Consider the following 231,033-nt stretch of genomic DNA (forward strand, 5'->3'; position numbering starts at 1 on the left):
AGCAGTGGCTGTGTCTCCTGAGCTGTGGGTTTCTTCCAGGCTGCCTCAGTTTGTGAAAAGGCTCCAGGACCCAGCCCTTCAGAGGCAATTCACTGTCACACGGCATCCTGCGTAGGCACACTGCCAGGCTGAGGGCTCAGAGCATCCTCCATCTGATTGTTGCGGGGATCAGCACAGCCCAGAGCTGAGATTGGTGAACGATCCCCTTGCTACTACTGCTTTGTAACATGAAAATAAACCATTTTCTATATGTGAAAGCCTGCAAGGTAATTAATATCCTAGCCATTAAATTCCACTGCAGTATACTCGGTGTTAATAAGCTAGCTAAGAGCTCTGCTTGAAATTAATAAGTTGCAAATGACCCAAGGGCCACTGCTTCATGCTTGCTTTTTTCCCCATTTACCCACCCAAAATTACAGAATTTAAATAGAAAGACGATTTTCATTTATGAGCTAGTATCATTATTCATAACTGGAGGGTTGTAAGGAATAAAAAGTCTTTCCGGTTAATTAGAAACTTTAGCATCTCGGGGAGATTTGGAAGAGAAGAAAATCTGGGTTTGACTGAGGTGCACAAATATCAAGCACAAATCAAAAGGAAGGGTAATGTAATTTCTGCAGAAATTTCAAAATGCTTGATCCTAAGGGTCCAGCTCTCCTGTGCAGGCCAACGATCTTGCTGCAAGGAGCGTGCCAGGAGGTAGAATTGCTGCATATCCAGGGTGTTTCCCCACCTGGCTGCACTCTCTCAGGAGAGGAAGCCAGATTCCCACCCAAGAAGGGAAGGGATTGAGGAATGGCCCGATCAGCTTAAGATGTGAAAGAGCACGTCTGCTTGTGCCATACAACTCTGAAGGCTTCTGCCAGCACTGACCTGCTTGGTCTGCCTTTGGTGAGCTGCTTGTGAAATGTGGGAGAGGCGCTTGGAAGGAAGCAGGAGCAGAACTGGGCAACTCCCCTTGGAGTCACAGAGCTGAGAGTACTGGGCCAAAACCCGCTCTCCCCTTTGAAAAGGGTCAGGATGGGAGAATCTTGGAATGCTTTTGTGTGTAACTATGGCTTTTCTTCTTGCTCTCAGGGCTGGCAGTCTGCTCTCCCCTGCCAGCTGCAGAATCTATAATTAAAACAAATTAGGGGGAGAAGACCTGGAAGTATAGAAATGCTCTGCTAATTATGTGGCTTGTTTAGCAGGAGAGCTGGGCTGTGGTTTTGTTAGTGTCTTTTCTAAGAGAAGGTGGTGTTGCTCAGAGATGCTGGGGAGAGAGAGGGACAGAGCAGTCCTGGAAACTTGAGTATTTGTATCCATTGGATGCGAGTGGACTGCCTCTATGCCAAAAATTGTCGGCCTGATTCCTGTATTAATGCCACACTCTTCATACTCTCTGAAAACCTGGTGTTTCTACTGAGTTGCTATGTTCAGAAGCATCTCTAATGTTGTGTACAATCTCTCTGTAGCTCCAGATGCTCATCTTTTCTTCCATCCCTACCCCATCCCTTAGGGACAATTAGGGAAGAGCTTGTAAATTCATAATTATGGACCTTTTCAAACCCAGATTAGTTCCTCCGGTCTATCAGGTGAATACATATTTATAAGTGTTCTTAAAAATGCACCACCCTTCACTCAATGAGGTGTAATAATCCATCATGTAAATACATGCTCAGGTGCAGAATGGAAAAATCCTTAGGGTATTTTTTAGGATTATTAGATGTTCGCTGAATAGCTTGGCTTCTCTGAAAAGTGATAATAAAAGTGATTTGACTATATACAATGCACAGATCACTTAACGGATGTTTCTTCTTTATCAAAAACATACTGGTGCTCTTCAGGCAAGCACGGTCTTTCTTGTGTCTCTGCAACTTGGTTCACGTTAAGAGTAGTAAATTAAAAGAACTTAAGGAATAACTAACCTATGCTGCTGAGATCAGACTCTGAGTACATCTTCCAAGAGTTTGTTTTCCATATATAAAACCAAAAAACTCAATTATTGATACAAGAAATGGTGTTTGAGATGCCTGAATCAGAAATTGGTTGCTCTCGAGTATCATTTCTGCTCTGGTAAGACTTAACCAGTTTTGCATTTCAAATTTTGCTATGGAACATGGAGTAAAGACTTTCTGAAGGTGCTGGGCTGGTTGAAGTTGTCCCAATGCTCTGGCTAGGAAGCACGAGTACCTGAAGCCAAGCTGTGGGGAAGCAAGTCAGGGTCGTCAGCATCTGAGGCAGTGCTTGATGTGTTGCAGGTAAACCAAGGTGTGTTCACAGCAGCCTGCTGACCTGCAGAGGTACTCTGATGGTGGCAGGGTTAGAGGAGGAACGTCATCTTGTGCATGTTGGCAGCTGTAGCCTCGTGGGTTGAAGGAGGAGCTGTGAATCCAGAGTCCTTTTTACTAATCTGAACTCTGCTAGTCACATACCGCATAACTGTGGGGAAACTGCTACTTTTCTGTGCCTCTGTTTCTCTGGTAGAAATCCAGGTCCTTGAGGTAGACAGGGAATATTGGCTGTGGATGTACTGAGCCTCACTGGGCTCTGATAAGTGCACTCCTGGCATGCTCTAGACCTCCCTGTCATCCCCCAATGCCTGATGTGTGCCACTGGTTCTGCAGTGTTTCTGCATTTGGGGAAGTTGGTACTTGAGAGGGCTCAGACTCTGGAGGAGAGTCGCAGGCAATTGCTGTAGGGGGTCTTGCCATGAGGGTCGAGGGTTGTGACTGTTCCCCTGGTCAGTCAGACCTTTCTTTCTCCATGTGAGCACTTCTGAGCTCTGCCATGAGAGATGGTGACAGTGAGTTGAGTTGCCTCTCTCCCAGGGGAGGCGTTGGGTCTGGTGGGCTCTCAGGAGGAGGCTGATTTGTGTGCCCCTCGCTGGCCCTGGTGCGGACTCACGGGTAGCCTTGAACAACCAGGTCTGGTTTCCTTCCTTGTAATGCAGTTTCTCTGACTGCAGAACCTAGCATTTATTACTCTTTTGAGTATTTAGTTTAGCATTTCTCTACTCACAAATGTTAGTAGTGAATCTTAAAATAACACTAGGGTACATCTCTGGGACATACCTGTGATTACAGTTAATCAGGGCTGTGAGTGCTTCATTGGACTGATGCCAGGGCATGCACTCACACTCAAAATCAAACTTGACTCTGAAATCCTCGTGCTGCTAGGTGGAAGGATACACTTCCTCCAGGTTACGGGGTGCCAGGGGAGGGAAATACTCAGTATTACAACTGGAACTGAGCCTTTCTCATCTCTAAGCCAAGTTAGGGAAACTTGCAGACTCCTATCTTGATCCTAATTAATATAATCTATTCTACTCCCATTACATGCCACTGCTTCTTAGAAAGGAAGAGACAATTATTCTAGAGTGTTAACAACTATCCTAATTTAATGTTGCATAGAATAGCTGATGCAGAAAGAAACCTGGGATCTTATGGCTACAACTCTCCAGAGTCTGTCTAACCGAAGGGAAAGGACTTTTTAACCCAGAACAAAGGGAGTATATTTTGTGAAGCATCGAGTCAAGAAATGTGTAGAAAAGGGGGAAAACATTTTTCTCCCATGCCCATCTTCCTACAGATTACTGTGCCACAGAAGACAGCAGTTGCTCCTTGTCAAGGTTGTGTCCTCAGCCCAAGTATTTGCAGGGGAATCTGGTGTTTGTGATGCTGAGTTACCTCTCTGCCTTGATGTAATTTACAACAAACCTAGAGATACTAGAGCTGAAAGGTTGTGTGTACCTTGGAAAAACTTTGCATGCTTCTGGTCCAGTCTGAGCTTGTGAAACCTGCTCTCGTTAAATCCATGAGCAATTGAGTGCATGCTGCACGTTACCAGTTGTCACCAGCCATAGACCACAAGTTTAAAAATAAAAACCCAGGTGAAGTACCTGGGCATGGGACTGCTGGGCAGAATAGAGATCAGCATGCCGGGGAGGTACCACCTATCTTCCTGACAGCCCTTTTTCTCCTAAACAATATACCTGTCTGTAGGTGCTCTGTTTTAAGCCAGGTTGATGGTGCTATAGTTCTCTTACAAGCCTCTTGGACTCCCCCACTGAGCTCTAATAAAGAAAAATTATTTTTGAGTCCCTTTCTAAACCCTGACTGCTTGTATTGTAAGCACTTACGGGACTATTTGGGATGCTAAAGTTGGGGCTCTGCTAGTCTGGAGGTATTCGGGCTGTTCAGGTGTGGCCTTTCAAAGGGCTCTGTGCCTGTTTTGGTGAGACTGGTGTGCCAAGCTCCTGGAGGATCCCACCGCCTGCTCCCTGGGAGACTGCAGAGAGGTTTGACTGTCACTGGTAACTGGCAGATCACTGATGGACGAGATCAGCTCCTGGCACCGACTGCCAGCAGATCCTTCCCCAGTGATCTTTTTCTCCTTTTATAAAGTGCCTGTTAAGTTTGTCTTTTAAAATTACCATTTCTAATGTTATAGCCTGAAGATGTTGTTGAAAAGTTTCATTAATTGTTACAGCTTATTATGGTTTTAATTACTGCATTTTTTTAATGTGGGCTGAGCTTTCTGTAATACGAATCTGTTTGCGCTCACTTCTTTGCGTGAAGCAGAGTGCTTTACTATCTAATTACAGTGGACTTCATAGAGTTAGCTGAGGGGCAGTATTAATTACCCTTTGTCCTAGCTCATCTCTCAATGCATTTTCTAATTTCACAATTATTTCTTTTTATGTTCTCTGTATTGTGAAGCTAAGGAATAAAATTAAAAACAAGCAAGAAGGTCAGGGTTTGGGGTGGGGGGAAGGTGTGTGCTAAACCTTATCAACTGTTTTTCTACACTGTTGATCTGTGCTGCCGCAGCTGGATGCGGGAGACTGTGGGAGGGAATCCAGAGCTTGGGCATAGCTCTCAGCACTGTTTTGCCTGCTCCCTGTTCTCTTTCTGCTCCCAATGTTAGAGAAGTGATGGATTTCACCCTCCCCACACACCACCCCTGACTAAACCTGATGATAAAAAGAGCAAATAGGGGAGATGTAAAGAGGCAGCTGGCAATAGTGCTGTGGCCAGGTACTCATTAAAGTCTCCTTCAACTCTCACAATGACCATTAATGACTAATTAGTTGTGCTCCCAGTGCCCCTGCTGCAGTACTGATTAATTTAACAAGGCTCTCCACTGCATGCAGTACCCACACAGAAAAGGGGGGTCTACATGGCATGCAGATGCCTTGCTGGCACTGGGGTACCCCCAGCCTGCCCTGCGGCTACAGAGGCGAGTGTGATGCTGTACCCAAGGCTGGTGATGGATTTGGGTGCCTGTGAAGCCGGCTCTGTGGCTACAAGTCTCCTCCCTAGCAGCAAGCAATGAGGGGTGCTGGCTGCTCCCCTGCCCCAGGAGAGGAGGAGCAGGCAGGAGATGACTTGCAGCATGTGCTTGTGGTGGCCTCTGTGTTCCTCTGGCTCCTGCTGTAATTTACTGAGGCCCTGTGGTTTATTAACTGTAGTCTTAGAATGATGGATGATGCTTGTTTAATGCAAACCTGCCTTTGGTGCTGCTACTTCAGCAGCTGCTGATTAGTTTTGTTCTCTGCATCAGAGCTGGTAGTAACCTAGCTGGGATCAGGATAAGGCACTGTTTTCTCTGACCTTGATATGGGCACAAGCTTGTCCCTCATTCTCCCACTCCACCAGCCACCTCCTCTCTCCCTTGCCTTGGCAAGAGTCAGATGCAGGGCAGAGAGCACTTCAGGGAAAGCCATGGGTGGCTGGCCGGTGACAGCAGGGCAGCACCCTGTGGGTGCTGGTGGGTTTGCTGAGGGCAGGAGTGGGGAGCAGGCAGCAAGCAGCTGCCTGCCAGCTGGACAGAGCCTGAGCAGGGGCATCAAGAGCTGCTTCTCCAGTCTGCACCTCGGGAGGGGACCCCGCTCTGCCCAGCGCTTGGAGGGCTTCCTGCCTGCTGGGCTGGAAGAGATGAATGCATTGCCTTGCTGCTCTGCCTGGCTCTGCTGTGCAGCCCCCAAGAGAAAAGACGATCTGCTGCCCTCCCGGCAGCCTGGCACTGGGCAGAGACAAGAGCCAGCCTTGTCACGGGAGGGGGACAAGAGAGAAGGAGCAATGGCTGCTGGGCAGGACTGAGCTGGTCTGGCCCCCTCTGGTGTGTGACAGGGAGGCTTATTAATTGCTTGGTGGTGCTGTGTTACATGGCCCGTTTGCAGCTTTTTCTTGTCTGTTTTGAAACTGTGAAATGAGGCGCAGTAATCAAGGAGGGTTTTAATAACCATCCCAGCTCTGACATTTAAATTACAGATGGCATTTTCAATTAAACAGGCACTCTCAGCAGGTTTAATTTAGCTATCAGTTCTGCTTTGTTCTTTAAGTGCTTTCTTAAAAACAGTGATGAATTTAAAACTTGCTCCAAAGGGAGAAGGAGCTGAGGAGGGATTGGAGCTGGCTGGAAGGCGAAGCCCCTTCAGGGGATGCTGAGTGTGCAAAGGGAAGCCAGAGACTGAGAAGATGGGACGCTGCACGCCCCCAGCCCAGATTTGTGCACAGGATGCCCATCATGCTGCTCTTCTCAAGTGTCATTTTGTGTGCCTACATGTGTGCATATGCAGGCACAACACCGTGTTTCCAAATGCAGTGACACCTGGACTTAAGCACCCCATCTATTCTGTGGCTGATTCGGTGCCTGTGTTGCGTGCCTGCCTGCTTTCACGCCTCTGCTCCATATTGTTTTTCTGATGGCAATACTTTATGCATAATCTTAGAAAACATGCCTGGCTGACATAATCAGTTGCATACATCTTGCTGTACACAGCGTGGTGCTGCCAGCCTTGTGCCTGGTTGTACTCCAGCTCCGGAGCAGATAGCTGTGCCCTTGCACTGACACTTTCTCTGGCAGGAGGCCTGTTCTCCCCATGTGCTTCTGTGCTGTGCTCCTGCAATGTTATTTCACCCGTGTTTCATTGCTGTCCTGCTTCTGCCCATGCGTGATGCCCTGTCCCACAGCACAGCAGCCTCTGGGCCTGCCCGTGCACAGCTGCATTCATCTACAGGCCCAGAGTTTCCCTTTCTGGCTTTTTACATGTGTGCTCCCATTTTGTTATACCAGGACACCCCAAATCTGCGTACACACATGAGCTCTCCCTTGCTTGCTTCTCCCAGTTAAGGCTGAGGCTGTTTCCTGCTCTGCTGAAACCCAGACCTAACAAGGGAAAGACGATAACGGGCATGATGGCCATTATTGGTTTGGTTCACATTTATTTGTCATCCCAATGGCTCTGGTTTGCTTTCCTCATTAGTTACTGGATGTGCTGGTTGCTGGCACACTGAGCTTGGTTTGTGAGTCCTTATGGGCCCTGGGATCTGCTGTTGCTCAGGGCTGCCCATGCTGAGAAGTGTCCTGCCTCCAGGCCTCTCCCCGGAGGAGGCAAGGAGCAGTGAAGGGAGGGAAGCCCCTGCTAGTTGTGGCGCTCAGCTGGGGTAAGTGCTGCTCTTGAGAGCCAGTGCCTGCTGGCACTCTGAATCTCGGTGGCCTGCAGACAGTGATACCCAGGTGGAACTAGCTCTGTAACTGAGGCAGGGCTGGGGCAACCCCAACTTCTGTGTGCCCAAGGCGAGTCTGCTGTCTTGCTTGTGGGGTGGACACAGCTGCTCTTTACTTAGTAATGCCTGGTAAGCGGCCCTGGAAGGCAGGCTGTGCTGTCCCTTGCCTAGCCCTCTGCGCACAGTGCCATAGTCTGCAGGTCCTTGTGACCCTGCACACCCAGGTCCTGCTTTTCTCCTCTCCTGGTATGGCAGCCACAGTGGCAGCCAGTCTGGGTACCTGGTGCTTTCAGAGGATGAAGCTATAGGGTTGCCTGCTTCCAGATCACTTCCTGATCTCCAGCAATGAAATCCTGCCTGATTTTACTTGAGGCAGGTGTGTTTCTAGTCCTCCATAGCAGAGCTCATGTTCCTCTAGGTCAGAAACATCTCCCGTTAACCTCCATATCCAGGTGAAATCGCTAGACTTCTGCCCAGCACAATTACAGGGCAAGGATCACTTGTACTGATGAAGGAAACTCATTTCAAGTAGTACAATTTGGAAAAGTCCTCTTTCAAGCTCAAAAAGGTGATGGGATTTGGAGCTGCAATGTCAATAGCCAGCTCTGCATGCTACATTGCTACAAAGACCTGTAAGTCAGCTCGGGTGAGGGTGAAGTTCAGAGTGACTCCACCGCTGTGTGTGCTTATGGTCCTCAGGCCGGTGGATGAGCGTTGCATAAATTAAGGCCACAGTCCCAGGCCTTCCTCGGGGGGGCTGCTATGGCACTTGGAGAAGAGCCTTTCCCCTTCTGCCAGGAGAGCGCCTGCTTCCTCGCAGCTGTCATGGGGAGCCTCCTGCGTTTCTCTCCAGTGTAAAACAGGACTGGATAATTTCATCACCGCTAATAACATTTCTAGCGAGGCAAGCTACAATAATGATAAGGGTAATTGAATCTCATGCTTCAGGGATAAGCTGAGCTCAGGAGGGGGATCAGGGAGGAATTCATTTCCCTCTTCCCTATGGAAGCTGCTTTGCACAGTCGATCATTTGTGTTGAAAGACTGATGCTTTCCCTGGCACAGGGGCTGGGCTGACCCAGGCTGCTGGGCTCCAGAAGATCCCTATTGCCTGCTGTCCGTCCTGGGTCTCAGTGCTCTCATCCGTGGCAGAGGGTGAGCCGGATTTGCCTGCAGTCCTTGCAGGAGAAAGCAGTGATAAGGGGAGGCGAGGCAGGGCCTGCCCGAGGCTACCAGTTGCTTACAGCCTGCTGGCATGTGCAGGTGTGTGCTGTGTTCCTGTGCAACTGGCTTGGTGTAGAAAAAGCACATGAACAACTTTGATAGTGGTAAATTTTTCTGTGTCCAGAGCACTGCTTTGATTTTTTAACTTTGCGGGGGGATGAGATAACCTATAGGGACATGCAATGAAGTGAAGCATATGAAGCTAGGCTGTCATAACAATAAGAGTTGCCAGGAGAGAATACCAGCTCTATTGTCATCTAACATATGTGGGCTTTGGTGAACTTAATCCCCAGGACTTGGAAAGTCTCCTCCTACCTGTCATCAAAATGGCAAGGTGTTTTAATTCCTCCAACTGCATTACAAAAGCTCTTCATAGTATTTAAGGTGGAAACAATTTTAAATAGTATAATTTGAGAAAATCTGGACTGGATCAAAATTTAGAGGGGACCTGGGAAGCAAAATGTGTCTGCGTAACTCTTTTGTGTTGTCCTCCCAGCCCCTCCATCTAGAGGTGGATGCATTTCAGTGGGGTCTGAGGGGATCTCTTAATACCCTTCTCTTACCTCAAAGGAGCATTGCCGTTTAATTACCTCATTTATTCTTGTTGGGATCTTAAAGTCTTCTGAGCTATGGGAATGAAAGGGGCTATAGAGGATAGTGTGTTGTTATTTGTTAAGAATAAACCACAGAGTGCAGCACAGCTAAATGGAGCTTTCAGGCTTGTCTTACAGGGTGGGAGCTCTTACTAAAGAGACCTGGCTGGCTGAGCTGGAGAGAGGAGATGCCTGGCACGCAGTGGAGAAAGATGTCAGCAGCCAGCCATCTGCCCTGTCCCCTCACTGCACTCCATGACCATCCCTGTGTGTGGGTTTATTTTCCCCAGTGCTTGATCTGGATAGGATCAGGAGGTGGAGTTGTCTCAAGATCTGTAAGTGGTCATCTGAGACCTTGAAAATGAAGTGATGTGTTCAACAGCCATGCAGAAGACTGTGCAGAGCAGCATACTGAACCTAGCAGCACATAGGTGTTCAGAAATGCTCTGGAGTCTCTTCACTTCTAGGAGAGAAACCTCCAACCTCAGCTGTGCTAGTCCTAGAGGGAGAGTGCAGGAGGCAGGAAAGCACTTCTATTCATTTTTTTCCCCTTAGCAGCTGTGAATTATTCATAGACCTCCACTGACTTAGTGCTTGGGAAAGGATTTCCTGTTCATTATTTACTGATCTCTTCAGAAGCATGACACTTTTTTCTTTTTTCTTTTTTTCTTTTTTCTTTCTTTTTTTCTTTTCTTTTTTTTTTCCCCAGGATCTCTTTAGGAACGGGAGAAATTTGTCCCCCTGGACTTTCAAGGAGTCCTTTGCCATGTGCCTTTGTTATTTATTCTTTCTAATGAAGCTGCTAGAATTAATTCCTAAGAAGGACAGTGTAAAGAAACATCCCTGTCATTAAACAGTCTTCAGAGCTGTGGTTAAAAGATTTCCAGGTGGCAAGTGAGTGCCTCAGTGGACTCTGTGTCAATTGACTCGTGATGTGATTGACTGATGGTGTCTAGTTTCATATTGAAGCTGTCCTTGATGTCTGTCACCTGGTTCCTTCCCTGGCTGTGAGCTTGGGATGAAAAGACTGCAGTGGGATGCACAAAAGCCCTGGTGACCACATGGGAAGGAGGCCAGCAGTTTGGCCTGGGACTAGGTCTCTCTTGAGATTACTGATTCCTAAAGTACTAAAGATATTGGAGTAAATACCCTTGGAACTTTTTGGTCAAGGTTGTGGTATGTGGGATCCATGCCCTGCAGCAGTGTCATTCCTTGTTCATCAGACAAGATCTGGGCCATATTCCTATCACCTCTGCATCATGAGGTCTCTAATAATCAGAGAGGCTGGTCTGTGCTGGCATGTCCTGTCTGTTCTGGGGTTGGGTGGTTGAATGAGACAGTGACACATCTCCTACCTACAGACCAGCACATAGAATCACAGAATGGTTTGGGTTGGAAAAGACCTTAAAGACCGTCTAGTTCCAACCCCCCTGCCACGGGCAGGGACACCTTTCACTAGCCCAGGTTGCCCAAAGCCCCATCCAACCTGGCCTTGAACCCTTCCAGGGAGGGGGCAGCCACAGCTTCAGTTTAAAACCATTACTCCTCATCCTATCCCTACACCCCTGATCCAGAGTCCCTCCCCTCTTTCCTGCAGCCCCTTTCAGCCCTGGGAGGCCGCTCTAAGGTCTCCCCAGAGCCTTCTCTTCTCCAGCTGAACCCCCCAACTCTCTCAGCCTGTCCTCACAGGGGGTGCTCCAGCCCCCCGAGCACCTTCGTGGCCACCTCTGGCCCCGCTCGAGCAGGTCCGTGTCCTTCTGCTGTTGGTGCCCCCAGAGCTGGACCCAGCACTGCAGGGGGGTCTCCCGAGAGCGCAGCAGAGGGGGAGAATCCCCCCCCCCCTCGCCCTGCTGCCCACCCTGCTCTGGGTGCAGCCCAGGACAGGGTTGGCTTTCTGGGCTGTAAGCACACATTGCTGGCTCAGTCAGTTTTCCACCCACCAACACCCCAAAGTCCTTCTTCTCAGGGCTGCTCTCCATCCACTCCTTGTCCAGCCTGGATTTGTGCTGGGGATTGCCCCGACCCATGGCATTGTTGAACTTCATGAGGTTTGCACAGGCCCACCTCTCAAGCCTGGCATTCACACAGGAGGCACGTTGTGTTTGTTTCTCACTGGAGTTTTTATCTATTTTCTCTTTTCTCCAGCCCTAGCACTTTGTACAAATGCAGGTGTTGCAAGCTTTGCCTCTTGTTTTTTATGGGGCCTGTGCTGTTTTCTAAAGGTGTTACTTATCCAGCGATTTGCAGATACACGTAGGGTAATTTCTTCAGGTCTGTTTCCAGGTGGGACTGTGATAGTGTCAAGTAGTTAATTAGGCAATGTGGTCTATGAGGTCAGCTTCAGACTCCTGATTACCTGTGTAGATGAGCTGGGGAATTGCTGCTGTGCATATTGATGAAGACAAGCTTTCTGGGGGGGCCTGGTATGCCAGGCTCATCTGGGGGGTGAAAGAGACCCTGTAGAGTTGCTCCTGCGAGCAGGGGAGCTGGCTGGAGCAAAGCCCTCTCTGGGACACTGGGCAGGGGGGAGACACTGTGGCTCTGTCAGCACGCTCGGGCTGTTGTATGTTATGTCTCCTGTATTGTGCTTGCTGTACAAGGCCTGCCTGCCTCTTTGAGGTGCACAACTGAGCAGGACTCTAGTTTCCAGAAAGGCCTCTTGAAGACTTTTGAAAGACCAGAGGTACAAAGTGAATTGAGGCGTGAAACTCAGTCACAATCCAAAGGAAGGTAGTGGTTTACCTGGACAGGAATTGCTCCCACCTTGGCCATTCTCACCTCTTCCTATTCAAGATCATTAGATTTACAAAAGAGAAAATGTGAAGTAAAGTTTGAAAGGAGCCTGAAAAAGTTTAGCTGGGCTTTCTGGGCTGTAGTGTACAAGTAATTAGGAAAACAGCAGTACCTCTGCCTCTGTTAGCTCTGACGCTCTCTGGAGATGCAGGTTAGCTGTCTGGCTAGGCTGCAGTGTGGCAAGATAGGGAAATGGGCATTATTAAATTATTCAGGCAGTTCAAAGGTGTCTGCAGGCAGCTGCTCCTTGTGTATGTGTAGGGGAAGGCTGTAGCATTGCTGATGAGTGTAACTCATAAGGGAGGAGACCCCAGTGTGTGTTGCTGAAGCCTGGCAGCTTTGGGCTCAGGGGTGTTCACTGGTTGGCACCAACATCCACCGCCTGGGCAGGAAGGCATCTCGCGTCCTGCAAGACAGATGTCACTACCTTGAGCTATGCCACTCTCTGACAAGAGGCAGTGTGATCCCTTTTTTTGCCTCATGTAGACACTCTCCAGACACTCCTGGGTATTTCCTGGCTGTTTCTCTATCTGCTGGACATAACTTCAGCTGCTTTCTGCCACACAGATGTGCAGCAGTGATGTGCTCTGGAAGGGAGAGCTTGTGTGTATTCTCACCTGACTCCAACCGGGTATTGTTATGGAGGGAGGCTGACCTGGACAGTGATAGGGCTTGAAAATTAGATGAAATGTCATTCATTTTGCATGCAGGAAAAAAGCACAATAAATAAAAGGATTAGATGGAGTATGCATGAAGGGAGAGCTCTTGTCCTGCTCAAGAATTTAAAAATTCCCAGGCAAGTGGGAGTTAGGACTGCACAAAACAGTTATTTGAAGCTTTAAAAAAGCAGCAGGAAAAAACCTTTGAAAAAGCTATTAAAAAGACTAGTTTGTTCAGATTTACTCGTTGCATTTGAGCTGAAGGTTGCAGTTAAATGTAACTGGAACTTATGCGTGCGTAGGAATTCGTAGTTAACTTCTATTCAAATTGTCTTAAACTCTGTCCACATTACCATAGCATAAGGGAGTCCACTTAGAGGAATGGCTTTGTAATACTGAAATCGTAACAATTGAAATGTTTTTTCTTAATGTATGCTGGTCATGTCCAAACTTTTATTCTGCATGGCCACATGCTGTGTTGGAGGCTATACAAAGCAGTGAAGGAGGCTTGGCTGGGGAGGCTGTGCTTCAGAAAATAGGGCTGTGGGCTTGGAATTCTTGCTGTACCCACAGGCTTCCTGTGTGACCCCTAGCTAAGCCACGCTTAGGTTTCTGTCATCCCTGTGCTAAAATAGGGCTAATAGCTCATAGAGGGTAATAAAATCTGCTGGCCGTTCAGAAGCACATAGGTATATCATGGCCCTCATTCATGGAGCAAGAACTGTCTAGATACAGATCAGGAACTAATGCATCCCATGCTTTTTTTTTTAAAAAAAAAAAAAAAGATCTTGCCTTTTTAGACTTGCCTGCCTTTATCAAAGCCCCTTTCCCCACCTCTTTTCCATCCTTACTGAATCCCAAACAATCTGCTAAGACAGAAGCACTGACCATCATAATTGTCTATGAGCAGCATTTCCTTTTCTGTAAGGACTGTGTCAAACTAAATACAGCAGCTTCTCCTTTCTTTGAGCTAAAACACCCAATGGCGACAAATCAGTATAATTTCCTTTCTTTTATCTGAGTTTCCTCATAATCACTGCAACCATTAAAATTTCGAGAAAAGTCAAGTCCTCTGCTTCTCCGAATGTACCATGATAGGTTTTCACCACACCCTGCCCCAGGTGGTGCAGCCCATGCCTGAGAAACATGGCATAGTGGCATCAGCAAGTATTAGCGTTCCTTGCTCCCTGGAAAGGCTGATTTGAGGGGTCTCAGCTCGGATATGTCAGCAAACAGCCCCCAGTGGTGTCATCTAAGAGCTGTTGTGTTGCCTCTGGGGATCCCCAGAGCCAGGTGTGCTGGTCTGAATCCTTCCCAGACAGGGTGATACTCTGTGGTCGCCATAACTGTGGGCTTGCCCCAAACCTGGATATGAGAAGGAATGTTTTCATGTTTGTTTCAACGATTTTGGATCAGTTATCCCCCTGCCTCTGTCCCCTTGTACCTAACGCTCTCGCACTTGAGTGCTGTGTTTCTTGGCTTTGTGCCCAGGGTTTTGTTTGCTTACCAACAAGAGCTGCTTGTATGAGTTATTATGCATCCTGTCACTGATGGATGCACTTGAACCTGATGTGGTCCCTGAGGGTGCAGTGGGAAACGCGAGCTGGAGCTGTGCTCTCTGATCTCCCAAGCCCTGGTTTCCACCCATGGTGGGTGACTGCGAGGTGGTGCTGTGCAGGACAGGGGACACAAGCATCTGAAAAGGGCAACTGGGGCTGCTGCCTGTTTTTTTTTTAAATTTTTTTTTTAAATGTTGCTTAGAAACCAAATTCAATATTTCCTAACTTCACCAGATCTGCAGTGCAGAACTCATTGCACAAGGGGAAAGGAGTTTTTTTATTTTTATTATTATTTTTCTACTTTTTTTTTTCCTTTTACAAGAAATAACTCACTTTTCAGCTGTTGGAGAAGGTAGTAATTGATCTACAGCTTTGCGGCTTGCCTTCCGGAATGGTTTTATTCTTAATGTAAGAATAAAACTCTGTTAGGTCAAATACACAGCAATAAATACAAGAAGCACATTAGCTTTAATATATTGGATTATTCCACTTGGTGGTGACGGGGAAAAAAACAAGATTTAATTCCCCTGGCAATGCAGGCAAAGAAAATCGCTTTCCCTGCCCATTTTTTTTCTGTTAAGTCATTTTTGTCTGTCAATGAGAATGCTGCAGGCTTTGACAGGGTTTAATTTTACTTTTTATTTTTTTAACCTGTTGTGAAAGTAAGAAGTATTTTCTCCAAGTAAATTGTCCACAAATTCACTCAATGCCTTTTATTTCTAGCTGTTACAGATTCCTTCCCTGGTGGGATGCGTGGAGCTCTCAGTACTGTCAGAAAAGTGGGGATTGTCATGAACTGGCAGGGTATGGTAGCTTTTGCCTTCACTCTGCTGGTGGAGTGGGGCAGTGAGTTCAGCACAGCTGTTCCCCTTTTCCCAGGCATGCTGGTGTTGGTTAGCTTCCTATCCTGAAGCTTCCCAGTGACAACTGTTCTTTGTGATGGACCACCACTCTTCAGTGCCACAACATCTGTTGCATGTTTCCTTGTGTCCTACAGGCTAGTGGTGGTGTAGGGCTCCTACATGGTGGTGAATGTACCCAGCAGTGCATGAACTTCTCCCACGTGACGTGCCTTGCAGTGCTAAAGGCTTTCATCATATCCCATAGTCACTCCTTGTGCCAGGGCTTCCCTTGTTTTCCTGGGAGAGCAACGACATTAGATCCTTTCCCTACAATCCCTGCTTTTCCCAAATTTCTATCTTGTATCAGAAACAGGACAGATGAGAAGAAGCAGGAATGATCTCTGATTGTCATCATGGTAGATAGATGGGTAGAATGTGGACCAGGCTGTGGACCAGGCAAGTAGCAGAGATACTGCAGCAGAGCTTTAGCTTGAATAACAGAGAGGAAACATCTCAGCATGGTGAAGGACTGTAAGAAAGGATTTGCAGGGGGTAAAACCTTCACAGCCAGAAAGCTTTGAGAAAAGGCTAGATGAATCTGTGTCAGGAGTGATGTACGGATGGGGAGTGTCTGCCACAGACGGGAGAAGGGGAGTTAGAGTAGGCAAGCCTGGGTTGTGTGGCTGGCAGGGAGTGTGTTGGTTCTAAAGCCTCTCTCTCCTGCGTGCAAATTGGCAAGAGAGACTGGGGAAAAAGCAAGGTAGGAGTCTCCGTGTGGTTAACTGAGTCTCTGCACTGTGCTCATCTGTCCAGGCAGAGTTATTGCTCCAATGAGCAGGGCTCCTCCACCAGCACCTAGACTCTATCTGATTGTATTTGTCTAAGACGAGAAAGACTTCACAATAATCCTGCTGGCAATTAATTGGCTTTTGTTCAGCAAGAGTGAACAAGATCTCATCTTAATCTGTTTCATTATTTCTCCTTGTATAGCACAGTCAACACAAGATTAGGTTTAATTTACAAAAAAATGCAAAGTCATTACTCATATCTGGATCAGGATTTTATCTGCTTTGTTTTGCAGTGCTTCATGTGTCAATATTAACAAGAGGACCTGCATGTGTGGTGAGGTGGAAATGGTACTGCTTGACTTCAGGACCTTTTGGAAGGACTGCAGGTAGCAGAGCTCTGATGTCCTCCTTCCTCCACCCCCATCTCCTGCCCTTCCTCAAAGAAACTTTGTGCTCAGAAGAACTAGCCTCTTCCCACAGGGCAGTGGGCCCCGGTGCTCTTAGCTCTCATCTCGTAGCTCCTTATGCAGTGACAACCCTGGGCATGCATGTGGAAAAGAGCTATGGGAACCCAAAAGGAAATGTTGTGGGGTCTGTGGCAGCACCAGCCAGAGGTGGGTCTGGTTTGATGCCAGGTGAGAGGCTGTGCCAGTTCCCTGTGGCAGTCTGTGGACATCCCAGCCCTGGGAGCACAGGAAGGCCACGTTGGTGGTTTCTGGAATGCTCTGCTTGGCTGTGGACACGTGCGTGTGCCTGGGGCTTTACTTACCTCTGTGCAATTCAATGCCCTTAGCTGAGAGTGCTCATACAAGCCCTCCCACTAACCAGGCTCCCCTTGTCCCCTGTCCCTGCCAGGTAGCTGGCTCAGAGCCGGTCACAGCATGTTCCCTTTCCCCTGGTTCTTCTGAACATGGCACCCACATCTGCAACACACTCGGCGGGAGGCATCTCGCTGCCAAAGCCAGCTCCCCTCCTGGGTTGGAGCTGAGCTCCTGTTCCTGCTGCAGTTCGTGTGTTCCCCCACAATCCATCAGCCCAGCAAGAACTCTTATGACTTTATTGTGGCCCCTCTGGGAACACTGACTGTGCTGTGGTTGTGGGTCTGCACAGACACCAGCGCCAGAGGAGTTGCTCTAAGGGGGGTTAGCCAAGGGCGTGTGTGGTATCGCTGGGGCTCTTGCTTTGCTGGGGAGAGCTGCTGAACTTTGCATGCAAGGCAGGTGGCAGAGTGGCTGTGTGCTCCTGGGCACAGAGTAGACGGGGATGGAGACAGTCCTATGGCTCTGGGTGTGGTTCTCATTGGCTGGATTAAGGTAAGAAGATACTCTGCAAGGAAAGGGGTGTTCCTGATTTGAGCAATACTCTTAATAAATCAGTGCCCTAGGATTGCGTTGGGTGAGTTTTGCTGCTTCCAATCAAATTGCTCTCTGTTCAGGAAAGCTTTCACTGCTCTCTGATTAGCACGTTACAGTTGAGAAGGCTGCCAGCATCCAAAACAAGTGTGCTGTGGGTGTCTGTTGCCCAAGAGGCAACCGTGCCGCCAGAATGCATGGGGTGTCCCCGATGGCAGGGGCAAGCGTTAGGGTCTGTATGGCAAAAGCTGCTCTGAAAAACGGGATGAGAAGAAAACACTAACTTGAGCCTAAGCTGCAGCCGGAAGAAACATGGGGCAGTGGTAAGAAAAAAGCCCATAAATGCAACCCTTGGAGTACGCTCACACCTCTTCTGCCCATCTCAGCATGGGCTCCCGCAGCTCCCTGGGCTCACAGCCTGCAGCCCGAGTGCCATCTGCTGTCACCGCGCTCCGCGGAGGTGCCGAGGGTCGAGGGAGGGATCAGGATCGCAGTCACGGCAGGGATTTGGTGTTGCCCCGCACGCAGGGCTGCCTTCAGAGCGCTGGGCTTGGGGTGCTGCCTGGCTGCTGGGGCCCAGAGCTGCTGGGGAGAGGGAGTAAAGGCAGTCGGGCATCTCTGCTGCAATATTTCTTTGCATGAGACAAAACTCTCTTCCCTGAAAAATGAGGCAGGCTGACTCCCAGCCCAGAAGCATGCTTGTGTGCATGCTTGGCTGTCTCTGGCTTTTCTGTTCCTGTGACATCTTTTCCTCATGTGCCAATCTTGACCACGTCTCTGCTGTTCTGGCTTGCCCAGGTACCTTTGTTTCACATGCAGGCTGCTGTGTAAGGGGCTCAGCTCTCTCAGGCAGCAGTTAAACTTTCCAGCTTCCATCTGACTACCCAGCTGAACTCGCTGTAACTGTTCTCTCTAACTCCAAAGCACCTCCCCCAGGAGGAAAACATCTAGGCTTTTTTATTTTTTCTCCCTAACAGATAAGGAGACTGAGAAGGACGGGGCAGTCACTGCCCCAAGGACACCAGAAGAAATGAGCTGGATGGAAGGAGAGGCAGGAATTGGGTTAGCTCAGTGCCAGTGCTGCTCACCCGTGGACTTTGTTTTTCTCCTGAGATATCTGTGTGGTGTGGGACAGCAGTGATGGAGGCGTGGGAATGGCCATGTCTGAGCTGCAAAGGGAGGTGTGTGCCCAGGGGATGTTTTTAACCTAGCCCAGTGTTTTCCTGTTCTTCAAACGTTTTGTACTCCTGACAGGCTTGTGGGCCCAAATGAAAGGATAAGTCACTGGCTTTCCACCCCATTTGTAACCATCTTGGCTACAGCTTTAGGCCGGCGGCCCCTGCTGCAGGTGTGGCTGATTCTCTGCTATCCTGGCTTTCAGGAGGTGCCATTCCCAGCCCCTACAAGCTGTTTGATTTAGGAGGAATCAATCTCCTAAACCTTCTTCCCTTCTACAACTGACTAGAACAGCTGGGCTGCAAACAACAGGGAATTGTCAGATAGATTTTATTTTTTTTTTTCCCCTCTCCTATCCCCAGTCTTGAATGCCTGGTGGGGGAGTAAACTCCTCCATCTGTCCACAGACCCCCCAGGTGGTAATAATAGATGCTTCATATAGAAAAAAATTCTATTAGACTTGACAAGAGATGTATGCTAGTGCTTTCTTGCCAGGGCCCCATTTTGCTCTGTTCTGTTCCTCTGCAAGAGACTTGCTGTAGAAGCTATTACGAAAAAAAAAACAAAAACCAAACAACACCAACCTTGTAAGTTTAGTGACATTTATAACCAGGCCTACCTGTGGTGGGCTTTGTAGAAGAGAAAACTACAGTGGGATCTCATACAACTGCAGCCACCAAGAGGCAAATGGCTACCCAGGATGTCAGATGCCAGCTGCTGAGAGCAGGAAGGGGCTGGTGGAGTATGGAGTGCTGTTTCTAGGGCTTCCCTTAGTGCCTTCAAGTGTTAAAGCAGCCAGGGTAAGAGGTTTGTTCCTGCTGGTGTCTTGGCCAAGAGTGTAGTTTGCATCTTAAACTCTCTCTCCAGTTCTCAGCACCCAGCTGGGGTGTTTTGAGGGACGTTTCCATTCCCTGTGCAGCATAGCTCACTACTAAGCTCAGCAGTGGTCTGCCCCAGAGGTGGCTGCAGTGAGATGTGGGGTTGATGTGCCAAGGAAGTAAGAGCCCTTTTTACAGCTCTTGTTGCCACGTTCAGGACTGGGAGAAGACCCTTTTTGTGGTTTTAGTTTGGTTTTTTTTTTTTTTTCTTCAGCATGAATGCTCCAGCAACACTCAGTTTTTGTGTTTTAATGCTTGGATTTCTACTCTAAGTCTGGGTGATGAGAATATCTGTTATCAATTCCTTGGGGGACAGACCTCTTTCTGTCTGTACAGCACACTCATCTGCATTGGTCATCAGTGTCCCCAAAAGCTACTTTGTAATATCACACAGCTGCTTGCTGGTGTTGGCACAACAGAAAGCAGAAGGAACTCCCATTGAAGCTGTGTGTGATGGAGCCCTTCGGTGGCTGGGAGCTTTAATACATCTAAACCCTTTTGTCACAGTTACACTGCCTTCCTGTAATCCTATGAAATTGCATCGTCTCAATTTCCATAAAGTCTGTAACATGTGAGAACCCATTAACCTTCTGCGCTCTGTTCATCTTTGACAGATGAGTTGACATCATCTTGGAACTGGTGTATGGTGCAGATTTCGATGTGTTCAGACTTCTGGTATTTGATCAAAATTCAAAAGGCATTTGGAACAAAATATTTATAATGTGAGCAAGACTTTTTTTTTCTTCCAAGTACCCAGGCACTGGCTTGCTTTGGGACTCTAGCACTGATGTGGCTGAATGCAAGGCGTAATGACTCCCCTGAGGCCAGCAGCAGCTTTTGCAAGCAGCTCTCTGGAGCAGAGGGAGCTGTTCTCTGCAGTGATGCTGCAAGGCATCCAGCCTCTTGGAAAGCAGCCCTTAGAGGTGAGCGGGAAGGTCAGGACAGCTTTGCAGGATGCCCTCAAGAGCCGATGTGACCATCAGGCCTGCTGGCATGAGGAGTGCGGAGGGGGAAAGGCAGGCGGGTGCACTGGTGGTAGCAGAGCTGCTGGGGAAGCTGCGTGCATTTAGTAGTTCAGCCTAGATAAGGTTAGAGTGGGGACCATGGTCCTACCCTGTAACAAGGGACACAGTATCTGAAGGCTTAATCCTGGGGTTTATCCTGACTGTGAGATGATGCTTTAGGAAAGGTTCAGTTTAACAATTGCATCAAGATGTGTAATATTGATCCCCTTGCTGTACCGATTCCTTAGGGACAGACAGAGGCCTCACTTCTGTGGGGCAGAGTTGGCAGCGAGTTGAGTACTAACTAGCAACTTTGTCAGCTGCGTTAAAGGCTGTGGTGAATACAGCGGCATTGTGTGACTCTGTGCAGGGGTAATGGAGGGGAAAGAGTTACATTCTGAACTGGTTCTGGTCTCTCCTGGGTCAGAACCAAGGCTGAGCTCACAGCAGAGCTGCAGTCACAGGTGACCTGGAAGGCATCTGCCGGGGGGGGGGGGGGGGGGGGGGCTGTGTGGGGCCCTTCCTGGAGCTCCCCTGTGCCTTGCATCAACTCCCGCTATGTTCTAAGCACACCTCTGCCTGCTGCTGCTCTGCAAACCCATTGCCCATCGGGTAATGACAGGTTCAGGCTGCTGGGTCAGGGAACAGAGCATGTACCTCTTTCTGTGAGACTCACGGTATTACACAAGATACAACAGCTCCTGGGTGTTGGACAGGCCTGGCTGACATCTCCCCGCCTCACGCAGCGTGCTTAAGCACAGGACACAAATACCCAGCACACAAGGGAAGATCCACACACAACTTTGTGTCATTTTATTATGTTTGCCTGGACTCTGCCTGGGCACAGCTGTGGTTTGGGAGGCTGCCGTGCCCCAAGCAAGCCCGACGAAGCAGAGCATGCACAAAGCGGCCAGCTCAGAAGCTCTCTCCTTTGGCTACAGGTAGTAGTAGACTGCACTCGCAATGGTGCACTTTGATGCAAAGTGGCATTCAAGTATGTATGTGCTGGCAGCCCAGGAAGGGAAGACAGATGGACACAAAAATGTAAGCGCCTGTCTCTCTACACAACACCAGCTCTATTGAGGGGAAGCTCTTCTGAGAGGACTAACTAGCAGGGACAGGCTTAGCTGAGGGAAGCTTAGGTGACTTTGTTCAGGATGGTGGCTCGCAGCCCTGAGAGGTATCAAGAGGCACTAGTGGGAGTACACATGAAGACCTGTCTTGTCAGTGAGCATATGGAGTGGAGGCAGACATGTCCTTTTTGCAGACACTGTTAGCAGGCAGGACAAACTGGGATCAAGTGGGGCTAAGCACAGCTTTCTCTGTGAATATTATCTCCTGCCTGCAAGGAGTCATACTGGATGACCAGGGTGCTTGTTGCATGGAGCATGCAGAGGCCAGGAAGGGATAGAGGAGTTTGTTTTCATTTGTTCCTGGACCCCCTCCCCAATTTGCTTCTAACCCATTTCCCTACATCTTTGTCTCCCTCTCCCAGCAATTACTCTCAGTTGCCATCTGTCTGAGGGAGCCAAATGAAGCCCCAGGGCTGGACACCAGAGAGGTTTCAGTGCCCAACACTTCCCTTGATAAATGAATGTTGGGAAGAGTGTAAGAAAAAAGAATTGCCCTATCACCTTGCATTATCACTAAAAATCAAACTAATAGCACTTGGCAGCCAAGGTAGGAGTCCTGTGTGGCCAGCAATGACAACTATTGATTATGGATGGGAGACGCTAAGGCTCTCGCTGTGGGTCATGGAAGTGGTTGGTGACAGATGTGACAGGGCTCTGGGTTTCCCTGGTATTTTCTCAGATGTGAAGTCTATGCTTTTCTTTCTTCCTTTTTTCCATTATTTAACTTCCAGAAAATATGCCCAAAGTACCCCTTAAAATTAAGGGGTGCCCAGTTCTGGGAAGCAGGCAGGAGGGGTGTCTGGTTCGACTGGGTGCTAGGGGTTGGGGGCTTAGGAGAGCAGTAAGGGCTGCAGGGCTTTCAGATGATCTCCTGTCTGACAGAGAACATGGTGCAAGCGGCGAGGCTGAGTCTCATGTGGTGCATTCACAAATCTATTCATGTTCTTTGCATAGTCCTCTTGAGGAAAGATGGATGATGGCCCCTGGCGCCTTGCACGCACGTTCATACGCAGAAGGGTGTATGCTCTGCAGCCCGGCAGCAGCACCATGCAGAAACCATCCACGGGCCAGGGGATGCCCCGAGGGCAGTGGGCTCCATGCAGGCCCCAGCTGAGCACAGCTACGGCTCCACTGTCACGCTGCTGTTGGTAACACGGACGCCGTACCAGCCCTTCCAGAATAGCGTGTCCTGGCCACCGTGTTCAAAGCGGACAAAGCGGACCCCAGGCCCGTAGTTGGAAAAGGTGTGGGAGATCTTTGGGACAAGAGACAAAATGGTTGTTGGTAAGCGTCAAACCACTGTGAACCTTCTTTAGTGCACAGAGCCTTCGACCCCCCCTGCCCGAGCCATACCTACTAGCCTGGGTAACAATGAGGACATTTATAATACCAGTGGGAGTTACTAGGAGGAGCTTTGATCCCACTGTTGATCAGAGGCTATTGAACCTCTCCTTTATCTTACACCTGCAATGGTGGCTCGGCAAGTTACTTTTATGTAAGGTAGTCTCCCAGTATAATCCCTTAGTTCAGTCACAGGCTCCACAGAACATGACAGCCACCTTCTCCAGAACCCTCCTGCTTCTCTCTGCTTGAAAATATTCCTGATTCATGCAGGTTGGGTGTCACCAGCTGAGCCCACAGCTTCAACTCACCTCAGTCCAGCTGGCGTCATTGTCCTGTGGGATGGCAACAGTCTCACTCTTGTACTCAGCCAGAACATCCTCGTTCTCTGAGAGCAGCTTCACACAGAGCTCGTAGAGGCAGCCAGCGTCACTGCGTCCTGCGTACCTGCACGGAGAGCCAAGCTGCTGGCCTTACCTGTGCCACCTCTGCAAAGAGCCAGAGCACGCAGCTGTATCTTGCCAAATGCAGGTTCCACTGATCTCATCAAGTTACCAGGGCCTTGGTTTGAGGTGGAAATCTGTGATAGTTCTTACCTCGACCCACCACCTCCCCTCCACACCAGGAACCTGGTTTTTCGAGGCTGTATGCACCAACAGTCTGAAGCTTGCGGGAGCTGCCTGTGATGCTGTAAGCTAAGACCAAGCCCAGTCCCACATCTCAGGGATCCTGGCAGCTGAGGTTTTAATGCCCAGCACAGGTATATGCCCCTCCTAGCCCTCCCTTCTCCTTCTCAACTCTCTGTCTGCCTTCTGAAGCATCCTTGCTACTTACCAGTCTTTGACCACAACTTTAGGTTGGGTTGTATCCATCAGCTCTTCCCAGTAGCCCTCAGCCCTAAGGTCAATGACCTGAGCCTTGCGACACCACCTGAAATGCAAGGCATTAATTGGTATCAGTCTCTCCTGGGACTGAGGGAACCAAAAATGTCCCCTTTCCTGAACAAGAGAAGAAAGCAGCCTTACTCATAAGATGTAACAAAGTATTTATGGACTTCTTCTCTAGGGAATTCTTTTCCAAAGTCCCCAGGGAGCTCTTCAATTTTCCAGCCATCACCTCCATTCTCTACCTCTCCCCAGTGCTGCAAGTCTTCTGCAAATGGCAGAAAAGAGACTCTGAGTCCTTGTTTCTGTGGGTCTGGGGAAGCTGACCATCTCCCCCCGGAACCCTCCCCTGGCTTGTGAAAGGTACACTCCTAGATGCAGCACTCATTTTGTATGTAGACTATGGAGATGTTTGTTAAGTAAAGGTTAAGCAAAAACCTTTAGTCTGGCTGAACTTAGAATGTTTCCCACCAAAAGGGTTACGTACATGTGGGTTTGTTTAAGAAGGTACTCCAGTGAAATTATTTAGGTATTCTGAACTGTGTGTCAGCACTTTGAGTGTCGTAACATGGGAGTAGCCTGGGGAGAGATGCTGATTGTTTCATGTCTACATTTCTGAAATTGCTAAATGGTATATCTAGAAGCAGTATGGTCTTAAACACTGGGCTTTTCTGGTCTTAGCCAGAGGGAACATGGGTGGTGGAAAAGCTTTCAGAAAAATAATCTGTAAACAAAATGGAGAAGCTGTGTGGATATTGCTTTGGTCTGTCATGTGTGAAATGTATTTGCTGCTGCTCAGGTTGTGAGGCTTGATTACTGCTGCTTTTTGCTAAGCATCTTGTAGATCTGGTAAGTGAAGTTCATAGATTATCAGAATAATGGCAAATGGGATACGTGCACAGCTCTAACATGGGCTGTAGTAAGGAGGGTACAAACAAGATTTGCCTGAGCTGCTTCAAGGAGGGGGAGCCTGAAGTGCCTGCTGAGCTAAGGGCAGACTGGCTCCTGAGTGGGGAAAGGCTTGATCTTTCCTGTCATGGTTTGGCAAAGAAGCAATCTAGAAATGGAGATGCTACTACCATTACTGCACTGGACAGGTTCTGCAAAGGACATTTTTTTGTCTCAAATGTGATCTGGACCCCTGCAGGGCCTTATATAAGATTGATGTCAAGTAGAGCCCTTTGCAAAGGGCCTCATGCCCGTTAAATGATTTGACAGCATGCATTAAGTGATTTGATTCTTGGGCAAGAAGAAAGTGCTGCAACCTGATAGCCACTAAGATCTTTTTTCAAAAACTGGAGAGGACAAATTTTCAGTGACTGGTCATGTGTGTGAAACCTTGGGGCTTGTTACGCTTGTCTCTCACCTTCACCACATGGATTCTTGATGAGATTCTTCCTTTTCTTGCTCAGGAAGTAGAAGTTTTGCCAGTTCTCTGCATCCTCCTGTGACTCTGCTCCAGTGAGACCTTCCTGCTGACACTTCAGGATCCAAAGCGCAGCTCCATCAACCAGGTTCTTCCACTGGCAGCAGACCAGGCGGCACGCCAGCACCAAATCCACCGCAGGTATGGAAGCCAGGATTCTGATCAGGACTGCTTCAGGGAGGGACTCCATCCTTGGGCCAGGCTGGATGCAGTTTGCTGAGAAAGAAGGGGGAAAGGAGTGGTGACATGGTGGTCCTTAGGACACGGGGTCCCTCACCCTCAGCGATGTCAAACACTGATGCATTAGAAAAAATGGAAAATAAGCATGTTATCTGAAAGCATGATTGTGGGGGCATAGATTGCTTCCTAACCTCAAGGCCTCCTGACCCCTGTTAAGTCAATACCCTGAAGCATGTGAGTAGATTAATATTTTATGTTCTAAGTGAAGCCCTTAGTTAAATCCATCCACAAAATGCAAGTAGCTGACATCTGCAATTGTGGACAGTTTGCCAGTTTCCCAGACTGGAATCAGTCCTTCCAGAAGTCTCTGCTGCTGCAAAATCAGCTTCTTAGTAATGACTTCCTCTGCAGAGGGAGGCATCTGGGTGTTTGTTCTGCCTTTAAGAGCATCACGGATACCAAATGCTGCAGAGCAGTCCCTAAATATCAGTGGCAAGTCTTGCCAATTGCATTTGCAGTGGTTCCTTCTATATCTGAAAAACTTTCCCTCCAGGGGCTGGCACTTAATGTCCTTAGTCATGAGCCTGTATAAAGTATAGGTCTGAGCATAACTGAAAATAATTCAGTTGATATTCCCTAATATTCCTTTTTCTATGGCCTTATAACCTGAGCAATTAAGTCAGAAGTGTGTGCTTTAACTTCATATGCTAATTCTGCACTCTGAGTCCCAACAGCGCCCTGAGTTGTAGGGCCAGGACCTGCAGGAATAGGGAGAGATGAGTGTGCAGATTCGGAGCCGTGTCACCCCGGGGGGGTGCACTGTGACACTGCTTTTATCCCAGCTCGGTCCTGATGCCGGGAAGCTGCTGGGACTGCAGGGAACTGCACAGGCACAGCCAAACTCCTCAGAGTCACTGAGCGGAGGAGAGCACCAGGACCAGAGCAGGTGAAATAGCCTGACATGCTGCCTGATGAAATGTGGCGGTGCCAAATCTGGCAAGGGAGGGGAGAAATGGGGAGTTGCTACTCGAACAGCACCCTAAATCTAGATGTTTCAGATGCAGAGCTGTCACGTGTCCTCTATCTGCACTGCAGGCAGCAGGAGGAAACCGTTATTTAAAATTCCCTGGCTTTTACGGGGGTAGCATTGGGGAATTTCCCCTTTGCCATCCCTCTTTCCAACCCGCAACCACAGTCTCTAAAGGGTAAAATGTAATTTTTTTTTTTTTCTTAAAAAAAATAAGATCGCTCCTGCTGTTTCATCTCCTGCAGGGATTTCCCAGGCCTCACCCGCTCCCCGCCCGCTGACGGAGCATCATCACCTCTCTCCTTGCTCAGCGGGGACGCTCCGGCCAGGGCTGACGGTCCCCGGCTGCCTGCCCCCTCCGGTCCCGTCTGCCCCCTCCGGTCCCGACTCGCAGCCCTTTACAGCCGCTCCGCGGATCTCCCGCGGTCCTTCCATCCCTTGGGGCGCGCTCCGCTTCCCTAGGCGCCCCGCTCGCGGCCCTCTCCGCGCTGTGCGCCCCCTCCCGCGCCCCTCCCGGCGGGACCGGCCTTACCTGAGCGCCGCTCGCCGGGCCGGGCCGGGCCGGGCCGCGCTCCCTCTTAAAGGGCCGCGCCGGCGGGGCGGGGGGAGGCCACGGCACCGCCCCGCCGCCCGCCCCGCGCCCCGCCCGCTGCGGAAGGGCCGGAGCCGCCTCACATCCGTGTCCGGAGGGCGCAGACGGGCGGAGCCCAGGTGGGGCCGCGGGGGGGTCAGCGCGCAGCCCCGGGGCTCCCCGGGGCCGGCCCCGTCCCGCTCGGGCGCCGGCGGTTGGCCGCGTAGCTCCGGTGGTGAAACACTTGTGCTTCTTTCCCGAAGCTCGGTGCTGCCGGCGCCCGGGGATTTTTCCGTCGCGTGTTCCGACGCCGTGGGCCTGCGATGACAACTATCTGCGACCTGCCCGAAGATGTGCTGGTGGAGCTGCTCTCGCTGCTGCCCGCCCGCGACCTGCTGCGCAGCTGCCGCCTGGTCTGCGCCCAGTGGCGGGACGTGGTGGATCTCACCACCCTCTGGAAGCGCAAGTGCCAGCGCAAGGGCTTCTACGCTCAGAGTTTGGACAGGAGCATCTCTGACTGGAAGATCTTCTATCTGCTCTGTAACCTGAAGAGAAACTTAATCAAAAACTCCTGTGCCGAAGGTTTGTTTAATTATTCATAGTAGAGGGCTAAGAGTTTCCTAACAGGCAGAATGAGTCATGACTCAAGCACTGCTGGTGGCGTGGGACTGCCCAGCCACTGATGGAGCTCTGCTGGGTCACATCCCCAAGTAAGCACACGCGGTAAAACTACCGGGACAGCAGATTAAATAGAGATAAAGGATGTACTGGTAAATACCTACCTGTGGTTGTGACCAGAAACATCACTGGAGTCACTGAGGTCCCAGCACTGCAGACAGTGGAGGGTTAATCTGCACAGCAAGTGCAATTTGGTAATGAAACTGTCAAGTATTGGGATTAAACACGGAAGCAGCTGGAGAATTTTTGTTGTCAAAGATATGACTAATATGACTACAGTAGTTCCACTTTATTACTGATTATGAGTTTCCGATGTGGTCAGAAAGTTGCTGCCTATTGTCCTAGCTGCTGACAGCCATGTTAAACGTCGTGGCAATGTAAAGACTGGAGTGACTTTCAGCTGTAGGAAAGTTGCATTGTCTCTGAAAAACTCAAAGTGGGTTCCTAGCATTCTTCTGTAGCTGATTCTTTAACAAAAGTGGAGATACTGCTGGAAACTGAGATGAGGTCCTAACGCTCAGCTTTGATATCTGTGTTTTTAGAAGGCTTTCAGCACTGGAAACTTGATAATAATGATGGGGATAAATGGAAGATTGAGGATCTGCCTGGACCGCACGGAAGAAGCATGCCAAACCCCAGAGTACAAAAATACTTTGTCACTTCATATGGGTAAGAACTGGATTCCAGTAATCTGGAGCTGGGAGATCTACGTCCTCCTGTCTGTCTGCAAAGGCACCGCTGTGAGAAGGCTTGAGGCAGGTCACTGAACCTTAGCCCATCTGTGAGGAGAGGGAAGGAGCTTAATTAACCTTTTATACTAGTTAGTCTAAAGAGACAGGTCTACTGCTAAAAAATTAATTGCAGCACATGCAAAATTCCTCTGTCCCTACCAGGAATTTCCTGTGACTTTTTTGTAGTCACGATAATCCACATGGGATCTCTGTTCTACCAGAGGTGGTGGGCAAAGGTGGAGGTTTGGCAAGCTAATCAGATGCGCTTACCTGACAAGGTCAAAGCGCTGTAACCTCTAAGGGGGTGGGTGTGTTTGGCATGTTAACAGCTTGCAATAAAAGCTGTCAACAGAGGAGGGTTCACTGCTTTTACATCCATTAAACAGCAGTTTCCTGTTACCAATATATGCTATACAAGCACAGGGACCCTTCTTAATCCAGCCTGTAGGTAACTATTCCTCTTACCTGGGAGCAAAGCCAATCAGTTCACTTCCTTGGCTGCTCTGGCTACAGAAAAAGACACGCCTTAGCCGTGTCAGCCTTGTGTGCTTTTGAGGTCTGGGTGGACTTTTGGTAAGAGTAAAGGTTTCAAGCAGTGTGGACCTTGAGAGGGAAGAGATCTGTTTTGTGAAGCTGTGACTATTTCTGTTGCTGTTGCAGGCCATGCTTCAAGTCTCAACTCATTACCCTGCAGAAAGAAGGATACTGGAATCAGTTGATGGATGAGAAAAGGCCTGAAATTGTAGTCAAGGACTGGTAAGTGTATGCACTGAAAACTAGAATTTCTGGCATTGGCCTAGAGATAAGCTAGGCCTCTGAAGCTTTTCACACTATAAAGAGTTGTGAAGAGGTGTGTAAAGGCTGTAAAGACGTGACAATATCCTACCATGAGCAGGATAGATGGAGGTTTTAGAACTTCTTCATAGCTGTGGGGGTGACAGTCCTTTCCCTCTGCAGACAGGGCTCCCCTAGGAGACAGTTTTTGAACACAAAAGAAAAACGCTGTAGACACAACCCTGCTCCTTGACATTCCCTGCCCCTCTAGGTACGCTGCCAGATTTGACTGTGGCTGTCGCTATGAGCTTACAGTGAGGCTGCTTTCTGAAGACTACATTGTCCTTGACGAGTTCCACCCCGAGCCCGTGGTTATAGAGCAGTGGAACGATGCAGCCTGGAGAGAGGTAAGCAGCAGTAGCTTTACATCAGCATTGTGACACTTCCACCTTGCAAGTCTTACTTGGCCACAAGTCCCAAGTTGGGCCTTCTTTCTCTGCTCTTCAGCCTCCTCTACTCCATACAAAAGGTAAGTCCTTGCTGTTGGCAATGCTGAAGAAGCAGTAGTGCCGTGAAAGAACTATGTTTGGTTTGTAGGTGCCCATGCTTTAAGTATCCCCTGGGCTTCTGTGGGTTTTTTTTTAGCTCAGTCTCTTAGTTTTCACTTAAGTTTTTGTCTGAATAACTAAGTTACAAGAGCACAGTTCTTGTTTTTATTAGATCATAAAGCTTTAAAACTACTGCATGGATGTAATTTAAAATATTACAGACACTACTTTTCTTAACGGCTAAACATGCTGAACTGGTTTGATTGGCTGTAGATTCATCATTATGTTGCTGCTTACGTGACAAATGCACCTAAGAATCAAGCTTAATGTTAATGTTACGTTTGACTTGGGGAGGATTTCAGGGCAGAAGGCTGAATGAGAGAGGCTTTTTTCCCTGTCCCTCAAAGGGGTATGACACACTCTCAAAAAAAGATATCGTAGAAGTTGCGAGCTTTCCCCAAGACCAAGACTTGTGTAGTTGTCCAAGATTACAGGTCAGTGCTGGTTATTCAGGCAAACGATGAGGAATTTTCTTCTTTCTCTCCAGATTTCTCACACCTTCCAGAATTACCCCGCTGGGGTTCGTTACATCTGGTTTCAGCACGGAGGCCAAGACACCCAGTTCTGGGCAGGGTGGTACGGGGTGCGAGTGACTAACAGCAGCATCACCATCGGGCCCCTGACGTGTGTATGAAGGCACAACAGAAGCGTTTGCTGTTACCTCAGGACTGTAACCACGTGGTCTCAGGTGCACTTACTTGTGTGTACTCTCTGGGTGAGCGTCCTAGCTTTGTCTTGCACTGTTGATCTCAAATACAAGCAGCCAGTTCTCCTTGTTCACAGCAGAACTTCTGCAAGCCCACCCCTTTGGAAGGACTTCATCCTCCTGTACCATGGATGTTACTGCAGTTACTAGTGCCCTTCCACAGGAGAAAGATGAGGACAATTAAATGTGTCTTTTCTAGTTAATATGTCCTTGTGCTACAGCCAAACACCAGGTATTAAAGAGAAACCCTTTCTTGTTTATGGAACTTATGAAAGATAAGGCTAAAATGTTTCATTTCAGATTATCAATGCTGTCCTCAAGGACTGGGCTACAGAGAGGCTTGTTTTGTATGCTGTTTTTCTGTTTCAGTTTAATTATGTATAAAAACATGTATCTTTCACATCAGACCTTTCATAGCATAAGGAAACTCAACCCTTTTTCACGAATGCTGTATCACTGGTTCTTAATTTCTTACCCTTTCTGTAAGTGTATATGATCAGAATGGTACAGGCCTTCCCTCTCCAAGTACAGCCCATCGTTGTTTGGAGAAAGAGGAGATAGAAATCCCTTTGGGTGGCTACAATGTAAGTGCCTTTTGATTGTGCTGGGCTTTTTCCAAACTACTACTACTACCACAGTACTTGGTTTGTGCTGAAGAGTTTAACCCTATATAAAATATTAAAGCAGTGCACAACCTTGATTGATAGTATTCTTTTACTCAGAGGAAGCAACTATACTGGCTGTCTTACCAACTGACCAACAAGCTCAGCTCAAATACTACAAACCATGTCTTCTGCTCCTGTATCATAAAGCCAACGCTAAGGCCTTCTTCCACCATTTGCTAGGTGTAGGATTCACAGCGTTTCCCTCGTCTGTTCTCTGTTAAGAGCAGGACATTTGGCAACTGTCCTTGCTGGACAAACAAATGCCACCTGTGGGTGAAAGCTCTGCCATGGAAGGGGGAGAGACCATGGCTGTACGGCCGCTCACAGGGATTATCAGATTCCACGTATGTTCCAGAAAAGGTACGGAAAAGTGGTGGAATCTCCACACAAAATATACCCTTACATAAGGGGGGAGGCTGGGGTAAAACTGAATATTTATTGAAGACTATGTGGGACAGTCACAGAGGACAGACACTCCGTAAGGCCTCACTCCCCCTTGGCAGGAGCCCGGTGCCAGGGTGCAGCACACAGCAGAGCGCTGGGCAGCGCTACCAGTGCGCAGTGGAGTTAAGGTGAGAACGGGATTTGTACAGAGCTCGGACTGCAGCTGCCCGTGTCCTGCCCCAGGGAGTCACTGTGACAAAACCTGTACTCACTCTCACACGAGGGTACATGGGAACAGGCTCTGGCTCCACATTCCAAGTCAGTTCTATGTACAGTGGTAAGAGCACTTGAAATAAAGAGGCAGCAGCTGCTCTACATTCACCCAGAAGGCCAGCTGAGGAGATGGTTATCAAGGTATGGTTTGTGAGAGATCTTATTCCACTGGAAGATCAGATGAAGGCAAGGAAGATTTGGAATCAGGTGCCTTTGTGGGCTCGCTCTTCTACATATAGCTGCATCTGGAGGAGAGAAACAACCATCAGTTCTGTAAGATATGGGAAAAAATGTCTGTGACAGGCTAAGTAAGAGGAGTTCCTACCTTCCCCCATAATCAGGCTTCCTGTTTTATTATGAGGAGCCTTGCCCTGTTCTGAGTACAGGCACAGACATCTCCAAGACAAAACTACTGCTCAGCAGTATTAAAATTGTTACCCCACAGAAAACTGCAGAGCTGGCATCAGAGTAGACAAAGCTTAGAACTAGATGCAATTTCAGCCACCCCTTGGGCCAGAGTGCTCTGCTCACCTTTAAGATATCAGATGTCATGGTTTTCAGGGGAATAAGCCGGGGGTCGTGCATGTGCACGTCTTGTTCATCAGCCAGGATCCACGGGAAGTCCTAGGGGCAGGAACACAAGGTGCTTTATTTGCAGAGGCTGCAGACTGTAAGGTGAGCTCTTCTCGGCACTAGGTCAGCATTAAGTGAAAGAGAGATCCTGTAGCTGAGGGAAGGAACAGGTAACTCAAACCTTTCCTAACAGCAAAACTTAACACTTGCACACTTGGCCCTGTGACAGCTACAGCATCAAACCCTAACGTTAACCTCCTTTACTTACTCCAAAGGTGACATCTCACTTCTTTAAGAGATACACTCAGAGCTGTCCAGACTAGCACGTTCCATTCATTATACCTCTATTTCGCTGCAACTCCAAAATGTTCAGGGCCAAGATTTCTGTCCTGCTGCAACTTTAAAGGTTGGCCTGCTATACTACCTGTTCCATTACTAAGGGGTACAGAGCAGATTTCCATTTTGAAACAATTTTATACTTTACTAGCTTTATTTCTTGTGCCTTGGGACACCCAAAATAACTTGGCTTGGGGAAGAATGTTCCCCTGTACCTAAGCAAGGATTCTTAACAAATTCTTGCCTTAAAGTGATCTGCACACACTCTCTTGCGAGATGAAATGTATTTGTGCACCCAAAACCCACTAGTTACTTGAATCTTAGTCTTCCTTGCTATTTATAATCAGCCATCCACATGCAGTGGATGTGGGACAAGGGCTGCTTTTTCATTGTTGTTGATTAGATTCAAGTACCTGTTCTATGTGTTGGAGTACTTTTAAGTGACTGAGTAAGCATTATGCAGTAAGTACTACTACAGTCTGATTCAGGCACTGAAGCAGCTATTGTCTGCAATCATGGCTGGTGTGAGGTGAATGCGTTCAGCCACCACCATAAACCATTTTAATGCGTTCAAAGCCAAGTTGCGAAGCGCATCACGTGAAGCTAACGTCGCGGCCTTAATCCTAGAGGTGCCAAAACTGCAATTTCCAGCTCTGCAGTCAGGTAGGCAAAGCCACCACTCACCTTTATCACCTGGATCTTCTCCATGTTCCGTGTGGCAGCCTCCCGCGTGTGAACCAGAACCGTGAAGGTGCACCCTGTAAGAGAAGGGGGGTGGGCTGGGGGCCAACTGCCGGGGCCCAGGCGCCGCCTCCTGCCCCACGTCAGGCAGCGCCGAGCTCTGGCACTCACCTGGGGGGTTGTTGTCAAGCACAGCGTCGCACACGCTGATCTTCAGGATGAAGGCACGCAGTAACTGCTCCACGTGGGACAGCAGGGACTCCGAACTGTTGAGGAGACAGCAGTTGTTACTGGCATGCAGCAAAATACCGGGAGCTGCTTCCAGAACATCTCCGCAGGGGCAGGGCTTGGAGCAAAGGAAACTTTACCTAATGGAAAGAAGAGGCGGCTGGGTGATCTCAAAGACAAATCTCTCCACAGGGTGGTGCTCTTTGTCCAGGATTACAACTACAACCTTCTCCACATCATTCTGCAAGAAAAAAAGATAGAAAAATCCCTTCCTTAAAACAAGCTGTCTTCAGCCCCCACCGTGCTTCAACTACTTCTCAGGAAATGGGAGTATGCTTATTTGCTGTGGCTCACAGCCTAGCAGTTCCCCAAAGCCTGAGCAATGTCAGATTATTCTTACTGGTCAGAAAAAATACTTTTTCAAAGCCATTTTGTGCTAGATGTTAAACTGATAGTTTATTGCTAAGGCCTGGGGAGATAAAGTGCACTAAATAGTACCTTTCCCTAGATACTGTTTTGGAACAAAGGGGAAAACGTACAAAGAGCCATCTCATTGCATCACTTGGGACTGGACAATGATGAGGAGGTTAAGATATGCTTAGACCATTAGCCAAATACAGCAGCTTTGTACTACCACAATGTAAAACTGACCTGTTCCCATTCTCTAAATGTGTGTCAAGGTTGTCTGTAAACAGCAGGGATGAAAAATCTGCCAGCATCCTACATCCTGAAATGTTTCATATGGTCACACCTTTCTCTTACAAAAACCTAGTTCAACCCTACCTTTGCTTGCTGGCTTACAGCAAAGCACTCAAACTATTCTGCCACATTAGTGCTTAAACTTAAAATTTTCAGAAGCAGAACATTAGCATATAGGATGATGTAACTGAAAATATATACATGTGTATCCTCACACATGTGCAGTACCTGCAACTAAGTGCCAGTGATGAGCAGCAAGGCAAGATCAGGGATGTTATTTTTATTTTGGTTAGTAACTTTAGCAGCTAGTATATTGTATATGGTAAATTTGTAAATAATTTTGCAACAAAGACCATTATTTATGTTCTCTTACTTCCCATCAAAACCACTTGCAGTACGTCTGCCCAGGTCCCTGGTATGCCCTTACCTTCTCGAGCAGCGGCTTCACACAGTGCAGCGTGTCCTGGATGTACTGATTCAGCTCCGGGTGGCAGGACATCTGCAGCAAAGACAGCGAGCAGTCAGAGCTGGGCTCCGATGCGAACCAGGACAATGTTCAACAGGGAGATTTAAAGGGAAGCACCAGTGTGTTACAAGGCACTTGAGTCATGCTTCAAATAGCACTTTTCACCACTAAGTCGCCCATTCAAACCAGTAATTCTTTCATGGAAGGGTTAACAAGCTGAGGCAGATCACTGTACCCACACAGTTGTAGTATATTGGGGCTATATACCCACAACAGCATACTGGGAATAGGGTGTGCCAACCCTCTCTACTTCCTAGGAAGCATGCTTTCATGTTACCTTACGGCACATAGCTGGGGAAGCCTTCTACTACTGTTGTCCATGATCTGCTTGTTCCATGAGTACTGCTGTATCCTCAGCTACAGGGCTGTTTCCCCCTTTGACAGGAACTAAGTTCTCTTCAAAAATGAGTTTGCACAATAAAACAAACTCTGGAAGTGATTTAGTTTCTGGTGAGTGTTGACTGATCCCTGCTATTTTGCTCATCCACGTGGCTGTCAGCTTCCAGGAAAATCTCCTACCTGGACAGGTACATTGTATTTTTTCCTCTTCTGAAAGATCCCAATAGGGTAAACTTCTCTGACATACAAGATAAGATGAACAGCCACTTCCAGAAATTCTGAAAGAACATCTGCAACAACTGAAAAACAGAAGTAAAGGATGCTGAAGCAGGGAGGGGAGGAAGCCTGCAGAGCAATACCACATACTCATAGGAATTATTGCTTTTTAAGGAATTTTTCCCCATATAAATTTTACCTGCAGGAAGTTTAGGGATAGAGGAACCCTCCAACAACAATCCCATAAGCTCACGTGCCAACAAGAAGCCTTGCAAGCAAACCAGTTTGCAGCTTGGCACAACACATTACCTTGCCCAAAGTTAAGGTCCTGCCGTGTGAGAGTGGTCATCTTTCCCAGAACCTGGAAGTAATCACAAAAACACTGTTTATCCTCTGGCTCCTACATTATTAATAGTCAGCTCATGGAGCCATCCCCTTCCCTAGCACCACAGAGCTCAGACCCAGGGAGCTGTCCTCTGTGCCTACTCACCACATGCAAACACTGCCCTCTCTGAAAGGTTTAAGCACCCTCCAGAACCAACAGCACATCCTCAGAAATCACCAGTAGTGCAAAAACTGAAGACAGTATCATTGCTGTGTTCTGGCTCACACCTCAGACTGATGGATTACTCATAATTTAATTCCTGCTTTTTTTTAATCAGGTCTTATTTTTTAAAAAAAGTGAAAGTGTGTCCTTCACTGTCTCCCTCCCCTCTCTATGCATTTTGCTAGGACTGGAGAATTCATGATTCTTAAGACCCAGGAAAGTTTAGGCAATCCCTTTTTAGTAGCCCAAGGAACACTTTATTTTTTTTAAAGCCATGCAAGCGTTCTCATAACATACTAGACCATACCCCTCTTCTTTTCTAACCCCTATATCCTATTGTAACACAAGAACGTCTCATTTTTATGGGTGTATTCTCACCACGCCACCATGAGACATTGCTTGTGCAGGCTAGGAACTGCATCAGGTACTCATCTGCTGTCCACTACCAGCAGCTTCAGAGTGTGTCTCTCTGTAGTCCCAAGAAAACCAAACCCTGCACAGCTGCATAATTAACATGGAATTTGTCACAGAGAATCACAGAATATCTCGAGCTGGAAGGGACCCATAAGCATTATGCAGTCCAACTCCCTGCTCCTCGCAGGACTATCTAAACTTAAACCATATGACTAAGCATCATCCAGAAGCTCCCTGAACTCTGACAGGCTCAGTGCCCTTACCACTGCCCTGGAGAGCCTGAAATTTGTGAGTTATAAAGGGCAGCACGTTATTATGCTAAATTGAATACCATGTGCCAACAATTGAACAGCCAGCACTGGGGTTCAACTTTCCAACAGTGGAGTCTGTGCCTTACACATTTTAAGTTACAGTGTACATTATTTTCTCTTCCAAATTTTGTTTCATTATTTTATCCATGCTCTCTGCATGCATGCAGACTCCATCCACTAACAGCAGCACTGCTGTTCATAAACCGTGTATGGCTTTAAATGCCTCCAGGAGCACCGTGGCTCCCAGGTGCCTCCCAGACCTCTGACAAGCCACACTCATTCCAATCAGTTGTTTAGCTACCGATTTTCAAGTGCCTTCAGGTGCAACCAAACATGTTTTTCAGATCTACAGGGAATTACTTCAACCTTCACAAAACAAGGAGCTCCTCTCCCTTTTTAAATCAGAATGTTACCACCGCATACAAAGACTTCCTGGAATATTAGTGACCTGCTACAATAAATAACTTAAGCATCTTTCTAGCATCCCAGCCACAGTGACTCTCAAATTTGTGCAAAAGATCTGTATCAAAGTAGCATAAAGAATCTGTGTTTTTAAAGGTTTAGGTTCATATCCTCACCTAAACATCACCCTTTCTCAACCAGAGGCCCCAGTGAGGCAACAACATCCCAAGAGATCCACCTTCAACACAGTCACGAGGTTATAGGCCTAACAATCACACATTTAATACTCCCTCAGCTCAAGGTTTTGGAGTAACGGATTGGAGCAATACTGCAGGGAAAAGCCTTTCATTTATTCATTTGTATTTGCTGTCTTACATGCGTGAGATCAATTTGCAGAAAAAATCGCCCCACCTTCCCGGCGCAGCAGCCAGCACTGAGGGATGGCTCGGGGCATCAGGAAAAAGCAAGCCTGCGCTTCCTTCGCGGTGCTTTTCGGAAGCCAGCAATCCCCCACTGAGGAGATTTCAGAAGAAAAGGGAAGCAAAGGAGGCAGGGATGCCATGCCATCGGTAATACATCACCTCCAAAGTGCCCGTGACTACTGCGCGGGCTCCCGCGCTAGCCCAGAATAGCCAGCACAGCCCCCCAGCCTGCGCTGTGCCCTGCCCGCCTCCCGGCTTCGGCGAGAAGAACGGCCAGGCGCTCCTCCGCCGCCTCGCACGCCGGTTTCTCTACGGGGAGGGCAGAGCGCGGCTCTCGGGGCACAGGGGTGGGCCCCCCCCGGTCCCGCCGCTCCTCAGCGGACGGGCGCCGAGCCCGTGCTGCCGGGCGGCCAACGCCGCTCCCTCCCGGGACGGGGCTCCCCCGCCGCAGCACAGCCCCACCCGCCGCGGGACCCGCAGTGACCGCCCCGCCCCGCCGAGGGCCCCCGGTTCCCCTTACCGGCGCGCAGACACCCCGGCGGCACCGGCCGTCCCCGCCGCACACGCGCGGGTGGCCGGGCGGCGGCGCGGGCGTGTGACGTCAGAGCGGCGGGAGGAGCGGGCGCCCCCCGGCGGCGGGAGGAGCGGCGGGAGGCGGAGGCAGCGGCCGCGGAGGGGGGGCGGTCCCCGCCGCCCGGTGCTGCCCCGCCGCCCCCCGCGGGTCCCCGGCCGGCGCTCCCCACGCCGCGACACCGTCCGCTGCAGCGGGGCTGGGTGCTCGGCGCAGGGAGCGGGGGCGCTGCTCTCCCGGCCCCGTTTCCCGGCCCGTTACCGTAACGCGGGGGAGCCCCTGTGGGGAACCGTGGGCACGGGGCTCGGCCCGCCCCCCCCGAGCAGGTGAGCGGGGGCCCGGCCGCCACCTCATCTCATCCCGCCCCACCCGAGCCGGGCCGCCCCGCCTTTGTCTCCGTCCTTTGTCTGCCCCGGTGCCTACCCGGGGCCGGGACTGCTCCTGCCACCCGCCCCGCGGGAGCGCGCACCCTGCGCGCCCGCGCATCTCCTCCCCCGCTCCGGGCACCCCCCTCCAGCCCCCCTGAGCCCCTCCCAGCCCCACCTCCCCCCGCACCATGCACCCCAGTCCCCCGGGATTCCCAACGTCCCCAGCTCCTCTCCACATTCCCCCACTGCCTTCCCCCTGTCTCCACCTCCTCCTCCTCTTCCTCCTCCTTCTCCTCCTCCTCCTCGCGGGTTTGAACACCCCCCTGCCCCCCCGGCAGACCTGCCTCCCCTCCCGCTGCACGCACAGCCGCTGCCCTGCCCGGCCCTGCCCGCCGGGCTCAGCCCAGACCGAGAAGCTGCGCCCAGGTAGGCAGCGCTGCCCGCTCCGCGCTCACCTTGCGCCCAGCCCGGGGGTGCGCGCTCCGCCGCGCTGCCTTCCCTTTGCTTTCACCGGGATTGGGGAGGAGCGGGAGGCGGGGGGGGGGCACCTTCCCCACTTTCCGTGCGCCCCGGAGGAGACAAAGGCCGGGGGGTGACGGGGACCCCCGGTGCCGCCGCCTCTAGGCTGCCGCCGCCGGGACGCCCTCGATGCGCGGTGCCTCGGGTGGCGGGAGCTGAGCCCGGAGCGGGGCCGGTGCGCGGAGCCTCCCGCCAGCCCCATTGTCAGCCGTGCCGGGGAGCGGGCTCCCGGCGCTCCCGCCGCCCGGCTCGCCCTCGGCGCGGTGTGCAGCGCCGGGCACCTTGCAGGGGGGTGCGGAGCGGGCGTTGGGACTTCTGCCCACCACCCTGCTGCGGGTCCCGGCCACCTCGGGGGCGACTGTATGCTCCGTCCCGAGGTGGCTCTGCCCTTCCCTGAGAGCAAAGCGGGCTCGGACAGAGGCGCCGGCCCGCTGGCAGGTACCCGCCGAGCCCCGCGCGCACCCCAGGGCACGTCCCGGCTCTGGCCAGAGCTGCTGCGGGAAGCGGCCGAGGGTGCAGGAGGCTTTTCCCACCCAGGCATTGTGTTTGCAGAGCCAGGCACCGAGCCCCTGAGTACCCCTGCTCTGCTATTCCTCTGATGATAAAAGTGAGATCTCGTTTCTGAATTAAATCAATTTGGCATCAGCTAATTGCTTATTACAGCTAGTAATTCATCACGTAGGATTTAAGTGACATTTATCCAATTCACACCTGAAGTCTTCTGTCAACCAGAGGGCTTAATGGAAATGGTTTTGTATTCCCAACTCCTCTCCCTTGCAGAAGGAGGCATTAATCCTACACGTTTTGGTTCAAAGTGGGAATGACATGCAAGGAAAAACGTTGAAAGCACAGCCTAACTGCCCTGCCAGTCGGGACACATCCGCTTCTGCCCCCGGTGAAGATCGGGCCAAATCTGCCCCCATTCTTCCCTGTCACACTGGCGGGTGCTTTCCAGCTGGGTGAGCAATGACCTTTGCTATTGATTGTGTCTCATTTGTCACTAGGCATTGTGCATTAAACTGGAGAGTCTTCTCTGCTGCGCTGACAGCAAGCGACTATATTTTGGATGCTAATCTCAGACTCATTGCTATTTTAATCTCATTATTGGTTAGAGTCTTGATAGCAGGTCGCCTATGATGGCTGTGTCAGCCACTCTGTGAAGTCCCAGAGGGAAGCAGAGCAGAGGGTACTGCATATTCATTCATGTGCCCCTCTTCCCCTTCAATACAGTGACTTGCTGGGCGGCTCTGTCCCTGGGGGGTGTTGGTGCTGCGCCCCCCCTGCTCGGGCACTGACGCCGAGAGCAGCGGAGCTCTTGGTCAGGGTGGGCACAGGAGAAAGGCCAGCGTGGCTGTGCCTGAAGGGGAGAGGCATGTGGTGACTTGAAGGCTTTGCAAGGTGTCCGGTTCATCAGAGCAGGGTGCTGGAGCTTAGCGGTGACTTAACTGCCTAGTACAAAACTGCCAGCTTGCTCACAAGTCTGGGCTGCGGGAGAGAGTATTTCCTGGGTCGTGCTATGTGAACAAGCCACTTCTGTCCTCAGTGGTTAGGAGGGCAGAGTGCAGTCTGTCAGCCAGAGCTGACTGGTGAGGGGAAGGGATTGCCTGGGCCAGTGGGTCAGCAAAAGCAGAGTCCCAGTTCCAGCCCTTCAACTAATGCTGAGGGAGTCACATTTCAAGTGGTTGCTGGATATGAGTTGCCCCAGGGAGGTGCTTGGTGGAGGCACAGGGGCAGCTACAGCCACTACTCAACCCTCTGCAAGCCTGAATCTCGATGTCCTGTCTCTTGTGCCACGAGGGCCATTAGTGTGTTAGTGAATTTGGGCCTTCGTATGATGGAGTGCTGTTTGGTGATGGCAAGAAGTGAGAGAAAACAATACAGGCGAAGGAAAGCAGGTATTTCAAAGGGTGGTGGCAGGATTCAAGTAGCCTAGCCTAAACATCTGCAGAGGGGAAATCTCTCACACCACAGTCACGAGGGACAAGGAAACTGTGGAGTCAGATAAATATGAAAGGCAAGGTAGGGAGGAAAGGTGATGATAGATAAAGGAAACCTAAGAAAGGAGGGCAGCTCTGAAGAGGAACCCAAAGGGACTGGAGATGTGTGAGCAGGGGACGCTGTCACGTCAAGGATGTCTGGGACAGCAGCAAAAAAAAATTCTTTACAAAGTGAGCAGGAAAGAAATGTTGGAGAGAAGAAAAGTGTTATTACATTTGCCTCAGGGAAGAAAAGAGAAGGGTACATATAAGATTACCTGTCTGCTCTGGGGGACCCTAGAAAGCTGGGGGAGCACCCTTTGAAATGGGACTGTCTCTTGGCAGATTGTTTATGAAGCTTCCCAGCATTTGCCTCCAGATACAGAAAAACAGATGGAAAGAGACCCAGCAGGGAAGTGAAATCTCATTTATCTGCACAATGCCATCCTCCTGGCTCCAGCCAGCTCTCTGCGTGTCAGCTACCATAGAGCCTACCCCGTCCGTTCTGCTCCAGGCCTTCCCAAGCCCATCCATCACCCTATGGCTTCTTATTTACAGGGAGCCTGGCACACGAAGCTGGGTTTATTGTCTGTCATCCCTGGCACACATGCACATACAACACCCATGTAGATGCACATACACTTTGTCTACTGCTGCATCTTGGGATTGTCTGCAGTCCAGGAAATCTTCATGCACGCCTGCCAAAGTCTGAGCTTATCAGAGCCAAAGAGAAATCTGGCCCAGCATACATGCTTGGGTCTAGCTTGGTTCAACCCTTCAGCAGACAAACTGCATTAGTTGTGGTCTGGGGTGATAAAGGATCTTGATACTCTCTATTTCTCAGTTCAACAGTTTCGTTCCTCTTGGCTGTGACATGAAGAACATAGGTGAAAAGTTAAAGCTAGGACTGTCAGGTATCATGTTCTAAGTGAGATATGTGAATGAGTGTAGATTATATCTGATGTTCCTGCTTTGCCAAATACAAAACGATACAGGAGGGGCAGTTTCAGAGCCTATTTCAGATCCAAGGTGACATAACTGTATTTATAGAGGAAAACATGCCGGAGTTTCTCTGTACCTACTCAGTCCCTGGCTGCTTTGCAGGATTACAAGCAGAGAGCAGAGTAATAGCAATTGTATCAGTGAGTCCAGAGAAAGAGACAGCCCTCAAGGAAAGTTACCTAGGATGCAAAAATCCCCTAATTTCCCTTACAGGATTGTGACCACACACTACTAACCCAAAATGGGTCAGAAATAGTGGCTGAGAGACAGCACTCATCAGCCCTGAGCTTGCACCCCGGGTAGCTCTGAGGCCTTATCTTTGCTTTCCACATTTTCTTGTTAGTAGGCAGATTTGCTACCTCAAGAGGCAGGTGGCTTATAATCCTGAGGATATATAAAGGAAGTGCAAGGCATTGGGTGGAGTAAGGAGGATGTAGGTCTGGTGTTGTGAAGAACTACAGGGGTAGCTTAAGTTGGTGAGTACTTCAGCAATTTCCTTTATTAATATACAAACCCTAAGAAGAGGATGGATTGTGCACTTGTAACGTGTGTGTTCGTCTTAGAGCAGTTTAGGAAAGGCATCTGACAAGGCCAGACTTCTTTCTGTCTTTCATATGTCTCAGAGCGGAATTTCACCCTTTGCAGAAAAGGTGCATCAGCAGCATGAGAACACTGCTGTCATCCACACCAACAAGCCCAGGGCTAGCATGGAGATCTTCTGTGGACTGTGGTCTTGACAGAGGAGAGGGTGGGGTTTGGTGTTCAGACACTGAGGAACCTGAGCACCAAGGAGAACTAGGGATGCTGTTGTGTTACCTACCTGCCTTTCGGAAGTGTGAATTTTATGGCTTCTGTAGGGTGAAAACCCAAAGAGGTAGGAAGAGGTTTCTGAAGTAAAAGATAGATCAGGGCATGGAAATAGGTGGTTAAGAGAAAGCTGGAACTTCTGTGCCTCTAGCACAGCCGTGTTGCATTAACCCAAGGTACCAAAACTTGCCCGTGCACTGTTCTCATTTGGCAAACAGCTGAGATCTGCCCCGACAACAGTGCAGTAGAGGTATTTATCTGTGTTACTAATGCAAGATTGCCAGTGACACCGTAACACAGCACGTTAGCCTGCCCTCTCAGCCAGTGCAGAGATGAGGCAACCCATGTGCTCTAGCTGCACTTTTATCCTGTGTGATGCCAACAAGACAGCTGGGCAGCTTAAATAAATGCCCTTTACACTTTGAAGAAGACCTTCTGTTTAACTGCCCTGCAGCGTTTAGCTGCTTTCTAGCTCCCGCTGAAACCCAGAATCTGCAGCTAATATGTCTGTTAGGTTCACCATCAAAGGGCCCGTGTCTGTGTGAGTGAGATTGGAGACACCTGCCTCGCATTCTCTTTGCACTTGTTCTCTCCTCTTGGTATTTTGCCTACAGATGAAAAGGTAAGATGCTGTTTCTAGCTCTTTTGAGTTGTTCTGAGTGATGCCTTGATCCAGCTGGTTTGCTCTGGTTCTTAAAGAGAAAATCCTCGGAAAAAACAAAGACTGTGGATGCAGAGCTTGGGTTTTGTTTGGTTGCTGTTTGTTCCATTGGTTTTGAAGAAGGACTTCAAGTGCTTTGTTAATAGATTTAGCTGTCAGTCTGGGTTTCCTTTGTCCCAGGGTAGCTGCCAATAAAATACTATTTCATAGTATTATGCCTTCAGCAAATGAGCTACCAGGCACCTCCTAAATCAGTCCTCAAATAGCAGTTTGTTGTCCTTTGTGGCCAGTAGAAAGACCTGCTTTTCAGACAGCACATTAAAGAGAAGGCCCCTGTGCTGCCTACCTCTTTCCAGGGTGAAAATTTGCTCCCAGGCTCTGAGGAGTAACAGAGATGAATCTTGGAAAGGCAGAATCAGCTGGTCAGTGAGTAAGCAGGCTTTTCAGTTATAGGATGGAGATATCTCCCTCTAAACTCTCCAGATGCAATATGAGACCGGGGCTGTATGATGGCAGAGGCTTCACTGACTCAAAACACGCCACATCTGTCTCAGGTTGAAAGGAAGAGCCAAGGCTATTCTTAGGGTGTCATCTGTCAGCTCCACAAAAAGGCACTGAGATTGGCCTCAGAGGATGTTACCTGCCCTTCACAGGGGACAATGGCCAGTCAAGCAGTAAAGCACCTGTAGGAGGGAGTAGAAGCCACTGTAATTATGCAGCAAAGTGGTTCACCTGGTGAACAGGCAGATGGAAATCAGGTGCAACTGGCCGCTGAGGTGCAGGAAAGTTGAGGAGGAGGTTTAGTGAAGAGCTGTGGCTCTAACTTTGTGACAGTATTTCTCAAATGTAAGCATAGGACTGGTTTTCTGTCATTGTCACAGAGAACTCTGGGTTTAACCATGCCTTTATGCTGCTCAGCTTCAGAGGGACACTCTGAGAAAGCTACCCCAGACTGAAAGGCTGCACTGGAAATGCTGAAAACCCCTTTCCCTGTTTTGTGTGAAAGGACAGGGGGGAATGACCAAACTGAAGAAGTGTCTTGATTTGTGCGATGTCCCAAAGCCATGCCTCATAACTCAAACACAGGGATGAAGGAAGACCCTCAGAAATACTACAGTGAAGCAGAATGACTGAGAACAGTCTGCAGCGATTGTGCTGAGGGACCCTGTCTCAGTGTTCTTTGGACTTAAATGAGGACAGCCTCACCTGCTGTGGTGAGGTGAAGTGACCTGTGCAGGGTCAAGTAGGGAAAGTGGGACAACCTAGAAAAAACTCAGTCTGCCTCTCTGCCCCTTGATCTTTAGACCAGCATCCCTTGCTCTGCTGACAGCTGATTTGTTTCCTTGCTATGCTGTGAGGTATTAGGACAAAATTTCCAGTGCTTTTTCTTCCCTTGACCAATTTCAGCCACCTTGAAGCTGTATGCACGTCTCTCTGTCTTGAGCTGCTCAGGGCTGTTGCTGGTCCTGCGAGGCTGCCATCTGCCTCCGGTTCTGTTCATCTTGACATCTTCATTGCAAGGAAACCAGCTGTGATGAGGGGCCAGTGCCAGCTAGGCCCAGGATGCCAACCTGGCAGGCAACAGCCCTGGCCAGACAGCTGGTGCTGTGTAGGCGGCTCCGGAGCCGTGGCCTGCAGGAGCCGGCCTCCCCAGCCCCTCAGATGGTAGGCTGTGAATGGGAGGGTAGGGGGGCTCGTCAGGAATCAAAGGGAAATGTCCTACTGATTGATGGCCCTCATTTGCACATGAAACTGGGACCTCTCAGCCCTGCAGGCCCTGCACGTGTGTCTCAGCTGCTGTAACCAGGGCTGGGAGAGGAGGAGGTAACCAAGGAGGGAAAATAAAATCACTTCCCGCTCTGGCCACCCTAACTGTTTTCATCTAAGTGACCTAGGTCTGAATCTTGCTTGGTTGATTATTTTTTCTTCTTATTTTTTAATGGCAGGTGAGGCAGAGCACCCAGGATTATGGCAACTTCTTCCACTTTCTCTCTTTTCCTGTGTGTGCTGGTTCTTTCTGACATCAGCCTTGCTGTCTCCCTGGACGCTGGCACAAAGCTCAAAAATGTCCCTGAGAACAACAACCACCTTCAAAACCAAGAGATGTGGGTGCAGCAGCAGCCCAGAAGTGGGCACCACCACAAACATGGCTTGGCCAAGAAGGAGAGGGTCCATGCCATGCTTTCTAGAGGGCGGCCGGCTGCGGAAGAGTCCCTCAGAATGGGTAGCGGAGCTCCAGCTGTGGAAGAGCTGGTGGCAGAGGGACAGCCAGCAGCCCTGAAACAGAATAAGGAGGTATTCCTGGGTTTTGAGTTCCCATATCCTGAGAGGGAGAACCAGTCCCCTGGGTCTGAGAGAGGGAAGAAGCAGAACCGAGAGCACCGGCGACACAGCCGCAGGGACAGGCTGAAACACCACAGAGGTATTTGAGCTCCAAGGGAAGCTGAAGCTGTTGGGTCACTTGAAATGAGTGTCACTTGTGTGAGGGCAAGAAGATGCAGCTGTGGTTGAGCCACATGGGTGTGTGGAGGGTGTGGGATGTATGCCTGCTCTGGGGAGAAATCTGCCAAACAAAAGAGGCACAAGAAAAAAGGGGAACTCCAGAACCAGAGGTTTTTACTGCTGGCTGTGATTTTGTGAAAATGACCTTGTTTGCCTTACAGGGGGAGATCTGAAAGTTCCTAGGACTTGAGGGGTTGTTTTGGGGTGGCCTGCTTTGTTTTTCTGCTTTTTTTAGAAAATGGTTCAATTTATGAACAAACATGTCCAAGCCGTGCTCAGTCTCTCCACTGACTTCAAAACATGACCAGAACTAGAAATAATACAAAACCTCTACTTCACTTGAAGATCATTTTCTTCTCATCAGAGTTTGTATTCTTCTCTATTTATGCTGAACTACAAGAATATAAATTTTGCACATGTGAAATTGCACTAATTACTTTATGTTGCTTGTTTCTAACTGGAACTGCTTCCCTTTGCAGGTCAAGTTGTGGGTGTGTGTCTCTGTGGTATGGTATGCTCAGTGTGGTAAATCTTTAGTTCTATTAAAGCCAGGCAATTTGTGTCAATCTACACTATTTGACAGGCTGAATGTCAGTATCCCTGAGTTCCAGCTAAACTGACTAAACAACTCATGTTAAGCAATACAGAAGAGTATGCAACAAAGCCGGTTTGAAGCAATATTTGCACACTACACAACAGGCCTTGTTTCTTTGGTTTAACTTAAGGTCTGTATTTAAATTAATACTTGGGAAAAGCAGGGATCAGACTGTGAAGACATTCTTATTTCAAGTTAGGTAGGTCCTGACTTGAGCTAAATTGAAGTAACCCACTACTAAAATCAAATGAGAATGTGTTCACAGGTATTTGCAGCAGTTTAACCAGGTACATTTTGTATTATTGAGACCAGAAGAAGAAATCCTTTGCTTCTTAAGGAGGAGATAGAAATATCTTAAAGAAAGCACAATTATTATGACTTAAGTGTGTAAAATTCAAGATGCATATACTCTGGACCTGATCTATCACTTTAATAGCACATGACTCTGTTTTACACTGGTCTAAACAGCAGCTCAGGGTGGTAGCACACTGGCCAGCAGCTGAATGAAATCTGAATTCCTTTGACTCAAATCTATGTCACACAGAGAGAAAAGGGATGAGAAAGCTGATGCTACTGTACCTGTTGCCCTCTGCAGGGAAGACTTCTGATGCTGGGCCAAGCTCCCTGTACAAGAAACCTGAAAGCTTTGAAGAACAGTTTCAAAACCTCCAAGCAGAGGAAGCTACAAGTCTGACTCCAACCATGCTTCTCATCACTGCACTGGAATTAGCTGTTTCCACAGAAGAGCCTCCTGTTCTTCCAGCCACATCACCACGGTCACAGGTAAAGAGACAGCTGGTAACTGCACTGTACATTTGATGCAGACAGAAATCTCCTGCAGATAAGGTCCAGTTTTTTGTTTGTTTTTTTTTTTTTTTTTTCCAGTTAGAGGTAAATGCTTGCTTAACACTAAAGCCCTCCCTCAAAAGCACGGAGATTTTTAAACACCTCTTCTTCATAAACAGTTCCTTTAGTTGCTTCTCTTTCCTGCCCTACCTGCCCCTTAGCTAGCCATCTTCATTCAGCTTCGAGGACCAGAGAGGGAGTAGGAGCACTTGGCTGAAGAGACAGCATGTCCTAGAGCTCCTTGCTCGCCTTTTGTCCTCACATAGAGACAGTAGAAACTTCTCTCTTGGCTTCAGCTGCGACAGGGGAAAGCTCTTCCCTTTTGAAAATGAGATGCCAAGAATTCCCAGTGGACAAGATGGGGTAGAGGCGGGGGGAACTCATAAATCCTTTTTAAGGTCTAAAAGCACCAGGAAAATTTTAGACTTTAGAACAGAAGTGTAATCTGTTGTTTCTTTGGTTTCTTGTGGTTTGCAGGCCCGCCTCAGGCAAGATGGGGATGTGATGCCCACCCTAGATATGGCACTCTTTGACTGGACAGATTATGAGGATCTCAAACCAGAAATGTGGCCATCTGCTAAAAAGAAAGGTGCTAAACCTCCCTGTCCTCTTTCACAAAAGTCATTTATTCTGCAAGGCTTGTCCCATGGTTAGTGTTCACAGATGTGATGAAGGATATGAGATCATAGTGGTGGGGAAAGAGAGAAAAAGCTTAATGCTGATTGTGTTTTGTGCTCAGTTTCAGAATGTTTCTCATTTTGGATGGATAGTTTGAGGGCAGAGAAAAAATGATAGATGGAGGGTTGAGAAATAGGGAGGAGATTGGACTATGAAGGTTTAGAGTTCAAACTCTTGAAGTTTGAGGCTGTTTTTGCCCTGGAACAATATAGTCTCCAAAATAAAACCACCAGCATGAAATTTTCTATTACCATCTGTTTTTTTTCCATAGAAAAACGCCGCAGTAAGAGCCCAAACAGTGGAAATGAAACCGTGACAGCTGAAGGAGAGCCATGTGATCATCACCTTGACTGCCTCCCAGGTCAGAGTCAGCTTGGTAGAGTCATTTCTCCAAACATGAGATTGTTTGAAATCCATTCCAGATTCTAGTACAAGTATCCTGATTTCTAATCCTGATAGAAAGTGATACGCAGAGGGAAGAACCGAGGCTCTCTAGGCATGTTGTGGAAGCAGATGATGTCTGTACCATGGAGCTGTCATGGGTGTCAGTAGCTCTACAAGGGAAGGGGATAAACAAGCTGTGCTGACCCTCATTCCCGTGTTGCAGGCTCTTGCTGCGACTTGCGTGAACACCTCTGCAAACCACACAACCGAGGCCTTAACAACAAGTGTTACGATGACTGTATGTGCACTGAAGGTGAGTTCAGATCTTTGCTCTCCCCTTTCCAGCTGGCTTCGTAGTTGGCTGCCTTGACTTGGAATAGCAGTTTGTACGTAGTCAAGCTCTGCAACTATTAGCCTTTCCCTGCCACTGACTCGTAATGTGACCATTGAGCCATCTGGGATATCTTGTTCTCCCTCTTGAAAAGAAAAAGCCTGATAACTACAAACCTAACAGAAGAAGCCACAATATATTGACACTTCAGCAGTGCTTTCAAGTATCACATATTATAAAAACAGAGTACTATTCTTCTTTTACATGACCTTATGCCTCGTATGGCTTTCCTGAGTTAATTTCAACTGAACTTGTAGCAATTTAGTAGGTGGGCAGGACACAGACTTTTGTTATAACTGTTTCTGAAGAATCCATAGCAGCCCTTAATAGACAGTTGCATTATGAAGATGTTGAAAGGCACTCTTCTAGTCTGAGCATGTTCAGGATCAGCTCCAGGCACTGGGTCTTATCTGCCAGAACAAAACTCTGGTTACCAAGTTTTGTGACCTGTGTTAGGTAGCTAGTGACTTTGATCAGGTCATTCACCTCCTTTTTACACAGTTAAACAGACTCCTTTCCTGGACTTGCAATGTTAAATGATAGTCTTTACCTTGGGTGTGTCATGTAACACTTGAAGGTCCTCATCAGAGATGCTGCTCTGATAGATTAGTCTAGAAAATTGCGTCTGCAAGCCTAATGAGGGCTGCCCCCGGCCCTGCTTTATACTTAAGCTTGTAAGTTGATGCCAAATGTGCATCCTCTGTAGCATTAAAAAGATCCCCAGAGATGTAGGGTCCAGATAAGATAGACAAGATGCTTAGATAAGAACAGAGCTCTGATCTTGTGTGCTCTCCTTCTGGGAGGCCAGAGTGCCCTGAGGGGATTGGTAATGAGGAGCAGAAACCCAACTTCAAGGTAGCGGGTCTCAACGTAGCCTAGGGACGTGCACTCCAAAAGGCTGCTCAGTGACCTGTGACATCGGCTGGGTCTCCCGTGTACAAGTACTCAAGGACAGTTTATGGGCTGTCTCATTATAAAAGCTATAAATCCTCAGCCTCCCTCACTCTGGGGTGCTGGCACTGTTGCTATCTGCTGCCTGCTCTGGAAGTAAAAAGAACTGCAGTTTCTAGGATGATCAAATCAGCTCCTGCCAAGACCAATGACCCGATCCTGGGTTCCTGAAAATCAGGGCTTTCATGAGAATTATTTACATGTAGACGGTACCCTGTCCGGCCCAACTAGCTACGCATTCTGGTGAGACGATAGACACCAAAGATAAATCTATCAGTGCCAGAACTGATGAGTTACTCTGACCAGAGTCTCCCATTGCCTTCCGCTGCCATGGGAGAATATGCACATGTGTTTTTTACAAATAAAATGCCTCCTTCCCCCCATAGTATTCATCAGTGCTATATCAGATAGCTTCCTTCAGACCCTGCACTTCGAGCATCCAAAACAAAGAAACTGAAGGAGATCAGCAGTGAGCTTCAGATCAGACCTCCCAGTAATAACACTTCAAAGTCTCTTCCTTCCCCTCCTGAAGCTTCAGAGAAATAAATAGCAAGGGGAGCTCCCCAACCATTGCTGCTGCACATTAAGTCTAGAGTAATTTCCCAATGGAGAGATCACTTAGACAGTAATGGGAAATAATAGGGGGAAACCAAGCAGGGCTTCCATAAAATCACTGGAAACAATCAGGATAATTCATTGGTATTTCAAGAAGCCAGTGAAACCTTCTGCCTGAGCCAATGAATCCCACACCAGAGCAGTGAGCCAAAGAGAACAGCAGTGCCCAGAAAGCAATATGCCCTGCCCATGTGAGGCATTTCTCTGCCACCTCATTTGACACAGCCCAGGCTTCCCAGCCCTGGGACTGTCCCTGCTGCAGCAGGGTCTGTCAGGAACTGAGGCTGAGAGCTAGTTGTTTGATCACTGCTGTAGTGAGCCCCCATCCCTCCTGCTCACTTGTGTTTGTCTTTTCCGTAGGGCTACGCTGTTATGCCAAATTCCACCGGAACCGAAGAGTGACCCGGAGGAAAGGGCGCTGCGTGGAGCCCGAATCAGCCAACGGAGAGCAGGGATCATTCATTAATGTTTAGGAGGGTGGGACTCCTGCCTGGATGGTTGGGAGCTGGGGTCATGCTGTTTATACCTAGCAATGGGATTTAGAGGAAGAAGTCAAGCAAATGACTGAAGCTGCAGGCTCTGAACGTGCCAGGTTCCAACAAGACTGAAGCTCATGTTAATTATAAATAGAGTGGCCTCAGCCTTTTCCATACCAGGACTGCATTCCCCCTCCCTTCCCTCAGCACACTCCTGCATTGAGCTGGGTCCCCTCTCCTGGTTAGTAAGAGTTGATCATGACTACCGTTGTGATGGTCTGGGCAAGAAAAGGCTCTGCAGTTTCATCTTCTCCTCTCAACAGAGGCAAGATATGCAAGATCCGTCAGGCCCAAGGGGATTTGAACTTAAACATTACCCCTTAACTATTGCTTGAGAAGAAAGGTAGATCCTCCTTAAGGGTCAGAGGTTCCTAAAGGATAAGAAGCTTGTAGCCTCCAGATGGAATCAGTGTTTGGAAATGGATCAGCAGGAAGCTGGCTGCCTGGCTGAGAGGGACTTTCTGACAGAACTCTTGCTCTCTCCCTCATTCCCTAGCTGTTACATACTACCACTTCCTACCTGCCTTCTTTGGGACCACTGAGTCCCCCTCCCTTCCTCCCTCCTTCCCTTCCTTCCTTCCTTCCTTAGAACCACCTGGTTTCTGCAAGGATGTGGCAAGACATCCAGCCTGCAGCTCTCACTCATTTAGTTATCCTGCCAAGTCTGTTATTTTTAATGATTATTTTTAGGAGCTTTCTGGGGAAGTGATAGTTTTCCTAGTGAGCCAAAAAAAAGTTTTTTGGTAACAGGAGATAGGGACAGGCTGTTCCATTGTAGTAAATCCTGTGACATGTTGCATGTGTGTTCCCATGATATGTAAATAAAGATATGATAGATATCCTTTGTGCAACTCTTCTGCTTCTTTGGCTGAACCTAAGGATATGGCAGGAACCAGAGAAGTGTATGAGGGAGCTGGCCAGCAGGTAGCACTGATGACTTCAGATATTCACACAGAGCAATTGTGCTACTTGGTAGAAAAATTTCTCTACCCAAACTGGTGGTCCACGCTTCCTTGTATCCTCACTCAGATTGCAGCTACCACTCAGTTTCTGCCTGGTGTAGCCATTGAGATGTTTAAGACTTCTTTATATTACTACTTAGTTACTGACTTCGGTGATATGTTGGAGCAACAGAGGCTACCGGTATTAAACAGGAGTAGTGTTAGTTGGTAAAGGTGTTCTTTTTTACTGCTAACACCTCAGTACCCTGGCTTCTAGTGGGAGACAGCTCTGAAGCCTTTTATATTCAAGAACCTGAAGATGTATAGCACTTTTTATAGGAATAGAAATATTAATCCTGGTGCTGTGGTCAGAATCTTCTTTATGCTGCTCCCCTAAGCTCCAGTGTTCCATGTAGGTAGGCAAATCTCCATTTTGCACTCCTGTTTCTATTGTAGTGTCACTCTACATTGTGTGTTCGCTCAAATGCTGCTAGCATAATAGTTTACGCCTCTAATATGATGAGTGCCCAGTCATAACTACAGAGATATGCTATGAATGCAATATTAGTTCTGACCTGCATACACCTGCACTGCTAGGAGGTACGCTAAAGGAGAAATTTGTAAAGGAGCATTTAGGCAAAACCTACCACTCAGTTGGATGTAGCTATTTTGATTTCTGCTTACCGCATTACTGTCTTAGCCCAAATGTTAGGAGTAAAGAAAGGTGGTTTGGCTCCAGCTCTGTGCCACGGCAGCAAGGACACAATTTGTTAACCCAGAGAGAGAAATGCAGCCCCTCCCTCAGCCCAGATGCAGAATAGTGGGTGGTGCTGCCAGTGCTATTGTCAGTGGAAGCATAAAAGGAAAAAGGACTTAATTGATCACAGTCAATTGCAGAGCTCTCAAACCCTGGTCTGTGTGACACCGATGAGAACCCCATGCACAGCCATTATCAAAAGCCAGGTTTTGATACCACACTGCTTTCCAGTATAGGAGCTGAGATCTGGTTGAAACAGTGCAACTGAGAGAAAGCAGGAAATCTTGCAGGGGTCTTTATCCTTGGAGATGTAGGTATTCATTGCCCCATACACTACATACAGAATCCTTGTGGGATCCCAGGCAGTGTTTTGGGCAAGACTGTGTTGCAAATCATGTGGAATACAAGCAGGCTTAAACAGCAAGTCTAAATTTTAAGCCAGAGCTTTTAGACTCCAAAAGAAGACTTGCTTCTTCAGTTTTTGCTTTTTCAGCTTTTGGTCTGCTGTTAACTCTGAATATAAAGAACAGATTATTCTTAATAGGTGGCATTAGTTAAATGTTTAAGGTCAGTGAAAATTGAATTAATTATTATAAATCACGTCGCAGGATTACTGGACTGGATGTTCACACTGGAGTTTCAGAAAGAGAGCCCGTGCCCAAGATGCATTCTTTCTGAATCCAGCTGTGATGTTGCAGAGGTGAAGCAGAAAGGATGAGCAGCAGCACAGGCACATGCTGCACAGCCACAGCAGTGTGAAAAGAATCAGACAACCTGATTTATGTATCAGCCAGATCAACTACTGACTTTGCAATTGCAGTGCAAAGGAAAGCTGTTGTGTACATAGCATGCCCAGGTGTGGAATGCAAGATCAGCTTGTGATATGAAACCCCAGGGCAACATTTGTACAAGTCCAACCTACTTCTGAGCATAGCAAAGGTTTTTAGTGCCGCTCTGTGCTGTCTCAAGGGCATGACAGCAGCTGCAGAGCGACAGTATCACTGGGTTACATTTAGCAACTTTCCCCTTCCTTCCCAGTATCTCCCAGTTGCAGTGCAGTCAGTGACAGTTCCGCCTTTGGGGGCATTAGGTCTGAACAAGAGAGAGGGAGACAAATGTCAAGCAAGTCTTGATTTATATGTTCTTCTCAACTGGTTGTTTAAGAAACTTGAATTAAGAATTCACACAAGCTCTGCTTCTCTACTACGCTCAGAGAGCTTAAGCCAGAGCTCTTGCAAGATTTTCTATTTTCTTGAAAGGACTTTGAATCAGGCCCAAACCAGCCATAGCAGCCACCAGCCAGGGCTCTGTGGAATAATTTTTAAAGTTAATTGCAGGGCATGCATGCAAGAAAGGTGAGTGACAGAGTCCCACCCAAACTCCTGCTCTACAGCTACTGTTGTTAGCAGCCTCACAATGAGCCCAAGGGCTATGCATCATTTTAAACCACTTCTCCAAGGGTGAGAATCATTACACATGGAAAAGAGAGGACAGCGTGCTGATTTGACATAATCATCTCAGCAGCTGCCTGCTCTGCGAATGCTGTTAAATCTCGGGGATGTTGCTGGCAGTTGCCAAAATGATGACTGCAAGAGAGACAAGGAGTGGAAGCACAAATTAAAACACTTGGGAATCATTCTGTCTCAGTTCTGTAATAGTCTGCATTCATTTTAGCTTGGGGGTGTTTTATTGAAACCCTCTCTCCTCCCCTCCTCCCCCCCCCCCCCCCAATAATTACCCTGTTGTCAATCCACAGTGTGAAAGTGCTTCAATTTCAAACCCATGCTTGTAACAAATTGTTCAAGTCCATGCCAGTCACTCTCTGCTACATAAAGCCTGGAAAAAGCATTGCTTTCATACCTTTTTATCAGAAAAAATGAGGGCTGTTGTTTTCTTGGATTGTTCTGAGTGATCATATGTACCACATAAACCCATTTTTTGTATGGCAGTTCATTTTCTAGACTGCCAGTAAATCTTGAAAAGTAGTTCCTCAATTATATCTCAAAGCTCTAGTTAGATTCTAGAGAAACAGAGGAGCAGCTCTTCCTTGCTGAGATTGGAAAGGACTTTCAAGTGTGCTTGTCAAGATACCACATTAGTGTAACCCTCTCCACTCCCACAGTCATCTTGCCATAGACTGTTTTGCAGTGAAGTTGCAGGAGGCTCCCCACCAGCATTACAAAACACTTTCCATTTCCCCTCCAGTCCAAATAATGTTTCTTGATGATTTCCCATTGGGATTTAAAAGGGAGTTTACAGAGCCAGGACAACTTCTATATGCCCTTCCTTGCTGCTTATTCAGAAAGGCTCCACTGATAATGTATGCACTTGTGCCAGGCTGATGCCTTCACTGCTCTCAGCTCCACAGCCAGGGGCACAGCTCAAAGACACCGGTGTCAGCTGCAGTCGTTAGTTACCTTCAGACTGGACCCCAAGTGAGAGACAAGAAGGGCAGAACTATGAGGGGTGAGCTTGTCTCCATCCTCACGAGCTAGGTAAGGACAGCAGGAGCAATTGTATTAGCTCCTCTGCTTCCCCACGGAATTGCTCTCACCTTACCCACCAAGGGTACCGTGAACTGAAAATGCAAAGGAAAGCATTTCTGCCTTATTGGCCTCACTTTTGTGCTGTCAGTAAGGGAACCAGCTGTGTATTAGGTTTTTACTCAGTCTGCACAAGACATACCACCAATATATTTGACATAAAGCAGCTAATTGCTGGATATAAGTTGCAGTGAGCTGGACTCACCTGGACCAGTCTTCTAGACAGGACAATCTCTGTACCCTGTTTCTAGTCTCCCGGATAAGACATCTGTTTCTCCCTGCAGGTCGTCTTCAACTTGCTGCTTATCTTTCTCACCATGTTTATGTTGCTTTGAGTTTATCAAGCCTAGGGAAGGGAACAGAGACAGCAGGTTACACAGAGAGGCAATTTACAGGGTACAAGCAAAGCAAAGCAGAGATAAAAAACAACCAACCCCCCAGATCAGATAGGTGTGAGAGACGTGCAAATGCATAATGTCTATCATAGCTCTCATTGTTTTCATATCCATGAGATCATTAAGACATTTCTAAGTCCCTTGAGTCCATGACATGCAAGCCCAGGATATAATCACCAGGGCTGAATTAATTGCATGATACACTGATGAACAAAATGAAGTAAAGCGCTTTTATTGTACAAGGGGAAACGAATGCTTTGCATTAAACAGCAGTCACATCAATCCAAATTATGGCTCATGCTACATAAATGATAATAAGACTGTCTCATTTAGACTGAGTGAGAATGCTGAAGGGAGCAAAGATGCCCACATACTGCTGCATCCAAACAGTGCTTATTCTTAAACTGGGACAGTGGAATTTGTCTTTATAATAAACAGTTCTCCTTTGATAGATACCTATCCTGGAAGGGCATTGCTATTGCACTTCACACCCAAACACTGAGCCAACAACATGGCTATTCAAAGTCTCTTTATCTTTCCTCCCATGCCAGGTGTGACATCTTCTTTTTGTCATTTAGGTTAAAATGCAGTGCCTGACATTATTGGGGCCACTAGCATTGATCGCAATTAATGCCACTAATACTGTGAATAGAGGTAGGGTTTCCCTACAAGACACAGAAATGAAGTCACAGATGATGTGTCATGTGGCAATAGATGAATTATATCTCAATCTTTCATCTGGTAACGTGGCACATTCAGAGATTCCGGGTGGGGGGCTTTTGCAGACTTTTTTATTTTACTTTTGTTCTGAGATATGCAGCAAGTTAATTTTGTTCTGCTGCTTCCTCTGGTTAGAATTTTCTAGGTTGTTTCATTTTGGCATTTAATGCTTTGCTTTGGGAGATCTTCAAGTGTGATGCATATTAGCAGTCAATAGCATGCCGGGCGCAGTGAAAGACACGCTAGCTAGGGCTACATTTGTGGCTTGCTTGAGAATGTCTGAGCTAGGTTCAGCATTGCATGATTCTTATGCATAACCTTGCTGGACTGGAAATGAGATTGAAGGATGACTCATGCATTTCCACATTCAGCTTCTGCAATGAACTTGACTCCTTGCTCACTCCTTAGAGACCCCATCTTTTATGAAAGAATAAATGATGACAAAAAGCAGCTGACCCAGTAGAACATTGTAAAACACTGCAGATGGGTAAAGGGCAAGGAAGGGAGGGTTTGAAGGGGGTCATCCTGACTTCTTGGTTCTTGTACAGTTCATTTGCCATACTTCGGGAGAAGACTGCTGTTAGGAACCAGACAGGAAATGGTTAAGTTCTAGCTGCGCTGTGTACTGTTGGGTTGATCACTTACCAACTTCCCTAGCTCTAAAATGGGGCAAGCTTTCTTTCAGAATGAGAGATGAAAACTCGTGATTTGTACCAGGATTTGAGGCAGAGTTCAGTCACCTAGTTCTAGGGGAATATCTAGGGTCAGAGGAAGCAACCATTCTAGCTACATGGCTAGAGACTCCAGCACTCAGCCCTGACGATGGACCCGGACTTCACCTGGTTATTGTGTGATACAGCTGAGCACAAGCACCTTGCAATTGCTTTTTTTAACTGGTGTTTATCAAGAGTCTCTTTGTCACTCCTCACCTTTTTGTCACAGTGCTGATACATGCACAAAAGTCCTCTTTTCCCCCAGAAGGCCGCCAAGTTCTATACATGTCATGGCCACTGACTACGGTCCAAGTCTGATGTCAAGCCTTCCCGGGGCTGCATTAGGTGGTAAGCAGCAGGAGGAACCGCTTGGCTGGGTGTTGGGAGTGACAGACTCATCCAGGCACACTTTCACCCCCGTGGCGCCTTTCCTCGTGGTTTTGGAAGCAGGTGCTGGGCAATGCACACCGGTAGCCAGAGCACCCAGGCCATTCCCTCGCCCGGAATCCGGCCGTCTGACACCCAGCCCCCAAAGCCCCGCCACAGAACCACCGTGCAGCCACCGATGGTGGCAGAGGGCGCGGCTCGGGGCAGGGGCCGGGCCCCCGCCTTCCTCCCGCCCCGCCGCCAGCGCCCGAGGGCCCGCCGCGGCGGAGGGGCTGCGGAGGGGCTGCGCCGGGGCCGGGGCCGGGGCCGGGGCCGGGGCCGGGCGGGCGCCGAGGGACGCCCCGGCGGGGCGGTGTCGCGGCTCCCCCCGCCCCGCCGCCCTCCCCTGGGCCAGCCCGTGGCGGCGGTGGGGCCCGGCCTAGCCCCACGGGAGGCGGCCCCGCCGGCGGGAGTCACGGGGCGGGCGGGCCGCTGCCATGGAGCTGCCTGCGGTCAACCTGAAGGTAGGGGCCGCGGGGCCCAGCCGCTCTCCGCGGGCTCGGAGAGAGCGCGCTGCTCCGCGGCGGGGCCCGGGGCTGTGCCGCGCCGGCCCGGGCCCCGCCGTGAGGAGCGGGAGGGCTGGGGTGGGGGGTGAGGGGGGGCAGCGGGCGCCTGGCCCGGCCGGCCCCGCTCCTCGCACGCCGGCCGGCTGTGCGCTGGGCAGGAGACGCGGAGGCCTCGGAGGAGGAGCAGCGGGTGGTGGTGCTAAACCTTCTCCATCCCGTGGGCGAGCGTTGCAGCAGCTCTTGGTCACTGAGGTCGCAGGCAGGGACTCCAGGGTTCTCTCTGCTTCGTTTAGGGAAGTTGCTGAAGTGGCCAAGAACTGGGTTGGGGCAACGGCTGGTCATTAACTTGTGTCCACGGAGGTTTGCAGCTCAGCTGACCGGAGCTAATCCAGGATAAACACTACACAAGATCATGAGGAGGCAGAGTTTTTGCTTGTCAAGCAAAATAGCTTAGAAAGATGCTCCTACTTACTCTGGGGTTATCATCCAGTAGATAATTGAAATTGCTTCTCTGTTGGGGGGGGAGGGGGAAGGCTTCAGTTGGGGACAGTTTGAAAATTTCGGTGACTATCTGGTAACCAGAGAAATGGGAAGTAACTGACTTATAACAGTTACACTTTTCACTTTGGGAAGAAGCTTATCCTTGTGGGAAGCTGGAGGATGCTAAAATCACATTTTTGCTTTTGATGTTGGTGTTTGATATTGAAGCCTTCCCTGGTAGACAGATGAAATTTTTCTCCTTTTTTTTTTTTTTTTCTTTTATGTATTTTCAGAGCCCTGAGATTTCTAGGGGGCTGTGTGTGTTTTCAGCTTCACTACTCTGTAGATCTTGTTTGGGTATGGCAAGTTTCAGGTGCTTCCTTTGGTTAAAACTTTGCCAAGAGAACGTAAGCATCACTGATCCCGTCAGGTTTTTTTCTGCTTTTGATTCATAAAGCTGTGAGAAGTGGCCTTAGAGCAGGCTGCCTACAGGTTAGGTGGGAGGATAATATTATTTCAGCTGCCGTTATGAATTCAACTTTGTACATGAAAGCATTCATGCATCTGCTGAATAAAAGCTTGGTATTCATATAATGATGTTTCCTCCTCTTACTAGTTCACCAAGAAAAGCAACTTCCCTTGTTAGAGGCAAGTAAGCAAATGGATTTTTCAAGGCCTGGCATGTGATTGTATTACATTCTGGAAACTAGCTAATACTTTGCTCTGACAAGTTTGGATTATTGTGTGATTCCAAGGGCACTAGGAAGATTAAAAGCTCTTGCCTTCTGCTTTGTTTTTTAACTTGATTTGATTTTATTTGTTTCCCATGCTAAAACAACCATAAAAAATAAGGACATTTAATTAAAAAGTTTGCCATCATGAAATACGTGTTCTGCCATGGGAGGTGGAGATACAGGGGAGCTGAAAAACGCAAGACTTCTGGAATGAATAAGTCACCCTGACAGTGCAACTAAAAAGTTGCTTTTCTTCTCTGGTTTCAGACAACCATTCCCAAATCTCTTCCTAGATAAGAGTGAGTTTGTCCTGGGCAAACTGTTTTCAGCATTAAATTCCTTGTTGTCAAGTCTGCCGGTACTACTCTGGGGCTGAAGAGCTGGGGAGTTAATAATTGTACCTGCGCCTTTGTACTGTTCCTGAATTAGGGCCTGCCTGCCTGGAACATATCACAAAGGTGGGAAAGATTCTTTTTCAGAAAGGGACTGGAAATAACACACACTACTGCTATTCATTGGCATGATCTGCTTACAGTTTCTGTGAGATTAAAAAGATGAGCCTCATGATAGAAGTAGCTCCAAGAAAACTGCATGACTGAGCTGTGTTTGTGCCAGAACACAGAAATGTCTTAGCCCTGAGGTCTCTCTTTAAGCTACTTGCAGAGCTATAAAATTAACGTAGCAGGCTTTGCCCTGCAGCTGATGAGGAACATGCTCGTGGAACAGCATCTTACTGGCTCTGTTCTAATAGTAACGCTCAGCAAAGCATGTGGGAAGCAGCATAGCCGTATTTGTGCAGTGAATGCTTGACACCTAGGATTATTGCAATAACTGTGCAGATCCTTGAAATACAGAGTTTTGACTTTGATCAAACCTGGACGATGCCCTACAATCCATGTGCCTAGAAACATAGGTTTTGTGCTTGGGTATTTTGTGCTAGGTCACAGAATCATAGAATAGGTTAGATTAAAAGAGACCTCCGTATGTCATCTAGTCCAACTTCCTGCTCAAAGCAAAGCTTTCAAAGTTAGATCAAATTGCTCAACTCAATATTCGGCTGACTTTTAAAAATCTCTAAGGATAGAGCCACGACAACCTCATTGGATAGCCTGTTCCACTGCCTAACCACTCTCATTATTATCACTGTTAAAACAATGAGGAGTATCCTCACAGCTGACTCGCTCACAAATGGCCACTCCAAGAAAATAATTGTAATTTGGAACCATGTAATTTTTAACTTAGTCAAAATTCAACCTTATGCTAGGTTCTGTGCTGAAGAATGTTTAATGGAGTGAGTTCCTGTTAGAAAAAGTTTACCATCTAACAAGACCCATGCAGACCCGGGCTCTTTCTATGCTTGGCAACTAGTTCCATTACATGCTGGGATTTGCAGAGGAGCTAGAAATTTCCTTTAGCTCTCCCCAATTTCTGATGGGATGCTTTTAATCACATGGTCATCCATCTGCCCAGAAAAGATGGGGACAAAGGTCTCACCTTTGTTATTTCGGCTCTCAGCACTAGTTCAAGTGTTAGGAGTTATTTTCTCAAAAGAAGAATTGTGTGCCTTTCTTAGGTACAGACTTAAATCCTTGAACAGATGGAAAAAAATTAAATTCTGCTGTCTCATCAGGAGACTGCCTGCAAATTATCTAATCTCACATAGTGCCTATAGGTTTAAAGAATGTTTTTCATTAACACTACATTTTCTATGTTAAAACATACCATGACCACCAGCTAATTCCATAGTGCCCTGAAGAACTGTCCGGTAAATTGGACTAATAACCAGGAAGGGAATACCCTGTTTTTATTCCAGCAGTCCCTCATGCTATCAGCCCTAGTTTGCCTGACTTTATGCTGATGACTAAGCATGCTTCATAATTTAATAACTGCAATATTGATCTAGACATCTTAAAAAAACCCAACCCACCCTGCCTAATTATGTTAACTGGTGAGCCTTGAGGGGTCTTGTGGGTATGTAACATGCAATTAAATCCTACCTAATTAAGAATTTCCCTGATGTTGTGGTAGTCTCTTGAGTAAATGCTGTTTGCATGTCTCCATTCTTACCCGAGAACATCTTGTATTTTACTGATTAGCAGTTTCTGCCTGGTCTCTGTGGTACAATTTGGGAGAAGGGAAAGTGAGGGAGGGTGGTGAAGCATTTTGTAGGCTTTCATGAACAATTAAAAAAAAATCATTAATAAAAATCTGTTTAAGCAGTGTTTGAAGTTATGACAAAGTCTAGGCTACTCAGGGTGAATACTCAGCAGATGTGCTAGGGTACTGCAGTGAAGCAAGAGCTCTGTCTTACGATAAGACATCTATCTACATTGTGGTATCTCAGCAGAGCAGTACGAGCCCCAGCAGACGTGTCACTCCTGTTGATTTCCTGGCTGCGCTTCACTCGTGTTCACAGCTTGGTTATTAACTCTCTCCTCCAGCAACTAGTTTTGTATTAAGTTAGAGCATGGATAGATGTTTTAAGTCAGTGAATGTAGCGGGATGTCAGTAGATCGTAATACTTTTTTTTAGTGTCTTAATGCTCCTGTCTGCATACAGTTTTCCTGTGCCTACCGAGTAATTTAGCCTTTTGCTACTTACTCATTTCCCAATTTCCTTTTTTTTTTTTTTTTTTTTGTATGTGGGGGGAGTGTGCCTCAGAGGGGTTTTGGTGGTGCTTTGGTGTTGGGTTTTTTTTTTATATTGAGGCTAGTATGAATGCCAGTAGGAGCCTTTCTCACAGCTAGAAAAAATGGAATAATGTCTTCTTCCCATGGATCTTCTGATATATCCAGGCTTCAGCCTTTCTTTTATGAGGCTGTTAGTAGAGCCTGTCTTCCATATTCTTGTTTTCACAAATGCTAGAGAGTGAATATGAGTGATCTCCCTTTGTTGAGTTGGGCCAGCAGGCTCAAAAGTGAGTGAGCATGTGGATATAGGTACAGAAAAAGACTGAAATGGTCTATTCATGTTCCCATTTGCTGTCTTAATAAACATGTATGAGTATGTCTCCTTGGTTACAGAAATGTCAAGTGCTGGTGAAGAGAATCCTTGTGTCACTTGTTACAGTAAGATGCTCCCTCTTGGATTCGTCCCCTTGAGCACAAGGATCGGGATCATTAAGGACATTTGCAAAGTGAAGAATCTTATGTGGCTACTTCAGGCACTGCCAGCATTTTGGCCCTGGTGGCTTCACTGGGAGTGAAGAGGGCTCTGTACTAGGGTGGATCAGGGTCTCAGGTTCCTAGAAGGTGCCTTCAAGTCTGTAATACTGCAGTGAGGTTGAACCTCTGCTCTGAACAGACTAGGAGGTAAAAGGAGGATTTACTGAGGACTGAGGTGAAATTGCTGGGAGCTGCAGGCATGAGTATCCATGGACTTCTCAGTGATGGGATGCCAGATTGGTCATGTATAAACTGTGCTAGCATAGTGTGAATCAGGTTGCCCAGCTTTCTGTACGAACTCTTCTGGAGTTCCAAAATCAATAACCCATTTAGAAAGGACTAAGTGGGCCTTGAATCAGCTGCTGACAGAGATGACAACAATAATGAATGACTGCAGTGTAGCACCACAGGAAATACTCAGCAACAGAAGCAGAGAAAAATGGTTTTGTGTCTTTACTGTCCCAGTTGCTACACCAGCTTTCTGCACAGGTTCATGAGTGCAGGGCACTCTTCCACCTGTCCCTCAGAAACAAGGTGGTGTCATTTCATGTTGATCCTTCCAGAGTTTTCCCAACTTGCTGACCTGCCTTCCTCTCTGTTTTTTTTCATAGGCCATCATTCTGGTACACTGGCTGCTTACGGTGTGGTGAGTGATTGGTAACTGACCTGGTCGGGGTGAGAAGAGGGTATTCCTTCAAACTAGGAGTGGGACATTCTCAGAGAATCAGAATTCCCTGTTTGTGCCTGTCTGTGTACAAGAAGATCCTAAATCTAAAGAGTGAGGTGTTTGTATGGGAAGAGGGATGAATGCAAACTGTTGCAGACTTACTGTGAATGTGGGCTGTTTTTTTTTTTTTTTTTGTCTTGTTTGGCAGGGGATGCATGAATTATATGTTTCCAGCCTCCTATGCCTGGGGAAATTTCAGTGTCCTTGCAGTGGGGATCTGGGCCATTGTGCAGCGAGATTCCCTTGATGCCATCATGATGGTGAGTGTGAGGGTATCTGCCTCCACCAGGCTGCTCAGGGAGAGGGTGGAGGGCAGACAGCTTCTTTGAGGCAGTGATCATTTTCATCTGTTCCCAATACAGCAGTGAACAAGTCAAAGTCCCTGTTTGGGTTGTTTTGGCTTTTTTTAAGAGGGCATATGAATCTCTAAGCACTGTAAACCATGGTGAGAAGCATTCACTATTACTTATTTTGTTTCTCAGAGGTGAAGCATACTTGATTCTTACTTTTTTTTTTTTTTAACCTGGTGTTGTGACATGTAAAGAGGAGGGCTCAAAGCATTTAATATGCTCAAGTTGGAGGGGCTTTAATAAAACCCTTTTCTGCATTTTAAAGAGATTGGCAAGCAAAACCAAATAATCCTGTATCATATCATGAGAAGGTGTCTGACAGATGTGAAGAAAATGCATGAAATACAGGATCATTCATCTATGAATCTCTGTCTATCTGGGGCAATGTCAAGGGTTAGCAATGTGTGATACTGGGGTGAAGGCATGATTGTGTGAACACAGATCTCCCAGGAAATACAGGCTGTAACTGCCTGTTACTGCTAGTGGTTAATCCCCTATTCAGTTCATGTCCTGTTCTCTCTTTGTTTCCAGTTCCTGACTGGCCTGCTGCTCACAGTCCTCACAGACATCATTCATATCTCTGTCTTCTACCCTCCAAACAACAATCTCACCGATGCAAAGCGTTTCAGTATAGGCATGGCCATCTTCAGCCTCCTCCTCAAACCTGTGTCCTGCTATTTGGTGTATCGAATGTATCGGGAGCGTGGAGGAGAGTACACCTTTAACATAGGTAGGATGTTTCCTCTGCCTCCGTGACAGTGTGGGCCACCTCCCTGGGTGTTAGGGAGACTGCCTTGCACTTGGGACCCTTCAGTCTGAGCTCTGTGCAGCTGGATTCAGACCCTCTTTCCAGGGGGCTGTGGGTTGCTCGCTCTCTCTCGCTCATGTGCATTCTTCCATTTTGTGGTTCTGGTGTGTCTTAGGCCTTAAATTTACGTTCTTCCTCTCTTCCCTTGCAGACCTGGAGTCCTCGTCTGACAGCCATTTTGCCCGCAATGGTACTGATAACACTGCTGTCTCTCTTATTCAGTATAACTGAGAAGCTTTTCCTCTCCTCCTCCTCCTGCATTTGTGTGTGCTTGTTGGAAGCCTTTAGGTGTCCTTCTCTCTTTGTCAACCCTCTTTTCCTTCTGGGGGAAAGTAGAAGCAGCATCCCCTCTAGCTGAATTATGCATGAGAGGGAAAGAGGCTGGATTTCTAACTCCATGCTTTCTCTGGGCCTTACATGCCCTAGCTATTTTGATTGCTTTGGACCTCCATTTCCTCACCTGGAAAATGGGACTGATGTTTACGTTGTGGGACTCTGCCTGGAGGCACTAATTTGTCTCCTGGTTGTACTTGCTAAGTGATAATGTGGCAGCCTTCCAGAGAGAAGGGGCTGTGGCTGGATGTTCTGGTCTCAGTCAGCTGCTTTGCCTGGTGCTAGTTCATGCCAGGGCAGCTGCCAAGGATTGTTTGCTGTGTTAAAGAGTTCACCCTGGCAAAAGCAGCAGCCTGGCACAGTTATCTCTTTTGCCTTCCTAAGAAGGCTGTGCAGGACAAAGGATGGTATAACTGCATTACTGTGTTTGAAAGCGGACACTCATGCTGCTTTGATGGTAGCAAAGAAGGTAACGCTTCCTGTGAAAAGAGATGGATATGTGCAGAGGAGGAGAGGCCACGGAAGGAAACCATGGCTTGGGGTGCTGTATGGTACTTGCATATCTCTGCTAGTGGAAGGTGGATGTCTTCTCCACCAGCTGCTTGTGCTAATGCCAGACAGATCTGTCTCAACTGCGTCAGAAAGCCTGTGAGTCCACTGCCGTGCCTTGCTGTGGGCTGTGTTTGTGCCAAGTTTTATTAGCTGCTCACCGTGCTTGTAACTGGGATTTCACATTTGTATACCATAGAAAGTGTAGGTATCATTGAGGAGTTCATCCCTTTGCTTGGAATTTGGGAGCACTCCCCTTTTTCAACCACATTATCCCAACACTTGACACTTTTCAATTATCCCAGGCATGACACTGTCTGAGACTGTCCTCTCAGGCACAGGTTGGAATTCAGACACTTTGCAGTTTCATATCCTCTCCTGAACTTTCTCACAAGATTTTTCAGCACACGCTGTGCTGTTGTTTTGTGTTGAATTGTGGTTGACAAATTTCCTCTCTCATTTTCCTGCTATCTGGCATTTTCCTTTTGAACCTAACAGTGTTGCATTTTTCCTGGTGATGTCTGTCTCCTTTGCACACAAAATCCCTTTTTGTTGCTTGGCAGCATCCTTGCTGCATAAAACAAGCCTCTGGTATGGTTTGGGGCTCACCTTTGCTTTAGATTGCTTTCTAGCCGTGGCAGATATCTGGCCTGTAGCTGTCCATGCACATTCTCTGTCTGTCTTCTTTCCTTGCTCATCCCCTGGACAGTAATATGATTTTGTACCAGTCTTGTACCACAGGAAAATTGTTCATAGTGCAATTGGGATCACTGCTGGATTCAAATTTAGTGCCATGGTGTGGCACGCTTGAGGCATAGCTGCGTTGTTGGGAAGAGTGGTTCATGGATGAATCATGCTTTTAAATCTGTGCTGTCAGCTAGCCATAGTTCCTGCTGCTTCTGTTTTCATCTGTTCATCTCAAACTTGGTCTTGCTGAAATATGCTATTACAGGAGCCTGTTACGCTGCTGTGTAGTATTGTGGGTCTTGGTTTCCACACAGCCATGTGGCTACTAAGAGAGCAGTTCCTGGGGAATGAAGAGGCACGTTCAAATGCATATTAGTTATTTTGCCTTTGTTGGAAGGATGAGTTTTCTTACCTCCTGCCTGTGTAGTGATGAACACAGAACATGGGTGCTGGGGTAGAGCAGCTGATGTGGCGTGCTCCTGAGCTGTTGGTTTCTTCTAGAGGATTCAGTTCTTGTGCTTCTGTTTTTTTCCCAAGCTTGTTCTTTTCCATCTCCATTCAGGTGTCACCTGTGCAGGCCAGGATCGCAGCACCTATGAGTCAATTGATCAACAGGATGCCCTTCCACAGTGGCCTGACTCAAGCAAGACATCCCAGCCGCCGTACTGAGGCCCTCTGCACAGGGGGGAGAACAGACGCTTCCCTTGCCCACTCTGACCCCCTGCATTTCCCACGTCCGTGCTGACAGAGCAAGACCTGCTACTGAGCAAACAGGAGACAATCTGATTTTACATTTCTTTGCCTCCCTGAAGATGGGTTCCTGCAGTAAGTCCAGAAGATCTCAGAGATGTCATGTTATACACTGTGACTCTTTGTAATCCTGGTATTCTCCTTTCCTCCCTCCCCCTAAATCCTTCCTCTGTATGAGTGGATGCAGCTTTTGCAGCCTTCCAAGTCTTGTATTCTGCATCCTCTCTGTTCTAAGTAAGGGAATTGTTCAAAATATTCCTGGACAAGATATCTTTAAAAGGCTTATGGACTGCCCCTAAACAATACAGTTTAGCCTGCTTTTTATGCAGATACATTTCCAGGAAACATGTGGGAGTTCCTGAGGGCTGGTTTTGATTGTGTTATTTAACTAAGATTTACGACTGTAACTCCCTATGCTAGCTGTGGTGGTTTGCCCGAAGCTGGGGTTGATATAAAATGCTCTTACTGGGCCAGGGAGCTGCTCATGCTCCCAGTATCTAGTCTTGGGTTTTATTCACTGATGCTTTTATGCAAGTTGAATGTCCTTCAACTTACTTAAACTGCCTGTTGAATGTAGCTTATAGATACTCTGTGCCTTGGAATGTCCTTTTGTCTTCAGCTGGCTATATTAACAGAATTTGAAATGTTACATTTTTCTAAGAAAACTATAAAATGAACACAGTTTTTCTGTGTTAGAAAAAGTTACACTGGTCACCTATGTCTCATTTGAAAATGTAGGTATTCCTGGGGATTTGGGACTATAGTCAGGCAGTTCAGGAGAGTCATTATGGGGGAAGGTCTGCAGGGCTTTGATGGATGGCTTTTAGTCTAAGCTTTACTCAGACTAAGTAGAGGGTATTGCTTGTAAATGTGTGGGTGGGAAGGTGGGCTAGTAAAATGAGGATTGGGGAAAGGAAAAGATGGGTTTGTTTACACTGAAGTGGTGAGCTCTGTGGGGTGTGACAAACTATAAACTCTAATCTTACACACAATAAATCTGCCCTGCTGTGGCTTTCAGGTAAAATCCTAAAAAAAAAAATGTTCAACGTCATTCTTTTTCAGATGAAAAAGAGTATGTCAGCTTTGGCAGAATGAAAATACTAGGAAGATCTGTGTTTTTCTGAAGCAGGTTCATTTTCAAAGTTTACATCTGTTATGCTATAATTGCATTTCTCTTGACAAGACCTGCTGCTGCACTGACTCCTCAGTGATCAAGAGCTCTGTTAACTTTGCTCTATCCTTTAGAAACTCGGCATTTGTATTTTTAAAGCCAAGCAATTTTCTCCCAAGTTTGATCGCTTTAAACGTAAGCAGATGCTTCCTCCACTGTGCTGCACAAGCAATACAGTGACCCGCTGCTGTACCTGGACCATCATCATTTATGCCTGGACCAAACACATGGTAAATGCCACAGAAGTGCAATAGTCTGGTTTACTACTCTCCCGAGATGAGTGTTGTGCATTCATTTTGCAGGCTGCCATGCAATGGGAATAGGATTCAGTCTGCTCTTGTGATCAGATGGGGAGGAAAGAAGAATAGGTAGGCAGAAATGTCTGAGGCTTGTGGAGTTGCAGAGCAGGCCTTTATATTCAATTTATGTTTTTTTCAGCTCTTGAGAACTCTGTAGTGACAGCACAGATTCCTGAATAATACATTTAAATGCTCAGGTTTTTTTCTTCCCCTAGACCTGTGAAGCACAGACTGAAGACAACTATTTTAAATGCAATGCTTTTTGTGTATTTGCATGAACAGAGTTACACCTAGTGAGGCCTTCCCAGCCATTCTCCATCTGGAAAGACACCACAAAATCCATTGACAGCCATCTAGCTGACCTTCTGTGTGCTTTTCTGTGGAGAATTCAGCACATCTGGGAGCTAAGGGGAGCAGAGCAAGGCAGGAGATACACTAGGCTTACCGTGCCTCAAGGATACCTATTCTGGGCGGTAAATCAAGGGAGGTGATGAGAAAAATGCGGCCCCTCTCCTGGCTTCTGAGGAGGAGGGCGTTTGTTTCGGCAGTACTTAGAATAAGCATGAAGGCGCTCTCGGATCAATACCTGATTTAGTAGGGCGTGTGGGGATTCATCAAGCCTGTCGTGCTGGAGCAGAGTCTTGCTCATCCTGGCAGCCTGGCGTCACCGCGGGGCTCCTCGTAGCTTGTCAGCGGGATCTCCTCAGTGCAGCAGGTGCCATACTCTGCTCGGGTTTTTTTTTGTTGTTGTTTTTTTTTTTTAAATCCTCAGGTCCTGATGTGCTTGGTTGTTTTTTTTTTTTCCCCCTCCGTGCTGAGCTGGCAGCTCGCTGGGATTAACCGCAACCCGCCCGGGGCGGGTGCCTCCCTCAGCGGTGCGGTCGCTCAGGCGGCCCGTTCCCGCCCCGCCCGCCCGGGGCTGGCCCACGCTCCCCTGGGGGCGGCCGCGGGGCCCGGCGATGCCGACAGGAGCCGGGACGTGGCGGGCGAGGAGGAGGAGGAGGAAGGTGCCGCCTGTGCTGAGGCGCTGCCCCGGTGGCGGTGAGGGGCCCCTCTCACAGGTACACTTCGCCTCCCCTGAGGGCGCCGCCGCGCCCGCCTCGTCTGGGCCGCCTTCGGCTTTGATCAGCCGTGGGCCAGAGCAGCGCTCCCGCCGCCATCTGCAGCCCCGGTGGCAGGCGGCGGTGCTAATCGCGGGGGATAAGCTGCTTACAGCGACCCAGCTGGGGCGGGCTCGCAGCCGGGCTTTGGGCGTGAAATGGGGGACAAAGCTGCAGGTTTGCCCCTGCGCTCGGAGGCGCGGGCACAGGGAGGCGTGTGCCCCGTCCCTGGGGTTCTGGCGAGGCCCGGTGGCATGTCCGGCGGTGGCTCTCAGAGTGAGTAAGTGCCTACGAGGGGACGCTGAGTGGGGGCCTGGGGCCTCCAGTTGTGAGAGCAGGGCCTGGAATGGCTCCCCCGGGCTGGGGCTGGGGGCGATGGCCCTCCCGTTCCCACCCCCCCATCCCGGGACTCTGCCTGGTCCGTGGCTGGCAGCAGGCGAAGGGAGCTGCTGGGCGGCCGTGCCTCAGCTGCCGGAGCGGGAACTGCCCTCTCTCTGGTTGAGGGAAGAACGCTTGTGCCTGCCTGTTGATGCCAAAGTGGCGATGAGAGGCTCTGCGATGGCAGCGATGGTTCAGTTTGTAAGACTTGAGGAGTGGGGGGAAAGCCTTGTTTCTACAGCACATGAAGCATGATCTTGGACCAGTCGCCGTTCCCAACCTACAACGTGAAGTGGATCAGCCTTGGTCTGCAGGGATGGGAAAATTTGTGTTGTCTGTGCAGTGCTTACGTGTTTATCACGGGTCTGTCATTGTTACCATAATGCTAAAATGGTATTCACTTGAAAGAGCTTGATTTACTTTTCATGAACCATGCTATTTACCTGCTTTTGCTTATAACAACAGAAGAACATTGATCAGCTTAATTTTTGTTTGCCTAATTGGATTTGTTTCAGGTTTTAATGCATTAGTGTATTGCTGCAAAGTGTACATAGTAAGCATGCATTAAGTGTTTTAGTTGGAAACGTAAAAGCTAGTACGAAATCCATTGGTCATGGATTTTGCAGTTTTCAAAATCTGCAGCCTGCCTTGAGTATGTCTTTTAGCCTGAGAAGAAGTTTTAAAAAAAGCACTTCATAAAATCTTGTTGCCTTTTGAGTAAGAGTAACTACTGCTTAAAGGGGCTACGACCTGAATGGCAGTTTAGGGAAGGCAGACAAACATGATTTTTAAAGGACTCTATCTCTTCCTGATCTCAGTGAGACTGAAATTAGGAATGAGTGAGGTGAAGAACACCACCTAAAATAATCATGGTAGTGTGTTGAAAACCTGGTATCTCCTAGAAAGAACTGAAATGGAGAACTAAAAAAAATCACACGAGTTATCAAGAAGATAGATATCTGTAGCATAAAATAGTTCAGTGCCAGGTTCCAGGTGTTCATGGAGCAAAGCAGCACTGATAAACATGATGACTTCATGCCTTCTCACATTTCAAATCCTTTATAACACCCTTTTGTGATACACTGCTAGTTGGCTGAGTATTCCTGGGATGTAAGGAGCGCTTCTAGAGAACACCAGTCTGCTGCATTTTGTGGTTATACTTCATGCAGTGATAGGCACCCTAAACAAGGCAGCCATGCTTTGTCTGTTCACTCTGTAGCTGCCAACTTTGTCTTGTCTGGAAAAAATAATGGGATCTTTCTATTCGTGATACACTTGGTGATGGATGAAAGGCAGTAACTGCAGTTCCCAAGGATAATTGCGACACTGCGTGATTGTCTCCTGTTGCTTTAGTACGTGAGTTTACTCCCCAGTTTGTGGTGATTACTGAAAGAGTTTGCATGTGAGAAGGACAAATGAGCTGTTTGCAAACAGGGAAGACTGAGGCTGAGATGCTTTCTTAGAAGGGAATGAGATAAACATAGTTTGGAAAGAGAGTGCTATTTCACAGGAGGCTTTCTGGTATTTGAGTATGTTTGAAAAAGATGACGGGCATTGATTTCTTATGCTGTGGTGTCTCTTTTTTTCAGATTGACTAGGGGTTTTTTTTAAGATTATAAAGGTGTGTGTGTTTTTTCACAATACCATTTTCATTTTTTAAAAGGGGGGTGGGAAAGAATGGTGGTTAGAATGACAGAGTGACTGACAACTTGCTTTTAAAATTCGAGGGAATGAAATCACAGTCCCCTCAAATTGCACTTACCTGTTAGCAGCAACTTACGCATCTGTGCTCAGCATGAGTGTTACATGTATAACCGTCTGACTTAGTGGCTCGACTTCAAATGAGGTCTTCCATTTGTGCTGTAACTCTTCCAGGTTAGGGGACAATGTAGATTCTCTGGATGTTTAAACATGGTTTCATGTTTACATATGCACAAGAGGAAATTGGCCTGCATAGCCTTAAACCTTTGCAGGGCTGTAGCATATGTGAACAAATTTTCACTTGTTCAGCAGTTAAACAGTACCTTAAGTCGAGTCACTACCTTTCCTATCAGCCCTGGAGAAAATACAAGTGTGGAGGAGATATGAGCTGCATTTCCAGTCAATGACAATGGGTAAGCATTGTACTCCAGCTGGAACCGTGTTGCTCTAACTTCTGTAAAAACATTTTTTTTTAGACCTGTTCTTGCTTGGTGTCAGTAGATCTGGTTAGATGTAAAGCATTCTGGAAAAGCAGCTACAGACTACCTTGTCTTGGCAGCAGAATAATTCAGCCTTGCTAGCAACAAGTTCTTTTTGAGGCTGCAGGTGAATGCATAATACTGGAAGTCTTTGTTTTCCAGGTTTTCTGTTGAGAACAGAGTCTGTCCCCTTCAGTCATTCCTGCTTTGCCAGACATGATTGTCTGCTGAGGAACAGGAAGAGAGTAGCGGCTGTAATACTTTCAGGACTGATGCTGGTGGATTGGAGAAATTTATAAGGAAAGTACTCAAAGCCTCTGGCAAACTAGGCAAGATGTGATGAGAAATATGCATATGCTCCTTTGTTTATTTCTTCTTATTTTTCTTCAGAGCAAAGAAACATTCAGAAGAACGTCGATTTTGAGCAGTATTTGAGCACTAGAAGTCAAGTAGATATTTCTCATAACTGTCTTGAGGCCGCAGCATTAAGTGTAACTCCCAGCCAGATAGCAGAACAAGGCCAGCTGTGTCCCGCACCTCTGTCAGCTGGGAAGAGAGATCCCAGTCAGAGACAGACTAATCTCTCCTGCCCTTCTCAGCCATTCCAGGACACCACCAGTCAGTTCTCCAGTTCCTGCTTCCTGCAGCAGAATAATCTCTGCTCTAGGCTGCAGCAGCAGAGCTCTAAGTGTGTGGCTCATAGGATTCCCCATCTTGCTTTGTCAGTGCTCCCTGCTGTGAATCTCCCTCAGAGACATTCATGCCTTGAGGCTTATAGTTTAGAAGGGAGAAGGAATGAGGGTATTGACATTCATCACCACCATCAGAAGTCAGGGGCAGTTGGTAGCTGCACCATACACACTGCTGACCATTGCTGTTTAGAAAGTAGGAAAAAGAATAGTGACTCTTCAGTGGAAAAACAACAGCATTAGCCTCCTGCTGCTTCTTGTATGGATCCTGTGAACCCTTCACTGGTCAATCCACATTTGCCATCTCTTGCAGTAGATTCCCCTCTTAGGCACAAATTAGTGGTGTGTCCCTCTTCAGGGAGTTCAAGTGAAAGTGTGAATGCTTGTCACAGTTCAGCACTGGCCTTGGGGGATCTCAGTCCATCTGGTTTGGAGTCCCTTCGGTCTCTTTTGCAACCCTCACAGATTTCTGCTGGTTTGTACAGTTCAATTGAGAGGCTTAAGCAGGAAACTGCTTTGATGGGGATGTGGGGCTCCCTCCCTCAGGAGCCCAAGTCTTCCCCAGTCAGTAGCAGTTTGTGCTTTGCTCCTGATGTTTCACCTCCTAGTATCCTGAGCACAGGAGAACAGCTAGCTGGAGTAAAGACCAGTGCCACTCAGGCAAGATTGAAATGGGGTGTCCCATTTGCTAAAGACTGGAGCCTTGGTGCTGTGACAAGGGACTTTGGTCATGCAGAACCTCTCTGTGTTTCTCACAGATACAGGTACGTTGACTTGAACTCATGGAGAACCAAAATTTCAGGTGACATCCAGCCAGAAACCTTCTCTTCTGGGGTGGGCTCTGGCAGGCTAGTGGATACAGACGCAGATTCCTCCTACAGTTGCTCCCCTTATTTCAGGTGCCAGTCCCAGGCAAAGCCAACTCTGGAAACTGGTAGTCTTTATGTTCACACAAAAAGTCATTCCCCTGAAAAGGTTCTTAAAGGAGAAGAGATATCTGGTGGGGCATCCCCACGTGCTATATCTTGGAAGGGAGACCTGCCAGCCAGTCCGTATCTAGAGGCTCTGCAGGTGTCACTGGAGACAGATTTGAGTGGGGCTCAGGTGAACGTTGGTGTAGCCATGTATAGGACTCCAAGGGAAGTGTGCATGAGAGTTGCTTCTCCTCCTGGAGATAAAGAGTTTAGACCAGTCCAGCAGCTTAGTATTAAATCTGTAGAAGTCAGCAACTCTGAACCTCATGTTAAGTCCAGCAAAGAGTCAGAAAAGGTATGTGACTCTAGATCACAAGCAGCCAGAAGAGTGGCACTTGAAGAAGGCTTTGGTGAATCTTCTGATATAGATTGTATGAATGTGAGCAGAGAAGGAAGGAGAAACAAACACTCCTACCAAAGCAGCTGGAGGAATTGGGAAGCTGCGGCCAATTTCGACCAGTCTGAAGAACCTTCTGTGCAGAGGAGTGCCAAAGAACCACTGTGCTGTGAAGAAGGGAGCCAGACAAAGGAAACTGTGTCCAGAGAGGTGAGGATGTGCTCACTGTGTAGCATCCCTGTTCACAGATACTGCTTGTACTTGTTTTCACTTCTTGCTAGAGGTGCAGAGTTGAGGTACAACAGTGGTGGGGATGCTTGTCCTATAGTTTTTTTCTGGCACTGAATGGCCAGAATCTCTTCTCTTGTGGTCCTGCTCCATTCAGACATATGCATCCTTCTGTCTCACATGCTTCTTCCTAAAGACCAGCTTGTTAACTTAGTTGTTCTTGGGAATATAAACACCTGATTGTATTCTCTCCATCTACGTGCAGAGAGAAAGCATTAAACTGGTTTTCACTCTGTGTGTAGTTGCAGGGCCTTAAGATTTCAGTTTGGTTCTGCTTTTCCATGTCTGAAGTATCTAAGAGTATGCCAGAGCAATGGTGGGGGTAGTGTCAAAGGCATCTGACATAATACATTACTCTGAGACTGTTCTGGTCTCCATCCAAAATTACTTGCCATGCTGGGCACAGATAAATTCTTCAACAGAGTTTTGTGAATAATCATGTGAGTCTTCCGTCTGTTTACAGGTGTTGGGGAACAGCTTCTGGTCATTGAAGGTGAATGAGCAAAGGTAAAAAGACTCTGTGTCCATATGTGGGTGTGCTGGTAGTTAACAGGGGAGGAAAACTGCTGGAAAGTGGCTAAGGAGGCATGTTCCTGGGAATGTTTGGTTTTAGGACTTAACCTACATTATTCTGCCATAGTTAGCTCAGGGGCTGTATCTATTTCTTACCTATTTCTTTCCAGAGAGTTGCCATCTAGAATGGAGAATGGTCTTAAAAAAAAAAAAAAAATCTGTATCTTTTAAACTCTAGCTTCTAAATCCAACATTGGTTGTTGCTAGCAATGAAAAAGCATTGGTACCATGTGTGCTGCTTTCTGGGGCAGCAGATTCTGGCATGCTCACTGCACAGTTAAGGAAGATCAAGAACTGGGCTTACCCATGAGATGGGATTCAAATTTGTGACCTGTGGATAAAATGTGTGTGAGATTGCTACCAATTTAACAACAGTGATACCTTAATTTAGTGTGAGGCTGCAGGTTTTTCACTCTTTCGGGAGAATGATTTGAAATGCCTCTTTTCAGCTTGATGGCTGAACTCTGATTGCCACCTCCTGGCTGTGTTTAACTTTCTGTTAACTGGAGCTCATTTTTGTTTTTTCTCTTTTTAAGTTTCCAGCACTTACGTGACAGACAAATGCTAACTAGGTGTTTCCAAGCCTGGAGGAGACACGTTCTCTGGAAGAGGGCTGCAGCCAGGCAGCTTTACAGACAGCAACTGCTTCGGAAGGGCCTTGGTGCTTTGCAGTGGGCTGTGCACCGAAGGAGGATGCAGCTGGAGGTAGCCCAGCAGAGATATGCCTCAGCTCTGCTAGCTGTCAGCTTCCGCAGGGTGAGGATGGGCTGGGGACAGTAGAAACAGTCCCATGAGTTTTCTGTTGTGCAGTCAGAGAAGGCAGAAATCCTGTTTGTATAGGGAGGAGGAAGGGAGTGCCCTGTGTGAAATTGAGTGATGTGAACCCTGATGCTGATACTCTGCCTGCAGTTTGTTCTAATCATGTGGTTTTTCCTTCAGTGGAAGGAAGCTGTAGCAAAATGGAGCAAGAAGCAAGCTCCACAGCCTAAGCCATATTCCTATACCCAAAGTTCATCAGTGAGGTTTCTTGGAGTGGGAAGATTAGCAACTATGACAACTTCAGCTCAGCACCAGTTTATAGTAGGATACTCAAAGGAAGCGGAGCAGGCTCGCAGGTAAGTTGAGATCATTCTCCTGCTATCTTGGACAAGTGGAAGTTTACAAGCACAGGGAAAAATTCTTCTCAGATGGTGGCAAACTTGTTTCCAGGTCCTTGGATGTGTTCCTGCATATAAGCACTGCAAGAATTAGTAACTTAGCTTTAAGAACTAAACAGTCCTATTCCAGATCTTCTGTGCATTAGTGTTTTCAGTCTGATTTGAGTGTCTGACAGAAATACTCCTGTACTATTTCTTGAGGTTAGCTGTTACCTGCATATGTGATACAGGCATAAATGAGATTGGAGTGAGGCAATACTACAGTCTCTAGCAGGACAGTAGAGGTGTCAAAAGAAAACCTTTTGTTGTGCCTTCTGATTCTGAAGGCAGAAGAACAAATCCAGACAAAAAGAGAGAGCTGCCTAGGGAGAAAGAAGACTATGGATTCTGCTCTGAGTGCCTCTTTGGATAGATGGATTTTAAAGCCTGCTTGTGACTTTCAGGGTGGAGAGAGGACTGTGGACACAGCTTCATCGTAGGCAGAGAGAAGAGGAGTTCTGCTGGAGAGCTCAAGCAATCAGAGATATGAGACAGCTAGCTGGTAAGCATACATCCCGTGGTCTTGGAGGCAATCACTGTTTCACCGTGTTTCTTGGTTTGTGTCTAGTTGTCGCTTTGACCAGGCTCTTTCAGAACCTGATCCTGCAAATAGCTGGGCTGGTGTCTGTGGTTGTGGAGGGTGGCCACTTGCTGTGTCATACACGTTCCTTATATTAATTCAGCTGCAGCAGATGCTCTTGCTTCAGCAATGTGAGCTGTCTCCCCTAAGTGCCCTTTCTCAGACACCTGGAGTTCAGCCAGGGCATGTTTGCTGTGTGACACTAAGTTGTTCGAAGTTCTACTAAGTTTTTTTTTTTCCTGTCAATCTTTTCCTGCCCTGCAACGCAGCAGCTTTCAGACTGTGGCGCCTGCAGAAGGAGCTACTGAGCAAAGAGGAAGCCAGGCTTTTGGAAGCCCGCGCTCTGCTGGAAAAGAAGCAGCTACGAAAAGTTTTCTGGCTGTGGCGTTCCCGATGCTTGGAAATGGAACAGATTTTAGCACTGACAACTCAGATCCAAAGAAACTTGGTCTCCCGGTAAGTTGATGAAGTCTGTTTTTTTCATGTGAAGTCTGTTCACTGTGAAAGTCCAAGGAATGCCAAAACCAACCCAGACAGTGATGTGTTGCTCCATCTTAAAGCCATCTATTCTTTTGTTTTAGGAGTTGATAAAGATGAAAGTAGGGATAGAAACATGAAAAGGAACTGCTGTGGCCAGAGACGTTACGACTTGCCTTCTGTGCACTGTCAAAGCTTTTTGGTCCTGATCTTTGATGTCCTGAAAGACCAAACCCGAGAGCACCCACTGTGCTGCTGTGCTCTAAGCATGACAATTGCTTTTTAATAAAATAATCAAATAGAAGCTCAGAAGACAACAGCTTCTGCCTGTGTTTTGTGAACTAAACCCAGTTTCAGGAGGCAACACAAGCTTGTACATGTGGTTTTCCATGTGGTTTTATTTTCCTTTGGTATTCTCAGGTGCTTCAGTGCATGGAAGGGGACTGTTGAGCAGAAGACACTTTACAGGTGCAACTTGGCCCATCTCAGAGCAGTATCACTGAGGAAATACTTCCAGCACTGGGTTCAGATGCTGCAGGTCAGAGAAGATGATAAGCAGGCAATGATGAACTTCTTCCTTCTACAGTGGAGGCAACATTATGGTGAGCAGCTTGGAGTCTGTGCAGAATCTAAGATTTGGAGGTGCTTAGGCTCCTTTTTTTCTCTTCTTTTATGGTGAAAAACAGCTGAATACAGCCTGATAGCAGAGCGGCTCAGATGATGCACGGTATTAAAAAAAACAGAGTGGGCAGAGGACTAGTTGTTCTGGATGTGTCAGTGAAGCTACAGAAGTGTTCTGTTTCATAAATATAGCAGAAGGTCTTAAACCTCACTGCAAAGAAGCAGTTTGAGGGCTGGGCTGGGCTGAGTTTCTTAGGAAACTGTTTTCATTTGCCTTCTGATAAATGTTGTCTCTGTCACCTCTGTAACTGGTTAAGGACCAGTTATAAGCTCAGTAGCTGACAAGACTGCGACAGAGAGGCATGAAGATCAGCCATTGTGGACTGTAGAGAGACGGTTTCTGGAGAAAATGGGCTACTCTTTTGATGACTTCTGCCAAAAGATGAAGCTCCAGAGAGTATATCTGCTGTGGAAAGCAAGGCTGTGTGAGCATCATAGAGCTGAGTGAGTGAAAATGAGCCAGTTCCTGGAGCCCTGCCCTCATTAGTAGTGTTCACTTGACTTTCTGGTCCTCCTGGAAGAACCCCTTTTACCATCTAACACCCATCATGCCTGTACTAGTGTCCCCCTTTGATACGCCTTTTCAGTCACTTTGCTGTCTCAATATCTTCTGTTTCAGTTTTTTCTCTCAGACTTTGGAGCAACATAGACTCAGAAAAGCTCTGAAATTATGGCACCAAAAGTGTCTCACACTGAAAACAATTGAACAATGTCCCAAGCACTCACACAAGACTGTCTGTGAAGAACCTTTTGCCATGCTGTTTTCTGAGGACCTATCAACATCTTCCGGCTTTGACAGCAGTGCTCCAGCTACTCTGGCCTCCCAAAGCTCATTGGAAAAGGTGAGGAGGTTTTGATAAATCCACATTGTTCTGATGTATTAAATTGATGGGATTTCTGGGGGGAGAATTTCTGCTTCAACATGATATTGTCATCAGCAAACTGTGCTTAGTATTTAGGCCTGAAGAGCACTGAGTAGGGTCCTGGAGTTAAAATGTAATCAGAAGTCATGAAGTCACTTCTCTCTGTGCCCTTCCTGATTCATCGTTCAGTGATCTGGGGAGATGCTGAGCTAGTGAGGATCTCCTGTGCACTTGCTCCTGTTTGTGGGTGCAAAGTGGAAGGAATGAGGTACAAAGAGCCTCATCACTGAGAAAGTGCATGTGCCTGTTTCCCCTCTTCTCAGCATAAAGTCACGTATAACTATTCAGTGTAGAAATAACTTCCCCATCACTTACATGTCCGCACTCCAGAGCTGTACTTTATAGCCTGCAGTTTCCTTGAATGCATCCTGGATTTCCCTGAATCCTTGCCAAAAAGAGGGGGAAATGTCACGGTTGGAACTGTTAGCCGAGTGGTTCCACTGTGGGGACACTTACCTCACAGCGTGTTCTTCCCTCCATACCTGCAGGAATACAGTTTTAGTGGCAGCAGCCAGCAGAGCTTCTCCCCCGTTCTGACTGCTGGGGATGTCGCACACATACCGTATTACAGTTCTTTCCTGCAACAAGGCCAGCGTGCAGAGCTGCCAGCCGAGCTGGGTGGGGAGCTGTGCTTACAGGCCTCCTTTCCTCCACAGTGTACTGGATCTGGGTGAGTTGGAGACTGGTTCCTTGGGGTACTGGTAGCAGTAGTCCCTTGTTTGGTTTGGCTGAATTCCTCCCTTCTGGTTAGTCCCTCATGTCACGTCACATCATCCTTCCAGATACTTTATTCTCTTTTTTTTCTTTCCCTTTTCCCCTTACACTTTTGTCTTACAGAAGAAACTGGTTAGTGGGAGTTCAGTTCCAGTCTTTGGCACTGCAGATTCCCGACAGTAATGTCCAGCCTCTCACCAGTTACTCTACATGGGAAGAGGTAAGCCTGGGAAGTAGTGTGATGCATATAAATGTACAAGTGTTTTCTGCATAGCTGAATTTTGCAAAGAGCCTTTGGGTTTCAGTATCAGCATATGGAAGGTCTCACTGCTGTTCTCTCTTTGTTCTTCTCTCTTCTCTCTGACAGAAGGTTTGGGAGATAGAGGCATTTCTCAGGGTAACTCTTCCCTACCATTTGCCAGCTGAGTTGGAAATTGGCCATGTGTCAAGGATTTAACAGGGATGTGTTAGACCCTTGTGTCTGGGTGTTCATGTGGTGTGTAGGGGTTAGCGACAGAGCGCTGGGCAATCATAGCAGTCACAGCAGCAAGGAGAAAGGGCTGAGCTGCATGGAGTAACTGTTGCAGCAGTTCAAGGCCCCTTTTTGCTTTTCCTGATTACAGAACTGCAATTCTGACAAGGAAGTGAAGAGTTGCTGGCACCAAGCAGAGAAGTGCTGTCTGCAGAGGTACTTCATTGTCTGGTCAGCTCGGACTCAGCAACTTGTTAAGGCCCAGCAGTGCTGCAGGCTCATTCAGCTGTCTCGGTAGGTATTATGCTTTCCAGAAGTTTCCTAAAGCTGTCTGTTTTGGGAGCTCTACACTTGCTTATAAGAAAGAATTTCTTCCTCTAGCTATGTTTTTCTGTCCTCAGTGGGAGTTTCACAGCCTATTATTTTGTTTTTTTCATGCTTTTCCTGTTTTTTCCTGTGTTAAATATAACACAATCATTTCTGGTTTGATGGGATGCCTCACAAATTAAGAGCAAGCCCAGCACTGCTGATAACAAGCCCTGGTAACTTGCTATCCACGGACTTGGCCTTGTTCTCTACTCATTTGGAAGTTGAAGAGCACAACAGGCCCAAGAACTTGCCCTGTCCATTACTTCCCCTGACGTTTAATGGGGAGAGGATGTTAACAGATCAGATACATTTCTTAAACTCCCTCATGTTATGTTTATTGGTAAAGTTTCAGTTACAAGGGTGTGAAACTGTGAGTTGTTCCTACAGATGATGCAATGACCTTTGTCTTTCTCAGAGCCTTTCTCAGCTGGCACCATTGGGTTGTGGAAAATAAGAACCAAAAAGCAGCAGCAGCAGCAGCAGCCCTAAAACATCAAGTTCATTACTGCCAGATGGCTTTCAGCCTATGGAAGAAGAGAGTGGCCCAGAAAGTGGAAGCTGACCGGAGATTCACGTGTCACGTTCACCAGATGACTGCTGATGCTCTGTGGCGTTGGCATTCCTACTGGCAACGTGAGTTCCCCATCCTACAGCAGCTCTTGTGTTTGTAGGAGGAGGATGCTGTGGGAATGGTTGGGATGGGGAAAGTTCCACTTCAGGTTGTAACTGTGCACTGCTTCTCTGGAATGGCACAAACAAGCCCAGGGGTCAGTAAGTGCCTGTGTCGCTGCCTTGTGATTACAAGCAGGATATGTGCCTTGCTGTTCTGTAGCACTTTGTGCTGGGGCAGATGTTCCTTGGCAGCTGATTGGAAAAGGGGTGGATCTTGCTTTACCTTCACTACCAAAGGAGTGTTCAAGTAGTGTATTTTAGCAGCTGGGGAGTTGAATGGAGTTCAGGTGCAGTATTCCAAGCTTGAACATATGTTGTCAGACCCAACAGTCAGGCTTTGCTTCAGTGGGAGCAGGGTGTATCTTTTGGGGCTGTCTGACAGTCCTGATCCTGCCCCTCAGGCGTTTCCACATGCTTTAAGTGTTAAGTACTTACACTGTGCAAGGGAAGGAACACTCCTAATTTTCATGGAAAACTGCCTTGCAGTTGAGAGTGGAAGTGGGCTGCAATCCCTTGCTTGGGGAAGGGTGGGTAGGTGAAAAAAAGAAGGTCTGACCACCTTGCAGACAAAAAACTACAAGGTAAATTGAAAAATCTCTTCAGCTGCTTAAAGAGAGGACAGGAAATCTTAGAAAGTCTGGTCCCATTTGGTACTTGTAGCACCTGTTTTCTTTGCTCTTGTTTGGACTCTGGAAAAAAAAAAATGGATGGGCTCAGCTCAGCAGGGTCTTCTGTTCTCCCCCAGGGAAACGTGCTGTGAGAGAGCTGCAGCAGCGATGGGCTCAGCACAGCTGCCAGGAGAAGAAGAGGTTGATTCTGCAAACATGGTATTGCCAAACAAGGAAGCAGAAAGATGCTGCTTTATTCTGGGATCGTCTTCTCCTGCACAGGTTTCTTTCCTGCCCTGAAAGCATTTCCAAAGGAAGCTTTGAGTGAAGAGCAATTTATGTAGCAGAGAATCTAGTGTATTTAGACTAGAGCTTGGGTTTGAAAGTACAGCTAACTTGTGTGTAAATAGAGCTTCTGTAGGAGCCCTTCCCTGGGGGTGCTCCTGCATTAAGGGGTCTGTTACCCATAGCCTCACGCCATCTTGTTCTTCTCATTCAAAACTTTTCTTTTCAGACCTTCTGTTCAGTCTTAGTTACGCAGTGTGGTATTTGTAAACTAAGCAAGGGAGATGCAAACAAATTTGTGTCGTTTAAAAAAGTGAAAGCCTCATTTCCACTGGAATTACTATTTGCCGAAAGGAATACTGGGCAGAGGTCTTACAGAGATCTGATGTTTACAACCCTGAATCTTTTCGATTCTGGATACAGCATGTTGATTTTAATTTAAACTAATGTGAAAAATTTATTCCAATATATTCCTGCAGAAAAGCAATATTCAGTAAAGCCTGGGAAGGGAAAATCATGATACTCAATTCATCTTGGTGTTAGTTGCAATATAGGTGAAGCTTTAGTGTATTTTGGAGTCTTATGTCATGGTACAGATCCTGAAAACACAAGAATTTGATCTGAAGAGTAAGGTGTCTGCTGCCAGTCATTAACAACTTCTCTCTTAGCTGTTCAGTAACTTTCTCATTGAAATCTGTTTTGTTTGTGGTTTATGTTGTGTGAGGCTACTGTCTGCCTGAACTGCAGTGAACTGTCCAGCTGCAGTGAACCAGGAATTGTTCAGGTCATTCTCTTTGAGATAATTCAGGAGGGTAAGAATGAATAAGATTATTTATGCCAAGGATTTATTTAAGGCCGGTGCAAGTTTGGCCCTAGCAGATTTCCTTTTGAATTGCAAGTTCAGGCTGAGAGGAGACAAAGATTTGCAGAGGAAAGAGTAACTAAAACCCCAGTAAAACCTTAGTGGCTGTGATGCTTAGACTCTGCACTCACTCCACCCAATTGCATTTTCTTCTGCAAATCAATCTGTGTGGTGGCACCCTAGTGAGAAGTGTGTTTGAGAGAAGTCCTTAATGTTGCTCCTTCCTGTAGAGTGTGTCTCCACCATTAATCTTCCTTCTGAGTTCTCCTTTGATGAGAGAGCACTTCTAATTTCTCACCTGGATATTGTACAGGCTGAGCCCTGTCTCTTCTGAGGGGGGCATTTTTCATGCTAGGATAACCTGCAATAGATTCTCTTGATCTTCAGAGAAGCCTGCCAGGCAGAGGATATTTACACCTCTGCCCTATGGTGCAGTGGGGTGATTTGCATAATGAAAGTCCAAGTGGAACAAGAAACCAAAAGGATAAGCCAGGAGTTAAAAGCAGATTGTCTTCTGGGGTTGCAGAGGAAGACTGGCCTCCTGTGCATCAGCCTGCAAGATGTAGATTATTGTGGGTGCAGATTTACAGTGCTGTTAATAGTAACTCCTGTAGACATTGATTTTTTTGGAATAAAATTGTCTCCATAAAGATTCTAGTTGTACATCTAGTTGTACATACATAGTTTGTGACAGCCAAGAAAAAAATGAATATCTGAATCTTGATAACAAGCTGCTGTCTTAAATCCAGCTTGGTTCTGCAGCAAACAGACTTAAGGAGTCTGCTGAGATCCATGCTGATGGAGATTTTAGCAGGTTTACTCTCATCCCATAAAGAAAAAGCCTTCCTCAAGCATCATCCTAAAGGTCAGCTGCTGGCACAGAAAAAGATGGAAGACTGACTAATTTCATTCCTTTCACTATGTGTACTGGCAGGCAGCCTAGGAAAAGTGCTTTGTAGGTAAAGGAAAACCACAGTATAATACTGCATTCAGTTTGCAGACGCCTTTGAAGAGGAGGAAATTCTAAAATGATCAGGAGGAAGCAGACATACTCCTGGGCTTTGAGGAGTTGCAAGGTAACGGTGATGGGAATCTGAAGTACAATGAGAAGTTTTTAGTAGAAAGAAACTGTAGTGAAGAGGCTGAATTTACACCTCCCGAGGACAAGACACTGGAAAAATAAGTAACATGGAGAAAGATAACATAAATGTTGATTGCAGGAGGAATAATAGGAACAGGCTTTTTTCTTGTTGAATGTTCTTTTAGCTTGCTTTGACCACTTATGTGTGGGTGTCATACTGCAGGGTGGGGTGAGAAGGCAGAATTTGGTCTATAGCCTGTTTGGTGCTGACACAGAAATGTGACTTTAGGCATCTGCCACTTTTCTGTGCTTGTATTGTTTTTCAGGTGCCTGGTTACCTGGGCCCAGGTCACAGCTTGTAGACTGAGGCAGCACAAAGTGCTCTCTTGTTTTAAAAGGGTCAGAGAGCACCATCTCCTAGTTGTGAGCTTTACTGAGTGGAGGATGAAATTCTTGAGAGCCGAACAGCGGGTGCTGGGAGAGAGAAACCACAGGTGTCAGGAACCCTCTCTGGGTAAAGCCTGTCACCGCTGGCGACTGGCCTCAAGAGGACAGCAAGCCCTGCGCCTAGGATCTCTGGATACTGTAAAACAGGTAAGAAGAAATGAACGTCCTTATGAGACAGTTATTCTTAACTGCCTGTTCTGTTGTGAAGATCTCAGTGAGTCACTAGACACTGAGACACGATGATCAAGGCTTGTATGAAAACCTGGTTTGACTCATGGTGACTGCTTAGTCCCTGCCTTGAAATTCTTTGCAGACTGTGCACGCAACTTCATCACCATAATCTGGCACTGATTGCAGCGACCATCTGGAGCACAGCAATAAGGAATGGGGACATTTTGACCAGAGAGACAAGAGTGCTCCTTCCTCTCTGCTCAAAGATGAGATGGGATAATCACTGTCCCTGCAGAGCAGAGCGAGCTGTCAGAGTTGCAGCTTTTTTCAAAAGGCTCACAGCTAGCAAACCACAAAGAGGTCGATTGATTTGGAAGGGTTGAGTCGGTCCTGCTGGGATCTCATCTGTGCAGTTTCCAGCCTGGGGTCTAGCACATTAAACTACCTGCAGGGATATGAACATAAATGTATCTCTAAGGCTACTTTGTGTGTGTGCTGTCTGTGTGTATTGTGTTTAGTCTTGGCTGCAGCTGTGTTATTTCTGTTTGCAGGCCTGCAACTACTGGACAAAAGCAGCTGCCTTTTCCCAATGCTCACGGCAGTGCAGTACCCTGATAGGTGCTAGGAAAAGCAGGAAGATGTCTCTGTCTTGGTCCATGAGTAAGAAGATGCCCAGTTCTCTCTTTTTTTTCATGGGGCCATGTGGGGAGTGTGAGTGAGGAGGGAAGGGGAGTGCTGTTTGCCAGCTGGATGACTGGGATTCCTTTGTGGAGTAAGTGCTTATTGCAATCAAACTCAGACTGTGGGTTGCTTCTGTGTTCAGGAGCCAAAGGACTAAAGGTTTATGACAGTTCTGATCTCTCCCTCTTTAGCCCTGAGGTTAGCTCCTGTGTGATTCCTCTTTTCTTTCCCAGAAGGTGGAAGAGGCAGAGAAAAGGGTTCAGCACCAGCTGTCCCTCCTGGGCTTTTTCCCAGTGCCATTCACCGCTGGCTGGTGATCTACAGAAACCAAAACAGGTCTGAAAGGCTGATGCTCCCTTACCTGGTAGAGAGACCTGGTATGGTAGGACCCTGTCCTGCACATGCAAGGGTCCAGGACAACAAAGCAGAGGTGGACTTGGAAGAGCAGGATGAAAAGTGGCTTGGGTAAGTAGAGTGGAGGGCTCTGGGTTTCCTATTGTTGCTGCCATCAGGGCAGGAGTCTCTTGTAGAGCTGCTGGGCTGATAAAGCTTATTTTCCCCTCTTACCTACAGGAGGAAGTATCTGAGGTGGTGGCATCACATGGTGATACTTCGCCGGTGCCAGCGTGACAGGAGACTCCGCTGTCTGGCAAGGGGATGGCGTCAGTGGAAAGAAGCGAGCAGGGTGGTGATCCTGGCTCAGGTGTTGGTGAGTGTCACCAGGGTGGCAGTGATGGGGTTACTGGGCAAGCCTGCTCTGCTTGCAGCCTCACACACATTCTGGGAGATGAGACATGGGGATTTAACAAGTACCAGAGTGCACAGAAATACTGGTGTGCTGCTGTAGCTACTTTTTCCATCTTTCTCTTTGAAATAGCAGCATGGCAGACTGGCATATCCAGATATTTAGTTGTGCTTTGCCCCATCTTACAGATGGGAAGCTGAGACAGGATGATTGCCTGTAGCCTATGCAAAAAGTTCACAGCAAGTATCACATCTGTGTTCCTGATACATCCCTCTGGTGTCCATAGCCTACCAAGGGCTCTCATTTGGCTTCCCCTTCTGCTCAGCCCCAGCCGTCTATGGAACAGACCGGTGTTCTGTCTGGTTTCCTGGGCATTAGCTGTGTGAGATGTGCTCTGACCTGCCCGTGAGACAAGATGATACACATACAGCGAGTGCATCCATAGTCACTGAGGAGCCGTGCTGGAGCACTGGTGGGGCACTGTCCTTTCCCCAGGCTGCTGTGACTTAATTAACCATAGTATTTGAAGGAGACAGTAGTTCAGCAAGAGCTTTGTTAGCAGTCAGCTCTGTTTGTTACCAACGCAAAGTTGTTCAAGAGGGACCTGGGAAAGCAACTGGAAGCAAGGTGGGACTAGAGGGAAGTGAGGTAGTTTGCCTGCCAGAGCCCAATTAATGTGTGCACTGCCTCTTTTCCTGGCAGGACCAGCAGCGGCTGATAGAAAAGGCCTGGAGGGTGTGGAGACGACAACATTTGCAAAACTGTGTGGTGCAGAATTTTTTGGAGGGGGAAGCCAGGAGCCTACTATCTCAGGTAAGCTTTTATGACTGCTTTAATTCTGTGGACCTCAGTGGACCAAAATGCACCCCAAAAGAACAACTGGTGTTCTCTGTATCTCTCTCCCTGCACAAAGCACTTGCTTAGGGAGAAGTTGAATACATCAAGGAATGGGACTTGCTTATAACAAAGGGAAATAGCTTCCAGCTTTATATGGGTTCATCTTTGTGTGTTTTTCAAAGCTTTGTGTCAGCAGTCAATTTCCCTGATGTGTGCCCCCTTCCCCACTGTTACCAGAGATGTTAATCCACTAATCCTCTGCCTCTCAAGAGTCCACTCAGGGAAGAAACAGGCTCCACATCGGTGCAGGAGGACCATGCTGACTTGCACCCAGGGGCAGACAAAATTGCTGTAAATTTTGAGTGAGCAGGCAAAGGCTTAGAGCTCCAATAGCCAGTTCACTCCTCTACTGCCTCCCGAAGATCCATGCAGTATTAGGTCCTCCTTTAACAAGATGAGAGCAAGGGCAGAAATCAGAGGGCGGAGTGGGCACTGGTCTTCCTTTTCTCAGATTGATTTGTACTCTGCACTTCACTTACTGGCTACAGGAACATCGGGGAGACGGGGCAGGGCTCTGAGCGAATGGTGAGGCAGTTGGCATAGCCATTGCTAGAGGAAAAGCTGTGTTTACGGGTACTGTGAGGGTGGCTGCAACCCCTCAAGGGTAACCTGAGTATTTGATTTGTCCACTTTACTATTTAAGGCCTTTGGAAGGTGGCGCCAGCTAACAGCATTCCAGCTCAAGGACAAAGAACGCTTCTGAATGGTGGGGGCCTGCCTGCAGCTGCTGCTCATTTCAGGACACGTGGAGGATACAGCTGGCTGTCACAACAAAGAGCTGGTCCTGCACAATCAAGAAAGCGAATGCTCTGCTCGTGATAGAAGCAGTGCTGCAGGCCAGAAGCACGGTAGCCAAAGGACAACCAGGAAGAGGTGGTACCTAGTGAAAGTTCCTCTTTAAAGGACCGATATCCTACCTCCTTAGAGGCACAAATTGGAGAAGTTATTCCCTTTTGCTGTGAGGTTGCATTCCCTTCTCCTCCGGACCCTGATTTTGCTGGAGTTCTGATTAAAGGTCAAAACCTCACCTTACAGACTTTCCCTTTACTCAGTGTTTTTTGCTGGACAGGAGTTTAGTGTCGTGCAGGGAGTAAGCAAATACCTCAGTCTTAAAGAGGTGAGCAGGAGCCTGCCTGCACAACCTACATCCTGTTGATTCCAAGGTCTGGACTGTCCTGGGTAGGTGTGAACACAGGTCTTTATTTTTAGATTTGGTTCTTCCCCTGGGGGGGATTCCCACATGGCTCCCACCTCCTCCCCCTGTCTAGGTCCATCAGCTCTTCATTAAAGCCTTTCAGTGGGTGGCCAACCTCTTGACTGGTTCCTGCTGGTTCCTTTCTGTGCTGAATGGGCTAGGGATGAAGAAACCTGCTGGGAACAGCTGAGCACCAAAAGCTTTGCTGAGGCAAGACAGGCGTGTCTGACCCCCAACCTTCCCATTACTTGCTTCTATGATTGATGCCCTGTAATTACCCTGGATATATGAGCCCAGTCTCAGACAGCTGTAATGAGAGGGTCTGAAGAATCTGGGAGACGCTTTTCTTCCTTACTTGTTTGAAAGAGATGCTCACAGCGTGGCAGGGATCTTGAAATCCCACTGGGAACTGCCCCAAGGTCTTGTTTTCCTAGCCTGTGGTAGCTTTGCAGGATTGTTAAGTACACAAAGAAGCCTCCGTAGCTTCCCCAACCCCTTCTTTCAGTGCTGTGGGGCCTAAGGCTGTGTTAAGAGGCATTAGGTCAGGAAAGATAGGCTGTCTCTCCCTACAGGTACTGGAAGAGGACCACCACACCTTCTGTGAAGTTGCAGAACTGAGCCAAAGGTTGTAGCTGATTGCTTTTGGTAAACTCTAGGATTTAAACTTTCTCTTGTCTACTCTGGAGCTCTGTCCATACTTTACTTACAGCATATGTTGAAAATGAAGGCAGAATTGCCCCATAAACAATTGGTTTGCTTAAAATTTTCCTTTGTGCAAGGCTGATTAGTTTGCAAACATGAGTCTTTCCTACTTACACGAGTAGGGCCTAGTAAAAGAGACATTTGTATTTGTGTATCTTACTGTATTTAATCTGAGAAATAGTGTGATTACTAATCAGTCTCACTTGTGAAATTCACATTCCTATTAAAAAGAAAACAGGAAATACAATAAAAGTTAGGGAGAAAACTTGAACCTTCTGGAGTGAGTGCAAAAGAGCCTGATATGATCAGTTATGAAGAAATACATCTTAGGAGTGCAATGTAAAAGCAACTTGAGCAGCTTTTCAGGGTTAGTAACTGCTGAAATAGTCTCCTTGCATAGGCACTGCTGACAGGAGTGTGTCTATCCCCAAGGCAGAGTTTCTGGCATGAGAACACTACCAGAATCCCACTGAGTTTTATCACATTGATGCACAAGAGTTTTCCTGTTACTGTAGTCAACATAGCCATGATTAGCACCTCTTCATCCCACAGAGATGGCCTTCAAGCTCAGGCTAGAGCCTCAGCTCGAAGCTTCAGGTAGTTGTGACTAATGTTCAGTGAGAAGGGGTCAGGGAGCTTTTGTGCTGGGGGTGGAAGAGCATGTAGTGTGGGTAGATCAGAGAGCTAGCCGGGTCACTGGGCTCAGGAGCATGTGCTCTACCATCAGCACAGGAGCTGCTTTTTCTCTCCCCACAGTCTGTGGACGGAAGGAGAAAATAAAGAAGAGGAATTTTCACTGCTGAGTCGGAGAGTTCAGCAGCTCAAAAGTATCATCCACAACCTGCCAGAGGCAGTTTTCGAGTGGGAAGTCATTGTCCACCAGGTTGACCAAGTAGTAGTTGTCATGGATGTACTGGATGATCATGCGAGAGGGTGACTCCTCTTCATAGAGCTTGGCCCACTGCTCAATCCACAGTGCAAAGGCCTCATCCTGCCAAGGGGAAAAAAAAAAATAATGTGGACAGTGGTGTAATGCACAGTTTCAAGCTACATTTTCATATTATTTCATTTAGGACAACCAGTGTCACACATGCCTGGCCAGCTTGTGGCTTGTTTCTTCTCAGTAAAAACTGCAAGAGCTGAGCAAGGAGCTTTGTGCTTACACTGAGGGAGCAGGAGCAATATCTGGAGCTCTGAAAGCTAGTATCACAACAGTACTTGATTGCAAGAAGTGTCAAGACTAAAACCAGACCAGACACGTTTGCAGTAAAATGGCTCAATACTGCCCCTGTGTGTGTAAGAGGGGAAAGAGCGCGACTGCCCAGAGCTCTGGGGCCCACGACAGTGACAGTGGTAGCTCCCAAGCCTGTTATTGGGCACTTGCTCTGTGAAGAGCTCTTGCCAGAGCAAACTTCTTACACCGAGGGAGCAGGAGGAGCATTATCTGGAGCTCTGCAAGGTAAGATCACAACAGTACTCAATTGAAAGAAGTGTCACAGACTTAAACCAGCCACTCTGAACTTCTAGGGCATCACAGCAGGAGAGAGGGAGGACTCACCTTCCAGGAGAGGAAGCTTACAGGATCCACTACAGTGGGCTGGATGATCTCTCTGCCTGGGAAGATGCCCCACGTGACAGCATTGGGTTGCAGATCTGGAGCATTGGTGATATTTTGGCCCTGCCAAAGGAAGGAAAACTTTTCTGAAGCAACTGCTGGAGAAGGGATTGAGTTGGAACAAGTGCATTTACCCTCTCTGTGTAAGAGATTGGACAGCTGCTGTGCATCACAGCTGACTTGCTTCTCTTGCCCTTCCCTTCATCAGCCTTCATGTCCCGCTTTGATCATAGTGATATCTGAGTCTTTGATATTTGCCTCTCTCCCAAGGTGGTGAAAAGAAAGTGTCCTGTAAACAACAGCCTACCTTGACATTGACAATGTGGTAGTTCACTCGCAACTCATACTTCTTCAGCACTTTGAGCAGTGCCATGACGATCTCGCTGGAGGTGAAGAACTCGAGGTATGCCTACAGGGAGGGAAGGGCAAAGAGATTAAGAGCCTTTTCTCAGGGCAGGGCTGGGACACGTACAGGCAACCAAGAGGACAATTGTAGAGTCTGGGCTGCATGGAAACCAGGCAGCTTAAGACTTGTACATCCATTCCCAGAAACGTGTCCTACAGAGGATGCTTGAGCAAATTAGTAAGAGAGCTGGGGGGGCAGAGTGGGGAATTCCGGAGAGCAGAGGCAGTAACTTAGGAGCAGCGAGCTCAGGAAGGCTACAGTCTTCCTGATTTTCACCCATTAAGCTGGCAGGCTGGAGTAAGCTCCAGAAAGCATCACAACTGCTGTGCCTGGGAAGCGGTCTGTGCTAGACAGAGTAGAGTGCTTGGAAGAGGCCTGAGCTCAACCTCTGTTCTACGTGGTACACTGTGAATGGCAGTCCTGCCAAGGCAGCCCAGTCTGGCCAGAGCAGAAGTCAGGGGTCTCCGCTGGGCTCTCCCAAGCACCCTACCATTCCCTGTCCTCATCTTTAGTTCACATGTCTTCCTGTGTGCTTATACAACCTAATTCTGTACTTGCTCCATCTACCGCTGCTCTGTGCTTGGCTGCTCCTAACAACTGCTTCCCCTCCCCCCATTTCCTGGCTATTGTGTGAGATGATGGATTTCTCCTCAGGGGAATTTTTTCCTTTGAAAAACATAACTGCATTTGCCATCTGCTGGTCTCATGGCTTTAGCGGTTTGGATCCCTTTTGAACAAGACTGCTTTGTTTCCTAGTATGAGCCACTTGCTTGGCATTTACCTTGATGGGAGATTCCTATCACAGCCATTAGTGGCAAGGCTCTAGGGCCTGGAAATGCACGGCTGTAGGAGACAGGCATGGGAGATAAGACTGCTTGCAGGCCAGAGAAGGAAAGTGGCAGCTTGCTGTGCTGTTCAGATGTGGTGCTGTGGGGTGGGAGGAATTGGTGGAGAACTCTGCCTTAGAGAAGGACAGATAGGGGAAATTTTAAATGCCTAGTTACTACCATGAGAAGCTGGATGGTAGACATATTATCTCATTGATTCCCATTTTATGAAAAACCTGGGTGCTTTCTATATTACTGAATGGAATCAGATGCAGTGGGCAGGCACGTGTTTGTTTCTAAAACTTCAGAGCCCCACTCTTGAAAGAAGCTACCAATAATTACTTGCTGAGAGCAAACCCAAGAAACTCCATAGATGTTCAACAGACGTTCTGAGGTGGGGTAAAACAGCTATGAAGTAAGTGATAGAGATGACAGCCTGTCTCTTAGGACACCAAAGGAGCTTTGCTTCATCTCTGCAAGAAGGCATTAACATATAAGGAGCCGGCAGAAGGATTATCTGGGTGAAAGCCTGGGACCTGGAGACCAAACTGGGTCGTAACTCTTTGCTGCCTAGCCCAGAGTAGTGTGGTACCTTTTGGAAGACATAACCCCCACTGGGCCCCCAGCCTACAATGGGGTCTGTGGATGGTTTGCCATTGATGTTTGGCTGGGAGTTGATGGTCAGGATTCCTCGTCTGTTAACCTTCTCCAGCTGCTCCTTCAGAAGGTTGGTTTCAGTAGCAAGAGGGTCATCGTTCCAAGGCATACATGTAACCTACCATGAGGAGAAAGGAGGAGTCACAATGGATGTAACAACCTTTTCGTTACCATCTGGATGGTGAAAGAACTCAGAAGTAGCCTAATGGTCTCAAACACACCTACTTCAGGACAGAATTCCCAGATTTGGTTCAAGGGGCAGGATATCCTAAAGAATGACTGCTGAAGTCTATCGGTGCTAGTCCTGTTATACCATAGGCAGCTTTTCTTTTATGTTGAGCCCTAGCTCTGGCTGTTGGATTACCTTCAGTCACTATAATATCTCAGCAAGCCCTTTTGGATAGGGAAGTGCCAATTCTTGTTTAGAAGAACAGTGTGGTACCATGAGCAAGAGGAAATACACACTATTGTCTGTGCTACACCGACTATTCCTTTCTGGGCCATCACTCACCTTGTGCCCATTCTTGTTGGGTTCTCCGGTGATGTAACACGTGAACACCTCAAAGACGCTTTCCTCACCAGTCAGCTCTTCTCCCCACATCTTCAGGAGCTCCTCCCGGGGAGACTTGCTCTTCAGGTAGAAGAGGTAATAATCCTTCAGTTCCCCAAAGGCTGGAGAGGAGGAGTTGCCCCTGCAAGGGGAGCAGACGCAGGATTAACAGGCCACTGAGGAAGATGAGCTGATCTGGTGATGCAGGAAAAGTAGTATCCCAACAAAATCCACCTAGAGACCAAAAACTTCAACATCCTAGTGCTGTTCTCCTCACCTCATTCAAACCCAAGCAAGTGGGGACCACACCATTAGGAAGCCACCTGTTCTGTCAAGCCCAAAGCGTGTCCAGGACACCCACTAATGACAGAGACCAACTGTGGAGCAGGCCTTCATACCACACCTCCACCTCACTGCCCTTGCAGGCTGACACCTTACCATCGGCCATTGGGGAAATCATCCCATTCTTGTGTTCGATAGATGTAACTCTTTGGCCTAGAGGCCCAGAAGATTGGCCGAACATCTTCAACTCTTCTCTTGGGGTGAGCGCTGACTGCCCAGGGCAGGGGCCGCCTGCATGGGAGAAGCAGACATATTAACACAGTTCTTCTGCTGACTTTCCACTAGAGGCTGGAAGCCCTTCCCCTGGAGAACTTTTGATGCTAGGGAGATCAAGTAACGGTGCTGAGAAGAGTTCTATTTGTCAAGAAGTAGGACAGAAAACTCTTCTTCCTCTATGGAAAATCTTTTCCTACTCAGTTCCCTCACAGGATGCTCAGTAGGTGCCCGTTAAATGGTTAAATACAGGACTGACACCCAAAATTGGATAAGGTAAGGGAAAAGCACTGTGTGAAGCTATTTTTAACAAGAAGCAAATACAGCTATCCTGTTTCCTTTTCTTCCTCTTGTCTGTTCTGAAGCCTGTGGACTCAGAGCAAAGTCCATATTCCCTTCATCAACTTCAGAGAACCCTAGAAATCCACAGTGGGAGCTTACATAGCACCCAGCCTGGTTTTTGAGGTTTGTTGTGACCTCAAAAAACCATATTTTTTCCAAGTGGCAGCTCTAAGGTTTAGGTTTTAAAAGTTCCAGAACAGGCTACTTTAAAGCCACCAGACTGAAACAAATTAATCCTTCAGCTATCCCCTCTATTCCTCCCCACTTTTGTCAGAGATCTGCAGGAAGGGTGAACTTCTAAGTGCCGAAAGGTGCTAAAAAAAAGCAGCAGAGGAGAGGTGCTAATCATCCATTGCTTGAGCCTCCAGTAAATGGGAGGGAGGGATGGATGGATGGATGTGAAAGAGGAACTAACAGAAGCCAGCCTATTCTGCTCACCTAGGGTCCTCCTTCCACATGCCCAGGCGCTTAAGGACTTCGGTAGTAGCCACTTCCCGATTGAGGGTGTAAAAATGGAGCCCGTGCACCACGCCGCTATCCAACAGCTCCCGGCACATGGACACTGCCAGCTCCACCCCATAGTTCCGGATAGCTGCATCGTTGTCCTTGATGGGTTCAATCACATCTTTGATTTCTTGAGGCACTTCCAGCTTGGAGAGCTTCACCAGCTGGCGCAGGGAGTGGTAACCCTGGATGAGGATGCAGGGGATTTTCATTTTTGCAATGTTCTTTTCTGACACCCCAGTAACACAGGTACTTGATCTCGATTTTGTGGCAGCAGATTTAAAATTGGGGCTCCTGGATTCTACTCCTAGGCCCCATCTCTAGGATGATAACCTAGTCCTGGTCATGTCACTTCAGGTGATTTCTTCCCATTTCTTTGCCTGAGCCCAGCATGCTGACAGTAATGACTAACACCTTAAGACTGGTAAACCATTGTCTTTTATATCCCCTTTCACCATATGGGCACAGAAAACCTTTTAAGCTTATTATTACATGCCTAAGAGTTTACTTTGGCAAACCACTTACAGATTTATCACATTTAGCACACTCATTTCCCAGAAATGTGGAGGATATTTAGAGACCTCTCTCAGGCCCTGACCCACAAAAACCTGACATCCTGGATCCTTATTCCCCCCCCAAACCAGAATTACTGGATTTCACCTGTATGGGGAAGATGCCAGGAATAACAGGGCAGGTGATGCCAATGGCTTGACAGTCCTTCATGAACTTGAGAAAGGTTTCTGATCGGAAGAAAAGCTGCGTAATGATGAAGTCTGCCCCAGCAAAGACTTTCTCCTTCAGGTGCCTCAGGTCTGCCTCGTAGCTCTCTGCTTCAGGATGACCCTTGGGGTAGCCTTTGGGGGAAAGGCGGGGGGGGGGGAAAGACAAGTGAAACCCTGGTGGTCAGGACAACATGCTAGAAATTAGAAAGTAGCCAATCTGATCGTGCTGTCACAGCACAGGTCCAGAGAGGGACTGCTGAGCTGATTTCCCTGACACCCTACCCACACTCTGCAATGACATTTACCTGCCACACAGATGTCAAAGTAATCATCAAATTCATTGCGAATGTGCTTAACCAGGTCAACAGCATAGTTGAAGCCATCTACTTCTTCCTCCCATTCTTCACCAACAGGATCTGAGGAGAGAACAAATCCACAGTGCTCTCCAACTGTTTGCTGGACCCAGATCTGCTTGTGCTGTAAAAACCCACTATCAGAAGGAAGACAAGATGAAACCTCCAAGTTTGCAGTTTTACCCATGGACTGCTTTTGTCTACCCCTGAGCTGGAAGGACTGCTAATAAAGGGATCAAGTGAAATGCCATCTCAACTTTTCCCACAGCAGAAGGAGCCTCTAAGTCATATTTTTTCCATTTTTACCCCGGAATTGAACACAATAGCAATACAGCCTCAGCCCTATGCTTCATAGGACTAAAGGATTCACCTCCACGCAACGCCATGATGTTCTTCAACCCGAGCCTCTTGGCCTTCTGCAGATGCCCTGTGATGTCATCCTTGGTCTGATTGCAGCATGTCATGTGCAGGATGGTCTCCAGGCCGCAGTAGTTGACCGCAGTGTTGGCAATAATCATGGAAGAGGTTTCCTTGTCAGATCCTGGGTCCCCTGCAGGGTGCCACGTCACATCAATGAAGAGTGGACCACCTGCTCCCATGCGGTCAAACCTGTTGGTTTTAGAGCTGTGTGAGCCTACCACGTAGCCAACTCCCCTCTCTTTGCCTGGGATATCTTGCTCTGTGCTGGAATGCCAGTGACAGACAGAGAAAGCTGGGATAATAGCAGCAGGAGAGACCAAGAAAAGTGTTGAGCTAGGGAGTTTAGCAAGTGGCCAATGTAAATAAGGAAAGTCACCCTTTAAAGCTCTATGAGGAGCTTACAGTCTCTTTGAAGAAGAGACAACTTAAGTGTTCTCTGTAGAATCAACTTCCTCCCAGCATGCTCTATTAGACTGATATGTCTTCTAATAGACAGCAATGCGAGTCCCATTCCTTTTGAGATGGGACTATGCTGCAACCCCCTGTTCCCAGCTTTAACTGTAGAGGCCACAAATATGAAAAGATGGACCAGATCTCTGTTGTGTTCCCAAGTGTGCCTAACAGAAGAAACAAAGGCTGCTCTAACTTGTCTCTCTTCTGCTCTACGTTGGAACAGGCCCTTCTGTTTAAAGTAAACCTGGCACTGGCATATACAAAAAGAGTTATGAAACTGCTTCTTCTCCTCCAGGTGAGTACATGGTGGCTCCTGGGGCTCCCCACTGGGCTCCAGAATAACCTTTAGCTCTCAGGACACCCATCTCAGAGGCTAAAACTGTAGTCTTCAGTAACAGAAGCACAAACCATAGTGGCTGGATAATTCTGAAAACAAGTGAGAGTCTCTGTTCCAGAGACTTGGGCACACTGCCTATCAATTAATACTCTGCTTTTAGTAGGTACTTTTCTGCTCTGTTCTCCCCCAGCACTCTGCTTCAGCCCCAGAACATGACAGGGGGGTTGTTCCATCTTCACAGAGAACAGGAGAGGGGAAACAATCTGTCCCCCTCAGTAACCCCGCCATGACACTTAACTCTTCAGGGCCTCCAAGGAAGACAAGTTACCTGGTGTCCATTACCCTCCTCAGCAGGAAAGCACAGCCCCATTACCTGCTTCGTCACCTGGAAGGGGAGACAGAGCATGGGGCAGAGCCTGCCTCATTAGCTATTTCCCAGCCCTCCACCAAAACCACTTCATCTCTCCCCTCTCCCACCCTGCAGCCCTCACCTGGAGATGAGATTGACAGCAGCATTGGCTGTGCGTGGAGGGAAGAACTCCAAGGAGAACCACTTGTCTCCAGAGTCCTGCCGTCGACGCATCTTCTCCCGCAGCCGCTCATGACGGTCAGCATCGAGGACGGGGGTGGAGCAGCGTGAGCTGTCCTTGGAGCTCTCACTCCCACTGCTGCTGCCACCATCAGACTTGGAGCTGGAACTAGCACTGCAGGTATGCTGGGTCTCATTGACCATGGTGAGCTCTCTGGAGGAGAGGACCAGAAGGAGCACAGTGGGTACAAGACAGGACACGGATCTCAGCAAGGAGCGGTTACTGCTGGGGTGGGCAGCAGATGAAGAGGAAGCCTATGCCAAGACCAACATTAATCTTCATCAAGGGGTCCCTTTTGCCAGCCCTTGCTACAAGCTGTAGTGGGTGATCTGGTGAAAGCACAGTAAAAAGCATGTGTTTAGACAGTGCTGAGAGAAATAACACAGCAGATGGCTTCATGCCACTTTGATGCAGCTCTTCTGTGCCTGCTGGGTCAAATTTGGTTCTCAAAAGATTCAGGTCAATGTCACTTTTGCCCTGACTACAACTTAGCAAGCCATGATATTCATGCATCAGGTGAGAGGCTCTGATCTTGTGGCCTTGGCTGGACATGCCAGCAGACTTTTTCCCCCCTCCCCTACAGCAGCTGCTTCTTGGACCATATCCATCTTCAGAGTTTCCATACTGTTTGTTCCCAAAAGGCAGCCCTTCTTTACAGCTTAGGTAGGAGAGCAAGTGCTAATGGGGCAGGTACATAAGAATGCACAAACTATTCCTGCATCAGAAAAAAAAGTGAAGAATCCCCTCTGGTCAGGCCATCCCCACAAACACCATCCTTTGTTTTGTCTCTGCTGGCATGAGACAGCTGCATTTCTAACCATTAGCCTTCTTCCACCAGACACACCATCTCCACAGACAACTGTCCCCTGCACCAGTATCACTGCATACACTCGGTGCTTTCCTTTACTAGACACACTGTTCATGTTCCTTTCCTCACTAATTGTGGCTGCTTGGAAACAAGGTCAGCGGAGTCCATCCCCTTCTCCCTGCTTTGTAACATGATCAGCTGTGCTTGTTGGCTTCACAGAAAGGAAAACGGCACTGCAAATCAACTGGTACAAGTGGGTCTAGGATGCCCAGCTCCACTTAACTCCCCAAAGCATTTCACCCTATGCCTTTAAAATCTGTGATTACATATATTTAGAGAAGAACTGCTGTAAATTTTGGATCCGCGTTATTTGCTTAAGTACCTGCCAAAACTCAAAATTGTCACTAGGAAGCAGCTAGCCATCCGAGCATTACATAATATTGGAGCCTGTTTTGGAGGAAATGGTTGCATGAGCCAATGCACACTTTGTCCTTATCAAAAGCTCTGGGGGTTTAGGTCATCCAAGAAGACTTTGAACTCATCTTCCACTGTTTACACTGAGCTGCCAATCAAGCAAAACCCTGTGGGAGAAAGTCTACTTTTACCACCTGGGGACCTCTCTCCAACTGGCAGGAGATATGATAAAAGAGCGCAGGCCTTCTACTGCCAAGAGGAACTGGAAGTCTTAAATCTTTTGTGTACCAACATAGGTGACCATGGTAAAAAGCAGCAGCACAGGCTTATTGACAAGTGAAGCAAAAGCAACTGGGTGCACAGTAACAGGCCTGACCAAGCTCTCTCAGAGGACTTTGCCTGACATCCACATGGCACTAATCTGGGAGAATAATCCTAAAGCATATGTTGGTGATCAAACTAGTGGCACAAAATCACGTGCAGTCAACTCCGTGTGCCACAGCACCACAGGCAAATTAAACGACCTGTGTTTTCACACTTGAAATTTAACACCTATTACAAGGGAAGAGTTCATGTATTAATGTGACTATAGGGTGAGACTTGCTGTTGATGAAAGGTCGGTATCTTACTGACAATCTAGAAACACAAAGACACGAAAAAAGCCCCACTGAGATTTTGTCTACAGGCAGTACTTGGAGTAGTTTCTTTACTATCAGATGCATCACAGATTTCCCGGTAGAAGCTTGCTGTTATTGCAAAGAGAAAACAAATTTTCTAAGCAACAAAACCAGTTGCAAACTAAGACAGTCTTAAACACGTGTCAGCTCTGTTGGCTCAGCACTCGTGCCCCTCTGTCTCCATCACCCTGCAGCCCTCAGAGCAAAGATCAGCGTGGAGGTGCCCATTTGCTTCGCTGCAGGACATTTTTCCTGCCTCCAGGCCTGAGCTGACACCCGCAGATGCTGTATGGAGGTCTGTGTTACCCTAAACTTCGTTTCACCACCCAAGCTAAACTCAGGTGCACAGATGTACACTTCACATGGGGCACGCGCGCCTACAAGGGACTCGTCCAGGGCCCCGCTGTCCTGGGCCGTGCCATCAGGCTGACGGTCCTACGGGGCAGGCAAGGGGCCCGCGGCTGGATCCGCCGCCTCGCCAGCGGGGCGGCCACGGAGAGACCGAGGGCAAAGCGCCGGGGGGGAGCTCGGCACCCCCGCGGGCTGCGGGGGAAAAAGGGGCGCCAGCAGCGCTGGGGGGGCAGCCCCTGCGCCGCAGGCGGGCTCGGGGTCAGGCAGGGACCGCGCTGCTGCCCGACCGTTCCTTCGCCTCAGCTGAACCCGCTGGGAGCGCGGCTCGGCCCCGGGCAGCGGCAGGCTGGCCCGGCACGGCGGCCACCGCGGGGGCTCCCCAGGGGGTGGGGGTGCGGGGTGGTGTCAGGGATCGGGCCCCCTCCCGGGCCCCACTCACCTCCGGTGCTAGGCGCGGCGCGGCGCGGGCGGCCCCATCCCGCGGCCCTTTAAGGGCGGGCGGGGCGCGGCGGTCACGTGCTCCGCCCCGCGCTTTCCCTTCTCCGACATGGCGGCGCGGCCTCAGCTCCCGGGCGGGGGCGGGGCCAGGCGGCAGCGGCCGCCGCGGCGGGGTCACGCGCGGCGCGGCGGGTGGGGCCGGGAAGGGGCGGCGGCGGCGGAAGATGGCGGGGTGCGGGTCGGGGCTCTGCTGCTGCTGCTGCTGCTGCCGCGAGCGGGAGAGCCGCACCCCCGAGGAGCTGGTACGGCCGCCGGCACCCGCGACCCCGGGCCTCGGCCCGGCCCCGCCGCCGCGCCCGCTCTGGGGCGCGCCTGAGGGCGGGCGGCTGCTGGCGGGCGTTGAGCGTTGCTATGGAGCTGGGCCTGGTGCCGGCTTCTCAGGGTCCGGTACCTCAGCCAGCGCTCGGGCCGGCGCCTCAGCCCCAGCCCCAGCCCGTTCCCGCTCTTTTCCCTCACCTTGCGCCCGGTACCTCAGCCATTGCTGCCAGAGCCTCGGCCCGCGCTGTCCCGGCACCCCTGTCAGCGTTTGCTTTGGCTGGGCCCGGTATCCCAGCCGCTGTGGCCGGCGCCTCCCGGGTCCAGCACCCTGGCAGCCGTTAGAGCGGCTCCGCGGGAGCTCTCCGGCTGCCCGGCATTGGGGAGTGCGGCCTGTGCAGGTTTCCTGTCCCGTGCTTCCCTGGGACCTGTTGCTGTGAGGGAAGTTGGGATGTGGGTGTAGTGCTATGCTGTGGGCAGCTCCCATATAGAAGTAACGCAGTGTGTTCTTGCTGAGGGGCAAGGTAAGACCCTATGCAGTTGCCCACAGCAAGTGGTAGTCTGGTAATCCATACTCTGACTTTATAGCAATAGTGGCATAGGCCTTCCCTCATTTTTCCTTTGCCACCAGTGTTCATGAGCACCTGTACATGCATTCATTCCCCTGATGATTTTACTTTCCCACATTTGTTTGTTTTGCAGACGATCCTAGGAGAAACTCACGAAGAGGAGGATGAGATACTTCCACGCAAAGACTATGAGGTGGGAAATTAACTGATAGTAGTATGTGACGTTAACGTGACAAGAACTGCGGACAGGTTTTGATCTGTTTGAGTTTGTAGTGGGGCAGGTACTCCAGATGCATCACTAGCACTGGCACCAGCAGAAATACCAAGAGTTGCTGCACTTGCAAAGAACCATAATACATTTCTGGGTTAAAGCTCTGTGAGTAGAGCTTGAATATCTGCTGCTTGAGTCAGACTCTTGTTGAGAAAATTCATTTTCGGCGTCTGCTGCATTGTTCCACTTTTTTAGATGAGATTTATAGGCTTTAGTGGTCTTGTTTCCTCATGACTGTAAAAAGCATCTGTAGCTACTTGGTCATTGTTGCTTACTGCTGTCTCTGATGTTGTGCTGGCTCACAGCAGATCTCCCCATCTATGGGATCCTGCATCTTACAGGAAAATTTAGCTTTTTGTATGTCTGTATAGTGGCCTTGTGCTATTTAGAGCAGTTGCTGTCGGCATGTGTGTCACCAGCTCAGCCTGTTACTGCTTGGCTTGAAAAGGTGAACTTCATGTAGATAGAAGCTAGTGTTACTTCATGAGGATAACTGGGCAACTGTATTGCTTTTAACTGCTGCAATAAGCTTAAGAATTGATTCTGTTTATCTGGAGAGGAATTCCTATCTAGTGTTCTTGTTGTAGGAAGAGGTTAAATACGAAGATCTAATACTATTCCCTGCACTGTCAAATTGGAAGCACTTGAAGTAAAGTCTAAATCTGTACAGTGTGACTTTAAGTTAAGGTTGTATTAATCAGTCATGTACCTGTTTCTCTTGTTTTCCTCTACCTCTCTCAGCTTGGGCAATGAAATTGATCTGTTCTTTCACTTCCTGATTCTCAGGGCCTGGCTCTGCTTGAAAGATTGAAACAAAGTTATTTCCAGGAGTTTTTTCTCCTACTGTTGTTTGCAAAACCTACTGTGGAGGGAGTAATGACTTCTGTAACCTTTAAAAAGGTCTTCTATCCATAGTTTTTTGCGCAGTCTGTTGCAGCTGATTCTCTTAAATTGATCTTTTGGCATTCTTTCAGAGCTTGGATTACGATCGCTGTATCAATGACCCATACTTGGAAGTTTTGGAGAGCATGGACAACAAGGTAGGACCCTGTTCCTTCTTTTTCATTAGCTTGAGAGCTGAAACTGTGGAAATTGCCCAGAGCAATTTTCCCAGAGAAGTTGTGGATGCCCTATCATTGGAAGTGTTCAAGGTCAGCGTGAATGGGGCTCTGGGCAACCAGGTCTAGTGGAAGGTGTCTCTGTCCTTGTCAGGGGATTAGACTACATGGTCCGTAAAGGTCCTTTCCAACGCAAACCATTCATATTTTGTGGGTTTTTTTCTTCTTTATGAAAGAAATTTTATGTGTTCTCTTGGTTTCTTTATGAAAAGAATAAAAATGTGTGCAGAGATTATAGCGCCTGGCATCTGGTCTGATTCTCAGGTTTAAAGTGAGATGTTCAGCACTTTCAGTTCCATATTTTCAGTTTGCTGTTGTCACCATCTTCTGTTGGTGGTGTTCTGTATCACTCTGGCTGTAACTGAGCTGTGGAGCCCAAAACTGCCTTTTTCTGATCCCTGTTTCTATGTTGCTTTGACTTGTTTTAACTTGTGGTTTGTTTTGTTTTGTTTTGTTTTTGTTGTTTTGTCCTCTTCCTAAACAGAAAGCCCAGAGGTATGAAGCAGTGAAGTGGGTGATGGTTTTTGCTATTGGAGTCTGCACAGGACTGGTAAGGGTCATGCTGTTCCGGGGAGGAAGATTCAGGAGACTAAGCAGCAATAATTTAGAAGTCAATGGCTGAGAAGTAAAGAAGAAACATTCTCTTTCATGAAGTGTAGAGTTTAGTAGCTAGAGTTGTCTTTTGGGAATTTTAGCATGTTGTTGCTACATTTTTTCCAAAAAGCCTTTTTTTCTTTTAGAACTTGCTGTGCTTTCTTTGCAAAGTGTTCTGGCAAATCCTTTAATTCTACATACAGGAAAACTTGTCCAAAGTGAACACATCATAAAAAGAATGCCAATTTACAGCTGAACTGTATTTTTTTGTTTGACAACACTAGCATCACTGCATGTACTTTCTAGAGCGTTTGAAAATTAGCTCTAGTGACTGTATGCCTCAATTTAACACCAGCTTTCTTCTGTACCTTGAAGTATGTTGTGGGTGTTAAAAATGCTACCGGATTAGTACTCTGAAATGCATATCTTCAGGAATAATTCTAGGATGGATCTGTCCTAGTGAGAATGAGGGAGGCAGCAAATGTGAGCTTCCGAGTTACTGTACTCTGAATGACACTTCTTTTGCCTTCTTCATCCTCTGTCCTCCCATGTGTACATACTTCTGGCAGGACTCACTAGAGGGTGGTCTTTGTTACTTGTATGTAATAATTTCTGATGGCAAATCTGTCTTCTTTTTCATAGGTGGGCCTCTTTGTGGATTTTTTTGTACGGCTATTTACCCAGCTCAAGTTCCGGGTAGTACAAAGCTGTATCTTTTACCTAGTGTATGGGTTCCTGTTAGACTCAAGTGACCTTTTCCTTTCTGTTGCAATATTTTGCTCAGAACAGCTGACTCTCAGACTTCTGCCATCAGTAGTGTTGATGATTAATCAAGTTTTCAACTTGCCTATGCAATTTGGCCCTTGAAACCGATAAATATTTCCAGTGTCGTGTACGTAGGCAAAGACTAATCCCTGAAAGAATGGTTTCCCTTCCTTGTAGTTAAGTCTTGAGGTCTGAAAAGGAAGTCTGGCTTCCTGATGGGTTGTGTCAGCTGCCCTGGCTAGATTAGAAAGCACAGGCCTGGCTCCTGATGCTGCTGGGACCCTCAGACAGTACTGAATGATTGTGTATTGGTGGGGGGAATGTTGTTTTTTCCTTGACTGTCCCTGCAGCGGTGGAAGAATGCACTGAGAAAGGCTGTCTTGCATTGTCCTTGCTGGAACTGCTGGGGTTCAACCTGACCTTTGTCTTTCTTGCCAGTCTTCTAGTCCTGATCCAAGTAAGACTTAAGTCTGCTGCTTCTCCCTACACAGCCTCCCTTTCTTCTCACACAGATCCTGGGTATGAAGTATCCTTCTTGCCAGAAATGCTATTTGCCCCAAGACATCAAACTAGCTTCACAGTGCTAATTGATTTAGCTAAGCAGGGTCTCTTGGTCCCTTGCTGTGCTCTGATGACACATTGTTGATCAGCTATAAAGTCGATGCAGCACAGCATCAGTGTTTCTTTCCTGCAGCCTGTAGCAGCTGGATCGGGAATTCCTGAAATTAAGTGCTACCTCAATGGGGTAAAGGTTCCAGGGGTTGTGCGTCTGCGGACAGTGGTGTGCAAAGCCGTGGGAGTGCTCTTCAGTGTGGCAGGAGGTAAGAAGATGGCTGTGATGTATTGTTCTTGTTTGGGTCAGAAATCGCTGAAGGGGGGAAAAATGCTGTCCCTGCTGCACATAAGGCACAGAATGCTTCTCCTGCCTTTCCTGTAAAATGATTTTGATGGACTGGAGGAGAGTCATGAGCCCTGAATGCATATATGGAGTAAAAAATAGACAGAAGGATCAGGACTATCTGGGAAACAGGTACTTTTCTGGGTGGGCTAATCAGAAGTGACTCTTTGTGGCTCAGTCTGAGTGAGATGTGAGGATCCTCCAGAACACATAATCTAGAGCAGCCTGAAGGAGGCGATGTTCTAGGCAGCAGGCAAAGTAATGTTCACAGGCCTTGTAACACCTGTCTTAAATGGTTCCACCCACTTGGGGTGCAAAGTCTGTGGAAGTCTTCACCAACATTTGGGGAGCTGAGGGGGCAGGGGTCAGCACTTCACCTTGAGGGGAGAAGGAGGAGCTGCAAGCCTGGCACAGGGGACTGTGCCATGGCATGGGAGTGGGGAGCTGATCTCTCCTGGCATTGTCAGCAAGGGAGGTCAGCAGGGGTGAGGGCGGAGTGTGTTGCCTCATCAGTCCTGTTTTTCCAGGTCTTTTTGTCGGGAAGGAGGGTCCAATGATTCACAGTGGTGCTGTTGTGGGTGCGGGTTTGCCACAGGTTAGTGCTGGCCTGGGTCGCTGTCGTGGTCACACCACTGCTTTGTAAGAGTACTGTAAAAAGTAAGTTTCAATCACCTACGTTTCTAAATCTTTACTTTGTTTGTAGTTCCAGAGCATCTCTTTGAGGAAGATCCAATTTAACTTTCCCCATTTCCGCAGTGACAGGTACTGTACCCAGGATGTGGAGGAGGGGAGAGGAGGAAGAGTGAGCAGACTTCCTCGGGAGAGGGGTGGCAGGCTGGCATGAATCAGTCAGTTGTTTTTTCAGTTTCTCTCTAGTGCCCTGCAGTTTCATTCTGCAGCAGGACAACACCCTGATGTCTTGTCACCATGATGCTTTGCTCTGGTCTTCATGTTCTTTTTTTTTTTTTTTTTTGATACCACTTGGCAAATCTCTACCCATTTAAAACCTTTAATCTCAATGGTTAAATGGCTTCATTGTTGGGAACAAGCTCAGTTGTCCCTTATGACCAAGGTATACTACAGAGAAGGCTTGTTCACCTGGATCAACAAAATGAAACTTGAGCAAAATCTTGCCCTTCCCTGTCTGTAATTCTTTCAAGTGATGCTGGAGTCCCATGGTTTGGGATGGTTCCTTGTATACTGGGCAGTTGTGTAGTGCCAGAGTTTTGCTCTGTGGTGGTGCTCTAGAGAAAGAGCACGATGCTGCAGCGACTTACTGAATAAATGGTGTTGTCTGCCATGGCCAGCACTTCTCCCAGCTGTCACTCCTGTATCCCTGGGATATATCCATAAATGGGAATGGTCCCTTACTTTGCAGAACCTAAGCACCTCCAGAGCTCTACTTTGCTAAACTGACATTGTTTTCCTCTTCATTTCAGGGATAAAAGGGATTTTGTATCTGCTGGAGCTGCTGCAGGGGTTGCGGCTGCCTTTGGAGCCCCAATTGGGGGTACTCTTTTCAGCTTGGAAGAAGGTTCCTCTTTCTGGAATCAGGGACTTACATGGAAAGTGGTGAGTAGTGACTCTGGCTCTTTCTGTGTGTCTCTTCCTTGAGCTGGACCTTTGGGAGCACAGGTCCATGGGGTCCATCCTGTCTCCTCCTGAGCTCTCCTGGCAGGAGAGAGATTGCCTGCTCTATCAGCACTCCAGAATTACTACAGATCAAGAGCAGAGAATGGGCTGGTACTATGTGGAACTGTGGGGCAACGCTGTAGGCACCAGATTTAGTGTACCTGGGAGAAAGGGCTTTTGTGTCTGGGCTTTTTGCAGTCTGATCCTTTGGGAGCAGAGTAGGCAGGTACTGGATTACTTTCTGCTCTTCTCTGCCTTGGGGAGCTGTATTGCAGCAATGCCCTGTGCCTTCAGGTTGCCACTTTCTCTGCCCGAAGTGCCTACTTAATGAAGTTGACTGGGTATTAGAAATGTATTGGATTTCGTAATGCTTTTGGCATTTCTTATGCCAAATGACCTGTTGATGGGGTTCAGTTAGTTTACTCTTTCTCAACAGTGATAAAAGGAGACAGGGGATTTGCCAAGATAACAGCGCTCTCGGAGCCAATGAATACCTCAATTCCAACTCTAAACAAGCTGTTTTAGTGCCTTGGAATTGATTTGCAACTGCAAATTGACATATTTGACAAAATAAAAACTTTTGCTGTAAGAATTACCAGGTGAAATTCCTAACCTCTTGTGTGGGAAACCAGATCAGATGATTATAGTAGTCCAGTCTGGCCCTGCTCTCTTTTGCATCAGGGAATGAGTGTTAAACCTCAGTGGATTATTTTCCTAAAGCCTGAGAAGGCTCAGGTTCCCTTCCCCCAGTGTAAGTCTCATGGAAGAGTTCACTGTGATAGTCTTAATTTTGGGAGTCTTCACTATTTTCCTTTTTATTCTTTATTTTCTACTTCCTCAGCTTTTTTGTTCCATGGCTGCCACCTTCACCCTGAATTTTTTCCGCTCTGGGATTCAGTTTGGAAGTTGGGGGTCTTTCCAGCTCCCTGGGCTGCTGAACTTTGGGGAGTTCAAGGTAATACTTAGTGCTGTTGTTTCCCCCACACCTCCAGTCTCTTGTCAGTTCAGTGTTTCTGTTGTTGTTATGTTGTTTGTTTTTTTTTTTCCGATAATGCTTGTATTTCAGTGAAGGGCAGTTGATACTTAGCTGCAATGCATTGATAGCCTAAGACAGAATTGTTCCCTTTTTGTCATAGCTGCTGTAAGTCTCCTGCTTTGGAGACAGAAGCGTTGGTAGGAAGTTGCAGCAACTACTGCAGTGCTGGTTTTTATGCTTTTCTGCACATAGTGCTCTGAGTCTGATAAGAAATGCCACCTCTGGACAGCTGTGGACTTGGGCTTCTTCATTCTGATGGGGATTGTAGGAGGCCTTCTCGGAGCCACCTTCAACTGCCTGAACAAGAGACTTGCAAAGTACCGCATGCGGAATGTGCATCCCAAGCCAAAGCTGGTCAGGTATTTGTGCTCACTTGAGTTTGTGTGGGGATCTCTGATCTGTGTTCAGTGTCCCAAAGCAAAAGCATCAGTCTAGAAGACCCAGTGAGTGGGGCTGGAGGAAATCCCAGACACACTCTTTTTGAAATCACAAAACGAAGCTTCCATAGAGTTTGAAAGTGAACACCAGAAGCCAGATCTTGCAGTCGCTGTGCATTTTTATAATTACTCTGGTGGTACAGAGAGAGCTGCAACCCCCCCTTACAAGGGCTGTGAAGGGAGCTCTTTATAACAAAGGCTATAGCTGAACAACCAGAGCTTTGTGACCATGTGGTATTTCTTTATGTCTTGTTCAAACAGATGTGGAAGGAATAGCTGATCCCACTCTTTTTTTTTTTTTAAATTATCTTAGTTAATTAAATCCACAACTGAGCTAATATCTGTGCTATTTATAGAGGGAATTGCCATGTAATTCTGGAAAATAGCTGTTTGATTGTTCTAGACAATTTCTAAATAAGAATCTGAGGTTTTAAAAAAAAAAAAGTGCATTTCGGCAGTTAGAAAAGAAAGATTATGAGAGACTATGCATCAACGTGTCCAGTCCTGTCTAGCCTTTTACCCTGTAAGGATCTACAGAACATTGTTTCCATGTGAACAGCCTCATCACTGAACCCTTCCCTGTGCCTTTGTATATGTGACTGCTATGTGTTCTCTAGGCAGAAATAGCTCCTTTTTGGGGCAGGCAATTAAAAAGGAGAGTTAATGCAGTCCCTGGCAACCAAGTCATAATTCAGCTTGACTTGCAGAGTCCTTTGCTTCTGATGTTAAGGTGTAGTGACTGCTGCTTCTTGCAGCCTTATCAAAGTTGTGTGCAGAGCTGGGTCTGGGTTACAGGGCTGAGTGTGGCTTCAGTGTATGGTTTCTGTTGTGTACTTGCAGAGTCTTGGAGAGCCTGCTGGTGTCTCTGACTACCACGGTTGTGGTCTTTGTAGCCTCCATGGTTCTGGGGGAATGTCGACAGATGTCTTCCAACAGTCATAGTGGCAACGACACTCTCGGCCTGCAGGTGAGGGATCTTATGTGAAGATTGTATGTCCCCATCATATTGCTCACCCTCCAGAGAAGCACAGGCACATAATGAGCTTCAACAGCATGCAGTACATAACAGAACTCCGGTGAAAGCCTGGGGTCAGTTGCAGGAGCTTAGGGTAATAATGAAAGCTACCCTTTGTGCTTTTGTGCCTCAGGCTGTGAACCAGGGAGCCCAGTGATGCTGCAGGCTCCCGTTTCTGCTACCGGTGTTTGATATGAACTTCCCAAAGTGAGGGCTGACAGCCCTATATGGAAGGGTTACTCCTATTCTGCCCAAAGGCTATTGCAGGAGAGAGGGTATTTTAACTATTTGTGTCTTTTGTGTCCTGCATTAGGGTATGTCAGAGGATGTGAATTCAAGTGTCAAAACTTTTTTCTGCCCAAATGAAACCTACAATGACATGGCCACACTCTTCTTCAACCCTCAAGAGTCAGCTATCTTGCAGCTCTTCCACCAGGATGGTGAGTAGTTAGGAGACAGTGCGCCATCCCATGTTTAGGCTTCAGAGCTTCATCTTGCTTGAAGCAGCCTTGACATAAGAACCACAAGGCTCAGAGCATCTTCAGGCCTTCATGGCTCTGGGGGACTTCTAGTACTACAGGTTAAAGCCCCCCCTGTGGAAAGAAACACCTGCTTTTCTTCTCTTTTTCACTTATTCATTGTCTTCATGTGTGTTTGGACTGGGAGACGACTAAGTTTATCTGTTGAGAGATGAGCCTGCTGAGCTGAGGGGTGGATGGTATCTGTCTGACAGACCTGTGCCCCTTAGTTATTATTCTTCTTGTGTTGCAGGTACTTTCAGCCCAGTCACACTGTCCTTGTTCTTCCTTCTCTATTTCTTACTCTCCTGCTGGACATACGGGATTTCTGTGCCCAGTGGTCTTTTTGTGCCATCACTGCTTTGTGGGGCTGCCTTCGGACGCCTGGTCGCCAACCTCCTCAAAAGGTGCATCGAGTGTGCGTGCGTGTGAGAGATGTGCTGCAGACACGTGCTGAGCTCTCAGGTTATTCTAACCTCCGGGCTCTGTGTTTTGCCCTAGCTACATTGGCCTGGATCACATCTACTCGGGAACCTTTGCCCTCATCGGGGCAGCAGCATTCCTGGGAGGAGTGGTCCGCATGACAATTAGCCTGACCGTCATCCTAATTGAATCCACCAATGAGATCACCTATGGGCTCCCAATAATGATCACCCTCATGGTGAGTGCAGGGACTTAGCTCTGGGTTCTTGCAGGTTGCTTGAACGTGTCCTGGCCCGGAATCTCTGTTCTATCCAGGGCTACGATAAGCCAAGGAATCTTGTGCTTGGAGTAACAACTCAGTAGACCTTCTGTTTGCTCTGCAGGTAGCCAAATGGACAGGAGACTTTTTCAACAAAGGCATTTATGACATCCACGTGAACTTGCGAGGAGTGCCTCTTCTGGAGTGGGAAACAGAAGTGGAAATGGATAAGTAAGGCTGCTCTTCTTGGGTTAGCTTGTGATAGGGTTCTTGCTCAGAAAGAAATGCTGTAATGTGGGGGATGATGCTTTATCTCCAATAAAACTGGCTGCTCTGAGAGGAGCAGCTGTGAGAAGGACTGCTGTGAGAGGAGCTGGGATTTGGGCATCAGGCCTGTGGCAGGAAGGAATGCTGGAGCCCTTTCTGAGGAGGGGTGGATGGGTGGAGATCTGAGGAGCAGATTTGTGAGGTTCAGCAAGAACTCATGGTAGTGTTCCACTGGACTTTGCTTCTTGTAGAATTTCATTTTCTCTCCACCTGTTGTCTTTTCCCAGTAGTGTTTAAACACTTTGTGTGTTATAAGCTGGAACCTTTTTCCTTTCCTGTAGTGCATCATTGATGCAATGTTCTGCTAAAAAACAAACTTTTTTTTTTTTAAACCAATTGTGCTGGCACTGCTAATGACACAGTGACGGTGACCACACAGGTACAAGGAGCAGTCATTTCGGGACTGGTTTGTTTCCTTGTTTGTCCATCACCAGCCTTCTGTTGCTGACGTAATACATGCAGCACTCTTGGATTTCTGTCTCCTCAGACTACGAGCTAGCGACATCATGGAACCCAACTTGACATACGTCTACCCTCACACCAGGATCCAGTCCCTTGTTAGCATCTTGCGCACAACTGTCCATCATGCCTTCCCTGTAGTGACTGAGAATCGGGGCAACGAGAGGGAGTTCATGAAGGGAAATCAACTGATAAGTAACAACATCAAATTCAAGGTAAGAAGTTGTTTGTTTGATGAGTTGCAGGGTGAAGATCTTTGTTTTGCAGGTGAAAGGCCCTTTCTTTTGTTAGCTAGGCTTTTGTTTTGCAGAACGAAGCACTACTGTGATACAGAATTTTCAAGGACTTGATTTCATTCTGCTCTCTGGGTCATGGTAAAGGCAGAAGTGCACTGCATTCCTGGAGGCAACAGTTAAGAGAATGAAGTAACCTTTTTAGTATAGACAATGGAAAAAGGTTGAATTTGGCACTGAAGTAGTGAAATGACCATTGAGATCAGTAGTAGGTGCCAAAATGCTTCTCCTCTTTGTAAGGAAGCGTTGTGGGGCAGATGCTTTAATCTCTTGGGGAAACTTAAAATTTAAGGTCAGAATGAATAAAGAATGTGCTTGTGGCATACTCTTGCTCTAGCAAAAAACGGTGCCCAAGTTCCTAAACTCCAGGTTCTCTGTCCAAGGAGAGTACTATTGCCTATTCTTACAAATACTGCAGCCGCACTAGGGAACGCCTTACCTGATAACACAGAGCTGTGATCAAACAGTTCATAGTTGCTTTTGGATGCCTGTTGACCCGCTTAGTGAATTTCTGAAAACTTGCTTGTTGTATCCAGAAATCTAGCATCCTCACCCGAGCTGGAGAGCAGCGCAAGCGCAGTCAGTCTATGAAATCCTACCCTTCGAGTGAATTGCGTAACATGTGCGATGAGCACGTAGCAACGGAGGAGCCACCAGAAAAGGAGGATCTGCTGCAACAGATGCTAGAGAGAAGGTGAGAGCCTGGTAGGCACAAATGTATGGAAAGAGGGTGTTTCCATATGTTGAGATGTGTTGTGATGCTTCATACAGTCCCTGTCATTCCATATGTCAGAGGAAACAGTGCTAGTCTCCACAGTTTAGGAGAAGTGACTTGTCAGGTCTCATCAGCCAGTGCTGGGGTCACACCTGTGACCGAGTCATCTTTTAATGGCTTGATGATGTCCAACCTGTTAACTTAAATTTCCTTCAAACCCCTATCCAGAAATATTTACTAGTGAGGATGGAATATCTGGGGAAATGTCTTCTCTCTAGGAATCGATGCCCTCTTGTCTGTAAAATACTGAGGGCTTTGCAAAGCTCACTTCTGCCAAGAGAGGAGCTAGTGACCTGTCCTATAATACTGATACCACCTTTCTGGTAGCTGGGCTTAGTTACCAGGCTTGTATTGCAGTTGCTTCCCAGCAGAAGCCCAGTCTAGTGCATCAGTTTCTAACCCAGTGATTGTGACTCTTACAAGTGTCTTACAGAATCCTGGCCTTGACGTTTTGCCAGATGCTTCAGCAGTTATTAGAATCTGAATATTTGGCTCTGAAAATTGCTTTAGCAGCAGGTGATTTGAAATTGAAAGTTAGACTGTCTTCATTCTGCTGCTGTTGTCATGCTCTGCCCATGGTAGTGATTCTTGACCCCTCTCTGCTGTTTTGTTTGGTGGAGAAAAGACTTGTTTGTCTCTAGCAAGCATTCCTGAAATGTTCAGGAGAAGGTTGGAAAGAGCTGAAAGAGCTGTTGTTGTTTTGGAGGTGGGCTATGTGTCTCTCCTTAAGTTCATGCAACTTATAACATGTAGTGTTAAATCTGTGACAGATATACTCCCTACCCCAACCTGTACCCTGACCAGTCTCCCAGTGAAGAGTGGACTATGGAGGAACGCTTCAGACCTTTGACCTTCCATGGCTTGATCTTACGCTCACAGCTGGTCACCCTCCTTGTCAGGGGTGTTTGTTACTCTGAGAGCCAGTCGGTGAGTCTTCCTAACCAGGAATGGTGGCAGAGACATCCCTACCCTCTCAGCTGAGGAGGTTGGGAATCGTATTTGTGGACCACCAAAAAGAATTTACCTATTTTAACACTTGAAGGAATGCATCTTTGTTTTAAAAGCTACAGACAGGTAATGTGAATTCTCCATTGCAGGTCTAGAATAAAGAGAATTAAATTTCTGTTTAAGTATCCGCAGGAAAAGAGAACAGCTACTGTTTAAAAAATAAAGCAACAGGTCCGTTTGTTGCATAAAGGTGCAATCCTGTCAGAATTGGAGAATGGAGGGCAGATATTAAACAAAAGTAGAGCAACCAGCAGTGTATACTGTGTGTTTTCACTGCTGTGTGCTAAGGTTTTGCCAGAAGAATGTCAGGTGTATCACTGAGATCAGTATGAGCGATTGTGTTTGAGGCCTGTCTTCCACAAGGCTGATTTGTTGCTGCCCTCAGGTGTTGAGTGTAGATCTGTCAGAGGTTGGAGAGCAGATCTGATGCTCTGTCATCTAAATGCCTGTATAGGTTTGGGCTTGCACTGCTGCATTCTGAGATGAGTTGCTAGGAGTACCTCGGCAGGAGTTGTATGTGTGGGTATGAGGGGGGAGAAGGAGATCTGGGTGAGCGATTGGGAGGTGTCACTTGCTGTGCTGCTTGCAGCCCGTGTGCTGTCTGGGATGGTGGTGACACATCGGTTCAGTGGGATTTGTTTTAATTGCAGAGTGCAAGTCAGCCTCGTCTGTCCCATGCAGAGATGTCAGAGGATTACCCCCGCTATCCAGATATCCATGACCTGGACCTCACATTGCTGAACCCTCGCATGATAGTGGTAAGAGATGCACCGCAGTATGACAGTGGTTTTTTTATATGTTTAGGACTGTCCCAAGCCTTTAAAAAAAGGCTGAGAGCATGTTTAAGTCCACCCTCGGGTGAGTGACCAACATCATGTACTTCTCATGCATTCAGTCAGCCTTGTCTGCATGTGGAAATCAATCTTCACTCCTGCTATGAGGTAACATCGCACACAGGTGCTTTACTTTCAGAATAAGGCATTGCCTGTCTACTTTAACTTCCTTCTAGATTAGACTCCTGCCTTAGTGAGATTGGACAGGCAGACTGCTGGTACCTGTTTGGAACTCTGTGCTGGCAGCTCAGTCAGTGGCAGACCTGTCATTGTGGCAGGAAGGTTGCTGTGTAGGCCAAAGTGCTTTTTAAATGTACTTTCTTATTTTCATGGACCTGCATTTGTTCTGCTCAAGGCTTTCTGCAGCATTGGGTTCTTAAAATCATGGGTCACAGTGTTTAAACAAACTGTGGCAAATTCAGGTTCCTGAAATAATTTCATGTTTGTGGATAAATAGATGTCCACAGTCCAGTACCCTGTCCAGAGATCAGTGCACTGGAGGACTTGTAGGAATTGCTTGCTAGTGATTCCGTGAGATAGTGAAAATGCCTCTTGTAAATAATATAATTGTTTTTCTTGCTTAGGATGTCACCCCATACATGAACCCATCACCCTTTGCTGTCTCTCCAAATACTCATGTGTCACAAGTATTCAACCTGTTTAGGACGATGGGACTTAGACATTTACCAGTTGTGAATGCAGTTGGAGAGGTGAGTTCTTATCTCCATTTTGTATTGGCTGAGCAAGGAAGCCACTGTGGTTTTTGCAATGTTTTCCACCTTCGGGAGAATTAAGATCTCTAACATCAAACAGAAATGCTTTAAATAGATCAGAATATGATCTTCTTAAGGCCCTGAAGCATTGTTGATTACTGTGACTTTTGTTACCATCTCCTGTGTCCAAGCCTACTTCCCGCTTTCCCTGCAAGGGGCAGGACATGCAGTCTCTCTCCTGTCTCAGGTTGGCAGCACGTGGAAGCTCTTACTGTCTTGCACCTGTTGAGAGCCTTTAGCTCATCAGAGGCCACTAATTTGGCTTCCTCTTTCACAGCTATATTCAAAGCCAAGAGCAAAATTTCCTGTGTGTTGGGACAGGAGGTTTTTCTCCTGGTAGGGAACTTGTGTTCTGTTGCTGCTCATAAGAGCAGCAAAATAAAGGAGTCTGAATGGTTTGTGCTTGATTCGCTGTACTTGTCTCTTTGCCATCTACAATGCTCAGGAGTAGCCAGTAGGTGTCAGTAACTTCCTATAAACACAGTGAGAAACTGTTTCCCTTAAGCCTGAACTGGTCTGTCCCTATGAGACAGCAGTGCTTTTTCTGCCTCCTGGGATTCCTGATAGCTACTCTGCAGAGCCTGTTGGTTGAAAACAAGATGTTGACTCATTTCATGTTTGGTACAAGATACTCTTGCAGTACTAGAGAGCAGCCTAGTTCTAAACTCAGTGTATAAAATCACTGAGGTGTTTCATCAGCTGAAATGTGTGATTTGACTGTTTCCCCAGCAGTCTGGGAAAGGTTCCTTCTTGTGATCCACCAGCTAGTGATGGCCATTATGCAGTCGACACTTAACTAGCCTTTACCATTTCTCTGTTTTGGTCTTTAGAGCTTCCTAGAATGTGTCTGATACAAGCTATCTGCAGTCATGTAATCTGGCCTACCAGAAATGTCTCTAATAAAGCCATAAGGGACAGCTTTATTATTTCCAATTACAGTTTTCACTATCCAGAGGATTTAGTTACATCTGTATGCTGTCTAACATGAACAGGATTTCCCTTCCTAGGCAGGGGTAACTACTGCTGTGTCCAGATGTGACAGCAACAGTTAAGCTGTCTGTTTTGGTGTAGTTAAAGCAGTGTCTTGCCTGTAGAAAAGTGCTGGGGAGAGGGAGGGGCATTGTTTTGGCGAGATTTCAACTTGAACCCACTCTAATTCAAGAACTGCTTGCAGGTTCCCTCTTTTTGGTGGGGGGGTGGAAAGAAAAACAGCTCTACCATGCATGTCTCTTAGTGGCACCTCTGTGATACTGACTTGTATCTTTTTTTCCTCTTTTCTTCCTCTTTAAGATTGTTGGGATAATCACTCGGCACAACCTGACCCACGAATTTCTGCAGGCAAGACTGAGACAACACTATCAGACCATTTGATGCCCCTGCCTACCCTGCCCCACTCTCAGTGTGGCTACCTCCCTCTTCCAAGCCTGCACACGCGCTCGCATTCTGCTTGGACCCCACAAGGCCCAAGACTTGCCGTTTGGCTTCTCACATGCATATCAAGCCTGGGGAGTTGGAAAACATCTTGCTAGCCAGAGAATTAGAGGAGCTGCCTGAGCCCAGAGCTGTTGATTGGTCTCAGGCACTTGGTTTGACCACTCTTGATCCAGGTTTTTTCTTTTCCTGTGCCCCAGTTATCTCCTTTCATCAGATGTCCTGACACTGTATGTTCTGCTATTTTGGTTTGGTTTGGGTTTTTGTTTAAGGGTTGGAAAAAAGAACCGTCTAGCTCCAGTGTGTCCTGTGTGGAGAACTGCAGCACCTTTTCCTCGTCCTCCTGTATGTCTCCCTTTTCCTTCCTTGTTCCTGCAACTGTTGCCTTACTTGTGTGAGAAGGGGGTTGCTGTCAAGGCTGAGAGGAGATACTGAAGTTTGAAGTTACCAAATAGCTGCTCTGGAAGATGACTTTTCTGAAAAGCAGTATTAAAAAACCCAACTCTTTGGAAATACACCTCTTTTGCCGGTACTCCCAGTTGCCCATGTTTTTTCCACTCTGGCTTCATTTGTTCCTAATTTCTCTCCTTTCATGAGGAAGCATCCCTGCTGCGATGTTTTTGAGAGCAGCTCAGTAAATGAGGAGTTCAGAACAGTTCCATTACAGTTACTGCTAGGGATTATAAATATTTAATAGGCTTGCAGAGCATCTCAGAGGAGCGAGATTCTTTTCCCTGTTAGCTGTTGTTATTATCTCCCTGTAAGAGACTATTCTAAGGCCTTTTGTGGCACTCCACTTTGTCACTACCCTGACACTTCTGCATTTCTTGGCACTTGTAGGCACTAACTCCTTGTACTGATCCAACAGTGAGAGCCTGGGATACCTTTCCAGCTAGGGTTAGAGACCAGGAAACCCCATGTCCTCAGAGCATGGTGAAGTGTTGCTTTCTGGAGGCAGGTAGAACTGATGTCCTGTCTCTGGGCTTGGTTGAATTATCTGTCATGTGAGGAGCTGGTGTAACTTCAGGCTGCCATACAGGAGAGATACTTGGTGCTGCTGTCTAAAACAGGCAGGATCTGCTGCAGGATGATAAGTGGGACTGTCTGTGCTCTAAAAATGCTTGGGATAATGTTTGCAACTGCAACAGCCGAATATCTGTAAGGGTAAAATCAGCACTTGGAAGCCAGTTGCAGCCAGTTTACTGCTTTAGCAGGTACCATCCTGGCCAGCACCTGTATTGTTCCAGCGGGCACCTGCCCTCCTGAGTTTTGCATACAGATAACCCTCAGTGGGAAGCCAGCATTGTGCCTCCAGGGGCTGGAGAGCTGATTGGCTTGATAAAGCACAGAGCATTCTCTCAGCCAAGAGACTGGGCCAAATAACATGGGGAATGTATCTCAGAAAAGCTTCTACAAAGCCTCTGAGTGCTGCAGTTAACCTGTTGTCTGCTGTAAGGAGCTAGCTAGATGAAAGTTGTGGCAGAAGGAAGTCAGACATTATTGTATGTTTTGACTTCAGGAACTCATCTATGCTGAAGATTTTTCTGACTAAGCCTGAAGAAGTTGTGCCCTTTCCTTCCATGTGTCAAAACACTAAATCTGTTAAAACAGCCTATTTGACTGACTTTGTGGAAACTGATTGTTCCAGGGCACTTCTCTGAAAACTGCTGGCTGCTGAGCCCTACTACAGTTAGGGTTAGGAGGAGGTTTTGTGCCCAGGTAAACCATGGTCTTGATTTAAGGCTCTTTAAGTCACTGCAACTCTTAGATGTTAGTGGTGTCTTTGCAGTTCAGATAGTTGGTAGACAGATGTATTCTCTGGCTGTGCTTGTAATAAGGACAGCTGAGTCATAGGAGACTCTTGAGTTTGTCCCACAGATGAGAGAAAACTTGGTCTTACAAGTGGTTCCTGAGGCCATGTTTTAGGGTAGAATTTGTCCTTGTCACACAGTACATGGCATGGCTCAGCTGGAAAGTTTGGTTTTAGCAAAGCTGTTTGTAAGCACTTAGACTAATTTTTATTCCTCTTCGTTGACATCTGGAGGCCTTTTTATCTCTTGGTGTTCTTTCCCACCTGCTGCTTTATTAAGAGATCTTTGTTTTCAGGAATGGATTTACATCATTTCCACAGAAGAAAGAGTGGGCTGTGGTACGTGCAATGGCAGTTGTTGCAAAGGAAGCTCTGTGTGTCCCAGGACCCTTTGTTAACTATGGCCACTCTCCAGAGCTGCCTGGCAAGTGGCCTGTCTAAAGAGCAGGGAATACATTAGTTCTTTTTCCTTAATTACTGTGGAACTTGCAGCTCTTGTCTCCTCCGCTAAAATAGTTTTGCTGACTTCTGAATATCCTAGCTCCATTTCAGATAAAGCATGCAAGCTCTTAAACTTCCAAGAGTAAAGTGAAAGTGTTTTCCTACAGCCAGTATCCATCTTGTGCCTTCAACCTGGGCTCCTTAGCTGGGACAGGTGTGGCATGTTCCTTAGAGCATATGTGTTGGCATCAGCTGCTGGTCTTGACTTGCAAGTTCTTTCCCTACAAGTAGAGTAAGGATGTTTGTTCTCTCAGGATAGTCTCTGCCAATGATTTCTAAAATGCCTGTGTTCCCTGAGCTCTGGTTTTGTGCTGAGCTATCCTAAGAAACTTCCAGCACCCTTTTGCACTCCCTGAAGCTGGACTGTAGGTTTGAAATGTGCTTCTGTTAACCTACCTTTCATTCAAAGGATTTGTGCTTGTGGGCAGTTACAAATCACAGAAATCCTGTTCTGATGGGATTTCAAATGACTCTAACGTGGAATTAGCAATCCCATACTGTCAGAACACTTGTCAAGAATGCCCTATGTCTCTCCATGACAAATCTTTTTCCTTTTGCTCATGTTGAGTGATTGTGTGTGAAAGGTTCCTTCCTGCACATGAATAGGGCTCCTTAGATTGTTTACCTTGAGCTGGTCATGTTCTGTTTTATTTCTGTACACAAACTGCAGCAGTATATTTTGCTTCAGGATGTCTTGTCATTGCTACTGAGACCTGAAGTTAGGCAATCCAGACAAGACAACTGGCTGAAAAATGTTGTCAAGGTTTGTCTGAGCACCAGCTGTGCTTCCCCATGAGAAGGCCGCTTGCCTTCAGCCTGCTGTCAGCACTGTCTGCTCTGCCTGTGCATCTATCTTATTCAAACGTTTCAGATGGAAAACACACCCATTTCACTCTGTCAGTAAAGAAGTTTTAAACGAGGGCGGTGCGTGACCCTGTCAGCTGCTTTAAAGGGAAATCTCAGTGTGCAGTCACTGTTATGTAGCCTGCAGAAAGGGAGTTGCAAGTTCATCTGACTTGGAGATGCAGCATTTCTCTTCTGCTAAGGACTGATGCAGAGGAGCTTGTGTTGAATCAGTCTTGTTCTCACACTTTGATCACTTAATTCCTGTCTTACAACACACTAACTGCTTCTACTCTGGCTCTGGTTGCTTAGTAATTTACCAAGAAATGTGCTTCTAACATAGGTGCCTGTAACCTTTTACTCAGAGCAACACTAAAGGAATAGCAACCAAGAACTGGATTAGTATTGATGGCAAAAGTTAGGGGGTAGTATGGGACATTCTCCCCTGGAGGTTTCCTGTGCGCTGTTAATTTTGTGGTTTTGAACTGTTAACTTACTGTGAGCCATTCCAATGGTAGCAACTTACCTTTCCGTTTGTTTTTTTGCACTGTTTTTTGTTATGAAAGGATGTAAGCTAATTCCACGGTGTATATAAATTGTATTTTTTTTAAATTTGTATGAATATATTTTTATTTGAACTATGGCACTTGGGAAGAATTCATGTAACCATAACATGTCTGAGAGTAAAATGTTTGTGTGTCTCCTTCAGCACTTTCAAGGCCTTTTGATGTTTCTAGTGTTGTCCTATTTTTTGCCCTTTACTACAATAAAACTAGTAGAACCTGGCAATATCCAAGAACATGGTTTGAGGTAGATGAGTGGTTGCTGTTTGTGAGCTGTCTGGATCTAACAGTTTGTTCAGAAGGTGCTCTGAGACTGGGCAAAGATAGGTGTAATTCTTTAGGTTGTGACCACTTTAGTCCCATGTTCTCTTCCAGCAGCTGTTTAAAAGGAGGGAATTACCAAATTACCATATGGTAATAAGGAGCTGAGTTATGCACATTGTGCTAGAGGCAACTGCTGCTTTTCTTACCCAAGAACTCTTGCTTTCTACTTTCCTCCTAGTAAGTTAATGAAAGACATTTAGAGTGCAGTGTTGTATCTCTTGTTTTACGGGTAACTTCTCCAGGATCTGAAAAATATTAATTTCATCTTCAGCTTTTATTTTGTTTGTGGATATCTTTCCTGCTTTATCATGCTGTTTACCTTACAGAAAAAAACTTCTGACAATTTTTGATCTTTTGTCATGTGCTTACAGGCCAAAAATGTGAGGAAGTACAGTCTTTGAGCAGTGTAGAAATATCAGACCCAAAAGCTTCATGATTGTGCTGCTTTTCTGGATCAGGTAGCTATGTTGTACAGGATGCACGTAGCAGCTTTCTGATGCACTCTATTACCCAGCAGCTTGTCTGGCTCCTGCCCTCAGTCTCTCGCTTGGTGTGTATGTAATGACAAGGAGAGCCTGAAATAGATAAAAGCACCTGTTGAGCAGGGATGGTGGAAAATCTGTGTTTGGGAGCTAAATAAGAATTCCCATGGTGGTCTTAATTAAGCTGTGTTCCTGGCAAGGAATCAGGGTAGAAGAGAGTCATCAGGAGGAAAGAGCAGGGGAAACTGCTTCAGCTCTGCTACTGCCTTCAGTCATAAATGCAGTAATGTAGGAGAGAATGAGAGAAACATTTCCTTCCTAAAGTTGAGGTACATCAGCTGCCACTTCAGCATAACAGTAAAGGAGGAAACAGGCCATGTCTTTCATCTACTTTCTCACCTCCTGCCCCCGAAAAAGAGGGATGGGAGAGGTGTGTCTGTCCACACTTACAGACACAGCTTGACAGTTTGGTGTAATGACAACTTCCTTGCAGCCAAACGTATTGAAGCAGCCAGCTGGACTGATGAAATACCAAGCACTTCGTTAGAGCTTTAGGGCTGCTTTGGGTGTCAAGATTATAATGCAAGGTGATTTCTATTCCAGAGAATAAAAGCCTGAAGAAGGAGGAATCAAAACCAGTTACAAGTGGTTTGTCTTGTACTTTATCATGGGTGACAAAGGTGGTTACTAGAAAAGCTGTGTAATTTATGCTTATTTATGCTTAAAGCAATCAACTTCATGTTTAGATTAAAATCCTGTTCTACCAAAGTTTATAGACTCATTAAATCCAACCATGTGTCATGATCCCCATACCTGTAAACTGTGTATGTAGCAGAAGAATTTAGTGGTGTTCAGTGAGGTTATTTTTTTAAAAATTTTTTGCTTTGCTGGCAGGATACAAGCTGCCTACTTTAGCATGTGTGCATACACATACAGGTGTGTATCATGCAGCACCCACAGGAAGAAACAGAGGATGGCTGCCCGGAGCTTTGGCTGCACTTGTGTGCAAGATGAGAGAATGAAGCTGTTCTTCTTGTCCAGGGTGCTGAAGCGCTTTTCAGCCGCAGTGGGTTACACTCAGCCTCTTCAGCATTCACTATAGCTTTTCAGATGCAGCGTGTGAAAAACCTTATTCACAGCTGGAATGAGATGGCAAGTGAGTTCCACCACCATCTAGGAAGTGAAGGGGTATCAGTTTGTGAGGTTTAGAGGTTGAGATCACTTTTTAAAAGCAATCACGATGTCCCTTTCTCCAGGCTGTTACAAAACTGCAGAAATAAAAGCACAAGTCTCTATGGGCCATGTGTGATTGACACACATTTTGGTGATTCTTAAGCATTTAGGAGCAGGAGACTGGAACCCATATACACCAGTCTGAATAGATGAGCACAGAAAACAGTACTGTGCTGAAGAACTCATAACTTAACAGAAAGGACAGGACAACCCTGAGACCCCTGCTGACTGCCCCAGCAGCTCCTTGGTGCTTATACTAGAGAATATCTCTATGGGATAGCCAACTTTACACATTGATTTTTATCGTTCTTTTGCTTCTTCTCAACTCCCAGCATAGCAGGCCTGACCCTAGCTCCTTCTCACTACCTTCTGTTATCTTAAAACTTTGCCACCTCCAAACTCTGCTTCTTTATCTATACAGGATTCTGCTGGTTTTTACAAGAGAGCATTCAGGAGATGGGAGGGTAGGCGGAAGGTCTTACAAATCCTCCTTCCTTCCTTCCCACGTAAAACACCCCAAATTGTGATTACAACTGTAAGCCCTTTATTTGTCTTTTTTTTTTTTTTTTTTTTTTTTGTGGAAATATATCAGCCAGGGATAGAATCTCCTTGTAGGAAAACAAAATACAGGCATGGTATAACCTTCTATTTACAAAGGGTGAGTTGTACCGTTGAGAGAGGAACTGATGTGCTCAGGATTCTTTGAACTAGGAACCCCAGTTGTACTAATTCCTTTGGTTTGTTCAGATAGGATGATGGGAAAGCTGGCCTCAGAAACTATTACAAGCAGTCAATGAAAAGGACCAAAGGCAGCAGTGGTTTCTGGCTGCCAGCAGTGAGGTACAAGAGCCCATCCTGTGGTCTTAAAGTTTCTTCCTGCCTTTTTGTTTCACTCTTTATTTCTCTTCATTGTGAGACTGATCTTGACACCTCTTCCCTTTACACTTGCAATGATGGCAGGAATAAGACTCAAAGAACAAAGCCCACTGCATTCTATCACTTGCTTTGGTAAAGGATTGGGGATTGGAGCCAGCAGAAGGTTCTCTTTTAAAATTATTTGTCCATAGCGGCTGTCACTGGAATGGCAATGGTTCAGCTCCAGCAGGGAATGACAGAACAGGGACATCTGCTGCAAGAAACGTTCTTGATTTGTTTCAAGACATTTCACACCTCAAAGGTGTGAGAAAAGCACCAGAAAAGATCCCCCCTTATCTGTCAGCATGTCTCTGGACTCTTCCTTCTTCGGTGTGAAAATTGAGATGAGTGTTGGACAACTGGGTGGCAACTGTCTAATGGGAGCTGTACCTCTGGGTAAGCTTGCGAGAGGCTGGAGGAGAGGCTGTTCTCAACACGGCAGAGCTGTCAACAGGCTTTCTGTTAAATTCTGAACTGTATGACCATACTGCTGGTAGCCTGTGGCTCTGGGCATGGTGCCAGCGTACTGTTGTCTGTAAAGAGTTGCTGCCTAGGATGACTGGGACACACTTATCAAGCAGATGTCAATCAGGAAAGGCCTTTGGGGGCCAAGCTTCAGTGAAAGTAAATCAAGCAAGCTGGATATGGCCAGATTGTTATGCAGATTGGCACAGCTCCACGCTTCCCTGCAGCAGCGGAGGATGTGTGCCCTATACTTCACATATGATTTCTTAGAGAAACAAAGCAGTGGTGACAGCTCCTCTTGGCATTCTTACCTGCACACTGGGATTTCAGTGAAACATTTCATTTAATGGGAAGCTGGAAGGGGATAGTGCAGCGTCTGAGGGGGAAAGAAACCCTCAAATCTAATTTGCAAAAAAAAAAAAAAACCACCACGCCAACCAGGTCACTTTTCCAGACGAGGCTTGTGCCTTACAGTGTGCGTGAAGCATGCTAGGGTAATTACTGTATTTCCAAGTTCAAAGGAAAGAAAGCTGCTGAATTATGCACTGCCAGTGAGGGTTACTGCCAGAAGCTATTAGGAAATGAGTATGAAGTCTGGCATTGCAGGAGGTGGCAAATGTCATTAGAGCTGGGTGGTGGGTGTTAGCCTGCTCTTTCTCTGATCCCACTGGGGTATTTTTTCCTTTGCACAATGAGCATGATAGCACTTGGATGCATCCTAGGTGCTGTGTTGTGGGGGTTTGATTATGGTTTATAAAGCCCTCTGATGCCTGACAGGGTGGAGGAGGGTAGGATTTCAGGACCCTGCCCCATGCTTAGTGCTGAATAGTTACTTGGAACCAAACCTGCATTAGCTGCTTTTGACATTAGCTCTTGCTTTGCAGTGATAGCTTTCTCCCAAAGGCCTCCTGTGCTTAGACTGTTTCTGAATTGTTTACAATTACAAGCTACACTGATTCCCTCTCTTGGGGCTAACTCACAGCACAGTTCCTAAAGCAAAATTCTAAAGTGCCTGTTCTGTTGCATGGCCTTTTTCCTACACTATTACTGACACGTCACCAACCTTCCCTTCCCCTAGGGGAATTTTCTCTAGAAGACTTGAGATGTATCTTGGATAGGCGTGAGGACTTAGTAAGAATTAACAGAGAACTGAAGATTAACATATCTTCAGTTCAGGCCCTCACAAGAGTCTGGTACTACTTGTTTCTCCTCCTGTCCAATCCCATATTTTCCTCCAAAAAGTTCTACTAGGATTAGTTTTCAGAATTTACAGGCATCGAAGGTGGATCCTTCCACATCATTTAGATGTGGGTCTGTGCAGAATGGCTACTGCTGGAAGGGAGCAGGGCCTAGTTAAAAGGAATACCTGTATCCTTTCATGGATAATGTGCAACTGTGCAAATCCACTGCAGTGACAGCAGAAGCAGAAGACATAAAAGGCTGACAGGTTAGCACCTGATGTGTATATGGGACAACAGGACTGTCCTTTGAATCTCTGAGCCATGAACACAAGTTGCTGTAAGGTAAGGTAGAGCACGAACATGTAATGCATCCCATGCTGTGGTAACTGCCTTTTCTTCCTCTGCTGACCTTTGGTGAAGAACAGAACTTGCCATTGGTACTGCTGCGTCACAGGGTATATGGCTGTTCTGTGAAACAGATGATAAATTAATTCCCTTGCTAGCTTGCTCCAGGATCCTTCATTTCTGCACCTACAGGCTGAAATTCCTGGCCTACCTTAAAGCAAGTTCCTGGTGGAGCCTTTTATGTTTTCTGTATGCACCCTCTTGGTCACAGTCTTTCTGTACCCTCTTCAGAAGGCAACCAGTGCAGCTCTGGAGAGACATTTAGCTTTCAGATGTCCTTGCTTTCTCCATAAGCAGTGGGTTGCTTTTCTGTGAGTGCTTATGTGGGACTGGCTGCTCCCAAGACAGTTCCCTGCTCTCTCTGATCCATCTCACACAGCAACAGTGGTAGCTTTGCTTGTCCTTGGAGGTGATGCTCTTTGCCTCTAGAGCCGATCAGTGCTAAGTGTCTCTCATTCAGCTTTTCCAAGTGCTCGTTTCTGTGTGCAGTCCTATTCTGACCTGACTCTGAGATTTCCCTGGGGGAGCTTTACAGCTCAGTGTGTTTATGGGAATAGCAGTAAAAATCCAGCCACAGAGATGCTTTTTTCCTAGATTGCCTACTCTCAATTAGGTTCTCCCAGACCGCAGGGTCTATTAAAATACTGTCTGCAAGCCAATACAGACTTGTTCCACCAGGAACTGGCTTGCTGTTAATACTGGACCCACCTGGCTTTGGGTCAGGCAGCACCAACTCTTCTTGCCATTTTTAGCACATTCCACTGAACTCATTAGTGCTTTGTGCCTTGAGGGGCTGACAGGGAGGGACAATTTACAGTGTCTATGCAAGTTTTGCTTGACTGGGTAAAATTCAGCTCCAGCAAGGGCTGTTACTGCTAGAGTATGAGGATTGTTTTTACTTTCCTTTATAGCAGCACATGGGAAGTCAGGCTGTTGCCCATCCTAGTGTGGAGGGATCCACCTGAGCATTCCTGTCTTGCTGCAGCAGGGGTGTGTTTGGAAATTCTGTTTGAGAAGACAAAGCCCCATTGTTCCCACAAAGGCTCCCTAGAGGATGACTTAATACCACCTCGATTTGTGAAACCGTTTCTGAGTAAATGCAAAGTAGTTTTTTGCTGCAGAGATGTCTCGTGGTAGCAGCTGGGAGTCTTGACCTGGGAATTGATTCTCCTGCCAGGGAAACATACATGGGCATATTGCACAGAGTATTTTATCTTTGGCTGACGCTGCTGGAAGGAGAGGCTCTGACATGTGATTTGTATCACACTCGGTGTTGTTTCCCCTTGAAGTGGAGCAAAATGATTGCCTCAGAGTAGGCTTCTGCTCTTCTTCCCTGGGGAAGAATCACAAGGCCCAGCATGGCAGGGACACGCAGGTGCCTCTCAGTGTCAGCAGTGCAGGGAGTGACTGAGAGGGTAGCTTGTCAGAAATGTGATGTGTGACATAAACCCTGTAACAGTGGCGCAGCAGCCCTAGCTGTGAACAGGCATGTGCAGGAGTGCCGTGCCATTCAGCACTCAGACTTGCAGTATCACAGTAGCTATGGTACCTGAGAGCTGTTGTCAGGAACTGTCATGGCTCTGGCACATCTGCCTCCCTGTAGCCTATCTTGACCAAGTATTGTTCCTCTCCGTGGGCACATATGTATAAACAAAGTCAGAATTAGGCTTCTGCAGCTGAATGTATCCTGGTGCCGCTGTGTTCTTAGACCCTGACTGAGCTTGCTGGGGTGTTCAAGTAATGGATGCTAGGAACGAGACCCAAAATTAGATGCTCAAAGTAATGCAGTTTCTAGTGGTACATGCAGTCACAGGACAGTTGGGTTGAGCCTGGGCTCAATGTCGTTGCTGTGGCTGATGGGAATCCAAGCTGTTCGGTCCCTGGGGTGCTAACTGTATGTGGTCTTGGCAATATAACCCTATTTGGAGGGGGGGAGAATGTGTTTTGGGTCAAACTCAGATCAGAGGTGTGAAATCTCGCTACAGAGGCTTAAATGAAACCTTTATCAGACTTGCAGTGTTCCCATTAGCCATGTTTAGAACAACTTTATGAGGGGCCATTTCCAGAAAGTGGTAAATGTTTTGTATAAGTTGCTTTGTAATTGGTGTGATCCCATCTGTCCCCACATGAGAAATACCATGGTAGGATTCAAGCCCACTGAGGATCCATCAGGGAACACTGGGGATCAGCACCTCGGCCACATGCACAGTGAGACAAGACACAGTTAATGATGTATCTTTCTGTTGATGCTCATAACCTTTATTTGCTCAGTGCTAGAAAGCATATACAATGAATTCCCTTTCCTCCCTCTGGTTATCTTGAAACTTGTGGAGTGTTACAATTTTTCTTATTTCTTTTCATGTAAAACTTGCTTATGTGAGGGATTTGTGGCAGTTCCCTTGACTGAATAATCTATACCAGCAAAAGGACTCTCTTGTTGCTGAAACCCTGTCTATAGGAGGACTCAGGTTGGTCTTTCTATGTTGAGCAAGCTTTTTTTCCGGCTAATCTGTTATAATTTCTTAGTGCAGAGGAAAAAACTCTAGTGAAAAACTCATTTTTCTTTCTACCAAGTTCATACTTTCTCCATCTTGTGTAAGTTAGATCCAGCCTTGTGGGTACCAGAGTACCAATAAAACATAGGCTTTTGACTTCAGGAAAATACAAGAAATTTTAATGCAACAGACAGGAGAGAGGTCCAGCATAGATGTCTAACATGTTAGTTTTATTTAAAGATGTTTTCTTGGTGCTAGAGTAAGAAATGTTCTTTAAAAAACATCAAATAAATAAATAAATAAATAAATAAAAATAGGAATAACTTTCTGTTGAAGAGCTTGGAAAGCATCTGGCTTTCATCTTGGGAGGAACAGGTACTGTAAAGCATTCTTCAGAGTAGGGTGTAGGGATGTTGTCTTAATTCTTCCTGGAACCTGCAAGCCAAACATGAAAGAAATGTTACTAGAATCTGTTTCTCTCTCAGTATAGGCCACCATTGTCAGCAACACTTTTACCTACCAAATAAATAGACACAGGGTTTATTTTGAAAAACCAACGCTAGTTTAAATATTAGGCTAAAATGAGTTCCTTTCTCAAACTGTGTCTTACTGAAGACTGAAATGAGAACCTACTCCTCAGCGCATGACACAATTCAGCGAAATGGCTTAGGTGGGACTCACCATTGCAACCCATTCCACTCAGGGAGCCGATTCTATCAATTCTCCTCCCGAAGCAACCAGAATCTCTCATCATCCTGGGCATCTGCAGCCCCCTCAGTCTCTTGAGGAAGGGGTCCCTGTAGGACAGAGGGGTGCTGGGTGCCAGCCTGGGTTCAGCCTTCTGGTCATCACTGTCATCTATGAGTTCTGGTGGGATCTCCTCCTGGGTTTTGGGTTCTTGCAGGTCAGGATTGGACTCCAGAGCTTCAATCATTGCAAACTTATCCTCCAGTCTCTCTAGCAGAGCCTACAACAGAAGGATTGTTTTCATGAAACTCCTAGTTTTGTGGTCATTTGCTAGCTCTTCCAGTTACCCAGTTCTGCATTCATCAATGGTCCTATAGCCAGCCCTAGGGAGACTGTCAGGTTAGATCCCAGGGTTGCTGGTGGTGCTTGAGCCCTGTCCTCTGCAGTAAATCCCTGTTCACCTGAATTCCCCCTATGGGTAGCTCTAGACAAGAGCTGAATGAAGCTGCTTGCCACCAAAGTGCATCTTACTGACAAGGTTAGAAGAGCTCTTGGCAGAGAAAAAAAGCAAGGTCTGAGTTGCACAAGGAGATACTACTCACCCCAGCAATAGTACACAATCTCAAAGTGCCTCTGAAAAGGATTCAGTCCACTCCCATGCTCTCAGAAGTTGCCTGCAATGCTGCTATGCTGCTTGCCAGTGGTTGGCTTTTCTTTTTTTTTTTTTTTTTGGTCTCAGACCATCTGCTTGCTTGTCCCCCCTGGCTATTTCAGTGGACATCCCTTGGAGAAGCTCTTGGTGTCTTCACTAATCTCTGCCCCAGAAGTTACAGAATTGCTGCTCCTTAAAGTAACATACATTTCCCTGAACATACCTGTATGCTAAATTTATGTCTGCTACTTCTTCCTGGGTACCATTCTCTATAATTTATAAAGCTTTGTGTGACAGGGATCAGATAACCTCCTCAAGGGCCACTCAACTAATTAGAGGAGTCTAATTGTCCATCTCGAGAAGCAGAGTGGAGAGGAATGAGCCTTATGGCTTGCGTAACGGTGAATGCATTTGGAAGCCACTCTTCTCAGCTAACTGCTGGAAACAGCCCAGACACATGGGGCAGTTTTAGCTTTGGCTCACACTGTCCTAATCATCTTAGGGAGTTTGTTCTCAGGGTCTTTTCCTGTGAGAAGCTGGTCACTGGTACCAGCCCAAGGAAAAGTTTTAGCTTTCAGACTTCATCTTGCAAGACTGAGTCTTAAGCTTGTATCGTGCTGCAACAATGGATGTTCTCTATCTTTCATTAAAATATACATTTCATAGCTGTAGAATCTTTTCTGGATGAGTCACACTAACTGATCGTACTATTCCTCCAGCAACTTTTCTAGAAGTTTGACTTTGGGTGCTCCACTTTACCTCCTCATCTCCTATCCACATTCAGCCAGTTCTCTTAAATCCACCGAGCTAGAGCTGTATGGCTGTCCCTCTTCACTGTTCCTCCCATTTATTGGGATAAACAGGGTCCCACCTGAAAGTTTTCTGTTTGTTCTTATAGAGCTACTGTGATGATTTTTTCCCTTTCTGGGACTTTGCTCCCAACAAGGTGGATATCTAAGAGAAAAAGAACTGAAAACCCAATGTGGACATCCCACAACATCAGAATTTTGTTTCCCACTGCTACCCAGAAGCTCAAGTGAACCCAGCATGGGGCGATACTGCTCTATAGAGCTTCTCTGAACCCCTGTGAAGAACTGAGACTTTGTCCCCCAGTGTGTGATCACCAATGTGGCTATCCGATCACGCAGAAGAAAGGCAAAACCACCACCTTACACTCTGCTAAGCACCCCAAAAATTTAACCTTGCAAAAAGAGAGAGTCCTCACCTCCAAGCTGGCCAGTTCTTTGACAGGGCTGAGGTTGTAGATGGGGTTGGCTCTGCTGGACTGGAGTTGGATGAGCAGCAGCAAGAGGAATCCACAGGAAAATGAGCCTTTAGTGTCCATGGCGCTGGGTTCTTTGGGAGTAGGGAAGTTCAAGCTGTTTCTCCTGAGATGTCTCTTCAGGTCTCTCTCTTCCTTGTCCTATCCTCTCTCTTCCAAAGTTTGTCTTTTATACTCTTTGGGTGTGATCTCTGCTTCCTAGGTTATCAGTGGATTTATCTGGGGCACATTCCAGTCCCACTGCAGGCACGCAGCTCCGTCAAGGGAAGATTCCCTTTATTAGCTGTCATTAGGCAGCAGCTGCTGTTGCTGAGGAATGTATGTCACAAGTCAGTGATTTCATGTCACTCCCCCTCCTCTTGATACCAGGCGCTGTGATTACATAGTCCAGTTGGAAATTCTTAACAATTTTCTTTCAAGAGACCCCTATGGTCAGATTTACAGAGATGGGAAACAACCCTGAAACTGCTCTAAACTCCACTCAGTTAGAACCTTTCCACAGGGAAATTAAGTTTTATAGGGAAGACAGCAGGCTTTTTGGATGAGTATTTGGTGGAGAGTAAAGGCTGAAGATAAATCTACTTTTAGGACACCTAGAGCATTGTGCGCACTTTCCTTCTATATATGGAAAATGTACAGCCACCACATACCATGGAGTGTGCTGAAAATCTCAGGTTTGGGCCACTTCTCTTTTCCCATTGCTGTTGAGGTGATATCACCGTCGAGACTTTTTGTATCTGTATGCTGCCAACAACAGAGGTGCCCTGATCTGTACCTCAATGTGGATAATAACTTCTAGACATGACTGCGGGGACGGCGAGTACCTCCAGCCCCCCACGACAACTGAATTCGGCACCATTGAAAAATGCTAGTCTTTATTAACAGCTAAGTGTTTAAATCAATGGGATTTCTTTCAACATCAATGGTAAGGCTTGATCCTACATCAATAAAATTTAAAGAAAAGATGGTCAGATTCAGGAATAATCTCATACCATCAAGCAAGAAAACGACTTGCTCGATGAGGACTTTAGATCAATGGCTTTTGGTGTTATTCAGCAGAAGTATCAGAATCTGGCCCCAAGGAAGAATAAATGAATTTGTGTGTATGTGTGTTTTGGGAAGGGTTAAAATGAAATATTTAATTTAATTTATTAAAAACAAGAAGTATTTATTTTTTAAAATAAATTTTCTTTCTTTCAAAAAAAGTTTCTTTGAGAGCTGAAGTTTTCAAGATTAGCTCAAAACTGCCTATGCTTGAGAAATTACAAAATTGTAGATTCACTGCAAATTCCTCTTCCAGCACTGTCTTTGTGCATATAGTGCAACTAAAAATTGATCTTTTTTACAGAACTGCAGGAGAGTTCTAAATCGTGGAACATATTGCTTATCCCTCATTTTCCTAACATTGCTTGTTATTCTAAATGGAAAGAAGAATTAATATATGAAAAAGTTATCGGTCTAATAATAATTTATTGACTTTGAATGCAAATGTAAATCTTGAATCTTCTGAGTACAGTTTCTAAATAATAATACAGCAATAAAATATTTCTCATGTCTTAAATGTCTTAACATGGTGTTTGTGTACAAACATGTGCACACACTGTTCACATGATCAGCTACCAAAATTATACTAGAAAGGACATTCTCAAGGTTGAAATGTCAAGCTCAAATGCTACTTTTTCCTAATATAGCCCGAAGTCAGCCCAACTCTGCATTTGTTCTGATGAATCATTTTCTTATAAGAACACGCCATGTTATTCCCCAATGCTTTCTTTTTTCAGTACATGGAGGCAATACTAGTTTTTTGTATCATTGTGTGTCCCATTGTGTTCTTATTTTGTGCTATTAAGAAAGAACTAACATCCTGATAGCTTTTTAAAAAATTATTATTTAACACTCCATAGTGCAGTGGCAGTATAATTCAGTAATTACAAGTATTCTCTTACTGCTGCTCTTGGGTGTGTATGTGTGTGTTTGTGGAGGGCATAACTTCATTTTGTAAACCTACAAAGTGTGAGAAGATAAACCAGAATTATTCATTAGTATTGAGTGTCCAATTTAAGATAACTAAGATCTGTTATTGTTTTATTTTTTGTTTCTTTCCTTTCACACACTCCCCCACCCACTAAGTATTCTCTAGTGCTGTCTCTGTGCAAAAACATTCTGTTGCTTGATCTGAGTTTTACCCGAGAGCTCAGCACATCTGTAAAGCAACCCCTGCAGCATGAACCCAGCAGCAAGGAACTGAACAACACACTATCGGTCGTAGCTGTGAAGTATTTAGCTTTGAGTGACCTGTCCCTGTGAAACAATCTAATGTTCCAGAATTGTATTCAATAACCTAGACCCGAGATACTCCTTTCTTTCACTGGTTTGTTCCATTTCCATCTTCTGTATTTCACAGCAAATAAATGACATGCAGGGGCCTGACTTCAGTCTTGACAACACTTTCTAAGACAGAGAGATTTCTGTGCACTATTTCATGTACATAGATAGGATAAAATGGCTGTTGCAGTAGTTATTGTATTTTCAAAGCCAAATTTTGCTCTCTATTATCCATTTCACAGTCCTGCCAAAGCAAATGCAGTGTAAAATGTCAGAACTCAGCCTCAGCTCACTGTTGTTGAAGCTATAAAGCTTACTTGTTTGTTTGCTTGTGGTATCTCAGTATCATCACCCTGGCAAGATTAATATGAATTTGAGGCTTTATAACCCAGAAATGGATAGTCAAGATACAGACACTGCCCATGCTCAGCTGGCCATTTGGCCAGTAAAATCCCTGTTGGGAGCCTTAACAGGGCAGCAGGTTCTTACAAAAAGCATAGTGTGACCAGTTTTGGGGTTGGGAAGTTGGCCCATTTCCCCAGCATCCCAGGGTACAGGATGGGAGGTGTGGGGACGTGAGGCTCCATTAGAAAGCAGCACCGGCTGCTCGGAGCAAAGAGGGAGAACTCCAAGAGTGCTGCTGGCACCCCTGTGTGTGGATCCCTGTGAGGAGGAGGATGGTACATGGACTTTGCTCAGCTGAGGGCGACACTGCTCCTTCCCCAGCAGGATGGTGAGATGTCCTTGTTTTTCAGCCCTGTAAGGACTGCAAGCCTAGAGGCTGATGTTGTGAGGATGCCTTCTGCTGTCCTAATCGATGCCCTTTTCTGCTGCAGATCCTTCCATTCATCTTCATTCTCCTATTGCCGGTTTGCAGCTGGAGAGTGCTGAAGTGGAGTGAGAGACTTGTCTCACCATTGTCCGCTCCGCTGGGGATTTGTGAATCCAAGTCACTTGTCTCCCTCAGCTGAGTGGGACGTGACAAGTGTGAGCTGATTGTAAAGAGCCTCTGTAGTCCTGTTCTGAGGAAGAGGCTGGATTTGGATTCCTTTCATCTCCCAGTGATTAAACCCTTTGTCAAACTCTGCCATACCCTACCCGAGCTCTTTCCCTGCCTCACAAATTCATTAGATTAAGAAGGAAATGAAGAGACAAGGCCATCAGTGCAGGAAGCAAAAGGGAAATATAACAATGTCCGGTGCAGGACATGCAGCACCGAGATCACAGGACAGACCGCACTGCAATTAAGATAGTTAATTGGTGCCTCACTTTTTCCATGGGGGAAGGAAACTTATTTTCACCCCAAACATGGATCGTTTCTCCCGCTGATGGGGGTATATTCTCCCTGCGGTGTGGCTGCCCCTTCCCGTGCTGGGCTGCCCAGGCTCCGTGCGGGCAGGAGGGGCTCTGCCTCTCTCGGTTCCTTCGGAGCGGCGTGGTTGGGAGCGCCTTGAGCCTTGCTGCCTGCTTGGGGCTGCCTGCGCCTCACAGCCCTGCCTTGAGAGGCCACAGGGGCTTTGCGTGACCCCCGGGCAGAGGAGCGAGGGGGCTTTGCTGAAGCCGAGTGACCTGAGCTTGGGGCAGAGCGGTGCTGCGAGGTGCGCTGGGCCGGGGGAGCCGGGCTTGGCTGAGCTGCGGGCCCGGGGGGGGACAGGCCGAGCCCCGGGCAGGCGCGGGGGGCCGGGGGGAGCCCGGCGGGACTAGCGGGGCGACTGGCGTCTGTCCCGGGTCCTGAACGCGCCGCCGCCCCTCGCCCGCCCAGGCAGCCCTTCAGCGGCCGCCACCAAGTGTCCTTTTCAAGCGATGTAGTCCCTCTGTCCTTAGTGGCACCCCGTGCCACCCCCGGCACTGACAGCAGCGGCTTAGCCCAGGGGACAGGGGCGCGTGTGGGACTACCTGGACCTAACCCCAAGCCCAGAGCCCACCTCCCGGGAAGATTCCCAGCTAGCGGTGGTGAAGCTGTGGAGAAAGGCATCCCAGCTCGCTGCCACGGTCCCACAGCTGGCCCCGGTACCGGAGCCTCTTCAGTGCAGCCTAGAGGGTCAATGATCGTTGTTCTGGAAGGATGTAACCACCATCCTTCTGTTGCGACCCTCCGGCAAAGACTTGTGCATGCCGGGCGCGATGCCCTGGTCGGGGCCGGCACCAAGCCCTTACGGCAGAGGGGCCGGAGCTCTCTGGAGGGGGTTTCTGTGGCTTCTGACCGTGTGCTACGCCGCGACCGAAAAAAAACCACAAAAGGCAATGCAGGCTTTGTACAAAACTTTATTGCTCCGTAGCCCACCCCCGCGGGGCTCCGGGGGCAGCCTGGCTGGCTGCTGGCCGCACCCCTGGAGGCTCGGGAAGCGCTTGGGGGCTCGTCCCGGCTTCAGCTTCTCCCTCTCCTCCAGAAACCTGGGAGAAAAGGGCAGAGAACTGCTGGGGGAGCCGCTCCGGGGCTTTCCACCGGGGACAGCGGCCGCTCCCAGCGGCTGCCCCGGCCTCCGCCGCGTCCCTGCGCCGCGGGGTGGCCGGGCTCTGCCCCGGGACCTACGGGCTTTGTACTGGTTGCACCCCAGCCCCGTCTGCGCGCCGATCCTCTCCATCCTCGTCCCAAAGCAGCCGGAGAAGTGCCCCCGTCTGTAGGCGGAGAGGAGGCTCCTCCATCGGCTCTGCCCCTCCGCCGGCTGGGGCGGGCTGGGCGCCGGCAGCGGGGCCCCCGCCGGGCCGCCCTCCGCCCCCGGGAGCTCCCGCTCGGAGCCGCCGTGCTCAGCCCCGGCCAACAGCTCGTCCTCCGGGCCCGGTTCCCCTTCCTCCTCCCGCAGCTGCCCCAGCGCCTCCAGGAGGTCCTGGAGAGGAAAGGAGAGGGGAGGAGGGGCGGGGGGGACAGGGAGCCCCGCTCCTGCCCGCTTCGCCCGGCGGGACGGGTGCGGGTGGCCGCCCCGGGAGCCCCGGTACCTGCAGGGACCGCAGCTCCGCACCGCGCTCGCCGCCGGCCGGCTGAGCTCCTGCCCATGGCAGGACGAGCAGCAGCAGCGAGGCCCCGCAGCAGAGAGCCGGGAGCTGCATCCTATCCTATCCTATCCTATCCTATCCTATCCTATCCTATCCTATCCTATCCCTATCCCAACCCAGCTCGGCTGCTTTGCCTCTCATGGATACCTCTTATATCCTCACTCTGTGCCCGGAGGGAGCTCAGCTGCCTCCTGCCAGATCCCCGCAGGAGCCGGAGTGCCACACTCTGCCCCCCGGCTCTGATAAGGGAACTGGTTACAACTGGCCCTACAGGTGACCCTTCAGGAGAGGGGTCCTCCCTGAGTGCAGCAACTCCTCCAGAGTCATCTCCTCCCCTCCTGGCAGCACTCATTTTCCCAGTGATTTCTCCCCCTCCACTCTCCATCACTGTTAGGTAGGAGTTGATGCAGTGAAAGGACCTTGCACTTTCTGCCTGTTTGTGCTGCCTCACATCTGCAGACACTCAGGAGCTGAGCTGGCCCAAGCAGGGGGTTGATTTCCCCTCCAAGGGGATGAGGGATGGATCATTTCTCCTCTATGGGGGAGAATCAGAATTTTTCCTCTGTCACAGCAGTTCCCAACAGCTTTTTCTTCTCTGTGTACATGTTTTTATGCTATGTGAATAGATCATGTCCTGAGATTCAGGTTTAGAAGTTTCTCCTTCCTTGCAATTTTACATGATGATGGTTCTTGACTTCATCCGGCACTGTCTGCAAACCCTTTCCTCTATAGCAAGAGACACTAACCTTTTAGCAGCCTAAGTCTGCCTTGAGCAATGGTATAGCTGACCGCTTTTCTATGAACATTACTTGCTCTCCAGGCATTCCTTGGCTACAGAAGGGAATCAGTCACCACCCCCTCCTCATATCCCACCATCTTTCCCATAAATGATGGTGTGTTCTGTCCCCCACAACTTGGGTTGGAGTGACAAATTCCTATGGCACAAATGTGCTTTCCAGAAAGCCCACAGGCCTTGCCCAAATAAAGAGATTTTGTAGATCTTTAGATTTATGGTCCCCAGATAGAAGTTTCTGAATTACCAGTTCTTAGAGCTTTACAGCAGTTTCTTATTAACTTGCAGTAAAACTGTCAGCATCTCTCCTGTGTGAGTGGTGAATTTCAACTATAAATCAATACAATTTCCACTGATCCTGGGGTGCAAATCAAGATGACCCTGTTAGATCCTTACAGAATGAGAGGCAGAACCCGTAATATCCAGCGGGTAGAGCAGCAGACAGGGTCCTTTCAGTCACCACCTGGGTAATATTAAAGCAATTAGACTAAGTCTTTGCCCTCTGCCCTCCTCATTTGCTTAGCCAGTACACTCATAAATCTCTCTGATTTTCACTTGATATGCAGTGATTTCTGCTTGGGCCCTTATTTCAGAGACTGTCCCAAAGCTCAGCAAAGCCAAAGAAAACCTTTCCTCTGAGTTCAGAGGGTTTTAAACCAAGCTGTTGTAGATTTATCACTGCTAGGTGCTGTATGAACAAGCAACAACATGCATTATGTTTCTGCATCTCCTTCCCCCATTTTCTTGTCCTTCTGTTCTACAAATCTACCTACAACTGACATAATTTATCTTAGATTGAAAGCAAACTGGCAACATCAGCTGGTGTGGGACAATGATCTCTGCATCCAGCAGTCCTAACAGTTGGCAGGTGACTTTGTTTAAAGCATCAGAGCAAAGAAGAGTCTGACAGAGGAATGAGGTGTGTGTTTTGAAAGTATGGTACATGAATGAAGGAAGCTCGATTCAGGTGGGTTATGTTGATTCAGAATAAGAGCAGATAGCTAAGGTGAGGAGGTGCATCATCCTCGATTTTGTCTGTAATAAAGACAGACAGGAGTGGAAAAGGATAAAGCAGTGAGGGTGTGTAGCTGTGTGATGACCAAGGGAAATAAATACAATTTATCCCTCTAATACTGACCTAGGCAGACTTGAGTCTTGGATGAGGCCAAATCTTGATTGCTGCCCAACATCACTTATAAACAGGTACCCCAAAAGCAGATACACTTGAGAAAGATACTCCTACAGAGAAAGGGTGTTTCTTTCTCTGTAGGAGTAGTTTTATTGCAGACTTTTCTCCTCAGCAACTTCTGTAATCCTGGTCTGTAAATTCATGCACTACTACTTAGTGGAGATGGAAATGACACAGTTAGAGATGAGCTTCCCCCATCTGACTGGCATGCTAACTTCAAAGGTTAGCTTTGATTATTTAAATGCTAATAGAACTCAGTAAATTATCTAAAGTACAAACACACCTGGCTTCAGTCCTTGGGATCTAATTATGGAGCCTTTTATGTGAAATAAATTGTGCTTCCTTTCTGAAAAGTGGCTTTTTATAATGTTCACACAAAATGCCAGGTGATGAGATAGCACCTTACCAGCTCAGCCTCTGTGGAATTGGAGCTCTTATCTGTTTCTTATTCATCTTAGGATTCTGCTCACAAGTGCTCACAACTCAGTCTTCAACCTCCTCTGACCTCTGTTATTTGATCTGCAAATAATTTCAATGACCCACAGTTTATGTTAGCATAGCTGAGTTTGGAAGGAGGCTGAGGACGTTCGGGAAACAAACTCCAGTAGCATTTACCCTTCACTGGATTTTCAGTTAAATTTCCACGTCAGGAAGCTTTTATGCCTATGAGAATGTGCCTATTCCCAGGGTTATTGAGAGCTAGGAAGCAAGCTGTCAGACCCAGGATTACTAGGAAGGAGGCTATAATCTTCCCATTAGCACCGTTACAAAGCACCAGCTCTTCATTGTTTGACACCCTAATGTCCACGGGCTGTGGGAATTAACCTTTCCACCATACAGGCTGCACCTGGGGCAGCCCTGGGGCTAGAATACCTGAGGAGGGACTCTGTTTAAGAAAGCTGGATGCTTCCTCTTAAGTTTCTACAAGTAAGCGTGTTTGCTTTTTAGCATAAGTTGTGTACTGGGGGAAAAGAGGTGAAAAACCTCTTTCTGACTGTATGAAGGTGTGTTAAGTTAGAATTATGAATCAGAAATCTCTTTGCTCATGTTTCAGCAAAGGTCTTTGTATGATGGAAACTACAGCAAGGGACAGTGTATCTGTATGGCCTGATAAGACTCCAGACCTCTGGGAGAATTTGCCCATGAATTACTGTGCAGAAAATAGAGAAGCTGTTGGTAGTTTGTGCTTGGGGGGAGTATCTCCATTAACAAAACATTCTGTGCTTTCTGGTCTCTGATAGTCAGCTCTTAAGTGTTGAAACCTAAGTTTATGAGTTTGTTGTACTGATGTCCTTCCTAGAGCAAGTCTGGCATCAGGGTGGAAGCTACATACTGAAAATAGCATGAGAGAAGAACAAAGCTTTCTCTAGTTTGGCTCTGAATAGCTCTGCAATGGGTCCTGGATCACCTTCTTTCTATGGGAATTTGGGTTAGAAGGAGCAGAGCCAAATCATAAAGTTTAAGTGAGTGAGGCAGGTCCAGAAACTGGACTTCTAGCTGCTCTGTGCAAACAGGCTTTCTTAGTGAGAGCTGAACTGCCAGAGATTCGGAGCACATGCAGCTGGAGTGTTGCTGATGAACTTGATTTGCATAGATGTTTGTGCTCCGTGTTGCAGTTTACATCCAAGGGTCCTGATAGGAATAGGCGTATTACTGGAATACTTTCTTCTAGGACCATCTCTCTTGTGGGCAAGAAAATGGGAGGAGTACAACTGAGTAGCCCATCTGTCCAATCCAAGCAAAAGGCTAGAAGTGAACAGCTGTGCCTTCATTTGTGATTGTCACTGTAGACGTTGGTGTGAGCAGCCTCACTGATCTCCATGTAGCTGCTTGCAGAGTTCAGCTCTCATTAGCATCAGGATAGCACAGTCATGATCTTGGCAAACCAGCCTTCATACAGAATTCCTTTGGCTCAGGATGTTTGCCAAGTAGCTATTCTCTGATTTATTCATAGTTAGATTCAGTGAATACTTGGTTTGCTTAAAAAATAGAATGGTCAGATATGTTTTTTGTATAACCTTGACTGACTTTTTTTGTTTGAAAAATGCTTTGCAATATCTGGATCTGCCTATGGGAGAGTAAGGCACCCTTAAACTTTCTTCAAATTAAAAAAAAAAAAAGCTACCCTTTTGGACAAGGTGAGATATACTGTTAAGAAACAGTTGTTTTCCTCTGTCAGTGCCAGATCCAAATGCAGAGTAACAGCTTTCTACTGATGTCAGCTAAGACTGCCTCCCTTTTAGTTCAGATTGTGATGGGCAGAGACCTGGGGCTTGGTGTCCTGATTTCTGATAGCTCTTCTGTGAAGATGGCTACGTCAGTCTTGTGTTCCTGTTATATTTATGTTCTTTTTGTAAAAAGAAGGGCTTGTTTGATTATGTGTTTGTTTGTTTGTTTTTTTCTTTTTAAGAGCAGTTAAAAAGTCCTTTTTACTAGAAAGCAGCCCTCTGAAATGCTTCTGAATTTTAGTAGATTGTGTCTACTTGCAAACTGGGGCACTGTTTTAGTTTCAGGAATGATACATGAAAGCATCACAACAAAGGCTTGAAGCAAATTCACCAAATTATGAAAAGCAGTTTATTATCTGTGACATAATGAGACTTGTTTATTTATACATTTAATACACAAACAATACAAATGTTTTTTTGTAAGTAAATTTCAGATAGATGTTCACAAACTATTACTCTGATACAAATAGGCAGAACAGCAATGGTGTATTTCATTGGCCCAGTAATTCAGGGGAGAGGTGAGGTGCAATTTGCTCAGTACATCATGTAGTAGATGGATTGGTGGATCCAATGCGAATAAGGGCTCAATATCTCACTGAAAGGCAACAGGTCCTTTGACACCTCAAAGTCAGTCCTGTCAAGAAAGCAGAGAAATAAAAAAAAAAAAAAGAGAAGTGGACAAGGTTTCATGCATGGAAATTAACTGATTTCTTACTGTTCTCAGGCTAGGTTCTGCTCAGAGTTTCTTTGGATTGACACAAGCATCCTTGGGGAGCTGGTGAAAACCTCTCTGACCTGGCTTCTGTGACAAGATGAAAGACTTACAGCTGGCTTGGAGGAAGGAGTGAGAGCAGGTAAAGCAGAGATGTGGCATTCACAGGTTTTAAGTGCATATCTGATAACAGTGAATTCTGAGGGTAAAATTAGTAAACTATGTTTGCGATAGGAGGGCAAAAGTTACTTTAAGGCACCGTTTTCTTAAAGCTGAATTAAATCTGCTCGGCTGCATATTTATGCAAATTATACACAAACACACAGACCACCTTCCTCTGGCCTTCTCTTACCATAGTAAGCAGTTAGCATCCCAGTCCACTCAGTGACCCAATTCTGTCCAGCTTCACACCAAAACAGCCCCTGGAGAGGCCCTTTTTGCTTCTGGCTCGGTATCTACGGGGTAAACTTAGGAGGTCACTGAAGAATCTCTGGACAGCACTGTCACCCATGGACATGCCCTCAGGCTGGTCCCTGGTGTTTCTGGTCCACTGGAATTCAGCGTCTTGCTGATCAAAGGCACCTGCTGGGATCATGTTGTCTTGCTCATGGTCCCTCTCTTCTGAGACCAGGGGATGCTCCAGGTCCTCATCTAACAGTTTGGACAGACTCTGAAAAAGGGAGAGGTGGAAAGGGAGGAAAAGAGAGGAAAAGGAGGGGTTCTGGGAACTCTGTCATTATTTTTGTATAAGCCATGCTCAGTGCTAAGTTTGGAGAAACTTATTTGAACCTTTATCAAAAGATTAAAGTACTGAACTGATTTCTGAAGCTGATGATGGTTATCTTTAGTTTCTTGCGGCTCACCAAGCTGCTCTGAGCTAATGCTGTATGCTCTCTCAAAATGCTCTAAGGCTCTGTGTTGTTACTGTATTCTATAGTTCTGAGCTGACAAACTGCCACTTAAATCGTTCCTGGAGCTGGGCATCTGCGGTATGGGATAAATTGTGAAAGACTATGTCAAGAGTGAATAAGAAAAAATGGTTGATACCTTGGAATAGTAAGAGAAGTGATGCAATGACAGGACACATGATCAAACTGGTGCTAGAAGGATTATATATTTACAGATTGGGAGGAGGTTACTTCATATTTGGGAACACCAGATCCCTAGTTAGGTAGCTGAAATGTGTTTTCCTAGTGACTTAGAATTCCTGCACACACAAATACACACACATATACACAGACATAAATACACATACACATGCTTTCTCTTTCTCATGTTCTACCTCTGGGACTTGCAAGCAGGGACTGCATTACTGCACTGCTGAGCTGAGGAGGAGATCATGCAGGTCCAACCCATTAATTCCTTTTTCATCTTAAACCAGGGGCTTCAGGGAGGAGCATGCAGGTGACTGCTCTAGGGCTCTAGACTGAAATCCTTCCAGAAAAATTATTTTTACTCCAAAAGTTTATTGCTTCACTCAGTCATAGGATGACCCTAAATCTGCAATCCCCAAATTCACCCCACAGGAGGAAACGTTCTCCTTTCAATTGCCTCATGTGATCAGAAATTTAAATCCAGTAATCAATTACTTTAGTTTCCCTCCATTTAATAACTCTGTGTCTGCCCACCTCATGGTTCCTGCTGTCATGATCTGTTTAAGTGTCTCCTATTGCTTTAGCTGGGGTTGGAAGAAATGGAGAGAATGGAAGTGTCTAAGTCCTAAAGAAGCATCAGCTTCTTTCAGTTCTATTGAGCAGCCAGTCACTTACCTGTAAGCTGGAGATGGGCCTGGCCCTTGCCTGGTTTTGACTGACAATAAGCAGCAGAAGGAATCCAGGGCAAGAAAGGAGTTTCATGTTCATCTTCATGTTTTGTTGTCTCTGATTCCTCCTTCCCTTGAGTCTCTCCAGTTCAGTGTTGCTCTGTGTCTCCAGCTACCAGCCTTTATATCTTCCTCCAACTCCTCCCAAGTCTACCTTTAGAGTTCCTGCCAGTGCAAGGATTGGTTTGAGGTTCTGATCTGTTTTCATTCTCCCAGGAGGAGGAGGGAGGAAATAGTTCTCTTTTCTGATGGTGAATAGAAGGAGCATTTTACACTTAGGCAATGCAGCATCATTCTGTTGCTGTGACTCTGAAGGTCTCTGTAGCCTGCTGTCTTGGTGCCACTTACATATGTCAGTTTGCATAGCTCAGTGTTCCTTGGGTTGAATGCTCAACCTTTCCTTTCCATCCAAAGAAAAATAATTGTGAGAAAAGTATAAAGTGAGACAGGAAGCAAATTGTATCCACTGCACATTCATCTGGCTCCTTTGTGACCGTGAAGTACAAAATCAGAGGAATAGCTGTCTCATAAAACAAGCTAAGAACACAGTGTTATGACTTAACACAATAATATGGCATTAGTAACCTATGAGACAAAAGAGTGTGATTTGGAGAAGGGAAATCCAAGTCCTAAAAATCTGACAAGTTGCATTAATTACTGGCCTGAGTGAGAGGGACTGTGGCTGAAACCAGGCTGACATACACAGAAAGCTTCTACATAGCTTAAGTGAAGAAATTCCTCTTTTTCCCTGGATCCAGCTTAAAACACTTCCTCTATGTGTTCTTTATCAGTTTATCATACACAATTTGTATTAAAACTGAAATTAGTCTGAAAGGAAGCACAGCTCCAACATCTTTCTTACCAGATGTAGAGTTACAGGGACATTAAAAAGCTGCAGGATCAGAATGTGTGTCTGGTAGGGGTTTTTTAATAAACTGAAGCACTGGTTTCAAACAAAATTAATTCTGAGAAATGTTAGGGGGAGCAGAAGAAACTGTATCAGTTCTTAGCCAGGGTCTTGAGGCTATTTAAATCACTGCTGTTGGCCAAACCTCCTTCTACTGTAAAAGCACCTGAAAAATGTGTGGGTGCCCTGATGAAGATGTATGTAGATAACTGATTCTCCAAACCCCCCATCTGTTCTGAGGTTTTTTTTACTAGGTTTCATACCAAGAAATGACCCTTTTTCTGTTTTGAGGCCAGTGGGGAAGAGCAGCAATAAAACCTGTTGTATGTTTCGTAGGGGCTTGAAATTTGGCCCCACTGAAAAACTGAAATGTTCCTGAGTACGCATTAATACATCTTGAACCTTCGCTGCGTTTTTTCACACATGAGATGCAGAAAGTTAAAGGCCATTAAGCTGGATCTATATGGAGGAAATGGAAATGAAGGACCATCTGACACTTTTCATGTGGCCTTTGAGGTCTTGTTGGTACTGAAAGCTTGGAAAAAATAATTCTGTGATGTGCCAGCAGGTTTAACATTTTCAGTGGTTTTTTTAACCTGCAGATCAGTTTAAGACATGACTGTTATGTGTCTCTAGAAATGGGTATTCTAGGGAGGCCGCTTATAAACATCCGTCTGTGACAGAAAGGGAGGTCTGATGTTACTATATTGTTGGGATTTTTTTTTTGTTAATGTTGGTTAAAACCACATTAGATCTGAATTTTATTAGAAAATGAAATAATAGTTTCGGAGGTTTGAGGTGTGTACTTCGCAGTGTAACAAGACTGTACGAGAAGATTGGGGCAGTTTCAGGCTCGTCTCTTCTCTGAAAAAGTCTAGAGTTGTTTTGTTGGTTTGATTGGCTTGTCACAAGTCTGCATATACATGGATGATAAATCTTCTTGACCTCAAGATATCTAAACTTGTTTTGGAGGACTTCTGCATTGTCCCTCTGGTAACTGTTGGAAATATATCCACTAGCACAGTCCTTACGACTATGTTGGTAAAATCAGAATAATTAAGGTTGGAAAGGACTTTCTGGAGGTCTATGGTACAGTCTCATGTTAAAAGCAGAACGAACTTAGATCAAATTGCTCAGTGCCTTGTCAAGCTGAGCTTTGAAAATCTTCAAGAAACAATGATTTCCTAGTATCTAGTTGGAATTTTCCTTGTTTCAGCTTGCATTGCAGCTGGATGCTATCCATAAGCAGAACAAAAGGATGTTCCATCTCCCAAAACAGTGACACTCAATGTGAGTGCATTTCAGAGCACTGCCTAACCTAGAGAGTGAGGACAGCTTCAGACCATCTAGTGAACAGCTGGCTTCAAATTAGATTTAGTGCAGTGGAAAGAAGTAGGCAGAAACAGAAAGCCATCCAGGAAAAAGTCTCTGCTTTACATTCTGGATCTTCCCAGGGGTCAAAGTAGCTTAGAAACTCAGTGTCTGAATAGTCACAGCAATTTCAGAAAGTGCCATTGGGGTGCTGCTGTTAAGATAGAGACTTCAACAACAAACTTCAGTCTATCAGGACTGAGGACAGGAGAAAATATTTGGGAGACAAGAAATGGCTTTGTTCCCATTTCTGAAGCGATTTGAGTGTTCCTTTGTATGGCAAATCCTCCATATGGGGTGGAAGGAAGTATCAAGAAGGCAGCAGGTTGGCGTGTGTTGCTCATCTCCAACAGTAAATTGTTTCCTAGCTTACTGAGAGATTTATCCTGTACCAGCAGATATCTTATTTCTTGCTAAAAGAGTAAGGTTAGGGTATACTGTTCCTCTGGGGATATATCTGCCTCATCTCTACAGGCTGGTGTGAGGAAGCCGAGCTCTGAAGTTGATAGCATGTGGCGTGCCTAGATAGGTACCATTAGAGCAGCGCCACAGTAACTCATTATCCTCCTCCTTCCCAGCTCAGTGACCCCTTTCAGCCTCCCTCTCTTTCCCTGTTGCTCAGGCCAGCATTTCCTGGCTCGCTGCAGCTGGCTGAAAGGGCAGTGACGCTTTTGTCAAAGTGAGATCACCAAATCCTTGATGGAAGCTGGCACCAGAGGCCCCTCATTATGAGACATTAACATTTAGCTGTGGTATCCAAGCATTTTCCTGGTTGTCCCCCTCCCTTGCCCTCTCCCGAGTGATCTAGCGGCTGAGCTGAGGCAGGGTTCAGTGCACAGCATCATCATGAGCCCAGGCTTGGCTGGTAATTACTCAGCTGCAGGTGCTCTGCTTGCTCTTCTGGCACTTCATTGCCTTCACCTTAAGCTATGTGCCGACAGCAAGGCCATGTTGCAGGAGGGGGTGCAGTTCTCTCTACAGAAAAGGGACTTGGCACAGAGACTGCTGAGCTCACTTACCTGCTGTAAAGCTGACATCTATCTGCTGGATCTGCATGTCCAGAGAGTTCAGTCCCTACCTCAGGGCTGGCTGGGACTGTGTACTGGGAGGAGCTCTGATCCTGAGTCAGTGATAGCCCATCTGTGGGGAACAAACCCAACCTTTACTGTCGGTGATGCAGAAGGAGCTTCCCTTGTGGGCTGGTCACCCCACGGTGGGCTCCTCACCCCACTGTGGGCTCCTCTTCCTGTCCAACACCACCCTCTGTGGGACTGTAAAGGCCTCTAAGAGGATAGATTCAGTGCTGTTGCCACTCTTCTCTGGGGTCCCAAGAACGCATTTTGCCTTTGCCTGATCTATTCTGCTCTCACTAATGCTCACTGATCTCTTTGATAGGGGTGAAGAGGTGATATTTTCCTCTGTAGCCCTTCCTCTGTAGACAAGAAGGGGCCCAGGCCACCTGAGGACAAGGAGGGCAGCAGGCTGACATTTAGTAGCAGGTCATAGGTGGTTCTGGAGCATTGGATTTTGATGGCAAAATTTTAATATTAGGTCTGTTAGGCACATTTATCACATTTTGCTGACGCTAATGAAGCCCAGTAGGGAAGCAGCAGTGAGGGAGGGGATGAAATAGCTGGAAATTGTGCTCAGTCCTAGTCAAATGGCTGTCTCAGTATGCTCTGTGGCTCACTGCTGCTTGCTGGGAGAGGAGTTGAGTCCAATTCTGATCTCTGCTGCAGCAGGGGTGGAAACAAAGAAGCCACATGGGACCTCTGTATCTGGCCTGTAGCAGCCATGATCAGTGTGACTTCTCTCATTATCCCCCAGTGCTGGCACTTGGATGCCATTAGGGAGAAAAGTGCAACATCCACTGGTTCATTGGTGGGTGTTCTGGCCCCCTTTCAATGATTCATCTCCCAAGGAGCTTTTTTTTCATGCACGTGGGCATTTTTAGGTTAGTGCTGTGTGGTTTGATGCTAAAGATCCCTGACTTTGCTCTGTGCTAGTCTTGCTACAATAACAATTTTCCTGTAATTTTTTTTGACATTTAGAGGCAAGCGGCTTTTCCCAAGGTACCTTAAGCACAGAGTCCCACTGTCTGGGGTTCACCACTCCAGCAAACAGTATCCTCAGCTCTCAAATGAAAAACTGGAGAGGGAATGAATCAAGTTATAGATGTAAATAATAGTTGCAGAGCAGTGTAAAGCAGATGAAATGTGAAAACTGCTGGAGAGCTGGTATGTAAAACACAGATGCCTTTTACAGGCTGTAGTACTGGAGAAGATTCTCAGTTTAATCATGGCATGATGATGGGAAGAAAGAAGGGGTTTGTATTAGACAAGTGTCAGAAGCAAGCAGGGAATGAATGCTAGGCAAACATCGTAGGATCAGCTGAAACAAAATTGAGGTTTTTGGAGACCCTAGTAAAATGGATCCTGGAACAAATAGGAAACAAGCTGAGGTGTTCAGAGCAATGGCACAAGGCTTCTGGTTGGTGCCTGGTGAGAGGTAGAGGCTTAAAGAAGTACTCTGTTCCATAAATCTTTGTCTGAAACTGTATTTTTGGCTAAGCTTCATCTCTAGCAAGACAAACAGCATCTTGCTGTTCAGCTGTTTTGGAAAGGTGGGAATGTCTACACAGGTAAGTTGCAGATATTCACACTGAATACCTACAACTGAAAACATGGATTAGCTTTTCATGGTTTTAAACCATGTAGGTCTTTTTAGTCCCGTGGCAGCCAGTCTTGCTTCCCCCTGATCTTTACATTGGTCCTCAGAAATTCTTAGGCTGATCTTGTGCTATGCTGTTCAGAATCCAAGCCTTTCATTCTCTGTGTTCTATTAGATACTTTTGGTATCTGAACTGAAATTTAATTGGTCTACCTTACTATTGCCTTACTATAGAAAGATTGGACTGTCGGTGGGAGCTAGGTCAGGCCTCAGTTCATAAAACTGTTTCTATAGTGAAGCATACAGCTAATTAGCAGCTGAAAGCAGAAAGACTGCTACGTTAGTCTGCAGCTCATAACCTCTGACAGGATGAGGAAAGAGAACCATTCCTGAGCAGCATTGAGATTACATATCCCCAGTTGTTTTGGGCTGAGGGAGATTTCCCCAGCTAAACAAAGTCATTCCTGTGAGATCCCGCCTAGCCTCTTGAGGTTGGCTGCCGTTGTCGTTACTGAGGTGTGTGGTGACCTCTCCTGGAGAACAGAGAATATGCCTCCAAGTTCGGTTAGAACAAGTTCTGGTTTAAAAATCCAGCAAACAGATCAGACACTGTGAGAGTTTTAATAAAATGGACCACTTCAATCTTTGATTCAAGAACATGGTAAGTACGGTACGAGAAGGGGCTGAGTGGCTCTTTTGCAGGTTTTAGACTCCAGCAGCCATGTAAGTATGTGTGAGTGGTTCTGTCTCGGGAAGGCACATGGTATGTGTGTGATACGTGAATGTGTGTGCATGATATTTAAAAGTTTGTGTGTACAGCAGAGTGTCAGATGTTCTGGTGGGTGGCTAAGTTTAGATCCACCACTAGATGTGTTGATCTGGACTCTTATAATGGGTTTTGCGGAATGTTAGTTTCTGTAAGAAGAGATGGGAGTGGGGAGGACATATCTTAAGCATTTTGTCTGGGGCAACATTTGCCAGGTTTTTCTTTGAAAACTAGCACATCCTGGAACAGCTCGGAGCAGTGTCGACAGCGTCCATTGATCTAGAATGTTTGCTAGCCAAGAAGCCAAATAAAGGGGCAAGAGGTCACACTATGCCATTGTGCTATTTATTGCTGCATGCCATTTGTCAGTATAGAGCCTGCAGAAGGAGAAGCCATTTCTAGAAATGGCTAAACAGCTACAGGAATGAAATGGCATCTGTCCTAGAAGTTGCTGTGGTTGTTTACTTCCCCTCTCCCTCCCCTAATGGGCTGGTGATGAACCTAAGAATAACTTGGCCAGCTAAAAATGTAGCCATTACATAAAGCCTGACCCCCACTAAACACTCTGCAGATTTTCTTCAGCCTGTGATAGTGGTCCTGTGCATAACCTCAATTTTGCATTCCCAGAGCAGGATCCTGATTGTCTATTAGTTTTGACACATCTCAGACCTGTGGACTTCCTTGAGTAGAGAGTTATGTAGGCAGTCCCTGCTTTTTGGGAACAGGGAGGTAAATGGTCCCAGTTTTTGTCTGGCAGAGAATTCATGTGTGTATTAAGATTTACAGCCCTCTACATCAGTGCTTCTCATCAGTTCAGGCACAACTGGATACTTGCATGTTCCCACCCTTGCTCACTAGGATTAGAAGGCAAATCCTTCATGTCACAGCACTGCAATCAGTTTGTTGTGCTAGGGAGACCATCCTGGAAGTCTGCAGTGGAGACACATTAGGCTATTGTGTGAAGAGAAAAAGAGCTTCTTCCCGCCTTGGGTGGGTGAGTGCAGTGGGAGGAATCCAGCATCCAGAGCTTAGCTGAGCTGTTCTTTCTTAGTAACTCATTGTAGCTATGGTGACTCTTATCACCTACTGTTCTTGATTTGACAACTCTTCTTTGTTTTCCCAGAAAATACTCACTGTGTTTGCCAAGCTTCTGAAAATAGTTACATCCTTTTGTGGTGGATGATGGCATGGCCATGGGCCAGAGGGGCAGAATATTTTAGCTGTTGCTTGTCAGCACAGTGAGATGGGTAAGTAGTGTTTCAAAAACTAACACTTCTAAAGCTACGATAAGGTGCTCAGGCTACAGGGCTGGAGCCTGTGTTCATGCTTGAGATAAACTCCACTGTCAGTGCCACATTCGCACCTCCCCTGTCACGTTAGGCACCCCGTGGTCCTGCCTTTCCCACTAGTCACTTGCTACAAAGCCTCAGCAAAGGGGTATCAGGCCCTGTGACTTTGTCTACAGAGTCCCCAGGGGCTGCACTGCTCCACGTGCCCTTGTGGTGACATTGAGGTGACTAGAGAAAATACTGTGGGTTGGGATAGATTTGCCACCGAGGATTGTCACCCTGAACTTTGGAGTCAGCCACTTCCCCTTGGGATGAACTGTCTAGCCATTGCTGTCTGGGCAAAAGAGAAGTGGGTGGACTAATATGTCAGGGCTTGTGGTAGTGAGTTAGGGGCTGCTTCCTTGTGTGAATGCAAACACCAAATATACTGTCTGAAATGGCAGAGATTGAGGAAAGGCAGTTAAATCTGCCTGTGAATGCTGAGGAAAGCAAAGATTTCACTCCAAGTTACTTATAGTATCCCCCCTCTCTGGAAAAGTTAATTTTGAGTCAAATGTTTAGTGGCTGTGGACTGGACAGAGTTATTCTGGAATTACAGGATTTCATTTACTTAATTTACAGGGACAAAAGACAGTTGTGTTAAGCAACTGAATGCTGCTAGAAAGTTGAAACCCTTGGAGCTGTGCCAATGGGTAAAAGAATCATTCCTCTAACCAAAATAGTTTCATTACTCTAAGACCAGACTTTAAACCTAACTTCAGGATGAGGACAGTGTGGAGTTCAAAGGTTTCTTCCTACATGTAATGTGTCAGCTTCAGCTCACAAAAAAGTGCTCCTTGTAAAGGGAAGTTGAACCATACCCACACTTCCAGTGGGCTTATATGGATGGGGAAATGAAGAGGAGTTTTCACCAAGCTGAAGAGGTCCTCTGTTCACTTATTGAAGAGTTAAGGTTACTACTTCAGTTAATATAACTGTCAAACAGATTGAGAATCCATGAGACTGGTCACTGGGTTCAGTTCTCACAGCTTCAGTTCTCTCTTCCTTTAGGTGTTTCAGTCCAGACCTTGAAAGATTTTCAGCCTATATGAGGCTAAATTATTTACTCTCATAAATGACACAGCTCTATTGATGTAGGGAAAGTTTTGGCCATTTGCACAAATGAAAAAAAAAAAAAAAAGGCTTACAGCTTCATGTGTGTAAGTCAGCAAATAGCATTTTTACAGTTTGCATGTACTCAGGCTTGATTAGCAGCTGCCCATGGAGGGGTTGTGCAGTATGTCTGCACATGCCTGATAGGCTTATAGGAAATGTTGGACTCCCTTTCCTGCCAGTGATTTAGCTCTGTGGCCTGTTAGAAGGGGGCCCTTTAAGGCTGAACTTTAACACCCTGGTTAGGTTGCTGTGCCCCACTGCAGTGAGTAGGGTGTCCAAGAGTAAGGTTAATCTGTGTCTATCTGAACTTCCTGATCTGGGAGCAATTTCTTCTGTGGATCCACTCACTCTCTCCTCCAAGTCTGGTCTCTCTCTGCCCTGCTTTGCCAGCTGGATGGGAAAGCCATGCAATAGTAAGCAGTAACAAACAGATAGGGTAAGAATACAACCACACGATCTGAGTTGAACACGTTACTAGTCCTTTTCACAGGAAATAGTGCTTCTGTGCTTTCTGAAATGTGGAAGAACCCTCCAAAGGGTCTTCATTCAAAGCCCATCTTTAAAAGAATTCATCTTATGAACAGGTGTCTATGCTGTAAACCCTTAGCTGTGTTTAGTTAAAACCAAGACATTAGTATGGCTCCTCTTTGCACAGCTGATAGATGCCACAAAAATTTGGAGGCAGAGAATGCTTTTAGTGTCCTTTACCCACTGGAGATTCTTCACATAACTTCTGCATTGTTTGACCAGGAGGATTTGTTTTACCATGTCACCTCCCTGAGGATAACAGCCCATTTTTTTGCCTTGTGTTGAAGTGTGAAGATCATTGTGAGCTATGACATCATATCTCGGGCCAGAGCAGATCAGGAAATGACCAAGAAGGTCTAAAATATTGGCTACAGGAAGAATGAATGGAGGAGAGAGGGGATATGGTGCAGCAACATTCTTTAGGCTAGATATGTCAGATGCCCCTGACAAGTGTAATAGGACCAGAAGATCTTTCACACTTTAGCACATGATGATATTTTAGTGCAGAGAGATGGCTTGTGAGACGTAGAGGTGAACTAGGGTGCAAATCCATTAGATGACATGCTAATAAATCAGAGCTGCCCTTAGTAAGGAGTAAAGGGGATAAGGGCCTGAACAGCTAGACTGCTCCAAATCTGACCTTTCTTTAAGTTTAGGAGGCCTAAAATGAATTCTGGATCCTAATCTCTAACCACAGCTAGAACAATAATTCTCTCCAGACACATCAAAACTACCAGTGAGGAAAGACACACACACACACCGACGCACGCATGCACATATATATATATTAATGGCTATGGCTGGTTTCAGGAGGGAGGGGGTGTAGAAGGGAAGGAAGGTGGTAATAGAAGAAAAACAGCAAACAGTATTTTCTAGAAAATGTAACTGTTTTTGCAAAAAGAAATAATTATAAGTATTGATTCATAAACTGAATAGTTTCAGCTATTTTTGAACTGATGTAATCCAGAAGAGGATTAGTCAATTTAAAAAAAAAAAAAAAAAGGGGGGGGGGGAGGTTTTTAAGGTAAATTATCTCCGAGATCTTGCTCGGTGGGTTACAAAGCTGAGGGTTTGTTTTGATCCAAGGTTCTAAAAGCTGTGGGGCTTATCACTGAAGTCAGAACCAAGACAAAAACCTTTGGGCTGGGTCATATCAGTCTCATTTGCCCACAGCACAGGAGGCCTTCGCTGAAGTCCAAACCCTGACTCGCAGACAGATCTCATGCTGTCTTGCTGCTGGTTTTGTAAACAATCTGCTCTCTAAACTACTAGAGCACATTTCTCTCTCTGTAGTTCTCTCTCCTTGTTTTCTTGTGTCAAGTGTTAAGAGCAGGATGATTTAGACTAAGCTTTAGCTGCTTTTAGGGTGTTTATTCTGTAATTGTATGGGTGACACTGGGATTGGCCAGTGATTAAAGTATTGCTTTGAGAAGTGGAAATGTGCATCACTCTCATGATCTTGTCTGCAGTTTAAGCAACTCTTTGTCCTGTATTTGCCCCCTGCACAAAGTGTGGATGATGCTCCCCTGTCTCATGTGGGTGTTATGAAACTAGGCGGTTGTCTGTGCAGCTTTGCAATCACAGAAGCAAGAATGACTAAGAACTTTTGCAGATACTCAGTAGTTACCTGACTGACCAGAAAGCTTCTACTGGAGGGGAGAGGCTACATTTAAAACTTCTATACCTCCTAACTGTAACACTGTGTGCTTTCCAGAGCTATTTTTTGCACATCCCTAATCATTATACTACTGTACTTCAAACCTTAGAACAGATCCCTACTTGTACAGGTCTGAGAGCTTGATTTGGTACCCCTTAACTTTAGCTCCAGAGCAAGTACCTTCATTGAGACAACAAAATGTCCTGTCCCTCCAGGCTGAGCTTCTAGGCCCAGTGCCCACCAATTTGTTCCCTAATGATCCTGCCAGCTTGAGGCTGCTATGTACAAGTGTTGGTGAGCCATGTGTGGAAGGCAGAAAGTTGAGAAGGCAGGAATTCCTGGAGCAGTAAGAAGAGGAGGGGCATGACAGGAAGAGGAGACTGATACTTCGCTGAAGAGCCCATCACAAATAGTGTAAGAATAACAGTTCTCTGTCATGGCTACAGATTCCCTTATCTGGGAGCGTTAAGCAGTGGAGCCTGTCGGCACTTCTGCCTCGCGCCCTGCTCTGCACTCAGCCGCCTGCAGATACAGAGTGGCTTGAACAAGTTCCAGTGCTCACTCTCGGAGCTTCCCAGGACCCCGCAGCACAGCACCCTTGGGCAGCCAGGTGACATCACTGCCAACAGCCATGTAGACGCTTCCTGTGTCACATTCCCAACTGAAGAGACTCTTGCCAAATCCCTGTCGTTCTACACTGTCTTTTTAGGAACAAATGGTCTAATTTTAGCCTGACTGCCACAAACACCTTCCTGAAATAGATCCTGACTCTCTCCTGCCTTGTGCATGTTCATGAGAGTTTAAAAACAAAATCCCTAGTCCTTGGGATCCATCGCTAAGGCCTCTGTCAGCCTAAATTTGGGCAGTAAGAAATACTGAGCAAGTGCAGTGGGGAAACTGCTGTCACTGTTAGATCCATACTGAACGGAGAGAGGACAGAAATGTTCGAGAGGCAGAAACTCAGGTCATTGCACATCACAAAGCTGTATGCGTCCAATCCAATCTGGATGAATTGTTCTGTATTTCAAGGACTTTGCAAAAGAAAGAATTTGTTTTCTGGGCTGGCTGCAGCCAGATACGACATTTAGAAGTATAGTGAATGGACTTACTCTAAGGTTTGCCTAGGATGTTTCCTCTAATTCCTGTCCTTTCTTTTTGGGGCCTAACTAGATGAGCACTGGCCTAGGAGTCAATAAACTGTGGTTCTGATCCCATAGCAGAGTCAGTTCGTGTCTGCCTATGGTGTCTGTGAAGGACATGCACAGCCATGAGCTGCTTTGAGAACAAGTAAAAAGCACTTACAGAAGAATTAGGAATTACAGTGAGATGAGGACAAGGAGCACAAACTCTGCAGAATCACTGGCCTTTTATGCTGCTGCCTTTTGCTGTTTCCATGAGCTTGAATATGCAAGCTCTTGTACCGAATGATCAATGCAGGCCTGAACTGCTGGTTTTAATTAGCAGAGAGTAGAAAGCCATGTCTTTAAAAAAATCTCTAAATAGGAAAGGAAAAAATGTTTTCAGACAGCTGTTGTCTTTATGTTGCTCTCTTGGGAGTGACACCGCCACCACCACCACCCCCCTTATGTTCATATAGACCTGCTAATTAAGCGGCTCCTTGTATTTGCAGGTCAGTTGATCAGCTAATGGACTCCCTGCAGTCTCCCAGTGCACCATGTCCTGAAGGATGAATAGGAAAAGGCAGAAAAAGCCCTTGGGCATCCAACTGGATCCTGGACTGACTTGTCCATGGGGCCTTTTCTGAGCAGTACTGAAAACAGGAACATGAGACAAAATACAATAGCCCCTGAGGTTGTTACCCTGGGGTTTGCCAGGGTCATTGGATATATGGCCTGGCCTCTGCAGGGTGTGAGACTATTACCCAGGGGAGCTTCCCAGCTTGCCATCATTCGGCTGAGGACTAAAAATACTGTTGGCTTACATAAAATGAGTGCAAAGTGGCTGGTGTTACTGAATACTTTAAAGGCCAAACACCTGGCTCCAGCTGGGCTTTAATGCATGAGAACAAAAGTGACAGTAGGGCTTCATGTGCTGAGCATCCCAGCAGGAGCTGGGAGTATGCCAGCACATTAATGGAAGGATAGAAGGGTCTTGGGGGACAGGACTTCTCCATTCTGGGTGAGGACCTGAATTACCCCAACTACTGCATGGTCTGGGATACGTTTTGCTCTCTTTCTCTAGGAGTATCATCCAAGATCTTTGAAATGTCACTGGCAAGAACTGTGTCAAACTGATTAATTTCAATGGACTGTTTTTGTTTCCAGCTTCCCACCCCCAACTCACCCCTCATTTTGACACTTCTCTATAATAACAAACTACTTAACACCTGGGAAAGCAGTGCAGAGCCCACAGATTAGGTAATTTATTGAACAAGTTGTTAGCAGAGTCAAGTGCTTAGACTTGATTTTTTTTTTAAATTTTTTTGGGGTTTCCATTTCTGCATCTAGGCCAATAGAGATCATCCCAACTATCCCAGAATATGTGAGAGTAGGGAACAGTCATGGCCAGAGTCGGTTGGGAATCAGGACCAGCTAGAAGCTGACAAATACTCCAGGATATGTGCTCTTTTCTATTTCATTTTACTAATCTGCCTCCCTTTTTAACTGCTCTCTGGTTTCAAGGGCATGTTCCCATTTAATGTCTTAAAAGACTTGTTTTGCCCTTCCAGCTTCTCTATCCTTCTCCATCTCAAGAGGAAAATGCTGTGGCAACTCTGTGACATTCCCTTTTTCTCCTTTCACTGCTTGTGACAAAGTGTGCGGGACTGGAGTCCAGTCTTCTCTTGACAGCACAAAAGGATGCTTAAAGGTCTGTGAATGCACCATTTATTAGGCAGGCCTGTAATGACACCTGGTGTTCAGTCTAGGAAAATGCTGATTATTGTGCTGCCCTACTCTGGTCTTGTGAGAATTCAAATGTGAACAGGCTGGCTGAAGGGGGAAGCAGATATTCCTATTTCTAGATCTGCTGAGAGGACCAGGGCAACTTATTATCCAGACTCCGTAACCCATGTAACTCAGCAGTGTGAGTGGTGCAGGATGACTAAAATAATCTGTATGGTCCTTATGGAAATGAGGTGTAACTTTTGAGTGATACGTGGGGAAGGCTATGGAGAAACTGTTAAACTCAAAAATGGAAACCAGTTTTATCCCTGTAGGATTTGTCTAGTTGAAGGTAGATCTCTGTGCCTTTGATGAGGTTGAAATCCACTACCCCATCATAGAGTAAATTTGAGAATTTGTATTAGTTTGATCCAGACGCAAGTTTTCAGTCCAGAAAATGTTTCATCTTACCAAAAGTCAGTCTCAGAGTTAGGTGAGCCAACCTGGTACAGCCTCAGCCTTCATCCACTTCAAGCCTTTCTGTATGTTAGGCACAGACAACCCAAGAATCTTTGGAAACCAAACCACCATATCAAAGCATCAGCCGTATGCATAGAAAGCAGCTTATCACTTCCTCCTTCCTCTCTGGAGAGAGATTGTTCAGAGTTGAACCAAAGCATGTTTCGTTAATAAACACTAATTGCTGTCTATCATCAAGCACACAGGGCTACTTTCTACTATTTTCTAAATTAAAAATCCACACTGAAGCCTCTGAAGAGATGAAGATCAGAACAGGCTCAATTTTCCATGCAAATAATTTGCCTCTGATCTTGACCCAGGATTTTCATAACAATTAGAGAGAGCGTGGGGCTCCTGTGGCTCTGAGCTGCCCTGCGGTACCCAGCTGGCCCTCTCCCTCTCCCCAGTGGTGTTCCTTTCATGCCTGCTTGTGAGGGCATATGTGCACCTGAGGCATTTTCCTTTGCTGACTTGAAAGTTCAACAACATCTATGTCTGTCCCCCCTTTCCTGTTTTTTTGTTGGTTTTGGTTTTTTGTTTTGGTTGTTTTTTGTTTTTTTTTTTTTTCATTTGATCCCACTTGCTGAGTGCTGACAGGAACCAGATGAAAAGATTCCAGCCTTTCAGTATCTGTACTGAGCATCAACCTAGACTTATCTATGTGGTTTTGAGTACATCTGATTTTGTGTTTAACACTGTATGAACATGCCTGTGCAGCTTCCATCCATCTCCAGTAATATCATCATCAAGCATTTAAAAAAACAACACACCACCATCCCCTTGGATTCAAGAGGCTGACTTTAAAAAGAGATGGTGGTGTGTTGGGTTTTTATTTTTGAAGTGTTTGATTTGTATTCCTCATGGCTTTCTGTGATGCAGCTTGCGTAATATGATTTACATTTGTTTTCTTTGATGTGAAAGTAAGTATTGGAGCAACTTACCAGCTACCTTAATGGGAAAATCTTAACCACATGCCTGCAGATATTTTTTAACAGAAATGAAATTCTATTTGAACCCATGTAAATATTCTATGTAGACAAGTTCTGAGATTTGGGGAGGTGGGAAAGGAAGTTGTGCTTGAGATGAGCACAGTATCTTTTTAGGTTTTTATAAACTGTGAGACTGGAGTGACCATTCTGATGATTAAAGCAAAATTCTGCATGAGTTAAACCACGGAATTTGCTTGAATGCTGACCTTCTGAGATCCCCAGCCCCTGACAACAAGTTAACCTCATCACCTCAGACTAAGCTTGCTTTACACAGTGTCTTCCTCTGGGCTGACTGAAAGCAGCAGCATTTGGCTTTCATTCTGTAAGGAGACAACTTAGATGAGGTTTTTCAGTTTTTCTTATTAGCCAAGTGAATGACAAAGAGATACCTCAACTAGCTTCCTTTTGAAGTTCATAAACCTACTTTTATAAAATAAAAAAAACTAAAAACAAAGACCAATTGCAGCTTTCCAAACTTGACTTCCTCTTAAAGACATACCTTTATTTTTGTTGCCTTTTGCAACCATTAAGCACTGTCTTGCCTTTCTTAAAAAGAACTTTAACCTGCTAAAATCTTTCTCTTATGCACTAGTAATGTTTTACATGAACCTGTCAACTGGGAGAGGAGACAAGCCAAACCCTCTACCCCACACTTGTGCTTCTGTTTCCATGAGAATGGTTCCCTCACTCTGGAATTGCTCAAAGAAAGCACCTACCAGGATAGGGTTAATGCCAACAAATACATGCAGCTCACTTACTTGCAAATTAATTTAGCTCCATGTAGAGTTACTAATTGTCAATGTCAGGAAGTAATTAAGTTTGCTTTGATTTCTCCCAGTCATACAGAGAAGAGGAACTTACTATGCTCTGCTCATCATTGCAGAGGTGTCTTTTCCTCCAACAAGGACAGAAAAGCAACTTACAATTTGATGGGAGAAATAACTTGTCCTTCTACTGTCTTCAATATGGCTACACTGCATCTTTGTCTTACCATCAACCCCCTTGGTGACTGGATAAGGGAAAAAAAAACGTGTTTGGAGAGGAGATTCCTCCGTAGTGGAGAAGAGCTGGAAAGACATAGTGCTGCAGACACTTAATAGAAGTAATTTAATATTGTTCCCACTTCATTTGTGTTTCTGAAACAATGATCAAAAAGTTATTTACCCGTTGTCTTCTCCATCAGGCTCTTACTACTCCCTCTCCTACTATCTCCAGTTATACATGCCTTGCAAGCGATAGTTTACTGGAGAGATGTATGGGCTAGCTTGAAATAAGCTGGCTCAGGTTCTGAAAGAGTCCTCACTATGTCTGGACTTTGATGATTAAATTCTGTTTTACCTACAAATATAATCTAGAATAGTTTTACTGGAGTGACAGGAGTCACATTGCTGTACATATTTTATCTACCATTCTTGCTCCTGATGGAACTCTACCTGCACTTTTGTAGCTTCTACTTGTTTAAGGACACCTTCCTAAAATTCTGCTGGTGTTTTAGGTTCACAGGTAAACTTACCAGTTAAAAATGTGAATTATGGCTAAGAATAAAAAGAGAACGTTATTTAAAAGACATGTGCATGCCTGGAGCAGTCCAGTCATTTCTTATCCTGTCACATCTCATCTACAAAACCTGGGAGTAACTCATTTTTCCACATTGCTTTAATACCATGGTCTCCAAACTGTGCCCTGTGTTCTAAACTGGCACCTTTGGCACCTTTCCCCAAAGCAGGTGAGCCCAATGAAGGGAGGTTCTCCCGGAGGCTCTGGTTGGAGCTCTGATGAAAGACATTCCTCTGGTGCTGGCTGGTGCCGTGGGTGGTGCTCTCAGGGGTCCAGGCTGGTCTGGAACTCCCTTGAGTGTGACTGTCAGGGCCCAGTTCATCCCAGGGCGTTGCAGGGCTCTGCTCAGCGGGGGCTGCTCCCCCAGCACCTGCACTATGCTATTGACAGAGAGGAACAGCGTTAGAGCTTGTATTTCTTCACAGCAGAGCCCTCCACTTGAAGGACAAAGATGCAAAGCTCTACAGGTCTTAGCCCTTAGGGAATGGCTCATAAGTCTCACCCTGTCAAGTGTTCACCTCCTTACTTGTTGGACAGATCCCTGGCTACTTTCCATCGTCTTTTTCTTGGAGATTGCTGGATTCCAGTGACACACCAGGCTGTCGTTTTGGACGCTGTAGTTCTTGTTACCAAGAAGCCAGTAGGTTTTCATTTTCCCTTTGCCCTGGGGCAAGAAAAGGAGAGAGCAGAAAACAGCTCTTCTCATGGGATATGAAGCGGAGCAGAGAATGGCCAGTGCTACTACCTGTAGTATTTGTTCTGTCTCCTCCTCACATAAGTGGCTGCTGTTTGGGGAAAGAATTGTAATTTATAAGCAGTTTGGGTGCTAATAATCCTTTCAGTCCAGAGAAAGGATTTGCTGGTCACTGGCAGTGTTGCTGTGGGTTTAAAATCAGCCTTACACCCATGTGTCTTTGTAACAGAATGCTAACCCTTTCACCCGTATTCATGTGGTTCCATGCAGGTGCAGACACAGCAGCTGTATTTCAACACACACAATAACCTTTTTTGTCCATTAGGAGTAATTTATAACCACTTCCAACTGAATTAGCAATAGAACCTTGGGGCCATGGTTAAAAATTGACTTGCAATTCACAGAAGAACAATGACCACATCTATCATATCTCCTTCCTATCTCATTAAACACCTTTAGTGTTGCGAAGTTACAAAAAAGCTGTTACCTTGACTTCAATTTCTCCTCTCAGTTCAATTTCATATGCGTCATCTGTGAGAAGGGCATCATATGTAGCAGAACTGATATGGATCTTCTGCGCTAGGATTCAGAACAGAGCACTAGAAATTAATGATTCCCCTATTCCCACAGACCATAGACCATACCCTCCTGCATTTATCAGCTCAGTGTTTCCACCTCCTCTTTGGAAAATGTCAGGTTGAGGAAGAAGCACAAAGAAGGGGAAGATGCCTTAAACATTGGTTGAGGGCTCTGTGACACTGTCAGATGTCAGCTAAAACATAGGAGCAGTTCAGCAGGTTAACTGACCCGGTGACTTGACGGTGCAGTGCTGCACTGGGTATCTGCACGACAGCATTGTACAGCAGGAAAAACAAGTGGTATTGGTAGCAAAGGCACAGAAAAGGCTGGGCCATGAAAACATGCACTGCCCTCTTCTATGTAGCCATGGTGTTTCTACGTTTGTGTTAAAGTCCTTAAAATCAATTTCAGCTTACCTCGTGCTATTTGACTTTTGTCATCCTCTTTCTCCACTTATTGTTGATCGTTTTCCAGAAATGGCATGAGGGATGTGACTCTGCTTGCCCATGTGAATACACATGATTTTCTCTTGTTTATTTGATGACTAGTGTATGTACAGGGATAGTGGGGACTGCAGGTCATGCATGTGCTGGTTCTTTGGAGCTATGGCAATTAGTTCTCTAGCCTGGGATATGCTCCAGAGAACACTCCTTCTCTACAAACCTTATTTCACACTTGGCTGTGCCCATCGTGAGGGGATGTCAGGGGTTTTCCTGTCACTGCAGTACCTAAGAGACGTAGAGTGTGGCTGTGAGCCTTACGTGTGGCACGTAAGGAACGCACAGGTTGTGCCCGAGTCACTTACGCAAGCTGGTGGACTCCATGCGGGAGGCTGTGTTTACAGTGTCCCCAAAAAGGCAATAACGAGGCATTTTGTACCCCACAACTCCAGCTACACAGGGTCCTGAGAAAAGACAAACAGAGAGACCCCAATAAGAAACAAGTGAAGAAAGTGCACGGAGATGCTAAATGCAGACACCTTTGCTGTAGTCACTTCTGGATCCTCAGAGAGCAATGGGGATTGGGAATACTCAGAGCCTCTAGGGTTTGGCTGCACAGTGTTTATTTAAGGAGAGAAGTCACAATTTAATTAGCTGTAGCTAATTGGTGCTGATATCGGGGGAAGATGCACTCTCCATACTCAATTGTTTCACAGCCCTTTCCACGCTGATGCAAACACAAGTCATTTCACCCCAGTTACTGCTGGAACCAGAAGAAATACTCATCCCAAAATCCTGCAGAAAGTCAATGACTCGTACCGAAACGCTGAATTACTTTCTCCTCACACAGTGAGAATGTGTTCTATTCTATTTTTCTCATGCCCTCGCCTCAGCCCACCTACCTGTGTGTATCCCAGCCCGCAGCTGCAGCTTGCCCGTTGGCATATGAGGGATCACAACCTGCCGAACCGCTGCCACCAGATCCAGAGACATTTTGGCAATCTCGCCAGCATGTTTGGTGCCATTCCTCTCTGGCAGGCCACTCACTACCATGTAAGCATCACCAATGGTTTCCACCTGATGGGAAGGGGCATGTTTCACTAAGTGGTAGGCACCAAACTTTTCTTTCAAAAGCAGATCAGAATAGAATTTATCTCAGCTGTCCACCAAGCTGTGGTGTAGTCCCTGTGTGATGGTGGGTCTTGGATTTCATGGTTTTTGGCCAGCTGGTGTGGTGTATTTGGTATTCACTACAGAACAAAGAAAGATTTCAGAAAATTCCAGATTCCTTGCCTGCAGGTTTGTACTCACCTTGTAAACATCATAAGACTCAATCCTGCTGTCAAAGCAGACATATAGATTGTTGAGCATCTCGACAACTTGCAAGGGAGTACAGGAGGCAGCAATGCTTGTGAACCCCACGATGTCCGAGAAAAAGATAGTCACCTGTTACAGGGAGAAGGACAGTGTGAAGCTCAGGTCTCCAGGCCAACAGTGGCAGAGCCTTTCAAGAGTTTGGGAATTTCTGAAATTCTGAGCAGAACAACCTAAGACACAGGCTGCATGTAGGACCAGTGTTGCAGAACTGAATAGATATAATCCTAAATTAACAAGCTCTGGCTCTAAATTGTTCCTATATACTTGACAGATAAAATTATACTTACCTCTAAAGTTTATCATCTGCACTTCTCTGCATACCTTGTGCTAGATGGGAGACTGAAAGTCAGATGCTTTGAATCTTTTGAGCAGTGATCAACAGACTTCTTACAGAAGTAGGGCTTGATTTTTCTCTCAAAGTGATTTAAACTGTGATAGAGATCAAAACTAGGTATCTGAACAAACTGGGAAATAAAACCTCAACTGTTGTCTCTGCTCTTGTTGAATCAGGAAATATTAATTGGATTTTTTTTTTTTAAATTATGTTTATCTTTGTTATGATCAAGTAACTTACAGAGAAATTAACTTCTAAAAAATCAAACTTATAAAAGAAAGAACAACAGATATCATAATAACTGAATCAAGGAAGGGAAATGTGTGTTATAGCTGTTGACAAACAATTAAGTGTTTCTTCTCCGTGTTGCCTGAGCTGTGTCAGCGTTTAAACTAAAATTGTTCTTTTATTTGTTCTTTTATTTGTCCTTTTATTCATCCCAGAGGAGCTACCTTTTCACTCCCTGCCTTGGTTCCAGCTACTTTTGAAGTCATGACTACTGTGAATTATAATTAATTGTGCAATTACAGGTTGCTGTTGTGATAATGACACCTACAAATTAAATGCAAACATTTTTTATTGTGTTTCACAGCTGAAAGTAGCAGAGCATGGGGGGGGGGGGGCGGCGTGAAGAGTGAACAGAATTGCAATTACTGTAGCGTGAGGATTTTAGCTGTGGGCTATGCAGCACAGCTGCTAAATTCAGCACTGACAGCAGCATGCATGCAGTGAGGCAGAGCTGCAGATAAATGGGTGCCTGGGTAAACCCTGCCCTTGTTTTTCTGTCGACAGGCTTCATTACAGTTACACACTTGAGGCTACAAGATCGTCCATCCCTCCCATCTTTCTCTAAGCCCCATGCCCTCCTTTCAGTTACGTTTATGGAACCATACTGAAAAGTATGGACAGGGTTTGTCCTATTTTGGGGGGGATTCTTCCCATTTTACAAAGGAGGAAACTAATTTCTTGCTGCTGTGTCCTTGCAATCTAATGATGCTGGCTGGCTCTCATGAGTAGGCTCTTAAACCCAAAGAAGACAACTTGCCAATGTAGGATCTCCAACATCTAAAGCTACACTTCTGGAAATTTCAGCTCTTCCTCCTTCCCCATCAGCCTAAGTGCTTCACTGCACATTGCACAGCTCTTTCCAAAACCCATCATGAATATCTGGATTTCCATCCACGCTCAACTATGGGTGCAAAACCAGGTTCCTCAAAACGGTAGCAAGGTAGGTAATTTTTGAGGTGAATGCTTTTATATCCTTGGTGACAGCGTCCTTTCCATTTGCTAACCTGATCATAGTTTTCTGCCTCAACTTTTTGGCATTTTCTTAGCTGCTTGGCCACAGATTTTGGCAACATCTGGTGTAAGAGGTCCTCAGCTAGCCGCCTTTCCTTTTTCAAGTCTTCTGTTTTTTTCTTGAGGTTCTTGGCATAATTGTGTATCCAATCTGTCGTTTGCTTGAAGGACATCAGGATTATGGGGTAAATGAGGCAGGCTATCACTACCAGACTGATCTTAAGGCTCATCGTGCACAGGATTTCTTTAGATTTCTTGATGAGCTTTTCCTGTCCCTTCTGCAGGAGGCAGCTCTGTGTGTAATGCAGACCCTTTACCAAGGCTTCAATGGACACAAATTCATTTGAGCCCAGGAATGGGATGTAAAAAGAGATTCCTTCATAGTGGGTGAAATGTAGTGATAGATTGACATTATCCATCCAGCACTTACGTACACTCTCTGATGAGAGGATAGCATAGTTCAGAATGACAAAAAATTGATGCAATATTGTTTGAAAGCTTGTAGATGCTGGCATTAAATGAGCTTTAAGGATAGCTTCTCTTATTTGAAGGATGAGTTTAAAAGCTACTATATCTGCCCAGTCAGGATTGTATCTCATAGCTTTGAGGTCTTCATGGGGACTACTGAAACGCTCCAGCAGTTCAGAGATCACTCTGGATAGCACCTGCCCGGCTTCAGTATCCTCTGTGCTATTTAATTTTTGTCTCATGTCAATGATGTAGAATCTACAAAAGGAGATTTTCTCCTCCTTGCATTGGCAATTCTCACAATACAGTTCTGATTCACTTGCCTTACAGAGGGAGTTCAAATTCCCCAGTAGCTGATCATGAAATGATCTATTCCTCTTGTCTGCTGCTGAGAACAGCCAGCTGTGCCTTTCTTCCTGCAGGAGACAGATGAGGCGAACAGCCCAAAGGTTTTCACAGGAGGCAAGTTCCTGAAGGGCTTTCCCTGTGTTTCTCCATAGTTCCAAGCTGTTGCTCAAATCAAAAGAAATGGCTCCAAGGAGGCTGCAGAGGGAGACTATGCATGCTGTTAAAATCCTTTGAACTGTTTTTCTTCCACCAGCATTGGAGGGGGAAGAACATCTAAAAAAAAGGAGGAAAAAAAAAAAAAGAAAAAAGAGTGGGGGTGTCTGATCCCTGGGGTGTTTCTTGCAACTCCTGAAAACTTAACTGTAGATAGTAGTGATATTTAACAATTCACATACATTCTGAAACAAAGCACATGGAATGTGCATTAGCTGAGTGTTATCGAAAGACATATTTTTTTAATTAATATTTTGTTCCACCTGACATTTTATTTTAAAAGAAAAGGTGTAGTAGAGACTGTTTCCATGACAGGCTCAGAGCTGCAAAAACACATGAATGAAATCATACAGTTTTTCTGTGACTACTAGGACTGATAATTCACTGTAAGCTTTATTCTCTGTGGTACTTCTATTCAAATATGAAAGAAGCCCATGAAAAGATGGGTTACTTATTCCAATGATCACAAACTGGAACTGTTGAAAATTTTTGAATCAAACTTTTAGAATTTGTTCTTAATAGGAATTTGTAGGTGATTAGTAATTTGTGTTGATATGTTCAAATGAGCTCAGACGTTTCCACAATATTGTCTAACTATTTTAAAAGGAAGATGGTTCAAATTTCAGTTTTGTTTCAGTTTTTACAAAAGCATATTCATATCCCATTTTTACTGTTTTAGCTTCATGGTTACCTTTTCTGTCCTTTTCTTTCATACCGTACATAATTGACATCCATGCTCCATACAGCAAAGCAACCTCTAACGATTTTAATTTTCAAAACTACTAATCAGTCATTTACAACCTTATGTTAATGATACTCATGAAAAAACTCATGATGTTAATCTGAAGCTGGTGACTCCTGAATAACTGGGCAACCCTTATTTTGACTGATAAAGAACAAACCAAGGGACTGGGTTGCTCATCAGTCCATTCAGCTCAGTCCCTTTTTTTTTTTTTCTTTGCGTAGTAGATGTGATTGAAAAAAGCCTTCCTCAAATCCTCTGCTCTTTCAGACAGGTGAAATTACATTTTTAATAAGGTAAATAAAAACCTAATAAAGACTGCTGTTTCTCAGCAGAGGCTGATATTAGGCAAAACAAGTTCCTGATGGGCTCTTTGCAGCAGAATGGTGGTCAATGGTTGTAAAGTAGAAGAAAAGTAATAAAAGTACAGTCCCCAAAGATGATAATCAGCCATATTTTCTCTTATTTATTTAATACAATTTATGTTTAATAATATATATATATATATTTATTTTCAGTTCCAAGGTAACAACTGCAAAATATCTGGCTGAAAGGAACTGCAAGCCTGGAAAAATTTATCTCTGAACCCAGATGCATTTCTGTTCTCACAATGAACTTCCAATCTTTTCCTTACTCTATCTACTCTTTACCTTTGTCTCATTTGTTCTCCATTTTTAATCAATCGTTTTACTCTTGAATCCACCTAAATATGTGCCAGGAGGGAGAAGAAAAACACAACAAAAATCCACCTGGATTTTATACTGCCTGCCTTTTATGACAATGAAAGAAATATAAATAGGGGCTTTAATTTAGTACCAGGCTAAAAGGTGGTGATTCTACTTGTGCTTTGCAAAAAATCCCCATTTGTGTCTGTGTGTCAGCCAACAATGACAGTTCAGAGGTCTTCACCTGGCATCTGAGTGACTTAAAAACAAGCAACAGGGACATTAGGTCTGCAGAGATGCTGCCGGCACACTCTGCTGGGTTTTACCCTTCCCCTTGCTAGGCCCTAAGATCACGGGGTGTTAAAAACCTCTTTGTAAAAGCATTTTGCAGCGCTCCCACACTCACCTGCGTGGATCTGCTTGCACCCGTGCTCTCTTCCCGCTGGGCATTGCCACTGCTTGTTCTGGTGGGTCCCACTGGCAGGCTCAGGGGTCCGACAGCTCCCGCCTGCTGCCTTCAGCCCTGCCAGTGCCTCGCTTTCTCACCCCCTACCCTGCCGAGTCGTTCCTGTGGCTCTGACTCTTCCTCCTGCCCAGCCTCTCCACAGCAGCCTCACATCTTCCCTCAGGTGAGGGTAGCAAGCTCCAGCCCAAGACAGGAAAAAGGCTGTAAAAGGTCTCCAGCGTTATCACTAAATACAGGCTCTGGTCTTGACAATACACGGGAAGAAGCGACAGGGATACATGTTTTTCTTTCATCTTGCAAAAAATAATGTTTGTTGCAGTACAGTCAGATAGAATACTTGTGTTGTTACAAACATCATTTCCTGGTTCTTTGTGATCAAACGTGTCATGATTATGACTTTATTCAAACTGTTTTCCTTCTTGGCATCTATCAACGAGTTCTCTTTGGATTAGTTGGTTGCCATAACCTACAAACATGTAAAACAAATGAAAAATCAGATCACGAGGCCCAGGAATATGTGACTAGTATATGTTGCATCCAAGATGCAGGACTTAAATAACTGAAATAAGATTTTTGCTTCTCAGTCACTTTTTAAAGTTTATATTAAATTAAAAAGTAATTGATGTTCAGACTTGAGCAGCTTGTGCTGCCTTCTAGGATGCAATTACAACAATGTTATTGATGAATAATCTTTGAGTAATCAATCCGAAGTGATACCAGTAAAATTTTTATGACTATAAATATAGCTCCAGTATAAAGGGAGAATGCCTTCCTAAACATCAAGACTTATTTAAAAGTGATAATGATTTGGACAACTATTTAAGAGGAGGACACTTTATTTTTGCTGCAGAGACTGCTTTTGCACTGGTAAGGGCTTGTCTGAAGAGGTTACTTGTATGTAAACTAACATTTGAATCAAAAGTGATTCAGCTCCCTGAGTAGATAGCAGAAATCTCAGTCAGTGAGAACCTCAGAAATAGCTCAGTGTCTGTATTCCCTAGCACCAATACTGAGAACCTCACCTGCTGCATCCAGCTATTGTCAGCAGAGACCCAAGTGAAGGCAGAAGGCTTGCAGTAATCTTTGCAGCCAAGAGCAGAACCAAAGCTGACAATACCATGTGCTTCCCGCCTGCCATCAGCACCTTGGCAGTTCAGTGGGTCACCAGAGTCCCCCTGGGAGGAAGGGGGTGTCACAGATGAAAATAGCTCACACGGTTATGATTTAACAGCAAATTAAGATTTATTTGTGGTGGCAGGTAGATCAAAGGTTAAATTTTAGCAGCATTTAACGGCTGACCAATTTGAAGATTAACAAAGTGATTTAGTAACATAGGATTAAAATAGCGACTTAATTACAGATTCAAGAATGACAAGACTCCCACTATCTTTCTACACGAGGTATTCTAAATCAAAGTGTATATGTATATCAGTTTTTCAGTGGGGTATGTTAGGATTAGCAGATTTCACCAGTCTGCACACTGTTAACATTGGTGTTACAACAGCTTCTAAAAGCTTCAACAGGGCCCTCTAGTGTATTGCCAACCCTATTACAAGCAAAATGAACTTGAAAGGCAGGGAAAAACCATACTGTCTGAGTGAAGTGGGGCCTGATAAACTACCTCGCTACACTGAGGTTGAGGGGATCCTGAGCATTGTCATGTGTTAGGACTACTCCAAGGACCTGGAAACTGTGGTGATTTCTTTGCTAATGGGCTTAGCCTGCAGCAGGACATGGGAGTCCTTCAGGAACAAAGATATGAATGGCATTGATCAATAATACTCTGTGTTTATGCCATTTGTAGGAGAGCTGAGACTTCATAGAGTATTGTCTAAATTAATTAATTCCCTTCCACTGTATGAAAAATCAATGCATAGAACAGCTTCCCACCCAAGCATGAACATGCAAAATGGCATCTGAAAACACAATCAATAAGCAATTAACATTGAAAGTTCTTTGTCTTCTGGAGGGGGAAAGGTATAAACTGGAGACCCAGCTCTCATCTATGAGCAAACATTTAGAAGTACCACTGTAAACTGTAACAGGAGGCTCTAAGCCTTTAGGCATTTGGCTGCCACCACTCAGGGTGGGTGGGATGCAGGCAGTTTGATTTTTGCCCTGCATCTGTTAACTGAAAAAAAATACTTGCCACCAATTTACTCATTTGGAATATTCTGTGGATCCCAGTTCTCACTGACAATTATTTTTTTCTGGAGGAAGTGCACTTGACCCTTCTTCCACAGCTGCTAGGTTGTATTTTCCAATAAATCCTCAACACTTCCTAGAAGAACTGGGAAAGAAGAGGACTAACAGTTATTCAGCTGCTGGCTTGCTGCTTAGACATCTGCATCTTTGCCACCTGAGATATTCAGTAAGAATTTCCTTAAGACTGTAATCTCACATCAGATGCACAATTTATCTGGAACTGAGCCAATGTCTGACTGATTTGCTAAGGACATTGAGTGCTTGGCTTAATAATCATTCCATCTCCAAGCCTTCCTGTCAACTTCTGTTTAAGGCTTCATTAACAAACTCAAGATGCTTTCAATCTTTGCAGGATTTAGCTTGTATTCTTCAATGAAGTAAACAATTTGGACTGCTTTTTTGATGTCAATAAGCAGCTTCACCGATAAACAACTGTGTGATAGATATAATACATAGGATTTATAATAATACCATGCAGCCAATCCTTAGTTCATATTATGGTCTTTTCTACAATTTAGTATTACAATAACCAAGAACTGAATGTACATATTCAATTATATATGCTACCCAACCAAAACAGGGTTGTCCTTGTGGAAACAGTTTTGTTGATGAAAGGGCATAGCTATACCTGATAATTTTTTTTGTTATACTGTCCCATAATATGAGGAGCTTTCTGAAAATGACCGGTATATTCAAAACATTTGTAATTATTTCTTCAGGGAGTGGATTGATAAATCTGTGGATCTCACTGCCACTTATTTTATAGAAAGAAGCAACACAGCTGAATTTTAATAGCAACTTGAACACAATGATGTTTGTAGCTATTTACAGAAAACAAAGACTATATAATTCAGGTAACTGTATGGGGGTTTTTTCCCCTCTACTTCTATTTTAAGAAAATGAAAAGGTGTCATTCTTCTTCTGACCTATCACTGATAATCAAAAGATACGATGTGAAACTTGGAGTTCTTAATTGGGAAAGGGAGAACTCCTATTAATATGGTTTTGCATCATCTGCCTGTGGTCATGCACTGCTTCCTGGGTACAGACTTTAACTCCATCATTTCCCTGATGCAGTGTGCACCTGCCATCATTTGCAACATCAGTGTTATATAAAACCCGTTTGGTTTAATTTTCCTGACAAGAATTTGGTTAAGCCAACGTGATTTGATGATGTCAGCTGAGACGCAGCTCTTAGCCAATGCAACAATTTGATGTGGATTAACTGTATTTCAGTGTATTCAAGCTAAGTAAAATAACTCTGAATTTGCTAAAGGCTGAGAGCAGTAATGCGATTGAGCCTCTATTAATAAGAACAGCACAGCACCTAGTTACTTGAGGAAACTTTTTAATTAACTGCCTATGCTGTATTTCTCTGCTTTGTTGCAGAATGTCTATTGCCCTAAAAAATGAAAGTTGCTCTTAAGATTTTAAACTCATTTTTCCTTTAAAACTAATGTTGAAATTGAATACACACCTGTAGCTGCCAGAGTCAATACAGGGAAGAGGACTCCAACTGTGCTGGTGGTTAGCTGTACTCTGCAAACCATTTGATATGTTATCGCCTATCTCTGTGACATGTGACTTACAATGTAGCACTATTCTGATACCAATAAAAAAACCTTGTGTAAATAAATGTGTAAATAAAAAAAACTTGTGTAATTGTGGGATAATTTTCTGTACGCAAAAGTGCCCTAAAAAAGCCAGTTTAGACAGACCTTGGATCGAGGCTGTATAAGCCAACCCGGTTAAAAAAAAAATTCCAAGTTGCACTTTATCTGTAGCAGCTGTTTGCTTTCCATTGCCTTGAGAGTTCATCACAAAGGTATTTTCAGAAGGAAAATGTTAAATGAATTATTCTAACACTTGGTGGTATGTCAGCAGTAACCGTGTCTGATATATTCAGACAGTGGTAGATTCAGACACTCAGTGGGGTTGGATTGGACAATCTTTGGAGACCCCCTTCCAACCTTAATTATTGTGCGATTCTATGATTCCTTGAAATTTCATTTTGTTCCTGTTTGTTTTGTGCCTGAATGGCAACTGCCACTTTGCACTGACTGAAAAACCTGCATCTTCTTTTCTACATCAAGTTGCGTGTGTTTTAGCATGCCAGATTTCTTCAGTAAAACAAACTGTAATCGCTTTGAAGTGGAAGATGTTTCAAGCAATACGAAGAACCAGCTGTCCATGATGATGGAGAAACACTGGCGCAGCACGGTGAGGCAGACTTCATTTCTTTCCTATTTAACTTTACTTGTTAGATTGGTAGCACATCCCTGAAAGAGAACAGGGTTCCTGTAGCATTGCAAATGAGCATTTTTACACCCCATATCAGCATGCTGACCTGTTGCATAATGCACTGTGAGTTTGTTAATGAAAAAGAGTAAACCATTTTCACTAACAGAACAAACAAGGCAAGAGCAGGCATTTCGACCACCACAGAGCTGCTACCACAAAAGAAAGCGTCCTAATTCACAAATGGGTATTTGACATCAATGACTTGATATCATCACTTACTCTTATGTCTCTTTCTTCCTTTTTTTCTTCTACTGTAAGAATTTTCCATCCTCTGTCATGTTTCCATCTGCCTACCCTTCACCTGAAAAACTGTTACTGGTTATTTAAAAAAACAAACATCTCTATCCCATAAGCCAGGTCACGCATAGGGAGCAAACTTAGTAGAATGGAAACAAATCTCATAATGCCAGTTTTGTAACCAGAGTTGCACTGTACATACAGACCAAACTAGAGGCTTCAAAAAAGCTGAAATAAATCTATTGTTTAATGTCGGTATTAACAAGCAGCAAAATCCCTGATTTTCATAGCTTCCATTCAGCAGTAGGTACTGATTTAGATGAAAGATGCCTGGAGCACACATGTGGAAGGCAGAAATATATGTTTTGTTGTTTTGTCTGCTTCTCCAGAATGTATTATCCTACCCAAACAATAGCACTTGAGAAAGCTGCATTCTGAATTTCAAATGGAATCAACCAAACTCTGTTCTGGCATCTTGTATTTATTATCTGACAAAAGCATAAATCAGGATTAACTGAGTGCAGAATTGAGTTTCTAAATATTTTTTTCATGAATCGTCTCTCAATGTCTGAATTTACAAGCTGAACAACATACTATGCTTTTAACTTCCATGACACTATCATTTTCATTGAATACCAACTACAAATCAAGTATAAATTTTAATGTTCAGTCACTATTGCAACTTTCCTGTTTTATGGGTGTGTCTGTAAACTTGGAATTTTGTTTAGTTTTTTTAAGCATTTCTGCAGTTTCACAAATATAATCTGCTATCCTGCATGTTGTAAACAGAGAAACCCTATTCTTTTTCCCTTTCTCCTTTGTAAAGGAATTCTGAAAGTTCTTATGTGGGAGAATGCTTATAAGAATCACAATATTTTAAATGTAAAACATTCTCAAAGCTTTTTTTTTTTTTTTTTTTTTTTTCCATTCTTGCTTTATATAACGACTGCTTATCCATCTTTTCCAGGTCTAGTCTAAACAGGCTGAAGTATCTTTCTTGGACCCAGTAGGCATCATACTGTTGGCAGTTCTGCAAGCGAACATCAAAAGGCGCAGCCTCCAGCCGATACCATGGTGGCTTGGCAACAGCACCCTGGAAGCTCTTATCTTCGTGCCAGATGTTTCACAGAAACTAAGCAGCTCACGGAACTTCAGTAAAAAAGAATGGGAACTTATGGTATGTTCTGTTAAAGCACAGTAACTAATATCTTTCAATACACACTGTACTTAGTGTACAATTTATAATGTACTCCCTATGTCTAGTCTATGCCCTTGCAGGGCAGTAACTATCCGAGCCCAATCAGTAGGTGGAATGGTCTGCAGATAAGTGACAGACAATGAAATCTACTTTTCTGAGGGAGGTCTTTCATCTAACTACACAGTAACCCATTTGAAAAATCAAAGTTAAATCCCACCTTAGCTTTACATTGGGAGCACCAAATGTGTCAAATTCATTACTTGCTGAATGGCCATTAAAGCTGCTACTTGATTGTTCCCAGAGTTCATTTCTGTGTTCTTAAAAGCTAAAGCCTGGCCTGCATGCCTCAAGATAGAACAAGGTTATACAGAGCCAGGGAAATGGAGATTAGCACCACCCTGTGTGTTTCTGTCTCTTATTGTGCCTTCCAAATTGCCTGTTCCAAGCTTAGATCCATTTGTGTATTATTATTATTCACACATTTCCTTTTAGTCCAAGTACTTTTGTAGTCAATACTGGCCACAGATGTAACATAAGGCTCTGCTTGTTTCAACTGGGTGGGGAGCAAGGGGAGGAGAGAACAGAGACTAAAACCAAACCAAACAAACAACCAAAAGCCAAACCAAGAAACAAAAAACAACCAACCACACTTTAGTGATCAGATTAGACTGAAAGATATTTATTTAGAAACAACAGCTTTGGTATTTTAAAACCAAACGACCTTTAAATCACTAGAAAGTGGGATGTCTCCCCCACAGCCAAAACAAATCAATGCACAAAGTCTCAATATGCTTGGAATAGGAAACCTGCAGATCAGCATTTCCAAGTGTAAATCCAGAAAATTTCATTAAAATGTTTTTGCACTCTACAATCATAAAGGCTGAAAAACCTGTTACCAGCACTTAGATATCTACAGTTCCATAGACTGATTTGTTACTGAAGTGGAGGCAAAATTATTAACATCCTCTCCCTCCCCCCCAAGCAATAAATTAGAAAATGTATACCAGAAAGGAAGTTACACTAAAGTTTCCTAGTTAGGTTAACTCTCTGAAGGGAATCATCATTCTTTATTTTCCTGTAAAATTAAAAACCAAATCAAAATATCAAAGGACTTTGTATATCTTCAAGTATTTTCACCAAACAGATTACTCATAGGGGACTGAACAGCTTACAAAGAAAAAGAAACATCTGTTACACAAGCTTCTGGGATAAACTCTTGAATAACCACACCTTCCAAGTCTCAGATTCCTTTCTTAACAAGGCACAAAAGGATTGTTGCTTTCAAAAGGTCCTTGTTCTCAGCTGCTAAATTGTCAGATGTCTTGTGCAAATGGAGGCTGAAAGCAGGACTAAGTTCACTTGGACACTGGGATGTTCCCATTTAATTAACAAAACAGAGAGTTACTTCAACACTATTAAACTTGCTTACTGCTACAGAGCTTCAGCTGGCTTCCACTGCATCCCTGTTTCTGGAATCAAGTTCTGCATCATCTTCATTTTAAGTAGGTCCAATCAAGACGCGGCAACAGACTTGTTTGCTGTACACTGCAAGGCTTTTTGCAGTGTCAAGAAGGAAGAGGTGTTACGTCAGCCCTGGGGTGTAGCTGTGAAGCTTCTCGGCATTTCAGCGACTAGTGTCAGGGACAGTTACCTGCAGTAATGGTTAACAAGTCATTTTGTAAAAGGCAGAAGGCAAGTCTTGTAGATGACAAAGGCAACCAGATAGACAACAGTGAAAAAATGACATAATTTTATAATTTCAAGGGCACATTTCAGGGTGCATGTCAGGGTGCAGCTGTTTACCCAATAATTGAAATTACTTCCTGACCACTTCCTCCTTTTGCACTAAGGGTTTGATAATGATCATAGGCTTATAACTGCAGTTGTCTTTGATACACGTATCTAACCTACCTCTTCCTAAATTAGTCTAGCCACAAGCACCTTCTACTCTCATTTCTTTCAACAGATGACAGGTACTCAGACCTGCTTGGGATCAGGCCTGATCTCCAGTGCTCAACATTACAAAGCCAGTGAGCTGGGAGGAAAACTGCCAACTCACTTTAAGCATCCCTTAAGTACTAACTGTCAAGTTTAGTCCAGCACCTTCTGTCCAGCCTTAGCTATCCAAAATTGAATTTTCTTTTATAATTTGGAAAAACAGGGCAATCTAAAGCTAGACCTTTTCATCTGACAGCTCTATTTAAGTATGATTTAAAAAAAAAAAAAAACCAAAAAAAACCCAACAACCCGCAAGCTACATCTAACTCTGTTCAACCCTAAGGAGGGATGCCTCTGAACAATATGGCTAGCTCACATAGCAAATCCAGTCTTGTCTTTCATCTCCACTCCATATCAACACACAACCAGAAAGTACCAGTAATAGGAGTAGAAATCGCTGTCTATTGTCTATTCCGTGCTAAGTTTTCATGAGCAACTAAGTTTTCTAAGCCAACTCGAAACAAGAATTTCAAATTCTTTACACCAAAGTGAGATGCAGGAGAGCTTGAAGTCAGAACCTCCAACTCACAGTAAAAGCACTCAGTACTTAACATAGCTATGTATTTTATCCGAATGGGAGAAACACTAACTCAGCACCTTCCCAAAATGACGGTGGTAAATGTAGTTTGATGGAGGACTGCACAGTGTCTGCAAATCTGTGAACATTTCCCAGTAGTCCCAGCAAGTCAGCACCTTCTCCTAAGAACACTAGCTTGCATTTTTGTGTTCTTGTATGACACGTCACACGTTCAAACCAGGCAGACAAGCGTGCACATCTCCCACACAGCAGTAAAGACAAGTACAGCAGCTCTCTTGCAAGCATTCAGGTACTGCTGAACAAGAAACATCATCTCGTGACACAGCTGCAACTGTTGGCTTAAAACAAGCAATGTCCTACATCAGTGTGTGGAAAAAGGACAGAAAAGCTGTGTCTGCCTTGATCTGCAGCCTTACAAATGTTTAAGGACAGACAATGGATTTCTTTTCTAATGTTTGTGAGTCCTACCGCTCCGATCCCTGCCCTAATCCTACTTCTTGCAAGAAGAGGTCACAGATCACTTGTTGCAAGATTGAAAATCCTCCCAATCCAAGACGGAACCTCCCTAGGCACAGCTGACAGAAAATCAGGTTGACAACACTCAGTGGACAGCAGCCAAAAGCAGCAGCCTTATACCTTACTCCTGAAGAGCGGCTTGGCTCCTGGCCCGCAATATTCGTTGTAGATGAGTTTGAACAGAAACAAGTGAAACAGTGTGATTAAGGAGGCCACGCTGAACCAGAAGAGGAATGGCAAGCCTGGGTATTGCTTGGCCATGTGTTCCTCATGAGCCAGAATAGCTTTTAGATGGAGTGTGTGTCTCAGGTCCTGCAAGTGGATCAAATCTGTCGATATATAAAGCAGGGGTGTGATGGGTTGAGTCACCATGACAGGGAACGTATGACCGCGTGCCTCTGAGGTCAGCTCCACAGGCTCATTCATACAGCCTGCCTCACAGGCGTAGAGTCTAACCGGCTTGTCTTGGAACTTCACAGACACATGCAAGAAGGGCTTTCCTTCAGCATCCAGCAGAACAGCTAGATTAATCAAGTCCTTATTGTAATGGATCCCACGTAAGGAATAGCTGTTATGAAGTACGTCAGGGTCAGCCTGAAACTGAAGATGGTTTTCCGTGAACTGCAGCCCCCCAAAACTAAGCACCATTCCCTGCATAAGTCCATGGACTCCAGCTGCCACAAGACCCTTGCATCCCCGTTTCTGGAGAGTTAGCTTCCACAGGTCGGAGAGTTGCAAGATCTGGGTGACACTGGTCAGCTTTGCTGGCCACAGGTTCTCTGCATGCATGGTCGCGTGGCCACTGAAGCAGTGGTCAGCATAGTTCAAGCTGGCTTCCATTTTTTCTCTGTCCTCACCACTAATGCGTGGATCTAGCAGAGGAGCTGGCATGCTCGACAGCACATAGTAGAGGGTCATGTTAACAGTCTCACTGGATGGTGTATGCAAATCTGTGATCTTTCTCATTTCAACCCCTGTAATAAAAGAAAACAACCGAGTCAGGGGATGACACATGAATATGACATTAACCAGGAGAAAAAGGTCAAATGCACACATTGTTGTTCAATACACAGGCGTTCTTTATAACATCTAATAAACCTATGCCTATAAAACACTGAAATGAAATGTTTCCCTGTATTTTCTTAGCCACTCTGCTACTTGGGGGTTTGAAAGCCAAGCTCCCGCTAAAGCCAAAGCTCGTTTGATATACCTTCTGGATGATGCCATACAGAGCTGTCACCATGACTCTGCAAGAACGATCTGTCAAAGAAACATCTACCTTTTCACTGGCTATAAAATACCGAGTTCTATATCGCTTGTGCAGCTACTCTTTTACATAAGGTCATTAAAATGTTAAGAAAAAGCATCTTTGTAGGACAGTCCTTAACTTCCATAAAAAAATCTGTCCTTTATACTGTCACTAGAGGTCAACTCTCTTTCCAACTTAGAGCTGACGTGTTGGGCAAATCAGTAAAGTTCCTGAAGAGGTGAAAGCCAGCACATCCAGACTTACTATTAGAAATGTTCTTCTCTCACTTCCACAAAGCAGTAAGGAATACTCCCCTTCTGGAAAGTGTGCTGGGTTCCAAACCAGGCAATACCAGTCATTATCCCACAACATGCCTTCTGGCCCTTGAAAGAAACCCTTCAGGAGGAGCAGAGCCTCTGGAGACCTTACAGCAACCAGTTACTGAGCTTTTAGCCGCCCTCTAAAGCAACCCTCTGGAAGTGGAGCATCGCTTTCCTTACCTGAAATGAACAGGTCAGACCAGGTCTGTTGGTGCTCTTGGAAAAGATCTTCCACCCCCATCTGCATCACCTCCAGCATCTCCTTCTTGGCCGACTCCCTCAGCTTGCTGAAGGTCTCCTCCAGCCTGGAGACCTCGATAGGCTCTGAGGTGTACACCACGGAGAGCACGGTTTCGTCGAAGTGGGATTTGGGTGCCACCTGCACCCGGCTCACGAGCTTCTTGGCGGCCACCACCATAAGCACCACCTTGGGGCTCCCGGCCAGCAGCAGGCGACCGGAGGAGAGCAGGAACTGCCGCTCCTCCACCTTCTCCAGGCTGGTGGCGAAGCGGCCGCCCAGCGAGGGCGCGGATGCTGGGGCCGAGGCCTCGAAAGCGGCCACCCGCTCGGTGGGGTTGGCAATGCGGATGCGCTGCAGGTAGAGATGCGGCCGGCTCCGGTGGGCCACCACCTCCTCCCGCACCGTCACGCAGTCCCCCGCGCCCGAGCCGGACCCGGTCTGGACGCACCGCACCCGCCGCACGGCGCCGTCCCGCAGCGCCGCCAGCGCCGCCCGCGCCTCGCCGCGCCCGCCCAGCGCCCTCAACCGCACCAGCGCCGGGTACTCGGTGGCCAGCGCCGGGCCGCCGCCGGATCCCGCCGCCGACACCCAGAGGCGGCCGGCGGCCACGTCCAGCAGCAGGAAGCCGTTACCCGCCAGCGCCAGGCCCGGCCCCGGCCCGCCGCCCCCGGCCGCCGCCGCCTCCTCCGGCAGCGGCAGCGCATCGCCGCGCTCGGCCTGCGCCCGCCAGGCGCCCGTGGCCGCCTGCAGGCAGAGGGCGGCGGCGCCGCGGGGCTCGGCCCCCCGCCCCGCGCCCCGCCGCGCCCGCACCGCCCCCAGGTACCAGTAGGCGACGAGCAGAAGCGCCAGCAGCAGCAGCAGCCGCCGCGCCCAGCTGCTGGAGAGCAGCCCCGGCAGCCCCTTCAGCCGCTGCTGCAGCCACATGGGCGGCGGCGCGGGAGTCCCGTCCCGCCCCGTCCCGTCCCGCGGCCTCGGCGCGTCCCGCCGCCGCTCCCCAGCCCCGACCCCCGCCGCGGCGCAGCGACCCTCACGCCGCCATCGCCGCCGCCCGGAAGCGCCGCGCCGTGCGGCAGCCCCGGCGCGCTTTGCGGCGCTTTGCGACAGCCCCGGCGCGCCGCCCCCCGCCCCGAGGAGGCGCTTGGCGGGGAGCCCCGGCCCGCCCCGCCGCGGCGCAGCCGGACCCCGCCCTGGCGCCGGGCCCCCGACCCGGCGTGGGCCCCCACCGGACTCGGCCCGGCCCCCGGCTCCCGCCCGGCGCTGCCGGCAGAGGGAGGGACGGGCCGCCCCGCCGCCGTAGCCGCGGGTGTCCGCCAGCAGCTCCGGCCTTATTTCGGCCCACGGCTGAGGTTTTGTCTCCCGCCCGGGTGGCTGCACCGATGGAAAAAATGCAGAGTGGGCCTGAAGGCGTTTTCCGTAATTCCAGTGGCAATTTACTCCTGTTGTGACAGCAGAGCCTAGTGTGGGAAAGAAAGTTACAGTCTACCAAACTTTATTTCACGGTGTAGTAAATAGAGCAGCAAGCTTTATGATACGACTTTGACGTGCACATCAAGCCAGGGAAAGCTTCGTACTCCAGTGCAGCTCTCGAGAAACAGTAGCAAGCCTTACAGAAACACTGTTGAGTTAAAATGAAATGTGAAATTCCTGACCAGATAGAGCCCGTAAACCAACCTAATGAGGGGCCGCAGGCAAGACACTTTCTTCTTCCTTCAAACGAGGTGTTTGATGGGGGGGAGGGTGAGCACTGGAATCTGTAAAAACAGTGGGTGAGACCCTGTCCCTCGCACGTTTCAGTGGGGCTGGCGTTTTCTCAGGTCCGGTGTGTTTTGAGGCTGCTTTAAAAGCACAGCTCTGGTCCTTTCAGTTTTTAGGAAGTTGCTGCTTTGCTTGGAGCACGTGTTGCACGTACTCGTTGGAACATCTGCACTGGCAGCTGCCTCTGTTTAAAAAGACAGGCAGCCGACTCCAACGAGGGCGCACAAAGCAGTACAAACATAGAAACAGGAAAAAAAAATATGCTTGCTGGGTTGGCATAGCCGCAGAATGCAAACAGAGCTGTCAAATAGGGTCAGTCTGAGCACAGCAGTATAAACAATGATGTATTCATGATTTCTAGTGTGCAAGCCCCCTTTCATTTTAGAATGGACATATTTAACTTCATTAAAATGAGAAACTTTCCATTTGAAAAATTCTGGATTGAGTCACGGATCTCTGTGAGGTTTGAAGGTGAGCCCCTGAACACCTTTGCTGTGGCTGCTGGCTTAAAGTGTTGAGGCTGCTAAAGGTTTATCAGGGGCTTTGTCCAGGCCTGCGAAGTACTGAAGAAATCTAAAGTGAAAGTCTGGTTTGGTTTTGGGGTTTTCTTTTTTATTTAGTGAAACTGTTAGCTTTGCAAAAGGAAGCGTCCTGAAATCACCATCTTAGGGAGAACTAGTATTTCCTTGGATTGTTGCCTGTAGTACATAGTTTGAGCATGAGGACTATTCGGTTTGCCTGGTAATTATGAGGGGATTCCTGCTTTGGGGAGAGGGAATGGAAACAAAAGTGCTTTGAACACACTCAAGAATATTCTCAGTAAACCAAATAGTAATAGTAGTTCTTTGAGAGGATGCTATTATGAAGCATGGAGGATATTAGTTATCTACAATGTGGTCTTTCTAACATGCTTAATTTTTTATCCTCTAAGATCATACCTTGTTTTTATTTTGAAAATCTGAATCCTACAGTATCAATGATTTCTGTTAATTTTAAAAGGTGGTTTACTAGCAGAAAACAGCAGACTTGGGCCTCAGAATTTTAGCAGTCAGTTTTTTTATTAAAAACAGCCAGGTTTTTTATTAAAACTGAACTCTACAATGAGGGAGGCTTCTGTATGATCCCAGGGCTTTTATGACACTGTGTGTTTCCAGCCGTGTATTCCATAGCCCCAGTCCAGCTAAGCAATACATACTGCTTTGAGGCATTGGGTTTCTCTGTTATCTCAGTGCACAACCCACACTGTTGCTCAGCACGCGTCCTTTGCTTTTCATGCCTCTGCTAAGCCACTCAGTACCGCTTTTTTCTCCCCAACACCTTGCCTTCCTACTGCAACATGTGCTGCATGGGCCGAGCTCAGGTCTGACCCAGGACTCGGTGCCTCTCTCAGTAGTACACCCCAATGTTGCTTCCCATCTACTTAATGTCTTCCAGAAGAGCACCTAATCTTTACATTCTGTGAGTTCTTTGCAGATGAGGAAATACTACTGCTCACACCTTAGGAGAGAGAAAGTAAGTAATCTCTTAATGTTGCTTTCAGTAATGGAAGCTAAGTTGGGTTTATTCATACGCAGTGCCTAAGAAAATGGCACTGTTGCTTCTAGATATTTGCTTCAGTAGAAATAATGTGTTGCTCAAGGCCTCATGTATGGTCAGTGGTAGCTCCTCCTCTGGTGTCCTGCAGGCTCAAAAGGGTTTCCCTGCATCTAAATCACTGCACTATAAAAATGACCCTAAACCCTATTTAAAAAAGAGGTAATTTTGTAAGACGGGTTTATTTTGCCTCTTCTCGAAGTTAGGCAGAGTAAACTAGAAAAAAGATGCATAGGTAAGTCATTGGGGCTAGAGCAAGAAAACCCAGCACAAGGACAAAGATAAATGTAAGACTTCAAGAAGTATGTATAGCCAGAGAAAAACAGTTTGTATAGGCGACAGGTTTTGTGTTCGCCAAGAAAAAGCATGCGGCGAGATGACAGGTGGAAAGAAGGTATTCGGTAAGGGCTCCCAGTTTCCAGAGCCGTGCATAATCCATTCCTGGTCTGCTTTTTTCACGCTTCCTGACTGTGTCAGCCAGAACTGCAGCCGGCCAGAGAGCGAGCCCCGTCCCCCTCGCCCGGCTCACGCCCGCTGAACGCGGGTCTCTGCCCTGCGGATCCCTCGCCCGGTGAACCCGGCCCGAGGCGTGCGGGACCCCGCGCCCCGCGTGAAGTTGCCGCAGCGCCGCGGCCCCGCACCGGGCAGCCGTCGCCCCGCTCCGCACACGCCGCGGCCCCCCCAGCTTCCCGCTGCCCCTCCCGGCCCGGCCCCAGCTGCCTGCCCGCCCCTCGCGGGGGCCGGGGCGGCTCGGGAGGAGGAGCCGCCGCCTCCCCGCTTCCTCCGCCCGTCCCCGCCGGGCGGGTCTGGTGCGTGGCACAGGCTCCGGCAGCCCCCGGAGCTTTCTGGAGCCGGCGGGTCCCTGCGGAGCGGCTCCGGGCGGGTCCCGCAGGCTGCGCCGCCGGTCGCTTCGGCTCCCGGGCCGGGATCCAGGCGGGGAAGTCGCCTCCATGGTGCCTCCGGCGGTGCTGCTGCCCTGGGCGGTGCTGGCGCTGCTCGGGGCGGAGGGCGGCGGAGCCTCCGCGCAGGAAGGTAACGGGGAGGGGTGCGGGGGGGTGTCCGCTGCGGGGTGTCCGCCCGGGGTGCCCCCGCCGCCCCTAGCGCTGGAGGCAGCGCCCGACCCGAGCCCCTGGGCGGCATCGGGAGGCTGCTGCCGGCTCCCGCGCCGGCGGGGGGGTCCTCGGCACATGCCCCCTCAGCGCCTCAGTTCCCGCGCGGGCAGCTCCGAGTGGTGCGAGGCGAGCCTCGGACACCGTTGCACCCCAGCGGAGTCCTCGCACTCCCTTGGGTTGCGCCCCACCTGGGTCAGCCCTTCCTGCTTCTGAACTCAGTTCAGGAATTAGGTAACAGGGAGCGGTTGGTCCCAGACGGGCCACGCAGTGACCTGAGAGCCAGGATGCTCCTAAAACAACATCGCCCTGTCCCCGCGTAAACTGTTAGTAGATGCTCTGAGGAGTAGTTGGTAGAACCGTAGAGGATTGGGGCCGCTACAGAACGACTGCAGGCTGACAAAGAGGTTCTCACACTGTCACTTTACAGAGAAGTTTGGATAATTGTTTTCATTAGAGAAGTGGCAATTAAGAGGAGATTTCATCTTGTTACCTAGAATTTTTCCCTTCACAATACACGATTCTGGTATAATTACCTTTACTATATATATTTCTTAATACAGTTCATGTTTATCCATGGGAGTGTTGGGAGTTCTTTAGCTGTAGTGGCATAACTAAATCGAATTAGTTTCAGCATTTAGGATAACAGGCAAATGAAGAAAATAATCTCTCTGTGCTATCCTGCCTTCCTTACACACCCCAATTTTCCATGGTTTTGGTAAGGTGTTAAAGCGCACTAGAGATATAAAATTGAGTGCTGGGAAAAAGGAATGGAGTGTGTTGGTTAGGAAGGGGGATTTAGAATTAACTGTTTTATGAACCCGTCACTTCTGGCATGGCTCGAAGAAAAAATGCCTTACCTTTTCTGTGCCTCTGCTTCCACAGAGTAATACGAGAATAACGATACCTATCTTCTCTCTCCTGTGTTCTTTTAGATCTGTGCAAAAGCTCTAAGCATAGTTATTTGTAGTTAATTAAAAGAAAAGTTAGTTAAAAGAAAATTTTCATAAATGTAAATTTAATACAGAGATTATATTACCCTGCACTGATTTTTTTCTATTTGATCCCTGTATTAATGGTATTCTCTTACACGCTATCTTAACAGGAAGTGGCACAGTAAGATTTCCCAAAGCACAGCCTAGGGATAAATTCATTCCTTGTCCTAAAATGCAGCTGCAGCTGTGCTTTCCCTGTAGAGTCAGAGCAGAAGTAAATAAATTTTTTGTTACTGAACTCATCTTGTCACTGATTTTTACACTTTGTAAAAACTCAGAAGTCTGCCCAGTCATTTCACCGTGGTGTTGGTATCAGAGTCCCTGTTCCAGTGCTTTGTCCCTACAGGATCCTTTTCATCTGTAGTGTTCCAAAACCCTCACAAAAGTGGTGAATGTCCTCTCTTACCATTCCACAGATGGAAAAACAGAGGCAGATTGACTCCTTGCTGCATAGCAGAGCTAGCAGTATGGTCCAGGTCTCCTCATTCCTAGTCCGGTGCTTGCTTTGTTAACAACAGTGTTCATATTTTGCACCCATACCATTATTAAATGTATTTTTATGATGCCTAATTGTCAGCATGTCCCAAGGAGTCTCTGGGCCCAGGAGGCCCAGCTTAACAGAATAGGCTATGATTTCTGCCTATGGAAAGTAACTGTGACATGGAAAATGGGGAACCATAAATCTGCTTCTGGAGGTTTTAAAATGCCTGCATATGATACTGAAACTAAAAGGGTTTACTGCTCTGTCTCTAGAAATACCTAGCATCAGCTGCACCAGTGTTCAGCAAAATCTTTGAGAAAGAGAAAAAAGGGTTAAAGGAGAAGGAGCAAGAGGCAGCATAGCTCAGCACAAGCCTCTAGTACTGGACTGAAGGAATGTCTCTTGGGATGGAAAGCTCTTGCTACTGCAGACTTCTCAGAACAAAAACTGAACTTAATGCCTCTTAGAGTCCTACCCCCACAGACCAGTAATGAGAAGGAAATCTCTAACTTGAAATTCTGCTGGGGAGATTAATTGTCTCTCTGCTGGCTTTTCCATGCTCCAGTGCATTCACACGCTGCACAGTGAAACCTTTTCTGTCTTAGAAATAGGACACCGCTTCCTGTTCACCCCTGTGAGCCTTGAGCTCTCCCATCTTGTCCAGCAGACTTCTGGCAGTCGTATCATAAACAGTTTGTTGCCTTCTTCAGGTGGAGGCATGAGAATGAATCAGTGGTCTATTTAATGTGAGATGCCTGAGAATTCAGGCTGAAATAATTGCAGAGCAGTCAGGCTCATTTCTTTCTTTCCTTCTCTTATCATTATCATATGCTTTTCTCCTGTCTTTCAGGTACTAGAATTTGATGTTTGTCTTTACATTCCTTTCTGGCAAGCCCACATTTGCCCTCCTCTTCTCTGACAGTATGATCTTCACCCTCTGAGAAACCATGAGCTTAGAGCTATATACTAAGGTCACCATGGTTTTCTGCATGCCATTGTGTGGCTAGGAACTTTAACATATGGCTTTAACATATTCCCTGAGGAGATACATATTTTGCTCTTTATTTGTACCCTTTGACTGGACAGGACACAGGGACCTGGAGTGTGCTGGAGGGGCTGGATTAGGAATGCACTTCATATGTCTAAGAATCTGCCTTTAAAAACTGCACAAATGCAGCATTTGTGTTCTTTTATTTATCACTCCCTTTGTCTGTCTAAATGTCTAACAAAATACAATTAGAACTGACCTTCAATTAACTGTTCTCAATCTCTCTTTTTATTCTGATGCAGGTAAAGGATTTTAGGAATTTCCTTGGGAACATCTTCTTTCTTCCTAAGTTGGAGTCTTACACTTATTTTTCACATTTGCTGCCTTTGTCGGGTCTATCTAGGACTTTGGCTCCTAGATCTGTCCTCTCTAAGAGAGAATATCGGTTTGGGTACCCTAGGAAGGTGCATCTGGTACATCCATTGAAAAAAAATCATAATTCCAAAAGAAGCCTGTTCAAGCCAAGAAAATGTGCTTTCAGTTTTTCCTGGTATTTTCTGATGTTCAAATCAGATGGCCAGTATTCATATTTAGACACTGTTGCCAGAGCCTATACAAATTCCTACTTAAGCAGAAGTGTAAGATGAAGTATAGCATTTAATCATCACAATGAAGAAGCTAGAGCTTTTATATAAAAATCCTATTCTAGTGGTACAACAGAGGAACTTCTGAAAGAGAGCTTCAGGATTTAGCTTTGTCATTTTTAAGGGACTGGAAATGAAAAGAAAGTTTGGAAGGAGAATGTAAACGAAAGTTATGTCAGAATTAAATTCGCATTGTGTATGTATGAAAAAATCTGGAAGACGCCTCAGGAATGCAGTAGAAAATTGGAGCAGCTATGGAGAGTGAATAATAACATTCAGCCTAATTTTGGTCTTCCCTATACCCAGTCAATGCTGAGTAACAAAAAGGCAACTCTGTGGGGAACAGGAAGCTAATTGCACTAAATGGATGACTTCCAAATGGGCATTTTGTAGTAGTTCTATTTTTTATCTTCAAGTTTAATTTCCTTCATACTCATATGCGAGAGAAATGTAGCTTTTAATAGCAGGGCAAAAAACCAGTTAATACATTATCTTTTCTTTTTCTAGCTTATAACTCAGGCAATTAAATTGTGTCTTTACATAATCTCTCATTTTATACCCAGGACCAAGTTCTGATCTCCGCTGCAAAGGAACAATCTTGCTTGTGCTGCAATTAGTTTTGCATTCTTCAATCAAGCACTGAAATTTGAGAGCACCTTTGCCATGTTCTGTCCCCTGTGATAGTTAGTTCCTCTAGTAAAACACTGGCTACATCCACACTTTCTTCTCTTCTGTCTACAAATCTTTGATGAATTGGTGCCAAGAAAATCCAGGCAGCAAACAAGTAGCATTTGAAGCAGGTTTTCTTCTTGAGGTTGAAGCTTTGTGGGCAGCGAGAACACCTATATTGCTTAACATTGTAGAGTGCAGAGAGGTGTAAGCAAGCTGTTTTGTTATCAGTAGGATATGGTAGCTCCACAGGTAGACTGTCTCCCTTGCCTCATTTAAAAGGAACCTGGACGTCTGTCAGTGTCACATAGAACAGATGTAACCTGTGTCCATGAACAGCAGTGACTGACTGCCCAAAATTTGGGACTCCTGGATTCATAATCAACTTAAAGAATGTACTGGGGAAAGTCACTCCGCTTCTCAGTGTTTGGATTTTTGACTTCCATTTGTCAAATCTGTCAAGAATCTTTAAGACTATCGATCCCTACCTTGGCTCAGTATCTAATAGTAAAGCCTCTTCGTTAGGTTTGGAACAGCTGGTTATGAAAACAACGCAAGCTGACTGTGTCTCTGCTTTCTCCTATATGCAGAAAACCTGCTGGTCCTTACTGTTGCCACCAAGCAGACTGAGGGATTCCAGCGCTTTAGAAGATCAGCCCGATTCTTCAACTACAAAGTCCAGGTGATGGCTAGCAGCCCCAGTGGTGGTTGGTCAGAGGGAATTTTGAAGTGTGAAATGGATAAGACCTGTCCACAAAGTGATTAATTAAAAGTTAAAAGAGAGGACACACCTACTCAGCTGGCTGAAAAATACTGTGACTGGGGCATTTCTGCAGCAGTCTTTTATTCCATTCTGAGTGTTGGCTTGAGATGAAACCCACAACTCCTGCTCAGGGGAGCCCCATGGCACTTTTCTATTGCATTGCCAGAACACGCAGTACAGAGTGTGCTCCTGTCGCTGTTGCTGAGAGTGCTTTGTTACTGTGCTACATGTTGCTTGGACTGTCCATCCCAGAGAATAGTTCAAAGGCTGCCTTATATACCTAATCCATCTGTCCTGATGCTGTTTTTTTGGTTGTGATTTGCACAGGGAATTATCAGGACCAGTAAAGTTGTGGGTTCTGGTCCTTTCCTGTGAGTCTTGCTGGGCAAGTGACATGTTCAGTAGACCCTGTGCCTGTCGTTCTTTAGGTGCTGGGGCTGGATGAGGAATGGAAGGGTGGAGATGACAAGAAGCCAGCGGGAGGTGGGCAGAAGGTCCGTCTCTTGAAATCAGCTTTGAAGCAGTATGCGGATAAGGAAGACTTGATCATCCTTTTTGTAGAAAGGTAAAGGGTTGGAAAGTATTTGCCATGAACTGAATCATAAGGGTGATTGAACAGGTTCTTACTAAGGGGAAATGAACTGAAATTAATTAAGAATTCATTTGTGGAAGGTGTGTCCAGACCTCCTCTGTTTTTAAACCCTTGAATTTTCTGCAGTTGCCTGAGCTGCATCCGTGGCAGCTGGAAAGGTCTGATCAGAATAGGCTGATTCCAACTTTTGCATAAAGTTGATAGCATTATACCTGTTTCTGCCAGAGTGGAATTTGGCTGCCCCTATCTGCAGAGAATGAGCAGACAATTTCTGTGGATCTAGGCAGGCCTTTCTTACCAGAATTATTTGTTTTATAAGGTGAGGCAGCCTGCAACACAATCCTGAGAGCCAAGAATTAGTCTGCCAGAGAAATGTGAAGAGGGAAAAGGATGGTTTGGAGTCTCAGTGTCTTTTCATATGCCCAGCAACAGGCAGGGCTGGGATCGCTCTTATCTGCCTCTAGCTCCCATGGCAGGGAGATCATCTTTTGCAGCTCTGAGTGTCTACGTGTGTTTAGAGAAGTTGGGAGTGAATTACCTCTGGAATGAGCAACTTTTTACTCACCGGAATGAGTCTGAAGTATGCAAATCCTCTTGCAGAAAATGCAGGTCTTATTCTGGGAGTGTTGACTGGGAATTAGTCAGTTCTACCCCGTACTGAAGAGACAGCAGCTGCAGTGCATCATCCAGTGACTGGTGTCCAGTATAGGTTCCTCCTGAAGATTTGCAGAGAGCTCAGTGGAGAGTGGCAGGATGCCAAAAAGATGTAAAAAGCATGACCTGTGGGTTTGTTTAATCTAGAAAGGAATGGCAGAGTAAATCTTCCTCCAATAGAGTTGTTACAAATAGTGAGGACACCAGGGCTTCACAGTTCCAAATGGGGGAAAAGCAAGAAGAGGTCAGCAGGTTTTGCGGCTTGGAAGATTTGTTTTTATCATCAATGAAAACTTTGTAAAACTAAGAACAGGTGTCAGTTGCCCCAAGCCAGTGTGGAATCTTCTGCAGTGAAAAGTAACACCTTCCACTCTATGAATAAGATTGCACTTTAATTAGCTATAATTATGACAAAAAATGTCATACTGTGAAGCAGAACTAAATGAAAGGGATTCCTGAAGAATTGGCTGTTTCTAGAAACTTTTCACGCTGACATGTTTTTCTGACTCCATTCTTTTCTGTCCCTTTCTTGTCTGTCCTTTACTCTAGCTATGATGTACTCTTTGCTTCGGGCCCCACAGAACTTCTGAAGAAGTTCAGACAGGCCAAGAGCAAGGTGGTCTTCTCAGCAGAGAACTACATCTATCCTGACAGAAAGCTGGAAGCCAAGTACCCTCAGGTGCGAGATGGAAAGCGCTTCCTGGGTTCTGGAGGTAAGACACAGAATCTTCTTTCAGCTGAGAACCTCTTAGAAGTAGCAAGCGACCAGGTGTGGAAAGCACCTTTATAGAAGATGGTGCAAACTGAAGCCCTCTGCATAACTGGCTGTAATGGAAAGACTAACAGTGCTCCTGTCTTTTACCTGAAGGACATAGCTATGGATTGCCTGTAGAGGATAGGAACCTGCTCTCTATCCCTTCTCCCTTTTCAGTGAGACTTGTCATTCAGGGTGTGGGTATCTGAGCTTTTCTGAAGCTGAAGATTACAGGTTTGATCCTGGTGTCATTCCATGTTGGGAACTGCCTTTGCTGAAAGCTGGAGCATCTCTGCAGCAACGCAGGGTGGAGTGAGACTTTGTGTGAAAGAAATGAGAGTATGTGTATACAGGAATACTTCCCTTTTTTGGTTGTCTGGGTTGAAACATCTCTTCATACTTATTCCCACAGGATTCATAGGTTATGCTCCAAACCTGAAGAAGCTTGTGGAGGAGTGGAAAGGACAGGATGATGACAGTGATCAGCTCTTCTATACGAATGTCTTCTTGGATCCAGAAAAAAGAGTAGGTGTAGCTAGATTTTTTTTGATTAGGAGGAGAAGCATTGCTCTTCATCCTCTGTGCAGTATCCCTGTTGACAGTAAAAGAAGTTCATCACAAATGTATTGATGCTTAATTTTTTATAATTTTTTAATTATATTGATGCTCTGGCATCCTTAGATGGAAAAGGCCAGTAGTATGCCTAGTTACCCATTTCCCTTCTGAAAATTTGCATTTTAGTCACTACCTCCTTGTTCTGTTATTAGCCGTTTTTATCTTTAAGCTTAAAATGTGGCTGGGAAGATAGATATCTTAAAACAAGTCTTACTGGAAACTCATACCAGTATCTGTATGTGCTGACGTTTAAAGCTACTGAGTGTGGCAGAACTAACCGGCCTCCTCCCAGGGGATGTGAAACCCAGACTTTATATCTTCCCTGCAGAGCATAGTGCTGACTTAGAGATGGCCAACTTGGCACTAAAGCATGTTTTTGGTAAAGGGGCAGATGAAGCCTGAGCAGATTCGAGTTGATGAAAGGGACCAAGGTTCACAGCCTTTTAGCTGCTGTGGTGCCACAGGACAGGGACCGTGGGCATCACAGTGGGTAGCCCTGATGGAACAAAGGGGCTGCCACGGCCTTCAGCAAACACCTCCAGATTCTGGCCGACAAAATGTGCGTCAGCCTATGTAGCATGCCACGTAACATCATACAGTAGCCTGGAAAGGACCCTGGAAGCGTCACTGTGATTCCAGCACCATGTGGTGTGCTGGCCGAATCATCCAGCCCACAGGGTGATTCTGCTTCCGTTGTCCCTTCACAGTTCTGCATTACACAGTGCACTCTGTCCCTGAGGGACACCACAGATGCAGCAGAACTAAGAAGTCAATCTGTAACGGTAAAGTCAAGCACAAACTGCTTTCAGACTGATTAGAGAAGTTGCACTTTTTCACCAGCAGGGCTGGTAAAAAATTCAGAACAGCTGCACTTTTTTACTTCCCCGAATCTGAATATGGCCCATGATATTTTAGCATGAACAGTTCCTTTAATGTTCTCATCTGCAGTTCTGGCCCTGTGCCACACAAAGGCTGAGTAATTCCACTGGCTTGGCGTTTAGACAGCGGATGTTAGCACCCTGCTGTCCTTTCCAGTAATCAATCTTAACGGATGCCTGGAGGGACACAGAACTCTGTTAAATCAAAGCAGGGTTTTAGTCTGACAAAAATCCATTCAGAGTGTCACTTGCAGCAGGGGATAAAAACAAAGATTGCACCCTTACTGTGTTCTGGTTTGACACTGGTACCTGGGGCAACACTTGGAGTAACGCTTGCCCTGTGGTTAGATGGCAAGAAACTCTTCACAGCAGATGTTTTTGCTATCTTGGCACTCCTGCATATTATACGTGGGTTTTATATGACACTGCTACAAGTGTGCTTCATTAATATGCTGCGTATTATTATTGGCACACAGAGAGCAGCTTTAAAATGTTTATTTGCATGGTTCTGCCTAATATAATATGTTTATATTGTTTTATAAAATGACAAATTGACCCAGATCAAGTGGAAATGAGGATTAGCTGGGAGTGTTCTAGGCTTTAGAGCTTGGAGAATATGGAAATTATTATAGGAATGTAATAGATCTTCGCTCAGCATAGGATCTCTCACATGTAAAGAATGGATGCTCACTTGTGTTCTAATTAATGTTATTTATCTCATTCTTTTAAAGGAAAGTATCAACATCAGTCTAGACCAAAGAAGCCGGATCTTCCAAAACCTAAATGGAGCATTAGGTGAGATGGAAGAAGGAAGCTCATTTCTCCTTGGAATGCAACTGCATGCTGACAGCAGGAATAAAGTTATGGCTGAAGGGATTAAATTTCAGAAATTCCTGTCCCTGCAGAATAAGCTTCACTAAAAAGTGTCTGCCACGCTGCTGGGATTTATTTGCTTTTCCACTGCAACCAACCAGGTTTGCCTTGCAATTCCCTCTTCACCGGGGGGAATGCAGGTCAGGTTTTCCATTGTACACCTCCTTGCCACTTTGATCTCCAAGCATGTCGGATTGCATTAGCCTTGGGGATTGAAACTGGGAGGGACTTTCAGTGCAAGTAACAACACACAAGGTGCCTAGGGCTTGCCTGTCTTTCTGCTTCAGAACTGTCTGGAATGCCACAGAAGGTGAGATGCAGCCAGACATTGCCTGTGAGCACTCACTGACCGTACCAGGCTTCTAACTTGACCCACTGATTGATTTTGCTAGTCCTGGGCAAAAGTGATTCACTTACTCTCCTGACACTACTGCCTAATATTTTCAGTTTATAGTCTTGCACTACTCCGTCTCTATTCCAGCCAGGTAAAAGATTATAACAACAGTGTAGTTTTGACTTCTGTGCTCATTATAGCAGTGATAGACTGGAGCTTGGGCCTGTACTAGTCTGTTTTCCAAAGGATTTTGTGTGATTGTGTTGAGACATCTTGGATATCTGTGCCAGCAGGGTGGACTTTTGTCAGGGGTGAAAAAGAGAGACAGCAGGTACCTAGGATGCTTAGGTGAGAAGGGCTTGCTTGAGTCCTCCCTGGCCATCGATAGCCTTCCTCACTGCACAATTTGTCAATGCCAGATTTGAAAGACTGTTTCAGTGTGGGTGGCTTCTGCCAGTTCCCAGTAGAAGGTGTATTTGCCAGCCCAGCCATCCTCCTGCTACCTCACAGGATCATTTTGAACATTTTTTTTCTCCTTTCTGGATGTGGTCTGTAGCTCTTAAACTTGTGCATGGTTATCCACCTTCATGCTTTCATCTTTCAGCAGTTGTTCACTAGAATTGAGGCATTGTGCTGCTAATTATCAATAAAAGCCTTCTCCTGATAACATGATGGGAATGTCATTTCCAGATGAGGTAGTTCTGAAGTTTGAAAACTCACGAGTGAGAGCAAGAAACTTGTTGTATGACACACTGCCTGTGGTGATTCATGGAAATGGACCCACCAAGGTAAGTGGGCATCCTGAGAGAAAAATTTGTTATGTATTTGTTGCAAAGTGACCCTTGAGGCTTGAGTGTATCAGGTTACTGTCTTCCTATATACTGACTTCTCCTGTGTGCATTTATATTTGAGAAACAGTAAGTGGTCCATGTCCATAGCAGCAAGATGGGTCTGGTTCAAAGATGAACGTGTAATTGAGCCCTCAGGCAGTCACGCTTTTCAGATTCTTTAGTCCAAGAAGAAGGTAAATGAAGTTCTGATGAAATATGATCTTGCACTGGGGTGAATGCAAAGAAACTCCCCTGCCCTTTAATGCGTAACGTGGCAAATTGCCTTTTGCAGCTGCAGCTGAACTACCTGGGAAACTACGTTCCTCAAATATGGACATTTGAGACTGGCTGCACTGTGTGTGATGAAGGTCTGCGAAGCCTCACAGGGTTTAAGGTAAGGCTGATGTCCATTCAGTGCTTTCAGGTCTTACAATAGGATCTTATGTGTCTGATGTGGTACATGAGCCACCCCTTCTCTCTTCTTCTCACTGAATGTAGGATGAGGCATTGCCAATGATTCTGATAGGCATTTTCATCGAGCAGCCCACCCCGTTCCTCTCCCAGTTTTTCTTGCGGCTTCGTAACCTTCATTACCCAAAGCAACGAATCCAGCTCTTCATTCACAACCATGTAAGTAAAGTTGTCCCGTGATGGTTTTAGCAAATGCGGAGAAATGTGTACTTCCTCCTGTACTCCAGGCACCTTTGCAACCTCTGACTGGACTTCCAGGCTCTGCAATCCCAGTGCTTATCTGCAATGGCACCTATAAAATAGCTCCATCCAGCTGTACAGATGTGGAAGTGGGAAGAGGTGTTGTTCGTCTGGCTTGGCATTTTCAACAACAGGAGGCTGAGCAGCCTGGGATGAGACAGGCTCATCCTGTTTATTTATCTGTTTTTCCTTATTTTTCCTTTGGCATAGGAGCAACATCACATGATGCAGGTGGACTCTTTTGTTAAAGACCATGGCCAAGAATATCTCGCCATCAAAGTGATTGGACCAGATGATGAGGTGGAGAATGCTGAGGCACGTAACTTGGGCATGTAAGTGAAGAGGCCATAGCAGAGTCAGCCTGTGTCCAAGCTAAGGCAGTCTGTTTCTTCTGAGGATCATCACTGTCAAGTGGATGCTTCTCTTCTTTCAGTAACCCTTTTCTTTCAATTTTCCTAGCATTAACTCCCCATGCCCATTATCTATTGGGAAAAAAATCAGCTTCAATACCAGCTCCTTTTCTCCAGTTTCAAAAACAAAGTTCCCCTAGTCCTTTGCTCTGTTAGAAGGATAGCCCTGTACCTCCTGCCCTCATCAAGCAGTCTGTATGCCAGTTGTAGATTGCAAAGAATATGCACCTATATCTCTGAAGAGGAGGGGTGGAGTAGTAAAACTAAGAGCTAGTGGCAGGGTATCTTCCTCTCTGTGATCAGAAGATGTGAATTTGAGCTCAAGTCTGGATAAATGGGAACCTCTTCAGTCCGAGCTGAGGAAACAGTTTGCTAAATGTGATTTTGGCTGTGTCTCAGTGCCTGCTATTGGATACTGAATCTGGTGTGCTTATATTATGCTAGGCCTCTGGACTATTACATTAAACTGAGATTTCTGAGCACCCAGAAGAAAACCTTTAGACTACAAGGTGAAGGAATTCCTTGTGTTCTGTCCCTTGTCTTGCTCTGTTGTAGGAGGATTTTGGTGTGACTTTTCTTGTTCTCTGGCTATAGGGATTTGTGCAGAAAGGATCCTGACTGTGACTATTACTTTAGCCTGGATGCTGAGATAGTTCTGAAGAACACAGAGACTCTAAGGATCCTGATCGAGCAGAACAAGTGAGTTCTTTGGTCTGAGCAATCCTTACTGCTCATCTTTCCCATGAAGAATAGAGTGAGCTCTTTCCTCACTGAGATGTGTAAGGCCCTAGGAGAATTGTGTCAGAGGTAGAAAGTTAGGCAAACACCTCTTATTTAGTCTTTTTTAACTGTAGTTGTTATCTCTGGATTTTAGGCAGTGGATATAAATCATCCCTAGTTTTTGTCTTTATATATTCACTAGAACAAATCGGATTTTAAGAGACCTGCTGCAGGGTGCAGTTGGAGAGGAGATTGTGACCGCATTTGCCCTTTCTTATGTGGAATTTTATTCCAACAGAGTTAACAGAAGCAGCAGCCCTGGAAATAAGGGAGAGTCTGTGGTTTGTAAATCTTTTCTTTTTCTTCCTGTGGTAACATCCTGTCCTGCAATTCCTTTTTCTTTTGTGCTCACAGGCTGGTGATTGCCCCACTGGTAAGCCGTCATGAGAAGCTGTGGTCGAATTTCTGGGGAGCGCTGAGCCCTGATGGATACTATGCCCGCTCAGAAGATTATGTGGATATTGTTCAAAGGCGGAGGGTGTGAGTATGCAGAGAAAGCTTCTTACTGATATAATCCCTCAAATGTAAAGCTTGCTGCAGCACATTATCATCAAACTAGCTAATGTCAAAGAACTAGAGAGCACAACTGCCTTTGTGTATAGAAAAGGAAAAGAAGTCTGTACTCCCATTTGGAAGCTGCTCTATGTTCTCCCCTGAGCAGGTGTGATACATACTTTGGGCAGATTTTTTTTACAGGGTTTTATAGGGACTCTGCTGAAATCACTTCATCCTATTCATATCATGCTTTTTCACCTGTGGATTATAGTTAGTGTGATCCTTAAAATCCTGTAAAGTGCTGTTTAATCTTTATCAGTTAATCTTCATAAAATACCAGGTGATCCTTGAATGAAAGATTAACAAAATACAGTTGATGGTTCATTCATATTCTTGAGAGGCCCTCTTTTTTTTAGGCCATTATATGTGCGATAAACGCTGGAAATCAGCTTATGCAATTTTGGCTGGTTCAGTTTTTTTAAATCACTGAAAAAATAATGTTGATCTCTCTGGGAAGAGATTCAAGCCATTATTTTCCTTGCAAAAACACACGGTAGCAATTAATTACTTTCACAGTGGACTAGCATTTGTGCAGCTTAAAAGCTCTGGGCAATATAAGTGATTTTTCCTGGAATGACAATCCCTATTGGTATGGTTTCTCCCTACTGTTCTGAGTTGGCTCATTTAGACAAGCCTGGCTGAAGCTGCAGTGCTGCCTGCCATCCTGTCAGCTCCAGCAGTTTCTCTCTTAGTGGTATTTCAAGTCTTACTCTCCTACCCCTGTGTTTCAGTGGGCTTTGGAACGTTCCCTACATCAGCAGTGTTTACATGGTTAAAGCCAAGGCTCTGCGGTCAGAGCTTGACCAGGGAGATCTCTTCCACAGTGGCAAGCTGGATGCTGACATGGCTTTCTGCCACAACGTTCGAAATCAGGTCAGTCGAGAGAGAGGCTGGCAGGGGAGACCTGCGTGCCAGGGTGGAGGTGACAAGATTAAGTAGTTTCAAGGCATTCAGCTTTGCTGGGGCATGGGACAGGATGAACTGGTGTTATTCAGTACTATGCAGGCTTGGAACAGTGTGGGATTTCTCTTTTGCTGTGAAACCATACAGAGCCAGCGACCACTAAATGTGGATAACATTTTCGTTCTTGTGCCTATTCTGGGGTGTTCTAAATGGGGTTGACAGGGTAAGAAGGAAGAACCTAATCTCACAGCAGCTGCTCTCCTCTGCTTCCAACCCTGGCTGACAAGAGGTACAGAATTACCGTCTCTGACTATAACCTCTCAAAGTTCCTCATACCCAGGGTGGGAATTAAACTGAAGGCCCACGGGAGAAAGAATGCATAAATGAACAGCTTGGGCAGAGCCATCATCTGTGAGGGACTGTCCAGTGCTTGTATTTCTTAGTGGCTCACAGAAATGTCAGGCCTGGGAACAAAGCTTGATTGTTTCCCTCTGTCCTGCAGGGAGTCTTTATGTACCTGACAAACCGGCATCAGTTTGGACACATACTATCCCTGGAGAATTATCAGACAACTCACCTCCACAATGACCTCTGGCAAATATTCAGCAATCCTGAGGTGAGAGAACCTGCATGCTCAGCAGGCTTAGCAATGTGGCATGTGAAGACTTGATGACTGGCTTCACCAGTAAGGAAGGTCCAGGCTTTGTAATAACGATGTCTCTCAGGGGGGATGAGGAATGTAGTCACAGAATTTGAAAAGAGGGTGTTTATGTGTTTCATAATATCTGCATCTTCAAAGCCTGTGAAATACTGCTGCACAAGTGTCTGACCTTTCATTGCCTCTTTATCCAGGCCCCATAGAAATGACCGGTTTGCTTATCTTTTAACTGCAGGACTGGAGAGAAAAGTACATCCATGAAAACTACACAGCAGCTCTGAAAGGGAAATTGGTAGAAATGGTAAGAAAACATCACTCTTATCCATCAGAATAGGAGATCAGCATCAGGACAATGCTTGTATCATCACTGTGGTCATTCTCAGGAATAAGGAGTTCAGCACAACCTCATAGTCTTTGAAATCCAGAGGAAACATGACCTTGAAAGTATTTTTAGAGCCAAATCATTCTTCTAGAAGTACATCTCCAGCTCTCTTTGGTGGAAGTGGGGCACATAAATCACAAGACAAATTTCTATCCTCAGTATGTTAGTTACTTTCCACTTAAACTGACTTGATCTACAATCAGTTTACTCCATTTGCCTTGAGCACCTGTCCTTGTTTCTGCTGTTCTCACCTGTCTATTTCCTGCAGCCCTGCCCAGATGTGTACTGGTTCCCCATATTCACTGACACTGCCTGTGATGAGCTGGTGGAAGAAATGGAACATTATGGCCAGTGGTCCACAGGTGACAACACGGTAAGAAAAAAGCAGGAGCTTTTTGATTTCTGTGTCATACCATTACCCATGCATGTTTGGTGGCAGCAGTGCCTCCTTTAGGAAGGCATTAGATCCCACAGTTAAACCAGAAAACTGGAGGCAATACTTTTGTTCCTGATTAACTCTGTGATTTTGCACGTGTTCTTAAATCTGAATTAGTTTTTCTGAGTCCACTTTAGTGTCCCCTGAAGCTACAGTGTTCAGCCCTTCCGATGGTGATATTGTTTACCTTAGGTTTTAATTATTGTTTGAAATGAGTTTTCCATCCTGGAAATTCTGATAAATAAACATCATATTTATTTGTAGTTACCAGAACCAACAAGTGCAGGGTTCCCATCCTTACAGGTTTTTTCATGATGCTATTTCAGGACAGCAGAATACAAGGAGGATATGAGAATGTTCCAACTATTGACATACACATGAACCAAATTGGCTTTGAAAGAGAATGGTATAAGTTTCTTCTGGACTATATTGCACCCATCACAGAGAAACTGTACCCAGGATACTATACCAAGGTATGTATACCTTAGCATCACAACTTGTGGCCAGCTCAACACCTCCTCCAGTTGCAACTTTGTGAAAAGCCTACTAGAATCCTCTAGCTATATGCATACTATTTCCCAGTGTGGAGGAACTGACCCTGGAGTATGACATAAGTATACACATCAGGAAATACACAATATCCCAGTGACATTCTCCTGTCTTATTGTTGCATTTCTCTCTTAGCAGTGGGATGCAATTTAATTATTATGCTCTGCTCTGCAACTCAGTAGCCGTGGACTACTATAGCCCTGTAACAGATGTGCACTTTGTTCTTCTCTCCTGCAGACTCAGTTTGAGCTAGCCTTTGTGGTTCGCTACAAACCTGACGAGCAGCCCTCTTTAATGCCCCATCATGACGCTTCCACCTTTACCATTAACATTGCTTTGAACAGAGTTGGAATAGACTATGAGGTAAGTGTTCGCAAGTGTGTCAAGAATGGAGTACAGCCCCTTGAGCAGTCCAGGCAGAGGAAAACTTTCTTTATCCATATCTGGCTTCTTCACACTAAGGATTGCAATGAATGACTTGTCTAGGGTAAAAAGATTTTTAAATGCATCAGAACATAGGAGATCCCTCAAACACCTTTCAGAAGGGCTGCCAGGAGAAGGCAGAGACCCTTTCCCTGAGGTGTTTTTACCAAGCTGATGTGTCTGGTTTGTCTCCATCAGGGAGGAGGCTGCCGGTTCCTGCGCTACAATTGCTCCATTCGAGCTCCACGGAAAGGGTGGACCCTGATGCATCCAGGACGCCTGACTCACTATCACGAAGGTCTTCCAACTACCAAAGGAACCCGTTATATCGCAGTGTCCTTTCTTGACCCTTAGAGCCATGCTTCACAGGAAGGACCTTTCCCTGGTCCTGCTCACTGCTGACTTTGAGTGGAAACAGGGAATGCTGCTGACAGTTTCTAAGGCATTGATCAAAGCTCTTTGAATATTGGTTTTTAACAATATTTTAAGACTCCACTACTGGAAGATCTCCCTCTCTGATACTGCAGGTAATATCTAGGAATATTGCTGTAGAATTTGGAAGGAGATTTTGTGCCTTCATTTTTGATTCTGCCCGTCATCCGCTGTTTCTTGGAAATGCGATTTACTTGAACCTTCACTGGTTGGTTGGCTTTACAAAAATGCTTTCTTGGACTGGAAATCCAGCTTTTTGGAGGCAAGTCACAAGCTGTCTCTCCAAGTAGCTGGAAGCCCATTTTCATCATTCAGCATATACAGGACTGGACATTAGACAATGATTCCTGGATACTGTTCCAAATATAAACCAATCAGGGAGCTGACTCCACAAGTCATAACAGTTAAATGTCATACCACATGCAGCTCTGAAGATCATCTGATTCCTTACCTCTTTGCAGTCCTTGGAAGCATATCACAAAGTTCAGAGTAGCAGCAGTGGCAATATAGGTGCTTCCACTTAGCTAAATGAAGGTCCACTAATGATACTTTACCTCTGGGATTAGACTGAAGAGATAAAAGATAGCTTCCCTGTCTTCTATTACTGCAGTTAAAAGGAGCATGCATACCCAGACCATGTTGGTATGCGTAGATAAAATCTAAGACGTGGAAGACTGAGAACAAATAGATCAGTCAGGAGGGCTCCACTGTTGAATTGTCTCTGTTTTATCCCATGTTAAAATTGTCAAAAGCTCTAATCAGTCTCTGGGTAACAACCCAGAAGCCCCATTGGTCTTTGGCCTCATTCCAGTTCTCAGAGATTGTTTTGATAATTTTCTTTGCATCTAATTTGAATGGGCCATCAAAGAGCTGTTCTCTGGTACTTAGAGGAAATTATTAGTCAGTGTTTCTATTATTTGAGATTTCAAACCAAAACACTCCACTGCAGACAGTTCTCTAGTGGGGTTGAAGCTGATAGAAATGAGTGGTTGGAAAGAGCTGAGTGGTGAGCTGATAGTATAAAAATCTGTCTATGGCCCATGGTTAGAGAGGGAAGGTGAGAAACCTTTTTTGCCTGTGACATACCTGCTCTGCTTATCAGACACCATTATGCTCTGGTTCTGCCAGACCCGTATGTTTCACGAGCAGTAAATTCACATCATGACTGTCCTTGCAAAAAAAAAAAAAAATTAAAAAATCTTCCTTTTAGCTCTCTGTGTCTCCAGCTTCTACTAATTGTCAGGTATAGAGCCCCTTAGTCTAGGATGGGCCACATTAATGCAGGCAGAATAGCTTTAGAGGTGTGAATTGTGGCAGGGGACTTTATGCAATTTGAATGGACCTGGGGAAGGTGACACAGACCTTTTTCTGATGCTTTCCACTGCTTTTTAGGTCTATTTCAAGGCTACACGGTCAGGCGTGCCCAAGGGAGAAAAATCCAGGCAGGGACAATCGGTTTGAAAAGCAAAACAATAATAAATATTGTTATGTGAAATCCAGAACTATCTGTTACCAAATGAAGGGACTTGATAGGCCAATCGTTGAGAAGATGTCGAAAAGGTGTATGTATTTATTCAGCAGGTTTTGTGGGGTTTTTTTCACTTACTTTGTTGTGACTTTCCTCTGCCCAGTACGGATTGGAATTAATAACGAGTCTGTCTCACGGGATGTACGGTTTCAACCAGGGGAACTCGCATTAAATAAACCCTTACGCCCCCGGTGCCGCCCTCGCTGGTTTCATTCCTCGGCGGGTGCCCCCCGCCTACCGCGCCCATGGCGCCGCGGGCGCGGGCCCGCCCCGCGCGGGGTGATGACGCGCGGGGCGATGGCGCGGGGGTAACATGGCGGCCTTGCGGGAGCGGCGGTGAAGGTGAGCGGCGGGCGGGTGCCTGGCCGTAGGGGAGGTGGGAGCCGCCCGAGGCCGGGCCGGTCTCTCGGGGAGGGGTGTCGCCTCCCCGGCGGCAGGGACGGGGACGGGGAGGGGAGGGCCGGGCCGGGCCCGCCGGGGCAGGGTCCTGCCGAGCCGCGCGCCGCCCTGTGGGAGCGGGCGGGGGGCTCTTCCCGCCCTTTTCCTGGCGCGCACCCCCTTGCCCCCGCAGCTCCGAGGGGAAGGCGATGGCGGCCGCCCGGAGCCTCTGCCCCGTGCATCCCCCGGGCACCGGGGCGGCGGGGGAGCAGAGCCTGGCCCCGCAGGGAGCTCGGCCGCCTGCGTCCCTCATCCGACGGTCCCTCTGCCGCAGAGACGGGGACAGGCTGGAGTCGGCGTCGCTGAAAGAGCTGCGGGACGGAGCCTGGCCAGGGTGAAGGAGAGGGCAGGAATACTGCAGTCGTTCGTGTTCAGGAGGGCCTCGAGCTGACCATGCCTGACTTGTGAAAACGGAACTCACCCTGAAAGTAAGCGGAGGGAGAGCAGAAGGGATCGCTGGGGGCCTGTTTATTGGAACGGGGAAGGAAAGAGAAATATTTTTATTTCTGATGTAGGAGTAATTTCCAATTGTAGAAAGTGGAACAACTTATTTGTAAAAGAAAAAATGTTTTTAAAACGTGTACTTACCTAGTTTTTGGTAGGATGCTTAGCTGGATAGCTGTTGGCACTTGGTGAGCCACCTTTATTTACTGGGTTTTTCCCTGTAGCGCAATGTCCCTGTTGTTTACGCGTTCCAAGTCAATAGTTGCAGTGAAGAAGGATAAAAGACACATGGCTGAGGTAAATGCATCTCCACTTAAACATTTTGTCACTGCAAAGAAGAAAATCAATGGTATCTTTGAACAATTGGCTGCATACATCAATGAGAGCTCCTCATTCCTGGAAGGTAAGCGGAATTTTTGAACTACAAGTGTGTAACAATGCTTTGCCCACACACAGTTCCCTCAGACACACAAAAAACCCCTCATTTGGTTAAATGGCTCTCATACACTTGTGCTTATTTATACATGCGTGTCTGTTTATCAGTATTTATAAGAACAGGAAATTATTTTATTGAATTTGGCTGGAGTTTAGGGTTTATATTTTAAAGCTGACAAGTTCACACATGTTAGGAAAATGAACTGGTTAGTGAACCATGCGTGGGTTTTCATGTTTGGGAGTTTTTTAATAAACTGTAAAAGACCCTTTATGTTTTTTGCCTATAATTCTTTAAATATTCTTGCCTGGAGATGTCATTGTTGGTGACACATATAGCATATGCCAATAATTGGCTTTAACAGCATAAAACACAGACAGAAAATATATATGTATTTTTTTTAAGGACGTTGGAGTGTTTGAAGTATTGGCTGCGTTCTGTTTAAGGTAGTCCTAAGGATGAGAATGGTTTTTAGATACACAAAAGAGACCAGCTGATAAATGCTAATGCAAAATCACCTCAGGGTGTAATGCCTGTGTCAGGATTACCCACAGGGTCTTTGGGACACAGATAAACACTGAGTTATGTGTGTTACATTGTGAAGGAGATGTTTCACCCAGTACTGAGAGAGATGACTTCTGGAATTTAGAGACATGATGTATTTTGATTTTAGAAACACACAAGAATATAGAGCTTGATCCTGTCACCACAGAAGAGCAGGTGCTGGAAGTCAAAGGCTACCTGTCAAAAGTCAGTGGCATTAGTGAAGTGTTGGCAAGGCGACATATGAAAGTTGCTTTTTTTGGAAGGTGAGTCACGTGCTTATGTTGCCTATGCTTCCCCACTTAGTGAAGCAACTGGCTTCTTTAGGATTGTAGCCAGTAAAATATATTTATAGAAACACCAGTGCTCCAGCTTTTGCCTGTAATGTCCATGTCCCTCATATGAATCCTCTTGTAAACTGGAAACAAATACTGTAGCACATAATTCTTTGATTTGGAAGAATTCTTAAAATAAGAAAATTGAAAAGTCTTTTTGTAAATTGCCTATGGCACTTAAATTGTTAATGCTTCTGATGTTGCTTGAGTTTAGAGACCTTGCTTTCTGTAATTTCGAAATGAGTATACCTGACTCTGAGAAGCCTAGCTGTCCCGTTCTTTAATCTGCCTTCAGGACGAGCAATGGGAAAAGCACTGTGATAAATGCCATGCTATGGGACAAAGTCCTTCCGTCAGGAATTGGACACACCACAAATTGTTTCCTGCGTGTAGAAGGGACAGATGGACATGAAGCTTTCCTGCTTACTGAAGGCTCAGAGGAAAAGAAGAGTGTTAAGGTACAGTTTCTTTAAGCATAAGATAAAGGAGAAGAGCTCTTCAGAAGTGCCAGAAAAGGGAAGGAACAAGAAAATTAAAACGCTGTAAATAAATTTCACAGTTAAGGGTTTTAATCACTAAAGGAATAGAGATGGAGAACAGGTTTTTGATAGATGTAGGAAGGGAGGAATGGAGTAAGTTACAGGATGGAACTTGACCATTTTATGAAAAAGACAGTATGTTGTATTTGTTAGTGATAGCAGGGAACCAAAATGATGCCTGAGTTCTGAGCTCTGTAGGACTGACAGAAGGCACAGACTTCCTGATAATTCCTCAGTGACATTTCTTGACAGGAAAATCTGTCATAAACTAGTTGTCTTTTGACTAAGAGACTCGAGCAAGTTTTATGTGGAAAACCTCCTGGTGAGAAAGGTGATTTGGACTTTGATTTTATCTTAAACTGTGAACAGCCCTGAAGAGGAGATAATTGTGTTAATAGGTTTTAGCATACAAGAAATGTTATAAATTATCTGTCTTTAATAGACAGTGAACCAACTGGCTCATGCCCTTCATCAAGATGAGCTCCTGAATGCTGGCAGCCTAGTCAGCGTAATGTGGCCCAATTCCAAATGTCCTCTCTTAAAGGATGACCTGGTGCTGATGGACAGGTGAGAAATACCTTTCTTTCCTTTCCTGCTTATCACAGATTAATTAGAGAAATGTCTTATAGTACAAATTTAACAAACATCGAGGAAATTGACCCTGTTCTAATCTATGACAGTGACTAAAGTCCTTTGCTGTGGTTAGTACTCAGAGTTTCTCTTGATTGGTACTTCCTTTTAGTCTGTACTCTGTATTGCCTCAGGACAATGTAGCTCAGACATGGGAAATTGATGCCCTAAAAAGCTGAAACACATTTCATATTAACTTTTTAAATTCCATTTTTGCTGTTTCCGTAGCATCCTAATGTCTCTTCTCTTTTTATTGCTAGCCCTGGCATTGATGTAACCACTGAGCTGGACAGTTGGATCGACAAATTCTGTCTAGATGCTGATGTATTTGTCCTGGTGGCAAATTCTGAATCAACATTGATGCAAACTGTATGTTCAAGTCCACTTGTTCAGTGAATTTGGCTAAAAGTTAAAAAATTTTGACATGTTAATCTTAAGAGGTTTTGTTCTATTTTACTTAGGAGAAACAGTTCTTTCACAAGGTGAATGAACGTCTGTCTCGACCCAATATATTTATTTTAAATAACCGCTGGGATGCATCTGCATCTGAACCAGAGTACATGGAGGAGGTTTGTGATGTGTTTAAATTTCTTCTCTTTGCATGGATATTAGAGTCCATTTTGACTCTGGGCCTTGCAGGTGGAATCAAAGTGGTGTTTATGATTGTTTTACAGTTTGGATTTTTATTACCATAGTGTGGAGACTAAAGTGTGTATAGATCAGTGATCAAAACATGACTTGAAATTTCTGAGCTGGAAATAAAGAGTTTCACTGGGGCCGTTTGAAGTTAGATCACTTAGATTACCTCTGGAAGATTCCATAAAACAGCTTTGCTTTTTTTTTTTTTTTAAATTTTGTATTGGTAGTTTAGACCAGCAGAGGGCATCTCGGTGCCTGGTGTAACCTTTAAGAGATGGAGCATAAAGTGGGTTTAACTGCATGTGGGGTTTATCCTGTTTATCCCTCAGGTCCGTCGGCAGCACATGGAGCGGTGTACCAGTTTCCTGGTAGATGAGCTGGGTGTGGTGGATCGAGCCCAGGCAGGGGATCGAATTTTCTTTGTGTCAGCAAAAGAAGTGCTCAATGCCAGGATTCAGAGGGCTCAGGGGATGCCAGAAGGAGGTGAGGAAAGCTAACAGAAACTTTATTGTCTTCCCTCTAAAAAAATGGAGAGAATATCTTGTTCTAAAAAATGGATAAAATTGGGGTGGGTCAGATTATTAATAGAGCAGTCAAAAGCAAAGAGGTGACTTAGCAGCACTTTTGCACTGTCTTCAAGGTAAAGCAGGAGTGTTTCCTGACGTCCAACATCTGATTGCTTTCTTAAAACTTAAGTGGTTGTTTCATACTTTCCTTCTCTCAGGTGGAGCATTGGCAGATGGTTTTCAAGTAAGAATGTTTGAGTTCCAGAACTTCGAGAGAAGATTTGAGGTGAGTGTTATGCGTACTAGCCTGTTTAGATTTTACTCTTGAAGGGCTGGGGACTGGAGTTTATAAACATGGAGCAGGACCTTGTTTTGAAACTAAATTATATGGGAAGGAGAAGTTGTGTTAGCGTGCTCCTGCCTGCTGCTGATCTTGGACTGCTTTTTATATGCAGGAATGTATCTCGCAGTCAGCAGTAAAAACAAAATTTGAGCAGCATACGGTGAGAGCAAAACAGATTGCGGAAGACGTTCGTCTCATCATGGATTCTGTGCATATTGCTGCCCAGGAACAGCGGTGAGGAGGGCTTGGTGCTTGCATATCTGAAGCTTGTCCTCTGGGAGAAATTTAAGGGAATATGAGCATTTAAAACACAGAGTAGAATACAGCATATTTGGGAGTGGGATGGACGTGTACCAGTAGTCTTGCTTCTAGTGAATTGTGAGAGTACTGGGAAAAGAACTTTTTCTTTGTCCTGTGCCATGTGTATGTAGTGTGTTGTAGATACTGACACATTTTGTTCTTGGGCAAGAGAATCTGTCTTGTTTCTGGAGTTGAAATTATATTTGTAGATCAAAAATGCATTTATCTGGCTCTCTGATGGGTACTTCGTTTTCACCAGAGTTTACTGTCTGGAAATGCGAGAGGAACGACAGGAACGTTTAGGTTTTATTGACAAACAGCTGGAGCTCCTTACTCAAGACTACAAGCGGAAAATAAAACAGATCACAGAAGAAGTGGAGAGGCAGGTAAGGAGGAGTGGCTGCAGAAAAAATAAATTGTCTGAAACACTACTGGCATGGTGGGAAAAATGCAAAGCGCTGGCAGGTTTGAAGTACTAGAAATGGGGGAGTTACAGGTGGGAAGACATGAAATGCTTTCAGAAGAAGTCTTTTCTTTTTTTAGGTAATAAAAAGAAAATTAGAATACTTGGGGGTGCCTTTCAGAGAGACTTCTTATATAAGATGATTTAAAAAAAACCCATGAGACTGATTAATGTTTGAATTATTATTGCTACTACATTTCAGTCTTAAATGTTTCCTAAAATACTAAAATATTAAGTTTCCTTATTCATAGTAACGTCAGTTGTCTTACTATCAATAATAACATGCCATTTTTACTAGTATTAATATACAGAAAAGGCTGGTACATTTTTCGCAAGTCTTATGTTGGCTCAGTCTTTTTCTGTCTGCATTGTTATACAGAGCATAGATCTACATATTTCTTAGCCATCTTCTTTGTTTGCAAGTCACCAGTATTGCATTTTGCAGTTGGCACACAATGGCTGCATGGTGCTGCACAATCATAGTGCCTAGTGCTCAGTAGTGCTCACTAAGAAATGCATGTCTTCAGTGCTGGTTTTCTGTCTCTCCCTAGGACAGGATATATAGAAACTCTGTCCTGTGCTGTTTCTCTAGGTGTCAAATGCAATGGCAGAAGAAATCAGACGGCTTTCAGTGCTGGTGGATGAATACCAAGCAGACTTCCATCCATCTCAAGTAGTTCTTAAAGTTTACAAGAGTGTAAGTGATGTTTGCTTCATACAGGTTGCTTAAGCAATTTAAAGAGGCCTTTTTCTGCTCTGAGCTCAGTAATATGAGCTAAGCTTTTCATACAGTGAAAAATCTTTTGTTAGAATGTCTCTTGCATTTAGATAGCTTCTGTAAAAAGTGAACATCAAAAAAGAAAAGGAAGAAATTGATTATTTTTTTAATAATCTCAGTGGTAAATTGGTATGCATGTGATGTATCACATTGTATAGATCAAACAGAACTCTTTCTAGACTACAGAGTACATGTGAGATTTTTTTTTATTTGCTTTTTCCTCTCCTTCACTGGGGAATGAAGGGAGGGGAATGAAATTAATGGTAGAACAGTGGGCAGACAGAAAGCATGCCTCTGTTCTGAGAGGATTTTTTTAACTTGTGAGCTCTAGTACCTGTAGCGTACATCTTACCGATGTTTATTTTAAGCTTAATAACTCTTCCTTTGTTTGCCAGGAGTTGCATAAACACATTGAAGAAGGCCTGGGACGTAACATGTCAGATCGTTGCTCCAATGCAATCACATCTTCCCTGCAGACAATGCAGCAAGAAATGATAGGTCAGTTCAGCTATTTCCCTTTATCTTTCCTTTAACTGCAATTCAAAATAACTGGCTTTCTCTTTTAATCTGATGTCTGATGTGCAGTTGACATCATCTTACTTTCCGTCTTGATTAGTAATGCTGTTGTGTGGAGGACTAGTTCCTCCTGCTTTTTCCGCTCTCTGAGCTTGTGCGGTGATTTGCTAATGAATATATAAAATCAGCTTAATTCTCAGGACAGAGAAGAACTATGACTTCAGAAACTTGAGAGATTCTCAGACCAAAATTCTAATGAAATGTGAATAACTTGTAACTAGGTGCCTGTCTGAATATAAGCTTTAATAGGAGTATGGTGCCTGAACAGTCTTAGAATTGGCTTTCAGATTCTGTTTTGCAAGCTATGGCTAAACTGTAAACTTCACCAGCTACCTCTAATGATAAGGAGCATCCATGGAAAGATTTCCTCCTGTGTTGATCTGAAGAACTAAGAATCAAATAGTGATTTGTGATATATCTCTTGCTTTGCAATATGATTGGCTTTAGGAAGTTTAAGGTACTAAGAAAAATAACTGCTGACGATGGAACAACACAAAACCACCCTGATAACAGAATACGAGTTCAGTTAATTCTTGTGAACTCAGTAGCCTTTTTTAAATGTTTTTATTTTTTGTCTGTGCAGATGGTTTAAAACCCCTTCTCCCAGTCTCTTTGCGGGGCCAGATAGACATGTTAGTTCCCCGACAGTGCTTCACACTCAGCTATGATCTGAACTGTGACAAGCTTTGTGCTGACTTCCAAGAGGACATAGAATTCCATTTCTCTCTTGGATGGACAATGCTGGTGAACAGGTTTTTGGGACCAAAGAATGGTCGTCGGGCCTTGATGGGTTATAATGACCAGGTAAGATACCTTGTTGAGTGATCATGGTAGATGTGATATTCATCACTTCAGTAGCTGTTGAAGTCTTTTTGGTGGGAAGGGCAGTGGCTTGCCTTCTCTTGTTATGTACTTAGTTTTTGTTTTGTTTTGTCACTGCTTTTCTAATTAGGTTCAACGCCCTTTAACACCAGCAAATCCCAGTCTGCCTCCTTTGCCTCAGGGCTCTATGACCCAGGAAGAGCTCATGGTGTCAATGGTGACTGGCCTGGCCTCGTTAACTTCCCGAACTTCCATGGGGATCATCGTGGTTGGTGGCGTGGTGCGTTGGCAGTCTGAGCAGCATTTGTATAAATTTATATAAATAAACTTGGAGCACAGACTTGAAAAGTGCTTGCACTGCCAGGTCCTGGAGATAGTTGCTATTCACAGATTGTGAAATACTTTCTCCTTTGATCTCCCATTTGAGTATAAATACTGAGTTTATTTTCCATAATAGTTAGGCTTGGACCCAGGTTTGTTGTGAAGATAACCCATCAAAATAAGTTACAAAAGCATTAAATAGTGTCCCGATTTTTCAAATTTTTTTTTTTTTTTGTGAGAAAACTAGTTACTTTTCCCATTTATAGAGGAATCAGGACAGATAGATCTACGAAGAGCCCCTGATGATGTGTATCTTCCTTCCTGGAAGGGGAGGAAAGCACTTAACTTTAGATACTATGTCTAATTTATTTTGGAGAAAATCAGCACTTCCTGCTTTTCTGTCTTTTGAAAATAATGGATGTTTTGAATCTCAAACCTCCCCAAACTGCAGAGGCGTAAGAGATCTAACTCAGGTTGCATGATAACTAGTTCCTGCTGCAGGAAGAACCTGAGTTTCTGTAGCACCAGTTCCATACCTACGTGCTATTCTGGTGTCACAGTGTCTAGCAGTGGGTGATTTCTCAAAAGGGGAGATGGCTGCTTAAAAACATCTTTTACTTCAGAAACAGATTCTGTGAACCAGACGAAATTTGCTTGCACTTGCAGGTGTAATTTAAATGTGTTGGAAAGGTTAACACATACAAAACCCCAATAGTTTAGGTTAGGTATTTTTATTTTGTAGACTGGGCATTGGTAGTGAGCTGTCTGACCTCAGGGTTATCTCTCTGGCTCATTTTCATGTGCCTAGAAGGTAAATGCAATGTTGTCTGCACCATTGTTAGGAGTTAGCATGTTCCTAGATGATGATCCTGTTATTTGCTTCTTGTGCTTTTTTTAGGTCTGGAAGGCTGTGGGTTGGAGACTGATTGCTCTCTCTTTTGGCCTTTATGGGCTCCTTTATGTATATGAGCGCCTCACCTGGACCACAAAAGCAAAAGAGAGAGCTTTCAAACGGCAGTTTGTAGAGTACGCTGGTGAGAAGTTGCAGCTCATCGTCAGTTATACGGGTTCTAATTGCAGCCACCAAGTCCAACAGTGAGTTGCCTATATTCAGCTAAAACCTTCTCTGAATTCTGTTGTTTGGGGTTAAATGATATTCCTTGTTAAACAAGATAGATCTGTGTATTGAATGCCAGATTTTAGAATGCGTAATGATACATGTGTTTTAAAAGAATAGTACATTTATTTTTGAATCACCGATGTAGTATTTGGGTACTGTTAAGCATTAGTCTTAATGTATTTCTATTTTTCAAATCAAGTTGCTCTGATGCTGTTAACATATTCTTGTGCAGAAGTGAAAAGATGAACATCTGAGCCAGTATGACCATACAGCAAAGGGATTTATTCCCTGTATTTGTTGCTTGATCTTAGTTGTCATATCCAGCTATTCTTCTTGTTTCATAGAGAGCTTGCTGGAACGTTTGCTCATTTGTGTCAGCAAGTGGATGTCACACGGGAGAATCTTGAGCAGGAAATTTCTGTCATGAATAAAAAAATTGAAGTTCTGGATTCGCTGCAGAGTAAAGCAAAACTGCTCAGGTGAGATTTTACCATCCTGTATACACAGACATTTGCACACAATTGTTTATGTGAGTGCCCTAAAATGTTCAGATTAGGATGTATCTTTGAGTGCAGTCCTTCCTCCGTCACAGCGTTTGATGTGCAGACATCAGCATCTTTCCCTACCAAGTCGTGTTTCCTTTCGCTGTGTACTTCACCATGTACAGCTGACAGTCATTTAAATATTCTGTCTCACAAAACACCTTTTTCCTCTTGTTTTTGGTTTGTTTGGAATTACAGTTCCTTTTTATTTATCAAAATGTACAGTCCCCTACTCCTACAAACTCCTTCAGGCTATTATAAAATTATGCAGAAAGTCTCACCTTTGCCTTTTGTACACAGTTGTCTGATGTTTTTCTTCATGTTTTCTTCACCCTGCAAAGGCTGTTGGGAAGAATTTTTCAAACCTTCCTTACCAGCACAGTAAGATCAGTGTGAAGCTGTGAGCGAGATCTCAGTTTGAAGCTGAAAGCCTAGGGACTGTTAGCAGGCAAGTGCTCCTGACCTGAGGCAGGGCAAGGAAGAGTAGCAGCATTTTGGGATGGACCTCTGACACTCCTCTCCAGGCCTTGCTGTTTACTCATTTTAGTCATGCTTCTTTCAGATTGGCCTGAGAAGGGCTTATTTACTCACCTAATGAAGATTTTCTGTCTTTGCAGGAATAAAGCAGGTTGGCTTGACAGTGAACTCAACATGTTCACACATCAGTACCTTCAGCAAAGCAGATAGTTTGGGAAGAAGAGACGATCAGCACTTTTCCTTCAGTGCTCTCTTAATTACTGCAGAGAACATGGTGGGTGATGGAATTCCCTAAAGGGAATGAGCAGAAGCCTATTGCTGTTTCCAGTTGCTGTGTGAACAGTAGGATTCTGCTTCCCCATTTTGTGTCCCACCCCTAAACACTAGCTGTTTATAACTCTTTCCTTCTTGTAAGACCAGGCTACTTCAGAAGGAATGAGTGCTTCATACATTTACAGGGGGCTTTTTAAAGCAAAATCAAGTACAGTAACAACTTAAACAAGTGTTTATTAGGTTAAAAATTGTTCTGACTTTAATACATGAAGATAGAACTTTTGACTTCCAAGCCCCAAGTTAATGTATGTGACAAGCAGTTGTTTGTCTAAACAAAGGCCTCATGCACACAGCTGTAATGATGGTTTCACAGTGCATTTATAGCCCATCAGGCCTATCTCCTAGGTCAATATTCCGTTATTACAAAACATGACAGAGTCACCATGTCCCTTCATAGGAAGGTTTGTTACAGTCAGTATGTTTAAACCTATGAACAAAACCCAGTTCTCTTCCAAAGCAAGACAGAGATTTTGCTTTGGTAAGCTTATTGTCTTTGGAGTTAGTTTCTTCCTCTTAAGAGCTCTTCATTAATGCAGTCTGGCCCATTTCACATCATAGACAAATAGTTTGCAAAGATGCAACCGGCTTCTCTGAAGGAGATAGTGCTGATAATTTGGCAGGTTGCTGAGGAAGAAAAATAAGAAAGAAAAGCTGGTTGACAGAATGCCTTATAAGACAAGTTGATGAATGTGGGGTTTTTTTGGAAATGCACAGCTGTGTTTCTGGAAGCAGGCCTTTGGAATTCCATTGCCACAATTTGGCCACAAGAACAGCATGCAGATTACAAGCTGTAAGAGATTTTGCTTTATGCAGAGTTCCCATAGGATGTTACAGTCCGTGCAGTAATATAATTTGATGTTGTTTCTCTTCTGTTAAAAGTATGAGAATGAGCTGGCAAGTGCAGCTCCTCTGGGGTGGACAGGAGATGTCCCCCTTGTATTTCATGCCAGGGCAACCATTTTTTTTTAATTTTTTTTTTTTTTTTAAAAAACATTCTTTATTTGCAAATAGATTAAATTAATTGTTGAGTTTTGCCCTGGAGTACTTATGGAGTATGAGATTTGTGAACTGTAGAGACTTTGAGTCTCTTCCTTTTGGATAAGATAGAGGAGAAATTCCCACTGATTACAGTAGTACCAGGATTAGGTTCCTATGTTGCAAAGTTTGTTTTCCACTTAGTGGGTCAGTGTTTTGCCATGTATTGGGTATAACCTTTCTGTTCGCCATAAATTGTCTGAGGAATCAGGAATCAGATCTGTAATTCTGAGGTTAGTGACAACCTAAATCTGTTCAGCATCAAACTTCAGAAAATATGGGCTATCTTTGAGCAGGTCCCAGCTGAATTCAGAACTACTAAGCATGGATTTTTTATTTTTTTTTTTCCTTCTTACTGGCAATGAGAATTTTTTCTTGGAAATGGTATCAGCTGGCCTTAGGATTTCTCGTTCATGCTCAGGTGTGAATATATGTGCCTGTGACAAGTCTGTTTTGTGTGTCATGGAAGTTCCAGAAGGAAGAAGCTGCCTGATTCTTGAGGGAGTAAAAGTAGTGAAATGTCAGTATGTACTTTAGGCAGTAAGACTTTTAAGTATCTTGATCTGGCAGTGAGACTTTTGTTATGTCCCTGGAATGCAGGAAGCAGACAAACATTTTGCTTCCATTAGCTTTGAATCCAAACCAAACTGAAGTGTCTTTCATCAGAGGGCTTGGTTGGTTTCCTCAGGCAGCCACCAGGCCATAAATATGGCTTAGATCAGATCTGAGAATGAATAAGAAAGGAGTTTGAGTCCTTGCCTCTGGAAGTGTGTTCTCTAGGCTTGTGGTAAGTGGAATCATCCACTGTTACTCTGCTGCAGGTATTATGTGAATAAATTTGCATCTCCAGGCTCTCAACTGTCACATATACGTTTATAATGGGCTATGTGCTGTGTTATTGTGTTAAAACATTAAGCACGTCCCTAATACACCAGGAAATTGTGAGTTGCAGGTGGAGGGAGATGATGCTGTACCACTGCTCAGCAGCTCTAGGTTACCTGAGATGCTGACCTTGCCTTTGAAGACGTGCGGTGTTAGCATCTCCGCAGCAGGCCGTTAGGGGAAATCTGATAAATGAGCTCATCTTTAAGCCAGTGTCTGGTCTGTGAAGAGAAAAGAGATTGATGTGTTCTTAGAATCTGGTGTCTTGCCAACGTGTGTTTCTGCAACCGTTCAGATTTTGGTGATGTAGGCATTCTTGTTGTAGTGCTGAAACCTAACCTATAGAGCGGGGGAAAGAACCGTATGAATTTTTTAAGAAGCAAAACTGCTAACATGGGAGGGAAGAGTTTTTAAGTATGTCTCTAACCCTTGTCCCTAGAAGCCCAAGTGATCAAGAATCAAGTTTTTAAAAGAAAGGCCTGGGATCTGGATTCCTCTTAAACAAAATACAGCTGCACTTCTTTAATTCAGAGTAGTGGAGGAATGGACACTAGTGGCAAGGAGGCTGTTCTGATTTTCCTAAAGAGTAGTAAACTAATCCTTAGAACAGGTAATTCCAAACCCAATCTCCAAACTCTTATTAAAGAAGGTCAGCTAAATGCACTTTATCTTATTGCTGCTACTTATTTTTCTCATTGTGTTATGTTGATGGAGCTCTTCAAAATACTCTTACCAGTGAGTTTTCTCTCTGCTGTATTTAAGGTGATAAATTTGCATGAATTATTCCTGTATCAATGCTGTAAACAATGGAAACTACAATAAAAATGAATTGGGAAAATATTTCTCCTGCTGTGTTCTGTGTGTCATGATACAAAATCTTCAAGTGTAAGTACAATCTATTCAGATGATGATACGCCACTCTGTTGTAGCGAATGGCATGTTTGACAAGAGTGACCTTTTATCTGTGTTCTTCCTATGAAAATTAATAAGGAGACCAATGATACTGAATTATCTGATAGAAAGTTTAAGAGATTCCTTCTTAAGTCACACTAAAAATGTCAGCGTTGAATCAGTGATTTCATGAGAACACTGTAGGAAGTGTTACTAGTCAGCAGGTCCCGCGCTGGGAGGCTGAGGGGCGGTGAATCGCCTTTCTCCCGTGGGACATTACAGCGGCTGTGCTAAGAGGCAGATTTTCAGCGATGACCTTTGAGGCCGGGGGTGGTGGGGGTACGCGCTCCCCCCAGACACGAGCCCACAAGGCCGGACTTTAGGCCCGCGTTGCCCCTCCCAGCCCCCGGGCGGGGCTCCGGGCCCCGCGCATGCCGGGAGCGGCGGGGCGGGCCCAGCCGCGCCGGGCGGCCGCTCGGCTGCGGGAACGGCCGGGCCGGGGCCTTCCCGGGGAATCCCGGCGGCGGCTGGAGCCAGGGCGGGGGTGCCCCGGCCGCGGGAGCGGGGCGGAGCGGCGCAGGTGGGCCCGGACACGCGGAGTCGGCGCGGGCAGTCGGGGCGGCCGCGGCCCTGCAGCCGCCGGGCCTGGTGCGGCTCGCAGCGCCCCACGCCGCCCTCTGGAGGGGGGGGCTTCCCACTCGTCTGCCGCCTGCCAGACTGGCCTCTGCAAGAGGGAAGGGGAATTTTACACCGCTCGGGGCCCTCTCCCCTGTCTCATGGGCATGGGAGAGCCGAGCCAGCGCGCCTGCACAGAAACAGCTCCGGGAAGCTGTGTATAGGTGTCGGACAACTTGCAGAGAGGACAGTTCTTAGAATCTCGTGAGACAACCATTATTTATTTTTAACTGCCAGAAGCCAAGCTCCTTTTCGCAAAGAATTGGGGCTAAAATAATTTCATTAAGCTTGAGCCCCTGGGGTTGAGCACGGACTAACATCTTATTGAAGATTATGCTAAGAGTGGATTTCATCTGGTAAAACCCTTCCAGAAAGTCCCTTGACTAATGTTATTTTCGGAGTATTTGTTTTCTGATGAGCAATGATGAGAGGATGCTGGTAGTTCTGTCGTGTGAATAGTGTGAGAACTTCTGTTTTATTCAAATGATCTCAAATTTAGTGCCTCAAGACTGACATTTCTATTTTATGCCCAGTAGTTATTTAACTTATCTCAAGAAATAAGTATTTCTTGTAGTTTTTCTGTTGGTAGCAACGTGCTTCGCTGATCCCAGTGCTGTTGTGCAGCATGTGCATGTGATTCCTCACGTCCAGTTGCCAAGGTAGCAGAGACAAAAGCAAATCAGATGAACTTTGGAGCAGGGTTTAGGGATCCTTCGGAACAAAAGGTCTAAGGGAAGCACAGAGTTTTCTTGAGAACACAATTGATCACTCTAGCCAAAAGCAATGTGGGAATTTGGGTTTAGGGGTTTTCTTTTATTTAAAAACACCCACTTCCTGCAAATTTAGAGGTGATTGTGATGTTGTAAACATGTTGAGCAGTGTGACAGCCTTCCTGTCAAACTAAGCTTTATTTATTAACTCTTTTTTTTCCCCCCTCTTCTAATAAAAGGGCAGTAAACCTTAGTGATTGGAATTGTCAGAGTCTTAGTCATAATTGAACCTTTTGGAGTCTTCCTGCCTGGGGAAAGCGGAGGACAGTCTTGGCTATATTTCTTTTGAATGTAGTCAATACGTTCATATTCATTATTCATATTTTGAACTTATAAGCATCCTGTTATTACCACGATATTAATTTTGATGCTTAAAAAGAACATTAAAGCAGAATAATAATAATAAATATCAGCCTCTGAATCAAATGTCTCTTATGTGGCTTTTTGATGTGACTTTTTTCATGTTTACTGTTTCCTCTGTAAGAGTGTCTTGTCTCTGTTCAGTCAGCTGTCAGTTTCTGGGTGCAGATACTTGACAGTACATCTGAGGGGAGAGAAGTATGCAGTGGTGCTCATTCTTAGTGTAAAGAGTTTTGAGACTGGCTGATTTCTCAGGAGCCATGAGCGACACTCCTCAGTCTTTTAATAGCTGTAAGGATTTCTATGGAAAATCCTCTGAAAGTGGTTTCTCCCGAGTTTGCTTCTTGGCTTAATGCTTCCATTTATTTAGTTCACCTTTCCTCTGGCTTCACAGGAAACCATTTTCATAGGATGGAGTTAGGGCACCTGAAGAGGCTGCGTCAGGCCAACCAGGACCTTCTACAAAGGCTCCAGATGAAGCAGGAAGAGATCAGAAAAAGACTTCCCAGCAAGCCGCTCTTTCCAGCATCTCTTCATAATAGAACAACTACTGAGAGATCTGTCCCCTTGCCCAAGAGAGGGGTATGTGTTGTATCTGTGCTATCTAGAAGTGCTGGGAAGCAAACGGACATTGTCTGACAGGCAGCAGCTCTGCCTATGGAATGGTGAGGTAAAGGAGACACATGGACGTAGAGGAGCTGGTAGAAAGTGAAATGTGGAATATGGAGTCTGTTAGAAAAGTAGCTAGTCTTTGCTTATTGTTTATACTGTTGTCTCCAGTACGTTCTCCTTGCAAAGGGTTCAGAGATCAGTTCCAGCTGAAGAAATGTAGGTTTCTTAATCTAAGATATGAATGGACATTGTGGAACATAGTCCTTTTATTTCTTCTAAGAACAAAGGCTGAAAGTTTAGTTCCTCAACTTGGGAAAAGCTGTATTTAGCTGGAAGTGGATCCCTTTCATATCTTCTTTTCCCAACAGTTAAATGTCTTATGAATGATACAAGGATTTTGCTTTTTTCCTCACAGGAATTTAAAGGGGTAAGCAGACTAGAATGAGAGGTTGATATTCTCTTACTGAGTGAAATGTCCTAATGCTGTGTGGATTAGACTCTCTCCTAATGAGAGTCTCTGTCTTTACAGAAGGAAAATCAGGTCGATGCTGTGAAGTCTACAGCTGATCCTGCAACGTTGGTGTCTCTGGAACCTAGAGCTTACACAGCCAGGGCAGGCCTCTGTTCATCTCTTAAACACACCAGCAGTGACAAAGGAGTACAGCAACAACAAGCAAAGATGCAGGAAGCAGTAGGTTTGGATTCCACCTTTCCTGGGAAAGAGAAGAATGTTATGCCAGTGTCTGCATTTATTACGTGTGGCAGAGAATCCTCCAGAGTGGATAGGGATGGCTGTGCTCAAGGAAGTCCAGAGGAAGAATCCTTCCTTCTGGGACATGGAGAGAACAGAACTCTGCTACATGGTTTCCATGAGAAAAAACAGCCTAAGGATCATTTGGAGCCATCACTAAGCAGAATACAAAGTGAACAGACCAGCAAGCAGCATGTCATCATTAGAGAGCCCATAATCCATAAATCAGTCTTGCTGACATCTCCGTCCAAAGAGTTGAAGGTAAATGGTGAAACCAATGCTTTGCTTATTTTCATAATTCAATAGAAGGATGGGGAGAAGGGGTCAGGAAAACATTACTTGCCCTGTTCCCACTATGTAAATTGGAGGTTGGGCTCAGAACTGTTCCCAGCCCTCACAGCCAGGGGCTGTTGGCAGTTTCTTCAGGCCCTGCGTTCCTTAGCCCTTGAACCAAAGACCAGAAAGCTGTAGCACTTCACTGTAAGACTCCTTGTCATTTGCCTGTGTGATTCTTACACTCGGGGAGAACAGCCCGGTGCAATGCTGCTGCTGCATAGCTTGTTTCCTTAAGCGTGAAGGGCAGGCTATTGCTGTGATCATCTTCTAGGGCAGCACAGCTGGCCTGATGTTTGGGGTTGTGTGATGCAGGGAAGTCAGCATTTTCTTTAAACCTCTGAAAAATACCACCTTAGCCTGGGCACATCCCCTGCTTTCTCTTACTGTTTTAGGAATTGAGAAGTCAAAGTGTTGGTGAGCAAATTGCTGGTAGAGGCATAGGTAGAATCCAGCCTCGGCTAACCCACAGCTGTGCCATTTGAACAGCTGCCAGTTGTTTCCTCAGCTGTACCATTGAATGTCCTGCTGGATGAATAGGAAGTCTTTATGAATTGTTTTCTTCCCAGAAGCAAGATGGTCATGTGGCATTTCAGTCTGGCCCTGAAGAATGTACCGTACCTGTGAGCAGCTGGTCCGTGCGTCCTTTCCTGGGCTATGACTGGATTGCAGGTGAATCCTAAACCCGAAGCACAGCCCTCAGCATGAAGTGGTGATGTGAAGAGTCACAACACAGTTTACAACCACTTTAAATTGAGGTGTAACAGAACTGCAGACCTAGAGCCCCCGTAGCAGTCTCAGCAGAGGAGGTGCAGCTTTGTCAGAAACTGTTCCCTGTCCAGGCCAGAGGTGACCTCTGCTTCCCTGGAATGATGAAGTGGCAGTGGTGTGGGAAGCCAGGCAGCAAGTGGCAAAACCGAGTGGGGTCAGAGGGGGATACCAAGTAATCAAGATGAATAAATGCAATAAGGGGGCTAAACCACACGGTAAATCTCTGACTTGACATGCTCTTGTCATTATCCATTTTGGTGCTTCACACCTTTGGTTGGTTTGACTGTTCTGCGTGAGGCTTGCTTGGTGCTTTCCCAAATTTGGTAAATCCTTGAACTTTTTTTCTCTTTCCTTGGTGTTCTCAGGGCTCCTAGATACAAAGTCTTCAATTTCAGAAAAATCTGACGAATACTTTGCTGAGCTGCATGAGTTCAGACAGGCCAATAAAGAAGCGTGTATTGATGAGCAGCACCTGGAGTAAGTGGGTATGGGGGAAGGGCTGAAGCAGCAATGTATCTCTTTAGAGTAATGAGTAGTTTAGCCTGATTGGAGTGGGGAAATTGTAAGGGTGGCTTTGTAGGCCTTTATTTACCTCCCAATCACAAATGTATGCTTGGAAAAGCTGTTCAGAGGGTCTGCGCCCTTGTCACTAACTGATTTGTTTGCATGTTTGTTTAGGCCCAAGGCTCTGGATTACATAGTTCCTGAACAAGAACCAGATTTGCTAAACAGTTCCCATAAGTGTAAGATCAGATTTCTTCTTAATCCAATTCCTGTGAACAAACAACTGAGCAGTCTTTGGCTGTTGTTCTGAGAGAGCCAGACAAGGAAGAATGCGTTGGTTTTAGCTGCAGCTTCTAAACCAGATTTAACTTCCTACTCCAAAGACACTTGAGTCTTCTAGGAATCCTCTGTCACTCAGTGTCATCTTACTTTGTCAGGGTTTCTTGTAATTGGCTAATGTTCTCTTTTTAAGTTGAAGAGGTTGAAGTTTTGGTTTTGCTTTTTAGGAACTTATTTGGGGACAGGAAATGTGAAAGATACTTCAGGAAAAGCAGCTCTTTCTATAGAATGCGTGTGTGGCACTGTGGTAGAACACAGCTTTGTTGACTGGGTTGAGGAACCTTCTGACAAACTAGCAATACCATGATGGTTTGTTACTCTGTGACAGGTGTTTACTGTTACCGATTAAACCAGCGCCTCTTCACTGTCCCTGTGGATTCAGAATCTGTCTGCCTCGTGTGTAAGGTCCCACGTCCTCACCAGCCCCCAGAGATACTGGAAGAGCCAGCCTATGTCAGGTAGATAAGGGTTATTGCTTTGTAATAATGCAGAACTCAAGGAAACAGTAGGGAAGAAAAAGCTGATCATATGAGGGAGAAAACAGCATCAGAATAGCTCTGTAGAAGGTTGCTGCTCTTAGGGCAGAGATAGCTCTTGCTTAAAAACTCCCTACTGATCTTTTCTGTAAGCAAAACCAGTTTTGAAGTCAGTGAGAAATGCATGTTTTATCGGAATTTGGCCAAGAATCTGCATTTACATGGTAAGTCTAACGCCCTAATCCAGAACTGTTTTGCTTGGCTCACTTTGGGATCAGGCCCTTGGATTCTGAGTGGGAAGACATGCAAATTTCTGGTGCTTTGTCAAAGGTGTAGGTGATTACTTCTGTTGTGTGGTTTGCAGGGTCAGCATTCCCAGGTCTACCCTTATGCCTGCCTACAAATACAAAGCCCATCGCAGGAGGAGCTTCTTACCGGCAGATGACCTGGCATTACCTTCAGTAAGTTGCTGTTCTCTTGCTGATACTGAGGGCACAGCCCAGGCTGGGCATTGTTTTCAGCACAAGAAAGAGAAATTGGGACTCATGCCCCTGGCAGGGTTTCCTCTAAAATTTCTGATTTGCGTCACTGAGATAACAAGAAAAACCACCAGTGTGTGCTTCTGAGTTCATACCTTTGTGTAACTGGCATAAAGTGTATGACATATCTCCACATACTATACACTGAGAAAAAGAAAGTGGCATATGGAGCTGTATACTTCTGGGGCATAGTTCAGCTGCCTTATTTCAGGTATTGAACTTTCACCATGATGAACCATACCTAAGAGCGCACGTGTTTCTTTCCACAGATGTTAGGGAGTCTAGAAGACAAGCTTCTGTGAAGTGTTCACAGTGTATAGGAGCCAGGCAGAATCAATAGGGGCAAGACTGGATTTAAAACTGTTTTTGTAGAGTTGGTCCTGTATTCCAGCCACTAGACAATGCTGCAGGGATTGTTACTAATCAGACCTAGTCCTGGCCTAGAGATTTTCCAGGAAGAGGTAGGAAGAAACCTGGTTTTGTGGTCTAGAGAACTGGATGAGTCAGTTGAGGTGGGTTCAGAGAGGTCGGGTGCTTGAGTTCACAAATCAGAAGATTGGTTCAGAAATAATTAGCCGGTGAAGGGTGGAAGAGGGGATAGCTATGCAGTTTTGCAGTTTTGCTTTGTTAGAGATTTCTTCTCTTTCCCGTTAGTCATATAAAACTCTACAAAAATTAATTAATTACCTGATAAAACCTCCCTGTGCAGAAGTTACTATTTATAATTAACAAGCCCATCTCTTTTTCACAGCATTGCCTGGCTGGTTGGGAAAGTATCATCCCTTCCAGCAACCCCACGCTCAGCAGTTTGGATCTGCGAGCTTCAGTGGAAGAGAAGCTGTCTCACCGTCCTCGCCTGGGAAGAGTCCCTGGAGGTGCTGTGAAACGCACAGATGGGAGTCACAATCCTCCCTCACTGCAGGGTATGATAATCATCGATGGCTGAGCAAATGAAAGCGCCTGGAAGATTATCTCCTTATCTCCACAGGGAAACGTTTTCCTTCTGCTGCTGTGTAAACTAGTGTGCACAGACACAAAAATGGAATGGAGCTGGATAACAGGCAAAAGCCCGTTCAGCTCACTAATCTTCATCAAAACAGGAAAAGTCACTGACATTCTTTGATTAATATCCTCTTCTTTTGGATTCCAGAACTCGGTGTCTGAAGTGTCAGGAGGAACCAGAACTGACCAGCTTCTGAACCTGACCCACTTGACACGCTTCAGATTCAGCAGTGCTTCTCAGCAGAGGGAGCAAACCAGACCTGGACACTACAGAGCAGCTCCAAATTTAAATCTGACTGCTTCAACTCTGTGAACTATTGACTTGATTGCTTTGGGGAAGGGATGGGCGCAGGGTGTGGAAAGAACTCTTATTTGGGTAAAAATAAATATTTGAACAGATTTTTCCTAGTTTTCGTAGTTGTGTGCATACGTGACCAACCAATACACATGTGAGAGTTTTTACATTCAACTATGTTTTTTCACTTTTCTTTTTTGCTTTTTGTAGCAACTTCTAAGCAGATGCATGAGCTTCCCCACGTAGGGCTGTGATGTGTACAGGATGACTAACTAGTACTGTTACCACTAGGACAGTTGTAGCAACAGTCTGTTGCTGAGTCTGCCACCTCAACTAAATAACAAGAAGTGTAATGTCAACTCTGAATGCCAGGGTGAGGAACTGGCCTGTGAATGGCCTGGTTCAGTGGAATGCATACAAATATGTTAATTTCCAGATGTTTGAAACAACACATAATTTGCTAGTGCCTTAAACTTGAGTTACTCAATATTTCAGTTTAAAAAAGTCCAGTTTATTGTCAGTGCAGTGTCTGTAGCTGTAGGGTGCATTATATCAGAATAATTATGAATGTGAAAAATAATGTTAAAAAGAGATTTTATTCAGCAAAAAGCTAGATAGTGCCTTAAAATGTTTGCAAATTATGCTTGCCTCTGCTTTTCTAAGTTTTTTGGAGATAAACCAAAAAACATTTTTGGGTTTTAAAATTGCACCAGAGCAAAATACATAGTGTGATTTGTTTGAACTTTATAGACTGACCTTACTTTCCTTGCCTAAAACTGGTGTTTTATTTTATCTTGAATAAGCCAGGAACAGCAATTTCTTCAGACTTATTTCTGGGAACTAGCTTGACAGAAGGAATTGGGTTTACACCAGTGATATTTGCAGCTTCTTGGCATTCACTGTTACTTATATATCAAATACATTATTTATTAAATCAAATGTATGAATAGACTATTTTAAGCAAGGAAAGGAATAGTGCAAGTTTATGAAATCTTAATGTTAAGACTTAGAATGGAAAATGAAAAGCATGACTGAGCAGTTTAGCTTTGCACGTGTTGTGCACGTGTAGGGTAAAGTGAATGGAAGTGGTCACATTATTTCCATTATTGAAAATACTGATTTTAAAATAAATTAATCCAGTGAATATAAAATACTAGCTGCCAAATGTTATACTAAATAGGGCAAATTCAAGATTTTTACTACCTTGCCTTCAAACCCAAAACATTAGAAGTGATAAACCTCTTCTTAATTTATCCAGAAATAAATTACAGCAAGCCTATTCCATTTTAAAAATAGAGAAAATGAAGCACTGTGAGATCAGGTAACTTATGTGAGATCTGTTTGGTGAATGCAGGACAGAACCGATGTTGAACTCATAAAATGTCTTCTGATAGCTAGGAATACTTTCAATATTTTACACTTGTGAAAGTATTGAAAGTGTGATTATGACTCTTCCTCCACTAGAAACAGGTGAAGGAAATCAGTGACACTGCACCTGCTTACCCAAGGTAACCTCAGTTTGTCTCTTTTTATGTTGATTCTGGCCTGGTTTATGCCACTCTCATTTGCGAGCTGAAACAGACTGAAAATGGTACCTGTTTACAGAACTCTTTTGTTCTTCTTCATCTCCCTCCATATCTCTCCATTGCATGGTTAAGACTTATAATGCCAGATCTTGGTCAGGGTGGCAGATCTTTAGAAAAGATTCTTTCCCCCATGCACTTCAGGCTAGTTTTAACTCTCCCTTTGTACCCTCCTCTTGTGTTCTCACATACCCTTTCAGCTGGAACATCTCACAAATGCTCAGTCCCAAAATACTATTTAAATACTCTTTTTTTTTTTTTTTTTTAATTATCTGAGTCATCCCATGTGCCCTTTTTTGATAATTAAAAAAATATCACATTAGGAGAACTGATTTCAATTTCCGTGTTAAAATATTGGCACATTAGTTCACTTTCTTGTCTGCGCTTGTGTAAGGAATTGTTTCCTTTGCTTTTTATTTACTCTTTCAGAGCAGAAAATCTGATTTATTAACTTAAGAGAATGACCTCATCATTTTATGTTGTTTTTATAGTTATGTCTTTATATCAGTGCAGACTAAGTTTGTATCATAATCCTTTTTGCATAAGGAAACTAACCAGTGTACCCAAGTTTTCCAGCAGCAGTTAAGCAGACTATGTTTTGAAATTTCTACTCTGAGTAGAGCCCAGGTCAGTTTGTAATTGATAATATACAGAGATTTGTGTGCTGGGCCAATTTGGTCTTCTCTTTCATAACTGAAATTATCAAAGGTTTTGCAATTGGAGCCTGATTAATATTGTTGATACGTGATCCAGAATTTGATCTAGAACCTTTTGTTTCTAGCTGCACTGTTTCTCTGGAAGTGAGACAAGAAGTCTGAAAGGGAGTAAACCTGTATTTTTTTGATTAGGACACCTGGGCATGGATGTGCATGGAGGCCTTGTCTTCTAGTAAGGAGGTGATTCACATATTGTCAAGCTTCTGATCATAATCTCATTTCAAGGCAGAGTTACCAAAAAGGTGCTTGCTCTAATTTCACATGACCTGCAGCTGAAGCAAACGTGTGTACCCCTTTCATCTGTTTTCTCACCGTCACTCTGCTGAGGTCTGTAAGGATATGTGCTGAGCACTGTGGCTGCTCATTGTATTCAAGATGGCAAAGTTACAAATCCTGGATAGTTTAATGTAAGGATAGTTTAATGTAAGCAGTAATGTAAGGAATAACAACAGAAAAGTCATTTCTAGAAAGTGAGGTCATGCTTTATGAGAAACAGATTTTTTACTTTTGGTACTGAGCGTGAGGCGAAATCTCAGTGCCAGAGATGGGCAAAAGAAGTTTTATCCAGCCCAGACTAATGATAAGTAACAGGCCTTTGAACCATGTGCGTGAGGAGTGGACACATGAATGAGTTACAGTGCAATGACAAGGTTTTGCACGGTGGCTTTATCCTGCAGTAAGTGTTACACAATCCAAGATAACAGACCCTTTCATGTAGAAGGGTGACCGAGATTTCACCTGGGGGTACGTTGTAAAGGAATTGCATCTATTTACTGGTTGAAAAATTGTGTTTCATCCAGTGCTTTTGTGCCTGGACTGTGGACTCTGCAGCAACCTGAGCTGTGGTGGAGCCAGTGCTGGAATCTGCACTTCCAGGGGAGAACCGAGGGTGAGGGTAGCATGTGTGGGATGTTGAGATTGTGGATGAGGAAAACGGGAATATTTTGAGGCTGGGGATTTCTGGAGAGGAGGGTAAACTGTGGTGAGACTGTGGGAGTGTATAGTAGGAAGTGGTGAGAGGTATGTTGGATGGAGGCAGGGGGCCTGAAATACTGGGACTGTAGAGACAAGGGCTGGAGTGGGAAGGCAGGAATGTAAGAGGTGGGTGGGGGGAGACCTGTGCTGACCTCGGGATTCAGAATGGTGTGGTAAGGAAGAGTTCCCAGTAGTATAGCAGTATCTCCAGGTCTATGACCTTAGCAACAAAATAATACAAATACTGAACTTTGTTGTGCAGGCACAGGGCTCTGGGATTATTTGTCTCTGGTTCCTGGGGGCAGTCATGCTGCTGCACTGCCTGTGGCCAAGATTTAGAGAGAGATAGGTCCTCCTAATGCCTAAAATGCACAGTAATCCTCATGGAGAAAGAATTCTCTACAACAGTTGGTGAGGAGGGGTCTGCCTAAGCCTGACTTCATTGTTTTTACATTAGAGACTAGGAGATGTTTGTTGCAATGGTTTTAAGATGAAATTTTTTTTGTCTTGATCATCTAGGGGTGGGAAGAGAGAACTCAAATGTGCTCATAGAGGGGTGGTAGCCTATTCCCAACCATCTTCTGCAGTGGGCCATAAAATCCCTCAGGGAAAAGGCAGGGATCCTTCACTGATGTGTGACCGATGTGTGTGATTACACTGGAAGACTTTACTGGGAGAATAATGTATATATTTGGCAAAATTGGAAGCTACTGTGTTGCTCACACTTCGTTGCCACCAAAAGCTGGAACAGACAAAATGAAGCCCAGCATTCTTGACTTGACCTGGATTTTTCTTTTTCCGTTCATAGCACTTGGGAACATGCTGTCTTAGGGCAGCAGGGTCTGGTGCGTGTGCCCATTTGTGTTCTCTTTTGGCATGAGTGATGACTGCTGGATGCTTTGATGGTAAAGCTGGTGATTTAGTTCCCCTTTCTGTCTGTATTGTGTGATTCATAAGTTGGGAACTCCAGCTTTACTTAATTAAACAAATTAGACACGGTTAATAACGCATTTGTGATTGGTTTTAACAGAGAAGTGTAGTTCAGCCTTTAAAACATAGCTCCATCTGCTTCTCAGTAACAATGTTAGACTCCAGTTGGTGTTTTGTCTATTTGCTTCCTCTAGGATTATTGTAAGATAGTTTTGGTGATGGTTTTTGGTCTCAGGATCAGGCGTTTCTTACTGTCAGTACATTGTAAGAATTGATACAGAGAGTCTTGAATGAATGTGGTGCTGACTTATTCATTCTGTTTAGTTATCAGCACGTCAAGGAATGACTGTCTCCGGAACCCTCAGGTGAAACATCTGCTTTTTGAATGGTTTGAAAACTTTGATTTTTGAGGCTTTCATCTCTTTGGAACTTGCATTTTCAAAGCGCAGAAGAATTTGTTTTCAGAGTGTGTCAGATCCGAAAACACAAGAGAATCTGCCCCTTCTTCTCTTCAGAGTTAAAAACCTCAATTTCACCAGTTTCCTGGGTAACGGCAGACCAAACATAAGGACTTGGTTTTCTATTTCAGCTGATGTATTCCATTGGTTTCTGCAGAGCAAAAACATGCTGCTGGGAAGAGGAAAATAAGACCCTAAATTGTCAAGAGTTGAGATGCTCAGCTACAGTCAAAGGAAAAAAGTTTTAGCCTTTGAAAAAACTGTGCCCTGAAAATCTTCCCATTTGTTTCTTTCACAAAAATTAGTTAATATTTCCTAACTTTGTTTTGTCTATGTCAACAAAGGAAAGCTTATCTTGCTTCTGTTAATAGATAAGCTTTATAACTCTCAGCCTTTAGATGAGGAGAACCACAGTACTAAGAAAGGATGTGTTACCCAAAAAGTCTGTGACAGTACTGGGAACTAATGACTCCCACTCCTGTGTTTTAACCACATGGCCAGTCTTCCCCAAACATTTTTATTTTTGATTTTGGGCTAAAACGTATAGAATTGTAACTCTTGGTGCTTTTTCAGTTTCCTTGTTTTGCTTCCCAGGCATATACATAGAGCATATTTCAATTGCAACGATAGCATTAACAGTTGCATAAGAGTGAACAAATGTAAAATATTTGCACAAAAGGTAGTTAACAAGGAAAACTCAGGCGTATCTCCTTATTATTTTTAACTCAGTAAGATTCTTTGCAGTTCCAGCAATAGAGAGCTAGAGTTACTTTGTTGAATTCACTAGAGTTTGTTTGGATTTATATTTTAGTAAATGTGAGCTGAATTTCTTGTCATTAAAAGGAATTGAAATACTCATAATTCCAGTAATCTTCTAAAAGAGTGTATTTATTCCCAAAGTTTAAAAAAAAAAAAAAAAAAGTAAATATAGGGAGTGCAGCAAGATCGTAAGTAATTTCCAGTAAATGCGAGAGTAGTGTTTCATCCTGAAACAGCTGGTTTACTTGGGAACTGCTTATTGACTTACAGATGAACTTCACAGGTTAAATGCTTTGCTGAAATAACTAAACCTGGCTACAAAAGACTGGTCTGTCACTTCACACAAACAAAGTATCTGAAAGTAGATCTTTTGTGAAATGACAGAGGTTCTGCAAAAGCTTCTTTTACCTCTCACTTTGATTCTGGCCTGTGCTTGAATCTCTCACTTCATAGTGCTTTTCACTGAAGTTTTCTTTAGCCAAGAGTTTACAGATGGGAATTCTTGAGTACCTGAATATACTTTCTGGTTGGATTCTGTTCACAGCGGAATAGCATCTTCCAAAAACTGTAGGTGAAAACTGGATCTGATGAGTTAGATTTTAGTTCTAACGAAACTCAAATAATTAACACCTAGACTGTGGTACAAGAACACTTTTAAAATACTCAGTCTGATACTCAAAATTTAAGAAATGCTAGCATTAAAATTTCTTTGCATATGCCTGTTCCTTCTAACATGGTTTTTATTTACAGTATCCAATGAGTCCAAGCTTCCCTCATCAGTTTTCTTCCTCCCTAGCGAGCTGATCTCCTTCCTCTCCAGTCCTGGTCATGAGTTTCTCCTAGTCTAAGCTTTTTTTATCTCTTCAGCTGATTCTGTCTTTGACCTCTGTATGAATTATATGGCACTTTCTTTCCAAAACTTCCACTTTGAAGGTCTTCTTGAAAGCAAAGGAGATAAGTCTTCCTCTTCTCAATTCCAGTTCCTGGTCATATGCTGATGAGGAGACGTTGCTATAGAGAAGTTTTGCTTCTGAAACTCCGTGTGGAAATTCAATCATGTGAAGATACTGCACAACAGGCAGCTTTGGGAGCTGTGAGTGGCTTGAGAGTGCTTAGAAAGAATGAATTTATTAGAGATCTCCCCACTGAAAATCAAATGCATTCACCATGAAGTCTGTGCAAGGTTTGGATTTTTGTGAGGCTTTAGGCTGGTCAGTTTTCGGCTTCTCAAAAGGCACATTCTTGATATAAGAGTTACCTTGTAGTAGGGGAATTCAAGAGTCCAGACTGAGGCAGACGTCTGCATTGACAGTGTTCTCCTCTTAACACTTGAGAGTTTGACTGGCTTGTGAGTAGCTGAAAAACAAGATCATTTAATGCCAGATCAAGCTCAACACCAGGCTCATTAAGAGTAACTGTGCAGTCAAATTAATGTAAACATTGAACATGCTTCTTTAACTGTAACTTAACTATTTCAAGTAGACTTTCTAAATGGGGGGAATTACTATGAAATAAAAAGGTGTGAATTTACTGCAAACTGGCTGCTGCTGCTTATTAGCTCTCTGTGTGGACATACCATATGTTTAGAAACTTGCTAGGTAAAGGCAAGTATGTACTTGGTTTCGTGCCTTTTACCAGTCCTTTCATCTGCCCGACAGCTTTATAGAAGTATTCCTGCACTTTCTGATGTTGTAGGAGAAACCACCAGCTTTATGGAACTCCAAACAAAGACTTTGACATGAGGTAAGACTGAGCTAAAGTCAAAGCTGGTGGTTATGGATTAATTTGTAACAGTGTAAAAGATGGGGAGAGGGGCCCCAAACGAATAATGCTGTTGTGGGTCATTTAAATTTACAGTATGATTACTCCAGCAAACAAGCAGCAGAGAAGACTTTTGCTTTAAATTAAACCAGTGCTAGGGAGGTGTGAGGAAAGGGCATGAAGGGTCTTTACAATGCCTTGGCCTTCACATGATATTACCTGTCCAAGCTTTATTACCCACCACTTTCTTTACAGCTGTAACAATCAAGTGGCTATCCTGTCTGGACTGTGGAAGATTCACCTTGGAGCCTCTCCATTTCTAGCAAGGTATGTGAGGAAGGGCATAATACAAATGACACTCAAATATTAACGTCTTTGTCAAGAGCTTTTTCTATGGAGAATGACAACATGTAAATTTACCACTCTTCCAGAAGCTGTAGTCAGAATTACTGAAAGTACAGACATGATGTGATCTTTCTTTTAAGGTTCTCTCTCTCTCAGCCAGCCTGTGGGCATAGTAATTGTGCGATTTGGTTTTGGTTTCTTTCATGGAAGCCAAGTCTTTCCTGAGAGCACAGAGTTCTCTGTCAGCTCTTCTCATTTTTCAGTCTGACTCAAAATGCACTTTAGTTTTGAAGCTACTATGCACTAGAGAAAGACATTTTCTACGGTTGCTTTTTTTGTTACATTACTTATTTTATCACTCTATATAAAGTAGTAGTATTAGTTGAGAAAACAAAAAGAGTTATAAGATTTTGTTATCCACATCTACTTTATATAAACGACATCTGTAAAAGAAATCTAAGTGAAAATCAAGCCATATTATCCTTATTATTAACTTGATTAGTCTGACACATTTTTAGCTGCTTAAATTTTTGTTTCAAAGTTCTGAATGACTTAACCCAATCAGAAAGTTAATAAAATGACAGACACATCATCATATCTTGTTTTGCATATAAACACTGAATCCAGATCTCTGGTAGCAGAAATGCATGGTTACACTTCCAGAAAATTTAACTTTTTAGGCACAACAATACTAACAGTGACTTTGCTGCTTCTGGAAGGCCAGAGTGTAGCGCTGCCATATATTGTACTATTCAAACTGAGGATATGTTTGGATGGAAGTAATTGGAATGAAAACTAGGGAACACGAATGGAGTCACTGGGCTTTGTGGGGGGATGTATAGATCTCAACTGAAGCAAGACTTCTTGCGATGAGACTAACATCAGCTGAGGAGATTCTTGTCCTCCCAGTACACCTAGGTTCTCTGCTATCTGGAGAGCTCTTCCAACAGATGTACTGTGGCTCAGAGTCAGCAAAAACAATTACTGTTGGCAACATTCCTGAGCTTCCCACAAAAACAATCATTGTTGACAGCATTTCTGAGCTTCCCACAGGTCAGGAGTTTTCTCTTTCACATAATTACTTTTTGATGTTATATTCTATAATTACCAAAAAAAAAAAAAAAGTAACTTTATCATTGCTTGGGAACAGACCAGGATGCATTTCCTTCCTTTTGTTGTTCATTAATTGCCAAGAAATTTTCTGTGCTCAGGAAGAGCACAGCTCATTGAGTCAAAAGTACTGAACTGCAAACAAACAAGAGCTATGTTCTTTTATTTTAGATTGCTGGTTTGCATATGCATGAAACTTCATATAAAGCAAGAAAACCAATCTCTTTTTCTATTAGTTTTTGCTAGAGAACAGAAACACCCTGTGAGAATGTCCATCTACTGACACTACAATTACTGAAATGACTGAGATTTCTCCTGTGTATTGGGATATTATTATGACCCGTGCTCATTATAAGCAGGTTTTTTTTCCTGTTGGAAACTCCTGATTTAAGCCATTGTTATGTTTCAACAAGGTTGCAACAAGAGCTTCATACCATCTTCCTTGTTGATCACAGTGGCAAATATACCAAGGTAAACTGCTAAATCAGTATAGCTCTGTAGATCATGTTATCAAGAGCACCTGCACTGTATTTAACACTGCAGAGTGGTTTGATGGATGGGCCATAATTAAATAGTTTGACAAATATTTAATACTAAGAGAAGCGTATGTGCCAGAAAATAAGTAACAGTACCAGAGTGACGTAGAGGGACAGAATTTTGCCAATCTGTGCCATACTTGGCATAAATGAGATTTTATTCCTTTTTTCACGTTCAGACAAGTTCAAATACGTTGTCAGATACAGCTAGGTCAATCTCCAACTGCTTGCTCGTTACGTGATGTTTCTCAGCGAGATCACATTGCAGCAGTGTTGCCCTCCCTCCTGTCTGTCCATTTTGGGCTACTGAAAGATTTCCAGAGAAGTTCAGTATATTGGCTTCACTTACAATGCCTAAAATCATTGGGATCCTGAATGCTCTCCCTGTGTGTTGTTACCAGAGTGTCACTTTCCAAGATTCCCAGGAAAAGAGCTCTCTGATGGCTAAAATGAATAAATAGATCAAGAGAGGTGTCAAGAAAGTCATTCTTGGTGACTGCTTGCTTTCCTTCCTTTAACCATGAGATTCTTTGGGTTTTATTACAGTAAATGCCTTCATTTTTCTTTCTTTTTTAATTTGTTAAGAATTCCACCTTTCATTTCTACCCCTGACAGTATGTAGTATGTATCCCAGCAAGCACTGCCTTTGGTACTACTGAGACTCATAGTGAGGTTTTACTTTACTGAGACCCTAGTGAAGGGTCTGGTGTTTCATCTAGCAAAGTAGCAAGAGTTTAGTGATTTTTCATCAGCATACTGCAATGCTCTAAATAGCAACACCGACAGACACTGAAATTCAGATTTCAGACAAGGTTATTTTAATATGTATCCTTTTAAATTTCATGGTCTCCCTTATCTGTTTGACAGATGTTCAGAGATTACACTTTTCTCAGGGTTTTTTTTCACCAATACCAGATATATATTAACTGAACATACCCATGCTAAAAATGCAATATGATGCTAAAATAGGACACTTAAAATTAGAAAATGTCATGAGTACTTTTGCTAGAGTGTGTGTGCAACAATGCTACTTCTACAATATTCTATTACTACTTTTTTCCCTAGGCTGTTGCTGTTAGCAGCACAATGAGTAAACAGTGCTGAAGAAATGTCTTGGGCACGTGTTAAAGAGATTTTCCCTCATGGCTCAGCTGGGTCTTTGCATTCTTTTGCTCCAGGTATCAAGTGACATTTGAATAACCACTGATTTACAGAACCTTCTCTGCTCCACTCCACCTCAACTCCATGCTGCACACACAGATGATCAGCACAGATCAGATACCTGGTGTAAGAATTACCAAAGCATTAGCTGAGCTCGGCATTAGCTAAATTAATTAGAATAGAAAATGCCAAGCAACCTTGTCTTTGGGCATTGCTACCTTTAACACCTAAAACAAAAGAAGATTCAGATGTTAGAGACAGATGTAATCAAATAAACATTCTAAATAATAATAGCATGCTCACAGGGGTTTTCCCCTTTTTTTCTGGTAGACATTGTCCTCTGATGGAAGAACAGAGAAAAAGGGGTTGTTTGTTTGCTTTTATTGTTCTGCTTTTTTTTTTTTTTTTCATATTAACATAGAGGATTATTTTCTAGGAAATATAAGCAACATTTAGAGAACAGTAGCGTGGGTTTGTTATAAAATGGAGATGCTTCTTCCAGTTACTGATAAGGCTTCTTTTGGAAAGCCCCTTTCATTGTATTTCAAATCAAAACACACAAAGTCTGAAATTAATGCATTCAGTTAAAAATGCATGCAGAACATTCCTATTAAACACAATCTCTTCATCCTTTTCATTGCTCTTGTTTTTATTACAGACTTGTGACAGCATTGTGTGATGTAATTGCCTTTCCAAAAAGCCAGCAGCAACGATAAGCACTTTCCACTTCCCATCCTTTTAAATGTCTAGTTCAATTAAGAATTAATTTAAGAATAAGAAGTTCTAAGAAGGGTGGCAGCTGGGAAGCCTGATTTCACTTCGGACATGTGAGACGGATTCTTTCTTCTGAGGAATAGTGGTCTCCCACCAGAGCCTTTCCCTCAGTGAGGGTGTTACTAGAATCTTTCCTCTTTATCCGTCATCTCCTTCTATGAAACTTTGTAAAACTTGATGGCGTTGTATTCTCAGCCAAATTTGACTGAAGTTATCCAGTGGGTTAAAAAATTATCGACACCATTGATTAAAAAGGAACTGACATATGTATATATACAAAATGCTCAGTATGCTCACTTCAGTCTTTTGTTTTTCTGGAAAAACAGGCCAGAAAACTTTCTGTGTTCCCAGTCCCAGGAAAGGTCTTCAACACACAGTTTTTTTGTACTCAGATACTTAGTTGTTGTATCAGATACACTGACCTCAGCAGTATAACTTACAGAGGCTAAAACTTTCCAGGCTGTGTCTCGTGTCCTGCTAGAAAAGCTTAGACAGGAGCTGATCAGAAAAAAAAAACACCCAAAAAACAAACAAAAAAAACACCAAACCAGATCAAGCATAGCGTCACTAATTGCCTTGACTTCTATGTCATATGAATTCAAACTCATCATTTGGGAGAATTGCCGAATGGCATATTATTACACAAGATTAAGACATTTTCTAGCCCATTATTTAATTAGGAAAACCAAGAATGTAATATTTGGCTATTCAGATACTTAGTTGTCTCTAAACCTTAAAGGCATACCTACCACAATCAGCTTTCTTATAGCTAAGAGAGCTTAGAAACTAACTTGACAGGGTGAAGAAAGGAGGTTAGATTTATTTGTCAAACACACAGTATGCAATGTTCTGAAAACGCCTGTTTTTTATAAGATGTCATTCTGGAGAAAAAGATGGGGATAGTTAGTTAGGAAGAAAAGAGTTACAGCTGTTGAGTTAAAGAAGATATTTACATCATCCCAGGGACCCTGTGGAATGCTCTCATCTTTGATACTCTGTCATGTTGGCAGTGCTGTATCTGTGGGTCTTTAATAAAAATAATCAATTATCTGACTCACAATCTTTTCTCATTTCTTCTGTTTTTCTTTTTGCTGATAAGAGTGAGAAGCAAAAAACCATGGGTGTGAGAATTCAGATTCTCATTACTTTCCTGGGCACCTCAGAGAGGTTTTCAAGGCAGTTTGCCCTTTTTTGAAGTGGCTAACTTTTACTTTTGACAAAACTTTTAGGGCAGATAAGAAAGCATGACACCTTAAACCAACTGAAATCTTTACAGGCACCAGACCCAAAAAACACTAA

General features: G+C 45.5%; 15 protein-coding genes and 2 long non-coding RNA genes across 34 annotated transcripts; 10 read left to right on the plus strand and 7 right to left on the minus strand.

Moving 5' to 3' along the window:
* Positions 1–21,157: 21,157 nt before the first annotated feature.
* LOC141969115 (F-box only protein 2-like) lies at positions 21,158–26,998 on the minus strand. The gene is made up of 6 exons (XM_074924564.1): positions 26,884–26,998; positions 25,085–25,360; positions 23,860–23,986; positions 23,669–23,764; positions 23,146–23,281; positions 21,158–22,748 (listed from the first exon to the last, which is right to left on the minus strand). The coding sequence occupies exons 2-6, from the start codon at positions 25,332–25,334 to the stop codon at positions 22,614–22,616; spliced, it is 744 nt and encodes a 247-aa protein (XP_074780665.1). The 5' UTR covers positions 25,335–25,360; positions 26,884–26,998; the 3' UTR covers positions 21,158–22,613.
* Positions 26,999–27,010: 12 nt separating this feature from the next.
* Positions 27,011–31,113, plus strand: LOC141969114 (F-box only protein 6-like). The gene is made up of 6 exons (XM_074924563.1): positions 27,011–27,062; positions 27,186–27,504; positions 28,143–28,269; positions 28,992–29,087; positions 29,377–29,512; positions 30,201–31,113. The coding sequence occupies exons 2-6, from the start codon at positions 27,246–27,248 to the stop codon at positions 30,345–30,347; spliced, it is 765 nt and encodes a 254-aa protein (XP_074780664.1). The 5' UTR covers positions 27,011–27,062; positions 27,186–27,245; the 3' UTR covers positions 30,348–31,113.
* A 132-nt stretch (positions 31,114–31,245) lies between these two features.
* Positions 31,246–38,039, minus strand: MAD2L2 (mitotic arrest deficient 2 like 2). Its single transcript, XM_074924565.1, has 9 exons — positions 37,956–38,039; positions 35,649–35,700; positions 35,304–35,422; positions 34,686–34,757; positions 33,700–33,800; positions 33,503–33,597; positions 33,335–33,408; positions 32,273–32,365; positions 31,246–31,986 (listed from the first exon to the last, which is right to left on the minus strand). The coding sequence occupies exons 2-9, from the start codon at positions 35,686–35,688 to the stop codon at positions 31,945–31,947; spliced, it is 636 nt and encodes a 211-aa protein (XP_074780666.1). The 5' UTR covers positions 35,689–35,700; positions 37,956–38,039; the 3' UTR covers positions 31,246–31,944.
* A 105-nt stretch (positions 38,040–38,144) lies between these two features.
* DRAXIN (dorsal inhibitory axon guidance protein) lies at positions 38,145–51,662 on the plus strand. Its single transcript, XM_074924824.1, has 7 exons — positions 38,145–38,800; positions 45,286–45,761; positions 47,032–47,219; positions 47,760–47,871; positions 48,232–48,321; positions 48,568–48,657; positions 50,662–51,662. Exons 2-7 carry the CDS (start codon positions 45,308–45,310, stop codon positions 50,772–50,774), a joined length of 1,047 nt encoding a protein of 348 aa, XP_074780925.1. The 5' UTR covers positions 38,145–38,800; positions 45,286–45,307; the 3' UTR covers positions 50,775–51,662.
* Positions 51,663–57,623: 5,961 nt separating this feature from the next.
* Positions 57,624–67,415, plus strand: AGTRAP (angiotensin II receptor associated protein). Of its 2 annotated transcripts, XM_074924709.1 has the most exons (6): positions 57,624–57,796; positions 62,828–62,862; positions 63,092–63,203; positions 63,825–64,023; positions 64,253–64,291; positions 66,233–67,415. In XM_074924709.1, the coding sequence occupies exons 1-6, from the start codon at positions 57,770–57,772 to the stop codon at positions 66,337–66,339; spliced, it is 519 nt and encodes a 172-aa protein (XP_074780810.1). In that variant the 5' UTR covers positions 57,624–57,769; the 3' UTR covers positions 66,340–67,415. The 2 variants fall into 2 exon arrangements, with proteins under 2 accessions (XP_074780810.1, XP_074780811.1); XM_074924710.1 differs by lacking the exon at positions 64,253–64,291.
* Positions 67,416–68,834: 1,419 nt separating this feature from the next.
* On the plus strand, positions 68,835–88,208 carry C22H1orf167 (chromosome 22 C1orf167 homolog). 10 transcript variants are annotated; one of them, XM_074924541.1, is made up of 21 exons: positions 68,835–68,951; positions 71,711–73,758; positions 74,300–74,343; positions 74,946–75,165; positions 75,349–75,524; positions 76,010–76,107; positions 76,455–76,641; positions 77,083–77,264; positions 77,601–77,787; positions 77,963–78,185; positions 78,755–78,936; positions 79,104–79,200; positions 79,604–79,746; positions 80,237–80,454; positions 81,239–81,383; positions 83,656–83,923; positions 84,499–84,607; positions 84,862–85,093; positions 85,202–85,337; positions 86,076–86,186; positions 86,914–88,208. In XM_074924541.1, the coding sequence occupies exons 2-21, from the start codon at positions 72,499–72,501 to the stop codon at positions 86,971–86,973; spliced, it is 4,278 nt and encodes a 1,425-aa protein (XP_074780642.1). In that variant the 5' UTR covers positions 68,835–68,951; positions 71,711–72,498; the 3' UTR covers positions 86,974–88,208. The 10 variants fall into 10 exon arrangements, with proteins under 10 accessions (XP_074780642.1, XP_074780647.1, XP_074780639.1 ...); XM_074924546.1 differs by having other exon boundaries at positions 68,839–68,951; positions 71,939–73,758; XM_074924538.1 differs by lacking the exon at positions 68,835–68,951 and adding an exon at positions 68,969–69,731.
* Positions 88,209–88,381: 173 nt separating this feature from the next.
* MTHFR (methylenetetrahydrofolate reductase) lies at positions 88,382–99,293 on the minus strand. 4 transcript variants are annotated; one of them, XM_074924549.1, is made up of 12 exons: positions 99,188–99,293; positions 96,400–96,651; positions 95,069–95,307; positions 94,651–94,761; positions 94,284–94,477; positions 93,558–93,808; positions 92,661–92,795; positions 92,184–92,364; positions 91,608–91,790; positions 90,090–90,191; positions 89,726–89,845; positions 88,382–89,158 (listed from the first exon to the last, which is right to left on the minus strand). In XM_074924549.1, the coding sequence occupies exons 2-12, from the start codon at positions 96,639–96,641 to the stop codon at positions 88,961–88,963; spliced, it is 1,956 nt and encodes a 651-aa protein (XP_074780650.1). In that variant the 5' UTR covers positions 96,642–96,651; positions 99,188–99,293; the 3' UTR covers positions 88,382–88,960. The 4 variants fall into 4 exon arrangements, with proteins under 4 accessions (XP_074780650.1, XP_074780653.1, XP_074780654.1 ...); XM_074924552.1 differs by having other exon boundaries at positions 96,400–96,827; positions 99,188–99,224; XM_074924553.1 differs by lacking the exon at positions 99,188–99,293 and adding an exon at positions 96,237–96,293 and having other exon boundaries at positions 96,400–96,506.
* On the plus strand, positions 89,825–96,498 carry LOC141969108 (uncharacterized). Its single transcript, XR_012634993.1, has 4 exons — positions 89,825–89,925; positions 90,053–90,185; positions 95,795–95,866; positions 96,393–96,498. It is a non-coding gene; the product is annotated as an uncharacterized LOC141969108 (long non-coding RNA).
* A 107-nt stretch (positions 99,294–99,400) lies between the features above and the next one.
* On the plus strand, positions 99,401–120,128 carry CLCN6 (chloride voltage-gated channel 6). 3 transcript variants are annotated; one of them, XR_012635010.1, is made up of 24 exons: positions 99,401–99,488; positions 100,204–100,263; positions 101,316–101,381; positions 101,944–102,009; positions 102,696–102,762; positions 103,169–103,275; positions 103,513–103,639; positions 104,244–104,311; positions 104,420–104,478; positions 105,156–105,288; positions 106,190–106,303; positions 106,577–106,743; positions 107,662–107,788; positions 108,150–108,276; positions 108,608–108,761; positions 108,856–109,015; positions 109,161–109,267; positions 109,851–110,037; positions 110,652–110,809; positions 111,661–111,817; positions 112,549–112,656; positions 113,316–113,441; positions 114,795–118,825; positions 118,980–120,128. XR_012635010.1 is itself a non-coding variant. In XM_074924822.1 (23 exons), the coding sequence occupies exons 1-23, from the start codon at positions 99,411–99,413 to the stop codon at positions 114,873–114,875; spliced, it is 2,604 nt and encodes an 867-aa protein (XP_074780923.1). In that variant the 5' UTR covers positions 99,401–99,410; the 3' UTR covers positions 114,876–120,128. The 3 variants fall into 3 exon arrangements, 2 of the variants coding, with proteins under 2 accessions (XP_074780923.1, XP_074780924.1); XM_074924822.1 differs by having other exon boundaries at positions 114,795–120,128; XM_074924823.1 differs by lacking the exon at positions 101,316–101,381 and having other exon boundaries at positions 114,795–120,128.
* A 6,181-nt stretch (positions 120,129–126,309) lies between these two features.
* Positions 126,310–128,932, minus strand: LOC141969145 (natriuretic peptides A). The gene is made up of 3 exons (XM_074924621.1): positions 128,717–128,932; positions 126,834–127,119; positions 126,310–126,587 (listed from the first exon to the last, which is right to left on the minus strand). The coding sequence occupies exons 1-3, from the start codon at positions 128,834–128,836 to the stop codon at positions 126,571–126,573; spliced, it is 423 nt and encodes a 140-aa protein (XP_074780722.1). The 5' UTR covers positions 128,837–128,932; the 3' UTR covers positions 126,310–126,570.
* Positions 128,933–129,048: 116 nt separating this feature from the next.
* Positions 129,049–171,206, plus strand: LOC141969147 (uncharacterized). Its single transcript, XR_012635002.1, has 4 exons — positions 129,049–129,698; positions 139,027–139,156; positions 169,011–169,137; positions 170,423–171,206. It is a non-coding gene; the product is annotated as an uncharacterized LOC141969147 (long non-coding RNA).
* On the minus strand, positions 133,346–134,232 carry LOC141969331 (natriuretic peptides A-like). Its single transcript, XM_074924979.1, has 3 exons — positions 134,036–134,232; positions 133,632–133,926; positions 133,346–133,492 (listed from the first exon to the last, which is right to left on the minus strand). Exons 1-3 carry the CDS (start codon positions 134,144–134,146, stop codon positions 133,467–133,469), a joined length of 432 nt encoding a protein of 143 aa, XP_074781080.1. The 5' UTR covers positions 134,147–134,232; the 3' UTR covers positions 133,346–133,466.
* LOC141969146 (C-type natriuretic peptide 1-like) lies at positions 138,754–140,890 on the minus strand. Its single transcript, XM_074924622.1, has 3 exons — positions 140,784–140,890; positions 139,367–139,684; positions 138,754–138,936 (listed from the first exon to the last, which is right to left on the minus strand). The coding sequence occupies exons 1-2, from the start codon at positions 140,880–140,882 to the stop codon at positions 139,379–139,381; spliced, it is 405 nt and encodes a 134-aa protein (XP_074780723.1). The 5' UTR covers positions 140,883–140,890; the 3' UTR covers positions 138,754–138,936; positions 139,367–139,378.
* A 105-nt stretch (positions 171,207–171,311) lies between the features above and the next one.
* Positions 171,312–176,485, minus strand: KIAA2013 (KIAA2013 ortholog). Its single transcript, XM_074924620.1, has 3 exons — positions 175,455–176,485; positions 173,826–174,679; positions 171,312–172,304 (listed from the first exon to the last, which is right to left on the minus strand). The coding sequence occupies exons 1-3, from the start codon at positions 176,437–176,439 to the stop codon at positions 172,278–172,280; spliced, it is 1,866 nt and encodes a 621-aa protein (XP_074780721.1). The 5' UTR covers positions 176,440–176,485; the 3' UTR covers positions 171,312–172,277.
* Positions 176,486–179,658: 3,173 nt separating this feature from the next.
* Positions 179,659–198,001, plus strand: PLOD1 (procollagen-lysine,2-oxoglutarate 5-dioxygenase 1). Its single transcript, XM_074924934.1, has 19 exons — positions 179,659–179,895; positions 184,340–184,431; positions 184,941–185,077; positions 186,308–186,471; positions 186,925–187,037; positions 188,737–188,800; positions 189,903–190,000; positions 190,335–190,436; positions 190,541–190,672; positions 190,964–191,085; positions 191,758–191,862; positions 192,298–192,423; positions 193,230–193,371; positions 193,904–194,017; positions 194,295–194,360; positions 194,710–194,814; positions 195,204–195,350; positions 195,664–195,789; positions 196,048–198,001. Exons 1-19 carry the CDS (start codon positions 179,814–179,816, stop codon positions 196,201–196,203), a joined length of 2,193 nt encoding a protein of 730 aa, XP_074781035.1. The 5' UTR covers positions 179,659–179,813; the 3' UTR covers positions 196,204–198,001.
* A 61-nt stretch (positions 198,002–198,062) lies between these two features.
* MFN2 (mitofusin 2) lies at positions 198,063–211,148 on the plus strand. Its single transcript, XM_074924708.1, has 19 exons — positions 198,063–198,151; positions 198,522–198,675; positions 198,916–199,094; positions 199,798–199,933; positions 200,298–200,460; positions 200,984–201,108; positions 201,432–201,540; positions 201,633–201,740; positions 202,140–202,293; positions 202,535–202,602; positions 202,772–202,893; positions 203,219–203,345; positions 204,015–204,119; positions 204,596–204,698; positions 205,360–205,580; positions 205,729–205,878; positions 206,818–207,014; positions 207,384–207,518; positions 208,199–211,148. Exons 3-19 carry the CDS (start codon positions 198,920–198,922, stop codon positions 208,266–208,268), a joined length of 2,268 nt encoding a protein of 755 aa, XP_074780809.1. The 5' UTR covers positions 198,063–198,151; positions 198,522–198,675; positions 198,916–198,919; the 3' UTR covers positions 208,269–211,148.
* Positions 211,149–211,639: 491 nt separating this feature from the next.
* On the plus strand, positions 211,640–218,747 carry MIIP (migration and invasion inhibitory protein). 3 transcript variants are annotated; one of them, XM_074924779.1, is made up of 11 exons: positions 211,640–211,779; positions 213,149–213,295; positions 213,399–213,586; positions 214,146–214,628; positions 215,270–215,372; positions 215,837–215,948; positions 216,150–216,214; positions 216,643–216,772; positions 217,155–217,251; positions 218,081–218,252; positions 218,480–218,747. In XM_074924779.1, exons 3-11 carry the CDS (start codon positions 213,416–213,418, stop codon positions 218,491–218,493), a joined length of 1,347 nt encoding a protein of 448 aa, XP_074780880.1. In that variant the 5' UTR covers positions 211,640–211,779; positions 213,149–213,295; positions 213,399–213,415; the 3' UTR covers positions 218,494–218,747. The 3 variants fall into 3 exon arrangements, with proteins under 3 accessions (XP_074780880.1, XP_074780878.1, XP_074780879.1); XM_074924777.1 differs by lacking the exon at positions 213,149–213,295; XM_074924778.1 differs by lacking the exons at positions 211,640–211,779; positions 213,149–213,295 and adding an exon at positions 211,790–212,078.
* The last annotated feature ends 12,286 nt before the right edge of the window (positions 218,748–231,033 follow it).

This window comes from Athene noctua, chromosome 22, assembly GCF_965140245.1.
Source record: "Athene noctua chromosome 22, bAthNoc1.hap1.1, whole genome shotgun sequence".
Taxonomy (NCBI): Eukaryota; Metazoa; Chordata; class Aves; order Strigiformes; family Strigidae; genus Athene; species Athene noctua.

Bases quoted from the DNA above. Each gene is read 5' to 3' on its own strand.
- PLOD1 (XM_074924934.1), top strand. From the start codon at position 179,814: ATGGTGCCTCCGGCGGTGCTGCTGCCCTGGGCGGTGCTGGCGCTGCTC. The intron at 190,001-190,334 runs GTAAGTGGGCAT...TGCCTTTTGCAG, and splicing joins ATGGAAATGGACCCACCAAG to CTGCAGCTGAACTACCTGGG. The intron at 195,351-195,663 runs GTATGTATACCT...TCTCTCCTGCAG, and splicing joins ACCCAGGATACTATACCAAG to ACTCAGTTTGAGCTAGCCTT.
- MIIP (XM_074924779.1), top strand. From the start codon at position 213,416: ATGGAGTTAGGGCACCTGAAGAGGCTGCGTCAGGCCAACCAGGACCTT. The intron at 215,949-216,149 runs GTAAGTGGGTAT...ATGTTTGTTTAG, and splicing joins ATTGATGAGCAGCACCTGGA to GCCCAAGGCTCTGGATTACA. The intron at 216,215-216,642 runs GTAAGATCAGAT...ACTCTGTGACAG, and splicing joins GCTAAACAGTTCCCATAAGT to GTGTTTACTGTTACCGATTA.
- LOC141969331 (XM_074924979.1), bottom strand. From the start codon at position 134,146: ATGCAGCTCCCGGCTCTCTGCTGCGGGGCCTCGCTGCTGCTGCTCGTC. The intron at 133,927-134,035 runs GTACCGGGGCTC...TTTCCTCTCCAG, and splicing joins CGGAGCTGCGGTCCCTGCAG to GACCTCCTGGAGGCGCTGGG. The intron at 133,493-133,631 runs GTAGGTCCCGGG...CTTTTCTCCCAG, and splicing joins GTGCAACCAGTACAAAGCCC to GTTTCTGGAGGAGAGGGAGA.
- LOC141969115 (XM_074924564.1), bottom strand. From the start codon at position 25,334: ATGGAGTCCCTCCCTGAAGCAGTCCTGATCAGAATCCTGGCTTCCATA. The intron at 23,987-25,084 runs GTGAGAGACAAG...TGCCATTTGCAG, and splicing joins CAAGAATCCATGTGGTGAAG to AAGACTTGCAGCACTGGGGA. The intron at 23,765-23,859 runs GTAAGGCTGCTT...CTTGCATTTCAG, and splicing joins TACTTTGTTACATCTTATGA to GTGGTGTCGCAAGGCTCAGG.
- C22H1orf167 (XM_074924541.1), top strand. From the start codon at position 72,499: ATGGATCCTGTGAACCCTTCACTGGTCAATCCACATTTGCCATCTCTT. The intron at 73,759-74,299 runs GTGAGGATGTGC...GTCTGTTTACAG, and splicing joins AGGAAACTGTGTCCAGAGAG to GTGTTGGGGAACAGCTTCTG. The intron at 80,455-81,238 runs GTGAGTTCCCCA...GTTCTCCCCCAG, and splicing joins TTGGCATTCCTACTGGCAAC to GGAAACGTGCTGTGAGAGAG.
- LOC141969114 (XM_074924563.1), top strand. From the start codon at position 27,246: ATGACAACTATCTGCGACCTGCCCGAAGATGTGCTGGTGGAGCTGCTC. The intron at 27,505-28,142 runs GTTTGTTTAATT...CTGTGTTTTTAG, and splicing joins CAAAAACTCCTGTGCCGAAG to AAGGCTTTCAGCACTGGAAA. The intron at 29,513-30,200 runs GTAAGCAGCAGT...CTTTCTCTCCAG, and splicing joins ACGATGCAGCCTGGAGAGAG to ATTTCTCACACCTTCCAGAA.
- MTHFR (XM_074924549.1), bottom strand. From the start codon at position 96,641: ATGGTCAATGAGACCCAGCATACCTGCAGTGCTAGTTCCAGCTCCAAG. The intron at 95,308-96,399 runs GTGAGGGCTGCA...TAAAACCAACAG, and splicing joins GCTGTCAATCTCATCTCCAG to GTTTGACCGCATGGGAGCAG. The intron at 94,762-95,068 runs GTGAATCCTTTA...TTCTCTCCTCAG, and splicing joins CATCATGGCGTTGCGTGGAG to ATCCTGTTGGTGAAGAATGG.
- KIAA2013 (XM_074924620.1), bottom strand. From the start codon at position 176,439: ATGTGGCTGCAGCAGCGGCTGAAGGGGCTGCCGGGGCTGCTCTCCAGC. The intron at 174,680-175,454 runs GTAAGGAAAGCG...CTTTTATTACAG, and splicing joins GTCTGACCTGTTCATTTCAG to GGGTTGAAATGAGAAAGATC. The intron at 172,305-173,825 runs GTATAAGGCTGC...CCATTACTGCAG, and splicing joins AGCCGCTCTTCAGGAGTAAG to GTAACTGTCCCTGACACTAG.
- MFN2 (XM_074924708.1), top strand. From the start codon at position 198,920: ATGTCCCTGTTGTTTACGCGTTCCAAGTCAATAGTTGCAGTGAAGAAG. The intron at 199,095-199,797 runs GTAAGCGGAATT...TTTTGATTTTAG, and splicing joins GAGCTCCTCATTCCTGGAAG to AAACACACAAGAATATAGAG. The intron at 201,741-202,139 runs GTTTGTGATGTG...TTTATCCCTCAG, and splicing joins AACCAGAGTACATGGAGGAG to GTCCGTCGGCAGCACATGGA.
- LOC141969145 (XM_074924621.1), bottom strand. From the start codon at position 128,836: ATGGACACTAAAGGCTCATTTTCCTGTGGATTCCTCTTGCTGCTGCTC. The intron at 127,120-128,716 runs GTGAGGACTCTC...CTTCTGTTGTAG, and splicing joins AAGAACTGGCCAGCTTGGAG to GCTCTGCTAGAGAGACTGGA.
- AGTRAP (XM_074924709.1), top strand. From the start codon at position 57,770: ATGGAGCTGCCTGCGGTCAACCTGAAG. The intron at 63,204-63,824 runs GTGAGTGTGAGG...CTTTGTTTCCAG, and splicing joins CCCTTGATGCCATCATGATG to TTCCTGACTGGCCTGCTGCT. The intron at 64,024-64,252 runs GTAGGATGTTTC...CTTCCCTTGCAG, and splicing joins AGAGTACACCTTTAACATAG to ACCTGGAGTCCTCGTCTGAC.
- DRAXIN (XM_074924824.1), top strand. From the start codon at position 45,308: ATGGCAACTTCTTCCACTTTCTCTCTTTTCCTGTGTGTGCTGGTTCTT. The intron at 45,762-47,031 runs GTATTTGAGCTC...TGCCCTCTGCAG, and splicing joins CAGGCTGAAACACCACAGAG to GGAAGACTTCTGATGCTGGG. The intron at 47,220-47,759 runs GTAAAGAGACAG...TGTGGTTTGCAG, and splicing joins CCACATCACCACGGTCACAG to GCCCGCCTCAGGCAAGATGG.
- LOC141969146 (XM_074924622.1), bottom strand. From the start codon at position 140,882: ATGAAGATGAACATGAAACTCCTTTCTTGCCCTGGATTCCTTCTGCTG. The intron at 139,685-140,783 runs GTAAGTGACTGG...TCCCTTTTTCAG, and splicing joins GGCCCATCTCCAGCTTACAG to AGTCTGTCCAAACTGTTAGA.
- CLCN6 (XM_074924822.1), top strand. From the start codon at position 99,411: ATGGCGGGGTGCGGGTCGGGGCTCTGCTGCTGCTGCTGCTGCTGCCGC. The intron at 100,264-101,315 runs GTGGGAAATTAA...GCATTCTTTCAG, and splicing joins TTCCACGCAAAGACTATGAG to AGCTTGGATTACGATCGCTG. The intron at 106,304-106,576 runs GTAATACTTAGT...TTCTGCACATAG, and splicing joins TGAACTTTGGGGAGTTCAAG to TGCTCTGAGTCTGATAAGAA.
- MAD2L2 (XM_074924565.1), bottom strand. From the start codon at position 35,688: ATGACCACTCTCACACGGCAGGACCTTAACTTTGGGCAAG. The intron at 35,423-35,648 runs GTAATGTGTTGT...TCTGTTTTTCAG, and splicing joins GGACCTTAACTTTGGGCAAG to TTGTTGCAGATGTTCTTTCA. The intron at 33,598-33,699 runs GTAAAGTTTCCT...TCTCCTCAACAG, and splicing joins CCGCCTCTTCTTTCCATTAG to TTCGGAGTCCCTGCTGTCCC.